We start from the raw sequence: 288,358 nt of genomic DNA, 5'->3' as shown, positions 1-288,358 counted from the left end.
AAAGCAGCTAATTATATATATATATATAAAATAATGTCAAGAGGCCAGTCATAACACCCATTGTGCTGGGTGCTGTATGACTACATAGTAATGATGGTCCCTACTCCAAAGAGCTTACAACCTAAAAGACAAGACATAAAATGTGACACGGTGAAGTCAATGTATTTCAAAAAGATCAAACATTCCAGAAGAACCATTAAGGAAATGGTTCAGAGAGTGAGAGTGGATACAGCAGCTCATTGTCTGACAGGCAGAAGTTAGGAAAGGGAACACGTTTGGGGCTCTATCAATATAAGCACAGATAGAAGAGATCAATATGTAGCCGCACAGAGAGCTAATGAAACCACTCCAGAGTGTACTTGCAGGAAGAACTGGTAAAAGTTCAAGAGACAGGAGCTAGCCTGCGAAAGGGTTTATACTCTCAGCTGTTGCAAGGAGTTAAGTTTCCTGACGATTTTAAGGAGTGCTTGCAGAGGCTGTTAGGTGGAGTTGTGCAGAACTATTAATTCCAGGCATGATTCTTTATCCCTTAGTCCCACGGAATAACATTTATATTAAATTGTCCCATTTTGTTGAGTGGGACCACTTGCCGACGCCTTGCTCTGAACGAGTCTAGCTGGCTCTGGCTTTAGAGAAGTACGGACTCTGCTGGCAGACACCACAGAAGAAATGGTGCCATAGCCACACGTTTATAATTCAAGAAAGTGTCCAAATACACAAGTAGTAGTCCCACCATATCTCTTGGCAAAGTAAATTCCTGCTCAACCAGAGTTAAGGTGGCAAAATCTGGCCACATCTGGGAAAGAACCTGTACGTTCCCAAACGTGGTTCTAGAATATCATGCCAGTATATTTCAGGTCTCTGTGGAAACTAGGAAAAAAGAAAGTGCAAGAAAACAAACCCCAACCACACCACTGTTCTCTCAAATTCCTCCTGCTGCCCAGCTCACCCCAGCTCACCCCCAAAAGAAACCCTTTAAAGCGGGTTTCTTTTGCAAGGGAAAATGCATCCCACCACAAAGACAAGTTTTGGAAAGTGTCAGATTGCTGCCTAGAGCAAATTCATGAAAACTGTATGCTTTCTGGGGTGGGGGGGAGTTGGAATTTGGGAATGTGCAATGTTAAAGCAGTGTTTGTTGGCAGGAATGATGAATTTTTCACCTTGACTCAATCTGTGACTACTTAGAAAATATCAGTTTGGAAAGGTGAATAATTACAAAGCAAAAAATGGTAAGCTGCTGGTAATACAACTGTGCAAACACTAAGGCACATAAGACACAGCCTGCCTGAATGTTCAGCTGAACAAGGACAAGGATTGCTTGGAGGGCATTTTAACTTACATGCCCATTTTTTTCCAAAAAATTATAGCAAGAGAACAGAAATATCTTAGGTCCAGTTAATACCAACTTGGCCCTATCTAGAACCATCTCTCTTCAACATACTTTGTAGATATTAAGAAATCGATGCATTCGGGATTGCTCAGAACCCACCAGAAATCAGCCCAGGTAGGTGGGTGAAAATACCCAGCATATCCTGGCCACAGAATGGTGCAAGAGAGACACGGCTTCTACAGGGGTACTAGGATCCAGGCATCATCCTCTCTCCCTCCAGCCACGCGGCCTGTGGGAAAGAAACTATCAGGAGGAGCCAGGCACTGACTAAGGCTGGCAGAGCATTGCTGAAAACAGTTCAAGCCAGGAAGGACAGACTGATGTTGTCAGACTCTTTTCTGCAGATTCCATCCCCAGTACTGTCTGGCTGTTTGCTCCAACCCATCCCCAGGTTTCCCTTTCTAGTTAGCTAATCCCCTTTTAACAGAACCCCACACAACGGATTTAAACAACAAAAATCCTGGCACCACTTTGCACTGATCACTGCTGGAGTGTTCTACTCCCTTCCCCCGCCCTGGATCTGCCTTGTCTAGTTAGCTGCAAGCTCTTTGGGACAGGGAGAGTCTGCTCCTCTGGGTTTGGGCAGGGCCCAGCCCAATGGCTGCCCATTCTTGACAGGCCCCTGGGCACTATGGTAATAAACGGGATACTAAACATACCTGAAAGCAACCCAGCATTGGTTTAATTCGGTTTGTGTAGCACTTCACTCACCATCCTACTGCCTTTGACACTGTCCCAGCACGGTCCCTCCCCCAGATATATCTGTCCCCCACCTGCCCAGCTCCTCCACCCACAGAGATCCCGTGGGGTCAGAGGTATTCAGGAGACCCACGGGGACCACTCCCCACCCAGCGTAAGAGTCAGACCATGCTAGTCCTAGACTTCCACCTATGGAGATCTCACATCAGTCTGGAATAACCATAGATGGAAAAAGGACACGATGACTCCCAGGGACAGGGTCTGTGCACGGGGCTCTTAGCCCCATCATACCTGTGCTCCACTTCCCTTTCGGAGCTGTCAGCAAGCTCCAGGGACACCCAGGGCTACTTGGTCCATCTAGCATCTCTCCAACTGTCACTGATCTGGGGAGATTGTATCTCCAGGCTGGAACGTCAGGGAAATCTCTGCCCTCCATGCCCTGATATAACTCCCCAGTGCCCCCACTGGGCCCTACAGCCCGATGTCACTACAGGGCAAAGTCACAGACACTGCCTCTCAGGGAAGCCCTGGGTCAGGATCTGGCCTGATCTTGTGAACACAGGGCATGTCTGTAGCCCCTTCTATACAAGCATCTCAATCCACTAATTAATTCAGCTTCATTGTCCCAGGGAGCTGGGGAAGTGAGAACAGAATTGGGCTTTCAGAGTGCAACTGTGATTTTTTAAAAATCATTTAATACAGATAGATTCATTTTTGTGCCCTAGAGCAGGAGTTTATTGGTCTTGATGGGCGCTAAAGGGAGCTGCTCAATTTTCCGATGCCGAAAGCCAAAGATTTACATAGAATCATAGAATATCAGGGTTGGAAGGGACCCCAGAAGGTCATCTAGTCCAACCCCCTGCTCGAAGCAGGACCAATTCCCAGTTAAATCATCCCAGCCAGGGCTTTGTCAAGCCTGACCTTAAAAACCTCTAAGGAAGGAGATTCTACCACCTCCCTAGGTAACGCATTCCAGTGTTTCACCACCCTCTTAGTGAAAAAGTTTTTCCTAATATCCAATCTAAACCTCCCCCACTGCAACTTGAGACCATTACTCCTCGTTCTGTCATCTGCTACCATTGAGAACAGTCTAGAGCCATCCTCTTTGGAACCCCCTTTCAGGTAGTTGAAAGCAGCTATCAAATCCCCCCTCATTCTTCTCTTCTGCAGGCTAAAAAATCCCAGCTCCCTCAGCCTCTCCTCATAACTCATGTGTTCCAGTCCCCTAATCATTTTTGTTGCCCTTCGCTGGACTCTCTCCAATTTATCCACATCCTTCTTGAAGTGTGGGGCCCAAAACTGGATACAGTACTCCAGATGAGGCCTCACCAATGTCGAATAGAGGGGAACGATCACGTCCCTCGATCTGCTCGCTATGCCCCTACTTATACATCCCAAAATGCCGTTGGCCTTCTTGGCAACAAGGGCACACTGCTGACTCATATCCAGCTTCTCGTTCACTGTCACCCCTAGGTCCTTTTCCGCAGAACTGCTGCCTAGCCATTCGGTCCCTAGTCTGTAGCTGTGCATTGGGTTCTTCCGTCCTAAGTGCAGGACCCTGCACTTATCCTTATTGAACCTCATCAGATTTCTTTTGGCCCAATCCTCCAATTTGTCTAGGTCCTTCTGTATCCTATCCCTCCCCTCCAGTGTATCTACCACTCCTCCCAGTTTAGTATCATCCGCAAATTTGGTGAGAGTGCAATCCACACCATCCTCCAGATCATTTATGAAGATATTGAACAAAACCGGCCCCAGGACCGACCCTTGGGGCACTCCACTTGATACCGGCTGCCAACTAGACATGGAGCCATTGATCACTACCCGTTGAGCCCGACAATCTAGCCAGCTTTCTACCCACCTTATAGTGCATTCATCCAGCCCATACTTCCTTAACTTGCTGACAAGAATACTGTGGGAGACCGTGTCAAAAGCTTTGCTAAAGTCAAGAAACAATACATCCACTGCTTTCCCTTCATCCACAGAACCAGTAATCTCATCATAAAAGGCAATTAGATTAGTCAGGCATGACCTTCCCTTGGTGAATCCATGCTGGCTGTTCCTGATCACTTTCCTCTCATGCAAGTGCTTCAGGATTGATTCTTTGAGGACCTGCTCCATGATTTTTCCAGGGACTGAGGTGAGGCTGACTGGCCTGTAGTTCCCAGGATCCTCCTTCTTCCCTTTTTTAAAGATTGGCACTACATTAGCCTTTTTCCAGTCATCCGGGACTTCCCCGGTTCGCCACGAGTTTTCAAAGATAATGGCCAATGGCTCTGCAATCACAGCCGCCAATTCCTTCAGCACTCTCGGATGCAACTCGTCCAGCCCCATGGACTTGTGCACGTCCAGCTTTTCTAAATAGTCCCTAACCACCTCTATCTCCACAGAGGGCTGGCCATCTCTTCCCCATTTTGTGATGCCCAGCGCAGCAGTCTGGGAGCTGACCTTGTTAGTGAAAACAGAGGCAAAAAAAGCATCCTACAATGAAAAGTCAAAGTCACATTCCCAACAGTCAGCAGTGCAGCACGTTGCCAGAAAAGCAGAGGTGCTTATTACCAGGGCTGTACTGCAGTTCTGTGGAGGGCTGAGCACCATCCTGATGTCGAGGAAGAGCTGCGCTGCATTTCTGTACAGCTGTCAATAGGAGATTAATGCCTTCTGATGGGAGACTATGGCACACCACAGAGGGCTGACTGACAGAGGCATTAACTAATGTTTATAACATGATGGCTTTACAATCAACTATTTTCATGTCCTTTTAACTGAGGGCGCCTGAATGCAACAACATGTCACTATGGTAAGCCCCATGCCTGACACACAATATTGTTGTATGCAGAGAATCATAGAAATTTCAGGCTGAAAGGGACCTTGGGAAGTCACCAAATGCAGCCCCCTGAGCTGAGGCAGGACCATGTAAACCTAGACCAGCCCTGGCAGGTGTTCATCCAACCTCTTCTTAAAAACCACCAATGACGTGGAGTCCACAACCTTCCTTGGAAGCCTGTTCCTTATAGGCTACCCTTATCAAGATTTTCCTAACACCCCGCTGCAGATTAAGCCCTTTGCTTCTTGTCCTACCTTCAGTGGACATGGAAAACAAATGATCCCCATCCTCTTTATAACAGTCCTTGACAGAGCTGAAGAGTTATCAGGTCCCTGCCTCAATCTTCTTTTCGCAAGACTAAACATGTCCAGGATTTTTTAAACTTTTCCTCAAAGGTCAAGTTTTCTAAAGCTTTTATCATTGCTGTTGCTCTCCTCTGGACTCTCTCCAATTTGTTCATAACTTTCCTGAAGTGACACGCCCAGAACTGGACACAGTATTCCAACTGAGGCCTCACCAGTGCCATGCAGAGTGGGACACTTACGTCCCTGTTTGTTCCCACCCAGACAATTTTCCACAGCCATTCCCCACTTGTCAGGGGAGGGGAAAGGCAAGGAACAGGTTTACTTGTTGCACAGGGGCTTTGATCCACTGTGTTTTCATTTACATTTCCTTTAAAAAAAAAGTTTCACTGTCAATAAATGTGACTGTTCAGTTTACTGGTGTGTAGCCCCTCCCTGACTACGACAGACGGGATACTTTCCCCAGGGTTGGGAGAGCTCCTGGTGATACACAGACTTGGATTTCTGCAACTCCCCAGTGCCGTCCCACCGCAAAGAGTTCCCTGACCATCACATGCCCACTTTTCTCTCTCCTACCCCAGGCCCTACGTAGCCTAATGTCAAAGCAAACAGCAGAGGGCTAAGGAGAGTGAACTCAGCTCAGGTGTTCGCACAGAACAACAACGTGGCACAGAGATAGCAATAGAACCGCACTGCCACCCTTCACCGCACAAACCCACAGCCAAAGGTGTTCGCCTGGAGGAGGCACCCTCACGATCGTCTGCGGTCAATGGGTACAGAAGCATCAGCTGCAGGGGCTCCAAACCCACCAAGATATGTCGGCACACAACTAAGTGACTATGTTGTCTTGCGCTTTCCATGCAGAAGCATAGGGTGGCATGTCCCTTGGCAGTCACAGCAGTTACCTTCTGGTTGCCCGCTGTTCCAGGATGTGAGAGCATATGTCGTCCTGGATGTCCCTCACCTGCTAGGAACCTGGGCCAGTGTGCACACGGGTGGGATTTTATCTGTACAAGCTCTGCAGACTAGTTCTGCCCTGGGCCCACTCCGTAGGGAAGTATTCCCCTTTATCCTCACATACGTTGACGGACACAACATGCCACCATTATGCGAACCACGCTGGCCACACTGACATCCAGCTGGGTCCACAGGCATACCAGTGGCTTTCAGCCACCCAAACGCCCATTCAGCAACCATTCTGCAGCTGCTCAGTCTGCGGCTGGATTTCCTTTTTGCTAAGTCAGTGATCTCAGGGTACAGCTTCATGAGCCAAGTTAGGAGCAGGTGTGCAGGGTCCCGCAAAACTGGGCACAGAAACACCAAAGAGAACCATGATGTTTCTGGGGAATAACGTCCCTTCTTCCCTCCTGAAGTACAATGCCGATCTCCAGTGCACCCTGGTGTCATGAACGGTTCCTGTGTGCTCAGCGATGTTCATGAGCCAGCCTCTGTGGTCCACTAAGCCTCGCAGAACAAGCTAATAGTAACCTTTTCGGTTCACATAGTCACTCATCCCTTTTGATGGGCAAAGGATGGGGCTGTGGGTGCCATCAATGGCCCCCTGCACAATTAGAAAAGCTCATCCCCTGAAATCCAGCTGTAATTTCTAGTTACTGTACTTGACTTATAGCAAGCACCTGTGGGAAGATGACAGCATTGATAGCCTGGCAAACTTGCACAGTCACCACCCCGACCGTGCATTTTCCAACCCTGAATTGGTTTGAAAGTGATCCAATGGGCAATAGCCACCTGCTTCTGCACAGGTATGGGTTTCTGAAAGCGAGTGGTCTGGCGCTGGAGGGTTGGCGCTGGAGGGTTGGAGCTCCTTGCACAGCTCCAAGAAGTTCGGCTTCCTCATTCAGATGTTCTGGAGCCACTGGTCATCCTCCTGGGTTTCCAAAACAATGTGATCCTGCTGTGCTGGTTCTCCTGGACAAGACACAGCAGTCCAGCCATGGGCCAACCATGGTTATACCAGCAAGTGACAACATCTGTACCATGGGACCACACTGGATTGTCACTCGCCCTCTCAGTCAGCTGTCTTCAGCGTCTCAGAAAGTTTTGGGCCGCTTCGGTCCAGTATCTTGAGGATAGATACTGCACCACAAGGAATAGCAGGAGCAGAACCACATGATCCTGCACTTGCGCCATGTCTTCTGGCAGCTGCCATCACCAAATGTGTGAAAGAAGAGGATGGTTCCAGCAACATGCAGCAAGGTTGTTTCTAGAGCACCTCCTATGATGCACAGAACTCTGGGACACCACCCCTGAAACGGTAGTGCAAAGGCTGTGTACCAGCAAGGGGCAGTGTGGATGTGGGTATATGTGTGGACACAGCGTATACACATACCAGCACGGCAAATGTGCAGGTTTGGGGGGCTACATGCACCAGAAAGAAATTAGGTTGGTTTAGCATGTTTTAGTCTTGGCAAATCCATGTTGGTTATTCCTATTACCCCTTAAACGCTTACAAACTGTTTCATAATTTGTTGCAGTACCTTTCCAGGTGCTGTACATGGGCATACAGTGTCATGTGGTTGTCCCCCGAAAGGTGTGTTACTAATGCTTAGCTTTAAACCAATAGCTCATTGCACCAAAACCTCCAAGAAGATTAATTATTGCTTGTTAGGGAAATAATTCTATTGTGAAATTAGGTCTTTTCCAGAGCTGGGAGATATGATTTGTGAATCTAAAGCAGCAGTTTTGAGGCTTGTGGAGTTGGGTTTAAATGGTTTTTAGCAAAGCATATGTTGAAGCTAGTACAAATCCTTCTCTGTCAATCAGCGGTCATTTTAATTTCTAGAGAACTCAAATACAGCTCACAAGCTGTGAGCCCAGATCCCATCTTTGATTTTTGTCCTTTGTTGCAAAATTAAAATTAAGCCATTTTCAGTTTAGAGGAGAAGGAAGAAACATAAGAATCTTTTGGATTCAGGCACAGGGTTACGCACAGTGTGGGAGCGGGCTCCAGGCTGAGGCAGGGGGAGAGGGCTCCGGCCGAGGGGTGCGGGCTCCAGGGTGGGGCCAGAAATGAGGGGTCCAGGGTGAGGGAAGGGGCTCTGGGCTGGGGCAAGGGATTGGGGGGATGAGGGCTCCAGCTGGGGGTACAGGCTCTGGGGTGGGGCTGGGGATGAGGGGTTTGGGGTGCAGGAGGGAGCTACAGGCTGGGACCAAGGGGTTTGGAATGTGGGAGGGGATGCGGGCTCTGGGAGGGAGTTTGGATGAGGGAGGGGGCTCAGGGCTGGAGCAGGGGGGTGGGTTGCAGGCTCTGGACAGCGCCTACCTCAGGCGGTCCCCAGAAGTGGCCGGCATGTCTCAGTGGTTTGAGCATTGGCCTGCTAAACCCAGGGTTGTGAGTTCAATCCTTGAGGGGGCCATTGAGGGTTCTGAGGCAAAAATTGGGGATTGGCCCTGCTTTGAGTAGGGGGTTGGACTAGATGACCTCCTGAGGTCCCTTCCAACCCTGATATTCTATGATTCTATGTCCCTGTGGCCCCTAGGCGGAAGCACACCCCCAGCTGAAGGCGACGCCCCCACAGCTCCCATTGGCCGTGGTTTCCGGCCAATGGGAGCTGCAGAGCCGGTACTTGGGGTGAGGACAGTGCATGGAGCTTTCCTGGCTGCCTTGCGCCTAGGGGCCAGAGGGACATACCGGCTGCTTCCAGGAGCCACGTGGAGCCAGGGCAGGTAGGGAGCCTGCCTTAGCCCTGCTGTGCTGCCAACCAGACTTCTAATGGTGTGGTCAGGGTCGAAAACCGGACCCCTGGCAACCCTAGACTCTGGCCATTTGACCAGGCAGATCCCCGTCCAATCAGGGCAGCGCAGCTGGTTTGGCATTGTGCATGCCTTTGGCACGGTGCCCCCTGTTGTGCTTAGGGTTGCCTGGCTGAGCTTCCGCCTAGGGGCCGCAGGGACATGCTGGTCCCTTCAGGAGCTGCCTGAGGTAAGTGCTGCCCACACATCCCCCCTCCCCCTAATCCCCTGCCCAGACCTGAGCCCCCTCCTGCACCCAAACTCCCTCCCAGAGTCTGCACCCCCTCCCACACCCCAACCCCCGTCCCAGCCTGGAGTCCCCTCCAACATCCCAAATCCCTCATCTTTGCCCTGCACCCCCAGCCAGAGCCCTCACCCCCACACACACCTCAACCCCTTACCCCAGTCCGGTGAAAGTGAGTGAGGGTGGGGGAGAATGAGCAACGGAGGGGGGTGAAATGGAGTGAGCGGGGGGCGGGGCTTGAGGAAGGGGCAGGTCAGGGGGTGGGGCAAGGGTGTTCAGTTTTCTGCAATCAGAAAGATGGCAACCCTCGCTGTGCTCTGTCCTTCAGGAGAGGTGAGTCAGAACAGGCAGAGGCATTATAACACCAGGCAAACCTTCCCTGGAGATCAGCCAAATGTGAGGGGGTGCTTCCCATGGGTGTTTCCCATGGCATGGTGCACGGGCCCTGGGCCCTGCCCCCTGCAGGAGTGGGGCCGGAGGGAAACAGATGTTTTTTGGGGGGTAAAGGAGTGTCCTCTTTTATCCCTTTCCTCCTCCACCTGGGTCCACCACAGATTTCAGTAAATGGCAGTCAATTTGGTTCTGCTCCAGTTCCTCTCTTGACCCATCACTTCTGACTGACCTAGTGGTACAGAATCTGTGCATCGACAAACAGCACACAATCAGAGACAGAAACGGTCGATCCAGTCATCTAGCCCACTCCCCTGCCAGTGAGAGATTTGTTAAGCTCTACCTTTTCTCCCAGTGCCAGCTGGGCTCAGGTTTCATTTCCCCATTCATTTGTAGCGTGTATTTGTATGTGCATCCTTTATAGCAGTGTGATTCCATTTCACTGTCACTCTTATTAATCCTTCTCCATACAGCACGTACGCTGTGTGTTATCTGTTTGCATGCCAGGCAGGTTAATACTGTTTGCTTTTTAAAATTATAATTAAAATGTGGCTATTTTAAAAAAGAAAAAAATCCAAGTGATCGCAGAGCATAGTTGGCCAATTCCAAAAGGCTGATGCAGCCAGATCATTTGTCTTCCATCTCAACGTTACAGAAAACCGCATGGCAGGGATGAGAATAATCCTCCATTTGTGTGTGTTAAGTTCAGCTTCCTTCTGTTCTCTGTGAAAGTCTTTGCGATCTTCCTGCTGCTCTCTGCAGCCTTCTTTGTTGCTGCTTTTATGTTTTATGAAGGGGGGGGAGTTAAAGGATTCCGGTTCTTTTTTTCCTAGCCGCAGTTCAGATGGGGCGTTGGAGAGGATAATGCATTTGGTCTTGTGGGAGTGGTTGGGGCTGAGGGCACATGCTCTCTTGCTCTCTTCGGGGCCCTGCAAGTGATGGACTGAGGATTGTGAGGAATCACACATGAAATGATGCCTTTTAAGTTGAGGTTGAAATTAACTGATCACACTGTCATCTGTAAGGTACCATTCTGCCTTTTCGAATAATCTCCCTGCTGTGAGAACGAACCTCTGCAAAGAGAACAAAAGGGCCACTCATTTCAACTCAAAAAGGAATTCTCTGAAACTGCAAGCTGTTAATGTACATACTAAAGATCATTTTCCCATAGCGTTTGTCAGCCAGTTCGCCAATCATTTTAGTTCACAATATTGCTTTGCTTTTTCTTGTAGTGGTGACTTTCACACACTTGTAAGATTGCCAAAGAAAGGAAAAGTTTCAGAGTAACAGCCGTGTTAGTCTGTATTCGCAAAAAGAAAAGGAGGACTTGTGGCACCTTAGAGACTAACCAATTTATTTGAGCATAAGCTTTCGTGAGCTACAGCTCACTTCATCATGCATCCGATGAAGTGAGCTGCAGCTCACGAAAGCTTATGCTCAAATAAATTGGTTAGTCTCTAAGGTGCCCCAAGTCCTCCTTTTCTTTTTAAAGAAAGGAAAGTCTCCTACACTTTCATCAACAGCTGGAAGAAGGTAGCTGATACCACACGAAACTTCGGTCCATGAAGGGAAAGTGCATTGTCTGTACCTCAGATCAGCAAGGTGCTGAGACTTGGAATAAGAGCACTGCAGGACATACAGATGAAAACCCGCTGCTACAGCAGAGCGGGGAAGGGTTCGCACACACTGTAAGACCAGGGACATTCCTTTTTTTTGTTTAGCAATTCTATGGAAATTGGGAGAAACTTTGCCTTTTGCCTAGTGCAAAGAATGGCAAATACTCAGATGACTGTGGCAAACAGTACCCTTGTGGCAGCTGTACTGAATACCTGAATAAAGGGTCCCAGGGCATTTCAGTCATCCAGCAGCAGTTTTTCTTACCAGCTAAATGGAAGGTGCCGGAGCACAAAGATCAAGGAGGACCAAGCTGGTCTTGAAAGGAGTCTTCTCCAGACTGGAACCAGCACTCGCTTTCATACCAGGGAGACCTTTCAAGGGGAAAGTTTCAACATGAGCACCAGGAAGAAAAATATAAGTCTTTTTTGAAATTGTCAGAAATAGGCTGAAGTTACCTAGCCCATTGTGACAAAATCCTGATCGAATGAGTTGATTTAAGCTTTTCAGTTAGTTATCAGAAAGCAAGTACATGATAGACCCAGAGAAACAATCAGCAAGCTAGATTTCAAACCCCCCTTATAAAAGGTAACAGTGCAATCGTTGGCTTAGAGCTGAATCAAAACAAGGCACTCAGCTCAGGCGACCCTGCCGACAGGACCTGCTCGGTGACTGATTAGACAGGCTGGCAGAGATGTAAATGCCAAGAGATAATGTATGTTTCCCTGCATATCTTGAGCAAATCCATCCCCCATTTGGATGGGGACAAGGGAAAGATGTTACCCTAAGGGACACCAGCATGGATCTATGACGTCTCCTGACAGAGTGGAGGAGAGGCAGGGATGCTCAGTGGGTGCGTTTCTGTGCCCTCGAGGGGAAGGGGGTTGGAAGGCTGTTGAATCTGGAAGGGGTAAGGCCCCCAAGCCATGCAGATCCTGGGGATCCAAGGGGAGAGGACGCCACAAATCTACAGAGCCCTGTAGAGACAGGGAAGAAGTCTTACAACGTGAGAAAGGGGCAAACGAGGAATGAGCTGGGGGAGAAAGTGAGCAGTGCCAGAGAAACCAGTGCCTCCTGGCTAACAATTATGAGCAACAGGAAGGTGAATCTGTGCATGGAGCAGTAGCATCTCCTTCTCCCACCTTGTTCCTATCGCCCTCCATCTCATACCCACTGTGACCTAGAAACCCCTGTTGGGAGTTGTGCCAGAGACCCCAGCAAAGAGACGCAGGGGAGAAGCAATCACACTCGGAGTGCTTCTGCTGTAGCAGGCAAATTTAGTGCCACCATTCCTAAAAATACCCTACCTTGGCAGAGAGTAAAAAAAATAACACATGTCCCAGACAGAGCAGGAGACCAGAGAAAGGGGCCGTTCTGTGTGACACAGACTCATTCTCTGAGTCGGAAAGAGAGAAGGGAGATGATATTGTCCTGTCATAGTCCTAGACCAGGAGTTCTCTGAGACTGGGACAGTCTGTGCAGCACGATGGGACCCTGACCATGGCTGGAGGCACTCACACTACTGTAACACAGACCATAATAAGTGTCTGTAACAATAATGACGCGACGGTAGCGGTACCGTGAGCTCTGCCTGCCACGGACGGGAATGTGAAATACCCAGAAGTCTGTAAACACCGTTCAGCACGGTCATCCCGAGGAAAGCATTCCCCAGACTCTGGGAAAGTTCTTAAAAGTTCAAAAACAAACTTCATTCAGAGTTAACTTTAGTGTTAAGAATAAAAATGCTGGTTTTTTCCTCAGTTGAAATATTCCATTGCCTTGCTGACTGACCATGCACTGATCAGTGGAGACTTCCATGAAGTAAGCCCATTATTCTTTACAGGCACGTATGAAAGATTCCAAACAATGCCTTTTCCCAATTCGACGGTATAAACCGAAAAGCGCACAGACTTTCAGAAACACGGGGCCCAATGGACTTCAATGGAAGCCAATGGCAACATTCCCATTCACTTTACTGGGAAAAGGATTGAGCCCATGGACATTAGAGATAAGCCATCTATATTCCCTGCCAGTGCGGGATTTTTCCTTAGAATATATTTCATCTGCTTTGTCCAGTCCAGACAACAAATGGAGCCTTCTGCCACATCTCTGGGGAACTCCCCACCGCCACCAGTATATCAGACCGCCCCGCTGAAAAATATTGCTGATAGTCTTCCTGGATCAATCTTCTCCGTTTCCTCCCACAACTCCTATTAACATTGTTTCGTCATGGGCATCCCTCACCCCTGTGGTTTACCCCCTGGAATTACATCTCAATTGTGAGCATCTCCCTTAGTCATCACTTGCACCAGCGAGCGATCAGATTTTCACCTTTTCTCCTTCCTCACATAGTGATCCCTCCAGCTCCGGAGTTCTCAGACACTCACAGTTCTCCTCTTTCAGACACGAGCACCAGCTGCCTCCTCAGCCATGGGCCCAACCCTGACCCACTGAAATCAACAGGAGTTTTGCCCCAGGCTCTGTTGGAAGCCACAGAACTGGGCCTCCACTTCTCTGTTTGTGGGACTTGAGCAGCAACATTTAAAAATATCGGGGCCCAGTAGCAGAGGAGCTTTCAGTAGATCAGAGGCTGTTTTTAATGGCAAGGGAGAGCGAGACGGGACGCAGCTGGGCTGGGGAATAAGTGCAGGATCAGCCTGGCACAGGGAGGTAGGTCCTGTCACAGCAGGGGCAGTACAGAGTGGACTGCAGGCAGCTGAGTCATGGGTCAGTCCTGCCATGGCAGCCTAGAGGAACTGCTTCTGGACAGGAGCAGAGGACTGCAGCCCTCCTCTGCGGAAGGGCCTGGGGACTGTCCCCCAAGCTGGCAAGGGTTGGTGCCTGGCTAGGACAGCGGACAAACAGCTGAGCTACCATCGCATCGTGTGCATTGAGTCTTGCTCAGTTCCTGGTGTCTGAGGAGCCTGGGGGGAAGGGTCTGAACTGCAAGGCATCTTAAATTGAATTTTAATAGCTTTTCTCCTTTAAAAAATTACTTTTCATCTCTTCACAGTTCACCTTCAAGCCCAGCGCATCACAAGGGGAAAACACTCTGTGAGAAACGATATCCCAGCAAACGAGCCAATGAGCCAGGTATGTCTGAAGGGGGAATTCATCGCTGCCGTTCTTGAGGCCCTTTGGTCATGAGATCGCTTCCCACGCAAGGCGCAGTCTGTCACTAGGTTGGTGGAGATGGTTTTCAGCTCAGCACTCATTTGGACTGGACCAACGTGTCACGTCTTAGAACACTGTCAAATTACATCAGCTGTCGGTGGCGGATTATCCATTTTCAGGCTCACATATTATGTGATCTGAAGGCTGGTATCACACATATTTGTGAGTGTGATACATATTTAGTATTTGGGATTAGTCCGGGGGCCTTAGATTAAATTGGGGCTCTGGCCTTCAACCACTTGAGAGCATGCACTCAGGCATGCAGAAGATCAACAGGCCCAGGACATTTTAAGACACTGAAGATCTTTTCCTGGCCTCTTTTGCACAAAAACAGCATTATATCTGAGAATGTGTAGGCATCCCTGCTTTAAAAATACCAGGGTTCCTTTCTGACTGGCAGAGAAAGTCACAACCCAGATTTACAGGCTCTTTAGAAGACTTGACATTCAACTGTCTCCTCTCCCATTCGCTGTGGCCATTAATCGTTGTGCACACGCAGTGCTATTTGCAACAGGTGCTGTCATGTATCCTTGCACATCTTGTTTAATTGCCTCCATGGTGGGCCTCTGGCCAGGGAGCATGTCACTTTTCACTACAATCCCTGCCAATCACAAGCAATGTAGTTGTCACATGTACTTGCTGACGCCTAGCTGGGGAAGGTGTGGTAACATAGATCTTTGTCCATCTCATTCGATTAATTGCCTCCCTGCCAAGCCACTGGCCAGGGGAATCTGGGGAACTGCACCATTAAGTGACCCATACAATCATATTTCACATATCTCCCCAGTCCATTTATTGAATTTACCAGTCACCCATTTTCTGTCACCATCTGCTGCAATCCCTGCCACTCAAGGAGCTTAGCAGTCACAAACGTGTACTTGGGCCTCCCTCCTATTTCCCTGCAATGCTGCAGTCACTGTGCTCCATGTTCTAGGGCTGCGACAGATCAGGCAGGGTGCTTTCCTGCCTGCACTTGACCTTTAAGCCAAGATTTTAACTTGAGGCCCTAGGGGGAAAGTCAGTATTAATGATTAAACCACGGAACAATCTAGCTTCTTATATCGAGGCTCAGTTTGATGTTTCTCATTCAACCCCAATACTTCTGCACAGGCGTGGGAGATTTGGGTGGGCAAGTGGAGCCGCTGGTCAGTGCGTGCCCGATCCGGAGGGTGCGGTCGGTTAGAGATCCCAGCTCAGTTTCCAGTGTAGCAGCACAGGAATGGTGGCTTGCCCAGGAACCTCCTCAGAGACTCGACAGCTTGTGCTAAAGAGCCAGGCTCCATTGCTGGGACTAACAGAGTCACAGCCTCTGTGGATCAGACACAGAGGGGGAAAATGCACCACTCAAAGGATGGAGGATTTGGACTCCTGGGTGAAATCCTGCCCCCCACTAAAGTGAATAGGAGTCGTGCTGTTGACTTCAGTGGAGGCAGGATTTTACCTCAGAGTCTTTATCACTCTCAGCTGATTTTAGGAAACCACAGAATAATGAACCGTGTGCGTTTGCTTCTAATTTCTCCATAACAGTGATTAGTCACAGGCCTCACTCTCTCTGGGAAGTGAAAGTCGGTAATGCAAAAGTACCACAAGAACAGGATTATGAATTGTGTATGATAAACAGTTCTGTCTGACCGCCTACGATTATGAGTTCATAACTTATTACTTGACTCCAATCTCTACATTAGAGTCAGCTAAAATCTTCCAGAATATTACTCTAGGTAATTTACTGGGAAGGAAATAATGAAGTTTCAGAAAGGAGACAATACTGAAAAACCTCCAGCTCTTAAACAGATCGTGTGGCAGGTGTTCCAATACTGTAGCTCATTCTTCTACGTGCTTTTCCTCTCTGACATTATTAAACACACGCCTTCTCATCGTTCAGCAAAGCTGCACACGCCACTCCTTGAGTTCAATTAGGTAAACTGTGCAATCTGAACAATTACCAGCCAATCTCACACACCTGTGCAAATGTTCCGAAGAATGACCAATGCAGACACCACTCACATCACGCCCCCAGAGTCGATGTATACACCACGGAAATTACTGCTTTTAATTCTGGATTTAGAACCTCATTCAGGGTATCTATAGTAGTAGAGCTCTGTGCATTGGGAATATTGGGATTTCTCTAGGTACAAGCCAGAGAGCTTTATGGAGCTTTATTTATTGATCTACCCAAGGTTTTTGATACAGCTGATCTCCATTTTTATCACAGCAATTTCAGCGTGACCCAGATTTTCGTACAAGTACTATACTGTAGCTTGGTTTAGCAGTGATATAATTGGTCACTGGATGTTGTCAGCAAACTGGCATTGCCCCAGCTAGCCAGGCTGCAGACAGTGAATGTTATGTCCCATCAGGCTGTTGATCTGGCACCTTTTACAAACCCTGAATGTTAATGGTACCATGTTCTATAACACAAGGTATGCTATATGCCCGTCCGAGGCTCAGCACAGAACTCACAGTCTTGGCAAAGGTATGACTATGTCTCCTTTGCACCCTCCCGACCCTGGGCTGTTTGGCAGCCGACACCCTAGGGCCTAGTTACAATAAGGATGCCTTACGGGTCACAACCCTGCTGGAGACTCGACAGCACAGGGGCTCTGCTCCACCATGCCCCTCCACTCCCCTGCAAATCTGCTACACCAAAACTTGAAAGGCGGCCCTTGGAAGACAGTCTTATGGGGGACTGGAGGAACCTTCTCTGGTTGGTTATGGGCTTTTAGAATCCCATGATGTTGCTCTGACCCTTTACCCATTGCGGGCCTGTATCTTTGCCAAATTTCAACAGGCATTTTTGCTGTAGCCCTTTCGTTGTGGTGGGGGCGTTGTTTTTAAAAAAGTGGCTAGATCGTTGTTTAAGTGGGAAAAGTTCACTTGTTTTCCTCTCTCCCACAACCTACAGTGCTGAAGTGATTCTGCAAAGTAAACAAAAGCCTATAGAACCCAATATGGAAATTTTCAACACAAAAGGGGGATGTTTTGGAAAGTCACAGGCATGTCAGAACAAAGGTTTGTAACTTTCAAAATGTTAGCAGATGTAACCAGAATCTATTATAATTTAATACTGTTTGCTTAGGAAAAATGGCCTGTTTAAAATGTTTCCGCAGTTGCTCTTTGCCCTTCTGAAATAGGATTTGTTTCTATTTTAATTCACTTAAAATGTATTTATGGATTATACACAAAATGGTGCAGCAGACCTCCCTAAATACTCCCTGATTAAAACACCGGGCTGTGTTCCCTGAGTATTTGCATATAAGCCAGCTGCAGGTCCCATTCCAAATTATATCTACTTACTGAAACCAGATCTAAAGTGGATAGAACTTGAGATCACAAGTTTACATTAATTTTAATGTTCCCAAGATTAGTCAGAATTTTTTAAGCAAATCATTCGTTTACTTGGATCCTTGCTTCACATTAGAGAGGCTGGTCATTCAGAGATTTTAAATAAATTTTGGATTCTTTTCCTACTGAGGATTACACTTGCTGATAAAAGAGGCTTTATGTTAATTTCAGTAAAGTTTTGCCTCCCAAACATCTTCTCATTTGCCGTTTTTAAATGCAATGGGATTATTTTGTGTAGTCTCTGTATCTTGGAGCTGGAGGTTGAGTATCAAGACGCCAATCTGCAGGCAAACTTTGTTTTTAATTTCTGTCCTGACTCTTCCAGTAATGCCCCCTTTAACCCTGTCTATTGAAAGATTCCTTTTTCTGCCCCACCAATCTTGCTAAATACGCTGTGTGACAAAATAAGATTGAAAGGGTGAATTGCCAATACACCCCTCTGGCTAACAGGAGTTACCCTCATTACAGCTAAGAGAAAAAGCAAACAATGTTAATTAAAGGAGAGTAATATAATTAATGCCAGTCAACATGGGTTATGGAAAATGGATTCTGTCAAACTAACTTGATATCTTTTTTCCCCACTGAGGTTACAAATTTGGTTGATAAAGTTAATAGAGCTGATGTAATATACATAGACTTCTGTACGGTATTTGCCTTAATACTGCATGACATTTTGATTTAAAAAAAAAAAACTAGAAACAAACTTAATATGGCACATGTTAAAGGGATTAAAAGCTACCTAACATAGGTCTCAAAATGTAGTTGTAAACAGAATCATCATCAAACAGCTGTGTTTCTAATGGGAACCTGTAGGAATCTATTCTTGACCCTACGCTATTTAACATCTTTTATCAGCTTCCTGGGAGAAAACAAAAACTCTGATAAAGTTTGCAGGACACAAAAATAGAGGGAGAGGTAAATAATGAAGTGGTCTGGTCATGGGATAAGAGGGAAGGTCCTCTCATGGATTGGTAACTGTTTAAAAGATAGGAAACACAGGGTAGGAATATACGGTCAGTTGTCAGAATGGAGAGAGGTAAATAGCGGTGTCCCCCCAGGGGTCTGAATCCTAACTGGTACCTAGGCAATAGCTTGTAAAGTCTTTAGCTTTAGAAAGCCTGTTTAACTTTTATTTGTAATAATTTCAATCTTTATCCCTTATAAATGATCTCACTTAAAACCTCTTTGTAATTAAATAAACTTGTTTTACTTTCCCTTTGCTCCTCCTTTACAGTCCAGTGAACATCTGAAATGGATTCTTCTGAAGGTTAGCCCCCAAAATAAAGTTCATTCAAACTGTGAGGAAGGAGATACTGAGTCTGATGGAGAAGCTGGTTTCTCCTCCTGCTGGTGTTTGCTATAATGCAAATTGATAAGTACATAAGAACAGCTGTACTGGGTCAGACCAAAGATCCATCTAGCCCAGTATCTGGTCTTCTGACAGTGGCTGATGCCAGGTGTCCCAGAGGGAATGAACAGAACAGATAATCCTCAAGTGATCCATCCCCTGTCGTCCATTCCCAGCTTCTGGCAAAAAGAGGACACTTCAGAGCATGGTTTTGCATCACTTCCCATCCAGGCTAATAGCCATTGATGGACCTTATCTCCTATGAACTTATCTATTTTTTTTTTAAACCTTGTTATGATCTTGACCTTCACAACACCCTCTGGCAAGAGTTCCACAGGTTGACGGTGTTTTGTGTGAAGAAATACTTCCTTTGGTTCATTTTAAACCTGATGCCAATTAATTTCATTTAGTGACCCCTAGTTCTTGTGCTATGAGACGGAGTAAATAACACTTCTTTATTTCCTTTCTCTACACCAGTCATGATTTTACAGACCTCTACCATATCCCCCTTAGTCGTCTCTTTTCCAAGCAGAAAAGTCCCAGTCTTATTAATCTCTCCTCATACGGAAGTTGTTCCATACCCCTAATTGATCTGTTCCTGCCCACTCTATTGCAAAGGAATGACCACTTGCCATAGGATTGCCAATGGACTCTGATGAATCTTGGCTGGAGGCGTTGGCTCATCATTTGTCTGGGAGAAACCCGTTTCCCCCCTTCCCATGTAAGTCTGGGGAACACATTTTACTCCCACATTGGTATGGTCCATTGAGCGCTTACCATACATACACCACGCAGGAATATGAATGATCAGTGTGATGTTAGTTTTCCAAAGATACCTTACATGACACAAATCCAATACAGTGCATGACATTAATGATAGCCCAGTGGTAAGTTTAAAGTTGTTCTCGCAACTGCAGGGCAAGGGAGCTCAAGAATTCTGAGAAGGGGAGATTCTCAGCTTCCTATTGAAATACACAGCATCTGCCTCTAACCCTGGAAGTTCCCAGATCTCAGACAAATGTGCAGAAAAGCTATTTGAGGTCATTTTGAAGGTTTTACAGCTCCCAAGGAGCCGTGTGCACTTGGATTCATGTCAGTATTACTGAGGGAGATTGTTACATCAAATTTCAATAGCTCTTTCTTCAAACCAGAGCAGTTTGCTCCAGCTATTACAGACAGGCATTGCTGAGCAATAAAAAAGAATGTGGCTTTTCCCTTGTAGTGTCCAGGGAGTTTTCTGTGTGGTGAACAAGCTCTCCCTCTGTCCCCATCCTACACAGAGTTTGCAGACCCCTGATCCATGGTCCAAACTCACCCCTCTTCCTGGTGTTTGCCTTTATGGTAACTTAACAACTCTCGGCCTGAGTGTAGCTGTTTCTCAGGTTTCCATCCATCCCTAGTCCCCACTCCCTAGAGAGCCCCTTATACTGCAGGTGGAGTTAACAAGCTGCAGCTGTCCCCAGGAGTCAGGAGAACATCAGTAGTTCTACGTGGGGCTCCAACTGCTGCTCAGAGAGTGGGTCAACAGCAGTGGTGCAAGTAGAAATCGTTTCTTGCCAGTTCTGCTCTCACGGGAGGGACACAAGGGGGAGCACGTGACCCCAGCCCAAGGCCCCCACACTCTCCCTGTCCCCTTCAACACCCCCCCTTACCTGTCTAAAATTTTACAACTGCATCCGTTAAACAGATGCAGTTGTAAAATGATGCTTTGGGCCCCTGGTGCCACCTGTACTTCCAGGAGTCATTGAAGATCCAGCAGCACCCCAAATTGAAAACTTCTTAAATGAAAGCAAAGATGCTGCACCATCTGGGTTTGGTGGAAAAGAGGCATAGAACGGTGTGTGACATGTACATCTTGATAGAACTACAGCCCAAATTGTTTTATTATTTTCCTCAGCATGACATACAGGAGGGGCAATCAAAATCAGCCAGGTAGAACATGCATGAGAACTGTCTCTGGACAGATAAGCAATTGATCAAAATCACATTCTCTGATCTCTTGGAGCCAAATCCTGTTCCCATTGAGATCAAAAGGAGTTTTGTTTTTGAGTTCAATGGGAACAGGCTTTGACACTTGGCGAGGAAATAACAAAACCACTTAAGCAAGGGCTATGTTGCTTATACCACAGGTATCAAAGGCTGCTGACTCATGTGAGACAGTCAGCAGACATCTGATCTTTGTTCACTGCAAGGGAGAAATCAGCAATCACTGAGGCTAGAACAGTCTCAGTACCATATCCGACTCATAAATCCATCTGCAAAGGACCAAGGAAATATGAAGGCTCCAGATTTCCTTAAAGCCCTCAGTCCCTTAGTTAGGATGCTCCCATTAGTAGATGTTCATAGTCCAGAGGCCAGAGCAGGAAAGAGGCCAAACGGAGATGTTTCCAGGCCAGGGCCTTTTAGCTTCTGCCAAGTAAAGGGAAATCCGGTCTCATTGTGAAAGATGGTGTTTGGAGTCACATGAGCAAGTTACATGTCCATCACCCCCACCCATAGTCTTGTTAGAACGTTCACAAAAAATCCATTAGGTGTAGACAGGCATTTTCCACGGTCCCTTGTGAGCTAAGTGTTCCTTAATGGGCCATTCAACTTGACTTGTCCTTTCATGTGCTGGCTAAATACCTTGTGATACATGCATAGAAAAAGCATAATCATAAGTACCAGCTATTTCCTGTACACGACAATTCCCAAAAGATTCTGGGGGGGGAAAGATCACACCACATGAAAAATCTGAGACCCTGGGTGCCAGCACCGTGCCCCACTGGAGTTTTGTTATCGGTTACGTAACAGCAGAGATGGCATGAGTGACAGGACTCTGTTTAGCCTAAATTCCTTCCAGCTGGTGTTCAGAAGCATGTTACAAGACACATACATACCCTCCCCCATTATGACCAGCAACAAAAAAAAAGAAAGAAAAAAGAAAAGAAATAATAAAATCTCAACGAGGCAGAGGTTCACAGATTTGCAAATCTAAAAACCTGTGTTATGCTTCAAACCACCTCAGCATATACCAGGTTTATGAACATTAAAAAGTTAACTGCAAAGGAACCCTGAAGCCCATTAACCTGAATGCGTGCCAGCCAGTATACCCTCACTGACTACAGTGGTCCATAGCCATGCAAATAGTCTCATTGTCTTCAATGGGACGGATCAAATGATTAAGGGTTTACAGGATTAGGTTCCAAGTTTGTAAATTGTTCTGGATGAAACTGACAATGCCTGAGCTGTCAGATCAGAAGGAGCTTCATTCGAATAAAGGTGGGCAGATGTGTGGTAAGTCTTAGCTCCGTTGCTAAGATGAGGAACATATTTTCTGCAAAGTTCTTGGCAGATTCCTGAGGCAGCTGGTTTAAGGTCGTCAGTGTCTGGCATTATAATCTTCACTTATAGTTTTCTCACCCACAAAGCTGGAAAAGGAGGCATTTGTTTCCTTGGTTTTGCTGTTCCAGTTCCAGGTAACAAAATGCATGTTAGCTTGGCTGCAGAGAAGAATTCTCTGTACACTGGGGACAACACCTGATTCCTGTCAGGCTGTAGAACTGGGCTGACATCAGAATCCAAACATTGTCTGATCAGTACAAACAGAGGCATTCCTCTAATGATTTGGACTTGATGTGATGCAGTATGAATGTCATCGATAATTCAGACCAATGGGGAGAAACAGACTCAAAAACACTGTTTCAACACCTTCCGTCTCCCCCACCTCTCCCCTCTTGAGGACTCCTGACCAACTCAACAGCACAATACATATGCTAACAAACTTAAACAAAGCCTTTGTTTAAGTTTGTTAGCATATGTGTTGTGCTGTTAAATCCATATAAAGAATGAATGCCCTCCATAGCCGCATTCTGCTCCTTTAAGAGATTTAACAAGTATTTTACCATATTAACTGCAATAGAAGTCAAGCAGGTGGAGATGCCAGGGATTGTTCTCCACAATTAGGTGATAAAATCCTCTGTTTACATCTAGGATTACTGAGTCTTTGTCAGACCAAAGCCTACAGCAGCCTTGCCATGGAAGGGAGTTCTTCAGATACCTCTGCAGTTTTATCAGGTATTTCTGCAGTCACTTTCCACCTCAGTTTGCATCACACTCTCTGTATTAAGGAAAACATGCTCTGTTCTATGGCACTGCTGCCATCCAGAGCCAGTCTGGATCGTTGTTGTTTCTGAAAGCTGACTCCAGGAGCTTGGATTTCAGCTAGATCTTATTGCTGCAGCGTTGTAGCAACCAGCATTTGCCACAAAAATAATTTTTTTAAAGCAACGCAAACTGACCAATAGAGAACATACTTTGAGAAAATGGCCCTGCAAGTGAGAGTGCTTTGAATGTTATGCTCAAGGATGGGAAATGTGGGTCTTCTGATAAAACAAAACCATTGGTTTTCCTTTGCTGTCACCTTTTGTGAAGTGCATGTCCAGCTTCATTTACATTCCTGTCAACATCCCTTTCCCCTCGCTTGGAAACAAAGAAGCGGACCACAGAGCTCGGGCAGGAAATGGAAACACAGTGATGCATCTTTTTATGTTTATGATTCTTTCAATGAGAATGGGCTCATGGCGGGGGGGGGGGGGACGACAAGAGGGCTGTTATCTCTGCAGTTACTTTAAGTCTTCTTTTCTACTTAAAACCAAGCTATTCTAGAGGCTTAAGCCTACCATTTTCAAACTTGGGTGTAAAAACCTAAATCCAGGTTTGGGTTCCCAGCTCTTCAAGTACCCATAGCTCTAAAAGGCTTCCACTGAAGTCACGTGGGCATTGCACGCCATGGATTTTTAAAAAGAGCCACTTTTATTGAGGGGTGTAAATTAGGATGTGCACACTTGAACGTTTTGCCAATTCTGCCCACAGCTTCCTGGGCACAAGTCCCACCAGCTTCGTTATATTCCAAGCCTGACTGATTGCAAGGCTTGTCAGTGGCAGTGTTCCTTCACAGCAAAGCTTCATTCCCTGAACTGACTGTCTTGGAGGCAAAGTTCTGGATGGGGCAAACTTACAAGGCCCCGTTCAATACCCATTGAAGTCAGTAAATATCCTCCATTGATTTGAGCGAGCCTTAGATCAGGCCCTCAGTGCCATCCTTCCAGTGAGGACTGCATATGAACGTTCTGTCCTGGGCACATGCAGGGGTTGGAATCTTTTAGAGGAGAGTACCCAGGGTAGTGCACCAAGGAGTGTGTGCAGGGGGAGAGAGGGTGCAAAATGGTGTGCACACGCCGGTGGAGGTTGGAGTGAGGCCCCAAAGTCAGTCTAGTCTTGGATGTGTACAGTGTCATTGTACCTAATGTGCTATCTTTTCCTCCCTTCATTGTGAAAATGTGTAGGAGGGAAGGTCTGTCCACTACATGCCAGTGGCCTTTGCTTCCTCCACGTTCCATTGAAGACATCCCTTTGCTGCTGGCACACCTCAGGTAGGACAGGCGCTAGGCAGCAGTGACTTCCACAGACGTGATCGGACACGATCATTTGTGCCAGGCCACAACCAACATTGCAGTGGCAGAAAAGTGGGAGAGTCAAGGGTGCTGGAGGGAAGATTTATAGGAGCAGCCCCGCTCCTTGTCCTGCCAGCTGCCTCAGGTTCATAAACCCAGTTATTCCTTCAGAGCTGGAGCAATAAGATGGGGTGCAAGACGGCCAGCCCACTGCAATCCCCATTGTCAGCCCGCCGTTCTAAGCCCTTTCTTTCCTTACCATGGCACAAGCATGAGATGGGTGAGGGGTGAGGCAGGTGCCTGCAGATCATGCAGCTGTGCATGCACAGGAAGTCGAGGGAGAAGTCCACACCTGCAGTAGTGCAGAAAGCTCTTCCACGCCATGCAGGAGTAGGTGTCCATGGTATCCAAGCCTGGCACTATGGTCTTGGAAACCTCTTGCTTTGCCAACTAAGCAGCCATTCTAGGGTGGTTACTTTGCCTTTAACTCACTACTCACAATCCCAGGATAGTTCTTTGGAGCAGCAGAGCACTTCATGCCCCATTCTCCAGCCCTTACATAGAGCAGTAGCTTACTGTACCCGCAGCCCCAGTGAAATGAGCAGAACCCCTTGAGGAGAAGACACGAGTCAATAAGAGTGAGGCAGAGTCTGGCCCATAATACAGACCATTGTTTTAAGTCATCGATAGGCAGTGAGGGAGCTGCTGTTTCAAGCTGCTGAGAGTTTTAATGGCATTCAGTCACTTCCACAGGGTGCCTGTCTCATGACAGCCTATAGTGGAGCCACTTCTAGGCTTCTTTGGTGATGTTCTTGGATCAGCAAACTTGTCTAAATGCCAAAATTCAGCAGGGAAATCTAAAGCTGGAAGCAACCCAAGAACACTGGCACCTAACTCGCTTTTAGAATTGTAGTTCTAATTAATTTTGGTACACATCTGCACTAGAAATAGCAGAAAATATGTCTGTCTTAAGAGAGGGCATGAACAACATCACTTCTTGGCATAATTCAGGGGACTATGTGTGCACTTGCAAGAAGCTGAACTTAAATGAATCTACTGTGCCCTAAAATTGCCATTTAGCATAATTTTACATTACCCATGGTGTACCCCTTCATCTACATGAGAAACAGCCAGTGAGGGGAGGGAGGGTTTTATCACAATATGTGTACACAGTGTGGGTGCTAAGACATGGCATAGCTGAGTGTTGCAACAGAGGGTGTTAGTATTGAAGGAGAAAAACACCCTTCAACTACAGCTGCATTATGGCAGACATCACCTGGTGGTGCCGATGTGCATAGTTTCAGTTTTCTTGGCATGCAACCACTGGTCAGTTTTGAAGAAACACTGTGTTAGTTTTACGATGAAGTTTCTTTTTGAAGCAGCTGTTGAAAACAGCAGAAGAGTTTGCTCTCTGCTTTAATCTCTGTAACTAGAGTCAATTCTTGGGGCAGAGTAACACTGAGGAGCTAGTGTTTAGGCTGAAAGCCCTGTAAGAGGGAATTGGGGTGTGCTGTTTGTGAGCACCTCTGTTCCAGGACTGGTGTATGCATGTAAATAGAACAAGTTGCACTAAGAATATACTCAGACTCTGCATCACTTAACTCCTCCAACAGGAAGCCAACCTACAAAGCTCTGAAATAGGCTATCCCTCAGCAGAGGGGCCCCACCTGCACTCAATCAATGGTAATTAAATGTGAAGGGTCCAATTCTGCCCCCATATGCACCTTATTCCTCAAGTAATTCTACTGAAGTCAATCGATCTCTCTCAACTGGAATCAGAAGAACCCTGCCCTCACTGCACGGCCAGCCGAGGAAAGAACATATATACTACAGAATGTATACAGGCAGTGCAGTCAGAGAGGAGGAGACTTGGATGCCTCGTGGGAGATGTAGTCTGCACAAGGAACCCATCCATAGGAAAGAATGGGACTGCCTCATGGACGTTATAGTTCACTGTGGCCCCATACAGAGCTGCAACTTAATGCTGAATTGACTCAAAACTAAACGTTTTGGTTCTGTTAAAAAATCAGAAATATTTTGGTTTGGGTCCCATCAGCCCAAAACAAAAAATATCGTTGAGATTTCCCCCGCAACAGTATTTAAAAATTTCTGCAAAACAAAGTTCTCACAGGAAAATTTCAATTTGGCTGAAATCATATTTTCCATTAAAAAAAAAAATCTTTTCCATGGAAAATTCCCAGCCCAGCTCTACCAGAAAAACCAGGCAACAGGTCTCCGAAAGTGCAATGCCACTGCCTCAGGGTGACTGGCTCCGGTACCAGCTTGCCCGGTTCAGAGGGAGGGACAGCACCTGGGGCTATCGAGGGTAAAGGAGAGGCAGAGCTGGGGGAGAGCCCCAGTGAAAGACTCCTGGTGTGTTAGAGCTGCCGGAGTGGGAGTCAGGGGCAGGAGAAAGCTGCCAGGGACCAGTGGCAGGCCCCAGAAAGAAGCAGAAGATGTTTCTTGGGAAAGGCTGATGGAAAGGAGAGCAGCAAAGGGGGTTTGCTGGCTTCCCTAAGCCAGAGAGCAGGGCCAGAGGGCTGAAGCAGGGAAGCAGGCGGGATCAAACCTGGGACCTCAGGATCTAAATGCAAAAGCTAAAAGCCATGCGGCTGTTGGCTCAGGCTGTAGAGCAGACTCATTAATCTCTCTAAGTGGTCATGGTGCCACTCGCTGAGACAGAGCACCGCAGCCAGGAGGTTTGTGGGTTACAATCACAGGTGTCTTCCACTGGCTTCTCATAACCATGTACCGCATGGAAGCCATCCACAGCTCTCGAGTCCAGAGCTCATCTCTGTTCAGAAATTGGATCGCATTGAGCTATAGGAAGATATATGGCGAGACTTGCAGCTGGGGCACTTGTGATGTAAAATAATATGCAGATATACACAGCGCACTGGTTTACAAGAGATGTAGTGCAGCATTATAAAATAGCTTGAACTAAAGCTGTGATCGGATTGCTTGGTGAAGATTAGACCTTGGCAGTGAAAATAAGCGGATAAGGAGCAGACCAGTAGACATAATTTGGTGAAAGAGCAACATCAGAAGTTGGTGTGATGTACCTGGCAATCTGTCCTGCAGGCTGGACACTTGAGAAACCAGGGCTCATACACCCAGTGACGGGGAGGGTCTCTGAGCCCAGGCTCCAGCCCATGTGGGTAACGTCTACACTGCTTTGTTTAGCCCCGCAGCCCGAGCCCCTCGAACTCGAGTCAGTCAATTGTCTTAGGCCCTAAGACTCTGCGCGGTGGGGGTTTTTTTGCAGTGTAGATGTGCCCAGAGAGGAGGGGAGCGGCTGGGCAAACTGCCCCTTTAAGGATTGGCCCTTTTTTGAGGCAGAGACCCTTTAAGGTTAGGCATTTGGGCCGGGGCGGGGAGGGAGAACAGTCGGACCCAGCTGGAGAAGGGTCAGGTGAATGCCTGAGGAGCACCTCATTCCTATGAAGGTGGAAAGAGCTCAGCTGGAAGGAGCTACAGGAAGTGGGTTGGCTCATATGGCCAGCCCTGGAGCAGAGGGACTCCCTGGCAGATGACCTGAAGGGGGATCGGGAGAAGAGCTGCCAGGAGCAGGGAGGCTGTGACATGGAACCCCAGGGGAGGGGGAAGTTAGCTGTTGGGTTTACATCAGACTGTGTTTTGTTTGTTTTTTGGGGGGGCGGGGGAGGGGTTGCTGAAGATTGGCAGTGCAGCCAATAAAGGGTGCCCTGAAGAAAGGGCCTGAACAGTCTGTGGGTGTGGTATTCATCCTTCCTCAGCTGGGCAGACAGACCAGCTGCCTATAGTATGTAATAATTAGGAAATAATTCAAGTTCCTGGATACCAGACAGATGAATTGTCCATGCAAAGATGTGTCGAGTGCTCTGAATTAGCACTCTCCTTTAAACTAATGTCCATTCTACAGTCTCTGGCACTAACAACATCGGTCACCCTCAAGCACAAAGTCATACACTAGCTGTCTAGTAACTGTGAAGCAAGTGCCTTGCTCAAGTTTCCAGTGACTGATTTAAGAAACAGCTGATTATTTTCCTGTGCTTTTTTTACCCTTACAGCAAGGAATCAATATGTGCAATCAGAGGAGTATGTGAACAAAGGGAATAGGCAGGCACACTTTTGTACAGCATTCAAAGCCCAACATCAGGTTGGCTTGCAATATTTTAGAGTAGCACGTTATGCTGGGCTCTACTCCATATGAAACAATAGCATCTGCTCCCCCTACCCCGCCCTTTAAAAATTCAAATTAAAGCATAATCCTGACTGTTTCAACCTCGATCAAACTCAAATGTTCAGTACAGCATTAAATAGTTGGCAATAAGGACTCTTGGAGGACTGTGCATACTGCATAAAAGCATCCATTAAGTGCAAGTTACGGTTACTTTTGCTGTCAAGTCAACAATGCTCAATCAGTGGTTGCTGAAATTTTGAGATGGACTGTTTAAGTCTTATAAATCGCCTTTCAGCACAAATAAATTCTGTTTTCTGCTAATGAGGACAAATTATATGTCACCACAGGATTAATTTCTTTTACATTTGCACCAAAAAAATAAAGAAGGGGCGGGATAAACTTCCCACAAATATGACTTTGTGAAAAACTTGTCACGTTTTCTGTTGGCAGCAGTGTTTCTGTTCTCATGATTTTGGCTCTGCTTAAAATTTTACATAAATGGAGCTAAGGTTTCCACTAAGGAATATTTGGATTCATATGCCACTCCGCTGAGGTGAGAGAGTCAGAAGCTAACCCCAGATCTGGATGCATGTTCTGCTAGTGGTCCTTCACATTGGTCTCAACTGGTATGCCGGACAGAGCCCCCATGAACTTGGGAGTGTACCAAATCTACATCAAATTCCGGGGCTTAGACCATCACTAGTTAGGACAGCCACCTACTGTACCCAGAGCACGTTTCAGAGACCATAAATGTGAGCTAGCTCTGTTGCTATTATATTTTAGTGAATATATTGCTTAACGTTAAGATGACTCCTCTTCTCTAGCCTTGGCAAATGCAAACATAGCCGTTCAAAGCACTACTATAAAGAGCATTCTCCTGGCTTGTCGCTTTGGCCATGTCACCTGTCTCTTTGCATCCCTCCTCCATTACATCAAACAACTTGTCTTCACTTCCAAGGCCTACGCCCATCCTGCCGTTGTCAGCTTGCCCATCTATTACATTTCCAATGGGGTCTTTGGTTTTATACTCAGAGTGTAAGTTCTTTGTGGCTGGAACCATCTTTTTGTTCTGTGTTTGTACAGTGCCTAGCACAACAGGGTCCTGGTTCATGAGCAGGCTCCTAGGAATCACTGCAATATAATAATAAATCCAAATAAGAAGGTGCTATACACAACTTATTTTGTTCCACAGGGGATTTGCTCAGGTTAATGACATCACTGCTGGTGGGAGGTAGGAAAAATCTTCAATGGAACAAGAGACCCCTAACCTGGCCACGTATTAATAAATAAAAACAATATGGCAAAGTAGTAATGAGAGCTCCCTGGGCCATGCAAAGGATTAAATGTGCATATAAGGACTGGAGTATTGCAATTTTTGCCATTTCTAACAAGATTTTATGTTAGTGCTTTGACACCAGCTGCATCATCATCGTATTGTGTGTGCTGTGCTGCATTAGTTGCTCTAGAGAGACATGATTCAAGAGACTGAAAGCTGGGTTTCCATGGAGTCCTTAAAGATTTTAAAAATGTATTAAAACATATACAAAAGCCTTTGTCTAATAGCTGCTCCAAGAAAACCCAAGTGTCCACCTCACCATTAGTCACTGGAACTGTCTGCAGAAGTGCTACTCCCTCACAGGAGGGGGACATGACAAGAAACACGGGGGCATTCCGCAAGAATATTTGCTTAGGCTTTGACAAAGCAAACAGATTTTCACACTCTAATGCCATGATGGTGCAGTTAGATCCAATTCCAACAAGACACTGACAGAGCGCTGTACCCACACAGAACCCTAAGGGGTCAGGAAATACTAGCAAGAGGTTCTCTGAGGGATGCACTCTACATTGTGGTCGCTGTGTGACAGACCAGGAGGCTGTTTGTTTCTCCTTTTATGAGCTACTGACTTATGTAGCTTGATGTGATCTGGGGTAAATCCTGAAATGTGCAGATTTGACTCTCAGACAACAGCATGGGGAAAGAAGAATGCTTTGACAGACTGGTACTTGCATAGAGGTTTGCTGGTCAAAGTTTTATTTATTGAGCCCTCTCTGAGGAGAGTAAATATTCAGGAAGCCAATTATATACAGTAACTCCTCACTTAAAGTCGTCCCGGTGAACGTTGTTACGTTGCTGATCAATTAGGGAACATGCTCATTTAAAGTTGCGCAATGCTCCCTTAGAACGTTGTTAGGCAGCAGCCTGCTTTGTCCACTGCTTACAGGAAGAGCAGCCCGTTGGAGCGAGCTGGTGGGGGCTTTGAACCAGGGTGGGCCGGCAGCCCGCCATCAGCTCCCCTAAGTTCCCTGTGCGGCAGCCACCCAGCAGTTCAGCTGTCCATCCCCCCACTGCCATGTGCTGCTCCTACCCTCTGCCTTGGAGCTGCTCCCAGGAGCCTCCTGCTTGCTGTGCAGAGGGAAGAGGGGAGCTAATGTCAGGGTTTCTCCCTGCTCCTGCATCCTGCTTACCCCATTTCCACAGAGCAGGCGGGGGAGCGGGGGAGACGGAGACACAAAAGGACTTAGGATGGAGGGAGCTTCCTGGCAGCAGCTTCTGTCTCAACTTGCTGATCTACTTAAAAAGGCAATGTACTTAGAGTGCAGTCAATGTACTTAAAGGGGCAATGTGCATCTCTCCCTCACAGACACACAGTGTGTGTCTTCGTCTCTGTCTGCCATGCTGTCTCCCCTCCCTCCATTCGTGCTGCCTTGTAGAGTGTGAGGCTACATTAACAACAATGGGTTAACCCTTGGGGGCTCAGTCGAGTGCTAGTTCACCATTGAGCAGTAAGGCGTTCCCTGGGAAATATCCCACCCTCTTCTACCCTCTGACTTCACCACCTCAACCAAGCTTCACAATCATCATCGCTGTGTACCAGTATTAAATTGTTTGTTTAAAACGTATACTGTGTGTGTGTGTGTGTGTGTATATATATATATATAGAGAGAGAGAGAGAGAGAGTGTGTGACAGGGTCAGGCCGGATGGCTACAGGAGTGTAATAGAAGGCAGATATATTAGCCCTGGGTTAAGTAGGTCCCTTTTCCCTGGGTAAGGTAACAGGAAAGGTTCCAGGAACCTTCTGGAGACAATTAGGACTGACAGGCTGATTAGAACACCTGCAGCCAATCAAGAAGCTGCTAGAATCAATTAAGGCAGGCTAATCAGGGCACCTGGGTTTAAAAAGGAGCTCACTTCAGTTTATGGTGCGTGTGTAAGGAGCTGGGAGCAAGAGGTGCTAGGAGCTGAGAGTGAGAACGCATACTGTTGGAGGACTGAGGAGTACAAGCATTATCAGACTCCAGGAGGAAGGTCCTATGGTGAGGATAAAGAAGGTGTTGGGAGGAGGCCATGAGGAAGTAGCCCAGGGAGTTGTAGCTGTTGCACAGCTGTTCCAGGAGGCACTCTAAACAGCTGCATTGCACAGGGCCCTGGGCTGGAACCCAGAGTAGAGGGCGGGCCCGGGTTCCCCCCAAACCTCCCAACTCCTGGTCAGATACAGGAGGAGTTGACCTGGACTGTGGGTTCACGAAAATGACCGAACTGAGGGCTACTGTGAAGCTCTGAGGTGAGCAAATCTGCCAATAAGCGCAAGTCCCACCAAGGTAGAGGAGGAACTTTGTCTCTCTCTCTCTCTCTCTCTCTCTCTATATATATATATATATATATTTATTTTGTCTGGTGAAAATTTTTTTCCTGGAACCTAACCCCCTCCATTTACATTAATTCTTATGGGGAAATTGGATTCGCTTAACATCATTTTGCTTAAAGTCACATTTTTCAGGAACATAACTACAACATTAAGCGAGGACTTACTGTATTGGATAAGGATCGTAATTCTAAAAGAAGGACCCAGATGTGTGTTGATGCAGAAACCAGTTAAGAGGTTGTGTCTGCGAAATGGGTGAGAACTCTGAGCCCAGGTTGGGATTCTTCTGGGAAATGTGTTTTTGAGGGAGTTGGGTAACCATTTTGTTCCTGGTGTGTCCAACTGACACAATTAAGGAATGTGATTTTACAGAATTATTTTTGTGTATTCAAAAGGGGTCATGAGTTATCTGATCAGTTTACATCATGGGAGAATAAGTGGGGTGTTTCTGAATGAAAAAGGAGCCTTCTCTTTAGGGTAGGGATTATGGGTAATCCCTTCCTAGAAACTGAATTGAACCAGAGATATGGGGTCCCAGTTTGGGAAGGCTCTGCTTGGGGAAGCTTGAATAGGATTGGAGAGTCCATAGCAGCAGAAGTGGACTGACTCTGAACCATAAGCTTTCATGCACATGCTCGTGCATTTGATGGGGAGTTACTTAAACTGGCCTCTGGTAGACACTGGTATTTTGTTTAATTTCCCTTTTTAATCTTTTCAAAGGAAAAGAAGCTTTTATATCCATATTCCCCACTTCATCCTGGAGATAGTCTACTGTCTCACAATAGGTCCCTGATTCGGCAAGGAGATGTCCTAGCATCACACAACAGGGTCTCCACCTTTCTTCAAAACCAAATAACTCCCATCATTTCAGTAGGCAAATGAAATAATCCACTCAGTTTTAGCTATAATAGTTTTGAATAAATTTATGGGGAAGAAGAGGTGGGAAAGAGATACAGCATGACTGATTATATTAGCATAGAACAGGCAGGTAAAACGTTATCCAGAAAAAGCAGTTTAATAGCAACTCTGTAAATTAGACTGTGAAAACAGGGAGCAATCTTTAAAAAAATGTAAATAAATATTTCTAAAGGAAGTAGCATGTTTCAGAGGGTAAGACTTTCTCCTATCTCACTGCATATGATAGATTCTGATTATTTTCCCCATAAAAATGGGAAAAATTATTTGACTGTTAATCAAAATTCCCTTTAGCTTCAGAGAAAGCGCACTGAGGTATGAACCAGGGAAGCATTAGTTCAAATCTCATTGTGACAGGGCCACTCACCTCACGTGAGCACCCCAATTGGGCGGGTTTGTCTGCATTTGCACTCTTCTCAACTTTGCTCTGCTTGTGGTAACCCCTGTTGATCGTTAAACTTCTAAAGCAGGTTTTCAGTGCCTCGGCCCTCTGGCTGAGTCACACAGCCTATATGTGTACAAACAAACCAGACCCTTTCCAGGGTTCAGGTCCAACAGGGCCTCTCACGGTGCTCTCTAACATCTTGGGCCATAGCCCTGTCTCCAGCTCGATTCTCAGTAAGTCTAACTGGGCCTATCACAGTACCCTGATTAGTCTTGGCCCCTCCTGGGCTAGCTTCCAATGCTATCTGCTCTGTTATGGAGCAGGGCCCCGCCCTGGAGACTCTTGGCTCTGTAGTGAGCCTTCCTGACCCCAGCTGAGGTATTCGTTCAGTTCTATCCCCTTCAAGGGTTAACACAGTTCAATTAAATTCTGACCCTGTTTGGGGTCTTCTGTCCCCTTCTCTGGGCTTGGTTAAGCTCCTTCTCTGGGCTTAGGTCACTCTGCCTGTGGCAGGGCAGGGGGAAACCCAGGCCTGCCCACTGCTCTGGGTCCAAACCCAGGGACCCTAAAATTAGCAGCCGCTGACTGCTTCTCTTTAACTACTTGCTACTACATTTCCCTGGGCCACTTCCCTTCTTAGCCCCATCACTTTCAGCTTCACCCTTACCTCAAGGCTCAAGTCTTGCTTAAGTCCATGTCATCAGCCTGGAACACCTTCCTTGCTCCTCTGGCTCTACCCAGCAACTGATCTGCTCTGTCCAGCAGCAACTTTTGTATGAGCCTGCTGGGCTCTGATTGGCTGCTTAGAATCATAGAATATCAGGGTTGGAAGGGACCCCAGAAGGTCATCTAGTCCAACCCCCTGCTCAAAGCAGGACCAATTCCCAGTTAAATCATCCCAGCCAGGGCTTTGTCAAGCCTGACCTTAAAAACCTCTAAGGAAGGAGATTCTACCACCTCCCTAGGTAACGCATTCCAGTGTTTCACCACCCTCTTAGTGAAAAAGTTTTTCCTAATATCCAATCTAAACCTCCCCCACTGCAACTTGAGACCATTACTCCTCGTTCTGTCATCTGCTACCATTGAGAACAGTCTAGAGCCATCCTCTTTGGAACCCCCTTTCAGGTAGTTGAAAGCAGCTATCAAATCCCCCCTCATTCTTCTCTTCTGCAGGCTAAACAATCCCAGCTCCCTCAGCCTCTCCTCATAACTCATGTGTTCCAGTCCCCTAATCATTTTTGTTGCCCTTCGCTGGACTCTCTCCAATTTATCCACATCCTTCTTGAAGTGTGGGGCCCAAAACTGGACACAGTACTCCAGATGAGGCCTCACCAATGTCGAATAGAGGGGAACGATCACGTCCCTCGATCTGCTCGCTATGCCCCTACTTATACATCCCAAAATGCCATTGGCCTTCTTGGCAACAAGGGCACACTGCTGACTCATATCCAGCTTCTCGTCCACTGTCACCCGTAGGTCCTTTTCTGCAGAACTGCTGCCTAGCCATTCGGTCCCTAGTCTGTAGCTGTGCATTGGGTTCTTCCGTCCTAAGTGCAGGACCCTGCACTTATCCTTATTGAACCTCATCAGATTCCTTTTGGCCCAATCTTCCAATTGGTCTAGGTCCTTCTGTATCCTATCCCTCCCCTCCAGCGTATCTACCACTCCTCCCAGTTTAGTATCATCCGCAAATTTGCTGAGAGTGCAATCCACACCATCCTCCAGATCATTTATGAAGATATTGAATAAAACCGGCCCCAGGACCGACCCTTGGGGCACTCCACTTGATACCGGCTGCCAACTAGACATGGAGCCATTGATCACTACCCGTTGAGCCCGACAATTTAGCCAGCTTTCTACCCACCTTATAGTGCATTCATCCAGCCCATACTTCCTTAACTTGCTGACAAGAATACTATGGGAGACCGTGTCAAAAGCTTTGCTAAAGTCAAGAAACAATACATCCACTGCTTTCCCTTCATCCACAGAACCAGTAATCTCATCATAAAAGGCGATTAGATTAGTCAGGCATGACCTTCCCTTGGTGCTTCCCTGAGGCCTCACTAGGAAGCCTGAGGACCCAGCTCTACTGCTTATTTCTGGGGCAGGGTGTAATAGGATCGCGAGGCCTCCAGCAGGGAGCCTCAAAGGGCCTGATACACCCAAACACACTCACCTATTCCACTCATTGATCAAGAGGTAGTGTGGCTTTATAAGCTGTGGGATGTGAAGATCAATCTCTGCCCAGTTTAGTGAGATCACACAAGACAAGAGGTCAAATTTCATGCTGGTGTAAGATGCCTATAAAGTGGTGCCCTCTATATTACACCTGTGTACACCAACAGAGAATTTGAGCTATACAGTCCATGTTATAAATCTTGCAATTTGCTCTTTGCAATCAGAGCCTTGCACCTACACAGAGGCACATTGACTTCAGTAGGTCTGGGCTTAGCACACTGAGCCACCCAGACAAGACATCTTTTTATAAATGAAAAAAGCAACCTAAATCTGCCTTGTGAACTTATATGAACTTGGTCACATTATGAAAGTTAGAACCATGTTTATTTATGAAAAAATTGTTATTGGATACCCTTTGGTGCCTGAGAAAGAGGTGAATACATAGTCTCTGTCCACAGGGCATAGATTCTTGATGTGTCATGACACTACAAGTGAAGGCCATAAACAGACAAGAATGGAGAGGAAGGAAAAGGGTGCTGTCAGGAAGATCAGACGGCTACTCAGAAAGGCACATGCAAGTTGTGATGATTCTATTCAGGTTTTTTTTTTATTCCCTCCTTCCTTTTGTCATTACTTGTGGGCTTGGAGGCAGAATTTGAGGGATGGGAATTGTCAAGGTTCCTTCCCCACTCTGAACTCTAGGGTACAGATGTGGGGACCTTCATGAAAGACCTCTTAAGCTTATTCTTACCAGCTTAGGTTAAAAACTTCCCCAAGGTACAAACTTTGCCTTGTCCTTGAACCGTGTGCTGCCACCACCAAGTGTTTTAAACAAAGAACAGGAAAAGAGCCCACTTGGAGATGTCTTCCCCCAAAATATCCCCTAAGCCCTACACCCCCTTTCCTGGGGAAGGCTCGATAAGAATCCTCACCAATTTGTACAGGTGAACACAGACCCAAACCCTTGGATCTTAAGAACAATGAAAAATCAATCAGGTTCTTAAAAGAAGAATTTTAATTAAAGAAAAGGTAAAAGAATCACTTCTGTAAAATCAGGATGGTAAATACCTTACAGGGTAATCAGATTCAAAACATAGAGAATCCCTCTAGGCAAAATCTTAAGTTACAAAAAGACACAAAAACAGGAATATACATTCCATCTAGCACAGCTTATTTTACCAGCCATTAAACGAAAGGAAATCTAACGCATTTCTAGATAGATTACTTACTAATTTAACAAGAGTTGTAAGTCTGCATTCCTGATCTGTTCCCAGCAAAAGCATCACACAGTCCAACAAACCCTTTGTTCCCCCCCTCCCGATTTGAAAGTATCTTGTCCCCTCATTGGTCATTTTGGGTCAGGTGCCAGCAAGGTTATCTTGGCTTCTTAACTCTTTACAGGTGAAAGGGTTTTGCTTCTCGCCAGGAGGGATTTTATAGCACTACATACAGAAAGGTGGTTACCCGTCCCTTTATATTTATAACAGGAATGCAGTGAGGGAGGTGCTTTGGTAAATAGGTTCAGAGATTATGTTCCAAATATAAAGAACAGACTAGAAAAAGGGGACAGAGATGCCAAGAGAAGTAGCTAGATGGGATGTCAAGACTAATGATTGCCATTGGCAGAGCAGAAAGGGTGGAAAGATCATAGAAATGTAGGGCTGGACGGGGCCTTGGGAAATCATCAAATCCAGCCCCCTGCACTGAGGTAGGACCAAGTAAACCTAAACCATTCCTCACGGATGTTTATTCAACCTGTCCTAACATCCAGTGATGGGGATTCCACAACCTTCCTTAGAAACCTATTCCAGAGTTTAACTATACTTATAGTTAGAACGTTTTCCCTAATATCTAGCCTAAATATCCCTTGTTGTACATTGAGCCCATTACGCCTTGTCCCACCTTCAGTGGACATGGAGAACAATTGATTGCTGTCCTTTTTAATAACAATCCTTGACCTATTTGAAGACTTATCAGGTGCCTCTCGGTCTTCTTTTTGCCAAGACTAAAAATGCTCAGTTGGGGTTTTTTTTAAAACCTTTCCTAATAAGTCATGTTTTCTAAAACTTTTATCATTTGTTGCTCTCCTCTGGATTCTCTCCAGTTTATCCACATCTTTCCTGAAGTGTGGTGCCGAGAATTAGTCACAGTATTCCAGCTGAGGCCTCAAGTCACCAGTGTTGAGTAGAGTGGAACACTTACCTTCTGTGTCTTACACATGACACTCCTGTTAATACACCCCAGAATATTAGCCTTTTTCGCAACTGCATTACATTGCTGACTCATACTTACCATGTGATCCTCTATAACCCTCAGATCCTTTTCAGCAGTTCTACTACCTAACCAGTTATTCCCCATTTTGTAGTTGTGCATTTGATTTTTCCTTCCTAAGTATAGTACTTTGCATTTGTCTTTATTGAATTTCATCTTGTTTTAATTCAGACCAATTCTCCAGTTTGTCACTTTTAATTTTAATCCTATCCTCCAAGTGCTTGCAACCCCTCCCTGCTCAGTTTTATCTGCAAATTTTACAAGCACACCCTCAACTCCATTATCCAAGTCATTCGTGAAACATTGACTAGTACCAGACACGGGACTGACCACTGATGGGCTCCACTAGATATCCCAGTTTGACAGTGAAACACTGAAAACTACTCCGAGTATAGTCCTTCAACCAGTTTTGCACCTACCTTATAATAATTTCATGTAGACCACACCTCCCTAGTTTGCTGAGGAGAATGAAATGTGGGACTTGGTCAAAAGCCTTACTGAAAAGCAAGGTATATCACATTTACCGTTTCCCCCATACACTAGGCCAGTTACCCTGTCAGAGGAGGAAATTAGGCTGTTTTGGAATGATTTGTTCTTGGCAAATCCACATTAGCTATTCCTTAAAATCATATTATCCTTTAGTTGCTTACAAATTGATTGTTTAATAATTTGTTGCAGTATCTTTCCAGGCACCAAAGTTAGGCTGACTGATCTATAATGCCCCAAGTCCTTCTTGTTTCTCTTTTTAAAGATAGGTACTTTTTTATTGTCAGCTCATTAAAGAGCTCCTGGTGGAGTCATATTGACCTCTTGCTATTCTGCCAATCTTTCCTTCACATTGGAATAGTTTGCAGTTCTTCCCTTAATACTATTTCTTTGAGAAACTACAGGCTCTCCTGAATTTTTTTTTCTCAGGTTTTCTTCCCTGCCATTTCTCCGAGTTTCTTAAAGTGTACTTTCTTGAAGTCCATTGTCCTTATTCTTTCCTTTCCTCCGAATCATGAAGTCATCATTTCATGATCACTTTCACACAAATTGTCTTCCACCTTCAGATTCACTAACAATTCTGCCGTGTTGGTCAGAATCAAGTCTAAAACGCCTTTTCCTTTGTTACTTCCTCCACTTTTTGAAATGAAGAAGAACATTCCAAGAACTTATTGGACATTTTCTGTTTTGCCATATTACTTTTCCAACAGATATCTGGATAGTTAGTATCGGCCATTACTACCAGGCCCTGCTTTCTGGGTATTTCTGTTACTTATAATAGAATCACAGAATATTAGGGTTGGAAGAGACCTCAGGAGGCATCTAGTCCAACCCCCTGCTCAAAGCAGGACCAACCCCAACTAAATCATCCCAGCCAGGGTGTTGTCAAGCCGGGCCTCAAAAACCTCTATGGATGGAAATTACACCACCTCCCTAGGTAACCCATTCCATTCCAGTGCTTCACAACCCTCCTAGTGAAATAGTTTTTCCTAATATCCAACCTAGACCTCCCCCACTGCAACTTGAAACCATTGCTCCTTGTTCTGTCATCTGCCATCACTGAGACCAGCTGAGCTCCATCCTCTTTGGAACCCCCCTTCAGGTAGTCAAATCCCCCCTCACTCTTCTCTTCTGCAGACTAAATAAGCCCAGTTCTCTAAGCCTCTCCTCATAAGTCATATGCCCCAGCACCCTAATCATTTTTATTGCTCTCGGCTAGACTCTCTAATTTGTCCACATTCGGTGGGGACAAAAATGGATGCAATACTCCAGATGTGGCCTCACCAGTGCCAAATAGAGGGGAATAATCACTTCTCTCGCTCTGCTGGCAATGATCCCACTAATGCAGCCCAATATGCCATTAGCCTTCTTGGCAACAAGGGCACACTGCTGACTCATATCCAGCTTCTCATCCACTGTAATCTCCACATCCTTTTCTGCAGAACTGCCGCTTAGCCAATCGATCCCCAGCCTGTAGCAGTGCATGGGATTCTTCCATCCTAAATGCAGGATTTTGCACTAGTCCTTGTTGAACCTCATCAGATTTGTTCTAGAAATGCATCATTCACCTCCTCTTCCTGATTTGAAGGTCTATAATAGATCTCTACCATGACATCACCCCTATTTTGACCCCTTTTACATCTTTACTCTCAACTCAGACTTTCAACTGGTCTGCCTCTCATCTCATTCTGGACCTCTGAAAAAAAATATGTACGAATAGTAATATGGAATAAGATAGGAGATTAGGCCTCAAATACAGACAGGGCCTGCACAGTGTTGGGCCATGAAGACAAACACAGGAAGCTTGAATCAGATACACAAAAGTAACTAAAAGATATACAACTTTGGGGAGAGTTACTTGGGCTGAAATTAATTCCTTCTTGCACAATACTTTGTGCCAAGAACTAAAGGGAGACGGGGAGAGAATCCACTCCAAACCCCCCGAGGCACCACTCTGAGCTGAACTAATACCCCTATTCCAGCTCATGAGCTTAAATAATGTGTGCAGTTCCCCAGGATCCTGTACTAGGGTAGCCCCCTGCCAAAGCCTTTAAGAAAGTGATGTGGCAGAGGCCTTACTCCAAATGGCTCCATGCGCACAATGCTATTTGCAGGTAGGGAGGACTCTCCCACCAGGATCCACAGAGTTTTCATAGATTTAAGGCCAGATGGGACCATTATGATCATCTACTCTGAGTTTCTGAATAACACAGGCCACAGAATTTCACCCACTGATTCCTGCATAAAGCCCATGACCTCTGTCTGAGCTACAGCATATCTTCTAGAGATTAAATAAAAACTGAATGTAAGATTTCAAGTGATGGAGACTCCACCAAACCCGAGGAAGACTACTACAGGACAGGCCCAACAAGGAAAATAACAGAACTCCACTGGCCATCACGTACAGCCCCCAGCTAAAACCTCTCCAGCACATTATCAACGATCTACAACCTATCCTGGAAAACAATCCCTCACTCTCACAGACCCTGGGAGGCAGGCCAGTCCTCGCTTACAGACAGCCCCCCAACCTGAAGCAAATACTCACCAGCAACTACAAACCACACCACAGAAACACTAACCCAGGAACCAATCCCTGTAGCAAACCTCGTTGTCTACTCTGTCCCCATATCTACTCTAGTGACACCATCAGAGGACCTAACCACATCAGCCACACCATCAGAGGCTCATTCACCTGCATGTCTACTAATGTTATATATGCCATCATGTGTCAGCAATGCCCCTCTGCCGTGCACATTGGCCAAACCAGACGGTCCCTACGTAAAAGAATAAATGGACGCAAATCGGACCTCAAGAATGGTAACATACAAAAGCCAGTGGGAGAACACTTCAATCTTCCTAGACATTCTATAACAGATTTGAAAGTAACTGTACTTGAACAAAAAAACTTCAGAAACAGACTTCAAAGAAACAGCAGAATTAAAATTCATTTGCAAATTTAACACCATTAATTTGGGCTTGAATAGGGACTGGGAGTGGCTGGCTCCTTACAGAAGCAGCTTTACCTCTCCTGGAATTGACACCTCCTCATCTATTATTGGGAGTGGACTACATCCACCCTGATCGAATTGGCCCTGTCAAAACTGGTTCTCCACTTGTGAGGTAACTCCCGTCTCTTCATGTGTCAGTATATAATGCCTGCATCTGTAATTTTCACCCCATGCATCTGAAGAATTGGGGATTTACCCACAAAAGCTTATGCCCAAATCAATCTGTTAGTCTTTAAGGTGCCACCAGATAAAGGACCGTCATGCACAGGTTACTGTGTGCCCCTCTGCTTTTTATCAGCATCAGTCACCACAGGCACCATAATAGAACTTTTGGAACTAATGTTTTTAGTCTCATGACAGAGCAGACAAAAGTTGTATGACCTATTCTTTGGGCAGGGCTACAGCATGCTTTTCAAGAGTCATTTAGTGGAACTGGCCTTTTGCTCCTGCCCCTTCCCGACAAAGATTACTAACTGTAAGCAGGACAACAGCATTCCCATAGTTCTGCTTTCAGACAAGTCCTGGGTCCCACCCTACAAAGTGTGAGCACCCTCACTTCCCACTGATGAGGGAGTTTAGTGTGAGATGGTGCTCACACTTTGCAGGTTCAGGTGCCTTGTTTATTAGCCATGGAGCATAACAGATAAATGCCATACCTTCAAAATGCCATACCTTCCCCAATGTCTAGATAACATACTAAGTCTATGGTAAATAGCAAAACAAAACTCTACCATTTTCTTTTGTTGCCTCACAATAGTGAAAAATAGAATTCAATCCAGGGAAGTGCCAGGGGATGCCAACAACATTTAAATGAAAGTTTTCTGTGACTTGTTGCATCCAACTCTCTTGCAATCACCCATGAGACTTCCCACTTTGCAGACATCCCAGATGCTGCCAGAAGAATATGGGTGATTGATTGGGGCCGCAAGATTTAATGTATTCACTGAACCTTGCTCTGCTAACTGCTCATATTCATCTCAATAAGGATTGAATCAGCAGGTCACACTATGCCACCAGGATAATTACAGGCAGAATGTATGAGTTTTTTAAATCCACCCATTTTAGTTTATATCAAGCCTGAATGACAAGTAAGGTCCAAAAGGGCAGAGCAAATGCTTAGTATAATAAACAGACTGCAGATTGTTATAATATTGGGGCCCAATCCTGAAGTCCTGATGGAGACAAAATTCTCATTATTTTCAGTGGAAAGGTTGTTTGGGGGGGGATATTTGCCTAAATAAGGACTTCAGGATTAGGCTCTTACCAGACTGCTGTACTCTGAAGAGACAGACATTTCATTGCAATTTAGAGCAAAGCCCAAGCAGCTAACACATATGTAAACTATTTATTAAAAGTAATTACTACTACAGTACACAATTTCCACACTTCTGTTTGGATCAGATTTCTCCACGTTTTGTTGTTTGGTAATTTCGGCAGTATCTGGCTTTCACTAAGGTCCTGCTTTTTACTCAATTATCACAGCTAGGTTCACTGGAGCAGAAGAATGTCAAGGAGGCAACTTTGATGTTCTTAATATGTTTGTTTTCAGTTTCTGTAGATTTTTTGATCTTTTTTTACTCATGAACGTGAAGGGTTAACATCGCTGGCTTTAGCTAGGCACATTGTGGACAGACGCAGTGGTGAGCTGGAGCCGGTTCGCACCGGTTCGCTAGAACCGGTTGTTAAATTTAGAAGCCCTTTTAGAACCGGTTGTTCCGCGAGGGAGAACCGGTTGTAAAAGGGCTTCTAAATTTAACCGGCCAAAAGTGGCGCCTTAGACGCCGACTCCATGGGTGGTCCAGCTCTGGAGCACCCAAGGGGAAAATTTGGTGGGTGCTGAGCACCCACAAGCAGGTCCCCGCCCCACCCCCCGGCCCCAGCTCACCTCTGCTCCGCCTCCTCCCCTGAATGCACTGCCCCACTCTGCTTCTCCGCCCCCCCCAGGCTTCCCAGGAATCAGCTGTTCGCGCGGGAAGCCGAGGCAGGCTGAGAAGCGAGCAGCGGCTTCCTGCTGAGGCCCAGGGAGGTGGAGGTGAGCTCGGGGGGGGGGAGGGGGGCGCGTAAGGAGGGCTGCCCGCACCGCAGCAGGTAATCCGGGGGGCGCGCAGGGGAACCGCTCCCCACCCCAGCTCACCTCCGCCACTGAGCGTGAAGCTGCCGCCTGCTTCTCAGCCCTCCCAGGCTTCCTGCTGAACAGCTGATTTGCGGGAAGCCGGGGGGGGGGGGGGAGGGGAGCGCTGAGAAGCAGAGTGGGGCGGCACGTTCAGGGGAGGAGGCGGAGCGGAGATGAGCTGGGGGCGGGTGCAGGGCAGGGAGCTGCCGGTGGGCACTCTACACCCACCAAATTTTCCCCGTGGGGGCTCCAGCCCCAGAGCACCCAGGGAGTCTGAGCCTAAGGCGCCACTTTTGATGTGATCCGTGGGGGGAGCGTCTGCTCCTCCTGCTCCCCCCCTAGCTACGCTCCCCCACCCCTAGGAGCCAGAGGGACCTGCTGGATTCTTCCCGGGAGCCGCACCAGGGAAGCACCACCGGGACTCCTCACCTCGCCCCCCGGCAGGTCCCTCTGGCTCTTAGGGGTGGGGTGGGCACCCACTACGGTGAGCCACGAGACCCTCCTGCCCGGTTCTGGGGGCAGTTATGGGACAGGGGAGGGGGGTGGATGGGGCAGCGGTCCTGGGGGGGGCCATCAAGGAATGCAAGGGGGGGGGTTGGATGGGGCAGGAGTCCCGAGGGGCGGGGGTGGGCAACAACTCCCTCATGGGGTGAGGAGGGAACCCGTTAACATTTTGGCAGCTCATTACTGGATAGACGTAGACAAAATCAGTGGGAGGGACATTCTTCTAGTAGCCCTCTGGCTCCCAGCCCATGTATAGGAGCTTTGCTCATCCCACATTTGGAAGGGCTCCACCCAGTAAAGCGCTTAAGCACATACTTAACCTTCAGCACATTTGAAATCCCACTGGATTTAATACGACTACTCATGTGCTTTAAGTTAAGTACATGCTAAAGTACTTTGCTGGATAAGGGCCAAGGATGGGATTGCAATAGGTTTTGTAGAGCTTCCGGTCAATGTTCAACACCCTATTCTGCATATCTGTGTGCAGGCAGCGGGTGCTGGTGAGGTAACAGGGACATGAAAGACTTCTCCAATACCAAGTTTGTCTTCACTGGACCAGTGGTTCTCAACCAGGGGCCCAGGGCCGCAAGCAGGTTTCAGGGGGGTAGCCAAGCAGGGCCAGCGTTAGACTTGCTGGGCCCAGGGCAGAAAGCCAAAGACCCAGAACATGGGGCTGAAGCCTGGGACCCTGAACACTGCCACCCGGAGCTGAAGCCAAAGCCTGAGCAATGTAGCTTCATGGGGACCCCTGTGGTTTGGAGGCCCCAGGCAGGTGCCCTGTTTGCTACTCTTTAGCGCCAGCCCTGGCTTTTATATGCAGAAAACTAGTTATTGTGGCACAGCTGGGCTGTGGAGTTTTTAATAGCATATTGTGGGGGCCTCAGAAAGAAAAAGGTAGAAACCCCCTTCACTAGGCCATTAGAGCATGGCCCTGAGGGACCGTGTTTAATAGAACTCAGCAGGCAGTGTAGATGGGCAAATCATATTTAACATAGCTCAGTGGTTTGAGCATTGGCCTGCTAAACCCAGGGTTGTGAGCTCAATCCTTGAGGGGGCCATTTATGGGATCTGGGGCAAAAATTGGGGATTGGTCCTGCTTTGAGCAGGGGGTTGGACTAGATGACCTCCTGAGGTTCCTTCCAGCCCTGATATTGTATGATTCTCTGTATGAATAGGTTTCATAAACAAAACTATTCAATAGTAACTATTGGCTGTTTCCCCACATAGATAATTTTCAGTGCAAAGTATATTTTAGTACACACACAAATACCCTCTCTTCTCATAGAGATGACTTCTCATTCTCCACAGTGTAGCAGTACTAAAGGTTATGTCTCAAGGTCATCCCCTTGGGGTGAAGGCAGACACCTCGCTTACCTCCTAAGTCGTTCCCTGCAACAGCAGTCCTGTGGGCCAGTCCTTGGGTATGGGGTATAGCTCTGTGTCTGTACCTCTGAGCAAGTCCACCCACTTCCAGAGTGCGTGTAAGTAAAACAGTCCAAACAAGAAGGAAAGTGTTCCAAGGCCCATGAGAGCCTCTTCTCACAAAGAAGGGGAAAGCAGGAAACAGACCAGCCCAACTTCTTGCCTCAGAGGGCTCAGGCTGGTGGTACCCCCAAGCCGCTCCTCAGAAAGTAACCCAGTGCCATACTCTGGGATCCGTGAGCTCAGGTTCTGCTAGTTTCTGAGTCTTGGGGCAGCCCCAGACATCCCATTGTGTCCCATTGTGTAGGTGTGCGCCACCTTAGTTTCCCCCAGCTGGGGCAGCCATAGGTTCACTTTAAAAGCCAAGGGCAAGGAGAAGCTAACAAATAGCACGTCCCCTTTTCATCAGGTTTCAGGAACGGAGCAATTATAATACACAGTTCATAAGGGCCTCACCTCAGGGCCCCAGATCAGAGCTCCCCAAACTTAAAGTCCCTAAAGCAAAGTCTCTGAATCTGGTTAGGCTAGTCTTCTAGAGCCTCAGAGAGACACTACCACCTATTGCAGCTGCATGGCTTCTATTCCCTCCTCCCTGGCTTGCCTGCGTGTTCCTGTTTAAATAGCCCAACCCTAAAGTAGGGCAGGGCACTGCCTCCCTTTTTACACCCCAATCTGTCCCTTAAAGGGGCAGTACACCCTTCACACACCCTCACCGGGCTGAATTTCTCCCTTTTAAGGGCCTGGCTAGCCATACAGGTGCAGCAGGGTATGGCTGATTGGGACCACAGGAGTTCTTTTAAGTCTCATTGACTGAGGTGTAGAGGGATGGCATCTGCCCCACCATAAGCATGAAAAGTACAGGTGCGTCACCAGGACTCCTCAGAGCCAGATGAGAATGGCAGCCCTACAATTCCCCCCCAAATGCTCACACCATCTCCTCCAAAAAAGTCTGAACAGCCTCATGGCCAGCAACGATTCCAGTCCCAGAGCCAAAAACTGGCCATCACCTCAGTGCCCAGCAGGCCAGAGAGGCTGCACCGTGACAGACTCTGCATACAGCAGACACATCTTAGTCCTACAGTGTTCAGCCACCAAGTACCTGAGCTGTCTCCAACCCTCCTGTTTATAATCTTTCCCTCATTGGCTCAGCTCTCAGATGGTGAATGTGTGAGACTGTTCGCCCTCAATGGAAACCACAGCTACTGAGCATGTCTGGTAACCACCCCTTGCCCCACACTTCTGGGTGTTTCTCAGTTGTTGTAACTAATTTGCCTTGCCTTGCTCTCTGTATCTGTGCAGAGGCACAGAGGATTCAGCTAAAATCCATGTCTTCTCCCCACTGCTTCTCCCTTTTATGTGCTTAAAAATCAAATCCTGCAGAGCAAGCGGATGGAGTGCATTACTATGGCTGCTTTTAGGAATTCTACAGCACCCCGTCTGCAATATGTGGATGGCAGAGATACATTAAGGAGACTTCCTCTGCTTCAGAACAGAGTGATGGTGACACTTGGGGACCCACTAGCTGCTGTGCCTGAATTAAAAACCCTATGTATGTGTTTCACTACAGGATAAGGTCCCTGTAACGGCGTGGTCACCCGCTCCTGCGAAATCAGCCCTGGGAGAGGGCTGTGGCTGGGAGCAAGCAGTTCCCAGGCTGATTGGGGGAAGAAGGCTCAGCTGTGGCCGCCCGAATCCGGGCTCAGCTGGCCCTTATAAGAGGGCAGTGGGCCAGGCACAGAGAGAGTCTCCTTTAGCTTTCAGAGTAACAGCTGAGTGGTCAGTTTGGATGAGCTATTACCAGCAGGAGAGTGAGTTTGTGTGTGTATGGGGGTGGGGGGGATGTGAGAAAACCTGGATTTGTGCAGGAAATAGCCCAACTTGATTGTCATGCACATTGTGTAAAGAGTTGTCACTTTGGATGGGCTATCACCAGCAGGAGAGTGAATTTGTGTGGGGGGTGGAGGGTGAGAAAACTTGGATTTGTGCTGGAAATGGCCCACCTGATGATCACTTTAGATAAGCTATTACCAGCAGGACAGTGGGGTGGGAGGAGGTATTGTTTCATATTCTCTGTGTATATATAAAGCCTGCTGCAGTTTCCACGATATGCATCTGAGGAAGTGAGCTGTAGCTCACAAAAGCTTATGCTCTAATAAATTGGTTAGTCTCTAAGGTGCCACAAGTACTCCTTTTCTTTTTTCTCCTTTAGCTGTAGAGGTAGACAGGCCTGGCTGCTGGGGAGCGCACCAGGGTACCTGAGGTGAAGCAGGGCTGGGGACGGCCAGAGGAGCTGGGAGGCTTCAGACTGGAAAAGCCCCAGGCTGCAGGCCTGGGAGATGGCCTAAGACAGGGTATGGGGTTGCAACAGGGCAGCCCACGGGTAGACAGAAGCAGCAGGTCCAAACCCCCCTTGCCTGTGATGAGTAGCTGATACGCTATGGTCCACCCCAGTGTGCGGGGGCTCAATGGTGACTGGCAGTAGCCAAAGACTGAGGTGGGGGTTCCCTGAGGAGGGGAGACCTAGAGACCCAGGGGGCAGCACCTCAGGGAAAGGGGCACTGGGGTCTGGGAGGGACATGGGAGCCAGAGGCAGCGAGACACCGGCCTGCAGAGGGCGCTCCGGAGGCTGGAAGAGCTAATTTCCCTGGACAAGCAGCAGGAGGCACCGCAGTGGTGAGCCGTCACCCCGTCAGAGTCCCATTTAAGTGAAAGGGGCTCTAGAGAAGACAAATGTTGGCTGTTACAACTCTGTTGAAAGCTTTGTTCAGCTGTTATCCAAGACTTTAGTTATCTGGAGACATGTAACGAAGGGCTGCGCTCACTCACACAGCTCGAACAGAAATACAATGTGTGGATGGGGAAATCAGTCCTGTGCTGAGAGGCACAACTCAAAAGGAAGCTGCACCCATTTTACTCAGATCCACATCTTCATAGCTCATGGGGCGAGAGGTTCTTCTCCTCCAGTACAGACCAGAAATTGTACTGGAGAATAAAGTTTTGAATCAGCATCTCTGAGGCTCTCTGTGGCAGTCCCAAAACGGTTGACAAGTGACCTCAGCTGTAGCACTGACAGACTGCTGGAGCCCAGTGACGGAGACTGTCATCCAGTTTCCATCCTACTTTAACAATCAGAACAAGAACTTTATTGTTCACAGGTAAACAGTGCTGTTACTGCTGATCAGGGGTTTCAAAATATGAAATTTCAGGATTCTATACAGTGAATCCCATTTCAAATAAATCAGGATCTGTCTACAGTCACCACAGCAGAGTATCTGAGGAACCTCACGTAAACTGCTATGGGAAATGTTGATTGGTTAGTGGCTGCCACAATAACTGTACTATTTATTAGTATTACCATACTACATAGGAGCCCTAGTCATGCACCCAGACCCCCTTGCACTAGGCCCTATACAAACACAGAACAAAAAGACATTCCCTGCCCCAAAGAGCTTACAATCTAAGTGGAAGACAAATGACAACAAATGGATACCGACAGTCTGACAGGGAGTAAAGGAAACAATACTGGTCGGCCTGATAAGCAGTGGTTTCAGCACACCAGCAGCCTGACCATTATCCAGTTTTTTTGTAAGTGGTCATGACAAAGAGTTGTGAGGAGGGTTTTGAAGAAGCATAATGAGGGGGCTCTGCAGATACTTGTGTGGAGAATCTCCCAAGAGTGAGGGCAGTGTAGGAGAAGACACAAAGGTGCTTGTTTGAAACTGTAATAAGTGGGTGAGAGAGGCTGGCATCATGAGCCAGTCAAAGGCAGGAGTTGACATTTTGACAGCAAATGAGGGACAAAAGGTAGGGTGGGGATAAGGCCTGAAGGTGAAGCCTTCTTTAAAACTTCTTTGGTACAAAAATCACATCTTTGAGTAAAAGATGAAAAGAAAGAAGGTGTTTGTGAAAAACTAGTCTGGTACAATGTTCAGCCTCCCATTTCCCAGCTGATAGAGATTGTTTTTTCTCTACCATCTGTCTTTGTGTCACACTTTCGGAGTAAAAAGGTCCTTAATGCAGAATATCATTTGTTCTTGATTCTTCTACAGCCACAAGAATGAGTGAATTTCTCAATAATCATGTTTGCTTGAGAGAAACACTTTGAGAGATTTCTCCCATTTAAGTTCTTCCTTTGTCCCTGCTCCTCATTTCCAGAGTACTTTGAGAGCTGGCGTAGGTTTTCACTGATGAATGGGCCAGACCATTTTCTATTGTCATTGTGATTTTTTTCAATTTTCTTTTTTTAAGCAATCTTCACTTCTCAAACTTGCCTTCTCCTTCAGTTTTTCAGCGTCTGCATTTTATTCCTAGCCTGCAGTGGAATACTGCTGTTAACATTTGTGATTAGGGATGGGCAAACTCCTTTTGTTTGTTTTAAATGTTGTGAGTTCAGAAGTTCAGCTTGAACTTGAATGCTGTTGGGCTTGTGGGAGAAACAGTGATAAAAGAACAAAGGGGGGAAAATACAGTAGAAGAAACAGGATAAAAATGGAACACGAAGAAAGAATAAATTCTAAACGTAGATACATTAGAACTATCACATACAACACCCTCATCAGGTGCAATATATCCCCCCTCTGGTTAGCAATCCACAAAGAATAGCTGCCTGCTACTTCTTCAAGCTCATGTCCTTTAGTTCTCATGATAGAGCTTTGTACTGCAGCAATTCAGAGATTAACACCAGAAGGGCCATTGTGATAATTAGGTTGGACTAGATAACAGAGAATTTCACCCATTGATTCCTGCATTGAGCCCATAACTTGTGGCTGAGCTAGAGCATGGAGATGGAGCGTACTATCTTTTAGGGAAAAAGAAAAGGAGGACTTGTGGCACCTTAGAGACTAACCAATTTATTTGAGCGTAAGCTTTCGTGAGCTACAGCTCACTTCATCGGATGCATACTGTGGAAAGTATAGAAGATCTTTTTATACACACAAAGCATGAAAAAATGGGTGTTTACCACTACAAAAGGTTTTCTCTCCCCCCACCCCACTCTCCTGCTGGTAATAGCTTATCTAAAGTGTTCACTCTCCTTAATAATGAAAAGGAGTACTTGTGGCACCTTAGAGACTAACCAATTTATTTGAGCATGAGCTTTCGTGAGCTACAGCTCACTTCATCGGAGCTGAATTTGTGCTGGAAATGGCCCACCTTGATTATCATACACATTGTAAGGAGAGTGATCACTTTAGATAAGCTATTACCAGCAGGAGAGGGGAGGGGGGAGAGAAAACCTTTTGTAGTGGTAAACACCCATTTTTTCACGCTTTGTGTGTATAAAAAGATCTTCTATACTTTCCACAGTATGCATCCAATGAAGTGAGCTGTAGCTCACGAAAGCTTATGCTCAAATAAATTGGTTAGTCTCTAAGGTGCCACAAGTACTCCTTTTCTTTTTGCGAATACAAACTAACATGGCTGTTACTCTGAAACCTATCTTTTAGGGGCCACACAGCAGCCACAATCAGAGCCATCTGCATATAATCAAGGAGGGTCCCTGCTCCACAGGAGGGCTGCCCTATTTAACACAGGAAGAGGCAGCTGAATGTGTGTAACATTGAGATTAGATGGTAAATAATTGGTATGGGATGGTGATCTCTGGCCCAGGCCCTTGACAATTTGTCTGACCAGGCCCAGGGACTTTATGTTTTGAGTAATCCAAATCTGTGCTCTGAAGCAAGAGTCTTTTGCCAGGATCCCAGCAAGCACAGTCAGGGCCAAGGGTCAAAGCAAGGGCAAACCAAATGATGCAGGTCTGTGCAAAACTGCACTTAGCATGCCCCTTTTATCAGCATAGTTTTTTCCATTCTTGCTGTAAAGATCCAAAGTGATGGAGAATCCACCGTATCCCTAGGTAAATTGTTCCAATGGTTAAATACCTGCACTATTAAAAATGTGCACCTTATTTCTGGTTTGAATTTGTCAACCTACAGTACTGAATATTCTGGGTTCAAAACTACTACCAACCCATGTGTGTGTGGGGGGGGGGGGGCATTACAGTACTTTCCCATGTGCTCATCTAGCTTTTGGGGAAGAGGCAGTTCTACCTTAGCACAATATTCCCTTTAGCTAGCGAAAAAAATACCCTTTAACTGAAGTGATGCTGCAATTAAATTGTTCACAGTAAATTGCATGAAATGAAGGTCTGCAAACTTGAACTAGTTTTGTGAAGGGAAGTCGTGCTTTAACAATCTATCAGAATTCTTGGCGGGTGTCAACAAGCAGGCGGATAAGGGTGATCCACTCAAATGCAGTGTACTTGGATTGTCAGAAAGCCTTTGATCAGTGCCCTCGCCAGAACTAAAATAGTCATGGGATAACAGCAGGGGCCTGTATAAGGGGGTCAAGCAGGGGCACAAGGCCCCTTCAATAATCGGGGGCACAGAACTCCTCCGCCACAGCCAAGTACTTGTGGCTACATTTATTCAGATGGCTCCATGGCGCATGAATTTTCATTGAAATGGTGAGTGTACTGCTGTTTATTTTTAGGCATATGATTTATGTGCATGTGTTGATATGGTTTGATGTGTATACTGTGTGTTTAACGTGCCCCTCTGAAAGCAGTCAAATTTAAATTCCTGTGCACACCCCATCTCAAAAAGGATAGGGTAGAATGAGAAAAGTTTCAGAGAAGGGCAACAAGGATGATCCAGGGTATGGAAGCCATTCTATATGAGGAGAGACTAAAAAGATTAGGGCTGTTAAAGTTAGAAAAGAAACAACTAAGGGGGGATATGATAGAGGTTTATAAAATCATGAAAGGTGTGGAAAAAGTGAATAAGGAAATGTTATTTACTCTTTCCCACAATACAAAAACCAGGGATCACCCAATGAAATTCATAGGCAACAGGTTTAATACAAACAAGAAGTATTCTTTAATACAAACACAATTAACCTGTGGAACTCATTGCCATGGGGTAATCTGATGGCCAAAAGTACAGCTGAGTTCAAAAAAAGATAAGTTCATAGAGGATAAATCTGTGACAGGGTTCACTCACCAGAGCAGCGCCCCCTGCTGGTTGTGTCGGGGATTAGCTCTCTCAGCCAGCACACTCTCTCTGCTGGCGCCTCTCCTGCCACCTTTTCCACCCACCCACCCATCTCAGCCCAGGAACCACAGCATCCTTTTCATGCCTCGTCCCTCTGGCCATGTCACCATCTGTGGTTTCCCCCCTTCCAGGGGTTAGGTATCTCAGTCCAACTGTCAAGCCACTTTCCCAGTGGTGGGGAGGGGAGATCTGGGAATAACAGCAGTCAAGTGCCTTGAAACCACAGGCTTTGGTTCAAAGCTGCCCTTGTTAATCTTCAGTAAGGATTCTTCCTAGAAGGGCACCAACTTGCAAAGTATTAAATTGTTTGCAGATTTGATGCAAGGAATCACCAAAAAAAAAAAAAATCTGATGTTTCCTGCCTGCTTTGTATATCTGCAGTTGACAAACTCCCACCAACATTCTGCTGTCCATTCCCAGAAGTGAGCCTTTATCTTTCACTTCCCAGCCCACAGACCAAAAATCCTCAGCTACATCCTGTACTGTTGCCTACATATGTATTTTTACTGAGTTGTAAACTTGGTTCAGGAAAGAAAATAAGTTGATGTGTGAAACCCAGAATTTTAGCAAACTATAACACACCAATAAATGAGAGAGTTGAATAAGTGGAAAAGTGAATCTGGAGAGTTGTGTTGAATTGTTCTTGTTCTCAGTTCTGTTATCAAATTCAAGTTGTGCTCACTGTTTTCCTTTTTTGTACTACAACCTCCCTTAGTTGGTTGCTGGGAGGATTAGTTACTATTCTTCTGGTGTTTTGAAAATATAAATCAATATATAATTGTGAAGTAGGTCTATACATCTTGGGCCCCAATCCTGCAAAGACGTATGTATACACTGCCTTCAATGAGACTACTCAGAGTATAAGGTTAGGCATGTGCATTAAACTTTGCAAGATCTGGACCTCAGGCAGTAGCATCTGCCGCATTTCAATCCAGAGACATATCTGGGAGGAAGACATCCCTGGCAATGTTGTTCTTTACTCTGATGACAGCTTCCCATAGTTCTGACTGGGAACCCTCTCATGTCCTGCCAAGTTCCACAGGGAGGGAAGTTTCATCATTAAAAGCCCCATTTCCATAAGCTTTATTAATTATTATTATTATTAATTATTTAACATTGACATTGTGGTAGTACCTAGAGGCCATAACCAGGTTGGGCCCTATTGTGCTAGACAACATACAAGTATAAAATACAGGGCAGACCCTGCTCCAAAGAGCTTTGAGCCACAATTCTGGCCCTTTAAAGATCTACCCTTCATGTCTCTTGATTTGCACTAGCTTTACATCTCACTTTGTACTGGCTACTCCAGCACTTTTCAAAGCATTCTGGCTACCCTGTCTGTCAAGGAAATGTGCATTGACCTCCAACAGAAAAAGGTAGTGTACCTGTTAGTGGAAAGCAATTAAGTTAATAATGAAAATAGCCACGCTTTGTGTAGTTCTGCCAAAAACCTGAGATTTATTAACAGAACATTGGCTTGGAAATAAAAGTGTTAAGCCCTATTTAGGTGACTTTTATGTGCCTTTTCTACACATTCTGTTCTTGGGAAATCTGGGGAATTTAACTGTACTAATAGATGCCCATTAAGAGTGCATGTGTTGTATCCAGAAAACCTTGAGCTCTGTACAAAGGATAATCAGTCCCAGCTACCCAGCAATACAAACTGCATGGAAGTGTTTTCAGCTTCACAGACTGCTTACAATTCATAAATAGCAGAAAGAAGAGGAGGGAAATAAAAATCTGAACATCTGCCAAACAGACAGGCCACAAAACACTCCAGGTGTGGATAAGAGCAGGAGCTGCAGATCGCCCAAGTGTTTCTTTTGAAAATTGCCTAGGATTATTTCTTAGGGCTCACTTTGCCATTTCCCTAAGCCCCGTTACACTGCTCATATGATATATAACGGGCCCTTTAAAGTGCCTTCATTGTCAAGAGATTCTCTGGCTAGCGGAGAGTGTGATGGCTCTATACCTGCTCTCTCCAGCATAAGGAGCATACCAGGGCACACTGGGGAAGGGAGATGATATGGCCTGCTGCTGGGGGCATGTCTCCCAGCACTGGTTAACTGACTTGTGTTAGTGGGGCTCAGGCTAGTGCTCTGAACATACCACTGTGGACATTCTATCTTGGGCCGGAGCTTGGGCTCTCAAGCCCACCTAACCCCCATGGCTCCAGAGCCTGAGCCAGAACATCCACACTTCTCTTTTGTTTTGTGCTCTAGCAAGAGTCCTGCAAACACAAGTCTGTTAACCAGTGCTGGGAAACATGCTTCCAGCAGCAATGTAGACATACCCTAGGGAGTCCTGGGCATCCTGAGCGTGTCAGACCAACCCTGAAATGTCTGACTTCGTAGGGCCCCAAAAGGCCCATGGCTGTCTCAGTAATAAAGGTTTCAGAGTAAAAGCCGTGTTAGTCTGTATTCGCAAAAAGAAAAGGAGGACTTGTGGCACCTTAGAGACTAACCAATTTATTTGAGCATAAGCTTTCGTGAGCTACAGCTTACTTCATCGGACGCATAAACTCAGAGCCACCTTTGCCTTCTCTTGCTGCATTCCTGCACAGGCATGGAGAATCAGGGCCACATTGTTTAAGTATTTGGTACATTCTAAGCCCACTTGGAATTAGCCCTGACTCATAAATAAAATGGCACTAAGACAGATTTGGGGTCATGATATCTACCTAATATTCCATATACCTTTATGCAGAAGTAGTCCTTGATTAGTAACCCACACTTTTACCACATAGTTTCTCGTAGAAGTTGCCCTCATTCAATATCTGCTCCTTTACTATGCATCTTTCAGAGAAACTGCAGGAGAAAGCAATAAAAGCAGTGGCTCATACACAAAGATATACAGGATGTTCCCTCTGCTAACACAGCTGAAGGCCATGATTACCATTTCTAACCAAGCAAATGCCCCTGTGTATGATATTACAAGCTCTGAACCATGATGTGCAGACAATGAGATGATACAAGCCTTATTTATGCTGTGAAACAAGCTGTTACCTTGATTGCAATTAGACCGGCCTCAATTCTGTGGCTGCTGTGCAGGTGCATCTCCCATGGGCTTGAGAAGTGGTTGCAATTACAGAGGAGTGGCAGGTAGGGGATGTTGACTTGGATCATTACGGGCTCTTCATTATGGATTTTCAAGTGCGCAGCACCCACAACTGAAATCTTATCCTCAGATGAGCTCAGCTCTCCTTTGGGAACCTAAATGTAAAGGTTAAGGTTTCAGACTTGCTCAGCACCCAAAGAGCTGAGCTCTTTTGAAAACCTGGCCTTATTATACATGTCACCTACCTCTGCCTCAGTCTGTTTGCCTGTAAAACAGGGGGGACAATGCTTAGCCGTGTTTGTGGCTTTGGGGGCGAAAGGTACTAAGTATTATAACAATTATATTATACTGTTACTTAAAAATAATAAAAACTTCAAAAGTTTGAAAATATATTGGGCCAGATTGTTGGATATGGTATAGGCCTTTGTGCCACAGCACCAACCATTTGTGGCCACTGAGTCGGCATATATGACTCCAAGAAGATCACCCCAGTTTGCAAGGGGAACCTCCAGTAGCATAAAGCCAGCGTGGGCTCCTACCCTCCGCCTCCCTACTGCTATTATAGGGAATGTGGTTAGAGGAAAAGAGCCCCTATGTTGCCCTCTTCCCCAGTTGTAGTTTTGGTTGCTTGGGGCTGCTAGCACAAGTGTAAGTTGTAGGTGTAAGTTAGAGCAGCCCTAGGGCTTGCTGTGATTTACAGCAGGGGACCAGCTCTGAACACAGCAGTCCTTGGTTTGGGGGAGTACAAGAATGCGTTTTATGCTGCCTTTACAAGCTGAGCTGTGTGCCCCCCATGGCAGCCAAGAAGCTGTCAGATTGTGTTCCTCTCATTTTGTTTTTATTGTGCAGACTCTCATTTTACCCTCTTTCATCCCTGTTTGTGGTGCTCAAGCTTTAATTAGAGCTAAAACCACCACTAATGCTACCAGTCTCCTGATATTAACGTTCATTTCGGCTTTAGCAAAACAGGTGTCAGGAGGAACAAATATGATTGCATTTCGCTATTTAATTAACAGAATGGTAAAATTGGAGTGGTAATGAGTAAAACACTACTTTAACATTTAGCAGCATCAGAACTCCTAAGTTTTGGTAAAAATATGCAACACTAATGAGTTGTTATAATCCTTGAGGGTTGGGACCAGAAGTTGAATCCTTCATTATCCAATCAGAATCCTACTTTTGGCCTTGTCACTTTTGTAACCACTTTGAAGTGTGGCTGCAGCTTTCTCCCTTCCCTCCTCAGGGGTAAGCACCTGGATTCACCTATAGGGGCACCTGGTACTTCCACCCAAGGAAACACCTCCTAGTGCAGAGAACACAGAGGGCCTGTCTCTTGGGAAAATTATTCAACACCCAATCTCATGCAGAGGAGTGCCAGTCAGAGCACACAAGAATAAAACAGCTATCACAATTCCAAGAGTAATAAAACAGTAACTGAGACTTTATTAGTTATGGGGAACTTGGGATAATGGATATGCAAGAAGGAATTGGGATAATAAAAGACAAAAACAATAATACATAAATTCTAACCCTTCCAACATTTACAGCCAGTACAAACCACCCTGTCCTCCCTGCCAATACCTGTCTGGGCAAAGAGTGAGTTTAGGCTCAGGCTTTGATGGGTGGTGCAGCACTGAAATCAGTGGTCAGTTTAAAACACAATATCAAAATAAATAAGAAGGGATGTTCTTACAAAGTATCCACACCAAGGATAGTAAGATTGTCTTTGTGGCTCTCTGGTCTGGAATCAAATGTGGAATTAGAGTAAACTAACATTGCCATGGAATATGCCACAGAATTAGAAGTGCTTGCTGCGGAATTTGGTCCCATTTTGCCATGGAGTACCTGGGGCCCTGATATTGGTAGTTTAAAATGAGTCTAATGTGCAGCAGTGTTATTGAAATCAACTTGGGAGCTGCATGTGACCAGTGATTTTTTTTTTAAAGAACTCTTTACATATTCAGGTCAAGATAGAGCTAGAATGAACAAAAATAAAACCTATTACAAGATCTTCATAAACCATAAAAGCAAAATTGTGTTTGGGAAGCTACCTACACTCTGATGTTTCTTCGGATTAAAGGTTTGACAAAATACACAGTTGGAGCAAAAGGGAAGAGGCAGAGTAAATCTGGATTTCCAAAATTATTTATCTTGAAAATTGTTCCGGAATTCAGGAATGTGTCTTAGCTACACTTCCACTCCTACTCCCACTGATGGCAAATTTCCCATTGACTTTGGCCCTAAATTCTATAGTACATTTGCATTTTTAAGAGACTGTACACTGCTCATCTGCTTGGTGAAATACCAGCTGGCAGCCATGAGTACTCTGATGGCTTCTCAAAAGAGAACTCGTGCCAGGGAAGACTGGTACAGCCACATAGGATTAACATTACTCTGATGAGCAGCCAGCAAAACTGACACTCCTATCAAATGGCAATGAATGAAAACTCAAAAAACCCCAGGAGAGGAGAGTAAAGGGTCTGGTAAGCTAGTCAGGCTGATAGTAGATTGCTGGGACAGGATTATGATCCACAAAGAAAAACTGACAGGTTTCAGAGTAGCAGCCGTGTTAGCCTGTATCCGCAAAAAGAACAGGAGGACTTGTGGCAGTATGTGACAAAATCAACATGTATTAAAGCAAAATCTGCATAAGTGAATGTGGTTTACAAGTCTTTGAAGTAAGAATGGTCTATAAACAACAGCATGTACACTACATGGAAGAAAAATATTGAGCCCAGGCAGCTGGATTAGTGATGAGATGCAGTGGGACTGAATCAGGATGCCCTCTGCAGAGCTCTCATCCACATACCTGTAAATGTTGGACCATGAGGTGTCTAGGAGTAAAAAGGGGAGGAAAATTCATTAGCCAGCCATGAAAAAAGCTAAAATATGTAAACAGATGGGGAGTTAGTCATTAGACTACAACAGCTTAAGAAGAAGTGGAAGAATTATTTGACAATTACGTGCAGTCATTCTTCTGCCAACTTTGTCCTTTGGTTTAAAAAGCTCTTCCTCCTCCCTTATCTATTTATAGAGAGCAATCCAATTCTTTCTCACCCTTTGTTCTTCTAGGCTAACCAAGCCAAGCTCTTTCAGTCTTCTCTCATAAGCAGCAGCGGTATTAAGGAGCGGCAACCCATGCAATTGCAGGGAGCCACAAAGCAACAATGGGGCCGCCGGACATAGTAACTCAGGTTCTTGTCCCTGGTGACAAACTGAAAACCAAAGTGAAATGCATCAGCTCAGCATGATGACACAATGACGCAAACTCCAGCCAGCATGATGGGAGGCAACATTGGCAAAATTGAGTTTTGCAGGGGACTACAATGGGACAAACGCTGGCACTGCTCGTAAATAGGCTCTCTGTCCCCTTGATCATCTTAGTAGCCCTTCACTGCATCTGTTCCAGTCTGAGTTCATCTTTCTTGAAAACGAGGACCAGAACACCACACAGTATTGCAGATAAGGTCTTACCAGTGCCTTCTACGATGGCATTAATACTTCCATATATCTACTGGAAATGCCTCATCTGATACATCCTAGGATCACCTTTGTCTTTTTATGGCAGCAATATGCTGGTGTTTCATAGTCACCCTGTGACAGACCTATTTACCCAGGTTGTTTTCCTCTGACATTTGCTACTGATGAGTTACCAGCTTACAGCAGAAATTCTTGTTACTAGTCCCTAGTGCATGCCATTGCACTTTGTACAACTATTTCATCACATGCATAAGCTGGGTCATTTTAGGCAGTCTTCTGACAACTGGTGCCTTGTTCTGACTGATCAGCAAAGAACAGGCTTCACAGTCACAGTCAGGCTTCACCTGATTTAGCACAGAGCACAGATATGACCCTTCATTTCTTTGGCAGGCAAAATTCCCATTGAAGATCTAGGCCCAAGTATGGAACAGTTGCCATCAATAAAATTTTATGAGGAAACAAAGCTTCAAGCAGTTTAGCCAATCTAGGTATGACCAAGAAACGTTACATTTGCTCCTATTTCTTATTACAATATGTGATGATTTACACTATGCTGGCTAAGTAAATGAATAGTATTACTGGGGGGAGGGTGGAAATGGGGGGGTGTACGTGTACGCACGTTCATACGTGCTGGGGGTAAAATCCTTGCCCCATTGAAGTCGATAAGAGTTTTGCCATTGACTACAATGGAGCCAAGATTTCACCCTGAAAGAATTACATTAAATGGTTTACATTTATATTAGAAACTCCTAGTAAATGAGTTCATAACCTCTTAACTAAAGCAGATGAAAGAAAACTATACATATGGATCAGTATAATATGTACATTGATTAATGTAAGTGGAAATGTATTGCCACTTATTTATTATATCACTGATATTTCAGTCTTTTAATGGGTATTACAACTCCACAGAATCCCTTTGAATACTGAATATACTATAAGTGGCTGCTGTTTTAAAAGGATGTAGCCAGAGACACATCTGTGGAAAGGTTTCTTTATGTCCTTTTGTTTTTTATATAATACAGTCAGTTTTCCACATGCTTAAATATATTAAGTGTACAGAGTAGTTTATAAAGTATCATTTCAAACTTAAGAACAACCCTAAAAATTACAAATTAAACCCTCAAGTGCAAAGCAACTTCACTTCCTTAAGCTGTCTTCTGCCTCCACCCCAACCAGTACCTTTTCTAAGAGAGAATACATAATTAGCCAAGCAGAGAACGTACTTTTATTACTACCCCATTTGAGATTCCCAGGGGGATTTCTATGTCTATATGTCATAAAGGGCATCCAAATGTCACGGAAAGTTTCTCTTCTGCTTTGTGTAGCCAATTACTTAATTTTATCATTCATTCATTGTGTGATGTTATGATTAACTAACATGTCGTGTCATATATAATCATTGTATGTTGAATAGAATTAAATTGTAGGATTATAGAAGGATAGGATTGATTGATAGTCTGAAGTGATAAATATGTATTAGGTATCTAAGTAAGTAGGGCTGAAACACAAGGCCTACAGTCTGATGCCTGTCAGATTTTAGCTTAGCCATACTAGGCCTTAGGCTTAAGAAATGCTTGACATAAGAAAGTGACCAAAGAATAACCCGATGCCACAAGATTATGGGAAAAGATGCACCAACGGGTGGTACTGTGAAAAATTAACCACAGGATTAATTTTTGATTACAAGATACCCAGTAGTCACATTTTTCTAACACATGGCCTAACCGAAGGGTACACGATGTAAATGCTAATCAGAATAAAAGGAACTATAAGCAACCTATGAAAAACAGGGTACCCCAATATTCTTGGGGGACACAATATAGATAAGGAAAAAAGGGGTTGACCCTTTCACACACATGCGCAGGGTATTAGGTATAGTCAGAATCAAATTATAAAAGAGGATGCCTGGAATGGGAAAAATGAGGTACCTTTGGGAATACTCCAGCAGGAACCACCTATCTATTGATGATCAATCTGTGGAGGACCCATTAGACCTTAAGACTATTTTGGAAGATGTAAGTATGACTACAGCTGTAACTTGTGCATGGATATTTTTAGGATTTATATATGCTTGGATAATCATAACCTTATTGGTAACTTTAATAAAATTGATAAGGCAGACAAGACGTTGTGAATGTCTGTTACTTTCCTTGATCTTCATGTATTCCTAGAGAGTCTAGATCTGAGACAAATGACAGAAGTAACTTTCACTCTGAGCTTGAAACTCTACCCACTAGAGTCAGACCCATGGTGGTATAATACACAATTACTGAAAATAGTAAATTAACTAAATTCACTTTACAAGGCTACTTTTGTGTTCAACACATTACTCATTCACAGACTGAGCTGGACATCAGCATTATCCATTCTGCTATGGAAGGTTGTGTGTCACTTTTCCAATGCCTTCAAATCACATTTAGCAGACATATTAGCTATTTTTAAACTAGATTTTATAAAAATTCTAACCCTAAAGTGTGATGCATTGGACCTGAGTCCAGAGAGAGCTACAACTTACTGCCTCAAATATATTCCAATTTGTGTCATGATTTAGCCCCAAGTTGGTGAACTGTTTCCCAATCACAAAAGGGCATAGTATCCTCCTAACCTTGTCCTTATAATCACCAGCATAATCTCTCACTGTTGTGATTTGTAAAGGTGGCTGTAGTGACAACAAAAGTAACCAGAAAAAATAGTCACCTGGTAGAGAAACTTAATTAAAGGGTGAACAAAGTCATGCTGGAAGCTTCCAGACACTTCAATCGCTAAGGGCCTCAGTGCGACTCTCTAACTGCTTTCAAATGTGATGCTTCTTCTCAGGGCCCCAAATACTGTGTCTCTGAGGGTATGTCTACACTACGGAATTAGGTCGAATTTATAGAAGTCGGTTTTTTAGAAATTGGTTTTATATATTCGAGTGTGTGTGTCCCCACAGAAAATGCTCTAAGTGCATTAAGTGCATTAACTCGGCGGAGTGCTTCCACAGTACCGAGGCAAGCGTCAACTTCCAGAGTGTTGCACTGTGGGTAGCTATCCCACAGTTCCCGCAGTCTCCGCTGCCCATTGGAATTCTGGGTTGAGATCCCAATGCCTGATGGGGCTAAAACATTGTCGAGGGTGGTTCTGGGTATATATTGTCAGGCCCCCGTTCCCTCCCTCCATGAAAGCAAGGGAAGACAATCGTTTCACACCTTTTTTCCTGAGTTACCTGTGCAGACGCCATACCACGGCAAGCATGGAGCCCGCTCAGGTAACTGTCACCATATGTCTCCTGGGTGCTGGCAGACGTGGTACGGCATTGCTAAACAGTAGCAGCAACCCATTGCCTTCTGGCAGCAGACGGTGCAATATGACTGGTAGCCGTCATCGTCATGTCCGAGGTGCTCCTGGCCACGTTGGCCAGGAGCGCCTGGGCAGACATGGGCTCAGGGACTAAATTTGGAGTGACCTGACCAGGTCATTCTCTTTAGTCCTGCAGTCAGTCCTATTGAACCGTCTTATGGTAAGCAGGCAGGCGATACGGATTGCTAGCAGTCATACTGTACCATCTTCTGCCGGCAGGCAAGAGATGAGGATGGATAGCAGTCCTATTGCACCATCTTCTGCCGGGCAGGCAAGAGATGAGGATGGCATGCAGTCCTTCTGCACCGTCTGCTGCCAGCCAAAGATGTAAAAGATAGGTGGAGTGGATCAAAACAAGAAATAGACCAGATTTGTTTTGTACTCATTTGCTTCCTCCCCTCCCCTGTCTAGGGGACTCATTCCTCTAGGTCACACTGTAGTCACTCACAGAGAAGGTGCAGCGAGGTAAATCTAGCCATGTATCAATCAGAGGCCAGACTAACCTCCTTGTTCCAATAAGAACAATAACTTAGGTGCACCATTTCTTATTGGAACCCTCCGTGAAGTCCTGCCTGAAATACTCCTTGATGTAAAGCCAGCCCCTTTGTTGATTTTAGATCCCTGAAGCCAACCCTGTAAGCCGTGTCGTCAGTCGCCCCTCCCTCCGTCAGAGCAATGGCAGACAATCGTTCCGCACCTTTTTCTGTGCGAACGCCATACCAAGGCAAGCATGGAGGCTGCTCAGCTCACTTTGGCAATTAGGAGCACATTAAACACCACACGCATTATCCAGCAGTATATGCAGCACCAGAACCTGGCAGAGCGATACTGGGTGAGGAGGCGACGTCAGCGCGGTCACGTGAGTGCTCAGGACATGGACACAGATTTCTCTGAAAGCATGGGCCCTGACAATGCATGCATCATGGTGCTAATGGGGCAGGTTCATGCTGTGGAACGCCGATTCTGGGCTCGGGAAACAAGCACAGACTGGTGGAACCACATAGTGTTGCAGGTCTGGGACGATTCCCAGTGGCTGCGAAACTTTCGCATGCTTAAGGGCACTTTCATGGAACTTTGTGACTTGTTTTCCCCTGCCCTGAAGCGCATGAATACCAAGATGAGAGCAGCCCTCACAGTTGAGAAGCGAGTGGCGATAGCCCTGTGGAAGCTTGCAACACCAGACAGCTACCGGTCAGTTGGGAATCAATTTGGAGTGGGCAAATCTACTGATGGGGCTGCTGTGATGCAAGTAGCCCACGCAATCAAAGATCTGCTGATATCAAGGGTAGTGACCCTGGGAAATGTGCAGGTCATAGTGGATGGCTTTGCTGCAATGGGATTCCCTAACTGTGGTGGGGCCATAGACGGAACCCATATCCCTATCTTGGCACCGGAGCACCAAGCCGGCGAGTACATAAACCGCAAGGGGTACTTTTCAATAGTGCTGCAAGCTCTGGTGGATCACAAGGGACGTTTCACCAACACCAACGTGGGATGGCCGGGAAAGGTACATGATGCTCGCATCTTCAGGAACTCTGGTCTGTTTCAAAAGCTGCAGGAAGGGACTTTATTCCCAGACCAGAAAATAACTGTTGGGGACGTTGAAATGCCTATATGTATCCTTGGGGACCCAGCCTACCCCTTAATGCCATGGCTCATGAAGCCGTACACAGGCAGCCTGGACAGTAGTCAGGAGCTGTTCAACTACAGGCTGAGCAAGTGCAGAATGGTGGTAGAATGTGCATTTGGACGTTTAAAGGCGCGCTGGCGCAGTTTATTGACTCGCTTACACCTCAGCGAAACTAATATTCCCACTGTTATTACTGCTTGCTGTGTGCTCCACAATATCTGTGAGAGTAAGGGGGAGACGTTTATGGTGGGGTGGGAGGTTGAGGCAAATCACCTGGCTGCTGGTTACACGCAGCCAGACACCAGGGGGGTTAGAAGAGCACAGGAGGGCATGGTACGCCTCAGAGAAGCTTTGAAAACCAGTTTCATGACTGGCCAGGCTACGGTGTAAAAGTTCTGTTTGTTTCTCCTTGATGAAACCCCCCCGCCCTTGGTTCACTCTACTTCCCTGCAAGCTAACCACCCTCCCCTGCTCCCTTTAATCATTGCTTGCAGAGGCAATAAAGTCATTGTTGCTTCACATTCATGCATTCTTTATTCATTCATCACACAAATAGGGGGACAACTACCAAGGTAGCCCAGGAGGGAAGGAAAATGCCACACAGCACTTTAAAAGTTTACAACTTTAAAATTTATTGAATGCCAGCCTTCTTTTTTTGGGGCAATCCTCTGTGGCGGAGTGGCTGGTTGGCCGGTGGCCCCCCCACCGCGTTCTTGGGCATCTGGGTGTGGAGGCTATGTAACTTGGGGAGGAGGGTGGTTGGTTACACAGGGGCTGTAGTGGCAGTCTGTGCTCCAGCTGCCTTTGCTGCAGCTCAACCATACACTGGAGCATACTGGTTTGGTCCTCCAGCAGCCTCAGCATTGAATCCTGCCTCCCCTCATCACGCTGCCGCCACATTTGAGCTTCAGCCCTGTCTTCAGCCCGCCACTTACTCTCTTCAGCCCGCCACCTCTCCTCCCGGTCATTTTGTGCTTTTCTGCACTCTGACATTATTTGCCTCCACACATTCGTCTGCACTCTGTCAGTGTGGGAGGACAGCATGAGCTCAGAGAACATTTCATCACGAGTGCATTTTTTATTCTTTCTAATCTTCGCTAGCCTCTGGGAAGGAGAAGATCCTGTGATCATTGAAACACATGCAGCTGGTGGAGAAAAAAAAAGGGACAGCGGTATTTAAAAAGACACATTTTATAAAACAGTGGCTACAATCTTTCAGGGTAAACCTTGCTGTTAACATTACATACATAGCACGTGCTTTCATTACGAGGTCGCATTTTGCCTCCCCCCCCGTGTGGCTACCCCCTCAACCCTCCCCCCTCCCCTGGGCTAACAGCTGGGAACATTTCTGTTCAGCTGCAGGCAAACAGCTCAGCAGGAACAGGCTCCTCTGAATGTCCCCTGAAGAAAAGCACCCTATTTCAACCAGGAGACCATGAATGATATCTCACTCTCCTGAGGATAACACAGAGAGATAAAGAACGGATATTGTTTGAACGCCAGCAAACATACACTGCAATGCTTTGTTGTACAATAATTCCCAAGTACGTGTTACTGGGCTGGAAAGGTAAAGTGTCCTACCGTGAAGGACGCAATAAGGCTGCCCTCCCCAGAAACCTTTTGCAAAGGCTTTGGGAGTACATCCAGGAAAGCTGCGAATGCCAGGGCAAAGTAATCCTTTCACATGCTTGCTTTTAAACCATGTATAGTATTTTAAAAGGTACACTCACCGGAGGTCCCTTCTCCGCCTGCTGGGTCCAGGAGGCAGCCTTGGGTGGGTTCGGGGGGTACTGGCTCCAGGTCCAGGGTGAGAAACAGTTCCTGGCTGTCGGGAAAACCGGTTTCTCCGCTTGCTTGCTGTGAGCTATCTACAACCTCCTCCTCATCATCATCTTCTTCTTCGTCCCCAAAACCTGCTTCCGTGTTGCCTCCATCTCCATTGAAGGAGTCAAACAACACGGCTGGGGTAGTGGTGGCTGAACCCCCTAAAATGGCATGCAGCTCATCATAGAAGCGGCATGTTTGGGGCTCTAACCCGGAGCGGCCGTTCGCTCCTCTGGTTTTCTGGTAGGCTTGCCTCAGCTCCTTAAGTTTCACGTGGCACTGCTTCGGATTCCTGTTATGGCCTCTGTCCTTCACGCCCTGGGCGATTTTGACAAAGGTTTTGGCATTTCGAAAACTGGAACGGAGTTCTAATAGCACGGATTCCTCTCCCCATACAGCGATCAGATCCCCTACCTCCCGTTCAGTCCATGCTGGAGCTCTTTTGCGATTCTGGGACTTCATCATGGTCACCTCTGCTGATGAGCTCTGCATGGTCACCTGCAGCTTGCCACGCTGGCCAAACAGGAAATGAGATTCAAAAGTTCGCAGTTCTTTTCCTGTCTACCTGGCCAGTGCATCTGAGTTGAGAGTGCTGTCCAGAGCGGTCACAGTGGAGCACTCTGGGATAGCTCCCGGAGGCCAATACCGTCGAATTGTGTCCACAGTACCCCAAATTCGACCCGGCAAGGCCGATTTAAGCGCTAATCCACTTGTCAGGGGTGGAGTACGGAAATCGATTTTAAGAGCCCTTTAAGTCGAAATAAAGGGCTTCTTCGTGTGGACGGATGCAGGTTTACATTGATTTAACGCTGCTAAATTCGACCTAAAGTCCTAGTGTAGACCAGCGCTGAGACCCACTCCCCCTAATGGCCATTAAATCTTCCTCCGCTGGCCAATTATCACCCTCCACAGCAGAAGAAAAAGAACAAAATCTGACTTCTGCTAACGGATCACTTGCTCAGCTGATTTATCACAAGAGAGGTTCTTCTCAAAAGGGCCATCTGAGAGCAACCTGTTCATTCAGCCCCCACAAGAACAACGGGAGACAACAGCTCTTCATGGAAGTCTCTGGAGCATCACATTCTTTGTCAGCCTCTGATGAAGGCGAAACTCTTAGTTATGAAGAACAACATGGAAACATTACAATTAATCTGAAAACACACTCTTCAAATGTAGTCTTCCCATGAGATTTTAATGAGTTTAATGACACTGTTTGGGAAGTGTGAAGCACCTGTGTTATTCTGCTATTCAGAACCAAAAGAAAAAAAGTCTGACACAGGGTGTGAAATTTCCTAAAGGACCCGTTTTAAAATTAATTTAAACTCCTAAGATACTTAACAGATTTAATTGTAAATTCTCTGAAAATTTGTTCTATGCTCAGAGAGTAAGTGCTGTAATTCTGGGAAGAATATGCTATAGTTTTCTTATATATGAAAGAGGTTGAATCCCTAGTTTAAGTACAAAACTCCACCTTAACTATTGAACTGCAACTAGTGCCTCCATAATATGTATATTAGCAGATAAACAGCGCCCCATTTGTTGGTGTATAATATGTAGCATAGTTCATAAACTACTAGATTTAATAAGGCTGTTATGCATTCCAAATTAGTGCAGGGTAAAATTTTTCTGATTTTTTTTGCCAAAAAATACAGATTTGGGTTGACCAAAAACATTTAATAAACTTGTGAGAAATTTGCCAAATGATTTTAGTCAAAAAATTTTGAAAAAAAATTGTTTAGTTTTGAAACTTTAAAAAAACCAGAACATTTCATTTTGAAATAGAAATGTATTTTTACTATGATTTTTTTTGTTTTGAGGTTTCAGTTTAAAAACTAAAACCTCAAAACAAATCTAAACATTTTTAAACATTTTGCTTCAGGTCACACAAAACATTTCATTTGACCTGAAAAGTAAATGAATTTTGTTGGTTCACTGAAAATTTTGAAAAAAGTAGTTTCAGGCTGACTCAAAACAAATGTTTCCCCCTGGGTTGGCTCCCAAACCAACAAAAGACAAAAATCAGTGATTTGCACTGCTCTGCTCTGTATGGCTTCCTAATGATCAGGTCTTAACAAATGGGACCAGGAGCAGGCCGTCTATGGAGGACATTAAAGCTGCTGTGGAAAGTAAGCAAGCAAGAGTGCAAAGTTTCTTTAAATCAAAAGAAAAAGTGCAGATTTATAATTGTTTTAGAGCAATTATATGATAAGTGGGGATTTCTTTTTTAAGCACTGTCCAAAATATTATCTGTGTTTACATTAGGGACTAATACATCTAGGCAAAAAGGAGAACTTGATATCTCTGGCTGATTAGAATGCATTCATCTGACAGATTAACTTTTCATGCAATAACAGCAAAGCACTGATTAATGTATAAAACTCTCTCTTATGCTTTTATAAAGGTCATATTAAGCTGCATGTTCTAGTAAAGATTGTCTCCTACTGAAAACTCCTTAGGTGCTTATAAATGTGGAGAAGACACATAGTGGTAAAGACTTGAGAAACGTTTTACAACAATGTACATTTGGCAACACTGTTTACTTTTCAATGAATTTGCTGGTTACATGAGCCAGAAAGGAGTGTAAAGCTCTAATATACTCAAACAACAACATGCAGTAATCATTTAACATTAATATCAGAACAAGAAATCTAATGCAGTGGTACTCAACCAGGAATCTGGGGCCGCCAAGCAGGGCCAGCATTAGACTCATTTGGGCCCAAGACAGAAAGCCAAAGCCCCACCACATGGGGCTGAAGCCCGGGGCCCTGAGCCCCACCACCCAGGGCTGAAGCCAAAGCCTGAACAATGTAGCTTTGCAGGGCCCCCTGTGGCGTGGAGCCCCAGGCAATTGGCCTGCTAGCTATTCCCCAATGCTGGCCCTGGCTTTTAGATGCAGAAAACCAGCTGCTGTGGCCCAGGTGGGCCCTGGAGATTTTATAGCATGTTGGGGGGGCCTCAGAAAGAAAAAAGGTTGAGACCCCCTGATCTAATGGATACTTTCCACAATGGAGAAAGTGAAGTGCTAGAATAAACAAGAACAGAGATGGCACATGATTTTGCATAGCTAAAGTCAAATTATTTGTTGTCATATTTGTTGTGAATTTAGCCCTTCTTCTTGGCAAACCAATCCTGATTTCTGCAAACACATTCATCATTTGGACAAACAATTTTCAGCCTGGCGTACTGCATCCTGTTCACTTTGAGGATTTGCTATTCCTTATTCATAGTGTGTGATTGGTCACTTAAGTCATATGGTATTGTAACTACTTTCTGATTGGATTACTGAAATTTTTTAAGGTAGAGAATGAGGAATACCAAATAATGGACCTTTAGCATTAATTTTTGGGTGCATATCAGTTTGTACTAAAAATAGTTTTAAGATTCACAATTTTGGGGTTCAATAACACCTTATACTTGTTCACAGCCACACATAATGAACCTTTTAAGATTCATGCGCACCTTGTACTTCATGTATTCACACAATTGTGTGTCCCCAAAAGTAATATAAACCAAACTCAAAGCTTTTATTTGTGAAAATATTTGCAAACTAATTTCTTAACATTTGACTAGCCCTCCTAACTACACAGTTACTGCTAAATACTATATATTATTCAGGGGAACTAATCTGCCTATGCATGATGGGGCAAATGCTCTGGTGATATAAATAAGCAGAATACAAATGACGTAACTGGAGGAATTTACACCTGCAGAAAATTTGGCTCAGTAACTCCATCAGAAAAAATGCTAATTACAACAAAGTGTTGCAAATTACTATTTCTAAGTAATGTATACATAAGGTGTGTTGCGTCGCTAGACTTTATTTAAGAATAGGAAATCTCATAATTTGATACTGGTAAAATGTTTGTGTTAATTTATCTTTTAATCAAACTCCAAAATTCCTGGTTGTCACTTATTTGAGAAGCAGTGAAAAGAACTATCAGTGTTTTATATTTATACAGTGATTTTCATCTGTTTGAACTCCATAGCACTATACTACCAGCTGATTCCTGAGCGATGGGACATTATAATGGAAGGCTCAGGAAGCACTCCGACAGTAGTTTTTGAAATATATACCACATATATTGAAGGTGGGGAACTATCCCACAAAGTCTGAGGTCTTATTCTCATTTAAAACAAAAAAGGGTTGTAGAACATAACTAGTATGTTAGAAGTCACCTCCTTCCAAATACCTGTCAGATTTTGATGGCTTCCCATGGAACACAACAAGGACTACCTGACTCCTCCTGAAATGAGAAAGATGACTGACTGTTCATTACTGTGACTGTTCAAAATTACAGTTCATCAGTAAATATAATACCCTCAGTGCCTCTGGTATGAAATTAATCTATCATCACTACACAGTATACAATTCATTAATTACTAACCACTGTCAGATGTAGCAGCCATGAAAAGAAAGGCATCTGCAAAGCAACAACATATATCTGCAAAAGAAATGTCACCAACAATCTTATAAAAGCGGAACTTTGATTAAAAAGACATAAAACCTAATAACTCCATCTTCCAGTTACCTCTGTAATGGGGAATCTTAAAGCTGGGAAAATTCAAAAGAAAATAAACTGCTAAAGTATTCTGAGAACAGCCATAGAGAAGAATTACAATGTAGAAAGAGGGAGGAAATCGTCGATACAGATCCTACAAAGAAGAGTACTTACTTATATCACAGATATGATGCAACCTACTAATGGCAACACTGCAGCTAAAATACTGGAGGAGAAATAGAGAAACTGGACACAAAAGAAAGGTGCTAAGAGTGTAAGAACTAAGAAACAAGGAGGAAAAGGACAGGAAAGCAAAGCTTGTGCTAACACAAGAGACAGGGAACTGATAGAATAAAGCAAAGAAGGTTTGAGAATATCAAAGCAATGAACCATGCTGGCAGACACTGCATGAGCTACTTATGGTGCTAACTCTAGCAAACCTGGAGCAGCTAGTTTGCTAAATATTGGAGATCAGGGTGGAACATAACATATGTCAAAGTAAAACCATTATATATAAAAAGAAAAGGAGGACTTGTGGCACCTTAGAGACTAACCAATTTATTTGAGCATAAGCTTTCGTGAGCTTCCAATGAAGTGAGCTGTAGCTCACGAAAGCTTATGCTCAAATAAATTTGTTAGTCTCTAAGGTGCCACAAGTATTCCTTTTCTTTTTGCCGATATAGACTAACATGGCTGCTACTCTGAAACCTGTCATTATATACAAGTTATGTCTTGCCATAAATTAAGAGCAATCATTTACTTTCAGACTCAAATTACTTACTTTAGGCTAAGGGAAAACACCACAAGAGAGAACAAAGGTATAGTCTGCAGAAGAGAGATGAATTTTGGGTCTGAATTTTGGGCCTCGCATCCCTCCCCTAATATAGTGGGAGTCACACACATACTGATGGGTAGATAGCTCTTCATTCCAACCACAGCAGTCCTGCCAAAATTAAGACGTTTTAATTTTTATTGAATGAGTTATAAAAGTCCTGATACATTCAGAACCATCAAAATACATTTCCCCGAGTAAAAATGTCTATACCATTCATATATAACACACGCACATCCACTTCTCCCCCATGTAAAAAGAACATTAGGGTTGCAAAGTCAAGCACTCTAAAGTTAGGAAATAAAAGAATTAAGGTTGCTATTTTTTCCATTGGACCTCTGTCCATGTACAGGAGGGACAATGCTCACTTAATGAGCCACTATGCAATATTTTGTTTTCTCCTCATTCTTCAGTATGTAGGTGCTGCCTTATTTACTGCACACTTCAAAGCCTGCTCTGAAGACAGAATTATTAATTTCCTCATGGCCTTTTCTATAGTGCTCATTGTTATAGTATCTGAGTGCTTCCCAAACATTAATCTATCTTCACTCTATCTCTACTGAGGTGAGGGGGTGGTGTCATCTCCATTGTACAGATGGGGAATTGAGGCACAGACAGATTAAAGTCAAAAATATCCTGTATCTGTGTGCCCAATCTGAAACACGTTGGAGCTGATTTCTTTCATAGATTCCAAAGCAAGAAGGGATCACTGTGATCATCTAGTCTGATCTCCTGTATAACACAGGCCAGAGAACTGCCCCAAAAATTATACCTGTTTTAACTAAATCTCGATTTTAAAATTTTCAGTGATGGAGAATCCGCAAGCTTTGGTAAATTGTTCCAATGATTAATTATCCTCAGAGTACTTAGTATTATACAGCACTTTATACGTTCAAAGCACAACCTCCACTGACTTCATTTGCAGTTGTGAATGCTCAGCACTTCTGTAAATCAGACCCCAGGGTATAAAATTGGGCACCCAGAAAATGAGGCACACACAGTTAGTGTTCATCTGTGGAAAGTGGTTTAAACATACATACCCACTATCACATAGCAACAGAGGCAGGGATAGAATCCAGTTCTCCAGGGCAGCTTTCAACTCCCTTAACCATGAGACTGTCCTTTCTCTTTCTGTAAACTCCTGCCTCATTCTCTACACAGCGTCTAACACCTGTAGCAACTGAGGCAAGGGTCCTACAAACAGCCTCCAGTCCTTCACTATGCTCAGTTCATCCCCAGAACAGGTCAATCCTGTGCACTTAATGAAGCAAAGGATCCTGTGCAAAAAATAGTATGTGATCACATAATTAAAGAGTCTATCGTAAAGTGTATGCAAAGTTGTGGCATTTCCTTACACCTGAGTGCTTGACTTTGTTATTTTAATGTAATATTTTTGTGTCGTTTCCAAGGCTTTTAAAAAAAATGAAAAAACCAAGCAAGTATGTCATGAGGCATCATACTGATACCCACATGGTTCATCAGCAGAGTTGGACTCTTTAGATTCACCATACAGATTACTGCTACTTGAGCTAATGCAGTAACTGGTGGCAGTAGTAGGCTGTTATCCTCTATATGGACCAGTACTAAAGTGGATGATACACTTTGCCAGTGGTTTTCACATATATTTGCTGACAGCAAAGGAATGGTGAAACTCAGAAATCTTGGGTTCGATTCCAGACTCTGGAAGGGAGCATGCTGTAGTGGGCACACACTCTTCTGCCATTATCCCCTAAATGTGACCCCTTCTGACTTCTCCCCTCCAACCTCTTTCTATCCCAACCCCACCTCTTTTTCATCCTGACTCTTTGTCTTAGTTCTGTTTTCATCTAGCCAGTCTCAGTCTCCGCTCCTCAGGCTTCTCGTCCAAGTCTCCTTGCGCAGCAAGTTCCAGCCTATTGCTATCCTACTCCTCATACCAATCTATTCCCCACACACAGGCCTGGCACTTGTCCCCTCTGCACTGAATCAGACAACTTCCTCCTTCATGCTGCCTGGGTTCTGCATGGGGTTCATTCAGAGGACAGGAGAGAGTCTCCATGCTCTCATTTCTGGTGTCTGGATCTAGCATGGCTCACAGCTAGGAAAGTCCTACTCAGCCCCAGGCTGCAACATGCTCAATACAGATGGAATCACTGGAGTTTTCAGCTGCAAAGCTAAAATTGGCCAGATTTGGGCAGATTTTCACAGAGACAGCAACAGGCACACCCCTGACACAAATGCCACTCTGTGCCAAATTTCAAGTGTCTGCTCCAAAGCATGGGGTTGCTGGAATTTCTTTTAAAATGGCCACCAGAATTTTCTATCGTGGACAAAACAATTTTTCACTTACCTCATTCTTGGAAATGGCTGAACTGTTTTAGCTGAAATAAAAAAAAATGTAAACTGTATAGGCTGAGATAGGCTGAGAACATATACCACTTATTTACAAATAGGGTAAAAATGACTGAGTCACTTACGGTGTAACCTGAAACCAATGGGTTTGCACAGGTGTCAATGAGGGTATATGTTGAAGTCAAGGGGGTAACACAGGTGTCAATGAGGGCATTATTTGCCCTGTAAAACCTTTACTGCTGGAGATGATCCATGAGATGGAAAGCACCCAGCTTGACTATCAGAGCCTAGGGACAGTCTGTGGGCCTGGCAGTAAGGAAAATAAAATAAATAAAAATACCTGAGTGGCAAAATCTGCAGTCAAACTATGTGTTCTGGATCCCAGAGCAATGGATGAAGTGTTCTCCCAGAAATGGAAAAGGCATCTGGATAAGCCTAGCGCAGTGGTTCCCAAACTTTAACAACCTGTGAACCCCTTTCACTAAAATGTCACGTCTCGCGAACCCCCTCCTAAAAATGAGTATTTCCAGGGATTTTCTCCTTTACCTGAGTATAAATTATAAAAGCAGTAATCTTGAAAATATAAAATTTGTTTTTATGACATTCTTATTACACACTATTTATTATTATTTATCATTACAGTATTTTTATTACATTATGAAAACAGCAACACTCTTCCAAGATCTCACTTTCATAGCTTGTATCACTTTGAATAAGCCTGTTATAAGACAAGTCTCCTATGTTTCGTCATGGAGTATCAAATGTGAAACAGCATGAAGGTATTTAAGAGGCCAACTCAAAGAGTTCCTCCTACATAAGCATTCAGGTCTTGAGCAGTCCAAGCAACAACACACGTTACAACAAAGCTTAAACTTGTTCTTCATAATAATTATAAAAACAATACTAGCTGCCTATTTAATTTTTAAAACAGCAAAAAATATCTACCTCCCTTTCCATTTCTTCTAAGAAGTCTTGAAGTTTAATTCTCCTCAGTGTAACAGATATGCTTGCTTTGATCTGGTTAGCTCTTGGAAGTCCAGGGGCTCCAGCCTGCTGGCCCGTATTACCTGGGGTCCCTAGGGACAGCTCTGTCCGCCATTAGGGAATTTTTTCCTGAGAACCCCCTGCAACATTGGGTTCATGAACCCCAGTTTGGGAACCACTGGCCTAGTGGAAAAGGTCTTGGAGGGAACCCCAACGATATTCTAGTGACAGCTGGTATGTTTGTAAGGGATGCTACTGTTATATTGTGTTGCCACCATTATGTTGCTGCTGTGGCTTCATAATTCTTGCTATTATCCCACATTAAAATAAGATCCTTCATAAATTCCAGCTGTTGATTAAGGACTAGACTCTTCCACTCCTTACTCACAATGAGTAGTGCCTTCCTTTAGGAGTTGTCCCCTGGAAATGGGATTACTCAACACTAAGGTGCTATTCAATTAATGTCAGTGATGGAATCTAGCCCGGTGTAACTTTTCATTCCTTGGTCTTAAAAAACTTGGTCCCTGATACCCATATAATAATTCTGGTCAAATATTTAGTCTCATCATTCTTAACCCATTTACTCACCAAAGTTTTCTACAGATGTACTCACAGTAATATATTTCTTTCTTTCTGAGTGTACCCAAGGAACAAACAAACCAAACATGCTGTCAGGTACCTTTATTGCCAATTTCTTTAAAAAGGTCAGGCTAGGTCCCAAAATCAAATTGCCTCAAAAAACAACCAACATTCGCAATATCGCTGGTGTGAGTAATGTACTTGCTTTGAAAAGGAACTGGGGGAGTGAAGAGGGCTGACTGTAATTGTATAATAGGTCTACAGAGTCTGCTATGGGCGCTGCTGCCATAGAATGAGAATGAAGGAATCAAAAATGCTTTGCATTGTCAGCGCCAGAGATCACAGTGAGAGGAACAGGACAAGCCAATACAAAATGCGTTTTGCTTTTGTAGCTCTTTACAGTGATCCCTTTCAGGTTTCAAGCTCAGTACGAGTGGCCTTGAATATATATTCAGAATGTGGTCTGAAAGGCATTTGAGTTTGGTGACCAGCCCCTGAGGTATCCTCTCCAAACATTCCTACTCATCCTTTGATGCAGCTGCTGCTATGAGCATCACAAATGAGCAGTATCCAGCACAGTAGATGTGGTGGACTAGTTTCTGCTTTCGGTCAGTCATCCTGGTATAAGTTCAGAATAACTCTTCTTACCCCATCTGGAGTGTTCTGCATGCCAGCTTTTTTGCACTGTTCTAGTGGTTCAAAGCAACCTTAAAGATCAGTGTGAGAAGTCTTTGGCATACGACCTCTACAGTAGATCTTAAACCACTTCATGTAATGGGGGCATTTCCAGTGCGTCTTGAAGTCACAGGGATTCCTGGCTGTCAGAACAGTCTCTGGGGGGCAACACATATTAGATCAGCTTTCGGGCTGCTCTAATTTACAGTGGGCATTGGAACAACAGTCACATGGCCTCAAGCTGTTGGAGGTATGAAGGATTCTATAGTGCCCACCTTCAGCTGCAAATACAGCTGAGCATCTGACCCTCTACAGGGGATTGAAGCATGAAAAGAATGTCTGTAAATAGCTACAAAAGCAAGAAGCATTTTGTATTGGCTTGCCCTGCTCCTCTTGCTGTGATCTCTGCACATTGGCATCCTGGCCCTGATATATGCAAAACATTTTTCATTGCTTCATTCTTGCTCTGGGGCAGGGGTACACATTACACAGACATTTATAAATGTAACAATCAATAATCCCAAAATTCCATTTCAGAGCAAACATGTTACTTGCAAAGGGCACTGCTATTGGGGATATGTTTTTAGAGAAAATTCAGTTTAGGTACCCTACCTTGAAATTTTGCAAAGAATTAATATAGGCTACATGTAAGATTTGGGGGGCGTGGGAGTGGGGATTAGTACCTTCAGGTAGAAATAGTTATTACCAGAATCTTATAAAATCCTTGCTGGGTAAGACAATTTGGTAGGTAAGATTAGCCTTTTTTAAGACCACGAAAGGTAGAGTCATATATTCAACAGCTTGAATTTATACAGGATTTTATTCCCGTGGATTAACTCCAGATTTAAAACAATATGCCTGACAGCAGAATCTGACCTGCTAGTTTGTAATATGATGGATTGTGTAAACCTAAAAGACAACATCAAGATGTTTTGTGGTATTTCTGTGAAAGATGTATGATGTTACCTGGATCTGTCAACTTGGCCTACAACATAAAAGGGCCATATAAAACATATGCATGATGATGTCAAGTTGCCAGTTTGGATAAAGCATCACAACAAGGAGATCCGGACAAGGCAATTAAAAATACTGCTTCTTCTGCCAAATCAAATTTCTGCCTCACGCTGGGAGGTGAGTACAAGCCAATTAAAAATATATATTTATTTAATGCTGCTTTCGCTCTCTTCCTTTTGTCATATTGCCATTTGTTATCTGGTGGGCCTGAAACATATGGAGCTGTTCTCACGGTACCATCACAGCCAGCAGCAATGTTTATTTTACTGGGCTCCCCCAAGCATCCCAGGGCACCATGCCATTTCCACAGTGAGGTCTGCTCCTTTTAAGTAGTTTACGCCATTGCTCTGTCTTCTATCTTTCCTAAATCCTAAGTTAAAGAGTATGAAATGTAAAAATGAAACAAAGTCTGGGAATTCACTGGGCCTGATTCTTTTCTCACCTACACAGGCTTTACACAAATGTAATTCCCACTGACTTCAGTGGAACTGCTCCTGATTGACTCCAAGAGTAGGGATAGCAGAATCAGGCAGTGGCATTAACATTGTACACTCGATTTTAAGGGCCAAAAAATGACTGATAAATTATGAAAAACAACCACAGCAAAATCCTCTTTTGGCCACTTTAAAGTTTTCTGCATTTCTTTCACTCCTTGTGAGTTAACCAGACCCAAGCAATACCCTTTTCAGGACTGACTACTTCAGAGTCACCTTTCTCCAGGTATTGGAATATCACAGCCTAGCCCAAATTCTATTGTCAGTTAATAGATTCCAAGGCCAGAAGGGACCATTGTGACATCTAGTCTGAACTCCTATACAACACAGGCCGTGTAATATATAATTCCTAGAACAAATCTTTTAGAAAAACATCAAATCTTAATTTAAAAAATTTCAGTAATGGAGAATCCACCACAACCCATGGTAAATGGTTCCAACAATTAATTAGCCTCGCTTTTAATCATTTATGCCTTATATCCAGTGTGAATTTGTCTAGTTTCAACTTCCAGCCATTGGATCACATTATACCTTTCTCTGCTACATTGAAGAGCCCATTATTAAATATTTGTTTCCCAGGTAGATACTTATAGACTGTGATCAAGTCACCCTTTAACCTTCTCTTTGTTAAGCTAAATAGATTGAGCTCTTTGAGTTGATTACTATAAGGCATGTTTTTAAAATCCTTTAATCATTCTCATGGCTCTTTTCTGAACCCTCTCCAATTTATCACCATTGTTCTTGAATTGTGGGCACCAGAAGTGGACACAGCAGTCCAGCAGCAGTCGCATCAGTACCAAAAAGAGAGGTAAAATAACTTCTTTACTCCTACTCAAGATTCCCGTTTATGGCCACAGCATCACACTGGCAGTTCATGTTCAGTTGACCCTACTGAAGTCAATAGAATTTTGCTCCTTATCTTTACCTTAGGTTTGCGTACTATTGAAAGAGGTCACATTCTGGAGTGATTGCCCCAACGGTTACATGGGATGAGGATCCTCTCATCTCATCAATAGACAAAAGAGGGGTGAGCAGTCCACAGCAGCCTTCTCTTTTCCCCCAGATCTCATAAAGGGCAAATATCTTTGAAAAATTGGGCCCAAGCCCTGCAGAGCTTGGACCATTTGGTATAATCATGATGCCTCTGCACAAATCACCCCTCGCCCACACACACAACAAGCCTTGAATATGTTTATCTTTTGTACTATGCTGCCATTAGATCCCCTATCATCCTGTCCTGTATGCTTCTCCCCTGCCAGTAGATATTTGGAACTCCTGGCAGGGCAGTTAATGCTGAAAATATCGTCATTAATGTACACAGTAATTTGCAGTTTGACGTTTCTACTTTGCAAGGATAGCACGCTGTGCAGAACAGGTGCGCCCTCTCCCAAACTACTCCCACCCTCGCTGCAAGCTTCTGCAGGTAGGGAATTAATGCAACATAGCTGGTGACAAATCACTCCAGGGTGGAAGAAACTGCCATCTCTCTTTTAACTGGCCCCCAAATCCTAATTCTTTGCACTCATTCAAGCTACCTAGTGAAGAGGAGCATATAGCCCTTGTTGTTCTAGATCTGTGAAATCCTTGTGAAAACTCAAATAATCAGTCCACATGAACAAGGGTTGTTGCTGTTATCTCTAACAATGTAAACTGGTAAGCAAGCAATGTATCTCTTCACCTGCATTATCTCTTATGAGGATAACTACTCATGCATAGCAGCGGCAGAGTACTTATAACACTGAACTCATTAATTTAAAGTGGGCCTTATAGTAATCCATGTTATTCACACTGTTTTTTGTACAGCATAAGCAATTAATCTAAAGCCACACTTGATTCATGTTTTCCAAGTGAACAGTGTATTCATGTCATCTTGCCTGCTGTTAAGCAGCATGTGCGGTTTTATAAAGGGTATGTGGTAAAAAATTTGTTTCAGTGGGTATGGCCTTTGTTCATGCTCCATGACATGTACATGTAAAGAAAAATTGCCAATTTCCTGTTAGGAACATTTTTATGGCATGTACATTCTGTCTTAAAACAAATGCAGTCATGACTTATAGCATGCACTCACTCCCCAGGATACACCCTTACGTCAGATTGCAGAGACTCTTCCACTCCAGCACTCCCTATTGTTCCTGGTTCCACAATGGTTTGCTGCTACTGCGACCAAGCCCTCCACCCAAGTCACCTCTCAGTCCAGACCTCTTCTGCAGCTAACAAAAAACATATTAAATCTCAACTCAAAATAGGCAGCTGGGCATTAAACTCTATAGTATGTAAACACTAGCCCTTCCTAGAGATCCATGGCGGGTGTTGTCAAGGTTACGCCCCTTGCTGGGCCAGGTTACTAAGGTAAGGACAGGAACACCCTTGCCTCTCATAGCTTCACCCAGAATTAGCACCTAATAAAAGCAGTCTACCCTTTTTATCTGGCCTGCTGAGCTCTGATTGGCCTCTACCTGTTCCTGGCCCTTCTAGGTGCCAGAGGACCAACTCTCACTGGTTCTGCCTGCAGCTGATCATAGGAGGCCTCTCTGGGCAACCCCTTGAGGTCGGAACTCACTGCTCCTCCTTTCCAGCAGGGTTCCTTCTTAGGGCAGAGTGTGCCTAGGCAGTGGGGCTGGCACCAGGGGACAGGCAATGCCTGTAGGCCCCATCACACTTGGTAAAAAAAGCATATAATACATGTGCCTTGGCCTGTTTTTATCAATGACTGCCTTTTAGTAGGTTTCAGAGTAGCAGCCATGTTAGTCTGTATCCACAAAAAGAAAAGGAGGACTTGTGGCACCTTAGAGACTAACACATTTATTTGAGCATCAGCTTTTGTGAGCTACAGCTCACTTCATGCATCTGATGAAGTGAGCTGTAACTCACAAAAGCTGATGCTCAAATAAATGTGTTAGTCTCTAAGGTGCCACAAGTCCTCCTTTTCTTTTTGCTTTTTAGTACAGAACTGACTGTCTGGAAGAGGAAGTGCACACCTGTTTTGCACACAGATCGAACTCATGATCACATCAGAGGACTTGGATGACTGACTACTCAGTTGTAACACTGTAAACATGAAGTTTTATTCCATGCTCCAGAAACAAGCAAATGGACATGTTTACACAAATGTTGCATAACAGCGTATTGCGTATCGATGTAGGACTTTAATTCAAGCCCTAAATTATCAGGAAAAGAGAGATAATAGCCCAAGTATCCCCTGCAGCTATACAAAATCTTTCCCTTATAAACCTACAAATCCACATATTTCTGTTATCCATAGTGTGGAACACTCTATACAGTTAGTAAAGATTGAGGGACAGAGGAAATCTATGAGAGAGAAGACAGGCACATGAATGTTCAAAATCCACTGCATCCATCATCTTTTGAAAGAGTAATCTATAAATACAAAGTGAATTACCAGAGCACAAAGCAGTTTAGGGGAACTTATTGAACCGTATTAAAAGTGACTTGAATACTAATATTGCCTATACATAACTATTTAGATCAAAAGTGTATCAGTATCATATGCACTACATTATTTCATGAAAAGTTACACTGGGTTTAAACTCTTAATTTATTTTCATATTGTATTGTATTTTATATCAATTCCATGTTACCTCTTCTTGGGCTTGATTCTATAAGGTCTTGAGCATGCTTAACTCCAAGGAAGCCAATGAGTGGAAATGCTCACCATTTCTCAAAATTTGTCTTTGAGTTTGTATATTTATCTGCATTTCTGTGTGTGTGTGTTATTTGACTGCACTTGTGTGCTGTGTGTACATTATCTTCATCAAAAATGTATTCAAAATATATAAAGATATCAAAATAGTCCTCTATATGTAGCGCATAACATGAGAAACTTTAAACCATAACAATGTGAACAAGAAATAAGTAAAATAGCCGTAGTTTTTAGAACTGTGTAAGTTAGATGGATGAACTAAACCAAACTATATGTTGGCCATTTTTTAAAATCTTTTCAGTGAAAAAATAGTACGATGGAAGGAAGACAAAAATCAGAATGAATAAGGACTTTGTTTTATCCTGTCTTAGCACAAAAGAACATAGGAAATGCCACATAAGAACAGACCATTTTGGGCTGTCAAATCCAATAGCCTGACTCTGATATACTTGATATTGCTTCAGAGGAAAACCTCCCACTCTACTCCATTGTTTAATTCTGTGCCATAAAAGGTAAAGGAACTGCTTTTTTACTCCAGATAGTAAACAGTTTATGCCCTCAAGCACATGGATTTTTAACCTTGCTAGTGTGACTCCAAATATTATTTCTCTTCATACAAATGCCTAACCCCTTTTAAGCTTGCTAAACTATTAGTGAATTTCACAGATTAAATAACTGTATATATATAACTAAATCCATGCAGTGATCAGATAGATAAAAGGCTCTATGGCAAAGCCATCAGTTCTTTTTAAGGTTAAAACCTTCTGAAATATTGAGGGTAAGATGAAAATAGTTTATTTCCAGACTGACAACTCTAAATAGACAATGTACTCCGTGTATCATATAAATTAATCTAAACTGAGTTCTAAAGAAATCATGGGAAACTTAACTGCATTATATAAAGATCAATCGTATACCATTAAAATGGCTCCATTGGATAGACAAAAGCAGCTAATGCTATTTAGAGTTCCTACTGATTATGTATTTTTTAGTAATCTAAACAATCAATTATTTAGTACTCAAGTTGACATCAATGAAGTAGTTTCAAAACTCTGAGTTAAATGAGGGCTAACAGACATTAAAAGGGATGACACAATGTCTCCTGATACACTATAAAAGCTGAAATAAAACTACTGATATACCAATATGGTTATGGGGTGTCAGAACAGGACTATAATTACTCTAATAGCATCTTAACAGCTGCAAAGAAAACGCTTAGCTTTAAGGTAACTACAAGAATGAAGCACAGATTGCCCCCGTACAATAGTAAAACAAAATAAGCTGCCACTTTTCCGAGATGCTCTCATTTGCTGGTATATACATTAATGAAATGCTCTGAAGGGATAGAGTTCATTACCACAAATGTTGCACAGAGCTGTCAGATCATCTTTCAGTTAATGACAGCAAGTTTATCGGCTATTTCCGTAGTTTGTTGAGCAACATACTTGTAAACGAAAATCTGTTGCCCTAAACTAAATGGATCACAAGTATAATTGAGGAACTTAGTATTTATTGCTGAATGCAGTTTCATACATCCAAGGAAACTTCCCCAACAACTGTGGCTAAAGGGTCTATGTTTTCTTGTTAAATACTTGCTGCTCCTGGTTTTCAAAGTTTAAAAGTTTGCTGAATAATTAACTGGGTTAAAATTTGGCAAATATGCCCTCATTCTGAAATCTGATACATGTGGGTGGACCCCAGTAAAGTCTGACAATACGCAGATCTCAATTACAATTTTTAGGACTGTGCTCCACATTGGAGGATTACAAAGATATTTTGTGCCCAATACCTCCTGGAGTAGAGCACATTATCTTTGTTTCACTCAACTGCAAGTTGCAGCACATATTCTTCTCTGCACCTGGACAAGTTTGTTGACCACTGTGGAGAGGAAACAGAGACATGGACCTGCTCCCTCACTATCCTTTCCTGCTCACTTCCAAGGGGCTAGTTCCACTTTGGGTGCTAAATTCTCATGCTCAGGAAAATACAAGACTGCTTGGCCAATGCACTGGAGTGCCGGGGGAGGGGCGGACGTGCTCCTTGTTCCTCTATCCCTTCTTGAGCAACTCCCTTGACCCTAGTTCTCAGAACCCTCTCTAAGCAAAAGTGTGATTCCACAGCATAGAAACAGGTAACCTGACCAAAATCAGATCTGCACTAAATTTGCTAGTTTCCCTTGTGGTTTGGGGAAGTGGGAGCATACTCTGGAAAGTGACCTAGCCACACTCCCTCCACAAATCTGTAAATTCCACAGGGTTTCTGTGGGGTTTACTGAGAAGGGGAGAAATTCTGCAGACTTAGATGAGGTCTACACTTAAAATGCTGCATCAGCACAGCTGCACCCATGCAGCTGTAGTGCTTAGGCGACGAAGTGCCTACACCGACAAAAGAGCTTCTCCCATTGGCGTCGTTAATCCACCTCCCTGAGAGGCGGTAGTTATATTGATGAGAGAAGCTCTCCCATCAACGCAGTGCTGCCTAGAAGTGGGTTACGGTCAGTCTAACTGTGTTGCTTATGGGTGTGGATTTTTCACACTTTGAGTGACCTAGTTATATGGATATAGGTCTGCAGTGGATTCCCTCCCCTTTTCCATGCCTCCTCAACCAAATCTTGATTTCAGCTCCCCTCTACTTAAAGGGGAGAATGGGACCCTTAGAAAGAAAAGTGTCATTATCTTAAACTAATAGGGAAGGACAATATATCCATTTCCAGCAACTGGAAAATGTTGTTGGTCTGAAAGCTCAGGGAGAGCAGATAAGGAAAATGCAGCAATGAATTCCACCATTTTATCTATTTACAGTATTTTTAATCTGAGAGCATGTTACAAGTAAAAAATAAGACAAAATTAAATGTGTTGCTATTTATCTGTGATGGCTGCAGTACTAAAATATGTGCAATTCTACTCTAAACTGAAAATCAGGACTCATATCTGAAATAATATTTACATACTCCATGTGATTAAGTCTCTGGACGTTACTTTCTTCTGCCATTTGTCTCCTCAAGATGTCACTTCTTTCCACAATTCAAAGCTCTATCTTTGTCCTAGAATTCTTTTAATCAAATTCGGAGTTCTACCAGAAGAAACATTTCAGGAGATATAGTATAGGGATGCCTATTATAAAGGTTGCAGACAATCCTGATTATGGCATTTCCTAACTTTTGAGTGTTTGACTTTGCATCATAGAATATCAGGGATGGAAGGGACCTCAGGAAGTCATCTAGTCCAACCCCCTGCTCAAAGCAGGACCAATCCCCAACGAAATCATCCCAGCCAGGGCTTTCTCAACCCTGACCTTAAAAACTTATAAGGAAGGAGATTCCACCACCTCCCTAGGTAATGCATTCCAGTGTTTCACCACCCTCCGAGTGAAAAAGTTTTTCCTAATATCCAACCTAAACCTACCCCGCTGCAACTTGAGACTATTACTCCTCGTTCTGTCATCTGCTACCACTGAGAACAGTCTAGATCCATCCTCTTTGGAACCCCCTTTCAGATAGTTGAAAGCAGCTATCAAATCCCCCCTCATTCTTCTCTTCTGCAGACTAAACAATCCCAGTTCCCTCAGCCTCTCCTCATAAGTCATATGTTCCAGTCCCCTAATCATTTTTGTTGCCCTCCGCTGGACTCTTTCCAATTTTTCCACATCCTTCTTGGAGTGTGGGGCCCAAAACTGGACACAGTACTCCAGATGAGGCATCACCAGTGTCGAATAGAGGGGAACGATCATGTCCCTCGATCTGCTGGCTATGCCCCTACTTATACATCCCAAAATGCCATTGGCCTTCTTGGAAACAAGGGCACACTGTTGACTCATATCCAGCTTCTCATCCACTGTCACCCTTAGGTCCTTTTCTGCAGAACTGCTGCCTAGCCTTTCGGTCCCTAGTCTGTTACGGTGCATGGGATTCTTCCGTCCTAAGTGCAGGACCCTGCACTTATCCTTGTTGAACCTCATCAGATTTCTTTTGGCCCAATCCTCCAATTTGTCTAGGGCCCTCTGTATCCTATCCCTACCCTCCAGCGTATCTACCTCTCCTCCCAGTTTAGTGTCATCTGCAAACTTGCTGAGGGTGCAATCCACACCATCCTCCAGATCATTAATGAAGATATTGAACAAAATCCTTAATAATGTTCTTTTAATATAGCTATGTGTGTGTAATATAGCTTACCTGTACATAGCATAATAATTGAGGATTAGTTTTTGGTTACTAGGATACACACCAGTCAAGGAAGTCAACTGAGATATTAATCTCACAGATACCAGGATTTTTTCGAGGCATGTTGCCTGCCTAGAGCCAGCACTCGAGACATTATGGAAACGTTGCTGAGATTCATGGGCCCCTTTGACTACTACCCCATGCTGCTCATCCATGTAGACACTAATGAAACTGCCAGGTCTGACCCTAAGCAGATCACCTGTGATTACAGGGCTCCAGGAGCAAAGATGAAGGGGTTAGGGATGCAGGTGTTCTCATCCATCCTCCTGGTTAAAGATAAGGGCCCAGGAGGGATACACACATCCTGGAGATGAATGCATGGCTACGCAGATGTCAACAGTAGGGTGCAGACTTCCTTGATCATTGGATGCTTTTCTGACGACAACTGGGAAGAGACGTGGTCAATCTGACCAAGAAGAGGAAGAGCATCTTTGCACACAGACCTAGCAATCTAGATTAGGTTCAAAGGCGGCAGATGACAAAAGCCCACTAGCAGGTATAAAAAAGGTGACCTTACCTGAGGGCTACGTGTGTTGGGGGGCGGAGGAAAGGGTTGGAAATTACAAGAGTGCCATAGGAACAAGAAGAGGGATAAGACTGGGGGAATCTGGAATCTGCTGAGCATGTTAGATGTCTTTACACAGTGCAAGGAGTATAGGAAATAAACAAGAAGAACTGGAAGTATTAGTAAATAACCTAAACTATGACTTAATGGGCACTACAGAGACTTGGTGGGATAAATCTAATGACTGGAACACTGGTATGAGAATACAGCTTGTTCAGGAAGGACAGGCAGAGACAAAAAGGAGGGAAGTTTTGCATTATACATCAAGAATATATCTATACACTTGTTCTGAGGTCCAGGAGAAGGTGAAAGGCAGATCAGATGAAAGTCTCTGGACAAAGATAAAAAGAAATGAGGGTAATGTCATGTTAAGGCTCTGCTACAGACCACCAAATCAGGAGATGGAGAAGGCATTTCTAAAACAACAGAAATATCCAAAACACAAGACCTGGTAGTAACTGGGGACTTTTTACTGTCTTTACTGTATTACTTGGTAAAGTAATAAGGCAAAACACGTGTCCAATAAATGCTTGAAATGTATTGGGGCCAACTTTTTGTTTCAGAAGGTGGAGGAAGTAACCGGGGCACAGCCATTTTAATTCTGATTCTGCATTGCAGGAAAATTGGTAGTGAAGGCAATTTGCATGAAAGTGATCATGAAAGGACATATTCCATGATTCTAAGGCAGGGGTGGGCAAACTATGGCCCAGGAGCCACATCTGTCCATCCAGACATTTTAATTCAACCCTGGAGCCCCTGCCAGGAAGCGGGGTCCGGGGCTTGTCCCGCTCCACATTGCTCCCAGAAGCAGCGGCATGTCCTCTCTCTGGCTCCTACACATAGGAGTAGCCAGGGGGCTCTGCACGCTGCCCCTTCCCCAAGTGCTGCCCAAGAAGTGGAACTGCAGCCAATGGGAGCTGCAGGGGCGGCGCCTGCGGACAAGACAGCGCGCAGAGCCGCCTGGCCGCACCTCCATGTAGGAGCCAAGAGGGGGGACATGCCGCTGTTTCTGGGAGCGGCTTGAGGTAAGCGCTGCCCAGAGCCTGCCCCCTGACCCTCTTCCATGCCCCATCCCTGATCCCCCTCCTGCCCTCTGAACCCCTCGGTCCCAGCCAGGAGCACCCTCCTGCACTCCCAACCCCTCATCCCCAGCCCCACCCCAGAGCCCGCATCCCCAGCCCCCAATTCTGTGAGCATTCATGGCCCGCCATACAATTTCCATACTCAGATGTGGCCCTCCCAAAAAGCTTGCCCACCCCTGTTCTAAGGAATGGAAGGAGAGAAGCAATGGACTTCAAAAAAGTAGATTTTAAAAAACTGTGAGCAACTAGGGGCAGAGCTCTTCTTGACCTGCTGCTCACAAACCGGGAAGAATTAGTAGAGGAAGCAAAAGTGGATGGGAACCTGGGAGGCAGTAACCATGAGATGGTCGAGTTCAGGATCCTGACACAAGGAAGAAAGGAGAACAGCAGAATACAGACCCTGGACTTCAGAAAAGCAGACTTTGCCAATGTCGAATAGAGGGGGACGATCACGTCCCTCGATCTGCTCGCTATGCCCCTACTTATACATCCCAAAATGCCATTGGCCTTTTTGGCAACAAGGGCACACTGTTGACTCATATCCAGCTTCTCGTCCACTGTCACCCCTAGGTCCTTTTCCGCAGAACTGCTGCCTAGCCATTCGGTCCCTAGTCTGTAGCGGTGCATTGGGTTCTTCCGTCCTAAGTGCAGAACCCTGCACTTATCCTTGTTGAACCTCATCCGATTTCTTTTGGCCCAATCCTCCAATTTGTCTAGGGCCCTCTGTATCCTATCCCTACCCTCCAGCGTATCTACCACTCCTCCTAGTTTAGTATCATCTGTAAATTTGCTGAGAGTGCAATCCACACCATCCTCCAGATCATTTATGAAGATATTGAACAAAACCAGCCCCAGGACCGACCCCTGGGGCACTCCACTTGACACCAACTAGACTTGGAGCCATTGATCACTACCCGTTGAGCCCGACAATCTAGCCAACTTTCAACCCACTTTATAGTGCATTCATCCAGCCCATACTTCTTTAACTTGCTGACAAGAATACTGTGGGAGACCGTGTCAAAAGCTTTGCTAAAGTCAAGAAACAATATATCCACTGCTTTCCCTTCATCCACAGAACCAGTAATCTCATCATAGAAGGCGATTAGATTAGTCAGGCATGACCTTCCCTTGGTGAATCCATGCTGACTGTTCCTGATCACTTTCCTCTCAGGTAAGTGCGTCAGGATTGATTCCTTGAGGACCTGCTCCATGATTTTTCCGGGGACTGAGGTGAGGCTGACTGGCCTGTAGTTCCCAGGATCTTCCTTCTTCTGCACTACATTAGCCTTTTTCCAGTCATCTGGGACTTCCCCCGATTGCCACGAGTTTTCGAAGATAATGGCCAATGGAGGTAACTGTCCCACTCTACTTGGCATTGGTAAGGCCTTAGATCAGTCGTCTCCAACCTTTTCACATACAAGATCACTTTTTGAATTTAACATCAACCCAGGATCTACCCTGCCCCTTCCCCAAGGCCTCGCCCTACTCACTCCATTCCCCCCTCCCTCCATCGCTCTCTTCCCCACCCTTCACTCACTTTCACCGGGCTGGAGGAGGTGTGCAAAAGGGGGTGCAGGTTCTGGGCTGGGGCCAAGGGTGTGAGAGGGGGCTCTGGGCTGAGCCTGGGGCAGAAGATTGGGGTGCAGGAGTAAAGGGTGCAAGCTCTGGGAGGGAGATTGGCTGCAGGGGTCATATGGGCACAGTGCACCTAATCTCATAGAATCCACTGGACATTTCATGAATTTTAGATTTTATTAGTATCATTTGTGGTTTATAGATCCAAAATCCTCCAGGGATGGTCACAAATCAGTGTAGCATTCTCAAATGTGGGGTGTGCATTGGCTGAGCTTGGGGCAGTTGATTGAGGTGCAGGAGAGGGTGAGGGGTCTGGGAAGGAGTTTTGTGTTGGAGGGGGCTCTGGGCTGGTGCAGGTGATTGGGGTGCAGGAGGGAGGCGCATCAGGGCTCATGCCGGCTGCCTGCCTGCCCTGGCCTCATGCCGTTCCTGGAAGCGGCTGGCTGCTGGCAAATCTCTGCGGCCCCTGGCAGGGGGAGTGGGGCAGCAGGTCTCCATGCACTGCCCGTGCCCGCAAACTGCTGGGGGCAGGGTGCGGAGCTGCCTCTCCCCTTCCCACGCCAGGGGCTGCAGAGATGTGCCAGCAGCCAGCCACTTCTGGGAGTGGCGTGAGGCCACGGCAGGCAGGCACGCAGCCTGCCTGCCTGAGCCCTGCTGGACTTTTAGCTGCCCGATCACTCTCGACTGGCAGAGGCTCCAGGATCGACGGATTGGCAACCACCGCCTTAGATAGACTATTATGTTCAGCTCTGGGCCCACACTTTAAGAAAAATGAGGACAAACTGGAGAGAGCTTAGAGGAGAGCAACAAAAATGATAAAAAAAGATTAGAAAACCACACCTATGAGGAAAGGTTAAAAAAAAGACTGGGTGTGTTTACTTTTGAGAAAAGAAGACTAAGGGAGGATCTGATAAGTCTTCACATATATTAAGGGCTCTTCAAAAGAAGACTGTGATCAATTGTGCTCCATGCCCACTGAAGGTAGGACAAGAAATAATAGGCTTAATCTGTAGCAAGGGAGATTTAGGTTAGATATTTGAAAAACTAGAAGGATAGTTATGCACTGGAAAATGTTTCCAAGGTAGGTTGTCTAAACCTCCAGTGATGGGAATTCCACAAACACCTATCAAGGATGGTCTAGGTATAGTTGGTCCTGCCTCAGCACAGGGAGCGGGACTAGATGACCTCTTGTGCGGGACTAGATGACCTCTTGTGGTCTCATGCAGCCCTACATGTCTGTGATTTTATTATGTGATGAGAAGAGACATGATATGATTCTTGATTTTGTAAAAAATATATTAACAGCCAGAAAGAATAACTCAATCCATTCACAGATGGTATTTCTCTTTACTTACTACTTCAAAGGAAGTTTGCAGTTTCCACTATAACTCATAATCCCTCTCTCTTCTAACTCTGCTCTAGCCAGTGACTCAGTAAATCTGGAATGATAGCACAGAGCTTTGGGACCTCCTGTAGGATGACAAGATGCTTTCTTACTTTGTCATTAGGATTACTATTTATTAGTTATGGTGCAATATAAGTGTACACAGCCTTTTACAGGAGATAAATTGCAACAGTCAGATAAGGGAATCCCAAACTGGAAGAGATGACAGTCTGAAAAGGCACAGGTAGGGCCAATTCAAAACAACGCAGTAAAGAACAAGCTGACAAATTGTCATTACAGCTGAAATGGAGCTTTACACAGCAGGGGAGGCCACTTGGCATACATTAACGGGCAGGCTGCTCCAAGCCTAACTGATGCTCTCATATAAGTCCGAGTCAGGAGTAGGTGAAAAAAATTACAGTAATATTCCCATGGCTATTGAGCCATGATATATCCATGGGGGGGGGGCCTTTAAAGAAGCCTGTTTTTAATATCACATATCAAATATTCTGTAGCACACTGAATAATCTAAATTAAGTCAATTCAGTTCCCAACATAATGAAGCTTACATTTGTATTTTAATTCAAAAGACAGGAGAACTAACCCCATATTGTGCTTGGGATCTTTCCAACAGGAAAGGGAGTCCATATGTTGGTGTTTCCCATTATATATTAAGGTGAAAAACGTGTGTTCATTGAAACAGGTTGTGAAGTGAACTGGGTTAAGTTTAGAGCATAGTAGAAGTGTACCAGAAGGTAAGAGACAAATTCACATTTTTCCTAAAAAAATTATTAGTCAAGCACTTACAAAAAGCTAAACACACCCTTTTTAGACGTTCTAGTCAATGTATACTGTATAGTGGCCTAATTTCCAATCCTGATGTTTATACATCATCATGAATTAGTAACCATGCAATATTTAAACAATTCAAATATAGCAGTAAAGTGAGCAGTTAAAGAAAAAGAAAACAGTGGTCTAAGACAGGTGAAGATGGCTATTGAACTAATAAGAAATTCTATAGCAGTCATTATAAATATATTGCTACCAATCACACCTCAGAAGCATGACAGGCTACTTAGTCTACACTGGGGCTAAGTTTTATGATGGTTGGTTACTTTCTGGTTTTTACATTGATTAACTGTAATTTGTGAGTCACAAGGTGCCTAGAGCAAAGGTTAGGTGCCTTTTTGGTACAAACTGGTAGAAATCTAAATAAATACATAATTAAATTATAATGTTTCCCTCTCCCAGTGTCTCCATTTAATCATCACTCATTGCGGTTGGCAAAAGGCCTATTGGTCAGTTTTGTCCTGAACAGGCACATAGCTGCTTCCCCACATCACAGCTGCTTGCTACACTTACCTGATTAACCTTAGGCTTTTCTGCCCAAGTCTTAGCTTTTTGTGGAATTTTTCAGAACTTCAGGCCCTGCCTTCCTGTCACATAAGCTTCAGACTCTTTCGACAGAGCTGTGTGAAATGAATTTAACATCACTTTAGCTTAAACTACAGAGTTCCACTACCATCTGTTGTCTCCCCAAATCAGCCTAACAGTTCTTTCACCCTTCTTTGGAAGCTAACATCTTCTCTCTTTAGTCCTAACTCTGTAAACTATTTTTGTTATTTAGTAAACTGTACCAATTTTACCATTAAGGTTGTCCTTAACTTCTCAAAATATCAGAATTGGAAAAGGTACAGCAAAGGGCAACAAAAATGATTAAGAGTGTGGAACAGCTTCCGAACGAGGGGAGATTAAAAAGAATGGGACTTTTCAAACTGGAAAAAAGACCACTGTAAGGAGATATGAGAGAGGTTTATAAAATAATTAATGGTACGGAGAAAGTGAGTACAGAAGTGTTATTTACCTCTTCATATAACAGAAGAACCAAGAGTCCCCCAATTAAATTAAGAGGCAGCAGGTTTAAAACAAACAAAAGGAAGTACTTCTTCTCACAACACACAGTCACCCAGTTAAACTCATTGCCAGGAGATGTTGTGAAGACCAAAAGTATAACTAGGTTCAAAAAAGAATTAGGTAAGTTCATGCAGGATAGGTCGCAGCGATGGCTATTAGCCAAGATGGTTAGGGGTGCAACCCCATGCTCTGAGTATCCCTAGCCGCTGACTGACAGAAATTGGGAATGAACGACATGCGATGGCTCATTCAATAATTGCCTGTTCTGTTCATTCCCTCTGAAGCACCTGGCACTGGTGGCTGTCAGAAGACAGGATACTGGGCTAGATGGACCATTGGTTGGACCCAGTATGGCTGTTCTTCTGTTCTTTAGTACCCAACAAACTCTGATCAATACAACCTATTCTGTGGTAATACAGCACAGGACACCATGTCTTCTAAAATCCCAAGGTAACATGAGACAGCCAGATAGGTTTCATAACTGATTTAACTCTTCCCCTCTCCCTACCCGGACTATACTATAATCCTTAAAGTTCCACAGCTTCCTAGTAGGGTAGAATTAAATTCAATAATCAACCAGGATTGATTAAATTTAATCACTGGATGCATTTCCACTGAAAGCATCCGATGAAGTGAGCTGTAGCTCACGAAAGCTCATGCTCAAATAAATTTGTTAGTCTCTAAGGTGCCACAAGTCCTCCTTTTCTTTTAACCAGGGATGGGTTACTGAATTCTCCTCTCAGTAAGAATGATCCTATATACCTTAAAAAAAAAAAAGACTGAAATTATATTCCTATGAAAAGGCAATAAACCTTTCGGAATAAACAGAGCTATCAAATGAACTACCCTTACAAGAGCGTGGGACTGAAATCCGAATCAAATTTACAAACAGAAAAAGAGGACCTGTGGCACCTCAGAGACTAACCAATTTATCTGAGCCTAAGTTTTCCCGAGCTACAGCTCACTTCATGGGACGCACGCAGTGGAAAATCTCTGCGTTTGCCCGTGATGTTACAGTAACGGGGCCCTTTCCTCCAGCCGCCGCTCTTTGGGGAAACACACCGGGCACCTGCACGCCGCCTCCAGTGGCCTGGAAACCCGCGACCCGACGACAGTCGCTCTCCGGCTCGCCACAGCACAACCGGGGCGGGCGGGGCGCAGCCCGCGGGGAGCCCGGGTCAGGAGCGGGCGAGCGGTTCGCGGACACCCCCGCGCCCCGGGCCTTGCGCGCGGGCCCAGGCAGCGTTCGGGGGGGGGCGGGCCCCCGCAGGCCGCCCCGCCACACGCGGGCACGAGGCCCCGCTGCGGGGCGCCGGCTCCCAACCGCCACCCGGGTCACGAGGGCCAAGTCCGCCCCGGGCCCGGGGATTCCCACCCCAGGCTCTCCCCTCCCGCGCAGCCAGCCCGCGCCGCCCACGGGTGGGGGGGGGGGGCAACGGCTGCAGTCACCCCGTGCTGGGCCTCCCCGCTAGGCTCCCCTTTCCCGGCCCGCCTCCTCTGCGGCCCCACCCTCGGCAGCCCCGCGGCGCGCCCAGCCCGCTCCCCGCCGCCCTTCCCTCAGCGGGCGCGGGGGCCACCGCCCTCGGCTGTGCCCGGCAGCGGGGCGGGGGCGGGGGCGCTGCCTGCGGGCCGAGCCAGGAATGAGGCGGAGGCTCGCCTGGCTGGGGGGGGGGGACGATGCTGGGGCCTATCGATAACTCGGCGATCACCCCCGCCCCCCGGCACGCGTCGCCGCACGCCGCCTGTGTAAACGGGCGGGCGGGCACGAGCGGCCTCAAGCTCCGCCCACCCCCGTCGCCGCGCGGAGACCGGGCCCTGGGCCGCGCAGGCGCAGCGCGTGAGCTCTGCCGTGGGCGCGGATTCCTCCGGGGCTGACGTGATTCCCCCAGGTGAGAGGCGAGCCCCGCAGGTGAGGGGCCCCGCCCCCCCCGCGCACACTCCTCCCGGTGAGAACCCCCCCGCAGGTGAAATGCTCCCCCCCCGCCAAGTGAGAACCCCCCCCTCGCAGGTGAAATGCTCCCCCCCTGCCAAGTGAGAACCCCCCCCTCGCAGGTGAAATGCTCCCCCCCCGCCAAGTGAGAACCCCCCCCGCAGATGAAATGCTCCCCCCCCGCCAAGTGAGAACCTCCCCCCGCAGGTGACGCGCTACCCCCCCGCCAAGTGAGAACCCCCCCCGCAGGTGAAATGCTCCCCCCCCGCCAAGTGAGAACCCCCCCGCAGATGAAATGCTCCCCCCCCGCCAAGTGAGAACCCCCCCCGCAGGTGACGCGCTCCCCCCCCGCCAAGTGAGAACCCCCCCCGCAGGTGAAATGCTCCCCCCCCGCCAAGTGAGAACCCCCCCGCAGATGAAATGCTCCCCCCCCGCCAAGTGAGAACCCCCCCCGCAGGTGAAATGCTCCCCCCCCGCCAAGTGAGAACCCCCCCCCGCAGGTGAAATGCTCCCCCCCCCGCCAAGTGAGAACCCCCCCCGCAGGTGAAATGCTCCCCCCCCGCCAAGTGAGAACCTCCCCCCGCAGGTGACGCGCTACCCCCCCGCCAAGTGAGAACCCCCCCCGCAGGTGAAATGCTCCCCCCCCGCCAAGTGAGAACCTCCCCCCGCAGGTGACGCGCTCTCCCCTCTCGCCCCCCACCCCCTCGCCAAGGGAGAACCTCCTGCAGGTGAAGCGCTCTCCCCTCTCGCCCCCCCCAAGTGATAACCCCCCCGCAGGTGACAAGCTCTCCCCTCTCGCCCCCCCGCCAAGTGAGAAATCCCCCCCCCCGCACACTCCCCCAGGTGAAGCACTCTTCCCTGTTACACACTCCCCCCAGTGCGGACCCCCGGCAGGTGATGCACTCTCCCCTCTCACACACCACACACACACACCCCCCCGCCAAGTGAGAACCCCCCACGGTGCGCTGCGTGCCCCCCCCCATGCACACGCCTGCAGATGAGACCCCCGGCAGGTGAAGCACTCTCCCCTTTCACACACTGCCCAGGTGAGAACCCCCCCGCAGGTGTGGTGCATGCCCCCCCCCCCATGCACACTCCCTCAGGTGAGAACCCCTGCCTTGTCACACACTCCCTCAGAGGAGACATTCTTCCCAGCTTCTCTCACACACTCCCCTATGTGAGACCCCCATCCCCTTCATACACTGCCCGGGTGAGAAACTTAGGTGAGATGCTTCCCCTCCCAGATACAGTGCCCCAGGTGAGATGCTCATGCACTCCCCAAGGTGAAACCCCCCTGCAGGTGAGACCTTGCTTGGTGCTGTCCTCTCTGTGCCCTCGCAATGGTCCCCACAGGTGAGCCCCTCCGAGCCCCTCTGTATTTCCCCACATGAGCAGTGGTGGTGGGGATATTAACCCTCCCTGACCTTGGATCTGGCCAGGCTGTGGTGGACAGGTAGTTCAGCTGTTCTTCAGTATTGCCATGGAAACGTATGTGCTTTGCCATTGCAAGGGGGTATTTTATAGGATGGCAGCCTGTCACAATTAACTGCAATGGCGGTGCCTTAAAATGTCATTGCTGTGTATCAGAACATCACTCTGTTGAAATGCGTGGTGAAGTGCTCTAAAATGTCTATTCCTTTATGGGGAGGGAGGCATGAATATAAAATATAGTTATCTAGTAAGTGAATAAAACATACAAACTAAAATATGGGATGACACCCCCATGCCAAAGAACCCAAAGAACTGTTATTGAAATGCATACGTCCAGTATGTACATGAGATAAACTCGAGCCATAATATTTGGATAAGGATCCAAAACTGTCCCCCCAAATTGGTGTTCAGCTCTGGGTTTTGCTTTGGGCTCCTCTCTAATTCGGTATTGCACTGTACAATGCTGAAAACAGACAAGGAGTGGTGTGTGGATGTTGGCAGTTTCTAGCTCCATGCTTATAGAATGCAGGATTTATATGATTCCTAAAAATCATATCAGTGATGGGAATGACAACCCAACCTATTGTATGCTGTTGCCTGAGCCAGGATTCTTCTCTGCTGTCTAGTCTTTGGTGCTTTATCCTGGTGTTAACGATGAGTCCAGGTTTTGTAGGAAACTTTGATGCTATAAATGTAATGAGTTAAACTTACTAGACTTATACAGTATGGATGACATCAAGCTATGTTCATTAAAATGTTTCATTTGCTGAAAAGTACAATAGCACTCATCTGAAAGCTTGAGTACTTTGTAGACAAAGGGACTCATTTATTATTGGTATTGGTGTTTGAGCTCATACGTAACATGTATTGCAAACAATTGTTCGTAGCTTTAACTTATAAAATAAACAGGTGTTTCATTGTTATATCCTGCAGTTTTCTGTAAAGACTATTTTTTACTTTGTTTTTATATTGAAACATGTTTCAGAGGAACAGCCGTGTTAGTCTGTATTCGCAAAAAGAAAAGGAGGACTTGTGGCACCTTAGAGACTAACCAATTTATTTGAGCATGAGCTTTCGTGAGCTACAGCTCACTTCATCAGATGTTTACCGTGGAAACTGCAGCAGACTTTATATACACACAGAAATCATGAAACAATACCTCCTCCCACCCCACTGTCCTGCTGGTAATAGCTTATCTAAAGTGATCAACAGGTGGGCCATTTCCAGCACAAATCCAGGTTTTCTCACCCTCCACCCCCCCACACAAATTCACTCTCCTGCTGGTGCTAGCCCATCCAAAGTGACAACTCTTTACATAATCAAGTCGGGCTATTTCCTGCATAGATCAAGGTTTTCTCACATCCCCCCCACCCCCATACACACACAAACTCACTCTCCTGCTGGTAATAGCTCATCTAAACTGACCATTCTCCAGGTTTAAATCCAAGTTAAACCAGAACATCTGGGGGGGGGGGTAGGAAAAAACAAGAGGAAACAGGCTACCTTGCATAATGACTTAGCCACTCCCAGTCTCTATTTAAGCCTAAATTAATAGTATCCAATTTGCAAATGAATATTGAAACATTGATAGTCTTGGTGTGGGTAAAAAAGGATATTAATATACATCTGATATGTTAACTTGTATTTTGAGAAAATATATAGCAATGTGATGGACCTCGTTTTAAATATTCAGTATGTAGACTTCATTTGTCTAGAAGATGTTAAAACCTTTCATCTATGATTAACTGCTTTCTCTGTTGTGTTCCAGCCTATCATAAATCAGCATTAACTTTAGGACTGTTATGCTGAGTTATATGTATTAACAGTCTTATACTAAAGTCTCCTTTCCCTGTCAAAAGTACTAGCTACAAATTAACTTTGTAGCATATCTTCAACAAATACTGTTTACGAAATTCTAGAACCCCAATCTTCCAAACACATGCACATAACTTTACTCTTGTGAATACCCCTATGGAAGTCAATGGGACTGCTCATATGAATCAAGTTAAGCATGTACATATGTGTTTACAGGATTGTGGTATGAGTCCCCACCCACATATCCAAACCCCTGCTGCAGAAATCATGGAGATCACAGACAGTCACAGAATCCATGACCTCCGTGACAGACTCGCAGCCTTACCAATGAGATACGGAATTCATTTCTTGCACGTAAATGGTGACAGATCATAAAACTAAGATTATGTGGCAAAAGTTCTGACGTAAAGAGTAAATAGTAGGGGAAATGCCATCGGTGTTGGATAGAGATATATTTGGGTCTAAAATGGTGGTGGTGGATGAAGGTAATGAGGGACCCTAGGGTATATACTGTTACGTTGGAGTGAGTAGAAAAAAGAAAAGGAGTACTTGTGGCACATTAGAGACTAACCAATTTATTTGAGCATGAGCTTTCATGAGCTACAGCTCACTTCATCGGATGCATACTATGGAAAGTACAGAAGATCTTTTTATACACACAAACCATGAAAAAATGGGTGTTTACCACTACAAAAGGTTTTCTCTCCCCCCACAAACCCACTCTCCTGCTGTTAATAGCTTATCTAAAGTGATCACTCTCTTCAAACTTCAAAACCAGACTCCAGGGAGAAACTGTTGAATTGGAATTCATTTCCAAATTGGATACTATTAACTCAGGCTTGAATAGAGACTGGGAGTGGCTAAGTCATTATGCAAGGTAACCTATTTCCCCTTGTTTCCACAGTATGCATCCGATGAAGTGAGCTGTAGCTCATGAAAGCTTAGGCTCAAATAAATTGGTTAGTCTCTAAGGTGCCACAAGTACTCCTTTTCTTTTTGCGAATACAGACTAACACGGCTGTTACTCTGAAACCTGTTGGAGTGAGTGAATCAGGCCATGACAGCAGAGTTTTAGAGGGCTCCCTGCAGTGCCATAGGGCCTGTGAGACCTGATCCCTGCAGTCAAAAGATGCAGGTGGGAGAGTCTATGGTCTCAATAGGGCAAAGCAGAGACCCACAGCCAGGGCTGCGAGGAGGAGGATGACAACAAGCCCCTGGCTCTGGGGGAGGCCACCCACTGCTCTATGGCTCCTACACTATCAATATCCAAATAAAATCTGTCTCCCCCATGCCATTCAGATAAATGGGAGTATGCTGTATTTTGTTTTACGGTGTGGAAAGAATTGTGAAACTAATGATTTTTTTAAAAAGTTAGTGTGCAGATCAGGAGCACTGTAAAATAAGTCCTAGTAGGGAAAATGAATACATCTTATAGTGTGACATAATTTTATAACTGCCTTCCTGATAGTCTATCATTGACTTTGATGCTGCAGATTCTGTGTCCCCAGTTGGACAGATGCACTATACTAAAAGTACATGCTGTAGGGCAATAAAATAAGAATTTTGATCCCTGGTTGAAAAATGAGAGAATACTTCTTTTTTTATAGCATTCTATAAAGGTGTTTGTTTATTTGAAAAAAATTTTAAAAACTGGAGGACTTTAAATTTCAAGATACCGTAGTTTTTCCAAAAACTCTAGTCTATCTGGATTTTAAGCATTTTTGTCGGTCCAAAAATTAAGATTTTTTTGAGAGGTGTGGGGATGAAAGAAGGTGCAAATCTCAATTTTCCTAGAATGTTCTGCTTAAAGCATATATTATCATAACTCAGACAGTTCCATTAACTGTTGCGTTTCAATCCTTGCAATGCATGAATGTCATGCCCAATATAGGACTATAGTATGGAAACCCATCTGGGAAAGTCTTATGTTCCACTAGTGTTTGCAGTGCAGTTGTATCTGTGTTGGTCCCAGGATATTAGAGACTAATGACATTTAGTGCCTCACAGATGTGCCACTTAGTATTATCATAGTATGTACGCTATAAAAAAATTGTCATTCATTTTATGTTTAGTATCTCCAATAGCTACCAATCCTCATGCAGAAAATAAAATTAATTGTAGTCTTTTCTATTAAGTTAATGCAAGCACTCAAAATATTACAAGTAGGTAATATATAAGCAAAATGTATTGCAGTATGTTCCTCTGTATATTTATATTTTAGAAAAAACTATCATTTCATTTATATGTTCACAGCAATAATAAAGCTGTGTGAGATGAGTGAGTTTATGTAGTTTGGCCAGACACAAGTTTGCTTGCTCTACTTGGGTGTGATCTGACTTCCACTGAAGTAAGTGACAAGACTCCTTTTATTAATTAGGACCAGCATAGTTGTTAGGTTTTTTTGGCAACTCCATGTGACGTTATTCAAATTATGTAATGAGCTAATTTGCATATTGCTAAATCTCAGCTTTAAAAAATTCTGTGGATTTAGTACTGGTGAAAGGCATTAGTTTCATCCCTAGCAAATGAAATCTTCTGTTTCTCTGCACAGCAAGCTTCCAACCCACACTGCCCTTCCAGCTTGCCTTAACCTGGATATGGGGGAAACTTCCTCTAGGTCCAACTGGGGTAGCCTCATCTCCATGGCCTTTGCAGTTCTTAACCTCAGTTGAGTCTGACAATCAGTGGAATGTGCAGTGGGGAGTTTATGGATGTAGGAGCTGGAAATGAGACCCACCAACCTCATCTTGTAGAGTAGTCACCAGATATCCATTAGATAGAAACAACTTTCAAGCTCTACAGAGCGCTAGGCTGGATTTAAACTGGTGGCTTGCAGGTGAAAGACTCTTTAGTTCATTAAAAGTGAGTATTCTGGTGCCCCAGTAAGTGCTGACTTAAAAGAAGTGAAGGAACATCAAATTTGCAAAGACAAGCATCAGAATTAGGGTTATCTGGGGTATCTTAATTCTGCCCCTTGTGTATCTGCCTCATGATACAATCTTTAATTACATAAGAACAGCCATACTGGGTCAGACCAACGGTCCATCTAACCCAGTATCCTGTCTTCCAACAGTGGCCAATGCCAGGTGCCCCAGAGGGAATGAACAGGCAATCATCAAGTGATCCATCCCCTGTCGCCCATTCCCAGCTTCTGGCAAACAGAGGCTAGGGACACCATCCCTGCCTATCCTGGCTAATAGCTATTGATGGACCTATCCTCCATGAATTTATCTAGGTGTGTATATATATGTATATATATATAAAAGATAAATTCATAATCATCACATGCTGTATTTTTCTCTGCATGAGTCATCAGCAGAGTTTGAACTAGGACTTTAGATCTACGACACAGACCTCTTGCGCTTGAGCAGTTGCTAAAAAATTAACTGGTAGCAGAAGTAGGTTATTATCCTCTATGTGGATCAGTTCCCAGAGCAGGAGAAGACACTTTGTCTGTGCGTTACACCTCTATTTGTGAGACAGTAGTGAAGTACTAAGTATAATGATTCCTAGGTTCTGATTCTGGCTCTGGGAGCAAAGTATGGTCTACTGGTTACAGCTGTGCTTGCAGACAGTATACCCAACCACATTGCTAACTAGCTTTGGCACGTTCGTTCTGAAAAGTAGAATGGCAAAGGGGATGAAATTTGAGTCCTTTATATTATAGACCAGAGTTCTGTTCCAAGGTGCATAAGACCATGTTCATCGGTAAGGGTGGTGAACAGCAAAAATATTAACAGCACTCTATGGAAGAAATGAGACAAGAACTCCAGGTATTTGGATTTGCAGTCTAGTGCAACTTCCCCCTACACCATTTTTTTTTTTATTAGGGGCTCTCTGCCTTACATATCTGTGTGTGACATTTTCCCAGAAATGCTGGAAGGCCTGACAGAAGTGCCAAATGACACTTGGCCAATCTGGTCCTGATCTTTTGAAGCTGCAAGCCTGTGTAAAAGGGCTTTGGTCTGACAAAAACAAAACACAGCAACAGCAACTCAAACCCTTGGGTGATGGAATCCTCAGCCCCAGACTGACAGGGTGCCTGCACATCTGGGTCACAATAATAAGTACATTATAAATACTTACTGTAAGAGGACATAACCTGTGCTATCGCCCTTTCACCACCTGCTTTTCATGTGAATTTTGGTTCAATGGATCAGCACATTGATCACTGTAAGATTTGCTTCAAAGTACGGTATTCTTGGCTAAGGAATGATTTGTGGAATGTTGAACATTCTTCTGGTTTAAAAGCCCCGAATAATAGCAAAGATGAGATCTGAATAGAGGAAAATAAAAATTAGAGCAATAACATTTTCCAGAAATTGTTAATGTACTGCCAGACTACTTTATTTATAGAACAAAGAAATAGTATACTGCTTTCAAACTTGTAAAATGACTAATTCATGGTTGTCAATTGTTACTTAATATAGTTATTAATGTGCCTTTCTTAAATAATTATACCAGTTACACTATCTGTTTCAGTTTCTTTTACTGACAGATAACTTGGTTGTAACAAATAGTGTGGTTTACAGTATGATACAAGCTATGCATCAAAATACTAGTAGACAGTATTGAATCAATAAAATTAAAATATTAATCAGTTAGCTCTCTAAGGCCCTGATTCTGCAAACATGTATGTGAGTAATTTTACCCATGGAACAACTAGTGCATAAGTGTATGAAAGATCAGGGCATACATTTACTAATTCACCCAGAGTTATGTACCATTTTATAACATGTAAAGCTTTTAAATGCTTTTCAGTTCTGAAAGATCAATATTTTGTTGAAGCTAGTTCTTAAGATAAATGGTACGTGTGATTTGGAGAGATGCTAACCGTCCCTAATTTTCTGTAATCCTGATTTTTACATGTAATTACTAATCCAGGCTTATTCTACTATTTTTCAAGCATGCGCACACATACAGAGTATATAAAAATCTGTATGTCACTCGCCACCACTTGGGTCTGACAAACACAGCAAAGAGTGCCACGGCCATGGGGGGCATTATTTTCTACCACCTCTATGGCACACGCACAGATTGCAATGAGGGTCTGATAGGAGGCAAGCTACAGCAATTTTGAATGGGTTGGAGTGCTGCTGGATTCATCTCCCAAGCCACAGGCTGCATGTTGCACTTTGTCCCGTGTGGACCCTGCTGGCATGCTGTAAGTACCTAGAGTATGTTCACGTAGTCCATTAGTGTCCATGCAGCCTCTAGCTTGCTGCCTGTCAGATCTTCATTGCACATTCTGGGGGAGAGGAGAGCATGAAGGGGCAGGAGGAGGCAGCGGTGGAGGAGAAGAAGAGGAGGAGGATCATCTTGGGAAGGGGGTCAGACCTGGGACTGTTCAAGGAAATTTAAGGCCATATTTGGCATAAGAGGGCAGCATTCCTGGGGCCAAGCTTTCCCTTCTCCCTGTTTGGGGGTGGGGGTCAGGGATGAAATGAGGGGTGAGGACTAAGGAGCCAAGTCCCCCTACTCCTTGTCCATGGATAGCAAAAAGACTGGGGGGAAGGGGGTAGAGAGAGAGAGAGAGCCTGGTTTCTGTGTGTAGGGGGAAGGAGAGGGAGAGAGAGGGCCAACCAAGATCCCTAATTCTTTTCATAATCATGCTTAAACATCTCAGACATGTATGGCATCTCTGAGTTTGCTGGTAGGCATGTTATTTTGGTCCACTAACAGAACAGTTTCAGGATCTAAGGAAATATCACCATGTCCAAGATCATCTTAATTCTCTGAAGTATTCCATCCCTGAATTTAAGCACAAATGGACATTGCCAAAAGGTATACACTGTAGGCATAGTCCTGCAACAGTGCCCCTGTGAGTTGGTGAGTACTCTCCACTCCCACAGTGAGGGAACTTGCCACCTCCTGGGATTGGGTTCTAGATTAGCATTTAGGGCTTAAACCTGCAGGTGCGGAGCATCTTTTGAGAAGTGCAGGGTACTCTCTGTTCCCACTGAAGTCAATGGGGGCAGTGGGCACTCAGCACCTATTTGGAGGTGCTTGGGTGTTCGCAGAATCAAACCCTTAATTCACCATAATCCTGATTCTCCCAAGGTGCAACACATCCTTAGTTCTCATTGGCTTCAGCATGCCTCTAGAAAGGCACCTCTGCCATATCATTTGGTTTGATACTTACACTAGCTATCCTGAATGTAGAGTGATGAAATTTTTAAAAAAGTAACTTGTGGAATAAGTCTCTGCCTCACATCTCTGGTTGAAAATGAGGTTTCCATTATATGTATTCCATAAATTTCTGTTTTTGTGTTAAAGTCAAAGCTCTTGTTTAATGGATTTTTAACCTTTTCCAGTGAACAGTTGGTAGCAGTGAGAAATAAACAATATATGTTGAAGATAGTATATATTTACTCATCAAACCTTTCTGAAGATTTTAAAAAGACAAGTGGATCCTCCTTTCTTAAAAATAAAGGCTAGGGATAGAGTGGCCATTTTAACTGGGTATATCTGGAAGGTCAGGTTGAATGGTGGTTATGTAAAGAAACATTGCTCAAGAGACACCAACAGTATAAATCAGTTTTCTAATCTTAATTCCTTTGTGGTAGTTTTTTATGCTGAAGAGTTACAAGTTTGCTGTAATGAACAGTATTTTAGAAATGTGCTAATTGACTTTTAAAACATGGATTCCTACTTGATTATAGGACGACTTTTTTGGTGGAATAATGTTTAACAATAAAATCTCTTGTATTTTCAGCAACATCTGTAAGTCTTTATTACTCACTGGGGTGCTGACATTATTTTCGAACTGCGAAATATCTGCAAGAATGTTCAGAAACGAGTATCAGGTAAAGCAGAAATTGCTATTTTTTTTACTTCCTTTCATTTACGTCTTCCAAAGCTGAAACGCAAACACCCTTGATGTTGAAACCTTCTTAGGTGTTTAATTGGTCAATATTTTCTAAACCTTATTTGCAAATATAGAAATAATAATTAATTTTTGCAAATAATATCAGATACAAACACACCCAAGTTTGTTTTTTCAAAAACTTTAGTACCTGTCTGAGATCTTGATCGTTCAGTCCTTTAATCTGTGAGTAGATCTATTGACTTCAAGTTACCAGTGCAGTGGGTTTTGTTTGTTCCTTGTTTCCTCCATCGTGGAGGAAATCTGGATCACTTGGTAAACTAGGTGCAGGCAAAAAATCTGTGTTATATTATGACTAAATGTAAATGCGTACATCTAGGAACAAAGAGTGTAGGCCATACATACAGAATGGGGAACCGTATCATGGGAAGCAATGACTGAAGATGATTGGGGGTGAGGATCATGGTGCATAATCATATGAACATGAGCTCCCAATGTGACGCTGTGGCCAAAAGTGCTAATGCAATCCTGGGATGCATCAACACAGGAATCTTGAGTAGGGCTTGTTTTGCCTCTGTATTTGACACTGGTGTGATAGCGCTGGAATACTGTGTCCAGTTCTGGTGTCCACAATTCAAGGATGTTGATAAATTGGAGAGGGTTCAGAGGAGTCACAAGAATGATGAAAGGATTAGAAAACCTGCCTTATAGTTATAGAGCTTAAATCTATTTAGTTTAACAAAGAGAAAGTTAAGGGGTGACTTGATTACAGTCTATAAGTATCTATATGGAGAGCAAATAATTGATAATGGGCTCTTCAGTCTAGCAGAGAAAGGTGTAAAAATCTGTCCAATCGCTGGAAGCTCAAGCTAGACACATTCAGACTGGAAATAAGGTATACATTTTTAACAATGCGGGTCATTAACCACTGGAACAATTTCCCAAGGGTCGTGGTAGATTCTCCATCACTGACCATTTTTAAATCAAGATTGGATGTTTTTCTAAAATATATGCTCTAGGAATTTGGAGGGGGCAGGTCTGTCACCTATTATGCAGGAGGTCATAGTAGATGATCACAGTGGTCTTTGTGCCCTTGGAATTTATGAATATCTGAAATGGGCCCTTAATTACTAAACTCAGTTAAAGTGCAAAAGTGGCATCTCAAAAACCCTCAGTAAAGTTCTGTTATGATTCATGATGGATGAAATATTGAAAAATCAAAAATCGACTGCATTGGCTACATCTCTTTACTAGAAATTAATAGATATTCTTCTGTTTAGCTGAGCATTATTCAGAAAATCCTTTTAGGGTGATGTGGCAGGGCAGGGGTAAACCCCTTTAAGGCCCTGCCAAAATGCTGGCTGCAGCCTGCTCTCTGGCCAGGAGGCCAGGGGTAGAGACACAGTACAGGTATTCAGCAGGGACCCCAGCTGCAAGCCCTAACAAGGGCTGGCTCCGAGGAACACATTAAGCTAAGTACTGACAGCTGGGCTGAGGCACAAGAGGGCTATAAAAGCCCTGGGAAAACCTCAGCATGGGGGGCTAGCCTGGGAGGAGACAGGAGGGTGGTATCACTGTCTCCTTACCAAAGAAGGAAGCCTCAAAAGCCAGGAGGCCCTGGGGAGGGTCTGTGGAGCACTAGCTGTTGAGGGATCGGGGAACTGCACGAACACTGTAAATAAAAACACTTGGGTGATCCAGCAAAAAAAGGTGTGGAAGATTCTTTATTATACCAGCCTAAACACAGGGCGCAGGCTCAAATGGGAGGAAGCCTGTGGAGACAGGTGAGTTGCAGAAATAAAACACATGAAAATAATAGCCATTCACCTCTTGCATGTTTTTAATATTTTTTACATGCCATGTTTAAGAATTTGGTGGGGGGTTTTTTGTTTGCTTGTTTAGTTTTTTGCTTGCATGTAAAGAAAGGACAATGGTAAAAACATATCCTATTTCCTTTACCAAAGAAAGTAGTGTTGTAAGGAAGCATGGACTCTGATGCTGCAGTAAAATCAGACTATGAAGTCAAGAGTGCCATTTGTTGATTGTGTATATAAATAAATAAAAAGAAATATATGGTGGTGGTTGACTGTGGTCAATAATATTTATATTAACCAGAGTTAACTATTGTTTCATGAGCATTTGCTCTGACCTACTCGGATTTAGCAAACTGTGCTCATTGATGATGCTATGCTCAACACCTGCCTAGAGTGACGTATCCTTAAACAATTTTATCACAGGGTGGCCCATTTGTTGAAATATTCAGTGCTCAAGGCAAGAATCCAGGAGCAAAATGGAAGATCTATGGCAGTCCATCAGCAATTTGGAAAGTAAGTTTTATGGAGGACTTATAAGACCTGAAGTATAAACCGTGGAAAAAAGTACATGAAGCTTAAAATTAGAAGGTAATGAGGGCTTTGACCTGACTATGGAAAAGTTGTCACTTGCAGTTCTGTCACCATAACAGAATAAATGACCACTTAAATTAGCACTTTATGCCTGCTTGCAAACTGGATTGGTCACAGCTGTAGTTTTATAGCTTAAATATTTCTAGTGGAACAAAGCTTAAAATAGTTTTGCTATTGTGATAACCATTGGGTCAAGTCTGGGCCAGTGGATCATGAATCATGTATCTGTCAACATATTTTATTTATCAAATTTTTATTTATAAAAATTATTTATTTATTTATATTATTTTATTTATAAAATATGTTACGAAAAGCCAGAAATTTACTGAGAATATTATTACCATCTCTGCATTGTTATAAAATTCTTGTTGCTACGTACCTCTTGACAGTCTTAAGAACAATCAAAGTAGCCTAACACTTTGGCTGTAAGTTTGGGTTTTTTGCCATCTTAGACTCCTAGAACCATAGAGTTAGAAGGTTCAGCAAGGCTCATTCAGTCTAATCTCCTGCCAAGATGCAGGGTTTGTTGTGTCTAAACCATCCAGATGGCTGTCTGGCCTCTTCTTGAAAGCCTTCAGTGAAGGAGCTTCCATGACCTCCCTAGGCAGTCTGTTCAGTTGTCCTACTGTTTTTATAGTTAAAAAGCTTTTCTTGGGATTTAGTCTAAATCTGCTATGCTGTAGTTTGACCCCACTGCCTCTTGTCTGCACTCTGTGGCAAGAGAGAGCAACTTTTCTCCATCTTTTTTATGGAAGCCTTTCAAGTATTTGAAGACTGCTATTATGTCACCCCCTTAATCTCCTCTTCTCCAAACTAAACATATCTGGTTCCTTCAGCCTTTGCTTACATGGCTTGCATTCCATCCCTCTGATGATCTTTGTCGTTTGTCTCTAGATCTTTTCCTGTTTTGTTACATCCTTTCTATACATTTGTGACCAAAATTGGACACCGTACTCCAGCTGAGGCCTAACCAGTGCTGAGTAGAGTGGTACTATCAACTCCTGTGATTTTCATGCTATGCCTCTGTTAATGCAACCTAAAATTGCATTTGCTTGCTTTTTTTTTTTGGCAACACCCTTGCATTTTTGATTTATGTTGAGGTTGTGATCTACCACAACTCCCAGATCCTTCTCAGCAGTGCTGCTGTCAGGCCAGTTATCCCCCATTCTTTATTTGTGCGTTTGGTTTTTTTCCCCCTAAGTGTAGCACCTTACATTTGTCTTTGTTGAATTTTATTTTGTTGTCTGTAGCCCAGTTCTCCAATGTATCAAGATTCTTTGAATTTTAGCTCTACCTTCCAAAGTGTTTGCAACTTTTTCCCCCAGCTTTGTGCCATCTGCAAATTTGGTTAAGTCTTGATTAAGAGAATGATAAAAGGTTTGTTTGTTTTGTTTTTTTCATTGTTCCTTTTTGTAGGAATTTGATAAAGAAGTAAAAGGCTTTGTTTTTGTCCTTGAAGGAAGCAGTCAAACAAACAAGATTCAGCTACCAAAGGAAACTAGACAAACTCGTAAGTATTGAGGCATTACAAATATAAGATGTTGTTCTGTACTAATCCAGTACTACTCCAAGATGTAGCTATTTGCGATATTGTCTCTTCCTTTGAGCAGCTCCTCTGTCAGGGGACTGAAAGGTCACTTTTCAGCAAGACAGTTGTTACCAATAAGTAGACGTTTAGAACTAAACACATTGGGGCAGATCCTCAGCTGGTGTGGTTTTTGCCCAAGGTCAAACCTAACTTAGTTTCTGCTCCGGTAGATGTTGTCAATAAAAGTCTGTCTGTCTCAGCAGGCATTGAATGGGCCTCTTAATCGCTCTTTCATTTTATTCTTAAAATGGTGATATTTACTCACTTTATAGAGCTGTGAGGCTTAATTGTTTGCAAAGAGTTTTTTGTGTTTGGTAAAATGTGCTCTACAGTCTAAGATTGATCATTTCTGATTACTTTTTACAAACAGTTAGTTGTTTAGATCCATGACCTTTTTTAAGTTAGAGTAGAAATAACAAGGGATGAGAAGTTATTCAACAGAATAAAACTTCAGTTTTGCAGAATTTCTTACCTGAATATTTTTCATATGATTTCCCACTCTCCCCCCCCCCCCCCCCCCCAGTGGCTCAGGGAACTTAACAAGCAGTATTACAGTCATATCTATCTTAACATTTCAAGAGCTAGCTCATCAGGTTGTTTAAATCCGCATTGCTCCATTAAACTCAATGGAAAGACACTCTGATTTATACTACCTGAGAATCTGGCCCTAAATCATATATACTGTACCTGTTTTGAAATCTGCTAAACTAAACAGTGAGTGCTAGAAGACCTGTTAACTTAAGCTCCATGTCTGCTCCCCCTTCCAAAGGCATGGGATTTTATTTGTTGACTCAGCGTGGGTGGCCAATGGGAACAGAACTCCTACAGGAGCCATGTTGTTGTGGATGAGGGAGTAGCCCAGGCAACTGTTCAGAGGCAGTGAGCTTTTGCATGCTTGATCTCAGCTTCTGAAGACCTCTTGAGATCCATGTTGCTCTTGGAATAATACAGCTTTAGGATCTTAAAACGCCTGCCAATTCAATAAAAAGCCAACTCTCTCCTTCAGTAATGGAACCAATAAGAGGAAACTACAAATTTCAACTCATGGATACTTGTATACCCTGCAAGTGTGTGGCTTTTCCTGAATAGGAAAGTATCTTAAAGTTTTTCTTGTTTGCTCCCCAATTAAGCTATATTTCTACTATTTTAAACTTCAGAACTAGATCTGCCTCATCAAAGCCTCATAGATTCTAAGATCAGAAGGGAACATTATCGTCTAGTCTGACCTCCTGAATAGCACAGGCCACAGAATTGCCCCAGAATAATTCCCTGAGCATAGCTTTTAGAAAAAAATCCGATGTTGATTTAAGAATCATCAGTGATGGAGTATCCATGGAAACCCTTGGGAAATTGTTCCAATGGTTAATTACTCTCTCCGGTGTGGGTTTGGTTTTGTTTTTTGCCTTATTTGCAATCTGAATTTGTCTAGCTTCAGCTTCCAGCCACTGGATCTTGTTATGTTTCTCTGCTCGATTGAAGAACCCATTATTAAATATTTGTTCCAATGTAGATACTTATAGACTGTAATCAAGTCTCCCCCTAACCTTCTATTTTTAAGCTAAATAAATTAAGCTCCTTGAGTCTTTCACTATAAAGCATGTCTTCTAATCCTTTAATAATTTTCATGGCTCTTCTCTGAACCCTCTCCAATTTATCAATATTCTTCTTGAACTGTGGACACCAGAACTGGATGCAGTATTCCAGCAGTAGTCAAACCAATGCCAAATATAGAGCTCAAATAACCACTCTACTCCTGCTCAGGATTTGCCAATTTATGCATCCCGGGACCTCTTTAGCTCTTTTGGCTGCAGCATCACACTGGGAGCTCATGTTCAGCTGACTACCTGCTCCAATCTCCAAATCTTTTTCAGAGTCATTGCTTCCTAGGATAGAGTCCCCCATCGTGTAAGTGTGGTCTCAGTTGTCATCATTAGGATTGCATTTATGATTTATTGTTTTTGATTAAGTAGTGAGTAATTGCCACATGCTTTTATAATAATCTTGGTGTGAACTTTTATGTGTCTTTGTGGGATATGATGTTTATATGCTCTCTGAACACTATGAAGAACTGTAAATAAAAAAAAATTACATTCCTTTTATTTTCATAAGAATTCCACCAAAACCACAAATGGGACTTTTTAAAAGGAGCATTTTTATTATAGTTTGATTTGGTTTTCTTCGGTTCTTTTCTGCTTTTGAAAGTTGTGTGAAACTTGGGAAATGGTATTGCAGCAGTATAGCTATATGTCATTGAAATGCTAAATGGTGGAGTTTGCTTTGTGTGTGTATCCATAGCTATATATTTCTTTGTCTCTGTTTCTAGTTGGACTGATCCAGCGGTTTCTGGTACTTCAGATTTATGTGCCATTGGGACAAGACTTCTCTACTGAATTGCTGTAAGAGACGCAGAACTTCATAGCATATTTTATGTATAGTAGACACTTGATCAGATGAACCAATACCAACAGCCATTAATTCTGTGTGGCAGATTTCATGTCGAAGAGCGGTGATTTATGACATCAGCATAAGTCATTTTGATCATTATTTGTCAGACACCTCTATTTTCTGACCTTTCCCTGAGAATAGAAAGTAAATTCTATTTAACAAAACTTAAAAATACTTATTGTGACAGTACGCAGACTAAACTATATGCAGCTACGTGGAAAAGATGGGTGCTTTTAAATTCCTCTTAAACTGCTGAAGAGTATCAAAAGTGGTGTGTATTAAATATTTAGGCCTCCTCTGGCAGGGAAAAAAAGAAATACTGTTTAGTTTAAGGACATTTGGGAGAACCCAGTCAGTTTAATTATTTCTGTACCTAAAGGAGAAAAGAATGAAAGTCATTGACTTTGTTCAGCTGTGCATTTAGTGAGATCTGTACATTACTAATGTAGCATATTGGTTCTTTTGGATGATGCTTAAAACCTTCCAGGGTTGCCTGTTGAATTGTTGATAGTGAAGCTAGATGGTGAAATTTACAGATTCACTGAAGTAAAAAGATTCTGCCTCAAGCCAAAACAGAGTGATTGTTCATTTTCTTGTCAGTAAACTGATTATTTGCCTAGCAAATGGTGAAGGAAAAAAATGAGTTTCTCTTAATGCTCGCTTCTCTCAACTCATAGTGTACCTCTCCTGCTAATCCATTGATTGAGAGGTCACATGCCTGATTTTAAATGGATGTTATGCCTGCTTACATCCAAGACTAAATATGACATGTTGTTTTTTAGTGGATAATGTCCTGAAAATCCTAAAATGTCTTTATTTTTGTCCGCCAGCCTGTTGCCAAGAACTAAACTAAACCAAATGCTGTGTAGGACCAAGACCAAAATTTGTCTTTGTGATGTAGGCTTGATTTGTAGCAGGACATGAGCTGTAAGATCAGACTAACGCTATTGCCAGAGCTGTGCTGATGTTATCAAAGATGCTGGTGCACAAACAAACCTTTCTCTGCAACACAGGAAAAACATATTTACTGAATGGAAAAATACAACATTGCTATGAAATTTCATTTACTCTTCTTAGAGGGCATTGCAACCAGTAAAAAGCTTGTAATGAGGCCTCACCTCTCGAGTCCTTTGGCTTTTCCCATTCTGACCATAACCATATGTTCCTGCTACACCATTCCTTATGCATCTTTCACCTTCCAGACAATTCTTCACCACCCCAAAGAAGAGGGTCTTTTGTTTCCCCTACTGTCTGATGTTAAGAGATTTAATGTCCCTAGAATAGCAAATTTGAAATGGGCCTCTTCCTAACAGGTCTTGGGAGCTTTTGTCCTTAGACAATGTTTAAACAAAGGAATTAGGATTTTACCTGCCCACATGAACCATATAGAAGTAACATAGGTGTTACGATACAATGGATACATAGGCTTAGTGCAAGATCATAAGGAAATACAGAAGAGTTCATGTGTAATATAGAATTATAAAGCAGATGTAGGGAATCCATCACCTACTACAAAGAGTTTCAGAAGCTGGAGACAGAGTTCTTAAAGGGTAACTCAAAATTCTAACTTCCATAATTTTTTTTAATGTATTGGTTGTTTAAAACTGAAGTCTTTCTGTAATTTATGAATAATTCCTGAGGGACTGAGAATTATCAGTTCATTTTCTACATTTCTGCTCGTGGGAATGGTATTCTATGATATCTTGAGCACAGAACCTCTATCCAAAGCCTGTGGGGCTTCATTTGAAGTCGGAGGCAGTTTTGCTTCTTGGGACTGCAAGATTGGGCCTTGAAAGCATAGCTTCTGAAAGAACTATTTTACAACTACAATAAATGCATTTATGCTACTTCTAAGCAGGATATTACTGAATATGATACTGTTTTTTCTGCTGTTATCTTAGCAAATGTAGATCCTTTGGTATTTGCCTTTCCTGACCCCAATATTTTGTTATGTAAAGGGGCTTCAACTAATGTTAACCTTCTACCATATTTCCAGAGTTACAGGCATGAGCCAATTTCAATATTGTATATTAAACCTGAGAAGCTACTTAACAATAGAGTTTCTTGCTTCTAAGTTTTTCCTTCAGTGTTGACATATTTTGTAAAGGTAAAACTAATATATATGAGTAGCCTTTCATTCTTGAATTCTTATCCCCCAGAGCCCCTGCTTGTGGATTTGAGTTACTGTCTCAAAACTTAAATAAATGTGTAGGGAGCTTCCTACCTGATTGCGCAAATTGGGATCTTTAGTATGTGATGGGGAGATGATGGAGGGTAGGGCACTACTCTGAGAACAGAACAGGAATCATGCCTGCAGCTAGGCCCTCGTATATTCTGAGATCTTGTAGAATTTGCTGCAGAATCTATATATACCTCAGAATTGTGCTCCAGAATATAACCCTTCATTTAAAACAAACAAAAAGTACTTGTAGCATTCAGGGTTGCAAAGATAACTTTCCAAATACGAGTCTGTTTTACACTGATGTAGTGTTGTCTACTGGCTCTGAATTATTGCCTCTGAGAGATTTGAACTGTCCCATGCATCTCAATGGGGCATTAATGCTGGAATTTAAGTCTCAAAATGTAATTGTCAATATTAACTGAATTATTAATTGTTTTGATCAAATCATCTGGTTGATGTGCCTATCCCACAATCCCAAAGGACCTCCTCCTGCCTGCTTTGGTGGCAAAGTCTCCAGATATGCAAATCTAGTTCTCCTCAATTCTGCCTGCAACTTCCCCTCCCTCCCTCCCCCCCTCCAAATTGACAGTGTATTGTTATGCACTGTTCATGCATTATGTTAATTTTTTTACCAAATTCAACGGAACATTGACAGCTAAAAATGTAGATGCTGCATAGGATTGAATTTAGTGCTTTAAGATATATTTTACAGATTTTTATTTATTTTCCTGTAATAGTTCTTTGGTTTTATGACTTAGAACTTAAGGCCAACATTTTCATATGTGAATATGGATTTAGGGTACCTCAGTTTTTAAGTGCCCAATTTAGGACACTCCAAAGGGCCTGACTGCTGAGCATCCATCCTCTGAACATTTCTAAAGAATCAGGCCCCTTTTAGAAGTCTCTTAAGTCAGGTACCCAAAACCGAGGCACCAAAAATTGGTAATCACTTTTGAAAATCTGGGCCTAAATGCATAGGAATTACAATACTGGATCAGATCTCCTTCTGAACTGAATTAAATGAAGTTAAAAATACATAAATAATTTCCTAATATTACCCTGGCATGCAAGCAGTTGCTGTGGTTTGCAAGAATGTTACGCAAGTGCAAATAAGAAGAGAGGTAGTTCAAACAAACTTGACTGGAAGAGAGGTCTCTACAAGGCAATCTTTCTGTTTAGATGAAGTCCAAATTGACAACATTTAGAACCTCTGGTCTAGAATATTAGTTCAAGCAAATATATTAAACTTAGATTTTTTTCCCTAATGAGGGAGTTGACCGCTTAATTGTATGTAAATGTAGTGTTTGTAGAAGACAGGAACTTTAAGATATATAAAAAGTCCATACCACAGGTACAGTGTAGGCAGTATTTGTGAGAGGAAGTACCAGAATGTGTGACAGATATTGTAAGAATAGGATTTCAAGCTTAATAGCTCCCTTTTCTCTTCCTGTTTTTTTCCCTACTGTGTATACCTTTTGTCTTATTTCAGTTGTTTCCTTACTGTCTTAGTGCCTCTTCTTTCTTTATCATTTGTCTTCAGTCCTTTCTGCCTTGCTTTGCTTTCTCTTACAATTTGTCCCTTTATTTTTAACCTTGAAAGAAACTTTTTTGGTTTGTACGGCATTATTTAGCCCACTACACACAAGATTGCTTGTGTTGAGCATTTTTAATAAAATTGTGTTAATTTTAATTGTTTGTTTGAAAATTTAACAAATTGAAATTGCCTTTAGACCACTATTAATTGTCTGTTTTTTATGCAGTGGTTAGGTATTTCCCTCTAATGAGCACAGGACAAGAGGGTTAGAGCAAAGTGTAGTCACGTGCGTCCTCAGCATGGGCATACCACGTACAGCTCTGAAATAGTCTTCTGTTGAAGTAGAAATTAAAGTGCTGTGAAATGTTTTTAATTTCTACTATTTCATTGAAGGGGGTAGAATTCAGCTAAATGCCTTGTAAGGCATTTTGAATTCCAACTCTGCTATGCTCTAATTTTTAAAGGAATTGTAGAACAGGAGGCTCCCTTTCTCCACCCTTGATGGATTGTGATCCTCCCCTACATGGTGGTGGTAGGTCATAATATTTCCTGAGTTGATTAGATGACCAACAGGAAAGAAAACAAATTCTCTAGAATATTTCAGAGTAAATGGGAAAGTAGGAACAAAGAGAGAGGAAATCAAGTTGTTTAAATAGGAGAAGAAAACTGTATGGTATGTGAAGCATTTTTGAAAGAAAGGGGGGAAAAATATATGAACGTGGATGGTGGGATGAAAGTAACTCTCCTTTTTGGATGTTAAAGTTTTGGAAATCAGAACGGTAAAGAAGGCACCAACCACATGAGGCTAGAAAATGAGTCCTTGTAGTCCAGGAAACAGACCATGCGAGTTGCTCACTTTATTCCAGGCTAGCAGAGTAACGTTTAAACTTATGCTGAGGTGCTGCACATTTTTTCCACCTGTGCTGAAATGCCCAGTGTATCCCATTATCATTCCACTGCTTAATCTTGTTTATAGCATTAAGTCTGCTAACTAAAGACCACTATATTTAAGTCTGCAGAATAGCTTCCATTGAAACACTCACAACTTACCAAGAACTTCACTTTTTAGGTTGAAACTTTCCATACTTGGTGTATCTTCAATACGAACATGTTTTGAAAGTTTGAGGAAACTCCTGTAAAACTGAAAAATCCACTTTGCCCTTTAAAGAATAATTCTAACATACTTTTTGGCCCCACTCTCAAACTTGGCATGTGAACCGTCCTCAAAGAGGCTTTATTTATCACTGACGTTCAAAGAAAATAGGATTTATATCTTCAAGTTGTTTGAAAATTGCATACTGAGCAATCCCAGGGGAGGGAGGGAGAGAGAGAGAGACTGACTCTGTTCTTCCGTAGCTTGGGAAGTTTATATTTTTGAAAACAATATGAACAGAAACAATAAGAGGCATTGAATGAGGAAGCCTAAATATGCTCTTAACTTGCACCTATTAACATCCTGGCTAGCCCTCCAACTATAGGAATACACTTTTAATTTTCCTGGTCTCTTGAGCTTTGTACCACAGAATTGACTGGGTCCTACAGAACTCAGGATATGTGAAATGAACAGCTGTGGAGTAAGTACAACTTGCTCCTAGTTGGGATGCAGCTCCACCGTATTTTAGGCTCACTGGTTTAGGAAGGGTCCCGAGGCTTATCCCTATTTCTCCATGTCTCAGAGGGTAAATTCCTAATTAGGTCTTGACTGACTGACAGGGGTATGGTTGCAGTCCTTTTAAAAGTGAATGAGTGCTTCAATTAAGTGCTCAATCTTTGAAATACACCTTGCACTATCCGGCCCATAATTTCTACTATTTAATACCTCAAACTTTCCTTGCTAACAAGTAATATCCAACTACCAAAGCCTGCAGGAAGAGATGGGGCCTGCAGTGTGCTGTAAAGGTCAGTAGACTCAGGCTCTGAATTATATATTTAATGTACATTAAGCTGTACTAGTATGTGCCAGGTTTTTTGGGTTTTTTTGAGTGTCCTGAGTTTCCACGCTAGAATTGAGAGGCAGGAATCAGGGTCAGAGTCAGGCTGTAGTCAGAGACCGGAAATCAGGAGATCAGGCAAAGTCTGGCATGGCAGCAGGCCCAAGTCTGTGGTTGCCCTGTGGCACCCATGAGGTTAAATAGGGTGGTTGGCCAATCAGAGAGCTGCAGGGTACCATCATTCTGGGTCTCTGAGGTAGTACTTCCTGGAGTGGGTCTGTGGGAATATCAGCTGTCCTAGGCTCTGAAGACCCACATTTTAGTCCCCAGATCCTTACACCAACAATCATACACAGGCTCAACAGAAATTCCAGTGCTAAATTAGAAACAGAAGAGGGACCAATAACACCTGATTAAATTAAAGCAACCCTCAAAGAGCTTAAGCAGGGGAAATCTCCTGCAGTTGACAGAATTCAAGTAGGGATACTAAAGGTGGGAGGTGAAATTCTGATTGAGCAGCTAGCAAAAGTTTAAGAAAATATGGGTGAAAGACAGGGAAGGTGGTATCATAGTGGCATTGGCAAAAAAGGGGCAGTCTTACTCCGTGCACAGACTGGAGAGGTATTGTACTGCTGTCAATCCCCAGACAAAGAATTGGCTCCCATTTTGCTGAATAGAATGACAACCGTAGATGAAATGTTACAGAAAGAACAGGCAGGGTTCCATTCAGGTAGATCATGTTGTGAATGGATATTCACTCTTTGACAGATCATTGAAAAAGCTATTACTTGGCAAAAACCCATCTTAATCAACTTTATCAACCTTTAGAAATGTTCAACAGTGTCCACTGAGAAACCTGTGTAATATTGCTAAAAGGTGTGCGTTACCAGACAAGCTGAAGAATGTAATAAGGAGTTTATATGATGGAAGTAGATATGCAGTCAGATCAGATGCAGGCGTGGGGGGATGATTCGATTTTGTGACCGGAGTTAGAGAAGGTTGTGTGTTTTGATCAATCCTCTTTGCATTAGCAAAAGACTGCGTGATGAAACTGACAACAAAAGGCATTGTGGCCAGTGCTGAACTCCATAAATACCTGCACGCAAATGTTTGTTATCTCAGTTTGTCCTCAGTTTCCTCACTCCTAACAGCCATTTGGGATTTGGGTCAGTGTCCTCTAGGCGTTCTAGGACCTTCCTTCACCTGACTCCTGCTCAGTCTTCTCTTCCTGTGATCTTGTAGTCATCTTTCTGTTGCCTAGAGAGCATGACTCTTTTAAAATCAGTCTTTGACCTTTTCTCTTCTCACAGTGGGATTTTCCATGATCCAGGCCTTGAGTGAAACTAGTGGCAGAAGGTTGTTAAAAGTTAATGGCACTCCCTGTAGCCTCCATTTTCCTGCCAGAGCAAGGTTATTCAATTGTTAGTAACACTTAATGGCCTTCTCATTCAGACACCTTGGCACTAACTCTCTTCCCCCCTCCCTTTTTAACATGAGATGGTTTATACAATCTGACAGTTACAGTGTAGCACATAATCAAGCTGACACTCAAAATGGAGGCTGAAATACGACATGGCTTATCACAAAATCTTACTGGGAACACTGACAATACTGCCCCAGACTCTCATAATTATTACTTATATTGCAGTAGCACCCAGAAGCACCAGTCAGAATCAGACTCAGGACTTTATTGGGGGGGAAAAAACCCTACAGAAGTAGACATAGTCCATATATTGAAGACCTCAGTCAGAGAAGACAAGTGACGTACATAGAGTGGAAGGAGAGGGAAATGCCAAAATCTGTCTCATTTGTTGCACTTTATAGCTCTGTCTTTTTAAAGAAAAAAAGAGCTTCCCACTGCATGCAAGTTTTAACTTCTAAATTAACCCTTTGGTTACACACCTGAAATAGAGATAATTGTTAGTTCCTGGCAATTGTCCTAAGCATTTGCCTTTTTCTCTTGGACTGCATTAAAGATCTTTCATTTAAATATATTTAATACTTCACTTTTAAAATGCTGTTATATATAGCTATGTTTGAGACAACCACAAGTATGCACAATGGAGATTTTAGTTGAGTGTTAGTCACGTTGCAATTACCAGTGATCGAGAGCAGCTTCTGTCTCTTCAAAGACAGAGGCATCATAAACTTTCCCCAAGGTTAAATGCCAGTAGTTTATAACTATGGCATTAAAATGGCTGTTGAAGGAATGGCTGTTCAAATACACACTTGATATGTTAAAATGCACTAGCAGACATCCAGTGAACTTTGACATAACAAAAACAAATTTAGTCAATTTTACATGCTAGAAATGGCATGTTCATTTTATTCTTTTTAGCATTCAAGTTTCTGCAGTATATTCAGTGTTTAATTTAATGTGCAAATGAACTAAGCTGTGTGATCATGAGCGACTTCAATTTGAGCAACATATAGTGGAGGTCTCGTGCTGCCAATATTAAAACATTCTTGGAATTTCTAAATATTATAGATGAAAATTTGCTAACTCAAGAAGTATTGCTGATAACAGGGGAGGATTCCACATTAGACCTAATTTTGACATGTAAAGAGGAACTGATCACAGAACTAAAAATTAATGATAGCGTAGGTATAAGTAATCATGACTTGATCACATTTTTAATGTGCAAACAGGATGAAGTCCAGCCCATTAATATATATACTTGGTATTTTAAAAGGGCCAGTTTCACAAAGCTGAAAACAATAATGAGCCAAATAAGCTGGAGGAAGAAGTTAATAAAAAAAATATGAATAATTGGCAATTGTTTAAGAACACTACTCGATGCTCAAAAAGTCACAGACCCACGGACGAAGGCTGTATTGGTTAAACATATGAAACACAAACATTTCTGATAGATGGTTTAGTTTTGATGAACTTAGAAGAGGACAAAAATCAGTTTATAATGGAAAGCTAATCATTACTTAAAGCTGGGGAATAGTTACAATATTTCCATAATAAAACTTATGTAGCTCAACTCCTTTTGAGGGCCAGGGGTTAGGGAAGATGGGGGGAGAGGAGGATTAAATCATCATACTTTCAGGAAACTATGTACAATGGAAAAAATTCATTTCTGGGGTAACTTTAATGAAATTAGACCGGAGATTATTTTGAAGAACTGTAATCCACTTCATCGGATGCATAGAATGGAACAAATAGTAAGATTATATACATACAGACATGCATACAGATAAGTTGGAAGTTACCATACAAACTGTGAGAGGCTAACTAGTTAAGATGAGCTATTATCAGCAGGATCATTTTTCTAGCCTGTTGCTTTGACCATGTCACTCCTTTTTTTGAATAGCTCCCCAATCTCTATTACATCAGACATTATTACCTTCATTACCTATTCCCTTCCTACCCATCTTTCATTTGCTACCAAAATGTCCCACCCCCGATTGGCCCATGAAGTCGACCTCCACCACATACTTGTTAAATTTTCAAACAAGCACCTTTGTGCTTTCTCCCCGCTAGCCTCATAGTTGGGAGGAGCTTCCTATAAACATGTGCCTGTCAACATTCAAATCCCTCCTTAAAATTCTCCTTTGTAATGATAGCTTCCACCACCCAAAAACGAAGCTTTACAGGGGGTAGACTGCTGGTGTGCTAACTACTGCCAATCATGCTGACCAATGTTGCCTCATTGTTTCCTTGTACTCCTCCGTCTGTCTGTCAGTCAGTCTGTTGTCTGTTGTTTTATACTTAGATTGTAAGCTATTTGGGATCTTTTTGTTTTGTGATTGTACCCAGCACCGGAGTACCCATGGAGTCAGCGCCAATGACCTGAGCCCTGAAATTTAGAATTTCAGAGCACAAATATATAATGAGGAGAGAGGGGATTTAAGATTACTGTTCCATAACTATTTTTTCTGGACAGACAGTTCCTACTTCCTCCTCTCTCTTTCTGGAGTAATGACTCGTTTCCTAAACCAAGAAGAAGGACAATAAAACCAGCAACTTGAAAAATGAAAGACATTTGAATGAGTTGCAAGCCAAGATCAGAGTCGTAATGACGAATGCCTTCGGTGACAAAAAAGAAATAAAATTCTAAAATGTTATATTTTTCTGCAGTCTCAAGGCACGTATTCACTAACTGAGCACTTCTCTGAGGCAATGTAATAAGAATTACTGACTTTTAGAACTTGGAGAAGCCTTTCACAATGCTGTTTTCAGGCTATTGCTAGCATTATATACATTTTGAAATTATCAAATTCAGTTCACTAAATGACTAAGCCCTGGTCTACACTAGGACTTTAGGTCGAATTTAGCAGCATTAAATCGATGTAAACCTGCACCCATCCACACGATGAAGCCCTTTATTTCGACTTAAAGGGCTGTTAAAATCGATTTCCTTACTCCACCCCTGACAAGTGGATTAGCGCTTAAATCAGCCTTGCCGGCTCAAATTTGGGGTACTGTGGACACAATTTGACGGTATTGGCCTCCGGGAGCTATCTCAGAGTGCTCCATTGTGACCGCTCTGGACAGCACTCTCAACTCAGATGCACTGGCCAGGTAGACAGGAAAAGAACTGCGAACTTTTGAATCTCATTTCCTGTTTGGCCAGCGTGGCAAGCTGCAGGTGACCATGCAGAGCTCCTCAGCAGAGGTGACCATGATGGAGTCCCAGAATCGCAAAAGAGCTCCAGCATGGACTGAACGGGAGGTACGGGATCTGATCACTGTATGGGGAGAGGAATCCATGCTATCAGAACTCCGTTTTCGAAATACCAAAACCTTTGTCAAAATCTCCCAGGGCATGAAGGACAGAGGCCATAACAGGGACCCGAAGCAGTGCCGCGTGAAACTGAAGGAGCTGAAGCAAGCCTACCAGAAAACCAGAGAGGTGAACGACCGCTCCAGGTCAGAGCCCCAAACATGCCGCTTCTATGATGAGCTGCATGCCATTTTAGGGGGTTCAGCCACCACTACCTCAGCTGTGTTGTTTGACTCCTTCAATGGAGATGGAGGCAATACGGAAGCAGGTTTTGGGGACGAAGAAGATGATGAGGAGGAGGAGGTTGTAGATAGCAGAGAAACCGGTTTTCCCGACAGCCAGGAACTGTTTCTCACCCTGGACCTGGAGCCAATACCCCCCGAACCCACCCAAGGCTGCCTCCTGGACCCAGCAGGCGGAGAAGGGACCTCCGGTGAGTGTACTTTTTAAAATACTATACATGGTTTAAAAGCAAGCATGTGAAAGGATTACTTTGCCCTGGCATTCGCGGCTCTCCTGGATGTACTCCCAAAGCCTTTGCAAAAGGTTTCTGGGGAGGGCAGCCTTATTGCATCCTTCACGGTAGGACACTTTACCACTCCAGGCCAGTAACACGTACTCGGGAATCATTGTACAACAAAGCATTGCAGTGTATGTTTGCTGGTGTTCAAACAACATCCGTTCTTTATCTCTCTGTGTTATCCTCAGAAGAGTGAGATATAATTCATGGTCACCTGGTTGAAATAGAGTGCTTTTTTTCAGGGGACACTCAGAGGTGCCCATTCCTGCTGGGCTGTTTGCCTGTGGCTAAACAGAAATGTTCCCCGCTGTTAGCCACAGGGAGGGAGGAGGGTTGAGGGGGTAGCCACGCGGTGGGGGGAGGCTAAATGCGACCTTGTAACGAAAGCACATGTGCTATGTATGTAATGTTAACAGCAAGGTTTACCCTGAGAGAGTGTAGCCACTGTTTTATAAAATGTGTCTCTTTAAATACCGCTGTCCTTTTTTTTTTTCTCCACCAGCTGCATGTGTTTCAATGATCACAGGATCTTCTCCTTCCCAGAGGTTAGTGAAGCTTAGAAAGAAAAAAAAACGCACTCGAGATAAAATGTTCTCCGAGCTCATGCTGTCCTCCCACACTGACAGAGCACAGACGAATGCGTGGAGGCAAATAATGTCAGAGTGCAGGAAAGCACAAAATGACCGGGAGGAGAGGTGGCGGGCTGAAGAGAGTAAGTGAAGGGCTGAAGACAGGGCTGAAGCTCAAATGTGGCGGCAGCGTGATGAGAGGAGACAGGATTCAATGCTGAGGCTGCTGCAGGACCAAACCAGTATGCTCCAGTGTATGGTTGAGCTGCAGCAAAGGCAGCTGGAGCACAGACTGCCACTACAGCCCCTGTGTAACCAACCACCCTCCTCCCCAGGTTCCATAGCCTCCACACCCAGATGCCCAAGAACGCGGTGGGGGGCCACCGGCCAACCAGCCACTCCGCCACAGAGGATTGCCCCAAAAAAAGAAGGCTGGCATTCAATAAATTTTAAAGTTGTAAACTTTTAAAGTGCTGTGTGGCATTTTCCTTCCCTCCTGGGCTACCTTGGTAGTCATCCCCCTATTTGTGTGATGAATGAATAAAGAATGCATGAATGTGAAGCAACAATGACTTTATTGCCTCTGCAAGCGGTGATCGAAGAGAGGAGGGGAGGGTGGTTAGCTTATAGGGAAGTAGAGTGAACCAAGGGGCAGGGGGTTTCATCAAGGAGAAACAAAGAGAACTTTCACACCGTAGCCTGGCCAGTCATGAAACTGGTTTTCAAAGCTCCTCTGATGCGTACCGCGCCCTCCTGTGCTCTTCTAACCGCCCTGGTGTCTGGCTGCGTGTAACCAGCAGCCAGGCGATTTGCTACAACCTCCCACCCCGCCATAAACGTCTCCCCCTTACTCTCACAGATATTGTGGAGCACACAGCAAGCAGTAATAACAGTGGGAATATTGGTTTCACTGAGGTCTAATCGAGTCAGTAAACTGCACCAGCGCGCCTTTAAACGTCCAAATGCACATTCTACCACCATTCTGCACTTGCCCAGCCTGTAGTTGAACAGCTCCTGACTACTGTCCAGGCTGCCTGTGTACGGCTTCATGAGCCATGGCATTAAGGGGTAGGCTGGGTCCCAAAGGATACATATAGGCATTTCAACGTACCCAACAGTTATTTTCTGGTCTGGGAATAAAGTCCCTTCCTGCAGCTTTTGAAACAGACCAGAGTTCCTGAAGATGCGAGCGTCCTGTACCTTTCCCGGCCATCCCACGTTGGTGTTGGTGAAACGTCCCTTGTGATCCACCAGAGCTTGCAGCACTATTGAAAAGTACCCCTTGCGGTTTATGTACTCGGCAGCTTGGTGCTCCGGTGCCAAGATAGGGATATGGGTTCCGTCTATGGCCCCACCACAGTTAGGGAATCCCATTGCAGCAAAGCCATCCACTATGACCTGCACATTTCCCAGGGTCACTACCCTTGATATCAGCAGATCTTTGATTGCGTGGGCTACTTGCATCACAGTAGCCCCAACAGTAGATTTGCCCACTCCAAATTGATTCCCAACTGACCAGTAGCTGTCTAGCGTTGCAAGCTTCCACAGGGCTATCGCCACTCGCTTCTCAACTGTGAGAGCTGCTCTCATCTTGGTATTCATGCGCCTCAGGGCAGGGGAACGCAAGTCACAAAGTGATGTCGCCTCCTCGCCCGGTATCGCTTTGCCAGGTTCTGGTGCTGCATATACTGCTGGATAATGCGTGTGGTGTCTAATGTGGTCCTAATTGCCAAAGTGAGCTGAGCGGCCTCCATGCTTGCCTTGGTATGGCGTCCGCACAGAAAAAAGGCGCGGAACGATTGTCTGCCATTGCTCTGATGGAGGGAGGGGCAACTGACGACACGGCTTACAGGGTTGGCTTCAGGGAGCTAAAATCAACAAAGGGGGTGGCTTTACATCAAGGAGTATTTCAGGCAGGACTTCACGGAGGGTTCCAATAAGAAATGGTGCACCTAAGTTATTGTTCTTATTGGAACAAGGAGGTTAGCCTGGCCTCTGATTGATACATGGCTAGATTTACCTCGCTGCACCTTCTCTGTGAGTGACTGCAGTGTGACCTAGAGGAATGAGTCCCCTAGACGGGGGAGGAGGCAAATGAGTACAAAACAAATCTGGTCTATTTCTTGTTTTGATCCACTCCATCTATCTTTTACATCTTTGGCTGGCAGCAGACGGTGCAGCAGGACTGCTAGCCATCCTCATCTCTTGCCTGCCCGGCGGAAGATGATGCAATAGGACTGCTAGCAATCCGTATCGCCTGCCTGCTCACCATAAGACGGTTCAATAGGACTGACTGCAGGACTAAAGAGAATGACCTGGTCAATTCACTCCAGATTTAGTCCCTGCGCCCATGTCTGCCCAGGCGCTCCCAGCCGACGTGGCCAGGAGCACCTCGGACACGAGGACGGCTACTAGTCGTATTGCACCATCTGCTGCCAGAAGGCAGTGGGTTGCTGCTACTGTGTAGCAATGCCGTACCGCGTCTGCCAGCACCCAGGAGACATAGGGTGACGGTTACCTGAGCGGGCTCCATGCTTGCCATGGTATGGCGTCTGCATAGGTAACTCAGGAAAAAAGGCGCGAAACGATTGTCTACCCTTGCTTTCACGGAGGGAGGGAGGGAAGGGGGGCCTGACGATATGTACCCAGAATCACCCGCGACAATGTTTTAGCCCCATCAGGCATTGGGATCTCAACCCAGAATTCCAATGGGCAGCAGAGACTGCGGGAACTGTGGGATAGCTATCCACAGTGCAACGCTCCGGAAGTCGACTCTAGTCTCGGTACTGTGGAAGCACTCCGCCGAGTTAATGCACTTAGAGCATTTTCTGTGGGGACACACACACTCGAATATGTAAAACCAATTTCTAAAAAAACGACTTCTATAAATTCAACCTTATTCCATAGTGTAGACATACCCTAAAAGTATAATGGGACCAACATGGCTACAGCAACACTGCATACAGTAAATGACTAAAAGTCAAGAATTAAATATTGGTCAGTAGTAACTAAACATAGGGAACTGCTGATGGCTGTTCACTGCCCTATGTGAAGTGAAGTGGTGGTCTAACTTTCTGTTCCCGGTAGATAGGTATCTACAACATAGAAGACTGTGAGATTAGTACCTTGGTAGATGCCAAAGGTGGAATAAGCCATGGGGAATGAGCCAGTCTGTCAGTACTCTAAGTTCGTGCTACTCAAAGTGGTGGTCCGCAGACCGGGATCGGTCTGCGAGCCATCGGCTGCTGGTCTGCGCGCACGTTGAGAAAAAAAAATGCCGGTCCCCCACCTCAGATAGCTTGAGAAGCACTGCTCTAAGTGATCCTTCCCGAACAGGTTTAACCAAAATGTCAGGGCATGAAAGCAAATTTCTACTGCACTACCAATGCGGTATCTGTTCCATGAACAGAGCACATCAGTGTCTGGAGCTAGGAATTCAGCATCTTTCAAAAGCACTAAATACCACTTTAAAACAAAATTAAGACAATGCTACGTATATAAGATGATTTTTGATCAAGGGTAGTATAGATCTAATGTCTGACATGTCATATCCTACCAGGTGATACTGTCCTGTACAGCAGGGGTGGGGAATCTTTTTTCCATCAGGGCCACTGACCCACATTAAAAATCAGTAGTGGGCCACACACAGCCCTGCGGGGGGTGGGGTGGGGTGGGGGGAGCAGAGGCTTGGGGCTTCCCCTAGGCTCTGGCGTGGGGCCAGAAATGAGGGGTGCAGGGAGGGGTTCCAACTTGGGGCAGAGGGTTGGCGGGCCGGGGGGGGTCTGGGAGGGAGTTAGCGTGCATGAGGGGGTTCCGACCTGCGGCAGGAGGTTCAGGGTGTGGGTTCCGGTCGGCACTTACCTCAGGTGGCTCACGGTCGGCGACCCACCAGGGCTAAGGCAGGCTCCCTGCCTGCCCTGGCACAGCGCTTTTCCCGGAGGTGGCTGCCGTGTCCAGTCGCTAGGTGGAGGGGCAAGGAGGCTCTGTGCAGTGCGCGCTGCCTACGCCCACAGGTGCTGCCCCATCAGCTCCCATTGGCCACAGTTCCCGGCTAATGGGAGCTACAGAGCTGGCACTGGGTGAGGGGGCAGCGTGCGGAGCATCCCTGATCGCTCCTGCTCCTAGGGGATGCAGGGACATGATGGTTGCTTCTGGAAGCTACGCTGAGCCAACTGGACTTGTAATGGCCGGGCACCCTAGCTTTCCCCTGTAGAGGGGTGAGCCAGCGTTCGCGGCTCCAGCCCCGCGGAGGGAGTGCCAAGGTTTGGGGCTTCCAGCCCGCAGCATGGAGACTTGCTGCGGGCCGAATGAAATCAAGCAGCATGCCAGATCCAGCCTGCGGGCCATAGGCTCCCCACCCCATATTCCTGGGGATGGACTTGATAAACTAGTAGATCTTTTCAAACTCATTTTCACTATTAAGCATTTTATAGCATTTCACGTGTTCAAGTGTATTCTACAACTATTAGTCATAATACTACCCCAGCAAGATAGCAGGTAAATATTATTATTCCCATAATACAGATTGAAGAATTGAGGTTTTAAAATAAAATTGAGAAAATGCTACTGAGATGGAAAAGTGAAGTGACTTGCCCATGTCATGTTGCCTTTCTGCTAGGATTGTGTTATGCATTTTCTCACATGAACAGGTTTACTTATTTGTTGTAGAACTTATCAATTATAATATGATTTGCCAGTTTCACAGCTTACATGAAAACTGACATGTAAAATAAAACCATCTGTTATAAATTGTGACAAATGACTGGCATCATAGTTAGTACTTCAAAAAGAATGAATGTGTGTACATTTGGTCAGACTCCAAGCAGCAGAATTACTCGCACCTGCACATGCCCCATATTTTGGAGCATTTACCAAGAATGCCAGTGCAAGCCAGATGCTGTTTTCTTTCCTACCCAAATGTTTTCCAAACATTGAGCTACTTTTGTTATTTCAAAAAGGTAGCAAAATTTCTAAAACTGAGTGTTAAGCAATTGGCTACTATATTTACAGCAGATGGCTGTACCCAGTATTACTAACAGCCTTGTTATTATTTGCTTCAAAAAGGATACATAAATTACATGCTCTGCTGCTTTAGTTCTAATTTTTTTTCTATGTTTAGGGATTAAAAAAAATTTAATCAATTTAAATATTTGCCAGCCAGACCAACACATTGACTCCTAATGCGACAAATGTTAACTCAGTCTCTTCCACCTCATGCCACCATACAAAATATCAGCCTGTATTTCCACTGAAATTGCTTTAAAACAGATAGGACAGCTAATTTAAACAGTTGTTTGCACATTCAGTATTTATGACAGGAATCTCGCATGACTGGCTGGTAGCAGCAAGTTAGAAGGTTTAGCTCAGCTGCTGCCACGAGTGATGGATGGCCTTGAAGAATTTCTTATTTGTGATCAGATCAATCACAGAACAGAATACGAAAAAGGGGATCAGCCTCAAACTAGATTCAGAACATTTCCATCTGTATGCAAAAATGGGACAGGAAGAAATGTACCATAAAGTACAGCTATTAAAAATTCACAAAGAACGTTTTACATAAAGCATATTTGAAGGTGAGGTAGTTGATAATATGTCTCGACTTTTCATGTAGTGTTATCCAAAGATTCAGATGTAAGAAATCATCCTGTGGCTCAGAATATGTTTGTTTTGTATATATTTGATAAAACCAGAGGAACTATGCAAACTCAAACTCTGGAGTTTAAACTATGGAGTTTAAAATTCCAGACCTATCTTTGATGGTATATAAGAAATGTGCAGTCAAAGGTTGCTGACTACTTAGTGTATAGAAGAACCACAAGATTATATGAAGTTTAAACTGTTCATAGCCTGTGGACAATTACAAATGAATGGTTTCAAAAAATTTGGAAAATGGTTGTAATACTTAACTACTTCGCAAGGATGGTGCACAGGGTGCCAGAATACAGGGGCAGAGTTAAGGTTGTGTGTTGACCCAGATTTCCAGACTTTCAAGCATTTGTTTTGTTTTTAAAAAAACTTTAGCTTAGAATTTTCTGGCTTTTAAACACTTTAGAGCTAGAATATTCTAAGGTATTTTCTGAAATAATTGATAAGGTTTAATGAGGTTTTAATTGTCTATCAATGTACTTAAAACTTGAATTGTTTGCTATCATAATTAGTCTTGTAGTTCTGAGGACAGTGATATGATAAATTATTCATGCTTGCTGTAAAGACATAGCATGTTTTCAGATATAGTGCAACAAAGAATACAAATTTCATGTTTAGCATTGTTGAGCTTGGAATGGCCTTGTAAAATTAGAAGCAGAAAACAGATAATCATTCCATCATTTACTTTTGACAGCATTGAAGATTTTAGATAACAGGCTGAAGGTAAAAGTTCATTGAACAGATCTACCTGGTGAGACCCATTTGAAATTCAGAAGCTGGTGGTTAACTTTTAATAGCATGTAGCTTGCTCTTTCGATTTTGCGAAATAAGAATGAAATGTGGAAACAACTTTTTTTTTGAAGTAAATTAAGTACATTTATTTCTATAATTTAAGGAAAAGATTAGCTCATTCATTCCCAGGCATTGTATGTAGGAAAAAAAACCCTTGCTGTTGCCCTTGTGAAGGAGGCAGCAGCACAAATCTGGTAGCAATGTAGAAACCTGATAATCCCAATGAACACTTGCGACTTGTCTTGCTTGGCGGGTGTGTGAGGATCAGTGCAATTTATTATGGAATTAATAGTAATAGGCACAGTCACAGCTGAAAAATGAACCTCTGTTGTGATTAGTATGTAGTCTTAAAGAAGATGAACACTTTTTTCCTCCTACTCAGAATTAATTTCTTAGCTTCCCTTTGGAGATAGATGCCTTTAATTCTTGGCATTTGATCACATTCACTCTTCCCTTGTCTGTGAATATGTTCAAATGTTGCATTTTTATGAGGTGTTCTTAAATTAAGAATCATCCGGTCCATAGACTATCAGGGTGGGAAGGGACCTCAGGAGGTCATCTAGTCCAACCCCCTGCTCAAAGCAGGACCAATCCCCAATTTTTGCCCCAGACCCCTCAATGGCCTCCTCAAAGATTGAACTCACAACGCTGGGGTTAGCAGGCTAATGTTCAAACCACTAAGCTATCCCTTTCCCCTGGGTTTTTTTCAGTTCTGTTGTACAAAACCTTAAGCAAAACCTGTGGTATTACTGAAGGGTCTGAAAATCTTATTTCCTGGCTACAAAATATATCTATGTGGAGGAGACCTTTTCAGAGTGATAGGGAAGAGGAAGAAAGACTACTTTTTGCATCTCAACCTCTTAAGTCTCCTCTGTAGAAACAGTATCTTCAGAGTAAAAGCGGTGGCTAAACATAATGACCCAATAGTCATTGCAGTAAGAGAAATACAGGGGCTACAGTTGGAAGATTGGAAGGGCATAAAAGGAATATATTTTTAAAATAGAAGAGACAGGTTGAAACTATGAGAGAAGTTGCATGTTAGTAGGGTGACCAGATGTCCCGATTTTATAGGGACAGGCCCAATTTTTGGGTCTTTTTCTTATATAGGCTCCTATTACCCCCCATCCCCTGTCCCGATTTTTCACACTTGCTGTCTGGTCATCCTACATGTTAGTCTCCTCCCCTTTCCCCATCATACAAAACTAGATACTAATGGACAGCGTTATAGATTTGCCTACCAGGTAGCAAAATTGAAAGAAATTGTCATTCAAGGTTAGTATAAAGGAACCGTCCTACACATTTCCCTCAGACTTTTAGTTTCCGTCATCCTGACAGCTCAAAGCCTATGCCAAAGTCATATTTTTTCCTCTCCATGTTAACCCTGTCTTCCTTTGAGTCATCCAAAGAAAAATAAGGGAAAGGGGATGGGGAGGAGGAATCAAATAAAATATTTTACTCTAGAGATTATTCTAACTAACCTCCTTTCTAGCAAAATTTTCTTTAACATATCAGAGGAGAGTGCCTTCTTAGAGTTGCCTTTGTCCAACTCTGTGTCCTTGTACACGTCCAGGCTTAGCCTTTGGCTATAAATGAAACCTCTGCTCTTCAGCACTATACATTCTTTTCAGAAGTCAACAATTTCTACTTCTCTTCTCTATCTACCTAAGGTAGGCACTACCTCTTTGAGATACTTTTCCTCTGACAAGTGTAAGTGAGGCTGCTTCTCAGCAATAATTTATTTATTTCTTAAGTCCTCCTGGTCTAAGACTTCTTTAAGCCAGGGGGTTTTCCTGCCGGATTTATCTTGCTCTCATGTCCCCTCCAAATGCAGAAGCATTTGGAGTAGATTCCTGGATATATTAATCAGTCTATGTTCCCTCAGACTTCATTTGTCTGCAAGAGGTGCTTAGTGTACTCTGCATGCTTCCTTTTCTTCTGTCCTTAATTTGAGTCCTTGTCCAGTTTTTAGAATGTATCCAAGAGGGAGTATGAGTGGGGTAAAACAGATACAAAATTATACAAATATGGAATTGAGGCCTTCTGCTTTATTTGAATAATAAATGATTGGCTGAGCCCTAATTTCACTGGACATAGAAAGTCCTCCAAAGTCCAGTGGATAAGCATTTAACAGAGCTGCTCTGAAAAGGCACTTGGTATCTCACTTTTTGGCCATTATTGAACAAGAAAGGTCTCAGTGGACAAGTCTTTGTTTTTCCCACAATTGTGAGGCAGGGCCTCAACTTTTCAGAGGATTCAGACACATTTCTCATAGCTTGCCATGTGGAGTCTTCTGTCAAGCACACAGTTCCAAGATTACTCTATCAACAGACACAATAACTTCCATACCAGATATAACTGAGATATACAGTCTGAACTAACTTGCAGAATTATATTGGGCTGTTTTAGCCTTAAGTGGCTATACTATTTAAATTTGTTTCAAGGGCCATTCAGAAGAGTTTGGAGAAACCATCCCCTCAGGTGTCCATGGCAGTGGCCTGAAAGCAAGTTATTAAGTTTATTTTTGGAATCTGTAGAACATACTTCTTTAGTACAATGCAGTTTTTGAAAGCACATGGCTGGCAGCTAGGGCTCTGAGCACTGCCACCAAAGTCTGGATTTGTGACTTGGGTACTGGAACCCAAACTGAGGCTTTAAGTCCAAATGTCCCTTCCTGCCACGCCAAGCAAATAAGCTGTTTTAAGACATAATAACAGTCACTGAGAAACACTATCTGTTCTCCCTTCTGTAACTATGAAACTCACCTAGGTTTTATACAGAGGGGTATCTCTATCGTCTTTCCTGTTTCCTGCTCTTCTTTTGTTTCTTCTTTCAGGAGGTTTCTTCAGAGCTAGGAGTTCTCACTTCTCCAATAGAAGAAACTGTAGACATAGATGGGACTCGCCCAACCAGAAACTCTCCCTTTTCCCATCTGTAGTTCTACTGACCATACTCTTTTGTGATCTTCTTGGTCTTTTCCTCCTGTAGGAGTCTTACTGCAATGGTTTTGGGTTTTAGTTTTGTTTTGTTTTTTAATTTAAGAGTAGGGAAGAACTTTGGATGCTCTCTCTTGAGGTTTCACCCCGGGATTTCTCCTAGCTTGAGTTCCAGAGAGAATGACCTTGCCTTTATTTCAAGGAACAGGGCCTGGAGTTTTATTTCTTGGTATTTCCAAATTCATAAGAGGGTTTTTCCTATATTGGATCTGCACTTCCCCAGTATTGGTAGATGCAGACCCTTTTCTGGGTAGAAAATATAAGGTTTAGGTCATTATTCCAGGTGTTGTATCTGCTCCACAGACTAGAAAGGTCCCTATCTGCATGCTTACATTTGCCCTTCCCACCAGTGTTTCGTTTGTTGTACCTATGAGAAAGACATCAGCTTTGCTCCCTTCCCTGTAGAGTGTCCTCGGTTTAAGAATATTAGTGAGAACACAACTGTGAAGTAGCCATCATAAGGGGACAGTTCAAGAAAGTTGCTGATAAAATGCTTTAAAACTTCTCTCAGCATGTACTTTACAACATTGTAAATAAAAGTTGCTAGGCAAATTGACTACCACCAGAAAGTATGTACTACATCATAAGTATTGTATCCTATTCTAATCCATGCTGTTTGAATTGGTGGACTGATTATTATCAAACATATTTTATTTTTCTCCATTATATACTTAACAAAAATAGAAGCATGATAGTTTTGTTTAATATTATCATTTGTAAACCTAAGTTGCCTTTTCTTCCTAATTAACCACTAGCTAATAGGTGCAAATAGGCTTTGTCTTCCAGTTTTCATTTTCAGTGCAGTCTGTTAAAAGCTTATGATACAAAACAAATGTGGGGGAAATGACCTACTAAGAGCTCTAGACTGTCACATCAAGGCTGGAAATAATTTCTCAGATACACACTTACGTCTACTCTGCCAAATGTAAATTTAAATAGCAAAATGTCAACACCTTGTGCCTTTTGTAACAAGTAATTTTTTTCACATTTTGGATATTAGACTGGCTAACATTAAGGAACGTGTAATGCTGAAAACTAAAATCTGCTTAATCTGGTTTAAACTTGAGCCTGACTCAGAAGAATCTCCTGTTTTGTATGAAAGATATTTTTACTTGGTCCTCTGATTCCTAAAATCTTTTCGATCAAAAGGTGCCACTGATGCCAAATTGTATCTACAGATCTGTTCTGTTCATTCCCTTGGAAATATCTGGTGTTGGCCGCTGTTGGAAGACAGGATACTGGGCTAGATGGACCATTGGTCTGACTCAGTATGGCCATTCTTATGTTCTGCTGTCATGTGGCTCTATCTGAGAATGCTGCCTGATCTGATATGTCCGTGATACTGGCGGTCTCTTAGAAAGCATAATTTGTATTCATTAGTGCTGGAGCTCAGATAGACTGTTACAGTTGTTGGTGTCTATATCATCATCAACAAAGAGAGAGACAGATTTGACAGAAGCATGTTTTGCATGGGAGTGTTGTGAAGCAGTTGGAGTTGGGGGTGCTGGAGAGCGAAGGGGACAGAGTAGAGTGTGAATGGTAAAGTAAAGATTCCTGGCTGCCACAATCCTATAGAAGGTAGAGATCCTGGGAATGGATGTTTGTAGTTACTGTCTACCCTACTGGCAAGGTTAAAATGCCCTTTATTTCTGATTGTTCTCAAATGTATATATTGTTTTAGCCCCAAAACAATTTGCAAAAAATTACGATCATATTTGTTTCTCATTAGTTTGTTATATAGGAGGGGGGGAAAGCATCCCAAAAAGTGCTTTTAAAGAAAACAGAGCAAATTATAATTTGGAAATGCATAAACTTTATTTTGACATGTAATTAGACAAGTAATCATATTTTGCAATGGGTGAAAATTGTAATTGCATGCTTAAATAGCGGTCTATGCCTCCGGCCCACTCAGGTGTTTCTCATTTGGTCTCACAGTAATCTTTGCTACTGAGTGCCATCATGCTGAAAACTATTAAACAGAAAATGTGACTCATATACCCACAGAGACAAGGCTAGAAGTAATAAGCGAGGTCGTTGGTTGTTTAGATACATAATTGTGAAGCACTTTATGTATCCTGAGTTTTCAAGTACTCCCAAAATGTGTGTGATCATTGCCTTGTTCACATGTTGAAAACATATTTTAAAAGCCCTAACTAAATATTTATGCCCAAATATGCCCAAAACTGCTCCTATTTCTATGCCCAAATATGCCCAAAACTGCTCCTATTTCTTTGTTCCTTTTGTTCAATAAAAAAAAAAATGAACAATATTCCAGTATCAACAGCTTTATTTTTAAATGATTGTTTTTTATTGCTAGAGAACTTCAAAAAATCCAGTTATTTTTGAACACCAAAGGTATAAGGGGTCTCTTTTCTTTTAAATATCTGTACATGCTATTATATTTTCACATTGTATAGGAGAGTGTTTTCTCTTGCACCTTATAGATAAGGCAGTTTTATGCCAAGACACAGATTAGGAGAAATCTAAGGTTACAATCATGTGTAAAACTTACAACTCTTCTAAAATAAATGTGTCACAACCAATAATAAATGTCACAACCAATAATAAATTCCATTGTTGGGGGGGATATAATATAGGTTAATATATGAAAGGTTGAATATTTATTTGTGAAATGCATGGCATGAGAGAACAAAACAGAAATATAAATAATTAAAACTATGACTTCAGAGGTAAAAAAAAAAATCCCACTGCCTTGTAATTGTGAAATTTAAAAAAAAATCCACAACAAACAACATTGTAGAAATACATAAAATCTAGCTACGGTATGAACAGAAATGGCAACAATGTTTCTACGGCAGGCTAAACTGAACATAAATAGCATATGCTGGAGTAGATGTTAGGATACAATTTGAATGGGAGGGGGACGTGGAGAAATCCTTGGGTTTTTTGTTCAAATTATGCTACAGATTATGGCCCTAGTCCTGCAATCTGATCTGTATGAGCAGGCTATCAGCATGAGCTCAGCACAGATGAGGATTGTGACTTAAAATGTATCCAGTAACAATTTCAAAAATGTATTTTTTTTTAAATCACTTGACAAAACCATTTAATTTACTACTTGGATCTTGGGATCGTCGTTTCCCCTTTCCATCTAAAGAGACCAGAGCAAAAATGAGTTCACAATAGTTCCACTCATATCAGAGTAGAACTAGCCTCATATCAGATTATTTTTTAAAATTGAGAATGAGGGAGGGTTAACACAATGGGCAACTGAGCATATAAACCTTGATTTGAATAATTTTGCTGCACAATAAAAGAAACAGGAGAATGCAATCAACATACGGTTATGAACTCTTTTCAATGAAGGAATGAACAAGAATGAAAATGTTATGCACATTATTACCCACCATACTAAATTCATTTCTGTAATAGCAATTAAATCCTAATTTTAGAATGGAGAAGGGTATAGTCCCAGATTTTGCTGCCTCTGAGAGAAGATCTGCCAGCGACTTCAGTCTCTTAGGTGGAGATTTCCTCTTGTTGCAAGAGGTAATCAGTAATTTGCTTAGTGTCATATTAGAAAATAAATACTGTGGATCCATATTCAGACCCTGTGTAATTCTGTTGGGGTCCAAGCCATTTACCCTAGACTTGACTCTAGGTCCTTGGCTCAAAAAAATAAAAAGAACCATTTCAAACTAAAATTCTTATTATATGTTTCCACTTCCACATCCTGCCTTGAAATGTATGTAGCTCCCAATACAACATATTAAATATATTCAAGGTGCTAGTTTACACCATTTAGGCTTTAGATTCTAGACTAACAATCATCATTTACTAAAAGTACCACTAATCCTTAAAGTAAAGTGCAAATGTAGCTTGATTATGAAGTTAATGATATTGTAGTGCTTATTGCTAGACCTTGCTGTCTCTATGAAGTGTACTTTTAAAAAAAAATCTAAATATCAAATTCTTGCTTATGATGGCCCATAATCCTAATCAGATGTAAATAGATTGGGGGAGAAAATATATGTTCCCAGTCTTTCTGCTATAAAGTCCTGTCAGTCCCTCAAATATGCTTCTTTGGGGACATTCTCTTTTGGGTCCTTCAGGGGATAGGGTGTCTGAAAAATGTATACGTTACGAACATTACCATTCATGTACGGTCCAGTTGGGTAGAATGATGCACAAAAACGCAATAACCCAAACTTGTTTCACATACTTGTTTCTGTTTATGCCAAATCACCACTGCTTCCAGACCAACCCTGAGTGCTTGTCTGTACACCGAGTTAGTGTATGGCAAGCCAGTGTGTGAATCTACAGTGCACTAACTTTCTGTGTGGTCACTGCTATGATGCAGTGAAAGTCACAGAGTTCAGTTTAGCACTAAGAGAAGCTCCATGTCAGCTTTGGAATAAGGAGCTTTGGAGAAAGAGTGCTTCCCCCTCCAGGTTACTGATCCTCCATGGTTGCTCTTACAGCGTTTGGGCTATAGTTGGGGTGTTTTGGCCAGAGTGCACTGCACTCTGGCAGTTCACAGCTAGCACAACACCCGCTTGGAGCCATTTAAAGCCAGCCTAAATTAGAGTAGACTTTATCGGGTGATAAAGGTAGTAAGCAGCCACTTTTCCAGCCTCCCTCCCTCCCCCATCTCCCCAGGTCTTCTGCCAGGCACAGCTCAGCCCAACCCAAGGATCAAGGTCATGATCTCTGTGTGTTGTCATATTCCTATCTAATAGTCTCAAAACTACCCTAGAGATCTTTACATTGTAACCAATAGAATTTCATCTTTGATGAAGTATATCCCAAAGCACTTTTGAGTTGAAATATGAAATGTTTTGCTTCTCCTTTGATAAGATGTATGCTGTTCATTTCAATGGGCTATAGAGGTAATTTTTTATAATGGACTTCTTTAATTTGCTTGGTATGACTCATAATATCCTTTTGTCAGATTATGTTCTGATAATACCACAAACAAAATTATTCTTTAACATGGACTCTCCACAGGAAAAAAATATTATTTATTATGTAACCTGTGTTGGTGGTTCAGTTTAATGCAAGATGGAAGGACGATTGAATTCTGTTTTTTAAAATCAATGTGCTGAATCTGTAACTTGAAGATGCAGTATTAGTAAAAAAACAACAACGTAGTATGGCTGTTTAAAGGACAAGTCGGTTAGCAATTCATAATAGAAAAACTCTCAGCAATTAGAACTGAAACACAACTTATGTGGAAGAATTATCACCGTACTTACAGAAGTATTATATCACAGGTATGAATTTAACCTTTTCTTTGTCTTTAAACTTGAAGGGACAGATTGTCTTGTGAAAAGATAATTTTACGGAGAGGAGAACAAAATGAAAGAGATAGCAGCCAATAAATGAAAGAGAAGAACCAACAAAATTAATTAGAATCATAAATAGCCACATTTTTAGGCATAACCAATCTAGGTTTTGGAAGAGATGCATGTGCTGAACATTGCACACATTTACACTCATTACTGCATCTTGTCTGTACTGAATAAAGTAAAAGCTATTTTGTGGAATTACATTTTCCTAGATTATCTGACACAGATAGCCAGGCTTCAAAAAAGCAAATCACTGTGCCATAAAATTGAATTTGGAAATATTTGAAACCCAAGAAAGGAGGCATTGAGCTGAGCTATATATATATATATTGTAGTGGGGTGGTTATCCACTCCTGCCCTGTGGGGCTTAAAAGCCAGTCCTGGGAGAGAGCCAGGGCTGAGGGCAAGAGAAGCTAGGCAGATTGGGGAAATGGCCACAGCTGGGCCATGCCCCAATCAGGCCGCAGCTGGACCTATAAAGGGGCTGCTGGGCTGTAGCTTAGCTAGAGTCTCTCTCTGTGTTCAGAGAAGGAAGGGCCTGGCTGCAGGGACCTGAGGGGATACCTAGAGTGGAGCAGGGCTGAGGGGGAAAGGCCAGGGGAAACCCCCTGGAAACCCCCCCGGCTGCAAGGCCTAGATTAGGGCCTATTAGGCACTGTGGTTGCAAGGAGGCAGCCCACGGGTAGACAGAGGCATCAGGTCCAAACCCCTTTGCCTGTGATGAGTGGCTGATACACTGCAGTCTGCCCTGGGGAGTGGGGTTAGCAAAAGTAAATATATTGCAAGATTATTACTGGAAATTTTCAGTAGATAAGTCATTCATTCATATCAGCTGCCTTTTAACCTTATTGTGAACTCTTTAACACACACAAAAGACATGAGTCTGGTCACAGATATGACTACTTTGGTCAAAGATGTCTAATTTCAAATTGATTGTAAAGAGGACTTCTTTTTTTTTAAAAGCAGGTGAACTTAGAAAAGTGATCAATACTCCATTGGTTCTGTGAACAAGATGATGTACATAATACTAATATGCTTTGAGATGTTAGATATGATTGTTTGGCAAAACCTAGCTCTGCATATTATGTATATCTTCAATCTTTTACAAAATTATACACTCTTGTTTCCAGTAGCTTCCAAAAGCTGTGGAAATCTTTCCCATTGCTTTATGTGGTATATAGGCAGAGCTGCTACCATGTTGCTCAAGATGCTAAGACTAGTAGATTCCCAGTACACCAAAGCAACACATGCACAAATCCTTTTCAAACTCTCATTTAATAAACTGAAATGAGAGAGATGAATGTGAAGATGAATCTGAAGGAGTTAGTTTTCCCAGAAACACCAAACCCACATTACTGTTGATCTCAATATTTTCATTTTATATTAATAGGTTTGTAGCATCGACCATAACCTTATGGTCTTAAGTCCTGTGCCAGTGGTCAGTATCTGCCAAACCAAAACCAAATGTGTATTCTCCATTATGTTTTGCCAAAGATCCATTGTTTGTATCTCTATATGGGCATTCATGTGGCCACCATCACAGATGTATTTGAGCGCCTGATTATTTATATGTTTAAACATGCTGAAGGACTTTTGGGGATGTTTGTTTTACTTAAAAAATACAAAGCAGAGGACTAACGCAACATATTTTTGAGCTGATTTTTATAGTACTAAAAATATATGCTTCCAGTTGCAGAAAATGAAACTACATAGTAATGTTCCTTCAGAAAGTTAGATTAGATCTCTCTAAAATCTGCTTATCATTCAAATGGGAGATAAGTTAGTAAAATGCTGTCAGAACTGTATAGCCGTCTACATTATATTCTCAAGTTTTAAAAATATTAATCATTTGACCATAAACCTGTTTTAACAGAAACCTTTCCTGTGACTTTTACATTTAACAGATTCCTGAAACTGTCTGATTTAATATAGTAATTAATATTAATGAATTAATAGAACACTTTCTCTCCAAATTCAGTGATTATGAAAACTGTCAGAGTATATGTGGTAAAGCTGCATTGATAATTTCACAGGGCCACCTTTTTTTTTTAATTTTTATTTTTTTTTTATTTTAAATCTGCCCAGCCCCATTCTCCACTTGGTTCCTTTGCCTCTGGCAGCCTCCCCAAGGTCTCAGTAATGCACCCACTCCCTTTGTATGTTTTATGCCCTCCATAATCATCCTGCCATAGCCTCTTCCCGAGACCAGCTCTTCAAAGTCCCCATACAGTTTCCAAACAGTATAGCTTGAAGAGTTACAGCCTTGGTTCGTGCTATCAGCATGTACTCAAAATGTGATTCAATTACAACTCATATGTTCAGTGAAGAATTATTGCATGTAAGCAAGTACGCTCTCTTCCCCCACTCTCCTCCTGCATAAATAACCCTTACTCTAAACGTACATAGTATGGCTCAGCACAGGTAGTAGAATTTGCCTTCAAGTAATCAGGGGGCTCTGTTCTCAAGGTAGTAAAGGTGGGGCACTAAAAAGGAAACCAGCTAGTAAAAGGAATTAAGTGTTTGGAGTTATTCATCAAAAGGCTTTACAATATACGAAGTTGTGAGAATAGTGATAACAACACCCTTACAGAAAATTACTCCTGTTTAGTAACTGTATCAGGGTCATGCTTTCAGGTCCTACCTTAAATTGATGTAATGGATTAAAAAAGCTTATAGGGAGGGTTCACAAATGCCCCCTCTTTTTGATTTCATAGTTGCGTGTATTCTCAAAGGGCTTCTATGTGTCAACTCCTTCTAGACACTCCGCTTTGTGGGATTTGAGTCTCTTTCTAAGACTTTCCACTGATGCTGTTTTTTTATGGATATTAATTTTTTTATTCTCTCAAGAATAGGTATGAGATCCATGGAGGAGAGATCTCATGATGTAAAGAACAAGGTGCCTATTTGTAACTGGAGTTCACTAGATCTGTCACTTATCAGCTATCTTGAGTATTTTAGTTTTAGGATTCTGATGGATTGTCAACACAACTACATCTGTGATAGGGACGGAACCAAATTGCTTTGGATTTTAGGTCTTCAAACAGCCAGTTAATGCATTATACAGCTTGTTGGGACATCAGGTTATACACAGTGCATAAAATAAGGCACTAAGTAAATATAAACTATTGCTGAATGAGAGAGTTGTGACTGTGACTTCACCTTTCTGTTCCTCGGTTTCTGTAAAATGGGGATGATGCTACTAACCTACCTTTTTATAAAGCACGTTATGATCTATGGGTGATGAGCTCATCTCTGGGTTAAGTGCTGTTAAAATATTAAAACTAAACATTTGTATCCTCATACCAATAATTCTAAAGTTTTACTAGCTGGCTCTCTATCGGATTTCAGAACAAAAGTTTCAAAGTTCTAAATGAACAGTGAATTATATGGGAGTTCCTTTTTCACATTAGTGAAAGAAGATTTGCTTTCACTACCTGCTAAGTTTCCATGTTGAGTCATTTAAAAAGAGAGGAAGCAGCTTCATATTTAGAACAAGTAAGTCTAATAAATGAAGCATCCGTTCAGCAGCCTAACATCAGCTTTTTTTCGAGTTCATTTAAGCCTTGAAGTGAACATTAACAAATGGCTGTAAATTATTGTCTATACAGTAGCAAAGTGAATAGGTAATCTGAGTAGATGAGTTTGTCTAGACTCATGGGTAGTCGCTCACCATTTACTCACATTCTCGCTATAGTTGCCATTGTGAGGAAAATAGTCACTCAAAGTTGAAGATATAAAATAGAATTGAAAATTGAATTGAAAAGTAATTTTACTTTCAAATGGTTTGCAAATGTAGATGTTAAGTGTGAAATGAATGTCGTTAATGACCATAGCTGGGAGAGTTATGCACCTGCTGATCACAGGAATATTATAAATGAGGTTGATTTTTTTTCTTGTTGACTACTTCATTTTTTTTTTCCCCTCAGCGTGGTCTCATTACTTTTCTATCACATGTATGACCCTTAAATATGAATACTCAAGCACAGACACAATAAAAACACATTAACTCTTATATGGCTTTTTTCATGAGTACAAGGAGCATAATGCAGATGTTTCTTGTGTTCATAGGCTTAACATGGGTTTTGTTTTTGATAGCAAAAATAAAGGCTGAGTTTCACAGTACGTACCATACAAGTAATTTTGCAAATAAGATTCCTAAATTCTAATCGCTCAGTATCTGCATTCTCCCAAATAAGAGCTTCTTGATGGATGTGTTAACTGTTCAGACCTCTCAGTTTAGTTATAGCCCGCAAAAAGTACTGTAATAAAAGTATAAAAAGCTATACTAAATCTTTAACAATTCCGTTTGTTTCCCAAAATAAATTACTTTGACAGCATATTAAGCAATGCCTGTTTCTCCAAGTCTACCTCTGACTGTTCAAATGTAGTCCCTGAACAGAATATAAATATGTATGTGTTGATTTACAATTTAGATCAAGAAAGAACAAATAATCTTCCGGTGTAATTATAATCACATCTCAGTGGATTACTGTTTATACCACAAATATGATCATGGAAACCATCACATTTAACTCTTGCATTTTACAGCTAATGGTATAAAATGGTCATCATTATCTAAATGACTGTGCTTTGCAGTGCACATTTGGATATCACGGAGTTGCACCCATGCCAATGGCTTCTTTATTGCTGCCGTAACATATTTCAGAAGGGAAAAGACATAAATGAATAAAACAGGATAAATTATTACTTTTAAACATATGTTGCAAACAAATCTTTAAAGATGTGGGGTACTATTATGTTTTTGTTGCCACTTATTTGGAAAAGTGTGAGTAACTTACTCATAGGCTCTCACTTTGATCCAGTCTTACTCACAATGTTTTGCCATTGGCTTCACAGGGAGCAGTACTCTCCATTGGGAATTGTGAAGTTAACTAAGTAAGTAAGATTGGGCTCTGTTCAAGTCAGTGGTGCCCAAGCTTTTCCTGTTGTGCCCCTCCCTTACCAATAATGGAATCAGTCCATGCTCCGCTTCCCCCCATTACTGATGTGGAATGCACCCTCAGCAGATGGCATGGATTGCACACTCAGCATCATTAATGATTTGGAGGATGGCGTGGATTGCACCCTCAGCAAGTTTGCAGATGACACTAAACTGGGAGGAGTGGTAGATATGCTGGAGGGTAGGGATATGATACAGAGGGACCTAGACAAATTAGGCCAAAAGAAATCTGAGGTTCAACAAGGACAAGTGCAGAGTCCTGCACTTAGGATGGAAGAATCCCATGCACTGCTACAGACTAGGGACCGAATGGCTAGGCAGCAGTTCTGCAGAAAAGGGCCTAGGGGTTACAGTGGACAAGAAGCTGGATATGAGTCAACAGTGTGGCCTTATTGCCAAGAAAGCTAATGGCATTTTGGGCTGAATAAGTAGGACCATTGCCTGCAGATCGAGGGACGTGATCATTCCCCTCTATTCGGCATTGGTGAGGCCTCATCTGGAGTACTGTGTCTAGTTTTGGGCCCCACACTACAAGAAGGATGCAGAAAAATTGGAAAGCATCCAGCAGAGGGCAACAAAAATGATTAGGGCGCTGGAGCACATGACTTATGAGGAGAGGCTGAGGGGAATGGGCATATTTAGTCTGAGGAAGAGAAGAATGAGGAGGGATTTGACTGCTGCTTTCAACTACCTGAAAGGGGGTTCCAAAGAGGATGGATCTAGACTGTTCTCAGTGGTAGCTGATGACAGAACAAGGAGTAATGGTCTCAAGTTGCAGTGGGGGAGGTTTAGGTTGGATATTAGGAAACACTGTTTCACTAGGAGGGTGGTGAAGCACTGGAATGGGTTACCTAGGGAGGTGGTGGAATCGCCTTCCTTAGAGGTTTAAGGTCAGGCTTGACAAAGCCCTGGCTGGGATGATTTAGTTAGGGATAGGTCCTGCTTTGAGCAGGGGGTTGGACTAGATGATCTCCTGAGATCCCCTCCAACCCTGAGATTCTATGGACAGTTTGCTCAGCGGAGGAGCTTGGGCTGAAGGAGGAGCTGGGTCTAGAGGCACTGCTGGGCTGGGGGTGGAGAGGTATGAGGGCATAGCTGAGCTGGGAATGGAGCAGGAGGTGGAGTGAGCTGCAGCTGGGGCACAGAGCTGGGCTGGGGGTGGCACAGAACTGTGGCGGAGCTCGGTGATGGTCCCTCCTGCCCACTGTGGGGGCTGGCCCAAGCCCTGCCATGTGCCCCCCCAAGGGGGGGGCACCCCACAGTTTGGGAACCACTGGTTTAAGTAATAAGAAAAGGAGTACTTGTGGCACCTTAGAGACTAACCAATTTTTATTTGAGCATAAGCTTTCGTGAGCTACAGCTCACTTCATCGGATGCATACCGTGGAAACTGCAGAAGACATTATATACACAGAGACCATGAAACAATACCTCCTCCCACCCCACTCTCCTACTGGTAATAGCTTATCTAAAGTGATCACTCTCCTTACAATGTGTATGATAATCAAGGTGGGCCATTTCCAGCACAAATCCAGGTTTTCTCACCCTCCGCCCCCCCCCCCCCCACACACACACACAAACTCACTCTCCTGCTGGTAATAGCCCATCCAAAGTGACCACTCTCTTTACAATGCGTATGATAATTAAGGTGGACCATTTCCAGCACAAATCCAGGTTTTCTCACCCCCCCCCTTTTTCCAAAAACCACACACACAAACTCACTCTCCTGCTGAAGTAATGCAGTCATTACAGCTAGTGGCCTCTCCTATTAGTTGCTCGACTGTAGACACCAACAACCTGATCTTATGTAAGCCAATGGAAGCTAGGCTTACATAAAAGTACCTCCAGCCAAACAACAAGAACAGCAAGGGTGTGAATTCTGCTTTCCCAACCCATAAGTGTAGCTCCTTTCTCTGTGATGGATGGGGTTCTGTGGGGGCTGCTGCAGAGGGAGCAGCTTCTGGTGAGGTTACAAAACTATTCTAGGAAGAGAGAAGGTCAACAAATACGATTAGGTGTATGGAACAGCTTCCATATCAGGAGAGATTAAAAACACTGGGACTTTTCAGCTTGGGAAAGAAATGACTAAGAGGATATGATAGAGGTCTATAAAATTTTGACTGGTGTGGAGAAAGTGAATAAAGAAATGTTGTTTACTCCTTCATACAACACAAGAACTAGAGGTCACCCAATGAAATTAATATGCAGTAGGCTTAGAACAAACATCTTCATGCAACACACAGTCAACCTGTGGAACTTGTTGCCAGTGGATGCCATGAAGGCCCAAACTATAAGAAGGTTCAAATAAGAACTAGATAAGTTCATGGAGGATAGGTCCATCGGTGGCTATTAGCCAGGATGGTCAGGGATGCAACACCATATTCTGAGAGTTCCTAGCCTCTCTGTCAGAAGCTGGGAGTGGACGACAGGGGATGGATCGCTCAATGATCCTTCTGTTCATTCCCTCTGAAGCACCTGGCATTTGCCACTGTAGAAAGACAGGGTACTGGGGTAGATGGACCATTGGTCTGGCCTGGTATGGCTGTTCTCATGTTCTTAGACCAGAACTATTTTAAGAGAGAGAATTATCTATATATGAATCATTGAAACTTGGACAAGGATGTCACACCTTTTGGATATTTCTTTAGTGGGGACTACTTACTAACATTCTCAATGTTGCAGTGAGGCTGCAGCATCCGTATCAAGCCCAGTAGCACTATTATAACTGCTACCATCATGGCATGGTGAGAGATGGGGTTTGCCATCACACTATTAGGCCTTCTCTTCACTGAACCCGAGAGATGGTCTAACCTGAGGAGAAGGCAGTTCTATTTACACTAGGGAAATTTTTCAAAAGTTGCCCAGCATTCCTAACGTTATGTTCAGAGTCACTATACAGATTTATCTTATTCCACTGCCAATGTCTGAAGAACAGGCTGAGGTTCAGACGGCTGAAGGCTCTCGCAGTTCTGAGGGAGCTGATAGGTTTTAGTTTACCTTGGGAAGGTTGTCTTCACCACTAACAAAGAGCTAGAAACTGTAGTCTTTTTTTTTTTGTAAAATCAAAGCCTAAATTTTGCAGAACAGAAGGGAAAGACCTGACACATGTGAGGGACAGTTTCTTACCATTTGAAACTGTTACACTGCATTTAGATTTCACATTTACTAAGTAGGTTTAAAAAGAAAAAAAATCAAACTCTAAACATTGATTGAAAGTTGACAGAGAGAATGAATCGTCATCTTCTTAGGGGGGCTGTAAATTTTAGAAAATTATCAGTCTGATAGAAATAAAGGTGTTTTAAAATATCAAATGAATTAATCCTGATTTCCAGGTATAAAATATAGCCTTTAAGGTAACATCAGTTCTCAGTATAACAGTGTGGGACAGGTAGGATATATTAAGCCTGTTCTGTTACACCTGAGACCTGAAGGAAGCAGAACATAAAAATGAGCCTCTTTATCAATTTTAAGCAAACCTAAGCTTTGATCATGGCTGTGGTCTAAACCTATTACAGATGTTCAAATTCAGTCTCCTTGGTGTCACTGGGAGATGACCTGAATAGTGAGCAATAAACTTATTTATTATCATTCAAGTTTAGAGATATGTGCTGAGGAAGTGAAACTGGCAGACAATGTTTTGTCTATCTTTAAGCCAACAAAGAGCCTATATAAAATGACAGGTGCATTTTTAGGAAAAGAAAGCCCATAATGTTTTCCTATTTAGTAGGTGACAGTGTGTCCCAAGATAACACAAGCTTAAGGGACCAAAATAAGCATCATTATTAGAGGCTAGTGGCTTCTGAGTTCATACAAATTGAATTCTTTCATAGGCTGAAGGGCTGTGGAAATCCAGCGAAGAGTGTAGAGCTCTGAAATAAAATTAACATGTAAAGTGATTTTATATATGCAGGTCTGTAGCCACTAAGTTTGAATTTGAGAAAAATCCTATTACTTATCTTGTAAAAGAGAGAATTCTTAAATTCCCCATTTGCTATCCCTGATATAAAGGTTCTGCATATGAATAAAAGTTTTCTGTGGTTGCCCAAAGATAGAGGTTATTGAATTGACCAAGATCCATTTCTTCTCATTTCCCCCCCCCCCCCTTTCTCTTTACAGGGTAACTGATTTAGGAAACATTAAAAGAAGATTGTATTTATCAACGGTCCATAAGGAGTTGTCTGTAACCCCTCTGCATGCAAAACTTCCTCTTTTTATGATCAAACGCAAAATAGTAGGTATCTTGGATATGTTACTTAAAGTACGGTTGAACAGAATATTTCTGTTTGTATCAGAAGACTTAATATATATATTTTATTTTATCAGGTCTGTAAAGCACGCGCGCGCGCTCTCTCTCACTTTACAGTCCTCATAAAATCCTGTTGATTCAAGACACTTGAAAGAGAGCTTTGTCTAACTGAACAGATACGCTTGCATACGCACCAGATATTGCATACGTGTAGATATTTTTATGTATAACTGTTCTCTACTTGATATCAGAACTGCTTATAGTGTGGAAGAGAAGAATCTGAGTTCTGTCTCCCTTACCACTATGAAGATCTGAGTGATAATCAAAATCTGAGGAGGCTGTGGATCTGTTATAATTGGTGCCCTATATCTATTGTAAAAACTTTGCCTCTTCCTATTCTCTCACAATCCATTTATTTTTTGGTGCTTTCTCTCTTCTCACAGATTTCTTCATCCCCTCTCTCTGTCTGTCTTCTCATAGCTACTGGCTAGTCCTATTCATGACCTTCTCTGCATATAAACCCACAACCATCTCGTCTCCTTACTACCCTGGACTCCCTTCTTGTCCTTTAGGCTCTGTTTTCTCTAACTGCTGTCTGTTGCTGCTGTCTGTCCTCCCACCTGCTGTCCTTCCCTTCCAATACATTTGGAATTCGTGCTCCGTTTCCAAGCTCTCTGCCATTCATGACCTATTGATCTCTTACAAGCTCCATCTCCTTAAGGTGACCAGATGTCCCAATTTTATAGGGACAGTCTGGATATTTGGGGCTTTTTTATATGGACTCCTATTACCTGCCACCCCCTGTCCCAATTTTTCACACTTGCTATCTGGTCACCCTACATCTCCTCAACATTGCTGAAACATGGTTTTCCTTACTGATTCTGTTTCATTGGCAGCCCTCCATTTCTCTCTCACCCTCACCTGAAGTTAACTTTATCACCTTTAGTGGAACTCCGACTAAGCATTAGCGCCTATTTTGAAATGTCACTTATTTTTACATAGAATTCTACACAGGTAGCTACAGGATATAAGACATAAGAAAAAATATTTCATAGAGAACTCTAAAATTAAGGGGTTATTTTATTATCATTTAGTTGAAGACAGTTATGTTAATTTCTACTTCTAACTTCCCGTAGTTTTCTACTTTCTGGCAAGAGCTGTTTTTAAGAACAGAATATGTACCAGGCCATACCACTGAAGTAGTCATTAATTCAAGATCCATTGAAATAAATTATTTTTCTTCAATACCATTTCAATTAGTTGGTCTTGGTGTCAGGCTAACACTAATGTGTCAAGACTAAAGTATGCATTAATGTACAGTAAATTAAATTCAATCAGAATATGAACTTCAATTACAGGGTTTCATTCAGATAATAAATCTTTCATCAAAGATCTGACTCAATATTCTGATCAAATACAATGACAAAATGTTTTAATAACCTTAACCTCTGACAGCCAAGAATTTGCTTGTTCAAGAATGGGTCTGAACTCTGTGAGCATCGTGAGTACTTAACCATTTTTTTAAAAATCTGATGGTTAGCTGCCTGTTAATTGTAGCAGATATTTAAAGAGGGGCATGTTTGTTTTTAGTAATAAAAGGTTGCTTTTCTCCATGGCCAAGGTTGCATGACTTCTTTTTAAAAAAATTTATATAGATGCTGGTAATTAATAGTGATATCTACTGTGTTCAAATGTAAACCCCAATATTTTTATTGAACTTTTAGTCCCTTAACATCTAACTCTTATATCGTACTTTTCATCTGTCAATCTCAAAACACATTGCAAAGGAGTAAGTATCATTTATCACCATTTTAAAGATGGGCAAACTAAGACACAGTGAAGTGACTTGCCCAAGGTCAAGCCAGTTGGCCAGTGGCAGAGCTGGGAATAGAAGCCAGGTCTCCTGAGTCCCAGTCCTGAACCCTGCACAGCTCTATCCACTAGGGATTGTATTTTTGTCATGTGTAATTCAGTGCTGTTTCCAAACACTTCTTCTTTTGTGTTGAAACCAGATGTAATGTGCCTTACATTCTCATACATAGGCATCCTGCAGTGCCATTTTTACAAATGATTGCAGTTCTTCAGCAAGGCGACTGCGCCAGTAGTAGACTTAGAAATGTCCGTTATAATTTAAAATTGTGTTTTCATTAACTTGCACAGTTTATTCCTAATATATATTTCTGACCTTTTTGAACTTTCAGATTCAGGAGCAGAAAAATAATGGATGCAGTTTTCTTTTAAAACTACTTGGGATTAAATTAATTTGTGCACTGAATTCCCCCCCACCATATGTTTTACATTTGGCATGTAGATACTGGGGGTTTTTTTATTTATATATAATAGGACCTTTTTAAATTCTATTTTTCTAGGGAAATACTGATTTTCATTATGTTCAACATGATGTATGTTCAACTACTTGTCTGTACTGTACAAAAATCAACTTTATGCACAGATGTTAAGTTCTCTTAGAATGAAATTGAACCTGACAAAAGTGCAGAAGCTATTGGAGTAATATAAGAGACTAGTGCCATAATACAATTTTTGGCTGTCTATTCTTCCACTCGGTAAAAAAAAAAAAAAATCACCAAGGTCTTGTTTGTACTAAGAAATTGCATTGTAGTTAAACACTATTTAACACTGGTTTTAACCATCCAGTTAGCTAACATAATGCTGACCTTGACTTTGCAGAATGTAGACAAGAACAGGACAAGTTCAGTATTGTGTCATAACTATCTAACATGATGCGGAACGTAACTTGTTGTTAAAGTCGTGGGTGTCACTGTGTTAGCTAACTAAATAGTTTTAAAAAATTGTTTAAATATAGTACAGTTTCCTAATGCAGACAGACTACTAGTCACCGTGTACCATTGTTTTGGAGGATGTGAGGGGACAGCACCTCTTGCAATTCATGGGGAGAAATCTTGATATAAGAAGTTACCAAAGTTTTTAAGCACAGTCTATAAAAGTAGTTAAAAAGCTACAGTGAAATTAAACAACCTTTAAAGTATTGAAAGTAGCCAAACTTTGTATCCAAACACTTGCAGTTAACAAATGCTTCTCATAATTTGCTTCTCCAGTTGTGTCTGCAAAAATATCTTTGTGAGGATACCCTGGATAATTGTGCTCATTTGAGCATGCAGTCACCAATTTTATATATGCAATTACTAGTTTGTATATATAAATGACTGTTGCATGTGTAACTACCGCAATGGTAACAGATTATTTTTAAAATAGTGAAATATTATGCATAAAGGAAAACTGTCAGTGAGTCCAATCCCGTACTGCAAGTTTAGTTAGCAGAGAACTAGACAGTCTTCAAATATGTTAAAGGTTGTTAAGAGGATCATGATCAATTGTTCTCCATGAAGGTAGGACAATTAGTAATGGGCTTAATCTGCAGGAAGGGAGATTTAAGATATTAAAAAAACCCTTTCTAACTGTAAGGATAGTTAAGCACTGGAATAGGTTTCTGGTTGTGGAATCCCTGTCACTGGAGGTTTTTAAGAATAGATTAGACAAACATGCAAGTGGTCATCTAGGTATGCTATAGCACCTCAGCACAGGTTTTGGACTAGATAACCTCTCGAGGTCCCTGCCAGCCCTAAATTACTATGTTTCTATCATTTTTACTACACTGCAATAGTTTATGTAAGGATTGCACTAAAAATATTTTGTTTCTTTATTCTAGTGGTGCAATTTGTGCATTGACTTGGTAGCATTCACCAGTGAAATATTCAAAGGAGCTGTTTTCCAGTCTTTGGATGGAATTATCATCTCGGCTAACTGTAAACTGAGAAAGATCTTCACTTTGAAATCAAAGCCTCAAGATACAGCTGAGGAAGATGGTGTGTTACAGATGATATTATGCTATCTCAGTCATTACTGTTCATATTGTAAAAACAAAAGCTCCTTGACCACAATCTTTGAATTAATCATTTTGAGAAATTATGTGATTTCATGAAAACTGAAGTGTGTTTAGGTCATACACATCTAGTCTTCTTGGACAATAGATGATGTCAGGTAAATGTAGCTATGTACATTTTATAGAGTGCCAGCTTCATGAACACTGTTGTGTGGGAAAGGTCTCCTCTTTGGTTTAGAATGCCTTTTTAAAACTTTTCTGGCAAAACTCTATGTGGAGTTGTTTTATCATGTCGATTGGTAAATTGCTTAATTATCAGTGGCTGCTTCTGCTTGAAAAAAGGAGATGTCCTTCCCCAGGGTGGCTTCCAGTGAGGATGAAAAACATGTACATTAGCTGTACTCCAGCAGTTCCTCGATTACCTCTAGCTTGGAGATTTAACAGTTGATGAAGGCTTTCTTCTTTAAACAATCCAAGGAAATGTTAGCTGGGAGACTGCAAGTCACTGTTCTACTTCCTGATGATTTTAAGTTGCATTAAACAGAGAGGTTTTAAACAGTCGTAGATTATTAAAATTCTAATGGCAATTTGATGCCATCTTCTCATGGCAAAGAATCTAATGAGAACTGAAAGTGGCCCAATGTGGAATCTACTCTTCTCATAAAGACTGCAAGAAAGGTAAATTATACAAATGAAAGATACTGAATGACCACAGATACTACATGATCCCTGTTGCCATAGTATCTGAGTGCCCCACAGTCTTTATTGGGTTTGTCTTCAAAATATCCTTGTTAGTTAAGGAAGTCTTATTCTCCACATCTTACAGGTGAGGAACAGAGACTGAATTACTTTCTCAAGGTCACTCAGGAATTCCATAGTGGAGCAAGACATTGAACCCAGGTCTCTAGAATCCTAGGCTAGCACCCTAACCATTAGACTGTCATTTGCCTGATGAGACAGATTCATCCCTATACCACACCCAGCACCAGTACAAGGATGGCTGAGAGACAACTTGCACCTCCCCTATTTAGGGTCTGCGCATGGCCAATTTTGCCTCTTATGCAGGCTAGAGCATGGGCCTTGTTGCGCTGGCATCTATGGCCTATTGCGGTGACTTCTATTTCTACACCAACACCAAAAAAATCGCTTTTTCCATTAGTTTGTCCACAGCCTACCACAGAACACCCCCTATTAATTATGTATTGGGTACCACCATTCTACTTGGCCTTGCACTAAACCTAGAAGAAAATAGGGTCCCTGCCACAGGATGTTACAGTATAAATTGGATACATGGTACCCCAGATAACAAGATGACCAGTTCCAAACCAATATAGATACCAGTAGATATTAGGAATTTATTATATAGAGTTATGTATCGTAAGTTTCTTTGGGGACTAACACTGAAGGACTTCATGTAAGAATTTTCAGAGTAACAGCTGTGTTAGTCTGTATTTGCAAAAAGAAAAGGAGTACTTGTGGCACCTTAGAGACGAACCAATTTATTTGAGCATAAGCTTTCGTGAGCTACAGCTCACTTCATCGGATGCATCCGATGAAGTGAGCTGTAGCTCACGAAAGCTTATGCTCAAATAAATAGGTTCGTCTCTAAGGTGCCACAAGTACTCCTTTTCTTCATGTAAGAAGTGTATTTTCAGGAGGGATATGGAGAGAAGGCACTTGATTGCTGTACTAGAAAAGTGTTCCATGCAGAAGGGGAGAAGATATACAGAGAACATTAGGAGAGGGATTCAAAGGGAGAGGCCAAGTAAATGACTTGGGAGCAGGAAGAAATGTTCATACAGATTTAGGGTGGATTTTCAAAAGCATTCTGAGCATTAAGTAGCTGATTCCTAGTGACTTTTAGTGGGAGTTTGGAACAATGCAATCTACTTTTTAGGACTGAAATAGGAAGTCTCTGCACGTCTGGCTCCTGCCCATTGGTGAGGCTCTCTCCCTTGCTTTCACAGATGTGCAAAATACAGCAAGCAGTTATCATTCAAGGTATATATTGCTTGGCAGCTTTCAGCCTACTCATGAGAAAATACCATCTTCTTTTCAGCCTTCCAAATGCACACTCTGCTGTCATTCTGCAGCTACTCAGGTTGTAGATGAACAAGCCCTTTGTGCTGTCCAAATGTCCAGTAAAAAACTACATAAGCCAGGGAAACAAAGTGTAAACTTGGTCTCTCAGAATGAGAGTGGGAATCACAACACCATTAATGTCCATAGTGGTCCTATAAGCAAAAATTCCTTTTTTCATTAAAGAAAATGGGTGAGAGTTTCAAAAGATCTGAGCATCATGGAACTTTCCAGACCACCCAACGTTGTTGGTCAGCCTGTTTTGGTGATCAACCAGGCCTTAGAGCAACATGGAGAAATGCTGGGGTTTTTGTATGATATGTGAAGCCTGTGGAGAGCAAGACGAATAGGCATATGGGTCTCATCAGAGGCTGCAGTACAGTTTGGGTACCCCAACCCTGCAAATCCATCAGTCTCCTGTGCATTGCCAAGCTTTATGACCCCCACTATCAGCACCTTCTTTAGAGCAGCACACACCTCTTCGACAACAGCCCTGGCAGTCAATATACCAGTAGCAAATTGGTTAGCTACTGACTGGTAGCAACTGGAAGTGGCGAGCTGCCAGTTGGCAATGGCCACATGCTTCTCCACGCAGAGAGGAGTGTTCAGGTGAGCTCCATCCAGACGTATTGGAAAGTACCTGCTGTTCGCCTGAAATTCTGGCATCACCGCTGGTCATCTCTGGACTGCATCGCTATCCTCTCCCAGCACTGCCAGCTGCCTTTCTAAAAGATATGCTCTAGATCAAACAAAAGTTATGCACTTGTAATGTGTCTGGATAACAAACTAGCAACTTCGTTTTTTTAAAAAGTTGCTATTGTGGGGGGTTCACAATTTCTTCATCCAGACCTAAGCATTAAAGTAAAAAATAATTTATCTTTACGAAAGGAAGAGGTAGAGTTTGAAACACTGACTCCCATTTTTTAACCAGCATTTTCCAGATGCAACTGCTGCAGGGCTCTCTATACAGAACTACATCATGAATCTACACAGAAGTGTAGTTCTGTATAGAGAGCCCTGCAGTACTCCAGCCTACTGTACCCCTTTCAGGATGCTGATTTGTCTTATGTACTCCAACTCTCACCTCACTGAAAAACTACTTGCTTACAAAATTAGAAATTAAAAATAACAAAAGTGTCACAGCAGACTATTACTGAAAAATTGCTTACTTTCTCATTTTTTGCCATATGATTTGTGATGGGGCAAGGCCAGATGGCTATAGAAAAGTAGTGGGAGATAGATATATTAGCTCCAGGCTAAACAAATCTATGGTACCAGGATAAGTGAAATGGCAGCTGCTCCAGGTCAGTTAAGACACCTGGGGCCAATTAAGAACTTTCCAGAAGGCAGGGAGAAGGCTAGGTTGATTGGGAAACCTGAAGCCAATCAGGGGCTGGCTGAATCTAGTTAAAAGCCTCCCAGTCAGTCTGGTGGGTGTGCATGTCAGGAAGGGAGGAAGTTGTGCTGTTGGAGAGGCTGAGTAGTACACACCATATCAGGCACAAGGAAAGAGGCCCTGAGGTAAGGGTGAAGTGGAGCTTGAGGAATTGAGGGCTGCTGTGGGGGAAGTAGCCCAGGGAATTGTACATGTCATGTTTCTAAAAGGTCAGCTACCATAGCTGATACTATTAGGGTCCCTGTGCTGGAGCCCGGAGTAGAGCATGAGTCCGGGCTTCCCCCCGCCCCCCTTTGTCCCCTGATTAATCACTGAGACTGGGAGACAACAGAGACTGTGCAAGGAAGGATAACTTCTCCTCACCTCCCTCGCTGGCTTATGATGAAAATAGCTCAGTAGACTGTGACCTTTGTCTCTAGAGAGAGAAGGGTTACGTGGAGGGTTACAGTGAGCCTCTGAGGCTAGCAAAATCCACCAGGAAACACAGGACCCACAGAGGCAAGGACAGAGCTTTGTCACAGATTATAAAATAAATCAATTGGAATACATTTCAGTATGTATATAGAGCAGTATAAACAAGTCATTGTCTGTATGAAATTTTAGTTTGTACTGTCTTCGCTAGTGCTTTTTATGTAGCCTGTTGTAAAACTAGGCAAATATCTAAAGGAGTTGATGTACCCCCTGGAAGACATCTGCGTACCCCCAGAGGCATGCATGCCCCTGGCTGAGAACCACTGGTGTAGAAGGTGGTTTAGTTAGGTATTTCGACATCTCTATGGCCTTAATTGTGGAAACTACTAACTGGGAGCACAAAAACAGACCCAGTTAATCAAGGTGGAAAATTTGGCTATTAGCATCTGTAGAACAAACATTTCCTAGTAAATCTAAATTGTTTCAGGGTATAGTTGCATCTTCCTAATCTGCTCACACACCTTTTTTATTGTTAAAATAAACTAATAAAAACTACTGTTTGTACCTACCTGAGCTAAGTTTAATACTAGAGTTTTGCAGTATTTACTAGCAATTCAATATTTGATACTTTAGCAATTGTACCAGCGATCAGTGCAGTATTCTGATGCGCAGCATGTCTGAAAATCAGAAAACTGAAGTATTAGAACGGAAACTAAACGTTTGTCAAAATAATGAACAAAGAACATTTTGTGACCATAGCTTTGTTTACTTACTAAACCACGGAATTCATTTACTCACCGTGGCTATCCCAGTTATTTGCACAAGCTAGAAAGTTTAACTAGTTAACATTTGGGCCCTAATCAACTTGACAGTGTTGTTTTAGAATTAACAAGAACATTCTTTGAAAAATCTATAGTTGCACAAGCTTTTCAGTGACTACGATGTGTTATAAATATGTCCAATCACATAAACTGGCCTTTATAGCCCAAGTAACAAATAATTTAATCCTACTGCATTTCTGACCACGTTAGTTATAAAAAAGTGAAGCCTTTGTCTTTAATTCCAGATATATTTGGTCTTCCATTCACAGCTAATGACCCCACAGATACTATTCCTCGAACCTGCCAGGTAAATACAGATGTGCCACAAGTCACACAACTGCTGAACATGACTAAACTTCGCCAACCAGAAATAAGATTTGGAGGTCGTCCCTTAACTTCATCAGAATCAGGTATACTGTCTTACTAAAATTACTCTGTGTGTGTGTGTGTGTGAGAGAGAGAGAGAGAGTAATATAATGTGCATACAGTTTGATGTGTCCTATAACACATTTTAAGGGTCCAGTTTTCTCACCTAGGCACCAGTTGTACATGCCTAAAATTGTATGCACACACAAATGCACCTACATTTTGTAGGTGCAAGGATGCATACAGACTTAAAGAATTCTAACACGCATGCTTGCAAAGTCCTGGGATTTAGAAGCACAAAACCCATTAGAATGAGTTTTTGTAGGTGGAAATTCTAATGTTTGTATGCTCAGTTGTTAGAATTTTACAAGTGTACACATGGGTGTTTTGCCAGTAGAATAACAAAGCATCTGGAAGATCATAGAAGATTAAGGTTGGAAGAGACTTCAGGAGGTCATCTAGTCCAACCCCCTGCTCAAAGCAGGACCAACACCAACTAAATCATCCCAGTCGGGTCTTTGTCAAGTCGGGCCTTAAAAACCTCTAAGGATTGAGATTCCACCACCTCCCTAGGTAACCCATTCCAGTGCTTCACCACCCTCCTAGTGAAACAGTGTTTCCTAATATCCAACCTAGACCTCCCCCACTGCAACTTGAGACCATTGTTCCTTGTTGTGTCATCTCCCACCACTGAGAACAGCCAAGCTTCATCCTCTTTGGACCCCCCCCCCCAGGTAGTTGAAGGCTGCTATGAAATCCCCCCTCACTCTTCTCTTCTGCAGACTGAACAAGCTCAGTTCCCTCAGCTTCTCCTCGTAAGTCACAGTCACTGCTCACTAATCCTTTTTGTTGCCCTCTGCTAGATTATCTCCAATTTGTCCACATCCTTTCTGTAGTGGGGGGCCCAAAACTGGATGCAAAACTCCAGGTGTGGCCTGACCAGTGCTGAATAGAGGGGGAATAATCACTTCCCTCAGTCTGCTGGCAATGCTCCTACTAATGCAGGCCAATATGCCATTAGCCTTCTTGGCAACAAGGGCACACTGCTGACTCATATCCAGCTTCTCGTCCACTGTAATCCCCAGGTCCTTTTCTGCAGAACTGCCACTTAGCCATTCGGTCCCTAGTCTGTAGCGGTGCGTGGGATTCTTCCATCCTAAGTGCAGGACTCTGCACTTGTCCTTGTTGAACCTCATCAGATTTCTTTTGGCCCAATCCTCCAATTTGTCTACGTCACTCTGGATCCTATCCCTACCCTACAGCGTATCTACCTCTCCCCCCAGCTTAGTGTCATCCACAAACTTGCTGAGGGTGCAATCCACCCCATCATCCAGATCATTAACGAAGATGGTGAACAAAACCGGCCCCAGGACAAACCCCTGCGGCACTCCGCTTGATACTAGCTGTCAACTAGATATCGAGCCATTGGTCACTACGGGTTGTGCCCGACGATCTATCCACCTTATAGTCCATTCATTCAATCCATACTTCTTTATGAACTTCATGAACTGCTGTGTTTAACCAGCATGGATTCTGAAATGGAAAATCATTTCTCACTGATCTGTTAGAATTCTTTGAATGGGTCAGTAAAATAGTGCTTGAAGAAAAACTTTTTGACGTAATTTATTTAGACTTCTAAAAGACGTTCTGTGAGGTTCTGCAAAAAAGGCTAAAAGCTAATAAAGACTCTAAGTAATCACAGGGTGAGAGTGACAAAGTACTGTCTTAGATCAAGAACTGGCTAAGAGACAGAAAGCAAAGAGGATTCAATTTTCATCATGGCAAGATGTTAACAGAGGGGCCTCAAGATTCTAGGCTCGAGCCCGTGGTGGTGTTCAATATATTTATTAATGAACTGCAAAGGTGAGTGAATAATGAGGTAGTAAAATTTTCAGATGACATCATTTAGGTTGGTCAGAGCCAGAGAGGACTGCGAAGAACTTGAAAGAGACCTAAAAGAGCTTGGTGAACGGGCGACACAATGAAGCTCAGTGTCAATAAATGCAAAGTAATGCACATTGGAGGAAAAAAACTACTCTTATACTTTACTAGTTTCTAATTTAACTGTTGCAACCCAAGAAAGGGATCTGAGCATCATTATAAGCAGCTCAGTGAAAATGTCTGTTTAATGCACAGCTGCAGTCAAAAAAGCTAACAGGATGTTATGCTGCGTAAGCAATGGGATGGAGAACAATAGTAAAAATATTATAATGCCTTTATTTAAATCAATGGTGTATCCTTCCCTGGATTACTGTGTGCACATTGACCAGCCCATCTAAAAAAGAATATTGTGGAACTAAAGGGGTTCAGAGAAGAGCAACAGAATGATCAAAGACCTGGGTTAGCCAGTCTCTAACTCAAGAGTGGCCAACCTGAGCCTGAGAAAGAGAGCCAGAATTTACAAATGTATATTGCCAAAGAGCCACAGTAATACATCAGCAGCCCCTCATGAGCTCCCCCGTTCCCCCGCCCTCCCAGAGCCTCCTACCCACTGGCAGCCCTGCCGATCAGCGCCTGCCTCCCTCCCTCCGCACACCTCATGATCAGCTGTTTCGTGGCATGCAGGAGGCTCTGGGGGGGAGGGGGAGGAGTGAGGGCACAGCAGACTCGGGGGCGGGAAGGGGTGGAGTGGGGGCAGGGCCTGTAGCAGAACCAGGGTTGAGCAGTGAGCACCCCCCGGCACACTGGAAAGTTGGCGCCTGCAGCTCCAGCCCCGGGGTCGGTGCCTAGACAAGGAGCCGCATAGTAATCTCTGAAGAGCCGCATGTGCCCCAGAGCCCCAGGTTGGCCACCTCTGCTCTAACTATTAGAGATCAGGATGAGACCTATAATGGGGGAGCCAGATTGTTATGCCTACTTCGGGATTCTGCCCTCCTCTGAATCATATGGTTCTGGCCACTGTCAGAGTCAGGATACTGGACTAGATGGACCCTTGAAATGTTCCCTATGGCAGTCCCTATGTTAATATGTTTGCATCTGCAAAGTGCAGGGGTATGTATGCAAAATGTTGTGTATACCGAATGTGACAGGGTCGGGCCGGATGGCTACAGGAGAGTAATAAAAGGCAGATATATTAGCCCCAGGCTAAGTAGGTCCTTTTTCCCTGGGTAAAGTAACAGGGAAGGTTCCAGAACAATCAGGAACCTTCTGGAGACAATTAAGACAGACAGGCTGATTAGAACACCTGCAGCCAATCAAGAAACTGTTAGAATCAATTAAGGCAGGCTAATCAGGGCACCTGGGTTTAAAAAGGAATTCACTTCAGTTTGTGGTGTGCGTGTGAGGAGCTAGGAGCAAGAGGCACTAGGAGCTGAGAGTGAGAACACGGACTGTTGGAGGACTGAGGTGTACAAGCATTATCAGACACCAGGAGGAAGGTCCTATGGTGAGGATAAAGAAGGTGTTGGGAGGAGGCCATGGGAAGTAGCCCAGGAAGTTGTAGCTGTCACACAGCTGTTCCAGAAGGCACTCTAGACAGCGGCATTCCACAGGGCCCTGGGCTGGAACCCGGAGTAGAGGGCGGGCCCGGGTTCCCCCCAAACCTCCAAACTCCTGGTCAGACACAGGAGGAGTTGACCTGGACTGTGGGTTCCCAAAAATGGCCAAACTAAGGGCTGCTGTGAAGCGCCAAGGCGAGCAAATCCATCAATAAGCGCAAGACCCACCAAGGTAGAGGAGGAACTTTGTCACACCAAGTAGAGGTTAGGCTGCTGAAAAACTGAAATTGACTGCATTATTAATTAATTTTTTTTATACCTGAACTAAAAATTCTTGATCGAAATTGTAGTCGAGCTTGTCCATTGATAAGCAGATGTGCATCACTATGTGTCTTAGCGAGGATCTGAACACAGAATCGCATTAAATGATATCCTCCATTTCATTTCCTAAACACCTACACACGATTTAAATGCCATCTAAAGTATAGGCAGTATACCATATTCTGGTAATTGCTTTTCAGGCCAAATCCTGCTCCCACTGAAGTCAGTGGTAAAACTCACATTGACTCGAGAGGGAGCAAAAGTAGGCCCATGGTGGTGTACACTTTTATTATCCAAGAATAAAGACTGATTAGAATACAAACTTAAAAAACAGATGATCTTTGAATATAAATGTCTTCACTTGTACAATAGCATATGCTTGCATAAATTGTAACGTTTGCTTCCAAATGTACATGCAGTATGAGGAAAAAACAGAAAATACTGGCATGCACATTGCATGGGTCCTTTTTCAGGATTTTTATTTCATTAACAGATTACAGTTTTTCCAAAATTAAGAGCATGTTGTTGCTTCAAAATTGTCATGTAGGAGTAATTTTCTTGAATTACAAATAGAGATGTAACCTGTTCAAGAGCAAGAGTGTTTTGAATGTTTTCAATTAAATTAATAAAACCAGCATGTATCCAGTAAATCATTGTGTCCAATTTAACTAAAAATTTACACTGTTAATTCCTTCAATTCCCAACCCACATTAAGTAATGGCTGTCAGTCAATGTAGGACTGTAGGAAGTAATTTTTTTTTTCATTAATGAGACCTCAGTTTAATTGAACACAGAATCAAGTCTGGTTATTTAAATTGAGTAGTTCAACTCACTAATGACAAGATGTAGTGGTCCACTAAGCACAGCTCAAAACCAGTAATTTACTTAAAAATTAGTACTCTATTTGCCTGAGTGCTTTCATTTCCACAGCAGCAACATTGTGGGTTGTTTTTTTTCTTTGCTTTAAGTAAGGGCAGCCATGTTTCTTTTGGACTGTATGTCAATATGAAACAGGAAAGTATCCTGGAACATGTTATCTGGGCACCTCTTCTAAGAAATACAAGCAAGCTGTGTTTGCCGTAATGTGTTTTGAAACAAAGATGCATACAGTATGGGAAGATTCATATGTCCTCCTACAGCAGATTTTTATTCCAATTTTGTTCCAGTTTTCCCCGTCTCTTCACCTTTTTTATGAATTTATAAACTTTTCAGTAACCAGATAAGGTACTAAAAGATTATATCTGAGAAGTAGAACACATATCTTGGACGTCTAACATATTGAAAGCTAATGAAAATGAGGTAGGATCAGAGGCTAAAATAGGGAAAGAACAAGTTAAAAAATATTTAGACAAGTTAGCTGTCTTCAGGTCACCAGGGCCTGATGAAATGCATCCTAGAATACTCAAGGAGCTGACTGAAGAGATGTCTGAGCCATTAGTGATTATCTTTGAAAAGTCATGGAAGACGGGAGAGATTCCAGAAGACTGGAAAGGGGCAAACATAGTGCCAATCTATGAAAAGGGAAATAAGGACAACCCAGGGAATTACAGACCAGTCAGCTTAACTTCTGTACCCAGAAAGATAATGGAGCAAATAATTAAGCAATCAATTTGCAAACACCTAGAAGATAATAAGGTGATAAATAACAGTCAGCATGCAGAATTTCTCAAGAACAAATCCTGTCAAACCAACCTAATAGCTGTCTTTGACAGGGTAACAAGGCTTGTGGCTGGAGGGAAGCAGTAGATGTGTATAGTATATCTTGATTTTAGTAAGGCTTTTGATACTGTCTCACATGACCTTCTCAAAAACAAACTAGGGAAATGCAACCTAGATGGAGCTATTGTAAGGTGGGTGCATAACTGGTTGGAAAATGGTTCCCAGAGAGTAGTTATCAGTGGTTCACAGACAAGCTGGAAGGGCATATGAAGTGGGGTCCCGCAGGGATCAGTTCTGGGTCTGGTTCTGTTCAATATCTTCATCAGTGATTTAGATAATAGCATAGAGAGTACACTTATAAAGTTTGCAGGTGATACCATCGTGACCGAATCCTTAGGGTGAAGCCTGGGACTGTGGGACTGCTGTGCCCCCTTAACTCTCCAGCCTGAGCTGTCTCTCTCAGTGCTTTGTAGTCAAAAGCAGCAAACCGCTCCAGGCTCTGTTATCACACAGCACAACCATATGTGGAGCCCCACACCCAGCTAGATTGCATGAATGCTCCCAGAGCCACTCATGAAATCACACAGAGAAAGGCACCAGCCAAATCCCCCCAGCTCCCAGCCTCGTACCTCAGGAATATACCGTCTTGCACTGTTCAAGACCCTTTCTTGAGCAATGCAAGTTTATTAATTGGTTCACCACTTCAACAATGGAAAGTGGATATACACCAGCCTTTGTAAACCTGAGCAGATTTTCCAAGCAAATCAGGCAAACTCACTGATAAAGATACAGTAAAACAAGTTTATTGATCACAAAAGGTAAATTTTAAGTGATTGATAGGCAAAGTCAGAGTGGCTAGCCAAGGAGCAGCCCTGGACCCCACTGGACCCTCTGCGGGGCCAGCTGGGCCAGCAGCCCTAGACCCCATCATCTGCCAAGAATACTGTGGGACACCATATCAAAAGCTTTGCTAAAGTCAAGATTTATCACATCCACCGCTTTCCCCATATCCGCAGAGCCAGTTATCTCATCATAGAAGGCAATCAGGTTGGTCAGGCATGACTTGCCCTTGGTGAATCCATGTTGACTGTTCCTGATCATATTCCACTCCTCCAAGTGCTTCAAAATGGATTCCTTAAGGACCTGCTCCATGATTTTTCCAGGGACTGAGCTGAGGCTGGCTGGTCTGTAGTTCCCCGGATTCTCCTTCTTCCCTTTTTTAACGATGGGCACTATTGGCCAGGTCCACAGTTCCTCAAAAAGCCTCGTGATTGGAGGGCACAAAGGTAAGACTCGTGGCATAAAGAGAGAATTCCTCTTCCGCATTGGTAGAAGACGAAACATTGTTGGGACAGGGACTAATAGGTCAAAAGAAATGCCAGACTTACAGCGGCAGTCATTTCTGTAACCATCCCTTGAACCTGCTTCACAATGGACTGAATGAACTACAAGAGCTCAGACAAGTTGATAGGCTGTACCCTGATGCCAGCCAAACCCCCTTCCACCCTTCTCTTCTGGTTCCACTGCCCCCAGCAGTTATCAGGAGTAAGGGGTTCAGTCACACTAGTTTCACAGGTGAGACTGTCTGCTCTGGAGCAGCTGGAGTGGTCTCATGGAGTTTAGATTTCCTGCCCAGGGTGAAGTTGCTGTAACAGTAATGCTTGAAGCAGGAGCAAACTCTTGCAGCTGAGTGCTGCAGCACTTCAACTGTACTCTGCTTTCTTGCTGTCCCCTGCAGGAGAACAGTTCAGGGCAGACCTTTTGGGAGTTTCCTGACCGCACCACTGCTTGAGACTTATATCTGAAATTAGGGGAAAAAGGGTCAAGTAGGATGTGCACATCTGGAATCCTTCAGTGTTCAAGCTACTCTTAGTACCTAGATGTGTTCAGTACCCAGTTTAACAGCTTGTTCTAAAGAAGTTGCCACCTTTCCTGGCATTTGAACCAAACACAAGTCTGTCCTGTTCATGCATGCTCTTGATAATGTGGGAGAAGGGATGCTTCTAAAATTCCCTTTTAAACCGACTCCCTTTTATTTTAACCAAGGCTTATACTGTTTTCTTTAGACACAAAATGAATGCAGGTGATAGAAGAGTTTTGTGAGTAATGTCAGATGCTTTTGCAAATTCTTAACCTTTTGCCCTGTGCTGAATCAACTCTCAGTCAATGAGGGTTCATCTTACACTACTGAAGTTAATGGTAGTTTTTTTCATTTATTGTGTTCAGAGCAGGATTGGGCCCTTAATAGTTTTACTTGTTTAAACTGGTTTTTAACATCTTTTCATATGCAAGAATATTTATTTGAAAATCAGAGTAATATTCAAAGACAAATAATATTTGTAGTATTTTTTCCCTCAGAAATAGTCAAGCCAAAGTTCTGTTAAAAAGTTTCATACTAATTTTATTGTTAGATAGCAAAGAAAAGCCTGGAGTGTGACCTCTCCATGACAATAGATTGAAAAATCAGCACTTTTTGTTCAGGCTTTGGATGAGAGGGATGTAAAAATTAAATGACTAAAATAATGAGAATGATGTATCTAGAGAGAAAAATGAATGCTTATTTTAAAAAGGACAATTAGACGGTGAGCCCTCAGGTTTTCCTATCTAACTACAAAGGCATAAAGCCCTTGGCAAAGTAGTAAAATAATTAATGGTAACATCCCTGACCTACACAAAGTTTTGGTTTTCGCTAACTAGAGAAAATGAAATGCCTTGAGCTGCGGGTTTAATCTAATCTTTGTTTTTAACCTTGTACTATGACTATAATATAAGTTCTCCCAGACACTCCTTTCAAAGTTCAGAAATCAGGCCTTCCTGCAAATGGAAGCTTTGATAAGTTTAAGCTTCAGTTTAATTAGAAACTTTTTCTTTTTATCCACTAAACTTCATTTTGTTTTACTAATCAAAAGCTCAAGTTATTTTTTGGTCATATCTTCTTTTAACTACACATATTTGTTCATTGTGGCAGATGTGTTGATGTAGGCAATTAATTGCAGTCAATTAATATGAACATAAACAGAGAATTTTCATGTTAATCAGCTTTTATAATTGGTGTGTGGGCAAAAGGCTTCCCAAAGTAGTCAGCAAATTAAAGAAATTGACAGTAAACTGAATGGGTCATCTAAGCTATAGAGATGGCAGCTGTTAATAGCAACTGAATGTCACTTCAGGAAGAGGAGAACAAGGAACTCATGGCATACAGGGACTTCTTTTGTTATGAGTAATACTAGTGAATGATGCTAGAGAGTGGTAAATATGTGGACTTGTTGACATTTCCTAGCTGAAAATGAAAGTCAGACTGATTTGAATTCAAATTTAACCAGTTCCACCATTGTAAAAACGATAAACGAGACTCTCAGAAATATGCTTTGGTATTACTTTATTGTTTTACAGAAATATCACATCTCAAAACAGAAAATTAGATGTTAATTTAGTCTGTGTTAAAAGAGAAGAGGGCGAGGGGAGAATGCTTTGTTTGTTTTTCTTAAAACAGCGTATTAGAGTAACTTTTTCTTTCTGAACTGCAATATTTTATTGCCAAGACATCCTCGATCTTTATCAGCACCTGAAGTGGTGATCCAATGAAATAAGAATCTTTTTTAAAGCGCCTTACCTACAATTGTTCTCTGAAGATGAGCTATATTCCACTGCATAACCGCTTATCCATCTTTCACCACAAGACATTTTCAACGAAAATGTCCATCTACCTTTTGGTTTGGTTTGGTTTCTGACCAGCTATCAAGCTGGTTGACATTTTTCAGTTTTTTTCAAAGAAGTTAATTTTTTTAAATGTTCATGGGAAAAATAAGAGTAAAAAGTTTGAGCTGAAAAATTACCTGTGTATGTATTTGCAGGATTGGAGCCCAAATGTTGAAATTGAGGTGGCTCTATATCTTCAGATGGTAAAATTACACATAAATAATTCTTGTATCAGATGCTTTACAGAACTTGTAACTGATATCTTGACTGGCAAGCTACAGCTTTTATCTGAATTCTTTATGAATTTGAGCTGTTCCTTCTGCCTGTTTACAACATACGCTTTATATTGTATTCCTTCAGTAATCATGCAGAGAAAAATGATACTTTTATTTACTTCTAACTCAGTTTTTAAACCACAGTATTTAAACAACTGTTTCAAGCTAAGAGTGTACAGAAATAACCTTATAATGTTGACTTGCTTCAAGTTGGGTGTGTCCGTTCCCAAGCTAACTGCGCCTCTGATTTATTTGTGACCTGCTTGAAGGCACATCACTTAGATCTCAGGGTCTAGCTGTCACCTTTCTCAGAGTGGAGTCCTGGGACACATTCCCTTCTTGGTTGAGAATTTAGGCTGCAGTTCCTCTTGCAATTCACTGTGATCACCTCAGGAAGTCTGAGTTCATTTCAGCACTTGCAGTCCATCTGTCTCAAGGGCAATGACAGAGTTAACCAATGACGAGCCAGCCTTCATAAAGAAAAGTATTAATTATCCAGAACAAAAATATTACACAAAAATACACCTTAAAAACAATAAACAGCTTATATGTATGTCTACCTTACCAGGTGTCCCCCACTTACCACATGGAGACCCTGGCAGGTTTCAGAGTACTTCAGGGCCTCTCACAGGGGCTGTCCCTTTGGCCACAGTCTCACAACAGTTCTTGGGTCAGGTGAGATTGACCTCTCCCCACATCAGGGTGGTCATATTATCTTTTTCATTTATTTGTTTGAGCTGGGTCAAATTAGTATCGGCAATTTACCCCAGGGGCTGAGGCTTCTCCAGATTTGCTGCCTGTTTTAATTATTTCTGCTGGGAATAAAAGTTGGGAAACAGAGTCACGACCCCACTCTATTTAGGCTAAATCAATTTTCACCTTTATTTATACAATTTCAGACAGAATTATTGTCACTAATAGAGTCTGCATGTACAGTTATGCCAGACAAATAATAAGAGAAAACAGAATTGGTGAATGGGCCCAAGTTACCACATTCTGGGGCACCAGGAAGAAATTCTACCTTCCATGATAGTCATTGCAGTCTCTGATCACTTGGGTCTGGTGCTTCAGTCCTGTTCTTCAGTTTCTGGTCTAATGTTTCTTGAGTTTGGATCCATATTCACTTAGGTCTTTTATACTTTTCTGTATTACAGATTATGTAATCCTTGTCCGATAGGCTTTTCACACATCAACCCTTTTGATTTTATGTAACCCAGACATTATGCATGTACAAGCTTCAATTACCCCAATTCTGTATTTTTCCAACTGGTTTTGCAGTTTCTGGGTCATGTTTTTGTGTCACCCTGCTCTGGGTCTTCCGAGAAGAAAAAAGAAAGGGGGGGGGGATATTTATCATTACATGATATGTCGTCTTACTTATATCTTCCAACGCATGTGACCTTTTTTCTATCACGAATAACATTTTAAGCAGATTAGCAATTCTGTGTAAAGGATGAATTGACAATACCACACTTATGTCAGCAAGGACTTGGCATCAGTGTTACCTCATCTGTACTCATTCACTATACATTATTACAAATAATTAAAAATCTAGCTATCGAAGCTCTTAATCTTACCATTAACTATTTTTTTTTCTATTTCAATGGTATAAGTAAGTATATGTGTATTATCCTTAGAAGGCGTTATGGAAAACATGGTGATAGTTTATTGTCAGCATTTCTTATCTTCTTTAAACATGTCTTTTTCTTTCAAAGCCCAGGGCTTTGCTATTGAGTTGCTTTTAATGATGTCCCAACACTTCCCAGTGATTTTAGTTTCTGCAGGAAAACCTGTAACTCCCACATGGAGACAGAATACAATCCCTAGCCCATAGAGGTACATGAATCATTTATAAAGATGATATAATATTCTTTGACTATTCCATGTGTTTATAGTATCTGTTGCACTGGGCACACTGTCAAATGGAAAAGGAAGGAGATACATTTGTATTTTGTCAGCAGTAATATATATACCTGTTGTGGTGTTAGAAAGATACATCAGTTATTTCTTGGAAGTATGACTTTTTCGTATATGATTTATGAAATAATTATTTAAATGAATAGAAAAGCAAGAATGAAGAAATAAGAATTTGCTATTGTGTCACATACTGTGATATATCATGCTTATAAATATGTTCAGTCTAAAGCATCATGTTTGAAAAGGTGTCTTTCTTTTTTAAGTAGACCAGTTAATTAATAGAGGACAAGGCAGTACACACAACAGTAAAAATCAAGATGTGTCTCACATTGCATTTGGATCCAAGGTCCTCGGTCCACCTCCACCTTCTGGCAGAAGATTCAACACAAGGGTATCTGGAGAGGTAAGACGAAGGATTAAACTATCACAAAACCAGTACCACATATCTGAAAGGAACTATTACAGTTATTATCTCTTGAGAGCCAGACTCCAAATTATGTTTGTATATGATGGAAGAACAAAGGTTTTGCAAAAAGGTTTTCTTCAGAATTAATTTCTTTTCTCTTGAGTACATTTATTTTTCTCATAAAGTTTATTTTTAAAGTGCTAAATTTTTATGTTTCTGTAAGTAAAAGTAGGAATGAAGTTTGACAAAAGCAAGATTCTTCCATGTGTTTAAGTGGAATTTTTCCCTAATAAGAGGGCCACCATGCAAGAGGCAAACTCTCCATTCACATATGTAGTGAGTGGGTGATTCGTTGTGACAATGAATAGTGTTTGGGCTATGGAAAGAGAGCGAGAATAACTCTATAGCTTGGTGGTAGAGCGTTGACCTAGCAGATGGGAGACCAAAATTCAACTCCTTAGTCCAATAATTATTTAATTATTTATACACAGCAGAATGCCTTCAACAGGAGAGACTGAGAGAAACCAGCTCCTCCAGAGAAGGAGCAGTGGTTCTTGAGAAGGGAAAGGGAGGAAAAATTGTGGTTTTTAGTCTGCTTAATAAAGTGTAAAGTGCCTTAATTCGTGCCATTATCAAAAGCTTAAAGTGTTAAAACTATGAATGATTAACATGTAGCAGACCACATAAAAATATTAAATGCATTTTAATGGATCATCTATGCTACTATAAACACAAAAGATATCCCCAGCCTCTGCATAATAGTAGCCTCCTATTTGTAGCTTTTCACAACCGAGAATCCTCTGGTAGAGGTCGCACCAGTAATGTCACCTGATTCCTTTTGTAATTTCATCCATATCCTGATGCACATCTGTGATTCTCACCAGCAGTGTCCCATAAGATGCTATAAACCTCTCCCTGCCCCTAGGGTATATGTCCCAACAACTGAGGACAGAACCTCCATGCAGAGGGAACCTGCTACAGGGTAAAATGCAGTGTAAGAGAAACTCCATATAAACCTCAGTGAGTGTCATAATAAATAACTGATGTTGTTATTGGCTTGAAATATCAGCTTTTTATGGATGAGAAAGGGAATCAACTTAAGCATGAGCTTAATTTTAAATTAATTCTGGCATGGCACATCTCCATCTTCCATTGCCTCCATTTCTTCCCCTCTCCTGTTAATTTTTCCCTCCCTTTCCCACCACATAGTTCTCTCTCTTATTTTCAAAGTATTTACACCTTTGCTGAAAAATTATCTAATGGTTACTTTTGGCACTCTCTGTCATTAACCCAGATGCAAGCACCATAGAGATCCCAAGTTTTTTGAGAAACCCATTTTGCTCAGCTGTATCCTAAAAGGCATTTTACGTGTAGGCAAAATTTGGTGGAGCTGAGGATTCCGAAGAAATCAGGCATTGGGCTTACAGTGAGAAAGTAGCTGTAAGCAAGGAAGAGGTGACGTGGGTACCTTGGTTATTTTTTTTTCCTGCAAAGTTAATGTAAAAAATAAAATGGGCTGAGGAAAATCTATTGTGAAAAATAAACTTTATCCAAAATCTGGTTTTAGTTCAGTTTAGAGAGCTAATCTTAAAGCTGTCACGTGACCTTTTATTCAGATTTTTTTTCTTAAAGATAACAAAGTCCTTGGGTAGCCGAAGTAGCAGATCATGCCAACAACTGACATTAGAAAAAGGAAGCAAGTCAATACAAGATACCAAGAGGTCTGGACTGTCTCCCTCACCGTTCTGTAAGGCTTTTGATCAAGGGGACAAAGAAAATATTCACCAAACAAATCAGATTACAAGTCAAAATGGTAAGAAACTAAAGTGAACAATATGTGAAGACTGATTGATAGCAATACTATCTAACAGCCATACTTTCCAGCTGCAAAAAGCTTTTGCATTTCACTTAAATGTGAGTCTCTTAATCTCTTGATTTTCATAATGTTTTTGCCAAGCTTGCTAGTTGTTGAAGACACTTGTGGTAAACAATGGTTTGTTGCCTTCCTATTTGATCCGACCACGAATGAAATCATAATGCTGATGGTGATACTATAGACGGGGCTGGTGGTGATGGTAAGGCGCTCTGACACTTTCCATGATAAGCCCCATTCTTTTCCATTGCATATAACTTTCCCAAACTTCAACCATCTCCGCCAAAAATTTCCAGGCTTGCCTCAGGATGAATTATTTTTGGAAGTTTCGGTGAAGATAGTTCTGCCATCTCTGAAAATGGAGTGAAGGGAAACTAAGCTGTTTTATCCGTGTTAAAAATGTTTCTAACCGTTTGTGTGAAGAGTGCTAACAACTCCATGCTTTGGAGTAAGTATGTGAGATTTGGCAGGGGGTTATCTATGTGGGGCAGTGAGGGGCCTTTTGCTGTCCTCAGGAAAATTCAACACTATTTGGCCAAATTATAAGAGGCTGCCTGATTAAAAAAAAAAAAATCCCCAAACATCCCATCTGCTGTGAGCCTCATCCCAACGCCAAGGAGCTCCCTATATGACTCTAGATAGCACACAAGCAAAGCAGCAGCTGCAACATACTCTCTGATCAGGAAGAACGTATGCTGTGCTGGGATCCAGGAGACCATGAATTCTAGCCTAAGCTCTTCAACTAAATTGCCAATAATTATGTTCACTTTACAGCCCTTATTATTGTGCAGTGCTTCATACCTCCTATCTTAGAGAAAAGCAAGTATAATTTTATACACCCACCCACACACACACACACACACAGAATAGGTGGGGTAACGGAGCATTTACACCAGGTACTCTCTGAAACATCTGGAACTACAACCACAGTTCTAATATGGCAAACCCAAGTCTCATCCCTTTAGCAACGCTACTTTTCAGAAGGAATGTGCCCGATCTGTGTGTTTGGCTGTACTGCTTGTAACCACTAGATAACACTCCCACTAGATAACACTCCCCTTCCAGAACAAGGAATAGAACCCAGCAATCCTGACTTCCTGCATTCTTCTGCTATCTAGCAACTAATTAAGTAAACCACTGGAAAAGGGTGTATGAAGTATCCCTCTCATGGCTTTTCCACAGAACACAGCATCCTACTACTGCTGATAATTACTCCTTTAGCTGTATACTATTTGTGCAAAAGTACCCTGCTTCATTCAGTGTATTGCAGAGGGACAGTGAATGAGGCAGAGGTTTGCAGGAAGAGAGAGCATGTTCTCTTGTGTTTTAAGTCATCGGATTGAGACTCAGAAAAGCTTCTTTCTATTCCTGACTGTTCCTCAGACATCCTAGGTGATGCTTGGCAAGAGTAATACAAGCTATTGGGCTCAGTGCAGGGGTAACTGGGTGAAATTTGATGGCACATGATTAACAGGATGTCAGATTAGTTGATTTAATGGTCCCTTCTGACCTTAAACTGTATGAATATATGATGTATATGCAAGGGGGGGTGAATAAAGGTTTCACAACCACCTTTAATTCTGTCATTTTCTAACTCCGTGCTTGACTTTGCAGTCTTATTGTTCTTTTCACAAAGTTCTTTTGGGTGTAATTGTATTCATTTCTTTAGCACCAAGTCCAGCAGGAGACTCTGTGTTGTGAGGGAGTATAATGTTGTTAAATCACAAATATCACAAAGTAAGAAATAGAGACAGGACTAGCTAAGGGCTTGTCTACACAGTAAATTACTGCTCAGCAAGCCAGGGTATGAATCTACAGTGCACCAGCTTGCTGTGCTATGTGGACCTTGCTACATCACTCTGAGAACCATCAGCAGACAAGAATGGACAGAGAAGATTATGTTTTTTAAAATGCTGGCAAAAAAAGACCTGAGATAATCAACCAATGGTACAGCACTAATTTTATGTTTTACACCTGTGTTCTATCCAGGGTAAGAAACTCTCTCTCTGTTGTAAATTTCAAAGGATTCTGAACCGGTTCACATAAAATATAAATGTGTGTGCTGCAGGGTTTATGGAAATCAAACACTGTGCAACAGAATTGCTTTAGAGCATTGATAAAGATTTTCAGGATTAAGCAAAGAGTTGCATTAAAAAAAAAAACTCCATGCTTTCATGATTAAAGAGAAGGGAACTAAAAATAAATTATTCTTTAAACCCTTATTCAATTTAACACCAAAGAACCAAATCATTAAGAAAGTTAGAACTTTTACTCATTCTAGATAATAGTTTCTGGTTTTAATTCTTATGGTGCCTGCATAGGCCCAGTTTCATTTTTTAAAGCTGAGTGGTTAATACATATTATACCATTTACTCGTTAACAAAGAGTCAGGCTACTCATTATGTCTCCTGTTGTCTTCCTTCCCCTGCCAAAAACCTTTTCATAGACTTTCATACTTCTCTTGCAGTGTCTAGGCAAGCATGTTATTGTGACAAAAAAAATTACCTTACAGATACCTAACCCCAGTGTGGATAAGGGGAAATAGGTTACCTTGCATAATGACTTAGCCACTCCCAGTCTCTATTCAAGCCTAAGTTAATTGTATCCAATTTTCAAATGAATTCCAATTCAGCAGTTTCTCACTGGAGTATGGTTTTGAAGTTTTTCTGTTGTAATATCGCAACTTTCATGTCTGTAATCGCGTGACCAGAGAGATTGAAGTGTTCTCCGACTGGTTTATGAATGTTATAATTCTTGACATCTGATTTGTGTCCATTCATTCTTTTACGTAGAGACTGTCTAGTTTGACCAATGTACATGGCAGAGGGGCATTGCTGGCACATGATGGCATATATCACATTGGTGGATGTGCAGGTGAACGAGCCTCTGATGGTGTGGCTGTGATTAGGCCCTGTGATGGTGTCCCCTGAATAGATATGTGGGCACAGTTGGCAACGGGCTTTGTTGCAAAGATAGGTTCCTGGGTTAGTGGTTCTGTTGTGTGGTGTGTGGTTGCTGTTGAGTATTTGCTTCAGGATGGGGGGCTGTCTGTAGGCAAGGACTGGCCTGTCTCCCAAGATCTGTGAGAGTGATGGGTCATCCTTCAGGATAGGTTGTAGATCCTTGATGATGCGTTGGAGAGGTTTTAGTTGGGGGCTGAAGGTGATGGCTAGTGGCGTTCTGTTATTTTCTTTGTTGGGCCTGTCCTGTAGTAGGTGACTCTTCTGGCTCTGTCAATCTGTTTCTTCACTTCAGCGGGTGGGTATTGTAGTTGTAAGAATGTTTGATAGAGATCTTGTAGGTGTTTGTCTCTGTCTGAGGGATTGGAACAAATGCTGTTACCAGCAGGAGAGTGGGGTGGGGGGAGAGAAAACCTTTTGAAGTGATAAACACCCATTTTTTCCTGGTCTGTGTGTATAAAAATATCCTCACTGCATTTTCCACTTTTATACATCCGATGAAGTGAGCTGTAGCTCACGAAAGCTTATGCTCAAATAAATTGGTTAGTCTCTAAGGTGCCACAAGTACTCCTTTTCTTTTTGCAAACCTTAGAAAGGAATTTTGACTAGTTACTTAAAAATACTGTACAGAAACTGCTTACAAAAGAAAGGGAAATGCACCTATGTTACTGGTATCCAATCAAAGAACACAAACACCTCCACCCATCTCTGACCAAAATAATCTCTTTAACATTTACGTTTTAAAAACAAACAGTTTTTTAAAAATGAGCCAAATAAAAAACGACTCTTAAAAACATTACTGTATTCTCATCAAGGCACAAGACATTACAGGAATGAAGATAAGCCAACAGTTAAGCTCTCCGTGCTTTCCTATAAAAGAGTGAAGAGTGCAGAAACACTAAACTCCAGATTGCTGCCGCAGTCACTTAACCAAACAGGTTAGAGTTTCCAGAGTGTTTGTTTTTATTAACCAAGCTGTCAAAATACTCATCTGCTTGATTTTTTGCCTTCTTCTTCTTGTTCACGAAAGGTGCTTTTTAAATCTTTTAATATGTTTTAAATTAAATCCTCTTTTGGTAGGACATACATTTCCAGCTGCAGTTACTAACCTGCAAATAGATCATTAAAAAGGGTAAGATCCTGCTGCCACTCAAGTCATGCGGAGTTTTGCCACTGATTTTAGCAGGAGAAATTGGGATGAAGCCCTGTACTGAAAAGGTTGCCTGAAGAGAACCATATTTTACATTTTTCAGTTCTCCAGATAAAGAAAATGTGTTTTATGTTGCCCTGTTCAGAATGAACGTTAACACTTTAAATATCGCTAGCACTTTTTCATTTGTGGTTGTCTCCTATTAAAGGGTCCCCCGTATTACCTTATAGTATTGCCATTGCTGTTCATAATGGAAATTCTTCAGACTCGTAGCAGAGACCCACATAAACATATCTTCCCTTGCAGGTGTGCAATACTTTGACAAGGGCAAACTGTTTTTGAGCAAGGGAAGAAATAAAATGAATGAATATTGTTTCTAGTTTGTCAGTCTTATTTATGCAATGTTGAAACCTTCATTAAAATGTTAGGCTGCAATTAGAAGCTCTAGCATAAATCTGAGTGTATAGAGAAACTAATTAGATGTTTAGGTGATCGTTCTTGCATTTATCTTGTTTGCTGCAATATTGTGATTACACAGTAATCTACATATTTTCCTAAGACGATACACCAAATTATTCATTACAATTGATATGGAAATACTTGAGGTAAAAAGAGATGCCAGTATAATTAGTGGTTGAGAGATAAAAAGATTTGGTTTGGTCTAGAACACCCCATCTTTCACTTGTAGACAATTAATGATGCTGCATTAGCCACAGGTCTCACAAGTTGTTGAACTACATAACCAATGTAAAATGTCATTGTACAGTCTTCTATATTTTCACACAGCATATTACCCTAGACATCAGTAATATAGTAAATAAGCTAATATATTTGCAGTTTGTTTGTGTTTAGCTTATTACTAAATTGAGTGCACTTAATGAACATCTCTGGAGAGCACCATTTGGCTTTTCCAAAAAAGGTAAACTTCTTAATTCTTAGCAAACAAAGGCAGTCTAGTGAAAGCAATGTGTTAGAAAAGTAAGGTTAAATGACCCTCTAGATACACAAGATCTTTTAAAATAGTCCTTTACGCTTCTGCATTGCCTTTTGAAATTGGGATTTTAAACACTTTTTACATACATTCAGGTACGTATTATTACAGCCACTGCACTGAATAAATGACATACAGGGAAGCTGCCAAATAATGTGTCAGGGTGAATGGATTTAAACCATGAAACCTTGATTTAAGCAGGAAACCCTGATTTAAATAATCAGTTTTAATATTGCTTTGCCTTTCTATTTTTTAATTATTTTCCTAAAGAAAAGCTGATTCTTGTTGGTTGATAACTATTAAAACATGTTGATTTGCAGCTAAATGTAGCCTTTACACTAAATGTTGTGCTTCTTTTTGCTAACCAGGAGGACAGACTGTAGCCCAGATTTTTAAAGCTAATGAGGCATTGCTGCTCTCACCATGGAACATCTAACTGTTTTAGGAGCCTAAATATCATTTTAAAAAGAGATTTAGGATCTTAAATTCCATTGGCAGTCAATGGGATTTAGGCTCTTAAGTGCCTAAATCACTTCTGAAAATGAGATTTAGGCTCCTCAATGAGATAGGTATTGCAACACTAAGCATAGCAACACCTAATACCTTTTGAAATTTGCGCCTATATCTATATACGTTTATTTAAGCGACTGTATAGCTTAACTTACATTGGTTCTGATTCTTAATATTTACATTTTTATTTGTCAGAAATGGCGAATGATGCATTTTGTTATTTACTAGACTATTCATTTTTTACTTGTAATCTGAGTCAAGACCTGCTTGGATGGAAATTAAATGCACAAAAAGCATTTAAAGATTTTTTTGTATTCTTTAAATCAAACTAAACTTAATGTGCTGTATAAAATTATCAAAAGTTTCTTTTTCTTTTTTTTCATATGGCTGATGTAGTTGTTGCTTGACATTTACAATTTTACATTGAGATGGTTAAGAAACATAATTACATCTACGTATTTCTGTGATGCCTCCTCCGTATTTGTGAATTGGGCACTGAGTTATTATATGTTCCATGGTCTGTTATGGGTGACCTGAGTCGCACACTGGAGAGTCTTTAATTTTCCATCTCTATAGCAAGTATCCGCATCTGCCATGGTTTGTGTGGATATGGTTTAGGGTTGCCCATGATCTTTGTGAGAGATCGAAATCAGAGATCTTCTGCATTGGGTCTTTCACAAGGTGTTTATTTGTGACTTCTTGTGAACTGTGTTCAGCTTTCAAAGCTTCATCAGGGTTGAAGTTACATTGTTGAAGGTTAAATGCGTATGTCCAAAAGGGTTTACGCGACTTCAAGCAGTGGTGAGGGACATTGTTAAGGTCCTGGTGGATGGGAAGATGTTCATTTTCCAAGATCCTCTGGAATTCCCATAGGTTGCAGCATTGCAATGAATGGATGGGAAAGCAATATGTGACAGCACTGGAAGACCAAGGTGTTGGGGTCAATTTGAGGGTTCCAGGATGTACCGCATTGCAATGGTTAGTTGGACATCATCAGGTCAAGTATGGCTACTTCTGCTCCATACTGGTGTTCAGTACTCAGCTACAGAGTACACAAGGGCCATCGCTGATGTCTGTAACACTAATGCTCCCCAGCTTGTGCTTGCCAGTTTCTGGATCAGGTTGACCTTGTCGTCTTCTTGGCAGCTACCTTCTTCAGATGGTTGTGGAAGGTTAGCTTCACTCCCAGATAGGTCAGAGTGGGGTCATGTCGCACAGTGTTGCCACAGAAGGTCACTTTCAGGGCACTTAGTCTTCCTGTTTTTCAGATGGAATGCAGTGACTGTTGTTTTGTGAGGATTTGGCTGGAGCCTCCATTTCTGGAAATATTCCTCCCTGGTGTTTAGGTCCTTGTTCAGGGTGAACTCGATGTCACTGAAGGTGGCTGCTTCCATTGCCAGGGCAACATCATCCGCATATGCAAATTTGCATAGCTTCATTGGAGGCATGTCACTCGTGTAAACATTGAAAAGCATTGGCATGAGATGTGAGCCTTCACACGGCCCATGCTGTTAAGTTAGAAATCGTGACTAATGCCATCAACCTGGTGATCGAACATTACTCAAAAGTCTCCCAGTCTTCAGAGCAACAACTCAAGCCACCATAATGGCCCTCTTCAGGGCCACGTAACATGCCAGATAGGTTCTGCAACAAGGATCTTCCAACTTAATTTCCTGGACGAAGTGCGAGTATCTTGCAAACGCGTTGAAGGCACATAACATCTACGTCCTTACACTCCAAGAAACCCACGTCTCCACTGATCAGCAGGCTGGCTGCTACCTTACCCATCCATTATCAAAACCTATTTGGCATTTAAACTGTGATTTGTTAAACAAAGGAAATATTATCTGTAGATAGGAATTGAACGGACTGTTTCTGATCAACATGTTCTTCAAGATTTTAGAAGTTGTAGATCTTATCCTCTCACACCTAGATTTTTATTCGTAGATTGAACTGAACTAGTTAAATAAACTGACCAGAAGAAAATATTCTCTCTGCATTTGCAGAAGAGGCCGCTGCTGTCACAAGCTGGTTTGAGGTACTTAGCCAGTGACTTCCACCAGTTCAGTGGGTTTGAGTTTCTTTTAAAACTTGCCAGCAAACACGTACTGTTTAATATTTTTTTAAATTAATTTAAATTATTGTAATATATTATAATTTAGGCCTTAACATATGTGTTAGTAATTCCAAATTAAATTTAAATAGGTTTATTTTTTAAAATATAAACCTGTATTTAATTTAAATGTAAAAAACCTGATATTATAAAAAAATCATAGATTTTTTTTTTTGTCCGTCCTGGAATGTGTCTGACAGAGCCAGGTATGGGACCCTGGAGTGTGGCCTGTTGGCCAGTTCCCCTTCTCTAAACACTGGACAATAGTACTTATTGAAAGTTGCCTTTTTATATTTAGATCCTCCATTTATTCAAGATGGGCTTGACTCCACAGCCCCACTGCTCATGCTGTCTTCACCATCTTTTCTGCCAGTAGCTTTACAAGTTCTGCCTTTATAACGACCTATACCGCAGCTGGAAAACTGTGATTAATTTATCTGAAAGTTTTAATTAGCTCTGCAGCCATTTAAGAAATTAAAATCTCTTACACTGGGCTCCTTCCAGTGTTCTTGATGTAGACATGTTTTAATCCTTAAGGAGTGAACACACAACAGCGTTGCCCCATGTCAATAAAACTTGATCGTTTCAGATACAATTTCACAAAGTATTCCTGGTGAAAACTGAGTTTTACCTTTTGAAAATTTCAGATTGCTGGATAGAGCAAAATGGCTGTGAGATTTTCCTTCAAACCTCTATGCTGTATGGATGACAGCTACTCTTTCTTCTCCATGAGCACAAGGTTTATAAATACATATACTCAGGATAATGTTGTCTCCAGCAGAATGTTTTATTTTCTCCTCACATAAACAGTTCAGCTTGGTCAGTGCACCTGTGGCTAAGGATGTAAATCTTGTCCAAAACATGTAAATTATATGAAATCTCACTTCATTTATTTTACTGCATAATATAATTTTTTTTGCAAGAATGAGAGCTTGAATCATTTCCACAGCTTGAATCATTACAATCACTTTTACCGTACACACCCTGTTAGGCAGGTAAGTACTGGAGACAGTCTTTTTGGTTGTATCATTTTGAACCATTCATTGAGTTGAAAACTTTAATGCCACAGGCCAGGAGTCCTTGTACTTTTACCACCTGGGTTCATAAAATCAGGCATGCTTTTTTGTGATGATCCCAAACCTTTAGGTCACATCCCATAATCCATTGTGGCTGCAAAGGATGACGGGATTGAGATCCTGGCAAAGAACAAAGTGGCTAGTTTTCTTAGAGGGTGCTGGATGCTGCTGGACAGTAGATTGTGCTGGGAGCAATGTGGGTAGTAGGTGCCGGGGCCTGGGTAGAGGGGGTGGATTCTTCAGGAGAGTGGGCGCTGCTAGAGTGTTGGGGGAAGGTAGTGGAGCTTCAGTTCATCCCCGCTGGTCACGCTGCATTCTGCTTCAGGGAAACGCCGCCGGAAGATGGTAAGGAACACATGAGCTGTGGAGTCAAGGCTCCTTGCTCCTCATCATTTTTAAAGAGAACTTCCATGGAGCAGAATAGGGATGGGCAGGAGGTGAGGGAGAACAAGAAGCTGAACCAAGGTAGATATGGGAAGTTGTAGCCGCAGCAGCAGCAGAAGAAAGCAGGATGTCTTATTTCCTTTCCTTGTTCTGTCTCCGGGATTCCTAGCAGCCACCTGGCGGTGATTTTGCTGCAGTCCCCTGCTCATGCAACCCATGTCAGATTCCCAACTTCCAATTTGAGAAAAGCAGTCATAGTCACTGGGCCTAGCATGTCTGATTGGGAGCTGATGCCACTGATCCAGGAACCCATCTGCAAATCATTCTGGATATGAATTTTGACAAGTTAGCTCAAGTAGGTAGGATCCTAGCCCAGAGGTCTCCTCCCCAGGGCACAGGGACCAAGAACTGGAATTTGGGATTCCAAGATTAGTGCTAACTGCAAGAAATGGATCTCAAAAAGTTATTTTTATTATTTTAAGTGATGGCCAAATAAAAGTGTTTCTTGGTATCTCCTCTAAATTATCAAGTTTAATTCAAAACTCACATAAAATCACAAGCCATTAAGAAATGATGAAGAACTGTGATTGATTGAGGGGGACCCCGGACACATCCCTAGGCACTAACCCCCCTCCACAAAGAGAGAACTTATCCTCCATTCAGAAAGTTAGGTTAGCAGTTGCTATTAATGGTAATGGTAATAGCAACTCTTCACTCCCCAGAAGGGGGTTAGAGTGTGTTTTCATCAGCAGGGAATGCTTGTGCTGGCGTGCAGAGGCGAGCAAGTCCTCATTCATAATAGCCTTAGAGAGCGTTTCCTTAAAGTATTTAGTTAGGGCAAGATCTTTCTTGATTCCAAAAAATCACAAAATCAAATCTGGTGTTGGGAGGGCAAAAAAAAGTTTCTAAATATCTTTAGCTCTAGAGCATCTTGACAGCAACCTCTTGTGAAAGGTCATGTAATTTCAGTATTCTTTTGAGGCCTTTTTTAGAAAGAATGATTACATTAAACAATATAGTTTTTAAATATATACTAAAATGTAGTGACTATATCTAGAAACTGAGAAATGATTTGTTAGTGCAAGATAATTAGTACTGTAGAAGAGTAGAAAGAAAGTTAGTGTTTGCCCTGATGGCTTCAACATATAGCTTTGGGTAATGTCTAACATTAATTTCCACTTGTGTGACACAGAAAAATGTATGCCGTGTTGTTGTAGCTCTGTTGGTCCTGGGATATTAGAGACAAGGTGGGTGAGATAATGTCTTTTATTGGTCCAATAAATGATATTACCTCACCCACCTTATCTCTCTAGAGAAAAATGTGTTATCAGATAATCTTGAACTAATTTTAGGTTAGCACAGAATGAAGAACTTTTTTTCTTTTTTTCAAAGACTAATACCAGGTGATCTCATAGACCATGGGACACAGCAGAAAAGTATCATACTTTGTACAAGAGATGAAAGGGCCCCCAGAGCGTTGGGAATTCTCACTTATTTGACATGGCTCCTGAAAGAACAGTCGAGATTTTTTTAATCAAATGAGAGAGATTATTTGGGTAGTCACCTCACACAGATGCTACCGTATCTTAGATCCCTGTTTTGTTTTTTGTCATTTACAGATACGCTATTTCTGCATAATTTCTAGACAGTAGACTTTTTTAGAAAATGGTGTTTTAGATTACCTTGATTTATAGGCCAGCCTTTATCAAGTTGATCTAAAGAGATTACTGAAAAATGACTTTGGCTTCTGAATCTCATAGGCTATGGTTTAAAGAGACCTTAAGACAATCTATCCTTGAACAAAGCGGTTTATTGATGTACCAGGGACAACTCATGTACAAGACAAGTAGAGAACTAGTTGGTATTAATCCCCCAACTCCTTTGGCCAGTTTACTAGTAGAAATGACCTTTTAGAGTTAGGTTCCTACTCCCACCTCACCTAGAGTCTGGTAGAGCTAGGCCCTTCTTTTGTCGATAGCCACTTTGAATAGTACTGCAAAAATCACAGCAGGTATGGAGCAAGCCAGACAGAAGATAGTTACTTCTCCAAGGTTGCTACTCATTCTAGATTTCTCATCCAATTTTCTTCAGCTGCTTTAGTCCAGAAACCAAGGGTTTCCAAATAGAGCTCCTGCAGCTGCTCCAACTGTTCCCTGAGCCTGCCTGAGCAGGTAATTTGAATGTGTTGTTAAACTATGGAGAGTGGCTTGAGTGCCATATTAATAGTCTAATCCTTGTTACTCTGTTCAGCAGTGGCAATGCATCTTGCTGCTATTGAAGGGCTACTTCAGCCTTACCATTTTAGCACTTTATATTGAGGTTTGTGTTTTTATGTTGGTAACAGTAACGCTGGTTTACGAAGCCAGGGAGTTTCACGGTAACTTATCCATGCTACACTACATTTAATGAAGAGAAGAGAGTGTTGTATATTTGAACAAGTCTCCTTTTCTCATATGCTGTTTGAGAGCCACCTAAATCAATCAGATTGACACTTTTTTTCTCTACCATCCAAACAGTAAATATATATCTTAACAAGGTGAGTGTAAAAATGGGCTTTTCGTGTTTACACGATTTTTCAGCTGAGCTGTAGTTTCATATTTAAATTAAAACCAGTCTTCTGGGCCTAAAACAAAGTATGGGATTTTAGTGGAGGTGAGAGTGGCGGGGTAAATAACTTTTTTAACTTTCTGCATAGCACGTGTGACTTTTCAGAAAATCCTGTTCACAAAAAATGTCTATTTCAAAAACACCATCAATGACCAAGTATAAGAAATATGCTGTACTGGAACTATATAGGATTCTTAACTGCTAGAGAGGTGTTAATTGTAATTTCAGATTTGTAAATTCCTTGCGTATTATTACAACTGAAACAGACTGTGGCCTGCAAATTCATTGCCTGGAGTTGTGACTGATAAAACAGTTTGTTAAATCTTTGGCACACTGCAAGATTACTAGAGAGCAGCATGACTTCTTTCATGTCTGCTATATGATCTGGTCTCCATCTTTATAAGCATAAGTCGGATAAAGGGTTTTCCATAACATTTATTTGCTGTATAACTTTGATATTTTGATGCTATAGAGAGTTTATTTAAATGCTATATGCTAAAATAAACATTTTAATAAACATGTAACCTTTTGTAAATTTCAGATGACTGGGTATTTCCTGAAAATTGCAGTGACAGTTTTCAGATGGAGTCTGATGGACAGTCAGTAGCTACCCACAATACATCCTGCAATAATTTATCCCTGCCACTGAATACTGACGTTGACAGTGAAAGCAAGCAAACAGGCGAACACCAAATAAGCCATAAAGAGATTTTCACATTTTCGTCGCGGCCTCGATCAGCTCCTCATGGGAAGTCCCCGAATATGTCGCCAGAAGGCTGCATGTCTCCTTTGGAGTTAAATGAAAACAGTGATGGGGTCTGTAGAGAAGCCCCAATGGAAGGTGACTTTTTTGGAAGTGACAGCAATGAAGAGGTGAGCTTCTCTATACATGCAATACTTGATAACACACACTTCATCCTAAAACTCTGAGGGTGAGATTCTGCCCTCAAGCTTATGGGCTATACAAGGGAGTGAAGCCCTTCCCACCTCATAACCTCTCGCATTTAGCAGCAAGTTAATCTTGCTCAGTTTGTGTCTGTGGGTGTAGGAGAGGTTGGGGAAGCTAGAGTTCTGTCCAGTTTGCAAGTTGGGCAAGGGATGAGGAGTGGAAGGATTCACCCTTCCCCATCACTCGCAACATACAGATCTGAGCCTAAGAGCTTAATCTAGCTCTTTATACATTTATACAAAGTATGCATCGGGGTCACTTTGCTCACCATTACTTCAGAATGTAGCCAAGACATCTCAGCGATTTAAAGGCACTCAGCAATACTGCACAGTATTTTAGGTAAGGAAGTGAAAAACACTGCTTACAACAAAAATTACAGGGGAAGTTTAAGTAGGCAGGATGTGATTTTAACTATGCTGAAATTTGACCAGAAGGCTGGGTCCGATGCTTGATTTCTCTCACTGGTCACCACTTCAGTTTTACATCTTATCTGAAATGTGGCAATGCCATGTATAGTTCTGGGTTTTTATTCTGTTGCAGTGTGAAAATTTTTGAGCACTTGGATTAGTGAGAGAAAAGAAAAAAATCATCAACTTCTAATATATTTATAAAAATGAAGCAGATTGTCATGTCAGTTAACAGTTGCATCAAGTTGTTATGGTAACTGCCTTTATTAACATTCCAGTCTATTTCATTTTTAATTATAGAACTGTTTCTTATCATTCTAATCTTTTTCTCACAGACTGGGAAGGAAGTACAACAGAATTATGTGATAGCAAGACAGATGAAACTTTGCAAAAATACTGTTCCATTCCTCCTGGGAAATTATTTTGCAGATGCTAACTATAACCAATGGGGGGTTGTTTGTGTATATTTTGTTTTCTTTTCACCTTAGACCTGTCAGACCTCATTATTTCAAATATGGTCCCAGAATTTCAGAGTTAAACCAATTAAAGTTGAGATAATGAATCATGAACAATGCGGGGGTCTTGTCTCTACCATATGGTGTCTGTTCTGGACCTCTTTAAAATCCACAGAGAATTTCTATGTCAATTATGCTCAAGAAAAGTCAGACTGGTTACTAACTGAAGCTAGATTAAGAAGACAGTTCTAAAACACATCATTATGGTAAACTTTTCCCTGTGTTGTAAATCTTGGTATTTGATTCCTATGTATTTTTATAACGTGTGTGTGTGTGTGTGTGTGTGTGTGTGTGTGTGTGTGTAACACAATAAAGAGAAATTTTTCTTCTTCAATTTAAACCAAATTGATTGCAAGACTCATATATTCCAGTTCAAATATCTTTTCAATGTACAGAACCAGTGTTTCTGCTTACTCTTATTTGTTATTTTGTACCACCATAGTGCTTAAAAAAAACTCTACTCTGCTGGTTCTGTGAGGTTTTACGCTCTCTCTCAGACCTTTGATGTTAATATTAATGGAGGATACATCGCACTGCTCAGGATCAGACTCGTAGTTCTTTATATAATGTAAAATAGACCTGAGGGCATATGGCTAACAAGAGTGTAATGAAGGAAAATTTCATATATTTCCCAACTATCCTTGAGCTTTCAGTTCATATGCTAAAAGGCATCATTGGCTGAGCTTGCAAAGGCCTTACACTAAATTTAATAGATAAGGCGGGTGAGGCACTTCTGTGTTTGTATGTCTGTATGTAACACATTAACTTTGAATGCCACTTCTGTAATTCAGGGAATGTTCTAGGCATCAGTGGCAGAACTCACTGATTTGGGGAAAATTGGGAAACCAAAAAGAGGGAAAATGGGGGACAGTGGAGCCATTGTCATCTGATTATCACATCCACGGATAATTGCACGGGTGCTTGAAGCTATAAATCAGTGGTTCTCAACCAGGGGTATGGGTACTCCTGGGGGTACGCAGAGGTCTTCCAGGGGGTACATCAACTTATCTAAATAGTTACTTAGTTCTACAGCAGGCTACATAAAAATCACTAGCAAAGTCCATACAAACTAAAATTTAATACAATGATTTGTTAATACTGCTCTCTATATTATATACTGAAATAAGTACAATATTTATATTCCAATTTATTTATTTTATAATTATATGGTAAAAATGAGAAAGTAAAGCAATTTTTCAGTAACACTTTTGTAATTTTATGTCTGATTTTGTAAGCAAGTAGTTTTTAAGTGAGGTGAAACTTGGGGGCACGCAAGACAAATCAGATTCCTTAGAGGGGTACAGTAGTCTGGAAAGGTTGAGAGCCACTGCTATCCTCAGACAACTGATAGATGGCGCCCATTAATGCTTTCTAACATAACAATGTCCTGCTCTTCCTGCAGTTTAACATGTTAACACCCTGAATGTCTTATCTCCCAGACAGATAATGGGGGGAGAGGCAATGGGGGTATGCACACAACCTTTGGCATGGAGGGAGAATGGGGAGGAAGGGGGAGAATGGGTTGCACACACACAGCCCCTGCCATGAGAGGGAGAACGGGGAACCCTGGCATGGGAGGAGGAGGGATTGGGGGGAGGTGCAGGGAGTCCCTGAAACAGAAAGGTTCAGGGAGCTTGTGGGGTGGGAGGGAGGGATGCAAGGTGCCACTGTGGTGTGCAATGAGGTTGTCCTAGAGACACTACAAAGCATTCAACCCCCTAGTCCTATTGACTTGTGTGAAAAGTTACACATGTGTAAGTGTTTGCATGATTGGTACTCAATACTATAGGTAAAGGCTTAATTTTTAAATAACTCTGAATACTGAACAAAATGATTAGCTCGGTAAAGTGAAGGTAGGTTTCAACATTTCATGTAATCTGCTTCATACGGCATTGCGAAACTGAAAAACACCTAAGAGAGTGTGTGCGCTCTGGGAGAAATTATATGTGATCCCAAAGCTGGCAGTGACACCATTGTGTTTGATCTTGGCTGTTCTCACGAGATAAGCAGGATGGGAGATTCTCGGTCAATACTTGGATGAGAGTTCACTAAGGGACTCTTAGGTGCTGGAGGAGGTGTGGGTGATGATTCAGCATCACTCTTGCAGCCTGTACTTAACCATTGTCTTAGCATGCTGCTGAAGGTGCCTTTTGTTCAACTAAGATAGAAAACTAAGGGCTGTGGTCATTAAAAATCCCATGTCATGTTCATAAGAAGGGAAGTTCTCTTTCCTAAGAAAGATGGCATCATTTGGTTCCTTTTAATAACCTTAATAGTAACTGTTCTCACTGCCCACAGAGACATAATAATCGTTATTTTTTACTCCCAAAGAGTGAGCATCTATCTTAAATACAGGTTTCAGAGGAACAGCCGTGTTAGTCTGTATTCGCAAAAAGAAAAGGAGTACTTGTGGCACCTTAGAGACTAACTCATGCTCAAATAAATTGGTTAGTCTCTAAGGTGCCACAAGTACTCCTTATCTTAAATACAGTTAGAGAATTCTATATGCTGTATAATATTTCTCAATATATCATGATAATCATTGTGTTTTCCAAGGTGTTTTGCAAATGATCAGTTAGCTGACAGGTGCACGTACAGTTATTCATGATCCCTTTAGCAAATGGAGGTTATCCCTTCTTGTCAGGAACAGCAGATTTTAAATATTGTATAAACTAAAACCTACTGTATGCCAGTAACTACAGAGAAGGACTTTCAGTTCATTTATTCTCATATGGATTACGTTAAATAATGTTAGTATGACAGCTAGCAAAGCACTACATGTACAATGCTAAAAGATCATTTAAAATAAACAAACCTACATTACAATAACAGTTAGAGTTTTTGCTTAATTTCACTACCAGTTTACTCATTCAGAGTTAAGGCTTTCTTCCATGTGAAAGGAAAGTCAACGAACCAGAAAATTATTTAGCGTTTATATTTTGCTTGTATTCTTGCACTAATGTATTTTATGTTACTTCTGTAGTCAGTTGTGTATTGATATTCGAGATTAGGGGTGGGCAAACTTTTTGGGCTGAGGCAGGGGGTTGGGGTGCGGGAAGGAGTGTGGGAGGGGGTGCGGTGTGCAGGAATGGGCTCAGGGCAAGAGATTGGGGCAGAGGCGGGGTACTGGGTATATGAGGGGGCTCAGGGAAGGGGGTTGGGGTACAGGAGGGGTGTGGGGTGCAGGAGGAGGCTCAGGGCAGGGGTGCAGGAGGAGTGCAGATGCGGGAGGGAGCTCAGGGCAGGGGGTTGGGGTACAGGAGGGGTGTGGGGTGCGACAGGGGGCTCAGCAGGGAGTTGGGATGCAGGAGTGGTGTGGGGTATGGCAGGGGGTTGGGGTGCAGGAGGGGTGCAAGGTGCAGGCAGGGGGCTTACGGCAGGGAGTTGGGGGGCAGGATGCAGGAGGGGTTTGGGCTCCGGCCCGGCACCGCTTACCGAAAGGTTTTAGGCTAAAGCAGCTCCAGGGTGGCAGCAACGCGCACAGGGGCCAGAGCAGGCTCCTTGCATGCCTGCCCTGGCCCCATGCGGCACCGCTCCAGGAAGCGGCCAGCAGCACATCACTGCACAGCCCCTGGGGGAAGGGTGGGCACAGGGCTCCGCACGCTGCCCTTGCCACACCTCCAGGTACCTCCCGTTCCCAGCCAATGGGAGCTGCAGGGCAGGTGCAGGTGCCTGGAGGCAAGGGCAACACACGGAGCCCTCTGCCCCCTGGGCCGCAGCGACGTGGTGCCGGCCACTCCTGAGAGCAGCACGGGGCCTGCGGCACCACGAGGGGCAGTCCCACGGGGCCAGATCCAAAGCCCTGATGGGCCGGATCCGGCCTGCAGGCCGTAGTTTGCCCGCCCCGTTCTAGGTGCTCATTTAATTTTTCAAATCATTATTTAATTTGCACAGCAAAAACAAACTATAGAAAAATGTTTTACAGTGGGCTGTAAAGTCAGGACTATCACACAAGATCCTAAAAAAGGACATGAGACTGCTGACTTATAGTACCTGTTATATTAGCACAATCTAAGACACCCTTGTAAAATCATCATGAATATTCCTTAATCCTGGGACAATATCTGTTCACCCGACTTTGCCATTATTGTAATTAATAAATAATAATAAAACTATAATTAAAAATGATATTTACTCACCCAGTTAAGTTGCATTTTTGCAAGCCTACTCTAAAAATATCTTGAACCTGATATGCTGAAGATACTTGATGTTCACTGTTTTTCTATATGTTTGAAAATCACGTATCGTGAATGTATATCTAATTTTAAAAGTCACAGAAACATATAAATACAAATAAAATATATTTTTTATCTGTGGGCCCATCACTTCTAGCCTTCTCTTTTTAGGTTAGTTGTTTTGATCATGTCACTTCTGATTGCTTTGTACTGTGCCTGGTATTTTATTCCTTGGTTTGAATATAAAATCATTAAGATAGATTTACTGAGTGCACCTATGATGTCAGCTAATACCATCACAGCAGGATAAGTAAGCCAGCGGGATTGCTTTTTCGTGAAATAATGTTTTTACCAGTCATGTTTGTTTTACAGTTGGTGACTGTGGATTGTAAACCCAGAAACACGTGAAGCCAATATTGGCAGATAGCTGGGTATTAAGAACAGACTGCTAAAATAATTTTCTGTTTGATAGTTCTTATAGATTCTGGCTCCTGACCTCTCACCTTGATTGAAACGTTTGGGATATACCAAGCAGCAGGGGGAAATTACGCTGGAATAAGATATAGCTACGGTAGAAAGAAGAATGTTCCCCCTTTCCTAAAATTACTGGCATTAATTCATTTTAGGACCATCACTTTGAAGCATCTTCCTGACAAAGAATGTTTCTGCTGAGGAACCAAGGTCAAGCCTGTAGTGCTTTGTAAAGAATGAAGCTTCTGCACTTCTGTGCAGTCCAGATGTCTCAGGCTGGGGGAAAGGTCCATTCCAGAAAGGAAATCATCAGGGCACAAATTTTCCACTTTAAGCTCTAGGGACCAGTTTACCCTGATCTCACATCAGGATAAATTTGGAATTCGTAGAGCTACCCTGGTTTTATTCCAGTGGAAGTTAAATCAGAATCTGGCCCCCAAAATTGTATGTTTATGGAAGGGAGTTATGTACTTGTGACTCAAGTAGTGAGTATCAGTGCATAAAGACTCACTAACCTATGAATAGGGCCCTTCGTTTTTGTTTTTTATCAAAAACCTCCAAAAAATAGCCAGGTTTTAAAAAATCCAGTATTTGGATATTTCTGATTTCTACCCACATTTTGTACTTGCTTGAACTCAATGGACCCTGCTCCTGCCTCAAAGACTCCCAGTTGGATGGCACAACATGCCTGCACACGCCGGTTGATGGCATCTGCACCTGTGCAGAGATGCGAGATGCGAGACTGGCAGGTTGTCTGCCAAGAATGCCCGACTGCTGCAGCGACAGGCTGCACCCTCTGAGCACTGGCCCCCTCAGCACAGCCCCAGGGTACAGACCTTGTTGGTCTCCCTCCCAGCCTCCTTTCCCCCCACACACTCTTACCATGAGTATCTGGCACCCCTATTACCACCAGGCATCCTCTCTTCCCCTACATGCCCCCCCATGACTACTGGGCACCCTCTCCCACCTGCTGCAACCATGAGTACCGAGCACCCCCATCTCCCACCAGGCATCCCTTGCCTCCCACCTGCTCCCCCCCATGGTAGACCTAGTAAGTAGCTGGGCCTAGGGACATGTCACTACCCAGAGAGGTTTCAAGGGCACAGAACCCCTTCCACTTCAGCCACCAGACAAAGCCCCTGTCCAGCCCCCAAGCTGCGAACAGGTCATTCCAATCTCCCTGCGGCTGCAAAGGATCACATGGTGGCAGTGTCCCACCTGGCCCAGCTGATGGAGAGAGAATATTTTCTAAATTCAGCTACATCCAAGACCGCAGGAGTCTGAGCCTTGGAAAAGACACTTTGAAAAAGCTGCTTTGAGCCTGTGGAATTCGCCCGGAAGCCCCTGGTATCAAACATAACTGTGCAAGTCACCAACAGTAAACTGGTGTTATTTGTGTAATGGGGATTCGAGATAATGGTTTCATAAACAATGCATTCTTCCTTTATTCTAATTGGGGGGTTTTCTGTCCCCCCTCTCCAGTATTAACCCTGATAATATGTGCAATTAATTTTTCATTGATTTGTCACCCATTTTTTAAATTTTTGAAATAAACACTGATAAATTCCCAGGAAATTAATAAAATAATACCAGAAAGGAAGGGCTTTACTTACGAGGCATGTGAGACCCAGGCCAAATGGCTTTGCTTGGAGCTAAGTTTCCAGGAGAAGTGATCTTTGAATCCCCTTATGCTTATGGGCTGGAGGCCACGTGACACTCAGGAGTGCCTATCCATGCATAATAAGAACTTTAGAGAACCTACCATGTATGGAACTTCCCTTCTCTGCCATCCGGAGGGAAATATTTGGTTTTCCAAATTAGTTTTCAAGCTGAAAAATGCAATCATTTATAAATACCGTTAGTGGGTAGCTAATTAGTCATTGAAACAGTTAAGTGCTGTTATTAAACTGCCAGTCCCAAATGATCAGAAAACAGCAAAACAGCTTCTTATCTTGCTGCAGCTTACCACCAGTGACTTATTCTATGTTTGTACAAGCGGCCATACTTTCAAACTGACAACTAAATTCTAATGTATCTCTCTCTTCTGTCATAGACACTGTCCAATTAGACTCAGCTGTCAGCATCCGCCCATTCCATCGAACCTAGAGCAAAAGTAAGAACTCTTGCTGGTTTACAACACAGCATAACAACTGCAGTATCATACAGTGTTTTGGATAGAGCCGATGAGCTCATCTGTGAAGCCTTCAATTGAATCAGGAAATTTTCTGCACTTACATAATTAAAAGAGCCAGCATAATACAATTAAATAAGACAGCGTACTCTCGCAATTTTACTCTGACTTTTTGACATTAAGACTCTGGGTACAGAAGGCCTGTGTCCCATCTGCTCCAAGTAGGTGGCCCTCAAGAGTCGTTAGAATGATCTTCTTAAAATTACAACCCAGCAAGAGCAATCAATTTTAAGTATCCAGAAATTATTGTCCAACTGCCCATCTGCATGTTCTTTCAAGGAACAGCAATAGACATGCTAGCTCCTCAGGGAAATCATTTGCATCTTCAGTATACATATGCTCTGCTGGAGTTAATCAAACAAACTTTATTGATAGTCCTGGCACAATCTGATGATTGAATATTTAACAAACAAAATGATTATAAAACCCAAGTTCAATAGATAGGTGGGAGGGATTTAAATTTAAGTTAAATAAGTATCATCCATTTGTCTCCAATATGTGACAATAATGTGACATTTTCTTTAATAATCTGTCAAATTACAGTACTGTAATGTGACTTAATAGTGCAGGTTTATAGCATAGGTTTTAAAATAACTGTGGTGTGGCAAATAAAAGTCTGGAAAAAAAAGAGAAATGTGTCTTTGTGCTTCAGTGAAATCCCAAACTAGGGAAATAAAGCAATATTTACAACCTTCCAAAATGCATATTACTTTAGCAGTAACAAAAACAAAATGAAGAAAAGCAGCATATTAAGTGTTTATAAATTTCAAAGGCATTTCATATAACTGTAAATCTCGTATTGTGCACATAAAACCTACAAGAAAAAGAAATACTGTAGAAATGGCTACATGTGTGAAGTTTCAGATGTCTTCTATAAAAATAGTGCATATTTATGTCTTTTCCAGTTATTTACAAGCTAGTAGGGGTCAGTGATGCTAAACTAAGATATTGTTATAATCAGAGTTTATTCTCGTTTACCCTTCCTTATACATCCTGTACCTTAATACAAAGAGAGAGATTTTTCAAGGTGTTAAATGGCTTATGCCATGGAATACATTAATAAAATATTATGAAGTGTTGTGCATACATCCATAGCTCATTGATTCATGCAGGTGTTTCACAAATCAAATTTAGAAGGTTTAGCCTGAATACATTACATTCAGCCTACTTCTCTCATAGTGTGGTGGATTCTGTCCTTCTTAACGTCCTGTTTGCTTCCCTGCACGTAGCTCCTATAAGCCTTAATTCAGAAAAAAAGCTTATGCACGTGCTTAACTTTAAGGTTGTGCTTATGTCCCTCTAAAGTCAATGTGTGTAAAGCATGTGCTTGAGTGCTTTGCGGAATTGGGGCTGTAATCTGATTTTAAATTGAATTCTACCCTTAAATAATATACATTATTATAAATTTGGCTTTCACACATCTTTCAGGATGAATTGGGAAGACTGGTGATTATGGAAACTATATAGAACAGTAATGTTTGCTTTCATTTGACTGTTTCAGGGTTTACGTACTTTCTCGTAGCGCTGAGCTGATTTAACACATCCTCATCGTAACCTTCACTTTCTTATATTGATTCCAAAAAGATGCCGGATGATAAGACAGGAAAATAGGAGCTGTCTGACCAGAGATTGGGGAAACGCATTCTAATTGCATTTTTAAATTTATAGTCTGAGGAGATAAAAGAAAACCTTGCAGCCAAAAGGCCTCCAAATTTATTTCCTGCTTCTGTTATTTACTTTTACACTTCAGTGTTTTATATTTGCAGCTAACCTACTAATCTGCTTATAAAGTGTCATGTACATTTACAGCACTATATAAAAGGGTTTAATAAATAATATGGGTCCCCTTTTTTCTGGATTTTTATCCTTTAGAATTCTGTTTTTAAGGGAAAATAAAAACTTTGTGACTTGAGCACCCTTGATAAAAATATTAATGAACAGTTGATTGTTTTGGTCTCCATATGGATGTGGTTGCTGAAAAGTTACTTAGCTCATTTTATAGGGAAAGCCCTGTGTGTGATTGCGGGGGACGGGAGGAGAGACTATTCTGCCGTAACACTTTTTTCTTTTATATTAAGAACAAAATCATACGATAACCACAAAAAACCTATCATTGAGAAAGACCTATATGTAATCATTATCCTCAACCCACAAAATGTTCACTGCTCGTGTCTTATGTAAACCTACTCAAAGAAAACATAAAACAAAATAAAGCAATAGGAGAGAAGTGTATTCTTCATGAAACTATATAATACAGTGCTACTATATTTGTTGTAAAGATTATTATATAATGAAGGGTTTTCTTTTAGATATGAATTTCCCCTTTTAGGGTCTAGTCCTGGTCCCAGTGAAGTGAATGACAAAACTCCCTTTGATTTCAATATCAGCAGGATTGGACCCTAGAAGGTGAAATATGCATATTTAAGGATGCAACGTTCATGTTGTAGCCATCCTTCCAACAAATACAGTAGTACTGTGTTGTGCCTGTGGGAGACAGGAAGTGTGGAACCTGATTGGATAAGGATGGGAGGCCTCCATTTTCCCCTTCCCTGTATCAATAAGGACCATGGGATGACCATCCCTAGTTTACCCAATCTTTCCTCCTCCAATATCACTTGATTTTTCTGCTTGCTGTTTATTTTTTAGTTGAAATTTTAAGGGAACATCAGAAGTGCAATTCTTGGATGTTTTGTATAGACCTTGTTTGGAAGAGGAATAATGGATTCATAAAGTATTCTTAAAATGTTATATGCTAAATGATTTTTTTTTAGTAACTTTCAAAAAAGGGCAAGGTGATCTCTGCAGACAGATATGTTGAGGATTTCTATCCAATATGTTAAAGTTTCCCCTACCACTACAATAATCAAGCGGATATCAACATTGTTGACTTTTCCACCTTACATCAATGTTATTGGTTAGCACAAGTGTGTAAGCCACATTATACTAAAAAGTATATTTATGACATACAGACTTTTGGAATTTCCAGCATTCTGAATTAGAACAGGAATTTAGGCCTATACGTTTAAAGCATGCTGTCATTTTGGGGTGCCCAACTTGAGATACATAAACCTGATTTTTGTAAAGGTCCTGAGCACCCAACGCTCCATTCTCCTTCACTGGGAGCAGGAGATGCTCAAAACCATTGAAAAATCTCAAATTAAGCCATCATAATTAGAGAGCAATTTTGAAATCTTAGGACTAAATATTTGCAAACAGATCTTAAACAAGTGGAGGGTAGTTTCCTCTCAAAATCACTGTTGTTTTCTTTCCCAAATTTAGGATGACCCCAGTGAATTCATCCAAGGTGCTTCAAACCTCAAAACCAGCCACAGTACATCAGGGTCATCTGATTCGACAGTTTTTAAAGGGATTCCATTAAAGATGATGTCAGGGAGTCCTGAGTACTGGAAGTATAAAGGATATAGCAAACATAGCTGCCTGAAAACACTATCCTCAGCCCCACAAGATTCGGTTGTGAAAAAAGTAGAGCCTGATAACATTCCAAGAAGCTTGATGCCTACCCCCTGTCTTTCTCCAACTGGAAGTAAACCTGAATTCTCTAAGGAAAGCCCAAGCACCTTTGAAAAAACAAAGGATACATCAGTGAGTGAATTAAGAGCATCAATAAGTAAAAAGTCCCTCAAAGAAATCTTACGAGAGAATTCAAGTCTGAAAGCTGAGACTCCTGTAAGTGATTTTGCTTTGGAATTAAATGATTTACATTGTTTGAACAGAAAGGCTGTAACTGAGTCCAAACCTATACTAATGTATATCTAATATATTGGGTTTTAGTAAGGGTTTTGACACAGTCCCACATGACATTCTCACCAGCAAATGAGGAAAATGGGGTCTAGATGAAATTACTATAAGGTTTGTGCACAACGGATTGATAGGTCGTACTCAAAGAGTAGTTATCAATGGTTCATTGTCAAACTGGGAGGATGTATTTTGTGAGGTCTAGCGGGGATCAGTCCTTGGTCCGGTATTATTCAATATTTTCATTAGTGACTTGGGTAATAGAATGAGAGAGTATGCATGTAAGGTTTGCAGATGACACCAAGCTGGGAGGGGTTGCAAACACTTTGGAGGACAGCATTAGAATTCAAATTGATGTGGACACGGGCAAAATGAGGTCAGACACATACATGGAAATAAGTGGCAGGCTGCAACTTTTATTAAACTTTAACAAAGTAGAGGGGTGCTACCAGCCCAACTCCCATATTCTCCTATACCAGGCATTTAATTGATTCCAGTGCAGGGGTTACACATATGGCTCCTTGCCAAATAACCCATAACTGCCGCCAGGTTACGGGGCTTCTTACCATATAACCCATAACGCATGGTAGGTCTCTGCTCTCTGAGTCCTAGCACCCTTCTCCACATGAGGGGGGACAAATTGTGCAGCAGGGCGGGGACCTTGGCCCATGAAGGCCACAAGGTCTTGCCCTATCCCATGAGCCCAAGGCCCAACACCAAAATCCCACGTCTTTTAACTCTGGGAACCATTCATTTTATTCTCTTAATCGCACTGGAAATTGGCCACAAGTTGCAATGAATAAACAACTTTACCCTGGTACCTTAGTTAGGTAATAAGTGCATCCCTGCTTAACCCATTGTGGCTTGAAGGTGCTGCAAGGAACTCCCTGGTCTTTTGCCAATTGGCCCATGATTGGCTAGACCCGCAGCATCTGTCAGGCCAGGTTCCCATTCCTAGTGCAGGTGGGTAGGGCAGGCTGCTGGAATGGAGTCAAAAGAGCCTCCACAGGGCCCTTAATGCTGGGCTAAATCCTGGCAGCTGGGGAATGCTAGTCAGTCAGCATCCCTCTCTCCCAGCTGGCCAATGAGTGCCAAAGACTCCTAGGGAGAGGAGCTACATAATGTCCCTTAGCAAGTGTCTCTCTCCCTTGCTACTGGGACTGTTCCCCTTTCATCACTGGCCCCATCAAGTTCCCCCACCCATTCTTGCAGGTGGGTGGCTTTTGGAGAATTGATCTGACTTAAAACAAGATGAAATTCAATAAAGGTAAGTACTTCCCTTAGGAAGGAAAAATCAAATGCACAACTGCAAAATGGGGAATAACTGGCTAGGTGTTAGAACTGCTGAAAAGGATCTGGGGGTTATAGTGAATCGCATATTGAAAATGAGTTAACAGTAAGGTGCAGTTGTGAGCAAGGCTATTTTCATTCTGGGGGTGTATGAACAGGAGTGTTGTACATAAGACCTGAGAGGTAATTGTCCCACTCTACTTGGCACTGGGGCCTCAGAGGGAGTATTGTGTCCAGTTCTGAGCACAATATTTTAGGAAAGCTGTGGATAAACTGAAGACAGTCCAGAGGAGAGCAACAAAGATGACAAAAGGTTTAGAAAACCTGACCTATGAGGAAAGGTTAAAAAAACCTGGGAATATTTAGTCTTGAGAAAAGAAGATGGGGGTGGGGGTCTGATAACAGTCTTCAAAGGTGTTACTGGCTGTTATAAAGAGGATGGTGGTCAATTGTTACCATGTCCACTGAAGGCAGGACAAGAAGTAATGGGCTTAATCTGCAGCAAGGGAGATTTAGTTTTAGATATTAGGAAAAAATTTCTAGTTATAAGGTAGTTAAGGTGTGGAACAAGCTTCCAAGGGTGGTTGTAGAATGCCCAGGGTTTATGTGGCCTTCCTGAACGCAAGGGGCTGGACTAGATGACATCTTGGTCCTTTGCTGTCCTACATTTCTATGATTCTATAAATCATTAGCATCAGTTGAGAAATAATAAAATAGTATATATTTCATCCAGATATATGCAAAATATATTTCACCACATCTGTGTTTAAAAAGCATACTTCAGTTCCCAAGTTTGGGTTCTTAAAGTTGCATTGCATATAAAATAGCACTGTACCTACAAACAGAAATCGCTAGGGTTTGCAAACAAAAAGATAATAAGCTTGAATAGTCATACAACTCAAGTTCTCAAAGTGTGTGAATTACAAATGCAGGCATAGTTTTGGGCAGAAAGGCTAGGAAGAAAAATTGATAGAGTTTCAATAGCAATCTACAGGAAAAACCATAAAACGATCACTAGTCTGTGCACTTCATAGTCTCTCTGCAGCAGTCCTGAACAATAATAAATGATCTGATTGAAGGCTAACAGTAAGGCAGTGTCAGAGACTAAATCCCTGGCTACTTTGGGGACTGTGTTCAAGTCGATCAAATTGATTTTTTCCCCATGTGATTTTTTTTCCCCCTCTTGTATTCTCCTTATGGCTACATGCAGTGATGTGAGAATAAATTAGCCCATTTCACACAAATGACAGGACATTACTTAAGCGTTAAGGATTTTCTTCTCAAGTTATGTATTAAAAAGTCTGCTTTGAATGAGAAATTAGTTTTTTACTTGCAAGCACATTCTATAGGCAGCAGATCAAAGAGCATGTTCTTATGACACACTTTAGGCAGTGTCATACTTTGCTGTTTGGAATATAAGCCTTCTTTTCCCAGCTCCTGGCCCATCCTCAATCCATTATAAATGAATTGCACTTCTTCCTGAATTAACTGGGGGTAGTCCAGACATGTTACTCAGACTTCTGAGCATGGCCTCTCTCCTTTCTTCACACACCAGAACTTCTGCCAGTGGAGGGGAAAATGTGACGCTGGCACAACCCTCCTAGCTGTCATCTCTAAAACCCAGCTATAATGTTGATTTGGGGACAATCTGTTTTCTAGTTCCTGCCCTTCACAAAGTCACAGAATCTTTCATGAGGGCATCTGTGTATTCCCACTTGTGGGATCTGGCACCCTGGTGTCAAGTTGCAGAACTGCCTTGAAAAGCCATCTCTGTTGGGGGGGCGGAGGAGGTTCACGAGATCTTGCATGAGGGTGGTGGCATCGTCCCATGGTGTATAAGGCAGTGCCACCCCACAAGCAGCTCAGTCCTTCTCCCTAATTGCAAATTTCTAATGTCTTCTAGCATGCCGCACTATAGGGGAAGGAGGGCAGGTAGTGGCTTTAGTTTTAGCCCTTGCTCCATGGCTGATAGCCTTGTCCATTACATCCATCTGTCTATTCATGGCTGTTAATTTGTACGTGAATGAAATAGTGCACACTCACATATGCCAGCTGGTCCCTTCAGGAGAGTTAGTTTCTTCCAATGTGTAACAAAGTGCATGGCAACTGTCACCAACAGGCATGTTACCCATTGTTCTTACAGCAGGTCATCGATTCCAGGTATTCCCAGCAGGAAAACTACTGGATCACACAATCGTTGTGTTGAGATAATATAGGAACAGATTCCCCAAAAGGCTGTTTTAGTGGTATTCCCACTACTTGTGGGCAAGGAACCTATTGCTCCATAATTTCTCTAGGAGTTTTGGGGTTATTTGTCCTATATTGTTTCCAGACTCCCTGAAGTGATAGGCTATTGCTATAATGTGTTGTAATGCCTTTTCTGGAATATAATGCAGATTGTGGACTTTTTTTTCCAAAATATCTTCCCACTACATCATTGTAATTCTTTTTCTACAGTCCTTTCCCAAGCTACCATGTAACATAGATTCCAGGGACCATTATGATATCTAGTCTAAACACAGGGACAAAAAACTTCCCCAAATTAATTTCTAGAGCAGATTTTTTTTTTTTTAGAAAAACATCCAGTCTTGATTTAAAAATTGTCAGTGATGAAGACTCCACCATGCCCCTTGGTAAATTGTTCCAGTGGTTAATTACTCTCATCGTTAAACATTAATGCCTTATTTCCAGTCTGATTCTTTACCTTCTGTTACTTCATAGCTACCTGCTCTGTTTCTGACTCAGAGGGCTTTGATGCTAAAAGGAAGTGAATTCCTTTCTATGATTAACGCTCCTGTACAAGTAAATTGTTAGTTAAAACCTAGAATGGAATACTTGTGGCACCTTAGAGACTAACCAATTTATTTGAGCATAACCTAGAATCTAAATCTTAAAAAAACCTAAATCTTTGTTTTTGTGGCTCAGATCAAACTTGCAGAGTGTTAGAATTTAAAAAATATCATTCTTCTTCGAGTACCGGCTCTATGGATGCTCCGCTGTCGGCGTGCTCGCGCCCCTGTGCTGCTGATCAGAGAACTTTGGTAGCGGTCAGGTCTCACCATGATGCTAGCCAGTGCACACGGGCTACCCCCCTCAGTTTCTTCTCCTTCAGGGATGGGGCAACACATGCTGGGCAACGCTCTCCTTCCCTGGGACAGGGACCTTCTCTATGCCTTTCCTCCATTTCCTCTGCTATCGAAAGTCCTATTAAAAATAAAAAGAGAAGGAGAACATGTCATACTGATCGTTCTGGCAAAATAAGAACAGACTTGGTACCATTACCTGTCACAACTCATGACAAACCAGGCCATACCTCCTCTCGCAGAATGAAGGATGTACTCTACATCCCAACCTGGGGATTCTCCGCCTAAAGGCTTGGCTCCTTTATGGTTCCAACACATAGAAAGCTCCTGCTTGGAGAAAGTACAAGAGGTATTACTACACAGTAGAGCAGGGAAGGGCAAACTACGGCCCGCAGGTCAGATCCGGCCCGTCAGGGCTTTCAATCAGTGTTATCAGGTTCACAACATGACACCTCCAGCTGATATTTGTACACTCCCTGAGGCTGATCTCCATATCAGTCACCTTCCTTGGGAATGGCCCCACCTAAGAAGAAGAGGAAGCTACTCACCTTGTGCAGTAACAATGTGTGTCGCTATGGGTGCTCCACAACCCACCCTCCTCCCCTCTACTTCAGAGTTCTTGTCTGTGACTCTGCGGTAGAGAAGGAACTGAGCGGGGTTAGCCCATGCCTGCTGGCTAGCCTTGTGGCGGGGCACAAGGAGAGACAGCGCATGTGCGGGCCTAACAGACACTGCTACCGAAGTTCTCCAATCAGCAGTGCAGGGACACAAGCACACCTACCTTGGAGCAGCCAAAGGGACACGTCTCGAAGAACCATGGTAACTACACAAGGTGAGTAACTTCCTCTTTCATGGTCCTGATCCTCTGTAAGGTGGACTCAGTGAGACAATTAAAAATAGTAGCACTCAGAAAATGAGCACGTGTAGTCGTTGGGGCACTTCAAGTGCAGTGAAAGAGAAGTCGTGGCTAAAAAGAGAAACAACTGAAAAAAACAGGACAGCTACCTCAGGGGTGGAGAATGAAAAACCTCTGCTAATGGTCCTTCCTCTCCAATACCTTCTTGCTGCAGCTGAGAGTAAGAGTGGCAACTAGGCAAAAGTTGTGTAGGTCCACAAAGCACATTGGGGCAAACTGAGGAATCTTGTGAGACTGAAAACTTATTTATTTAACTGAAAACTTCTTCCCAGCAGGAAGGTTTTTTCAAATTTTCAATGCCCTATGAAACGAGTTAATTTCTTCATCTTAAAAAAGTACATGCATGTTTTTTGTTGGCTGAACTGGTTAGTTTTTAAACATGGAAGGGAAGAGCTGTCATTTTTCCTTTGGTCTCAAATGTTTGGTTACAATTTCTAACAGAATGGTTAGACTCTTAATGATAGTACTCTTGTGTATAAAGTTACTAACATGCATAAAATGTGTTTGCAAGATGGATGTGGCGGTATATGGATGGCTGATACGATTTTTTTTTTATTGCCACAAAATATATATATAGCGGATCTGACAGACTTACTATTATTTATTATTATTTGCATTACTGTAGCACCTAGGAGCCATAGTCATGGATCAGGACCCCATTGTGCGAGGCATTGTAAAACAGAGAACAAAAAGGTGGTTGCTCCCCCAGGATCATACATTCTAGGTATAAGACAAGAGACAACAGATGGATACAGACAGAAGGGGGGAAATACAGTGGGACAATGCTCATCAGCATGATAGGCAGCATTTTTTGACAGACTTACACGTATAGTATTTGATCAAAGTTTGAAAATATTTTTTCCACTCGAAGTCTTTATTTGGTAGTCCTCTGATGCTTCTCTTTGTGGTACTGCTGTTCCACATTGTGTCCCAAAATTGAAAAGATGCGGATTCACTTTCAATATTGCCTTGTTTTACCATTAGAAAACAGGCTCCATTAACAAATAAAATCTTATATTTTTTCTGATATTAGAGTATTATAAAAATATAGATCATTCCAGGCATTCTAAAGTTAATAGAGAATCATAGAAATGTAGCCCTGGAATGGACCTCAAGAGGTCATCAAGTCCAGCCCAAAGCCCTGAGGCAGGACCAAGTAAACCTAGACCATCCCTGATAACATGTTTGTCCAACTTGTTCTTAAAATCCTCCAGTGATAAGAATTCCACAACCTCCCTTGGAAACCTGTTCCAGAGCTTAAACACACCTTTTGTTAGAAAGTTTACCTAATATCTAATTGATATCTCCCTTGCTTCAGATTAAGTCCATTACACTTGTTGTACCTCCAGTGGACAGGGAGAACAGTTGATCACTATGTAAGGCGTACGTTTTTAACAGTGAGAGTAATGAACCTTTGGAATGAAATTGGATGTTCTAGGAGTTCTTTTGGGGGAGGTCTATCTCCTGCAATGTGTCTCCTGTGCCTCTTTGCAGCACACACGTGGTGAAACCGTCCTCTTTATAACAGCCCACAACATATGTGCAGACTGTTATTGGGTCCCCTGCAGTCTTCTTTTCTCAAGACTAAACATTCCCAGGTTTTTTCATCTTTCCTTGTAGGTCAGGTTTTCTAAACCTTTGTTGCTCTACTCTGGGCTCTCTTCAGCTTACCCCACAGCTTTCCTAAGGTGTAGCACTCAGAATTGGACACTTTACTCCAGCTGAGGCCTCACCAGAGCAGAGCAGGACAATAATCTCCCATATCTTTCATACAACACTCCTATTAATAAACCTCAAAATTATATTAGCCTTTTTCCCAACTGCATCACGTTGTTGACACCTATTCAATTTCTGAAACACTATATCCCCAAAACCCCTTTTAGCAGTAGTGTCACCTAGCCAGTTATTCCCCCTTTTGTAGTTGTGCAGTTGATTTTTCCTTTCTAGGTGTAGTACTTTGCATTTGTCTTTGAATTTCATCATTATGATCTCAGACCAATCCTCTAATATGTCGTGGTTGTTTTGAATTCTAATCCTGCCCTCCAAAGTGCTTGCAACCCCTCCCAATTTGGTGTCATCTGCAAATTTTATAAGCATACTCTCCACTCCATTATCCAAGTCATTAATGAAAATATTGAATAGTTCCAGACCCAGGACTGAAGGACCCCATTAGGTACGTCCTCCCAGTCTGACAGCAAACCATTGATGATGATTACTCTTTGACTACACTCTTTGAACTAGTTGTGTACCCACCTTATAGTAATTTCATGTAGTCCACATATCCTTACTTTGCTTAGGAGCATGTTATGTGGAACTGTATTAAAAGCCTAACTCAATCAAGTAGGGATGTAAAATGTTAAGCGGTTAACCGATAAGTAGTAGTCTTACCATTAATATATTGCAGTTAATGTTTAAAACAGATTGGTAAAATAGTGTTGTGATGCAGTACCTACTGTGCACATTAAAAACTCCACGGCAATAGCCAGAGGGCACTGAAGCTTGCAGAGCTCTCGCAGCTTGGGGCACCGCTGAATCAGCCTGTGCCTGGCGGAGAGGGCACTGCTTGGGGCAGCCCTGCGCCCCCTCCGCTCTGCTTCTCTTGCAGCTGGCTGCGGCAGTGGGTCTGCCCAGGCACCACTGGATCTGCCAGAACACTTGGATCTGCCCTGGCACCACTGCTCTCCCAGCAGCAATGCGCCGAACTAGCTGCTAGGCAGCACCTAGTAATTGGGAGAGCAAGGGGTGAGATCAGAGCATGCCCAGCCATGCACATGCAAACGATCCCCTAGCCCACTGTACTCCACCTCCCAGGAGAGACAGCAGAGTGCCCCCCCGCCAAGCCAGGGGTAGGTTGTGAGCTTGTTAACGAGTAAACGGTTAACCAATATAATTTGTCGTTTAAAGGGGTAGTTTTTTAAATGATAGTTGCATCCGTAAAATCAAGACGTATCATGTCTACTGCTTCCCCTTATCACCTAAGCAAGTAACCCTGTCAGAGAAGGAAATTAGGTTGGTTTGGCATGATTTGAGAAGAGAGATGATTTGAAATTGACTTTTCTGTACATTATTTTAAAGTCAGAACACATACAGTCCTAGATCTAGGAATGCTTTTACATTGTATGCATCGAAAACCTGGGCTCCCATTGAGTTTCAGGAAAACATGCTGGAAGTGAGACATTGTTAAATGTAACCAGACAGTCCCATTTTAATATGATTGTCACTGGTAACTAGTCTTTATATATTCCATGTTGAAACATGTTTCAGTGTTCTGAGAATCCAAAAGAAAGTGAAGTAGCTTTATGACCCAGGTAGTTTCATGCCAAAATGAGAGTTTACATAGAAGCAGTGTCTTCTGTTCATCTCATACAGAGCACTGGTAAAAATGCTTAAGCAACTCTTAATGAAATTGATTGGAAAACTACTTAGGAAACTTTAAGGACCTGGTTGCTTGCAATGTTTTATTCATGTTTTAATAGAGTTCTCTATTATTATGGTCAAATATTTTTAATTAAGAAGGAAGTACAGCCTTCTGGGTAATATTGAAACCATGTAGATAGCTGGTAATTAAACTTTTCCGCACGTATAACTGCATTCAAATAATACTGAATAAATCACATGAACCTAGTACAATGCAAATGTCATTACATACATCTTTAAACTGAAAAAATGTCTTTAAATAACAGGTTTTGTCAATCCAGCAAAGTTCAGGCACTTAATAAATGTTTCTTATCATAAGGAGAGGATATACAGAAACACAAGATAAACTTTTAATTACTAACTGAAGTATTCAGTTTAGAAAAATTTAAGTGCATGGCAAAAATATTTTTACATCAAAAATGCCTTATAAAATACAAAGTGAACTTAATTTCAAATTCAATTTTCAAATTCTCTCTTTGAAAATCAACTAAGAAATGATTAATCCTATCAAAGCATTATGTGGTGGGCATCTGAAGCAGCAAAATAATTTCCCCCAAACTTTGTTTTATTTAATAATAAAGAGGTTATTGTAGGGAAGGATAAAGGAGAGAGAGAATGAGCCAGTCCTCTCTTCTCTAAATGTTTTAATTGCCTGAAAAATAAGTGTGTTACTGGGGAGGGAAACCAATTGCCAAAACCTTGATATTTTCAGATAAGCACAAAAAGATTCAAAAGACAAAACTGTGCTGTGTGTTTCGAATTCTTATAAAAAGATTCCAAAGTGTAAGCTGTTTCTGTAGAGACTTAAGAGAAGAGGCAAATGTCAGGATAAAAAGCAGTTTCCCCTTAAGTAAAGGGGAAGGATAGTGAACATTCTATTATTTGAGCTCTGAAAGAGACTGCAGGTGTTTCATGAGTTCATGCCATCTGAATAACTCCATGCCAGTCAGTCACTACATAGGAGGATTGACAAATATGATGGAAGTTCCGATAAAACAAAGTTAATCAGTGGGAGAATCGACAGAAAAGCTTTTAACAACTTCAGCAAGATTAATAAAATAGATATTTACAGTAGCTAAAGCTCACATGGATGATTGACACAAAAAATGAAAAAGCAGGTTTTTCACACTAATGTCTTGATGTTACTAATAAAACCTCAGATTATTGCATACGTATTCTATTCTGTAAGAGTCTAGAGAATCTGGCTTGTGCTATTGTAGGATTAAACTGTGGTGATAGTTATCACATATTACAGGAGTAGAGCCTGGAGCTAAAAATACAGTGTTAAAATGTTCAGGACAGTTACCCAGAAATCATAAGAATGAATGCCTTTAAAAATAGATTAGAAAGACTATCAGGTGCAAAAATTCCTGGATTAAAATGTGTCCAGATTCACAAAGGTGAGTAGAGGGCCAGCCCTAGACCAAATAGCGCCCCAGGCAAGGAGCGTCTTTAGGAGCCCCCCCCCCCCCCCATTTGTTAAACTTTTGAATACCTTATTTTTATTTTATTTGTAGTCTATTTTGCGACTTTGCAGGATTTACATGCCTGATTTATTCCTGTCATATAAGATGATAAATTTGCATGCTAGGATCTGTAAATCTGTATTTACATCTCACTGACTGGCGATGCCCCACCCCATATATACCCATGGGGGAATGGCTGACAACATTCTCGAAGGTTTGAGGAAAATGTAGTTCTCAGAAAGTCTGGAAGGCTCCATGAGATTCTACAAAGGTCCAGAACGTTCTAGGAGGTCAGTGAAAAATGAATCCACCTACGGAATACCGGAAACATGTTACTTCAAACATTCTATTTTCCCTTTTGCCGCTAACAACAAAACCAGGTTGCCTGGGTCACCTGCCCCTAAATCCAGCCCTGGGTGAGTATCACCTCCTCAGGTAGGAGACCTTATCCAGTTCATCAGAGAAGTATAGAGAGAATTGATTCAACTTCTGTGCAATATTATGAAACCAAAGTAATCTCCCCGATCAGGACAAATATAGCTACTTCTGCACTGATTTCCTAAAAGTCACTGGTTAACCATAAATGTTTGAGACATCTGAACATTCTGAACAGAGAGAAGATTGTTTAAGTCCCATTGCTTTTCCACATTGGACCGAACAAGGGAATTCTTGTAGATCACATTTAGTCTCAAGTGGTAACAGTAATCTTGCACATTCACATCCCTGACTCCTGGATTCTGCAATGATGTAAAATCTTGTGGACCATAGAAGACTTGGCAAGACTACCTGGCTGGCTGTCTCAGAAAATAGTGTCCCAGTGTTTAAGACTATATTGTAGGAAAATCTGATAATCCAAAGACCTGTTCTCTATAGAGGAATATGGCAAAGGGCTTGAGATGTGTGATAAAAATGGAGAATTTTTAGCAGTAAGACTTTAGAATTAGATGTCATCCCCTAGTGCCCTTTCATTATAAACCCTGTATTGTAGTAATATCTTGACCACCTCAGATCACTTCAGACTGAAACTTGGCTTGCCGGTTGTCAGGTTGCAGGCACATTTCTTTTCCCCCTTTCAAAATTTGTTTAAATTGGTTCTGTTATTTTGATGCAAATCTTCTTTGGATCAGAGTGTCAAGCACTTTTTGACAGTGATGAAAGAGGCTTGGACTGAAAAAAAACATTGTAATACAAAATTTACACTTTTTAAAATAGGTTAACATAAATTTATTAAACTGCCATTCCCAACTGCAAAAGCCACTCCAAGTGCTTTACAATATAAAGGCACTCTAAAAACAAACACTCTGTAAAAACATTGATAAATTGTATACATATGTAACAAATTGAGGTGGTCCAACACAAGACAAAAGGCTGGCAGAGGTGATGGGGAGGTTAATAAATAAGGGTAAAAAGACAATAAATACAATAACAGGAGCAAAGGCAAAAGACACAAAAGAGCCAAAATTATATAATTGACTATAAACTTGGGGAAATGGACAAGGCTTATTTCGTGGTTGTATGTTTCAGAAAAACTGCAAAATGAGTGTATGTGTGCACTTGAAAAATTGAAAAGCTGAAAAACTCTAGATCAAAGTATTTAAAATGCTTTTGGGGCAGGAACTTTGGTTTTCTGTATGTGAATACCACCTAGCTCTTTGTGGGTGTTGTACATAAATAATAATAATAATAAATAACAATGGGCAAAGAGACACATACCAAAGCTTTGTCATTGACTTACTAGCTGTTTTTCAAACAGTTGAGGGGGCAGCAAGTTTAAATGTTCCAGCTTACAAAGCCTTTTTCAAGAATGAACTGCCAGGAAATAACAACTAGTTGTCAACTCAAAGAGATCTTGATGTTCTGAAATATATTTTGTCTTGTATATTTCAGCTTTTTGGCATTGTGATTTTTAGAGTTGAGTGCATTTTGCTGGGCATAATTTCGGGCACTGTGACTCCATCAATGGGCTCAGGGCACTGTAGGATTTTTTTTTTCAGTGCTATAATATGGAAAGTTTGAGCTAATGCAACAGTCAGGCTCAAAAAATTGTAAGGTTGGCCTAATTAGATGACGTTTTCAAAAATAATAAATGGGTTCTCTTTATTTGCTTCTGGTTTTTGAGTCTGACTGTTGCATAGCATCCAAAAATTACAAATGATTTAGCTCAGACTTTCCTGATATTATAACTGTAAAACAGTGATCACCCTTAAAAAGTTTCATTTGCCAACAGAGACCATAATTTTGTTACTGTAATTAAAACAGGAAATAACATTATCTTGGACACCATTGCGTGGTAGCTGTTGACTCTTTAATGGTGACCACAATGCACAAGTAAAATATGCTATGTACCTACTGTCTTTGAAACTGAATATTAAAGCAATAGCATTCTAGAAACTGAGTTAAAAGTAAGGTCATGTCTGCTGTGTGATCATCTTGTTTAAAAAAAAAAGGGTGGGGGGGTTGTCCCTGAGTCCTTCATCCAAAATTTCTGTTACCCCTGTTGTTGTGTAGTGTGCTGCATGCTGTGTAGTTGTGCTTCAGTACACAGGGCCATATCCCAGCACTCATTTTTATGAGGAAGTGGTGTACTATCCCCATAATCCTGTAGTGTCTGGCTCTGGACTGAGCTAATTGATCCTGAGGACAATAAAACCTGGAGTGGAAGGGGAGCTGAGGAACAATAATGCTATTTCTGTCAACAACCCTGTATTCCATAAAGGACTCTTTACCAGAGGTACTGTTAAGCATCCAAGACAGAGGAAAGCACCACATGGAGATCTAAATCATTTTCTTTGTTGAGTGATATGTAATCATCTGTAGTGAAAGTGATCCATTTTACAATTGGTTGCATGTGAAAAGCTAAGCAGTATGGGTACAAATCTAGGCGATCCGATTTCCCTTTCTTTCTTGATCTCTTTAAAGAGAGGGGAAGTTGTTGACTGTATGCAAAATCTTTTGAAACTTGTATATCTTAGGCGTCTGCCCTGTAATTGAGCCCATATCATCTTTTAATAAAACAGGCCCTTAGATGTTTACAGACATTTTTAAAAGCAAATGTAAAGCTTATTGAAGTTGCCAGTTTGATGGCATTGGAGGCTGATGTGTCTCTCAACACAACAAACACAATATAAGTGTCAAGGCAAGTTTCCTTGCGCTGCCTCACCAGTGTGCCTCAAATCCAGCCTGATGGGACTGCCTGTCATGAGAGGTAACCAAAACATCACTGGTGAAATTACTGATAAGGATGACAGCAATTGTTACTTCTGATGTTAAGATCTGTTCATAGGAACTGGACTACGATCACTAACGCCATTTGTGGTACTGAAGTGGGTAGCAGCACAACATCATGTTATAGGAATTTCAAGTACCTGAAATCCTCGCCGTTATTTTGGATTCACTTTTTAAGTAAAAATTTTTCGGTCACTTTTGAAGCTCCAATGAACAGCTCTTTAAAAAAATCAAATGAAAACCCACCTTTGAATGAAATGGAAGCTTCAGCAGTCCCCCTTAGTTCTTAGATTTCCTCTTTTGGGAAGCAGGTATCCCTGCAGCCTCATTGAAAAACTTTATTTTTCACTGAAAAGACTATTTCAACACAGGTAATGGTGAGCTTTCACATTTCTGTCATAGAGGTTTCCATGTGTGCCACAGATCAGCCTCACGAATGTAATGCAGGCCACACAATAGCTAATGGAGGTTTGCAGCACTTTAGAAATCCTATGAACCAACCTCTTTTAAGTGATCAAAAACATGATGAACTAAAATGTACATTTTAAAATAAATGTCACTTTATGCTACCAAGTGGCCAATATATCTTTCCAGAATCCAGATCTGTCTTAAAAACCCTGTGTTTGCTATAGTTTGTGTGAAACTACATACATTTTCTTTTTTGTGACCTTTATGACACCATGGTAAACATGTGGTTGAGTCCAAGTTAAGTTACCTTGATTTTTTTTGTCTAAACCTTATTGTAGTCTCTATGAGGAACAGCAGATTCACCATGCACTGTTGATTCAACCTGCCCTCCATAGCAGTATTTGTTTTTATGTTGCTTCTTATCTATGAATCTGTGGAAGTATTTATGCTTGATCTTCAGAGTGGAACCAGGAGTCTTTTCATTAACCCTGTCTACTAAATATTTTGCTTTTCTCCTTCTAGGTTAGCTTCTTCTTGAAAATATATTTAGGCTTATCCAAGTGATCTGTTTTGTTCATGTATTCTCTTCCATTATCCTTTCTAGATTATTAACTGTTGCATGTGCAATTTTATTTCATAGGAGTATGATTGGAGAAACTACCAGCCAAGCATATTGAGTGCATCTGAACTACAGATGTTGGCTAGTATGAAGAGACAACAAAATGAAGAGCTAGAGGATAATGGGATCTCACACGGACTGAGTGCATCTCAGATTGACAACTGTAATGTCAGCATCAGTACAAGCAGTGATGAAACAACAACCTGGAACTCTTGTCTCCCCCCAGTAAGTTTAAATCTTAGAGTGCTCTAAAAATGTTTAAATGAATGTTCAGTAAAAGTCTTCACCAATTTTGAGGTATAACAGAAAAACATTTCAGCAGTCATACAGAGATACTTACAGAAGCTAGCATAAAGTTAGACAATTCTTAGTCCATTTATCTAAACATTTCTAGTTTTTATTTAATAGACTCAGACTTTAAGGCCAGAAGGGACCATCATGATCAGTCCAGCGGTTTGCTGCCTGCAGGTTGCATGTGGCACAATTAGCACACAGCCCAATTAGCTCAGCTGTGTGCTAAAGGCCAGCCCAATGGCCTCGCGGGGTTGGGGGTGTGGGGCTGCCATCCAGCCCCACACAGTGGGGATCTGGGGTCCAGGGTTCCTGGCTGGCCCCATGGGCTCCAGGATCCGGGGCTGCTGTCCAGTCCCACAAGCTCCAGGATCCAGGGCTGCCAGCTGGCCCCATGCGGTGGGGGTCCAGGGCTCCTGGCCAGCCTCACGGAGTCAGAGGCTCCTGACCAGCTGGCCCCATAGGGTAGGGGGTCCAGGGCGGGCAGCCTGCCAGCCCTGTTGGCAGGTGTCTGGGGTCCAAGCTTAGAGTTTGGACTGCGCCTGCCCTGCCACCCAGCCCCTGTGGCCCAGTAACACATTGTGGCCCGCATATGTTCCCGGCTGCCCAGCAGAGTGGGATCCGGGTTGCCCCGCCACCCAGCGGGGTGCAGGTATGCAGCCCACAATGATAAATAAGTTGAGAACCACTAAGTTTAGTCTGGCCTCTTGTACATTGCAGGCCACAGAACCTCGCCCACCCACTCCTGTAATAGACCCCTAACCTCTGACTGAGTTACTGAAGTCCTCAAATCATGGTTTAAAGACTTCACGTTACAGGGAATCCACCATTTACATTAGTTTAAATCTGCAAGAGACGTGTTCCCCATGCTGGAAAGGAAAGCAAAAATCCTCCAGGATCTCTGTGAATCTGACCTGCAGGAAAATTCCTTCCCAACCCCAAATATTAGTCAGTTGGACCCTGAACATTTTGGCAAGACCCAACAGCCAGACACATGGGAAAGAATTCTGTAGTAACTCAGAGCCCTCCCCATCTAATGTCCCATCACCGGCCTTTGGGGATATTTGCTACTAGCCATCGCAGAACGGCTTCGGGCCATTGTAGGCAGTTTCATCAGACCTTCCCCTCCATACATTTATCAAGCTAAGTCTTGAAGCCAGTTAGGTTTTTTTTACCCGCACTGCTCCCTCCTTGGAAGGCTGTTCCAGAACTTCGCTTCTTTGATGGTTAGAAACATTCATCTAATTTCAAGCCTAAATTTGTTGATGGTCAGTTTATATCCATTTGTTCTTGTGTCCACATTGACGCTTAACTTAAATAACTCCTCTCCCTCCCTGGTATTTATCCCTCTGATTTATTTATAGAGAGCAGTCAGATCTCCCCTCAGCCTTTGTTTGGTTAGGCTGAACAAGCCAAACTCTCCTCTCATAAGATATGTTTTCCATTCCTTTGATCATCTTAATGGCCCTTCTCTGCACCTGTTCCAGTTAAAATTCATCTTTCTTAAACACAGGAGACCAGAATTGCACACAGTATTCCAGATGAGGGCTCACCAGTGCCTTGTGTAATGGCACAAACACTTCCTATATCTACTGGAAATACCTCACCTGATGCATCATAAGATTGCATTAGTCTTTTTCATGAGCATATGTCAAGGTTCCTTCCCCACTCTGAACGCTAGGGTACAGATGTGGGGACCTGCATGAAAACCTCCTAAGCTTACTTTTACCAGCTTAGGTCAAAACTTCCCCAAGGTACAAACTATTTTACCCTTTGCCCTTGGACTTTCGCTGCTACCACCAAACGTCTAACACTGGTATTATTATTATTAGGAAAGAGTTTGTTTGGAAACGTCTTTCCCCCCAAAATCCTCCCAAATCTTACCCCCTTTTTTCTGGGGAAGGTTTGATAAAAATCCTCACCAATTTGCATATGTGACCAAAGACCCAAACCCTTGGATCTTAAGAACAATGAAAAAAGCATTCAGTTTCTTAAAAGAAGAAGAATTTTAATAGAAGAAAAAGTAAAAAAGAATCACCTCTGTAAAATCAGGATGGTAAATACCTTACAGGGTAATTAGATTCAAAACATAGAGAATCCCTCTCGGCAAAACCTTAAGTTACAAAAAGACACAAAAACAGGAATATCCATTCCATTCAGCACAGTGTATTTTTCTCAGCCATTTAAAGAAATCATAATCTAATACATACCTAGCTAGATTACTTACTAAGTTCTAAGACTCCATTCCTGTTCTGTCCCCGGCAAAAGCATCACACAGACAGACCTAGACCCTTTGTTTCTCCCCCCACATCCAGCTTTGAAAGTATCTTGTCTCCTCATTGGTCATTGTGGTCAAGTGCCAGCGAGGTTATCCTATCTTCTTAACTCTTTACAGGTGAAAGGGTTTTTCCTCTAGCCAGGAGGGATTTTAAAGGTGTTTACCCTTCCCTTTATATTTATGACAGCATATCACATTGATGGCTTATAATCATCCTGTGATCAATCAGTTACACACAGGTTTTTCTCTTCCTCTGTCATTTTCAATTGGTAAATCCCCAGCTTATAGCAAACATTCTTGTTATTAGTCTCTAAGTGCATGCCCTTGTATCTTCCACTATTACATTTAATCTCATTTCTATTACTTCAGGTTTCAAGGTCATCCCAATCTTTTTATATGATATTCTGGTCATCCTCATATGGCCAATACCTCCCAACTTTGTGTCATCCACAGATTTTATTAGCACAGTCCCACTTTTTGTGGCAAGGTAGTAGTAGATGAAACCATAATAAACCTTGAAAATGCCCTGTGGATAAGAATTAAGACAGAACAACCCTCAGGTGTGGGTCCAGTCTTGCATTAGTTGTCCCTCACCATAAGTTATTGAGACCTGAGTAATGCTCTAATTTATGTAACTACCAGCAACCAAAAGGGAAAATATATGAACTGAGATTTGCCAGAATGCAGAATCATTATAGCAGTCTTCCATAATGAATGATCAATGCTACATTTCAGCTTTGTGGTGGGCTAGAGAGTAGAGGTTTAAAGTGAACAGAAATGTATTGATAAATTTGTTACTGTCTTAATAAAAGCCTGATTTACAAACTAGTATTTTGGGGGAGGGCAGATAAATATAGCTTTCCTCTAATGGTTCATAACACACTGACACTGTGCACTTCCTTGCATCCCAAGTCCTACATATAGTTTTCTTAGTAGACACTTGATTAGACCCATGCAAAGAGCCTGATCCTTAAGTGCCTACTCGCAGAAGCAGTCCCGTTGAGCTGAATGAAACTGCTTGTATCAGTAAGTCTGCAGGATTGGACCAGTAGGTTTCAGGCAAATGAAGAGCATATAAAACTCATTAATTTTTAAGTAATTATCAGGAAATTGATACGATTATTGAGACCTGTCAGGCTTGGTTTTACATATATTACATGATTTAAAAAAAAAACTTTTACTATAAAATGTATTTCTCCGATATTTAGCAAAGCATGGTGTAAATGCAAAGAGTTTTCTTTGATCTCACTACTTTGATCATCTTCTGTATGTTTCAGACTAAAGTCTTCAGTTAAAGGATTTAGATATAGCTAAATTAGTCATTTAAAATTGTAATTTGATATAGCTGTAGTTACTCAGAATATTCTTTTGTGGCCATCTCTGCCTACATAAATCAAACCAATAAGGAAATGTAGTGAACTTTGGCAGAGGCAGATTTTTCAAGGTTTCTAACTTAAGTCCAAATTCAATTAAAAGTAATATTTCAAATACCTGAATCATGCAAGACCCAAGTAATGAATTGGTGAGTCTTATCTGTGCAACTTTGTGTAGTCATCTGCTCTACTCTCTGCAAACTGGGTCGTGGGGTTTTAAAATTGTTAGATTGTAGTGGGAGGTTTTTTTGTTTTGTTTTAATTTAGAAAGTGAATGTAACGTTTCTGAAAAATGCCAGATGGACATCACTAGAAATGTTATGCAGTGTTGCTGTAGCCGTGTCGGTCCCAGGATGTTAGTGAGGCAAGGGGTGTGCGGTCATATCTTTTATTGACCCAGTGTCTGTTGGTGAGAGAGACAAGCTTTCGAGCCACAACTGAAGGAAGAGCTCTGTGTGGCTTGAAAGCTTGTCTCTCTCACCAACAGACATTGGGTCAATAAAAGATATTACATCGCCCACCATGTATAACTAGAAATTGAAAAAAGAAAAGGAGTACTTATGGCACCTTAGAGACTAACCAATTTATTTGAGCATAAGCTTTTGTGAACTACAGCTCACTTCATCGGATGTGCATGTGCATCCGGTGAAGTGAGCTGTAGCTCATGAAAGCTCATGCTCAAATAAATTGGTTAGTCTCTAAGGTGCCACAAGTACTCCTTTTCTTTTTGCGAATACAGACTAACACGGCTGTTACTCTGAAACCTAGAAATTGAAAGTCTTCGTATGTCCATCCAACCCCTTCCTTACACTCCCCTAACAACATACCTCCACCTAGGGGAACATCCTGTAGCAATAAAATGGTAGTTTATATCCATGCCCATTCATTCAATTATTGTTATCTTTTTCTGAGCGAGCTGCCAGGGTGCCATTTAGTGCCAATTTTGATCATAGATTTTGGGGTGTGGATTTACATCTATTAGAAACTGGTCAGAAATCATCAACTGTTATATACTTATGTATTTGGAAAGAGGGATAATGTACTTGTCACATGAGGATGATGAATTACTTCGCAGTCCATTCGTAACTAAGGAGGATGTTAAACAGCAGTACTAGGGATAAACATTTTTAAAACATGAGGTCTGGATACCTTGCACCAATAGACCTAAAAGCGTTTGCTGAAGAGCTCTCTGGGCTGCTGATGTTAATTTTTAATAAATCATGGAATACTGGAAAAATATCAGAAGGCTGGAAGAGTGCTAATGTGCCAATATTCCAAAAGGGCAGGCAGGATGATCCAGGTAATAGGCCAGTTAAAATCCCTGGCAAAATACGGAAAAGCTGTTACATGATTCAGCTGATAAAAGCATTAAAGGATGGGAATATAATTAATTAATGCCAGTCAATATGGTTTTATAGAACATAGGTGTAGTCAAATGAACCTGACTTAATGTTCTGATGGGGGCATACTGTCACAAAATAAGGTGGTGGTATGTTCTATAATTAGATTTCACCAACCCAGTAACAAGTGAGAACTCCTGGATCACTATACCAGTCTTACCACGGAGTCACAAACAGTCCCCTTAGACTCTCCAATCTATCTTGCCACCTGGACTGAGTGATAATGGTCACTTACACCAAAAATCATATCACATTTAGGTTGCTCCCAGACCCAAGTCTAGTCATTTACCCCAGATTGATTGGTACCAAAGATTTTACACCAAAGACAACGCTGGTAGCCAATTCTATAGTTGGTAGCCAATTCTATAGCCAATTCTAAAGGTTTCTTTGCTAAGAAAAGGAAATGAGAGTTATTGAGAAATTAAAGCAGGTAAAATATATGTACAGGTGAGTCGCAGTCTATAATTCCAAACAGCAACAGAGATGTTGTAGTCTGCCAGTTTCCCAAAAGTCTCTCAGGGCTACCCAGAATAACTCTTTATTCAGTTATTCCACCTTGTTAGAATCCAAACAGTCCAGAGATGAAGGATCTTTCCCTGAATCCCTACTTATAGCTTCTTCTCACAGAAAACAATTTGACAGAGTCACTACCCACATTGGCTCTTCCTTTGGTGATGGAGAATGAGGAATGCATTTAGAGTCTTTGACCTCCAGGTATCACACACAATCACCACTTGCTTTGAAATTAGCGCTTTTCTGTTAAAATTCTTCATTTGAATTCCACAAGGCCTCTTTTTCATTCAATGGGTTATTTAATTACAGGATATACATAATGTAAATGTTTACTACTATGATATCATAGGATACAGATAAATGAAAACAATGCAAGTAACACCCCATTAGTTTTCATGGAGTTTAAACACCAAATACACTCTTATACATTTAACAATCACTTTAATTTATGCTAATACACAAGTGAATTGGCCTGGCTTCCAGCCATCATTTGTAAACATTCAGTGAGGCCTGGGGCTTTGGCATGAGCTGACACCTAGTTTGCCAGCATCACAATGAGATTACATGGTTGGCTGATAAAGGTAGTTGTGTAGCGGTAATTAATATACTTAGGATTTTGTACAGCACTTGATTTAGTACTGTATGACATTTTCATTAACAAATTAGCACTATACAATATCAATAAAGCACATTTTAAATTGATTAAAAACTGGCTAACTAACAGATCTCAGAAAGTAGTTGTCATCAGGAAATTATCAAATGATGCAGGGATCAGTTCTAGGCCCCATGCTATTCAACATTTGTATCTGATCTGGAAGTAAATATAAAATCACTGCTGAAGACACAGAGATTGGTGGAGTGGAAAATAATGATGAGGGACAGGGAAGTCAATCAGAGTGATTTAGACCTCTTGGTAAGCTCAGCACAAACAAAATGTGTTTTAATATAATCAAATGCAGTTTAGGAACAAAGAATGCAGGCCATACCTGCAGGTTGTGGGGGCTGTATCTTGGAAAGCAATGGCTCTGAAAAAGTTTTAGGGATCAGAGTGGACAAACAATTGACCATGAGTTCCCAATGCAATGCTGTGGTAGAAAGGGCTAATGTGGTCCTGGGATATATTAACAGTGAGTGGTGAGTAGAAGCAGGGAGGTGATTTCACCTCTGTGTATGGCATTGGTGAGACAGATATTAAAACATTGCATATAATTCTGGTGTCCACATCTTAAACAGGATGTTGAAAAATTGGAGAGGGTGCAGAAAAGAGCCACAAAAATTATTCCAGGGTTAGAGGAAATACCTTACAGCAAGAGACTTAGCATCAGTCTGTTTAGTTAATCAAAAAGAAGATTGAGAAGCGATTTGATTACAGTGTATAAGTATCTTCACAGGGAGCAAATACAAGGTACTAAAAGCTTTTCAGTCTGGGAGAGAAAGGCATAGCAACCAGTGGGGGAAGCTGAACTCAGACAAATTCAAGTTAGAAATAAGGGACACATTTTTAACAGTGAGAGTGATTAATCCTTGGAACAAGGTTAATCTCTTGATATCTCCAGATCAAGACCGGATGCCAGCCTGGAAGATGCTTTGGTCAAACACAAGTTATTGGGCTCAGTAGAGGAGTAACGGGGTGAAATTTAATGGCAGTATATGCAAGAGGTCAGGCTAGATGATCTAACAGCCTTAACATCAATTAATCTATGAACTAATGTCTTAGCTAATGGACAGAGTTTTCATTGAATCCAGACATTAAGCAGAACTCAAATGTGCAGTAGACTTGTGCTACTCCATGGTCACGCAGGGTAACTGACAGTTCAAAATTCAGCCTATTCGAAGTCCGTGTGGAGCTCCCTTCTAAAGTGAGCAGTAAGTGTTTGCAGACTGTTCTCCTCTCTTCCCTGCACTGTGCTGCTGTATGGCTACAGGTGAATGTCACCCTACATAAATAAAGGCCTTCAGCTTCCATTCTGTGTTGAAGTTCAGAATTTGTGTAACTAAAAGCTAGTTCGTATTTACACTGGGATTGATTTTCATCAGTCCCAAAGAGTCAGGGGAGCTGCAGATGCTAAAAATCAGGACCTTAATAAATATTATATTTATGTGCAAACCACAGAAAAGCTACTGTGTACCTGCATCCATCTTCCATTTGTACACATCGGCATGGTTCATCTGCACAATGTTTCGGAAACAAATTAGAACTAATCTGTACATTATACTTTATAAAATTAAGGACAATCTGAAAAATTGTTCCTGGCTATGATTAACCTTGAGAGATTACTTCATTTCTAGGTAGTCTTCTTCTGTTGATTTAAAGCATTAACGTCTTTTCCTCTCTATTAAATTGATAATGTTTTTGCAAATCATATTCCTCCATTAAGTCTATTCTTATTTTTCCACAAAAATTATCAACAGCTCTTCCCCAAAAGGTAAGCCTTTTTGTTCTAAATGCTGGGTAATTTTATCCCTTGATGTAATCTATAGCAACAGCGCCACCAGAAGGCATATTTTATCTCTTTCATCTTTGGAATACACTGTATTTTCTATAAAGTAGTATAGCGTATAGGTATGTTACCTAGTAAACGTATGTAATATTTTACTTGTAACATGTTTTTTGTGACTTTAAATTTTCCATCATTTTGCCTGTTGTAGTCTGATTTTCAGTTTCATTTAAAAGATGCCCATCTATTTTTGGCTTTAATGAGGTTCAAAAAAACCCTTCTGAACTCCAAAGGTACATAGATCATATTGCTAAGTTGCAGTTAAAGCAAATGAACAGATGTTCTTATACAACTATAAAATTGATATACTAAAAACTGAATTTTATGGCTAATAATAGTTTTCCAAGAACTGAAATGTAATATCTATGCTGTCAAAAGAAATTGTTGAAATATAAGTTGTTTAGCAGCTGTTCTAAACTGTGACAGCCCAAAAGGAATAAAATAGTTTTAGGTACTGTACATTACCCAGCATAGCTGTCAGCTGTAGATATTTTTTAAAACGTTGAATTTTGCCTTGAAGGTGATTGATTCCTAAGGCTTTATAAAATGTGAAAATTAAAAATTGCTTAGATTCCAAATCAGTAATAGAATATTTATGTAGAATTAAAAAATACAAGTATTTTAAAAATGAAAATATTTTACACTGCGTCCCGCCTGACCTTTTTCAAAGGGATGAAATACACATACAGGTGTTGTGCAATCCTGTGGAATATTTGCTGCTGTACACTTCATCCTCCTATTCCAAAAAGTCAAAATGTCTGTTTCTGGTCTGCCTCCACCCAGAAATAGACCTACCTGGCAGGCCTTGCTGGCCCCATTTCTCAGACAGTTGGTGCCAGTCAGTTTTAGACAGCAGTGCAGCATTCGCTGTCTGGAGATCCTCCACATCCCCTTTGTCATTCTGTCTCCAACCTTGTGAGTTGACGAGTACTCGGCCAGATTGAAGCAGCTTTCTTATCTCCTAGACATAACAGCAGTGAAGCTTGTCTCTCACAACAAACAGTGCTCAGGGCTCTGCTCCATATTCTTCACAGTAACAAAAAGAATCTGGGGAGGGGGTCTTGGCCATCTGATTTCTCAAAAGCCAGAAAAGATTAATGAAGATGAAATTCAGGATGGAGACTGGCTTGCACTATCATATATAAAGAAAAGGAGGACTTGTGGCACCTTAGAGACTAACCCATTTATTTGAGCATAAGCTTTCGTGAGCTGCAGCTCACTTCATCGGATGCATGATAAAGTGAGCTGTAGCTCACGAAAGCTTATGCTTAAATAAATGGGTTAGTCTCTAAGGTGCCACAAGTACTCCTTTTCTTTTTGCGAATACAGACGAACACGGCTGTTACTCTGAAACTATCATATATGTGTCCCCAGCAGATATTGATGTACTTCGCAGAAGCTTATCTGGATGAGAAGTGCTATATTAGAGCTGCTGCTTATCTGTGAATTCAGATCCAACCCAATAATCGTCCATTTTTTGGCTGGCCCATGAAAATTGACACTGTCACTACATAACCATGCATTTGTTCTCCACTCCCGAGCATGTTCATAAAGGTAGTGGTAGTGATGATTGCTATTCTTAAGTGACGCACTTACCACAGCATCATCTCCAGGGGCCTCTCAGGGTCTCTAGGCACACAAGTTCACAATAAACTTAAAGCACTGCACCCCCTCTCTAATGCTAGGTTTCTTGTTCTTATCTGTGTCAGGACAGAAATGCACAGTCCTTCCATTCTTAGGGTATGTCTACGCTGCACACTCCTTACGGCAGTGTGTAACGTAACTACACTGCATGCCCCCCCAGCACTGATACAAATAGTAGTGTAGATGGTGAGGCACTGTTTAGGCAAGTACCGTAAAGAGACGCCTAGACTCTTAAAGCAGTTGTTCTCAACCTGCAGCCTGTGGGCTGCTTGTGGCCCAGTCAACACACGGCTGCAGCCCATGTGACATCAGCAGGGCCATAACTATGGCAGGGCGAGGGGCACTTGCCTCATGCACAGAGCCAGCAGGGGGCGCAAAAATGGGGCGATGCAAGTTTGGACCCAGTGTCAGTCAGTCCGTCCCCCCACCCCGATCAGACCTAGCAGCATTAGCAGGAGGCCAGGGTGCTCAGCGCACCCGCAAGGATCCCGGGTTCAGTGACCCTGGCTGGAACAGGCTCCCCAGCACTGAGATCTCAGCAGCAGGCAGGCAGGACAGGCTGCACAACTGAGCTATGCACAGCAGAGGTAGAAGACCGGCAGGTGCGGGGAAGAGAGTGCAGGGGGTTAGGGCCATGGGGAGGGGGATGCCACTGGTACATGGAGGACGGACTCTCAGTGGGGGGGCTGATGGCTGGGGGCAGTCCGTGGATCGGGGGCTAGATACTGGGGCACAGTCCCTGAATGGGGAGGGGTTGAGTGGTGGAAGGGGCAGTCCTTAGGGGACTGGGTGCTGAGGCAGGTGCTGGGGGACAGTCCCTGGGTGGGGGACTGGATGGTGGAGGCAGAAGTCCTTGGGGGCAGCATTCTGCCCGGGACAGGGCACCCTGTCTCTGCAGGGAGATGTGTGCCAGCCCAGTGTTGGGGGGGGGGGTTCTGGATGCTTGGGGGACAGTCCCAGGAAGGTTGGGTGATTGGGAGCAGACTGGGGAGGGGCTGCGGGCAGTCCCTGAGTGAGGGGATTGGGTGCATGGGGTGCAGTCTCTGGCTGTTGCGGGGTGGGCCGGGGGCCTCCCTACCCTATCTTTGCAGGCAGGCTCTGGAGCCGTGGTCTCTGGGAGCTCAGCCCAGGGCGGAAGTGAAGGTGGCAGTACGCCATGCCACGCCTCCCTTACAGTCAATTAATTCACGTTAACAGTTAATGCTTTGACTGACTTCGCTCATTTAAAATGCTCTTGATAGACATTTGGCAGTGCTGAAATGAAAGGAACGATATCGATTTGAGTCGTATTGCTGTCATAGAACAAACACTAAACCTTTTTTGGTTTTTTGGGGAAATGTACAGGTACAGTATAGATATACGGTAGAACCTCAGAGTTATGAACACCCGTTACAAACTGACTGGTCAGCTACACACCTCACTTGGCACTGAATGATGGGTTTGGGACTGACAGACAAAGGGACGGGGAAGAGCAAAGATGGAGTTCAGGGAAAGAGGGCCTGGAGAAGCCATGGCTTCCCCAATATACACTCTGTATACACAGTTTGACCAGTGAATGAGTTTTTTTGCTGTGATATGGACATCACTCCCCAGGGACATCTGTTTTATCACATCTGGATAAATTCATGGAGGTTAAGTCCATTAATGGCTATTAGCCAGGATGGGTAAGGAATGGTGTCCCTAGCCTCTGTTTGTCAGAGGGTGGAGGTAGATGGCAGGAGATCACTAGATCATCACCTGTTAGGTTCACTCCCTCTGGAGCACCTGGCATTGGCCACTGTCGGCAGACAGGACACTGGGCTGGATGGACCTTTGATCTGACCCAGTCTGGCCTTTCTTATGTTCTTATCTCTTTCCACTTCCAAAAATCATGTGAACATACTCTCTTTTTAATGTTGGTCCCTGTTTAAGATGCTGTTCCTTTAATAAAGCTGCATGTTTGTTTTTAATATTTCTCATTTCATTGTGTATTGATAATGTTTGTGTATGGTTATGTTTTAATTTGTCTGTGTCATGCCCTGAGTGCTTTGGGTGGAGCTGAGTGCTTTGTAAATGTAATGATTAGTCTTCTGTTACCTTGCACTGAGACAAAAATATATTCCTAAAATTTAGAACTCTTGGATTTTTTTATATCAGTTTGTGAACATTCGTTTTTTATGTCAGATACACTGTTTCTTTTAATTAAAAATATGATCCAAATTATATAACATTAAAACTGAGTAGGACACATCATGGAGATAAACACTGATAAACTAGAGTCAACGACATTTCAGAGGATTTGCATCTACTTTGTGCAAGGTGATCAAATCTCATGTAAATGCTTATACTGTAACTCAGTGTACAACGTATAGGCATATCAACCAAGAAAATCATCAATTTAAAATGTACTTTTACAAAATTGGAACCTGAATACCATTTTTGAAATTTCACCTCAGTGATGAAGACCATAGAATTCTAATATATCAGACTCTACAAATATATCGTTCCAAAAGGATTCTCTCCTATACCTCTAGATATATTGAAAAAATATTTGCACAGTTATCTTCTCACTACTGTTTTTTGTGTTTTCCACAGCCTGTCAATCAAGGTCATCACTATCAGAAAGAAATGAACCCACTTGCTCATTCCAATCCAAGGTAAGATTCTGTTTATGGGTCAGGCAGTGAGAATTCAGTTAGAATATTCTGGCTAGTAAATGTGTCTTTCATTGATTTCATCTTAAATCATTTTTTCAATTGTTACCTCTTCATAGAGTTTTCCCACCGCTCTTTTTCTTCAGAGTTCTATAATATTGCAGTGCGACCACATTATCCCAGAGTGCAGGACAGAACTCTACTATACGTAATAGCCATCTGCGCATAGCGTCATGCATTCAATGTAACCGATGTAGTCCCTGATCCTGGGAAGTGGTGCATAGAATCATAGAATATCAGGGTTGGAAGGGACCCCAGAAGGTCATCTAGTCCAACCCCCTGCTCAAAGCAGGACCAATTCCCAGTTAAATCATCCCAGCCAGGGCTTTGTCAAGCCTGACCTTAAAAACCTCTAAGGAAGGAGATTCTACCACCTCCCTAGGTAACGCATTCCAGTGTTTCACCACCCTCTTAGTGAAAAAGTTTTTCCTAATATCCAATCTAAACCTCCCCCACTGCAACTTGAGACCATTACTCCTCGTTCTGTCATCTGCTACCATTGAGAACAGTCTAGAGCCATCCTCTTTGGAACCCCCTTTCAGGTAGTTGAAAGCAGCTATCAAATCCCCCCTCATTCTTCTCTTCTGCAGGCTAAACAATCCCAGCTCCCTCAGCCTCTCCTCATAACTCATGTGTTCCAGTCCCCTAATCATTTTTGTTGCCCTTCGCTGGACTCTCTCCAATTTATCCACATCCTTCTTGAAGTGTGGGGCCCAAAACTGGACACAGTACTCCAGATGAGGCCTCACCAATGTCGAATAGAGGGGAACGATCACGTCCCTCGATCTGCTCGCTATGCCCCTACTTATACATCCCAAAATGCCATTGGCCTTCTTGGCAACAAGGGCACACTGCTGACTCATATCCAGCTTCTCGTCCACTGTCACCCCTAGGTCCTTTTCTGCAGAACTGCTGCCTAGCCATTCGGTCCCTAGTCTGTAGCTGTGCATTGGGTTCTTCCGTCCTAAGTGCAGGACCCTGCACTTATCCTTATTGAACCTCATCAGATTCCTTTTGGCCCAATCTTCCAATTGGTCTAGGTCCTTCTGTATCCTATCCCTCCCCTCCAGCGTATCTACCACTCCTCCCAGTTTAGTATCATCCGCAAATTTGCTGAGAGTGCGATCCACACCATCTTCCAGATCATTTATGAAGATATTGAATAAAACCGGCCCCAGGACCGACCCTTGGGGCACTCCACTTGATACCGGCTGCCAACTAGACATGGAGCCATTGATCACTACCCGTTGAGCCCGACAATTTAGCCAGCTTTCTACCCACCTTATAGTGCATTCATCCAGCCCATACTTCCTTAACTTGCTGACAAGAATACTATGGGAGACCGTGTCAAAAGCTTTGCTAAAGTCAAGAAACAATACATCCACTGCTTTCCCTTCATCCACAGAACCAGTAATCTCATCATAAAAGGCGATTAGATTAGTCAGGCATGACCTTCCCTTGGTGAATCCATGCTGGCTGTTCCTGATCACTTTCCTCTCATGCAAGTGCTTCAGGATTGATTCTTTGAGGACCTGCTCCATGATTTTTCCAGGGACTGAGGTGAGGCTGACTGGCCTGTAGTTCCCAGGATCTTCCTTCTTCCCTTTTTTAAAGATTGGCACTACATTAGCCTTTTTCCAGTCATCCGGGACTTCCCCGGTTCGCCACGAGTTTTCAAAGATAATGGCCAGTGGCTCTGCAATCACAGCCGCCAATTCCTTCAGCACTCTCGGATGCAACTCGTCCGGCCCCATGGACTTGTGCACGTCCAGCTTTTCTAAATAGTCCCTAACCGCCTCTATCTCCACAGAGGGCTGGCCATCTCTTCCGCATTTTGTGATGCCCAGCGCAGCAGTCTGGGAGCTGACCTTGTTCGTGAAGACAGAGGCAAAAAAAGCATTGAGTACATTAGCTTTTTCCACATCCTCTGTCACTAGGTTGCCTCCCTCATTCAGTAAGGGGCCCACACATTCCTTGGCTTTCTTCTTGTTGCCAACATACCTGAAGAAACCCTTCTTGTTACTCTTGACATCTCTGGCTAGCTGCAGCTCCAGGTGCGATTTGGCCCTCCTGATAACATTCCTACATGCCCGAGCAATATTTTTATACTCTTCCCTGGTCATATGTCCAACCTTCCACTTCTTGTAAGCTTCTTTTTTATGTTTAAGATCCGCTAGGATTTCACCATTAAGCCAAGTTGGTCGCCTGCCATATTTACTATTCTTTCGACTCATCGGGATGGTTTGTCCCTGTAACCTCAACAGGGATTCCTTGAAATACAGCCAGCTCTCCTGGACTCCTTTCCCCTTCAAGTTAGTCCCCCAGGGGATCCTGGCCATCCGTTCCCTGAGGGAGTCAAAGTCTGCTTTCCTGAAGTCCAGGGTCCGTATCCTGCTGCTTACCTTTGTTCCCTGCGTCAGGATCCTGAACTCAACCAACTCATGGTCACTGCCTCCCAGATTCCCATCCACTTTTGCTTCCCCCACTAATTCTACCCGGTTTGTGAGCAGCAGGTCAAGAAAAGCACCCCCCCTAGTTGGCTCCTCTAGCACTTGCGCCAGGAAATTGTCCCCTACGCTTTCCAAAAACTTCCTGACATCTAGTGCATGACACAGTAGGACTTTGTATGCACATCACATTGCAGGACTGGGGCTATAGTCATTTGGGGGTGTGGGTTGGTTTGCGGGGGGGAGGGCGGATTGCATTCCTTGTAGTCAAGGAGCCCCATTCTTCACAAATGATACATGATTTTAATGTTATGGAGTTAGACAGGACCTTTAGTTACACAGCACTTTCAAGAGTAGAGTATTATGTAATAGTACTGGGGCATTTGCAGATTTAATCTGTCTGTAATGTATATAAATTATTCAAGTTTGAAGTTGTGCCTCTTCCCATTGTAGTCAGGACCACAACTCCCTTTGGTTTCAGTGAGACCTTTTGAAAGCGAGAGAGACTTGTCCACCATCAGAAACCTCTTAAACTACTGTATCTGTGAAATCTTACAATCGCTTTGTCACCCCACTGTTGAGCCTCCGTGTTGACCAGTAGTTCAGACAGACAGCTGTGTCTCATTTTTTATCTGACCCCAATGATGCTCTCTTTGCTTTCTCAATGCTTGGCCAAGACTGTTTTCAGATTAAAGCAAGTTGCATGAAGTTTAATCTATCTGAGCAACATGTAGGTCATGCTAGTGGGGCAGGGAAAGGATCTCAGGGGTGTGATATATTCCTCTATTACTAAGGAGGTCTGTTTGCCTTGTTTCAGGATATTAGAAATCTGGGGATGCTTCTGGTGTCCGGTTGTCAGTAGTAAAGCACGTTTTCCATTTCTGTTCAGCTAGGTGTTTGCAACCATTTGTTTCTCAGGCCTGGATTTCAGCACTGTCATCCATGCTTTTGTTACCCTAATGTGATGTGCATGGGACTACTCTTGAAGATCACTTGAAAGCATCGGCTAGTGCACTTGGCAGCTATTTGCATTCTTGGTGGTCTTTGCTTCAGAGAGCGTATTACAGCACTTATTTGTTAGCAGGCCTGGGTTCCTCTTCTCTTTCATGTGTACATCAGGATGTTGACTTTGGTCTACAAAGATCACTAGATAGCTTGGGACCTGCTTACCTATCCCAGCTCCCCAGATATAAATGCCAGGTAGCTTGTATGTGGGCATTCTGGGTGCAGGGCCCTTAATTCTGGGATTGATTTCTCTCTCTGGTCTGACAGTGCTCAAGTCTTCTATCTTTAGGGCATGGCTCATGGTTCACCTCTTTTTGCAGGCTTTTTCCCAAGGGAAGGGTGAGTAGTTCATTTGTAAAAAGTCATTGTTACAGTATATGAAATGTTGTGCATATGCTCAAACACTTTAGTGCCAGATGCATTTTATATACTGAAAAACTTAATAAACTCCTTTATCATAAACATAAGATAAACATTTTTAATGTACCAGGTCAGGTTAATATGTTCAAGAAAGTTAGTTTGTGTTTTAGTTTGTGTGATTCAAAGTCAAATTTTCTGGGCAAAAATTACTACCAGCTTTTGTACTGCTGTTTAATCTATCACACAGTAATCTTTAATTTTTTTACAAAATCATTTTTGACAAATGTGGGCAATCAAAATACCTGTAAAATACCTGACTTGCAACTGCCTCATAAATTCAGTATCCCTTCTGAACTGCCAGAAAGGCATTATTGGGCTGTAAATATAGAAGACAAAATTTTGAGGTCAGCTTGCATCAGGATATAAAAACTGGAGAAGATGTATGTAATGCAGAAGTATTTTATAGCCTGTGACTGAAAAATCATGATTCACATTGTTACATTTTATTTGAAGATGGAAAACTGAGAAATGTTGTTCACCATGGAGGAAAGGGGGACAAGTAAATTAGAAGGGAGATAAAACTGATGGTGATTCTAAAATGAGTGAAATCCTGAACTATTCTTTAAAACCAGTTTTAACAAGCAGTGTAAGGGTTTTGGCTACACTTGCAAGTTAGAGAGCATTAAATCAGCCCCGGGTGTCCTAACTCCTGAGGTGTCCACACTGGCGAGGCACGTAGAACTCCTGGACTCTGCAGCTGGAGCGCTCCCAGTAATCCACCTCCACGAGAAGCATAAAGCTTGCTGTGCCCCAGCTGAAACGCCCGGGCATCAGTGTGGACAATGTGTTGCATTACTGCGCTGTGATTGGCCTTCAGAAACATCCCGTAATCAAGTGGCCACTCTTCTCATTGTTTTGAACTTGGCCGCAGGCATGCGGATACCCCCTTTCAAAGTTCCGTTTCTGACAGCTGGCTGCTTATCTGCTCTGGGACAAAGCAAACGGTTACTGTGGAATGCTGCTGCTGCCTAGGGGGGTGGGTGGGTGGGTGTGGGTGTGTGTGTGTGGTTTCAGAGGGGTAGCTGTGTTAGTCTGTATCAGCGTGTGAGAGAGAGAGAGGTGGGGATGAGGGAGCACTTAAGGATGGCAAAGTCATTGAGGAGAAACTAAATGAATTCTTTGCTTCAGTCTTCACAGCTGAGGATGTTAGGGAGATTCCCAAACCTGAGCTGTCCTTTGTAGGTGACAAATCTGAGGAATTGTCACAGATTGAAGTGTAATTAGAGGAGGGTTTGGAATTAATTGATAAACTTAACAGTAACAAGTCACCGGGACCAGATGGCATGCACCCAAGAGTTCTGAAAGAACTCAAAGGTGAAATTGCGGAACTATTAACTATGGTTTGTAACCTGTCCTTTAAATCAGCTTCTGTACCCAATGACTGGAAGATAGTGAAAGTAATGCCAATATTTAAGAAGGGCTCTAGAGGTAATCCTGGCAATTACAGACCGGTAAGTCTAACGTCAGTACCAGGCAAATTAATTGAAACAATAGTAAAGAATAAAATGGTCAGACACATAGAAGAACATAAATTGTTGCGCAAAAGTCAGCATGGTTTCTGTAAAGGGAGATCATGTCTTTCTAATCTATTAGAGTTCTTTGAGGGGGTCAACAAACATGTGGATAAGGGGGATCCAGTGGACTTAGTGTACTTAGATTTCCAGAAAGCCTTTGACAAGGTCCCTCACCAAAGGCTCTTTTGTAAATTAAGTTGTCATGGGATAAGAGGGAAGATCCTTTCATGGGTTGAGAACTGGTTAAAAGACAGGGAACAAAGGGTAGGAATACATGGTAAATTTTCAGAATGGAGAGGGGTAACTAGTGGTGTTCCCCAAGGGTCAGTCCTAGGACCAGTCCTATTCAACTTATTCATAAATGATCTGGAGAAAGGGGTAAACAGTGAGGTGGCAAAGTTTGCAGATGATACTAAACTTCTCAAGATAGTCAAGACCAAAACAGACTGTGAAGAACTTCAAAAGGATCTCACAAAACTAAGTGATTGGGCAAGAAAATGGCAAATGAAATGTAATGTGGATAAATGTAAAGTAATGCACATTGGAAAAAATAACTCCAACTATACATACAATATGATGGGGGCTAATTTAGCTACAACTAATCAGGAAAGAGATCTTGGAGTCACCGTGGATATTTCTCTGGAGACGTCCACGCAGTGTGCAACGGCAGTCAAAAAAGCAAACAGGATGTTAGGAATCATTAAAAAAGGGATAGAGAATAAGACAGAGAATATCTTATTGCCCTTACATAAATCCATGGCACACCCACATTTTGAATACTGCGTACAGATGTGGTCCCTCATCTCAGAAAAGATATACTGGCATTAGAAAAGGTTCCAATAAGGGCAACTAAAATGATTAGGGGTTTGGAACGGGTCCCATATGAGGAGAGATTAAAGAGGCTAGGACTTTTCAGCTTGGAAAAGAGGAGACTAGCGGGGGGTATGATAGAGGTCTGTAAAATCATGAGTGGTGTGGAGAAAGTGAATAAGGAAAAGTTATTTACTTGTTCCCATAATATAAGAACTAGGGGCCTAGAGGTTGTGACAGCTAGGACTATAACAGGGTTTAAAAGAGAACTGGATAAATTCATGGAAGTTACGTCCATTAATGGCTATTAGCCAGGATGGGTAAGGAATGGTGTCCCTAGCCTCTGTTTGTCAGAGGGAGGAGATGGATGGCAGGAGAGAGATCACTTAATCATTACCTGTTAGGTTCACTCCCTCTGGGTCACCTGGCATTGGCCACTGTCGGCAGACAGGACACTGGGCTGGATGGACCTTTGATCTGACCCAGTCTGGCCGTTCTCATGTTCTTATGGGTCTGCTGCTGTCTGAACTTACAAAACAGCATGCTGACACACTCTCTGCCCCTCAAAACATGCTGTCTCTCCCCCCACATACACACAACACACTCCCTGTCACATCCCACCCTTTCCCCCCATTTGAAAAGCACACTGCAGCCACTTGCACACTGGGATAGCTACCACAATGCACTGCTCTTTGGGGCATTGCAAGAGTTGCTGATGTGGCCACGCCGGTGCGCTTCCAGCTGAGTGTAAATACCCAGCAGCCTTTTCCCTGCTGTGGTCTCCGAGGGCTGGTTTAACTCCCAGCACTCTACATCTGCAAGTGTAGCCAAGCCCTAAGAAAAAATGTGTATGTGACCTATATAGAGGGGGGAGGTAAGTCAATTTACTTACCAGTCCTCTCTTTGACTTAAACTGTTAGCACAGACCATGAATTCCTATCCTTGAAAGAGACTGTAGCTGGATTTTCTATAGGATCCCTCTAAATACTAAAAGTGGAAATAATAGATTCACTTTCTTTCTCTTCTTGGGAATCCAGTTTTCCTCTTCACCATAAGACAGTTATGTGCACACACAATTAATAATTTCAAATTCTTTTTTATGACTAACACTCCAATGATAAACTGTTACAGCACAGCAGTTCCAATGCAGCTAGCTAGACTAACATCATTAACTAGAGATTTTTTCTTTTCAAATGAAAAATATAACACAGGCCTAACCCCCAAAATTGTTATAAATCAGTGGTTCCCAAATTTTAACAACCTGTGGACCCTTTTCAATAAAATGTCAAGTCTCACGAACCTCCTCCTAAAAATGAATATTTCCAGGTATTTTCTCCTTTACCTGAGTATAAATTATAAAGGCAGTGATCTTGGAAATATAAATTTTTATGACATGCTTATGACACACTGTTATTAATTATTATTTATCATTACAGTATTTTTATTACATTATGAAAATGGCAACACTCTTCCAAGATCTCACTTTCGTAGCTTGTATCATAAGACAAGGCTCCTGTGTTTCGTTAAGAAGTATCAGATGTGAAAGAGCAGGAAGGTATTTAAGAAGCCAACTCAAAGACTTCCTCCTGCACAAGCATTCAGGTCTTGAGCAGTCCAAGCAAACAACACACGTTACATCAAAGCTTAAACTTGTTCTTCATAATAATTTTAAAAACAATACTAGCTGCCTATTTAATTTTAAAAACAGCAAAAAATATCCAACTCCCTTTCCATTTCTTTTAAGGAGTCTTGAAGTTTAAATCTCCTCAGTGTGATAGATCTGCTTGCTTTTATCTGCTTAGAAATCTTGGAAATCCAGGGGCTCCGGGATACTGGCCCCGGGGTTCCTAAGGACAGCTCTGTCCGCCATTAGGGAATTTTCCCCCGAGAACCCCCTGTAACATTTCGTAAACCCCTCCAGTTTGGGAACCACTGTATTATAAATAAATACAGAGATTGGGTCTTCTGACAATCGGGGATCTTCTGCTTTCATGTAGGCTCACCCTGGGTATTCTATTGACAATTAAATAAAACAGTTATACTTCATAAATAGTTGTTCAACATCCATGACATGGAGCACATACACAACTTCACATAAGAGAAAAAAAACTTGACAATTACTGCAGCTGTTAGGCTCACGCACTGTCGTTGGTTCAGTGACATAATATACCTCACAAAGACATTTGGCCTCCAATCGTAAAGGAACAATCACAGATGTCTTCCCAGTCTCAATTCCACTGACTTGTGTAAAATTACAGGAAACCATTTTGAGATCCAACCCACAGATTTAAACTGAGTTACCTCTGGCAGTTCAATCTGCTCCCTGAAGAGTTGGGGGCGGGGGCGTGGATCTGACTGGTGCTCTGCCAGTCAGGACACAGGGCGATGCTTTGTGTCTCAATAACATATATATTCACACAAACACAAGCACCCGATTTACTTAATTCTAAGCTTGCTTCTTAGAATAACAAGACCAAGGCAGCAGCCTTTTAGGCTAGTAGCAAACTTCCCTATCCCTTTAACTATGACCCATTGCTATACTTATTTTTTTTTTCTTTGGACTAAGGACTTTAGAGATACTTTAACATATAAATGCTGCAGACCAATAAGGTCCAACTAACCTGTAAAATTACAGGAAACTGTATTGAGATCCAACCCACAGATTCCATATGGGTTATCCCTGGCCGTTCTGATTACAGCAATAAGTTATTGGCTGAAAACCATGAAATAAGAAAAAGAAAAGGGGGCTACATTTGGACAGTTGGGAACTATCTAAATCCTCATAAGCAGGCAGTAGCTGTTGCAGAGAAGCAGGGAAGAGAATATTTGAAAAAGGGATATATGCTATGTAGATTAGCGGGTGTGAATGATATCCAACATAACGATATTGAGACAATCAGCACAAGCAGTTTCTTTTTGAATAGTCATGGACAACTGAGAAGGTACCAAATGACTGGGAAAAAGTGTGGGTGGTAATGTTATTCATAAAATACAGAGAGAGTGATCATGGCAGTTACTATCCAGTAAATTTAACTTCTATCCCTAACCAAGTTAAGGAACGGATATGAAAAGAAAACCACCTAAAAAATAATGGCACTGAGAGCAATAAACAGAAAGGGCTAGAGCTAGACTCAATTTCCAGGGGTTCCACAGAGCCCAGGTCAGAAACCCACCCTGGAATATTGGTACAGTGACACCAGCCGCCCCCAGACTGTGGTCATCTGTGGGGTCCAGAACCTGCGAGCACAGTGAGCCTGGTTGGCTGGGAGGGCCAGGGCCAGGCCCACCCGGAGATGTGCTGGATTCCAAGCCTAAGCCAGCCAGTTTCCATGAGTGGGACTCCTGTGACGTCCTGGCTGGATCTGAAGGTTGCTCTCCCCCAGCTGAGCCCAAAGAGTTGCTGCCAGTTCCCTCACCTAGGAGGGAATTCTCCTTCTAGTGTAGAGGGCCACCCACCGTGCGTGCAGCTGGCACTGTTTTGTCTTCCATCAGGTCCGTGTGGCATGGAAGGTTTGAAAGCTTTGTAAAAAGAAACGCTAAATGAAGAGAAATATTGTACAAGCTTTCGGGCCCTGCAGGGCTGTAAAACCTGGAACGGCTCTCAAGAAGGTATTGTGAGCCAAGCTGTAGGCACTGCATGGACAGAAGTTTTGAAGTTTCTACAGACTCTTTTCAGAAAATCTGTTTTTCCAAAAAGAGCTGATTTTCTGTCCTTTTTTTTTTTTTTATTAAAGTTGAAAACGATTGCTATAAACACTGGCTCTGCCTGGGACTCACCAGTTGTCACAATATTGGCATGGTGGCATACCAGGCTCTTCCCAAGCCACCTACTGAAATTTATGCACTGAAGTTCAAGCAGCTGGTTTCCCAAGTAACTGCATAAACAAGCTAAGATGGGACATAAATATTTCAGCACTTAAACTGGGCTTCCTGTAATAAGAAATGTATTTTACACCTCAGTAATTTCCTACAAAAGATGCACAGCCAGATTTTCAGTCAGGCTTCAGCTGGGCTTGTGACTTTCACCTGTGCAAAATAAATGTACCCACAATAAACTTTGGGCACAGATATTTGTAGTTAGATGTCTACCTGCTTTGGATTGTGGCCGCAGCATGAAAGGCCAGCACTTAAAATCTTACCCAGGCTGTATGAGAGAGTTCTCTGATCATGTTATATTCTATTCCCGGATGACAATATCTGGTAGCTGTAGGTAAGGTGGCTGGTCCATATCAGTGACTTATAGGTACTGCACCTTTAAAAACCAGAGTAAAAACTAGACTGTTCAAGAGCCAGGAATGTAGGAGTGAAGGTTACGCTTCTCAAGCAAGGCACTGAGACGCTCTCAAATAGCTACCACAGATTTCACTCTGCCCCAGTATGGACCAAACAAGTACACTGACAGCTGAACACCTTAATCCCAATAAAACTACAAGATTTAGGAAACTTGTTAGTCCCCAAAAGACTAAACAGAATTGTCAATCTCCCAAAGACCCTGCTTAGGCTGTTTGGGAAGGGCAGGGAGCTGACAAACTTCCCTAAACTAGTTGGGATCTCCTGGGGTTAATAAGGATCCCATTGAGTGGGAGCCATTTTGAAGAGCTCTTCTATGCTTCTACTAAGCCCTGGTCTACACTAGGACTTTAGGTCGAATTTAGCAGCGTTAAATCGATTTAAACCTGCACCCGTCCACACAGTGAAGCCCTTTATTTCGACTTAAAGGGCTCTTAAAATCGATTTCCTTACTCCACCCCTGACAAGTGGATTAGCGCTTAAATCGACGTTCCCGGCTCGAATTTGGGGTACTGTGGACACAATTCGATGGTATTGGCCTCCGGGAGCTATCCCAGAGTGCTCCATTCTGACCGCTCTGGACAGCACTCTCAACTCAGATGCACTGGCCAGGTAGACAGGAAAAGAACCGCAAACTTTTGAATCTCATTTCCTGTTTGGCCAGCGTGGCAAGCTGCAGGTGACCATGCAGAGCTCATCAGCACAGGTGACCATGATGGAGTCCCAGAATCGCAAAAGAGCTCCAGCATGGACCGAACGGGAGGTACGGGATCTGATCGCTGTTTGGGGAGAGGAATCCGTGCTATCAGAACTCCGTTCCAGTTTTCGAAATGCCAAAACCTTTGTCAAAATCTCCCAGGGCATGAAGGACAGAGGCCATAACAGGGACCCGAAGCAGTGCCGCGTGAAACTGAAGGAGCTGAGGCAAGCCTACCAGAAAACCAGAGAGGCGAACAGCCGCTCTGGGTCAGAGCCCCAAACATGCCGCTTCTATGATGAGCTGCATGCCATTTTAGGGGGTTCAGCCACCACTACCCCAGCCGTGTTGTTTGACTCCTTCAATGGAGATGGAGGCAATACGGAAGCAGGTTTTGGGGACGAAGAAGATGATGAGGAGGAGGAGGTTGTAGATAGCTCACAGCAAGCAAGCGGAGAAACCGGTTTTCCCGACAGCCAGGAACTGTTTCTCACCCTAGACCTGGAGTCAGTACCCCCCGAACCCACCCAAGGCTGCCTCCTGGACCCAGCAGGCGGAGAAGGGACCTCTGGTGAGTGTACCTTTTAAAATGCTATACATGGTTTAAAAGCAAGCATGTGAAAGGATTACTTTGCCCTGGCATTTGCGGTTCTCCTAGATGTAGTCCTAAAGCCTTTGCAAAAGGTTTCTGGGGAGGGCAGCCTTATTTCGTCCTTCATAGTAGGACACTTTACCACTCCAGGCCAGTAACACGTACTCGGGAATCACTGTAGAACAAAGCATTGCAGTGTATGTTTGCTGGCATTCAGCCAAAATCCGTTCTTTATCTCTCTGTGTTATCCTCAGGAGAGTGAGATATAACTCATGGTCACCTGGTTGAAATAGAGTGCTTTTCTTCAGGGGACACTCAGAGGAGCCCATTCCTGCTGGGCTGTTTGCCTGTGGCTAAACAGAAATGTTCCCCGCTGTTAGCCACAGGGAGGGGGGAAGGTTGAGGGGGTAGTCACGCGGTGGGAGGAGGCAAAATGCGACCTTGTAACGAAAGCACATGTGCTATGTATGTAATGTTAACAGCAAGGTTTACCCTGAAAGAGTGTAGCGACTGTTTTATAAAATGTGTCTTTTTAAATACCGCTGTCCCTTTTTTTTTCTCCACCAGCTGCATGTGTTTCAATGATCACAGGATCTTCTCCTTCCCAGAGGCTAGTGAAGCTTAGAAAGAAAAAAAAACGCACTCGCGATGAAATGTTCTCCGAGCTCATGCTGTCCTCCCACACTGACAGAGCACAGACGAATGCGTGGAGGCAAATAATGTCAGAGTGCAGGAAAGCACAAAATGACCGGGAGGAGAGGTGGCGGGCTGAAGAGAGTAAGTGAAGGGCTGAAGACAGGGCTGAAGCTCAAATGTGGCGGCAGCGTGATGAGAGGAGGCAGGATTCAATGCTGAGGCTGCTGCAGGACCAAACCAGTATGCTCCAGTGTATGGTTGAGCTGCAGCAAAGGCAGCTGGAGCACAGACTGCCACTGCTGCCCCTCTGTAACCAAATGCCCTCCTCTCCAAGTTCCATAGCCTCCACACCCAGACGCCCAAGAACACGGTGGGGGGGCCTCCGGCCAACCAGCCACTCCACCACAGAGGATTGCCCAAAAAAAAGAAGGCTGTCATTCAATAAATTTTAAAGTTGTAAACTTTTAAAGTGCTGTGCTTAAAGTGCTGTGTGGCATTTTCCTTCCCTCCTCCACCACCCCTCCTGGGATACCTTGGTAGTCATCTCCCTATTTGTGTGATGAATGAATAACGAATGCATGACTGTGAAGCAGCAATGACTTTATTGCCTCTGCAAGCGGTGATTAAAGGGAGGAGGGGAGGGTGGTTAGCTTACAGGGAAGTAGAGTGAACCAAGGGGCGGGGGGTTTCATCAAGGAGAAACAAACAGAACTTTCACACCGTAGCCTGGCCAGTCATGAAACTGGTTTTCAAAGCTTCTCTGATGCGTACCGCGCCCTCCTGTGCTCTTCTAACCGCCCTGGTGTCTGGCTGCACGTAAACAGCAGCCAGGCGATTTGCCTCAGCCTCCCACCCCGCCATAAACGTCTCCCCCTTACTCTCACAGATATTGTGGAGCACACAGCAAGCAGTAATAACAGTGGGAATATTGGTTTCACTGAGGTCTAAGCGAGTCAGTAAACTGCGCCAGCGCGCCTTTAAACGTCCAAATGCACATTCTACCACCATTCTGCACTTGCTCAGCCTGTAGTTGAACAGCTCCTGACTACTGTCCAGGCTGCCTGTGTACGGCTTCATGAGCCATGGCATTAAGGGGTAGGCTGGGTCCCCAAGGATACATATAGGCATTTCAACATCCCCAACAGTTATTTTCTGGTCTGGGAATAAAGTCCCTTCCTGCAGCTTTTGAAACAGACCAGAGTTCCTGAAGATGCGAGCGTCATGCACCTTTCCCGGCCATCCCACGTTGATGTTGGTGAAACGTCCCTTGTGATCCACCAGAGCTTGCAGCACTATCGAAAAGTACCCCTTGCGGTTTATGTACTCGCCGGCTTGGTGCTCTGGTGCCAAGATAGGGATATGGGTTCCGTCTATAGCCCCACCACAGTTAGGGAATCCCATTGCAGCAAAGCCATCCACTATGACCTGCACATTTCCCAGGGTCACTACCCTTGATATCAGCAGATCTTTGATTGCGTGAGCTACTTGCATCACAGCAGCCCCCACAGTAGAGTTGCCCACTCTAAATTGATTCCCAACTGACCGGTAGCTGTCTGGCGTTGCAAGCTTCCACAGGGCTATCGCCACTCGCTTCTCAACTGTGAGGGCTGCTCTCATCCTGGTATTCATGCGCTTCAGGGCAGGGGAAAGCAAGTCACAAAGTTCCATGAAAGTGCCCTTACGCATGCGAAAGTTTCGCAGCCACTGGGAATCGTCCCAGACCCGCAACACTATGCGGTCCCACCAGTCTGTGCTTGTTTCCCGAGCCCAGAATCGGCGTTCCACAGCATGAACCTGCCCCATTAGCACCATGATGCATGCATTGTCAGGGTCCATGCTTTCAGAGAAATCTGTGTCCATGTCCTGATCACTCAAGGGACCGCGCTGACGTCGCCTCCTCGCCCGGTATCGCGTTGCCATGTTCTGGTGCTGCATATACTGCTGGATAATGCGTGTGGTGTTTAATGTGCTCCTAATTGCCAAAATGAGCTCAGCGGCCTCCATGCTTGCCTTGGTATGGCGTCCGCACAGAAAAAAGGCGCAGAACGATTGTCTGCCGTTGCTCTGACGGAGGGAGGGGCGACTGACGACACGGCTTACAGGGTTGGCTTCAGGGAGCTAAAATCAACAAAGGGTGTGCCTGTACATCAAGGAGTATTTCAGGCAGGACTGCACGGAGGGTTCCAATAAGAAATGGTGCACCAAAGTTATCGTTGTTATTGGAACAAGGAGGTTAGCCTGGCCTCTGATTGATACATGATAGATACATGATACATGATAGATTTACCTCGCTGCACCTTCTCTGTGAGTGACTGCAGTGTGGTCTAGACAGGGGAGGAGGCAAATGAGTACAAAACAAATCTGGTCTATTTCTTGTTCTGACCCACTCCATCTATCTTTTACATCTTTGGCTGGCAGCAGACGGTGCAGAAGGACTGCATGCCATCCACATCTCATGGCTGCTTGGCAGAAGATGGTACAGTACGACTGCTAGCCATCCTCATCTCTTGCCTGCCTGGCATAAGATGGTACAATACGACTGCTAGCAATCCTCATCTCTTGCCTGCCTGGCAGAAGATGGTACAGTACGACTGCTAGCAGTCCGTATCGCCTGCCCGCTCACCATAAGACGGTTCAATAGGACTGCAGGACTAAAGAGAATGACCTGGTCAAGTCACTCCAAATTTAGTCCCTGCGCCCATGTCTGCCCAGGCGCTCCCAGCCGACGTGGCCAGGAGCACCTCGGACACGACGAGGACGACTACCAGTCGTATTGCACCGTCTGCTGCCAGAAGGCAATGGGTTGCTGCTACTGTGCAGCAAAGCCGTACCGCGTCTGCCAGCACCCAGGAGACATAGGGTGACGGTTACCTGAGCGGGCTCCATGCTTGCCGTGGTATGGCGTCTGCACAGGTAACTCAGGAAAAAAGGCGCGAAATGATTGTCTGCCCTTGCTTTCACGGGGGGAGGGAGGGAACGGGGGCCTGATGATATGTACCCAGAACCACCCGCGACAATGTTTTAGCCCCATCAGGCATTGGGATCTCAACCCAGAATTCCAATGGGCAGCGGAGACTGCAGGAACTGTGGGATAGCTACCCACAGTGCAACGCTCCGGAATTCAACGCTTGCCTCGGTCCTGTGGAAGCACTCCGCCGAGTTAATGCACTTAATGCACTTAGAGTATTTTCTGTGGGGACACACACACGAGAATATATAAAACCAATTTCTAAAAAACTGACTTCTATAAATTTGACCTAATTTCGTAGTGTAGACATACACAGGCTTGGGGGTGGGATAAGGGCTCTGACCCATAAAGATCCCAACAAGTCCAGCAGAGTCCACAGGAGGAATTGGAATGCTTTTTCACTGTGCTCCCATCTCCCCTCCCCTTTGCTTCGCTGCTCTCCTTCCTGCTCCACACTCCACAGCTCTTCTCACTCAAACTGCATGTTCTCCCCAGCCTACCAGTCCACCTTCCAGCAGACAGTTGCTATGGAAAGTAACTCTTTTGTAATTACTCTGTTGCCTTTATAGTATTCAGTCCTACCCTCATATATGTGGGGATAAAGGCAGTGGTGAGCTGGAGCCGGTTCGCGCCGGTTCGCTAGAACCGGTTGTTAAATTTAGAAGCCCTTTTGCGGGACAACCGGTTCTAAAAGGGCTTCTAAATTTAACAACTGGCCAAGCCTTAGGCGCCAACTCCGTGGGTACTCTGGGGCTGGAGCACCCACGGGGAAAATTTGGTGGGTGCAGAGCACTCACTGGCAGCTCCCCGCCCTGTGCCCGACCCCAGCTCATCTCCGCTCCGCCTCCTCCCCTGAATGCACCGCCCCGCCCTGCTTCTCCACCCCTTCCCCCCCCCGCCGGCTTCCTGTGAATCAGCTGTTCGCGCGGGAAGCCCGGGAGGGCTGAGAAGCAGGCAGCGGCTTCACGCTCAGGCCCAGGGAGGTAGAGCGGAGGTGAGCTGGGGCAGGGGGGCGCAAGGAGGGCCGCCCGCGCCGCAGCAGGTAACCCAGGGGGTGCGCAGGGGAACCGCTCCCCGCCCCAGCTTGCCTCCGCTTCCACAGGCCTGAGAGCGAAGCTGCTGCCTGCTTCTCAGCCCTCCCCGGCTTCCCGTGCGAATAGCTGATTCGTGGGAAGCTGGGGGCAGGGGGGCCACAGAGAAGCAGAGTGGGGCGGCGCGTTCAGGGGAGGAGGCGGAGGCGGAGCGGAGGTGAGCTGGGGCCGGGCGCGGGGCAGGGAGCTGCCGATGCGGGCTCTCACCCACCAAATTTTCCCCATGGTTGCTCCAGCCCAGGAGCACCCACGGATTCGGTGCCTAAGATGCCACTTTTGATGTGATCAGTGGGGGCAGCAGTTGCTTCCCCTGCTCCCCCCTAGCTACGCTAGCCTGCCCCTAGGAGGCAGAGGGACCTGCTGGATGCTTCCCGGGAGCCGCGCCAGGTAAGCACCACCGGGACTCCCCACCTCGCCCCCTGGCAGGTCCCTCAGGCTCTTAGGGGTGGGGCAGGGTGGGCACCCACTATGGTGGCCACGAGACCCTCCTGCCCAGTTCTGGGGGCAGTCAGGGGATGGGGAGGGGAGTGGATGGGGCAAGGATCCCAGGGGGAGGGCGTCGAGGAACACGGGGGGTTGGATGGGGCAGAAGTGGCGGGGGCAGGCCACGACCCCCTCGTGGGGTGAGGAGGGAACTGGTTGTTAACATTTTGGCAGCTCATCACTGGATAAAGGCCCAATAACTGATTGGGTAAAATAAGCGGCAGTTGCATTCAGTTGCAACTCACCCACAATCTGTTTCCTCTTTCCGAGCATGTCTTGTGTTTATTTTGGCTTTTACAAAATAGAAAAAAAAGAAAAACTAACCAAGGTTCTAAAACCCTAAAGAACTTATTTACTAAATTTACTAAAATACCTAACTGGGAATGGATGATGCTATCCAGGCCAGCATTTCGTTTAGATTTCTATTTTATCTATAAAAAGTGTCATTGCTGTGCTATGGTTTAAATTCTTTATAGCTTTGCCACTTGTGGTTGTGATATAAACATCCTTGTATCTATAACTGGCTGATAAGGGCCTGCAGTCTTCGACAAATAATTAATAGTCACTGACCTCAGTTCACATTGGTTCAATATGGGCTGACTGAAGCAAGCTGTCTTGTCATCATAACCAACATGTATTACATTGGACTGATCAGGATGTCGTCATTTTTCTTTCCTTTACAATCTCAGATTTTTTTTGCAGCCAGTAAGCATGATGTTTTCTCTCTCTTTTGGTGAATGAATCTTTTCAAACAGAAACAGATAAAGTGTACAGATCAATAAATTACCAAACAGAGGTCGCATTGTAATCAGCTTCAATTGTTTAATGTTATAATAAAATCTCAATTGATCTGAAATTTGTACCATCCCGAATTATTTCTTATTTCAGTGACTTGCAAATCAGAACATTTTATGAGATTAGCAACTTCAAAAGATTAGAAAAAAGGTATGTGCTTCTTCCTGAGCATAGCAGAACCAAAATCCTTAATTATTACTGAATCACAGCATGTGATTTTCTAATTTTTGTTATGTCTGTCTACAGTGGGTAAAGGAATGAATCATAAAAATGGATAAGCAGCTTTCTGAATTCATTTTTTAGCTTAGTTTCAACCTTGAAGCCCAGAGGCTCAAATAGAGATATGATGTTGAAATGTTAACTAGAGAAATGTTTAAAAAGGAAACACACTTGCTCACTCCACCATAAATTTATTCAAATTAGGGGGGCACTCCAACTACCTGCAGAGGAAGAACAATCTAGTGATTAAATCCCACAGTAATGAAAATCAGGAGAACTAGTTCTTTTCCTGACTCTGCCAGACTTCTTGTGTGATTTTGGATTAATAACTTTAACTGCAGGCCCTGGTTTCCTCATATGCAATATGCGAATAATAAAACTTACTTCACAGAGTTATGGTGAAGCTAAATATAGTTAATGGTTATAAGCCACATGGAGATCCTCAAAGGGAAGGCACTTGAGTACAAAGTATTTATTACGATTTATCTGATGCATCCGATCAATAATGTTGTGACATTTTAACACATCTTTCAGTGCATGACTCCTGCCCACCCTCTGTGTTAAGCCTGACTAAGTAAGCATGTGGCTTCTTCTCGGTTTCCTTTAACTAAATCTCTCTGTTACAGAGTTCTCTTCACAACTCCTCATTTCCAGCGGCATTCAGCATTTGCCCTTATCAGACAGCCTGAAACTTGTAATGGACATGTGTCAGGGTTCCCTCCCCACTCTGAACTCTGGGGTACAGATGTGGGGACCCACATGAAAGGCCCCCTAAGCTTATTCTTACCAGCTTAGGTTAAAAACTTCCCCAAGGTACAAACTTTGCTTTGTCCTTGAACCGTATGCTGCCACCACCAAGCGTTTTAAACAAAGAACAGGGAAAGAGCCCACTTGGAGACGTCTTCCCCCCAAAAATATCCCCCCAAGCCCAACACCCCCTTTCCTGGGGAGGCTTGAGAATAATATCCTCACCAATTTGTTACAGAATCATCAAAGACCCAAATCCCTGGATCTTGGAACAATGGAAAAATCAGTCAGGTTCTTAAAAGAAGGATTTTATTTAAAAAAAAAAAAAAAGAAAGAAAGAAAAGAAAGGTAAAAATCATCTCTGTAAAATCAGGATGGAAAATACTTTACGGGGTAATCAGATTCAAAACACAGAGGATCCCCCTCTGGGCAAAACTTTAAAGTTACAGAAAACCTCCCCCTTAACACAGGGAAAATTCACATAAAACAAAAGATAAACTAATCTGCCTTGCCTGGCTTACCTATACTGGTTGCAGTATTGGAGACTTGGATTAGGATGGGTTGGAGAAGATGGATTTCTGTCTGGCCTCTCTCAGTCCCAAGAGAGAACAAACATGTAAACAAAAAGCACAAACAAAAGCCTTTCCCCTCCCCCAAGATTTGAAAGTATCTTGTCCCTTTATTGGTCTTTTGGGTCAGGTGCCAGCCAGGTTAGCTGAGCTTCTTAACCCTTTCCAAGTAACAGGATGTTGCCTCTGGCCAGGAGGGATCTTATAGCACTGTATACAGAAAGGTGGTTACCCTTTCCTTTATATTTATGACAACATGCAAGATTCTGCTACATGGGTGCAAACTCCATGTATTGTTTGAAAGTAAAATCTAGGGGCTCATTAAGTGCTGAGATTGCAATTCAAGCACACTTGTTTGCCTCAGCTAATGAAAACCAAACAGACCAGTCTCTGGTGTACATTCACTGTTGGTTTGTACCCTCAATCTTGCTGTATCATTCAAACTTCCTTAAAATACAGTGCAGTCACAAAAGGATTATACAGTACGTACATATTTGCACTACAACAGAATTTCACTAATCTGCATGCTGCCGAATTCATACATAAACAATGGCTGTCTCACCCTCTTCCAAGCACAGATCTAATAGCAAAGTAGCTCAAGGTTGAAAGTGTAAGTTTAAAAAAATGAGTGCAGCAATACAATCAAAGAAGCATATTCATTTTTATGATTCATTACAAGAGCAAAGTCATACAACTTCATTGCTTTTACCAAACAGACAACATTACATTATGAAGTATTATAAAACTACACTGCAGCTGTCAAAATAAGCAAACGGGGATAATGTATCACAAAATGTACTTTGCTTTTTCATTAGGCTTGTTCACTTACTCACTCATTCACAAAATTCAGTAATTTACACTGGGTCTCCCGGTCGTTAATCTGAATTAGTGAAGTTCTGCTGCACTTGTCAGGCCACAATATGCACCAAAGGTGCCGTGACAATAAACGCGGGTTATATAGAACACACTTGATTAACACCTACCTTAGAAAGTTTTCATAATGCTGGCAAAACAGCTGGTTGCCAAGGGGTTCTCAAGAACTTGGTGACCTACAGGTATGGAATATGTGAGGGAATCCTGGTGAAAAACACATGGCTTCCCATTGTCTGAGTCCATATACTCTGTCTTCCTCTTACCCTCCTTCTCTGGGAAGATTTGACAAAGATTTGTCAGGCTTCCTCAGCTGGAGTATTCAAAATTACTTTACCGTGGAATCCACCTTTTGCATACCACATGCAGCCGAAGTATCATTTTTTCATCTTGTCTTCCACACTCCAGAAAGCAAGTACATGTATGTTGCTTCCTGCCTTTTAATACCTCTAAATAAGCCTGACCAATATCATAGAAGATTAGGATTGGAAGAGACCTCAGGAGGTCATCTAGTCCAACCCCCTGCTCAAAGCAGGACCAACCCCAATTAAATCATTCCAGCCAGGGCTTTGTCGAGCTGGGCCTTAAAAACCTCTAAGGATGGAGATTCTACCACCTCCCTAGGTAACGCATTCCAGTGCTTCATCACCCTCCTAGTGAAACAGTGTTTCCTAATATCCAACCTAGACCTCCCCCACTGCAACTTGAGACCATTGCTCCTTGTCCTGTCATCTGCCACCACTGAGAACAGCCAAGCTCCATCCTCTTTGGAACCCCCTCCCCTTCAGGTAGTTGAAAGCTGCTATCAAATCCCCCTTCACTCTTCTCTTCTGCGGACTAAATAAGCCCAGTTCCCTCAGCCTCTCCTCATACATCATGTGCCCGAGGCCCCTAATAATTTTTGTTGCCCTCCACTGGACTCTCTCTAATTTGTCCACATCCTTTCTGTAGTGGGGGGCCCAAAACTGGACACAATACTCCAGATGTGGCCGCACCAGTGGGGAATAATCACATCCCTCGATCTGCTGGCAGTGCTCCTACTAATGCAGCCCAATATGCGGTTAGCCGCCTTGGCAACAAGGGCACACTGCTGACTCATATCCAACTTCTCGTCCACTGTAACCCCCAGGTCCTTTTCTGCAGAACTGCTGCCGAGCCACTTGGTCCATATTAGCGGTGTATGGGATTCTTCCATCCTAAATGCAGGACTCTGCACTTGTCCTTGTTGAACCTCATCAGATTTCTTTTGGCCCAATCCTCCAATTTGTCTAGGTCATTCTGGACCCTATCCCTCCCCTCCAGCGTATCTACCTCTCCCCCCAGCTTAGTGTTATCCGCGAACTTGCTGAGGGTGCAATCCATCCAGGGGTGAAAGTGAGTTAGAGGACTTACCGGTACCCCTGAGTCCTGAGCAGGGGGCGTGGCCTTAACCAGAAGAGGCAGGGCCTTAAATCCCCAGGCCCTTTAAATCTGGATTTAAAGGGCCCAGGGCTCCAGCTGCGGTAGTGGCGGCTACCCTGAGCTAAATCACCCTTGAGCTACCAGCTGCAGAGGCAGCTGGGAGCCCCGGGGCTTCAGGCCGATTTAAAGGGCCCAGGGCTCCAGATGTCGCTACCGCTGCGGAGCCCTGGGCTCTTTAAATGACTGAGGAGTCCTGGGGCTCCCGACTGCCATCGCTACCCCGGGGCTCGAGCAGCAGTGCTTAGGCAGGGATTTAAAGGCCCGGGGCAGTAGCAGCGGCTGGAGTTCCAGGGCCCTTTAAGTCCCCGCCAGAGCCCCGCCACCGCTACCCCAGGGCTTCGGCAGCAGGGCTCAGGTGGTGATTTAAAGGGCTTGGGGCTCTGGCAGCCGCTACTGCCCCAGCTTTTTAAATCCCCTCCGAAGGCCTGCCGCTGCTACCCTAGGGCTTCCGTAGCAGGGCTCTGGTGGGGATTTAAAGGGCCGGAGCTGTAGCAGCGGCTGGAGCTCCAGGGTCCTTTAAATCCCCACCGCAGCCCCGCCGCCGCTACCCCAGGGCTTTAAATTGCCGCCTGGGAAAGCCGGTCTCGGTACGGCGCACCGGCTCTTAGTACCAGCTTACTTTCACCTCTGAATCCATCCTATCATCCAGACCATTAATTAAGTTGTTGAACAAAACTGGCCCCAGGACCAACCTCTGGGGCATTCCGCCTGATACCGGCTGCCAGCTAGAGATGGAGCCATTGATCACTACCCGTTTTGCCCAATGATCTAGCCAGCTTTCTATCCATCTTACAGTCCATTCAACCAATCCATACTTTAAGTTGCTGGCAAGAATACTGTGGGAGACCGTATCAAAAGCTTTGCTTAAGTCAAGGTATATCACATCCATTGCTTTCCCCATATCCACAGAGCCAATTATCTCATCATAAAAGGCAGTCAGTTTGGTCAGGCATGACTTGCCCTTGGTGAATCCATGTTGACTGTTCCAGATCACCTTGCTCTCCTCCAAGTGCTTCAAAAAGGATTCCTTGAGGACTTGCTCCATGATTTTGCCAGGGACAGAGGTCAGGCTGACCACTCTGTAGTTCCCCAGATTCTCCTTCTTTCCTTTTTTAATGATGGGCACTATATTTGCCTTTTTCCAATCGTCTTGGACCTCCCGCGATCACCACAAGTTTTCCAAGATAATGGCCAATGGCTCTGCAATCACATCAGCCAACTCCCTTAGCACCCTTGGATGCATTACATCCAGCCCTATGAACTTGTGCATATCCAGATTTTCTAAATAGTCCTTAACCTATTTTTTTCACCAATGGGGGCTGCTCACCTCCTCCCCATACTGTGTTGCCCAGTGCAGCAGTCAGGGAGCTGATCTTTTCTGTGAAGACCGAGGCAAAAAAAGCATTGAGTACTTTCAGTTTTTTCCACATCATCTGTCACTAGGTTACCTCCCCCATTCAGTAAGGGGCCCACACTTTCCCTGACCACCTTCTTGTTGCTCACATACCTGTAGAAACCCTTTTTGTTACCCTTCACATCCCTTACTAGCTGCAACTCCAGTTGTGCTTTGGCCTTCCTGATTTTGGACTTCCTGCATGCTCGAGCAATATTTTTATACTCCTCCCTAGTCATCTGTCCAAGTTTCCACTTCTTGCAAGCTTCCTTTTTGTGTTTAAGCTCATCGAAGATTTCTCTGGTAAGCCAAGCTGGTCACCTGCCATATTTGCTATTCTTTCTGCACATCAGGATGGTTTGTTCCTGCTCCCTCAATAAGGCTTCTTTAAAATACAGCCAATTCTCCTGGACTCCATTCCCCCTCATATTAGCCTCCCAGGGGATCCTGCCCATCAGTTCCCTGAGGGAGTCAAAGTCTGCTTTTCTGAAGCCCAGGGTCCGTATTCTGCTGCTCTCCTTTCTTCCTTTTGTCAGGCTCCTGAACTCGACCATCTCATGGTCACTGCTGCCCAGGTTGCCACCCACTTCTTCTTCCTCTATCAGTTCTTCCCTGTTTGTGAACAGAAGGTCAAGAGGAGCATGGCCCCTAGACGGTTCCTCCAGCACTTGCACCAGGAAGTTGTTCCCAGCACACTCCAAAAACTTCCTGGTGCAAGTGCTGGAGGAACCATCTAGGGCCCATGCTCCTCTTGACCTGCTGTTCACAAACAGGGAAGAACTGGTTGAGGAAGAAGAAGTGGGTGGCAAGAAGTGGGAAGTCTGCACTGCTCTCTTGCTCTCCCAGCAGATGTCAGAGTGATCACCTCTCTCCTCAGATAAATCCCTGGCTCCCTGTTCATTGCACAATCCAGTACAAAACTTCCCACTTCATACAGCCATCCTTGGACTTGTCCTATCTTGTTGCACAGACCTTGGCCCTGAGTATGAGCTGTATCCTGGATCCTTTTTCCTGCTCCAGTGGCTGATTGCCCCACTGAGGAAGACCCACTGCCTGAGGGAAATTATCCAATTGTAAAGCACCACTTGGGGCTGCTCAAGCTTGCACAAGGGGCTCACCTGGCTCCTGGCAGCTCGAGAACACAGAAGATCCAAAGGATGCATAAACCTGAGCTCAGCTACAGCCCAGAATCCGAGCTCTACCCACTTTCCCTGTTCCTGCCATAGCATCAGCCTCATCTCTGTCCCTTCACTACCCACTGCTTATTGCTGGGGTGAGGCCTTTCTCCTGTGCAGCTCCTGTCTAGACATGCTTTTCTCGATCCCTCTGCTGCCACCCCATTTTTTCAGAATTGCAGCTTGACATGTAACGTTGTCTGCCTTGCTGAGACCTCTTCAATTCTTCGCCCCGCTGCTATTTAGTACTTTTCTCTGTGAAACATTTGGACACACAGTTGATCTGTCTGCAAGACACTGTCAGAATGAACCTGTACTTCATTGTTTCACAAAAAGAAAAGGAGGACTTGTGGCACCTTAGAGACTAACAAATTTATTTGAGCATAACCTTTCATGGGGGCTGCAAGAAGGGCGGCCAGCACATCCCTTGGCCCACACCACTTCCTGTAGCCCCCATTGGCCGGGAGCAGCGAACCGCGGCCAGTGGGACCCGCGATCAGCCGAACCTGCGGACGCAGTAGGTAAACAAACCGGCCTGGCCCGCCAGGGGCTTTCCCTGAACAAGTGGTGGCCCTAGTTTGAGAACCAGTGACCTAAACAGCTTATTCATATAGATTAGCCTCTTTTGTTATGCCACTAAAACATTGTGAAGGTTTAAGCTAGCTCAGTGGCAACACTGTGAGCTGTAGCTCTAGAGACCTACAGTAAGTTGAGGAGTGACCTCTCACTTCCAGGGGCATTGTTAAGTTCAGTCGTCATCAAGTTGACACTCCTAGGTTCCACAGAGATCCGGCTGCTCGCAGTACAGAGGCATCTTTCTAGCAAAGTAAAACCATTGTTACCCTTGCAACACAAGAGTGTCCCCAGGGTGTAGGGGTGGGATTAATGGGGTTTCTTTGAGACTCCATTGAAGCACACTGCCAGGCAGACAAAGCAGAGCAGGAATTCACTTACATCCTGATCCTGAAGTTGTCTCCACACAGACATAAGGGTCACCCACACAGAGACAGTAACAGGATTAAGGTCCTACATCCCTTTTTCCAGGATGGTATCAGTCAGTCTCATGTAACTTCCAAAGTTCACTTTCCTTTTAGAAAAGCTATTAATTTTTATAATTTTCTGGGGGTGGGTTACGACGTGGTAAATTATACATCTGCTCTGCTACACAAAAGAGTTTAATACTCAGCATTCCTTTGTAGTTATCCTACTGTTATTGAAAAACCTTGCAACTTTTAAAAGCAGATTACACTGCAAAAGCATAGTTTTTACCACATTAATTTAGTTTACGGCTTCATTTTATACTGTTGTTATATCAAAATAAAACCAGGCCAGTGTAATTATATGCCAAAAGTCCAATCTCATCTTGAATATATTTGTTTAAATGATTCCTCTCACAGAGAAGGAAAAGTAATTTTCAGGTTTTGTTTTCAGCAGCACAACTGTTAACTAATTTGAGTATATTAACGTTAAAGTTATTGTTCCGTTGAGTTGTACTTGTCCATTGATTTTTAAAAGCCCCTAGCTCCCTAGTCATCCATTAAGAATAAATGGGATGCAGTCTATGGCGTAGGACAGAAGCATGCTGCTGGGGGTTGACTGTATGAGAGAAAGCAAATGATGTTAGCCACAATGAGGCTAGTTAGAAGGCGTTTTATGAATTGATGAAATATTAAAGTGTAATTCTTAAAATGAATGATTTGCTTGTGTTCAGCATTTTAGTTTTATAAAACCCCCACCAACTGACACTTTGTTAAATATTTGGGCATTTGAACTAGCAGACAAGTGAATGCAAGTGATGACAGTGGATAATTGATATGCTTTATTATCGTCTATTTGACTGAGATTAAATGTGAATATGCAGGAATTTTGCCAAGTAACTTATTTTTCTTTAAAATCTTCCTTACTGCAACTTATACAGCCAATACACTGATAAACAAATGAATCAAAGTTAACAAAGAAGAAAGGGCATAATATTCTTAGTTAAATTAGGTAATAAAACATTGTTTTTCTCTGTTGGCATCATTTATAATGCAAAAAGAGCAGTGAACACCAAGTTTGAAATCTAGCCAGCAAGTCACCAGTATAATAAAATGGAAGTTTAGTCTTTAAGTAAAATTGCAGTTTAGCTCCTACTAAATATAAAACATGATGGGAGTTGTGCATACTTACTTAAGGAAGATCTGACCACCAAATAGCAAGATCTATTTATTATTAAATGATTATTAACCTGCAGGCCTTTCGCTGCCGTTTTCAGCCTAATGTACATGAATATTCCTGTGTTCTTTTTGCTTTTAATAAACTACTAAAATATATCCATCGACGGCTGACATTGAAAGAAAATCCTGTTAGATTTAATAGACTAGATTCTCAACTGCTGTAAGCCAACTGATATCAGTGTACCTATGCTGATTTACAGTGTTTACACCAGCTGAGGGTCTAGCTCAATGTGTAGAATTCATGACTGCTTTACTCTCTCTGGACCTGATCTGCTTCCATGGAAGCCATGGAAAGATACCTTAATAGGAGGCAAATTAGGATCTCCATGTACAATCTCACTTGTAGTTTTAGCGACCTCTTCTTTAATTATTCAGTCATCAAACATTAAATTAGTCAGGTTTAAAAATAAAAATCTCTTTGCTTCCTTTAGGATTACTGAGAATTTAGTTGGCCTTGTAACAGACTGACAATATCCTGTAATATCCTGAACAAACCTTATGGAATTTAGATAAACTTTATAAAATTAAATTAAACCTTATTGAATTAGTATTAATACCTTTGGGGTCCATTGTGTTAAAAATGCAATTGTGTATGTGTTATTGTGGCATTGTATGTACCTTCTTTTCCCTAGTAGGAGGGGGTATGCTAATTTGCTACCTCCATTATCAACACTTTGAAGCCACCTCCTGGAGAAACGTGCATATACTAATTCAAACTGGATTCTCCAGGGACCAACAGACAAAGAAAGGGTTTTGGATAAATAGCCTGGTTTTAAACTGTTTCAGGTCCTTTTCTTCCTGATCCAGCAAATAGACAGGACCCCTAGTCCACAGAGGGCCCCAGTCTTCAGGATATGGTTGTAAGGACTGGCGGCTTGTTCTGAGCTGAAGCTGTGATGAACTCATGACCACAGCAGAACCCCTGTGGGTGGGGGGTTGAAGCAGTGATCCTACAAGAATCCATGTTAGGGTTGGGGTCAGTTCTGGTAAGCTTGTTAATATGTGTAGTTTCCTTTATTGTTTTTAATATGTTTTCTTTGTAGTACCTTTTACCTTAAGAATAAATTAGGCTTCAATAGGAAGCGCTGTGCGGTAACTTACATCTGTAGCAATTACACCTGTTAACCGTCTCAAAAGAGAAAGCCAGCAGGAGTTCTTGGGCAACCTGTCTGTGCTGGGAAATAGACCGTAAAGGCAGGGAGCTTGCAGCCTGGAAATACCCCCGTCAGAAGGGAGAGGAACGCAGGTCTTCACCCAAGACAGGCAACAGCTGGGGATCTGGAAGCCCAAGATTAGGTTCCCTGTCTGGTCCACTGAGGGGAACTACAGGGTGCAGTTGCCCTGAACTGTGACAGGCTGGATTTCCCGAAGTGGTGGATAGCAGGAAAGAGGCAAGACCAAGGGCTTGTGACATTCTGTAAATTTGCTTGTGATTTTCTAAATCTCAGTGCTAGCAAAAATGAAAGTTCCAGTAAGGCATACAGTAAATGAAGATATTATGTATTAGGGATGGAATGAATCTGTCACTTTGACGGATTGTGAGGAAAAGAACAGATTAACAGATTACTCATAGTCAGAATGCAGCTCACTGTGAAAAATGTGCAGGAAATGATAACTGTTGGTTTGTGCTGATTTAATGATATTTTAAAAGTACAATAACACTCTAGGAGAGTAATAAAATATAGCTCATGCCTTGCATTTTTTAATCATCAACATATTGCCAGCTTGCCCTTAAAATAATTGTGATATTTCTTTTTAAAATATATTTTTCAAGTCATACAAACTTATATTGCAAAATAAAATGTAGACACACCAACATATGTATCTGAGTACTGTTTAAGCATTCTATTAAAATGTGCCCTTGAAAATCTCTTTTTCCCTGATTTGTATGTATAAATATACTATGTATCTTTGTAGGTAATGCGTCTTCTTATGCTTCTGCACAGTCTCTCTATTATCCATTATAGAAATGTTGTTTTCTGACCTGGAGTTGAGAAAAAATGACCAGTTTTCTCAATGAGGAATTTCTCATGGTTTTATGGCATTTTTGATTTAAGTAATTGTGAGAATGTTCAAACAGCAAAACTGAAGAGTTTTTAGAGGCAGTAATGGACAGTTTAAGACAAAGATGACTTCAGCATTATGATTGACATAGCTGATGGCAGTAACTGAAATTTGATTTCAACATTTTGTATCCCCAGAACAGATATAAGATGAACCAGAAGTTACATACACATCTTTTCTTGTTGTTCATTGTTAATGGACTTCAGTGCTCCTAAAGTCACCATAAAGCGAGTTTTGAAGAGAACCCATTTGTTATTTTAATGGAACTGTTACCGTAAAACAGGATGACTTCTCCAACTACATGTACATTATACATTACAATGTAAAGCCCCAGTCATACGAATGTTAACACATGTGCTTAACATTATGCACATGAGAAATCCCATGTACCAAGTGCTTTATGGATACTAACCAGAGATGTAGAAATTTTGTTTCTGTATTTCTTCAAAATATTTTTGTAGCTTTGGCCCACAAATTGGGGTGTTTTGACCTCGTGTAGAGTTAGTGAAATTATTCATTGCCAATAAGTTACTTGACAAATTCAGCCCTTTTCATCTGCTTGTGAATCATTCATGAACCTGTCCTCATCTGTTATTCCTAAATATTCACGAAATAGTTTATGCAATTAAATATCAGTTGTTCCTACATAAGTCCTCTTCAACTATTTACTGTTCATCATTGTCAGTGTCTGACTGGTCACATAAGTCAAATGATATTTTTTTCTGCTCCCTGATTGGACAACTCAGTTTTTTTACGCAGAAGAATAATCAATAGCATATAATAAATAACACACTTTCTGTTTGGATTTTGAGACAAATGTGCTAAAACTTATATAAAGTTTGGGCTTTACAATAATTTTGAGCAAATAAACTCATTTTCTGAATACTCATAAAAACGAATAACCGTGGAACAAATATGCCTGATTCATTCACAAATGTGCTTATTAATTATTATTTCTGTACTATTTGACTAGCTCCAGCCTCACCCTGTCCCATAAAAACAGATCACGACTATGAAAATCAGGGTATGAAGCCATGACGATCTGGGAAATCTGTCTGTACAATTTCTGAATTCTGGTTGATATTGTGAGGTGGTTGTTATGATGTTGCTGTATCAGGGACAGCGTCTCTATCTGTTTTGTATCCACCATTCCTGACAATGTTTAAGCACATCCCTCCCAGACCAGGTATAATGGCGGGACAGTGAGTTAGCTGGAGCTTAGAAGAAGACTTTAGGAGCGCTGAAGTCCTTCTTCTTGTCTGTAGGGAGCAGAGAGTGGAGTGTGGAAATTTCCTAACAAGACAAAAAGACAGAGGTAACAAAGCAGGCATTTAAAAAATACACGCAGAATTACCAAGGAAGCTTTGGGCAGGAGAGAGGAAGGGGACGGATTAGTCAGAGAAAGCTGGCTGGTGAGAGGAAGCTCCATTTTCAGAACACAGACCATGTGCTGCAGCAGAAGGATCCTGAATGCCGCTAGACAGCTCTGACCTAGCCCAAAGAATGCTTTGGAGTGGTGAGGAAACTGAGGCAGGAAAATATTTGAAGGGTTTATTTTTGTATAGATATTTATATTCCTCAGGTGATTAAATAAAGAACAATGGTGTTAGAATCCTGTGCAAAGTGCCTGTGTTTTATGTGTTACAGGTTGCACGTGCCCTTGGAGAGTTAACCTTTGGACCCAGCATGTTCATACAGCTGGAGTTCTGGGACAGGCTGTGTTTAAGCTACAGGGGAGGGGGTCAGCACTGGTTCCAGGGGCTGGGCAGTAGGCAGCATGGTTGCAGCTCTCAGGAGGGGTTTCTAAACAGAGCGTGTACACCCCACGAGTGTGCCTAGAGGCCCAGGACAATGGCAGAGTCTAGTCTCAGTTCAGATTCTGGAGGTTTAAAACACACAGGATCCAACTGTTGTATCCCCTCACAGCAAGCAGTCCGGCAAGCGTCTAGGAGGGGGAGCTCGTCCAGATCTGTCTGCATTGTGTGAAAGAGGTACCTGTTAGAGCAGGCCAATAGGGTCTATGTGGGACTGTTAACTTTACAAATCACACCCCTCTGGTGCACTTTGCCACACCGTGTTGGCAAGCTCTAACGTTTCAAGAAGGGACCTGCAGTGCTCCTGAATTCTGCTGTTGCTAGCAATTTGTTGTTAATGGTGACAATTGTGATATGCTACTGTTACTGTCACTGGCAAAGGCTTTGTGTCCATGCTAGTTATAAAGTATTGGCAAGGTTTCCCAAGCATACTTCACTGATCGGAACAATTTGTTGCAAAGATTAATTAAGCTTGTCACATAGCTATAACAGAAACTGTTTACAGAAATACAAATGATTATGTTCATATTTAAATGATGCTCAACTATCTTGTGATTTTCAATATATTATAATTACTTCCTGAATATATAAGACAGATTTTCTGATACAAATATTGGAGGAAAAAGGGAATGAGATGGTAACATTGTATAGGTTTCAGAGCGGCAGCCGTGTTAGTCTGTATCAGCAAAAAGAACGAGGAGTCCTTGTGGCACCTTAGGGTCTCTGTATTACTGTAAGAATCTTAGTGTCAAAGTCAGAGCTAAACCTAACTTTGAATGTTTATGAAAACTGCCTCTTCTGGGCCGTCAAAGAGTGTACTGTTTAGCATTCAACTTTGTTATCAAGAACGCCATAGCTAGGTCCCGGTGTGTTGATTGTATTGATTACAGCTTGAGGTCTTGACAATAGCATAAACAGAGGGTGTCTCTAATTAATCAAAATGCTTGATTAGTTTTTCTGTTTTGAGGAGATAAACTGGCTTCTTTAAGAAGATTATTTCTTCAGTCAGTGTAAGATGAAGGATAAATTAGACACGCAGCCCACAATCTACATTGCTGAGCATTCTAATGACCAGTCGTCTGCTAGACTTCTTATTTTATACAAAGGTATAAAAACGATTTCAACAAGGAATGTTATAAAAAATGTAGCTCACTTATACTCTCTCCCGCTCACGCACACATGCTATCTTAGGTGCTTCCTTGAAAGCTGAGCCCCTAGAGGTTACCAGTTTAATGTGTGCCTAATGTGTGCCTAATGCCTGCCTTGGTTGCTAGAGTAAAGCATCTGTCAGCATTTCCACTAGAAATCCACTTTTTAGAGGCTTATCAATCCGTTGCAAATCTTTGCTTTCTTCTGAAAGTTGGCAGACAAGATCTCAACACAGATAGGAATTTTGTTTGCCAATTTTGGAAAAGGTCAGGTTGGTCATGTGTGGAAATATGAGATCCATTTTTAACATGCATTTGTTTGAATGGCTTCAAATTTAAAAGTAACTTTTGGCCAACAAGGAGTCCATAATATTAAATTGAAAAGAAAAAAATTTTAAAGAGCCAAGATATTGCAGTTTAAAAATTGGCCATTGCACCAGTATGGTATTAATAGGCACCTCCTAGAGGTACTGTCCTTCAGATGAGACACAGTCTAGTCCTCTCTCTCTCTCTCTCTGGATCTGACCCACCACTCTTCCTTAAAGATTTTGTGGTGTTTTTTGCTGGTGTAGGGTATTAAGACACATGCTCCAGCAAAACATTACCTTTTATATTCTTTCAATTCCCCCTGTAATTTCTCTTGGAGCTTGTCTTCGCTCAAATTGTAGTGGTGTTTGAATGTGATTGTGAAGAGTCAAGTTAGCTGTCACGATGCTTGATCATGACTGACCACCCAGCATGAACCAGGTCAAATCTGAGATTAACTATAATGTCAGCTAATTATGATTAAACCCTGGTCCCAGCAGAAGCACAAAAACTCAAGAGCTTGTGCTCAAGGTAGATAATACCAGAAATGCAAATTGCAGGAACTGGAGTGGTTTTACCTGTGACTCTGTGCGTTCTTGTGCACTCTCTTACCTAACTGGCATTCTGTGACGCTTTGGACACTTGGGTGGAACGGGATACTCTTTAGGGTGTTTTTGGAGAATGTGTGTGTGGAGAGTGGCAGAGAGAAATGGTAATGAGCAGTCTGGAGAAAGTATACTGTTGTGTGCACGGCGTGGACTGGTCCTCACTGCCAGTGGCTGAGTGGTAGCTAGGACTGGTTGTGAAGTTGGTCATCTAGGTGCAAATACAAGGATGGTATAAAAGAACATTTTAAATTTTATTTTGTACATATTAAAATTATGGAAAATTCAATATATATCTCTTTAAATCCTCTATTGTACTTGGTGAACTTTTGCCCCAGCAGTTGTGTTTTCTGAGGTGGAAAATTAGGTTTTTTCATCTTGGCTGCAAAAGAGCAGGTGTATGTCCCCAGATTCACCCCAGATTGTGTGTACAGACCAGTAGCAGATGATGTGGAAGCAATAACATGCACCAGCAGCACAAGAACCAACTGAGAGAAGGAAAGCAAAAGGCCTATTTTAGCAGCCACAGTATCCAACTGAGCTCTGCCAGGTTTCTCTTTCAGAAATAAATCCGAGTATGTGTTATCTCAGGTTGGCATGGATTTGCAGAAAGCACTGTAAGCACCAGTATCTTACATATTTATTATGTGCCAGATCATGGGCCCCAAGCTGGCAGCCAGAAAGTAGTGAAAAGCCAGCAGATCTGGCTGGCTTCATGAGCATTCCCCTAGCCCAGAGGAATCACTGAGTGGTTAAGAGCCACCTTAGCAGCTCTTGCACCTCGTCCTCCTGGCCTACGGCATAGGGACGTGCCCAGGACATCCCTGTGTCTGGCTGCTGGAACAGCCCATTGGAACCACGACCAATAAGGTATTAGTTACGGCAGCCCGGAAATTGCTCTGACGTATGCCAGAAACCCACCCAGTCCTAAGCCAGCCCCAGCATGAGGCAAACATAAGGGTGGCACCTTTGTCCCTTCCCTCCCTCCCCCACCACCTTCAGTTTTGCACTGAGCACAGCTTGGCCCAGCAGGAGGGACCTATCTGGAGACATGCCTTAATCTAATAAGGTAGGGTTGTTTACCAAGGTCCACATCGGGATTCCGTGTTCAACTGTTAAGGCTTTTAATGCATTTAAGGCTAGTTCATGGTTTATGTGGAAGTTCTGACAAATACCAGAGTCCTGCCGTAGAAACTGATGGGCCCATGTACTTGCAGCTATTTTTCCATACTGAAACATGGCCCCCTAGTGGTGTGCAAGAGCCGGTTTGATTCACAGTGTAATGTGAAAGAACTGACTGGTAACCTGGGCATGCTGATGCGGCAACTTCTGCCTAAATTCTGTTGGTGAAAAAGTCTGCAGCTTAGTCTGCAACCAAAACACACATTTCTCTAAAGGTCTGTTTTATTCTCCATTACCTGAAATACGATGCTTTCTGTCATACCACATTCAACTGCAACAAATGGAGTGCAGTATATGAACAATTGGATTTTTTGTGAACACATGATAACATGAAAGTCATTTCACAAAGCTTTAGAAAATACAAAGTGCAACAAAGGCATAAAAAGCAGGTCAAGTTAAATAAGGGGTAAATAAGCCATCCATGGATTAACTGGCCCAGACTCCCTTCTTAATTACCGAAGGCCCACCAAATCTTAATTATCAAAGGCCCACCAAATTTTGTTATTTACTGAAGCAAAACACCACTGCAGCAGTTGGGTCCGGGAGGGGTCCTTCTCCATAGTCTTCTAACTATATATTCGGCGAGTAAAATGTGTTCTTAATTTACACTGCATTTCTTAGCTCTGTGGTAGTTATACAAAAAGGTACCCTAGTGAATGTGTACATATTGTTGTTTTTATTGTTTGTACTGCAGTAGCACCGAGGCGTTTCAAGCCTATTGTGTTAAGCATGGGACCAACACATAACAAAACTACGGGCCCTGCCCAGAAGAGCATATGGTCTTTCTGTGGTTGTGGTACTATGCTCTCTTCTCTCTCTCCCTCTGCCATCATGGATTGTGGGTAATAAGACTTAAGATACTGTTGTATAATTTTCTCATTTATAAGGGTCTGGTACTTGTTGTTAATTCCCCCCTCCCCCCCTTTTTTTTTTTTAAACTACATTGAACATTCTTCTTCCCTATCACTTTTGTTGGATATATTCTGGAAATAATAATGCAGTAAATAAAAACAAATGTTCCTTTGAAAATCAGACCAGAAGTGTATACACGTGTAAATATGTGTATGTGTATGATTATGCAAGTATATTCATTTAATGAGCTAACTGTGTTGCAGTTTAATAGAAACCTGTAATTTGCTGCCATATAGGAATTTTTCTGTCTGCTATAATTAGAGAAACAAAATAAAATGTTGTTAGAAAATGCTCCATTAGCAAGAAAGTCCATGAGAAGTCTTTATAGATGTGTTGTTATTAATGTGTTTTAATGTGTATTTGTCTGTGATTATGAAATTCCATTGTATATCTGGTTAACTGTGCTTATTTCATTAGTTTTGGTTTAGTAATTGGTGTTAGCAGTATATCAAAATGCAATGCACAGAAAATGGGTAATTTTAAAATAGAGGTGGGTTTTGTTGTTGTTCAGATATTTTCTGTTATAGTCAAATGCCCATATTCCTGAATGTGTTTACTTGAAGGAAAATTACTTTGTGAGCTTTAGGGCTCACTGTAGAACTGTCTAGAGATTTCTACCTAGGAGATACTCGTTTTGCTGCTAAGTACACCTTAATTTTCAAACTTTTGAAGACTGCTGCTATTGAGTTTATTAAATGTGAAAAGCACATAATTTGATAACATCTGGAAATCTGGCTTTATTTTGTTTCATCACACCTAAGATGTTTATGAAAAGTTTTTAACTTAATTGTGAGATTTAGGGAGGAACAAAACAACTTTGTTCAGAATGACTGACATTTGGATTCATCTTTTTCAGGGACTGGTTAAATGTGTTCAGCCCCCCCATAATTCTTCCAAGCCAAGAGCTAGCAAAGCATATTGAAGCTTCAGCAAGTCTAAATATTCCAGGTAGGAATTTATAAAGATGGGACAGTGAGGAGAATATGTGAAGGATGTGTAATAATTTACAAATTGTAACAGAGAAGTATTGCTCAATATTGTTCTTATACGTCTGTTAAATGCTGACTTCTGCAAGGAAGTTATTGTGGTCATTTGGTTGCACTTCCATGGAGCTAAATTCTGGGTCTGACTCTTTAAGTCCTCTGATTCTTACTGTTCATTTTGAAAGGGGACGTTGCTCCTGGGGGCTGGGGTAGAAGGAGGTAGGAATGGAGAGTCCATATAGAGGGGATGTGTAAACATGAGGCTGCAACCTTTAGTCATGCAAATAATCCCTACACACAAGAATAGCTCCATTGAGTAAGCATTGCTTATGTGAGTAAAGAGTTCAGATCATGTCCTAAATGAAAGCTTGGTATGACTCTTGAGCACTGTTAAACAATGTTCAGTCATCACCTAACATGATAGCAGCACCCGTATGTTAAGGTTCTTCGCTGGAGGCAGGTCTGGTCCTAGACCAAACGGTGCTCCCGGCGAGGAGTGCCTTTGGTGCCCCCCCTCATTTGTTAAACTTTTGAATACCTTATTTTTATAGCATTTGTAGCCCATTTCACGGCTTTGACGCAAAATTTGCATGCATATTTTATCCCTGTCATAGGCTCTGTAAAATTTGCCCCGTGCTGCAAACTGGATTGCAACTGAGCATTTCGCTTCCTATACTGAGCTCCTGAAGGCTTCTTCGGGGACATCTTTTATTTTCTATGGGGGGAAACGGACAGTATTAGGGAGAGCAAAAGTCTGTATTCCACAGTCTTAGAAAGTCATCAAACGTTACGTGTTAAGTATAGCAAAAGGAGTACCGGTATTTCTTTTATATTGCTACAGAGACAGGGGTTTGACAGATATCTCTGGCGTCTCATTAAATATGTCCTTTATTAGTCGCTACTTACACTCTTCAAATCTTAAAACACAAGTACACTTTCACAATTATACAATAAAACAAGGTTCACAATATTGCAGCTGGGCTCTCACTTCGTTCTTATGTCTCACTGATTGACTAGCGATGCCCCGCCCCTTAGATTCCCGCAAGTGCATGGCTGACAACATTCTAGGAGGTTTGAGGAAAATGTAGTGCTCAGAAAACCTGGAAGGTTCCGTGAGATTCTACAAAGGTCCAGAACATTCTAGAAAGTTAGTGAAAAATGAATCCACATACAGAATACCTGAAACATGTTACTTCAAACATTCTATTTTCCCTTTTGCCGCTAACAACAAAAACAGCACCCCCGAGCCTGGCACCCCTAAATCCAGCCCGGGCTGGAGGATGACAAAGAACATGTGCTGAAACAGGACAGTGAACAACAGTAGAATTAAAATAAATACATCTCTTTCTACAAAGGTCCTTTTTTCTTTTCTGCTACCCTAGAGAATAGAATAGGTTCCTATATTTTTCTCCAGGTACAGAGAATTCAGTGTGAGATCTCATAAATCTCAGCTGTGTATTTTGGCTGCCCAAGGGATGAACATGTTTCAGTGATTTACTGTCTAAAATTGATTATGCCCCTCAAATTGGGAATCTTTTCATAGGTGTACATTTGTAATTGCTTATGACAGCAAAATAGAACTCTGCTGTCAAGAGGGGACCTTGCTTTGAAGAATCGAATAATATGTTATGTTAAGTGGCTTAAATAAACCAAAGAGAATGGGACAGTAATCCTTGAGTTAAAAGCAAGTTAGACATATATTTCTGATAGGGGCCTCAGATGATTCTTGATGTCAGTATTATGGAATCCAAAACTTGCTGCAGTAACCCTAGAATTTCATAGAATCATAGAATATCAGGGTTGGAAGGACCTCAGGAGGTCATAAGGTTGAAAATTGAAAGATTTAGTTCAGAAAGTGACATCAAAGCATATTTGCTAATTTGTTGTTTTTTCCTTATTATTCTCACTAGAATCTCTGACCAAGGTAATTTGTGAAATCCTCATAAATTCACTTGCTTTAATGATAAAATATTTTATGTGTGTCGGTAGTGTTTAAATGTACTTGTAGCCATCTTGAGTGGACAAACCCCTTACAGATGCAAACACGAGACAAAATTTGACCTGTAAGTGGTAACTTGGTGTTTGCAGTACTTTGTATGAAAGACATTATACAAAAATTTCCTATTCTGTTATAAACCTATAACAGCTTTAACTCAGGTTCACAGAAGAACTGCATGCTACTACTTACCCTTAAATTCCTGAACTGCTTGGTGAATGGGATCAGACCGTTCATACCAACAACCTCTGCCCTCCTATCTTTATTTTAAACAAAATGTTAGTTTAATAGTTAATTTTCTAATCTATCTTGTGAAGTTGTACAAATAGCAATTGCCAGACTTCAAGAACTTATGACTCTGAAATCGTGAACGCTCAAGTGCCAAAGATAATAAAATCATATCCATAATGAACACCTGTAATTATTTATAACCCATACAAAATATCCTTGTCATCTTTTATATACTTCTTTAACAGTATCCTAAAACAAAAAAGTCAATATAATTTTGCTCATGTTAATAAAAGATTTGGAAGATATTCTTTATTTTTGGCATAACTCAAAGGAAATACCTAAGTGGACAATATTCCATAAAAACCACTGCACTTTAAAGTTTACAATTACGTTCTTAAGCATGTGCTCCTTTAGAAACATATCCAGAGATCAAAGTAACAGCCGTGTTAGTCTGTATTTGCCAAAAGAAAAAGAGTACTTGTGGCACCTTAGAGACTAACCAATTTATTTGAGGATAAGCTTTCATGAGCTACAGCATGCATCCGATGAAGTGAGCTGTAGCTCACGAAAGCTCATGCTCAAATAAATTGGTTAGTCTCTAAGGTGCCACAAGTACTCCTTTTCTTTTGGCATATCCAGAGATGTATCCAGGTGTCACAAGAAATAGACTTATTGTCAATAGGGTTGCAGAGATGTAATTGAGAGCAAAATTTGAGCCAATTTGTTTGATATCTTTAAAAGTTTTTTTTTTCCTTTGGTCATTGATGTTTATGATTTAGAGTCCATTACATTTTATTTGTTATCTTTCATATGAAAAAATGGGTAGTAAATGGCTCACACATAAAACTCTTTGGAACTCGCCTCTTTTTTCATCAATTTACTTGCCTTAACTTCTCATAAAAGAACTCTAAGGACCATGCTAAACAGTCTTGTTGTTCAGGGTGCAACTCTTGGCAACATTTATAAATTAACTCTGGAGCATATAATTACAATACAGAGCTGAGCACCTTGCCTATTGTCCAAGATAATATTGGAGAAAACATTAAGGATATTCTGCTAAATGTGCAGCACATCTGACAGTGGGTCCAGTGGAGTTACCACCACAGAGTCCAGGTCAAAATTTGGCCCATGTATGCCTATAGTGATGTCCAGATTCTGAGCCGTTTTCAGGTACTAAAACCTGGAATACAGTGAAAACCCCTTTTGTATAAAATAGGAGGATGTCTTTATACCCATGCTCTGGGCTATGGTCACTGTATAAACATGGCAGCACTACTGTAATATAAATAATGAATATCTTATGCCTCTGAGTTTAGATAAGAATTAAGGCCAAATTTTCAGAAATGGCCTCTGAGCATCTCAGTTTTTAGATGCCCGACTTCAGACATGTAAAGTGAGCTTGACTCCATTAAAATCAGTGGCAAAACGCCCACTGATTTAATTGAGGCAACATTTCATCCTTTCAGTCTCATTTTCCAAGGTGCTGACCAGCTGGAGATCCTGTTCCCTTCAGTAGGAGATGGGGGAGCTCAGGACCTCTAAAATCTCCCAATGTGTTTGGATGTGATTGATGTTGTCAGGTAGGTCTGCGAGCCTCTCACTGCGGCGTTGCGGAAGGGTCTCGTGACTAGCATGGTTTTGAAATGCCTTGATGTTAAATCTCTTCCATATTTTTTAGTTTTAGTTGTTTTAGTTTTAGTCTTTTAGTTGTTTACTGTGTTATGTTGCAAGCCGTATGTTCGTGATTGATCTGACTAACCGATGGTCTGTCCAGCAGTCATCTGAACCTGTCATGGCTTGTGTAATATGGACATCAGTACGATCACAGGCTCTGACAATGACACAGTCAAGAAGATGCCAGTGTTCGGAACATGGGTGTTTCCAAATGGTCTTATATGTGTCCCTCTGTCTAAAGATGGTTTTGTGATAGGAAAATCATGTTGCACACATTTGCTGAGGAGAAGAATGCCACTAGAGTTAACTTTCCCCAGCCCTTTTTTCCCAATGGCTTCTCTCCAGAGTTTGGGGTGTCACCCATGAGGTCACCTATGAGGATAAGCTTGTCTTCCCTGGCTGTGGCAGTGAGAACTTCATCAAGAGCACAGTAGAACTGCTCCTTGTTGTCTTCGTCATCGTCCACTTTGGGAATATACACACTAATGACCTTGGCATACTGGTTGTTACTAAGCTTAAGATGAAGAGTCATGAGACATTCGTTAATACCCATAGGGAGTTCTAAAAGCTGGTTAGCAATTTTGTTTTTGATGGCAAAACCAATCCCATGAATATGCCTCTCTTCAGATGTCTTTCCTTTCCAAAAGAAGGTATAACCACCTTCATCTTCTTTCAGTTGGTCTTCATCTGCCCAGTGGATCTCATTTACAGCAGCAGTATCAATGCCAGGTCTTTCAAGTTCTCTAGCTCTTATGGCAGTTCTTCTTTCAGGACCATCACTGTTCGGGGAATCCATGAGAGTGCGAACATTCCAAGTGGTGAACTTCATTATTTTGCTTTGGATGTTCTGAGCGTAGGTAGAGTAATCCAGCTGGACACAGCCATCCAGCCAGGAGGGCATTGAGACAGCCTATGTTCAGGGCACCTTTTCTAGCCCCTTCCCTGTTCAGGATGAGCAGATGGGATCCTGAAAAGGACTGCTCAGTCATGGTGGCAGCTGCCAAAATTGCACTTCTGTCTCACAAGTCTAAGCGCAAGACGACCAACACACGGCTGCCACCTCCATGCAGATTTGTGACTAGGGACTCCCAGAGCTCATTGCTCCTGTTCCCACCACCACTCATCTATCACCACAGGACTTTGATAGTGAGAGATGTTATACCCTTGGCAGAGGCCTATGCATGAAATCTTTTAACGAGTGGGAGCCAGTGTGCAGGCAACAACCTCACGAAACTTGACAGGAAGGAGCCTGGACCCGGTGGCAGGAGAGTCTGAGGCAACCGAAGGTCTCCGTCCTGCTGCAGCCCTCATCTGCCTTCACAGACGCAGAGAACTGACAAGTCCTCAAATATGCCTGTTCCGCTATTGTGGCCCTCAAGATAGTTAAGTCCAAAGCAAACTGCAAAGAGTTACAAAGGGATCTTACAAAACGGGGAGACTGGGCAACAAAATGGGAGACGAAATTCAGTGTTGAAGAGGGAGAGATTGCTTACCTGTACGGTAACTGGAGTTCTTCCAGATGTTTTGTCTCTAGGGGTGCTGCTCCATCTGCCCTCTTTCCCTCTAATGCGGAGTCCTGCTGTTGGGCTTTGTAGCTGAGAAGGAAGTGGAGCGACGGCAAGATCACCCCTTCCTATATGCCCTTGTACTGGACCACAAGGCTGTATGGGAAGCAGGTGCAGACCCACAGACACGGCTGACGAAAAATCTCTCATCAAGTGTGCCCTGGTACACCCACATCCTGATGGGGAGCACCCACGAGGACAAACATCTCAAAGAACGCTAATTACTGGACAGGCAAGTACCCTGTATTTCTGTGTGCATCTATCTCACCAGCCTATTTTTTGGCCACCTGATAATATAACCCATATATCGTTGTGCAATCCCAGCTGTAAATAGACGCTGAGTGTGGTGAAACCAGGGGTGTTAGCATAACAGGCTATTACTTCCTATGAGGTAGCGGCGCGTTCAAACCACCTGATTTGCATTACTGTTCTGAGCAAGAGGTAAACGTTTAGGATGAAATGCTAGGTACAGATTGCATTCAACTGTCAATTATTTCCTATCAAAAACTTATATATCATAACTTACATTTAGCTTTTATAAAAGGCAGAACTGAGAAAAGAACTTTCCTATATGAAACGTTTATAGTACATATCCATCTTTAGTGCTATCAGTGTACTTCTACTTGGGGCTAAGAATTGATTTCCATATCCTAAAAACATTCTTGCAGTTAACATAATGCCCAAAATATTAGATTTATACTGATTTATTAGCTGACTGCATCCTATTAACTCTTTGGTGCTGAGAGGTTTCATACGCCGTTCGCCTGTAATGGATGATGGGCTAGAAAATCTGACTCCTGCATTACAATCTTGTACATCAGGGTTAATGTACAAACTATCAGAGGGGTAGCCGTGTTAGTCTGGATCTGTAAAAGCGGCAAAGAGTCCTGTGGCACCTTGTAAACTAACAGACGTATTGGAGCATAAGCTTTTGTGGGAGAATACCCACTTCGTCGGATGCATGTACAAACTGACATTCAAGAAATAGAAATATTGTATTGCCGGAAAGCAGTAGAAATATTATAAAAATGTACTTGAATTTCTCTGTATCGTGCATTTCAGTAGTTGTTGGAACGGAGGTAGACCCAATTCTTATTGGTTGTTCTGCTACCTGGAAAAAAAATCACTAATGGTGTTATCTTGCAAAATGTAAGTTTTTCTACAAAATTTCTAACATGCAGTAAAGTCTAGGAGCAAGGAAGTTGTAGTAAGGGTGCATATTGCTTGTTTTAGCGGTAACAAACTTCTTTAATGTTAGTCGAAACTGAATTGACATTATTCCTTTTAGTGAAATGAAGCATTGCTAAATTTTCTTGCGTGTCATCTGACCATGCTCTCTAGTAGAGTTACTGGGTGAAAATCTGGCCCCACTGAAGCCAATAGCAAAAGTTCATGGAGGATAGGTCCATCAGTGGCTATGAGCCAGGATGGGCAGGGATGCAACACCTGGGATGCAAAAACTCTGACGTGGCCCTAGCCTCTGTTTGCCAGAAGTTGGGAATGGGCAACGGAGGATGGATCAGTGGATTCCATCTACTGTGTATCTATGCGGAGTAACTGACATCAGAATTTGGCCCACATGATCACCAAACTTTTGATTTTGCATTGTAACTTTGGTTTCCAGAGACTTGCGCTGACATCTTTTTACTGTTATAACAAAACTATAATGAACCTATAATGTCATGATGTAATGACCAGTATGATGTCAAGACAGTAGGAAATGCAGTCATTGCAGTGCATGCGTGAAAATTAATTTTCAGTTACATTTCTTGAATGTTTCATAGTTGATTTGCTGTGTTTTTTTTTCAAAATGGTGCACTGCCTCACTATACATAAGGACTAATTACTTACAAATTTTATACATTTTTTAAATGAACCCATTTTTTGTTTAGGGATAGCAAACTGCATTTGGAGCAGGATCTAAATTATTATTTCTGCTGCTCTATACGTAAAAAAGGTTTATCAGAATAACACCATCTCTAGTTACCAAACCAGTAACATTTTAGGTAAGTTTGTTTACCAGCTTGAAGCATGATCCAATACAAAAGGAGTTTATAGTCAAAGAAATGCCAGCTTGATTTTACCTATTACAGCACTACTGACGTAATAAATTCGTTAGACTAGCTTTGACACAGAATTTCTCCACCCACCTGTTTAAAGCCAGTTAATGAAACATATTGTACATACTTAATTACTTATATTTAATACATTTATAACTTTCAACAACAGAAAACTGATCAAATTAAATAATAAGTTAGCAAGCTTAAAGGTAAATTGTGTGAGACAAGCATAGCAAGGATAAAATCTCTAAAACAAGACCTTTTGCTTTATGTTAGATTATCTGATTCTTTCATCTAGAACATTTTAATGGTTAATGCAGTTTCATTTTCACAGATTAAGAGCTGATTCACTGTATTTTTTTGTGCATACTAATATAAAATTATTTGAGCAATTCTGTGAGAAAGATCTCCGGTAGGAGTCCTTTGACCCCTTATTAATAGATAGATTTTTAGACCAACTTTTAAATCTACTATTCCAGCAAACTGTCTGTGCTTTCAGTTCTTAGGCAAACTTTGCATTATAATTTTACCTTAACTAAATATAAACCTTTAGAAACATGAATGAAAACATGAATAAATGTTAACCTCAAAGGTAACAATTTTAGTATTCTGCACAAAAGCCAAGAGATTACACACTCCTAAAGAGGCACTCTGCCAGATTGTCATCTGTGATAGAAGGGTGCTTTTCCTGTGTTTCAAGAGTGACTAGCAGGGTAATTTTACTCTTATTTTTCTCCATTCACACAGGTGAAGATGACTTCAGTGCTGAGGAGGATGAGGAAGTTCTGACTCTTTTGTATGATCCATGTCTAAACTGTTACTTCGATCCAGAAACTGGAAAATACTATGAATTGGCTTAGCTAGTTCATGGTTCAGAGAATATTGCTCTCCATCAGAACAGAATTAACATCTATTTCTCTGGAAAGTATGAACTAGAATGTAACATTTTATTGCATAATTTAAAAATTTGAATCCGTAAGTCATTTTGCAAGCAAGTGAATATATTTTACAGATAACGTAACATCTTATTTTTGTAGTTTTGTATTGTTATAATACAGTAGAACATCACCGCGCACAAACTCTCGTGGCTTTGACAGTTGTTTGTGATACTAGTTTGTTTTATATTAAATATTGAAAGATTCTGTTTATGAACAAATTAGGTGGAATCCAAAGGTTTTTCAGTGTTAATATGTAAATTATGGCTTCATAGAAAGAAAATGTATCTTTTCATTTCTGGCTTATCAGATGTTTGTTTAAATGGATTCTATGATACCTTAACTTTGTACTCGAAGAAATGGAGTGTGATGTTCAAAGGCATGTGCTTTATGGGCTCTCTCTCTTATTCACTAGAAAGAACATCATTTTCCTTCCTCTCCGGGAAAGTCTCTGTCCTGATTAAATGGCATTATAGGAGCTGCTTTTGAGAAATCTTATCCGCTTATAATCCTTATAAGGTTACTGTAATACACTGGATTGCTGCTAGCAGATTTAAAGCCTCTTCATTTCGTATTTTTGGATAGTGTGAATGTTTCTTGGGTTTTGTCACAATCCCCTCTATCGACAGTTTGGCACAGAGGTACAAAATCCAAACTCTCAAGTGGTACAATGCAATGCTGTTCAAAGCTGACCCAGTACGTGCATGGTCAAGCTGTGAATCCAAACCACAATAGAGATTTGCTATCTGACTGGAAAACTCCATGATCCCAAAGTGTAGTGATTAATCTCACGTCACAGATTCCCTCTTCCAAAGGGTGGGGGTGGGGTTCCACCTCTCGATAAGCAGAGCTATGGATAGAAGTGGGTTACTAGGGAGGAAGCTGTGTGTAGCACTCATCCGTGGAGATGCACTCTGGGCGCACGTACAGCTGCTGTGTTACACCTCCCAGCAAAAGATGGTATCTGATTAAACCAAATTGTATTTTTTGCTCTGTAATTACTCTGGGGAAGTTCTCTGGCCTGTGTTACACAGGTGCTCAGGCCACATAATCACAATGGTCCCTGCTGGCTTTCGAATCCGTTAAAAAGTTACTGATTTGGATTTACCCACATTTTGCACTTTCTAGCTTATGTAGCCATGTATTTTGCTTTCTTCCTGCATCTTCCCTCCTGTTGTGTGTTGCTCACTTGTTTCACCTTGCCTTAAATTAGGCTATAAGCTTTCAGAGCTGGATGCCCTGTCTATGTGTCTGAATTTGAACAGCACCGAGCACAAGGCGCCCCCCAATCCTGATTGCGATTGCTTTACTCCCAGGGCATTTCCCAAGGGATCTAAAGACATTTCTAGTGTTCTGACCCTCTGCTTGATTATATCTGTGCTATAGCAGTCATTTGCAAGATGATTACTCTGTGAATTTTTGCTAAGAATAAAGCATTCTAAGGTCAGGTTTAGGTTACAACTGGCAAGTGATTGAAAATGGTATGTCTCTAAATTATTTGTAATTATGGATCCCAGTTAATGAACATCCTGGCATCAATAGAAAATGCAGTTGTTAATAGAGCTTGGCATAAGATCAGATCATGTAGTTGGCTTCCTTGGCAGGCTTAAGCGTATCATCACAAATTGATTCAAGTGAGCGTGCCAACAGAATCTGCAGGAAGACAGATACTGTACTGATGTAATTCACTTACCCTGTGTCAACATATTTCTGCCAACCAGTTTTAGACCCTTCTTTTGTGACTCCTATATTCAATTTAAATGTGCATTGGAATTATGTTTCTGACCTTTGAGAATTGCCTTGGCTGATCCTCACTTATGGGATAGTCACTTCCTTGCAGATACAAGAAGAAAAGGAGGACTTGTGGCACCCTAGAGACTAAAAAATTTATTTGAGCATAAGCTTTCGTGAGCTCATGAAAGCTTATGCTCAAATAAATTTTTAGTCTCTAGGGTGCCACAAGTCCTCCTTTTCTTTTTGCGAATACAAACTAACACAGCTGCTACTCTGAAATAGGCTATACAAGGTTATACAGACCCAACCTCCCTCCTTCCAGCACTACTTAGCTCAGGGCATTCTGAGTCTCTCTCTGTAGTATCCACTGTATTTCTGGCAATTGTTCTTAGAAACACATTGTTCATCTCAGGATAATTATGGGGGGTTATGTTGGTCTACTCTCTTCTCTGGTGGTTTTTGAAACCAGATCATTTCTGTTCCTTGTGTTGTCTCAGGTCTCCAGGTCTCAGAGGAGTGACCTGCTCTGCCAAGGCTGCCTTGTGAATCAGGCCTGGTTCACTGCTGGTTTTGAACCATGGCTTACTGTGACAAAGTGGCTAGCTGTAAGAAGTGTCCATCGTGCAAGACTCAGAATCTGCAATGGACCAACATATGTTCTGTGTTCCATGTATCTTGGTGAGAGTCACTCCCCAGCAAGGAGTGTTGTAACAGCTGCACTCAGCAGGTGCTGTGTGACAGTGTAGTCTAAAATTATTGCTGGATGGATATAGAGAGTATGGAAAACCGGGAGAAGTATCTGAAGGTCTTCTACTTACAGGAGGCATTGAGAGCTCCATCCTTAGATCCCTGACTATCTCTAATGGTCCAGGAAGTTATCTAGTAAGGCCATACTCATGGTGAGTCGTCCTTTCTTCTAAGAGTTCTTGCCATGTTACCCCCATCTTCAGGGCTGTAGCCTGTAGGTGTAGGTGTTTGCCAAGGAAGGCACAGGTATAATTTAAGGCAGGAACCCAATGAGCATACCAAGCCTCCAGGGCTGTCAGACAGTAGTTTAGCTAAACTGATCAAGGCATAGGGCCCAAAAAGCATAAGCAGCTAATGAGGAGTAAACCTGGATCATAAGTAAGGCTAAGATTTTGTCATGGGTATTGTTAGTACAACTCAGGAACAGGTCATGGGCAATAAAGAAAAAACCATGGAAGCCTGTGACCTGTCCCTGACTTTTACTAAAAATACCCGAGTGAGGGGTGGGACAAAGAGAGCACTGTCGGGGCTTGCAGCTGTTCCAGCCCCACCACTACTGCTCCTGCGGCAGGCGCTGACCCAATCCCAGCTACTGCTCCTGCAGGTTGGGGACTGCTGTTCCAGTGGCCCCGGGGCTGGCCGCCAGTCAGCTGTTCTGCTGGCCCTGGGCTGGCTGCTGCTCAGCTATTCTGGCAGCTGCTGCTCCAGCCCTGTCCTGGAAGTGATCCTGGAAAGTCATGGAAACCTTGACCTCCGTGACAGAATCGTAGCTTTAATTGTAAGATATCACAAGATAGAATGCTGGACTGACTAAACTGCTGACAGGTAACCTCACAATGTCAGTTTATACCAGCTTGAGATATTTTCAAGTTGGAACATCAGCAGATGTCTGATCGCCATGAATGCCATGGCAACTAATGGACGTACATGCTAATAAACTTGAGGTAAAAGGCCTAGTAACGTATGGAAGAAGGGCATCCCAACATTAGTGGGTGTGGAAGTTCAAATAAGGAAAAGGGATTGAAACCCCTATTGAATATGCATTAGGCATAGTGGTGTCAGCATAACACATTATAAACATTTTATCCTGACCTGTGTGCCTTGGAAGATGCCAAGACAGTGACCACTGGTAGTGGTGAGGATGACGAGGATGACTTTCAGGTCTTTATGCAAGGGATGGTGTGAGTATATAAGGCTCATATGCTCATTCTGTGTTATTTCTATCTAGCCTTGTTGGGTTGGAGTGTTTCCAAATTTGTTAATACTGTTAAAAAACCTTGTAAATATGGAAGGCTTTTCCTTCATGTGAGTGTTGCAACTGTCTACGTCAGGGTTCGTCACATAATAGTAATTCTAACACTGGGCCTGAGCTCAGGATTAGACCGTACCAGACCTCAGCGTTAACTTGATGTTGAGATTGGGATTAACCTGGTCTTTTGGATTATAGGTTGATTCGGCTAAGCATAATGTACTGGAATGGAATGTTGTGGTGTATTGTCAATTCATATGTGAATTGTATTCTTTTAGGGTTCTGTCTGGGTATATAATGCCCTGATAAAATGTTTGTCCTTCTGGTATTTGAGGGTTTGCCTGCTCAAATGGTTCACCTCTTACACATCCCACTGTTGTGTTGTATTAGTGTTTTAGCCTCTTGCCGTAGGAAGCCCCTTTATGTTCTCAAAGTAAAAGGTCACATGGACCCTGTGTACGTCCAAATAATAAAGCTAATTTATTCTCCAAAAGGGAATCATAGGGGCGTGATGTAAATAGACTCTCACATGTTTGTGAGCCAACCTGTCACTCCCACTGAATTTCTTTGATTAAGGGAATGCAAAAGGACTAAATCCCTAATTTAAAGTCCTATACAAGGAAAATAAAATATTGTAAAACCAACTTTGCGGTTAAAACTCTCAGTGTAAGTGTTCCCTTTGAAGAACATCAGGGGACCAATTAAGCCCTCTGAACTGATTTTGTGGGACCGCTCTCTCTTACACCAAAGGTAGGAGGTAGTGGATCTCTCTCAAAGTGGGAGACAGCGATTCCTTTAAAGGGTTAACAAAACTGTTCTGCCACTGCTAAGGCTCTGGGAGAATAGATGTTTCCTTGCCAGGGACTCTCCATCAAAAATAAAAACACACCCACGTATTTCAAGGGTGCACTGCCCTCACCACCCACAGGTTTGGGGAGAGTGGAAAGAATCAAACTATCGAATTCAAATCTGGTAACCAAACTTAGTTTATTTGTATATAAAATTCAAATCACTGGTAACAAACAAAAGGTAAATAAAGTGTTACCAGGGTAATTAATTCAAGTTGTACCAGAAAGAAGACGTGTCTTTGCTGATATCCAACAATCCCAGATCCCCAGGGGAGACTGAAGTAAAAAATGACTTATAGCAAATGCGGCTGACAACATTGTTCCTCCTTTGCAGCTGCCTTTGTGTCTTGACATTTGGTTTCGTGCAACACCTAGCCACTCGACTAAATGCCGACTCTCAACCCCCTCGCAGCGGAAACAGAACACGGACTTTCATGTAAAAACTCGGGATAGCATGGTCTGGAGCAAACGGCAGCAGTCTGCTGTAAGAACACCTTCCGGTGCACTGGTATCATCCTTGAAGCAGTATGATCTCAGCCCCAAATGGCAGCAGACCGAATTCGGGGAAGACTAGGGCTGTCAAACGTTTAAAAAAATTAATTGTGATTAATCGCACAATTAAAAAAAGAATCATGATTAATCATGCGACTAATCGCACTGTTAATAATAGAATACCATTTATTTAAATATTTTTGGATGTTTTCTACATTTTCAAATATATTGATTCCAATTACAACACAGAATACAAAATGTACAGTGCTCACTTTATATTTATTTTTGATTACAGATACACTGTACAAAAACAAAAAAGAAAGTATTTTTCACTTCACTTCATACAAGTACTGTAGTGCAATCTCTTTATCATGAAATTCTACAAATGTAGAATTATGTACAAAAAATAACTGCATTCAAAAAGAAAACAATGTAAAATTTTAAAGCCTGCCAAGTCCACTCAGTCCTACCTCTTGGTCAGCCAATCGCTCAGACAAACAAGTTTGTTTACATTTGCAGGAGATAATGCTCCCGCTTCTTGTTTACAATGTCACCTGAAAGTGAGAACAGGCATTCGCATGGCACTATTGTAGCCGGCATTGCAAGATATTTACGTGCCAGGTGTGCTAAAGATTCATATGTCCCTTCATGCTTCAACCACCATTCCAGGGGACATGCGTTCATGCTGATGACGGGTTCTGCTTGATAATAATCCAAAGCAGTGCGGACCAATGCATGTTCATTTTCATTGTCTGAGTCAGATGCCACCAGCAGAATGTTGATTTTTTTTTTTGGTGGTTCAGGTTCTGTAGTTTCCGCATCGAAGTGTTGCTCTTTTAAGTGTTGCTCTTCTGAAAGCATGCTCCACACCTCATCCCTCTCATATTTTGGAAGGCACTTCAGTTTCTTAAATCTTGGGTCAAGTGCTGTAGCTATCTTTAGAAATCTCACATTGGTACCTTCTTTTTGTTTTGTCAAATCTGCAGTGAAAGTGTTCTTAAAATGAACAACATGTGCTGAGTCATCATCCGAGACTGCTATAACATGACATATAAGGCAGAATGCAGAGCAGGGGACATACACTTCTCCCCCAAGGAGTTCAGGCACAAATTTAATTTACGCATTATTTTTTTAACTAGCATCATCAGCATGGAAGCATGTCCTCTTGAACGTTGGCTGAAGCATAAAGGGGCACATGAATGGTTAGCATATCTGGCACATAAATACCTTGCAAAAATACCTTCTCACTTTCTGGTGACATTGTAAATAAGAAGAGGGCAGCATTATCTCTTGTAAATGTAAACAAACTTGTTTGTCTTAGTGACTGGCAGAACGAGAAGTAGTGGACGTGTTATTCCTCGACTTCAGCAAAGCTTTTGACACGGTCTCCCACAGTATTCTTGTCAGCAAGTTAAAGAAGTATGGGCTGGATGGATGCACTACAAGGTGGGTAGAAAGTTAGCTAGATTGTCGGGCTCAACGGGTAGTGACCAATGGCTCCATGTCTAGTTGGCAGCCGGTATCTAGCGGAGTGCCCCAAGGGTTGGTCCTGGAGCCGGTTTTGTTCAATATCTTCATTAATGATCTGGAGGATGGTGTGGATTGCACCCTCAGCAAGTTTGCGGATGACACTAAACTGGGAGGAGTGGTAGATATGCTGGAGGGCAGGGATAGGATACAGAGGGACCTAGACAAATTGGAGGATTGGGCCAAAAGAAATCTGATGAGGTTCAACAAGGACAAGTGCAGAATCCTGCACTTAGGACGGAAGAATCCAATGCACCGCTACAGACTAGGGACCGAATGGCTAGGCAGCAGTTCTGCAGAGAAGGACCTAGGGGTGACAGTGGATGAGAAGCTGGATATGAGTCGACAGTGTGCCCTTGTTGCCAAGAAGGCCAATGGCATTTTGGGGTGTATAAGTAGGGGCATTGCCAGCAGATCGAGGGACGTGATTGTTCCCCTCTATTCGACATTGGTGAGGCCTCATCTGGAGTACTGTGTCCAGTTTTGGGCCCCACACTACAAGAAGGATGTGGAGAAATTGGAGAGAGTCCAGCGAAGGGCAACAAAAATGATTAGGGGTCTGGAACACATGACGTACGAGGAGAGGCTGAGGGAACTGGGATTGTTTAGTCTACGGAAGAGAAGAATGAGGGGGGATTTGATAGCTGCTTTCAACTACCTGAAAGGTGGATCCAAAGAGGAAGGATCTAAACTATTCTGAGATGACAGGACAAGGAGTAATGGTCTCAAGTTGCAGTGGGGGGGATTTAGGTTGGATATTAGGAAAAACTTTTTCAGTAGGAGGGTGGTGAAACACTGGAATGCGTTACCTAGGGAGGTGGTGGAATCCCCTTCCTTAGAAGTTTTTAAGGTCAGGCTTGACAAAGCCCTGGCTGGGATGATTTAGTTGGGATTGGTCCTGCCCTGGGCAGGGGGTTGGACTAGATGGCCTCCAGAGGTCCCTTCCAACTTTGTTATTCTATGATTCTAAGTAGGACTGAGTGGACTTGTGGGCTCTGAAGTTTTACATAGTTTTGTTTTTGAGTGCAGTTATATAACAAAAAAATCGACATTTTTAAGTTGCATTTTCATGACAGAGATTGTACTTCAGTACTTGTGTGAGGTAAATTGAAAAATACTATTTCTTTTGTTTATCATTTGACAGTGTAAATATTTGTAATAAAAATAATGTACACTTTGATTTCAATTACAACACAGAATACTTTCTTCTCAGTGCTCTTTGGATCAGGTTACTGCTTATCAGCAATGAGGAGAGAATAGTGGAAAGCATTTGTTCTCCATATGGTAAATGTGTTAAGCACCATCAGGAACTCCCTATAGTATTTAGAATTGGGAAAAGTCCTACATTCAATCAAAGATGAGTAAATCTTAAATTGGTATTGACCAAAATATTTTCATGAACATGGGGAGAGAAAAGCCACTTGTTTAAAATGCTTGTCAGAAATTGTTGTAACTTGGGGGTGGGCTAGAATTCACTTCACTGTCCCTCTCCTAGGGCTTCAACACCAGTCCTACAGAAAAGCACATGGAGACCCAGCATTCAGGGTTTTCATCGAAGATTGCACAGGAATTTATTTTAAACTGAATCTTTTCTCCATCCACCACTGTTCCCTTAAGCTGTGCGCGTGTGTGCTCGCACACAGATCCTAAACCCCACGCACATGGCGAAACACCCCACGCACAACAATTTGCACAGAAGACATTTTTTGTCACACGGCCTGTCAAAAATTAGAGGGAACATTGCCATCCACCTAAAATTGCAGTTAAGCTCACTGAGTAGCAGGAAAAGTGAATGAGGAGCTTCTGGGTACAGCTCAGCAGCTAGATGCTCAGAGACTATGCTTCTGGCAACAATATAGAGCCTAAAGAAAGTACAGGCGGGCCAGTGGAGGGAGGAACTGCATATAAGTCTCTTGCTGCTTCAGAGGGCGATGTTGGCACATTGTTTGTGCCTTCCTGTCACTATGACATGTATTTTGCATGTGAGGAATGCACTCCAATAGCATGATGTTGGGATGTTTGTCCTTTTTGTCTTAATGAGCAGCATTGTCTGTTTGACATCTTATGGGCTGCATTACCATCATCACGTGAACTCCAGCACCGTGTACAGACCAAAACAAGGCATAGCTTCTGTTACTGCCATTCTTCTTCATCATCATTCTAAGAGCCTCGAACTAAAGCATTACTAAGGTGGAGCATGTTATTGATTCTTTTCTTCAGCCAGTTTATCAAAGTCAGCATTTATGCTGAAAGTGGCAAGACTTAAGGAAGCACATAGATTTGCTTCTAGCAGTTATGTACAATGTTTTGATTTGTGATTCATGAGAATTGCAAAATTCACACTAGGGTGTGCTTCCAAACACGTAAAAACGGTGATGGGCATAAGATTTTCAGGCTATCTGCAGGCAGCCCAACAACTGATCCCTGAGAATAAAGAAGTTTTGAAATGCAATCAATTTTAATAATGCCTCATCAGTGCTTTCTGTTTGAGCTGTGAAGTTGCAAGAATCAGCTAGTTTGGTAGATGCTATCTGCGGTTGGCAAGGCTTGAATGAAACTCATCAGTCAAAGACCTTGGACCCTATAGCTTATGTCCCTATAGTGACCCTATAGTGTCTATAGCTTGTACATGTCACATGTGGGCTTGTTTCAGACTGGTAAGGTTGGCAGCCCTCCTTTCAATCAACCAGCTTTTAAAGGGATTGGGGATTTCTTCTTCAAGTGCTTGTCCATATATATATATACTCCACTCTTGGTGTGCATGTGGCCCATGCACTTGAGATCAGAGTCTTTGCACCTCCTCCTCTATGCAAGGGCAAAAACCTCTGCTGCTCCAGAGGACAACACATGATCCTCGGCCATCAGAGAAAATTTCTTAGAAGGAGGAACAAACTCAGAGTGGAGATTTACAAGTGCCTGTGGCTGTGTTGTCCAAAATAATTTGTAGAGCAGAGCTTTTGGGAAAACATCCAATCTTGATTTCAAAATTGTCTGTAATGGAGATTCCACAGCAACACCTTGGTAAGTTGATCCAAAAGTTAATTACTCTGACTGTTCACGTTTTTTGCCTTATTTCCAGTCTGGATTTGTCTAGCCTCAACTTCCAGGCATTTGGATGGTGTTAGACCTTTCTCTGCTAGATTAAAGAGCCCATTATTAAATATTTGTTCCCCATGTCGATACTTATGGACTGTGATCAAGTCACCCCTTAACCTTCTCTTTGTTAAACTACATAGATTGATCTCCTGGAGTCTATCACTATATGTCATGTTTTCTAGTTATTTAATCATTCTCATGGCTCTTCTCTGAACCCTGTAGCCTGTAGGTATAACTATTTGCTGAGGAAGGCAAAGTTAAGGCAGTAACCCAATGAGCCTATAGGTCTAAAGGCCTGTCAGACAATAGTGTAGCTAAACTAATCAAGGCATAAAGTCCATATGTACAGCTAACCAGGAGTGACTCAGATCATAAGATATCACAAGATAGAATGTTGGAATCCACAAGTATGCCTAAACTGCTGACAGGTAACCCCAAGATGTCAGTTTATACTAGCTTGAGATATTTTAAAATTGTAACATCAGCAGATGTCTGACCACAAGAATGCTATGGCAACTGATGGACATACACGCTAATGGACTTGAGGTAAAAAGCCTAGTAACCTATGGGAGAAAGGCATCCCAACATTAGAGGGGTGTGGATATTCAAATAAGGAAGACAGGCTGAAACCCCTGCTGAATATAGATTAGGCATATTGGTGTTAGCGTAACACATTATGAAAGCTGTGTCCCCACCTGCATGCCTGGGGAGATGTCAGGATGACAACCACTGGTGGTAAGGAGGAGGAGAAGGAGGATGACTAACATTCTGGGTTTTTCTGCAACATATGGTGTGAATATATGAACGCTCAGATGCTCATTTTATATTATCTCTACCTTCTTTCCTGGGTTGGACCGTTTGTGGCTTTGCGAGTTGTGCTAAATTATTCTACGGGCAGAATGCCTTTCCTAAGTGTAATCTCTCCTTCATGCACACCAGGGACCTCATCACTGTAATAACTCTAATCCTTCTGGGTCTGATTTCAGGATCCTGCCAACCCACTGAGCATTAATTAGGATTTCTAGTTGGTCAATGTAATTAATAATCAATAAATCAGGCACCAACCCTCTCCAGTTTATCAACATCCTTCATGAACTGTGGACACCAGAACTGGACACGGGATTCCAGCAGCGGTCCCACCAGGGCCAAATCCAGGGGTCAAACAACCTCTCGGCTCCTACTCAGGATCCACTGGTGATGCCTCCCAGGATCCCATGAGCTATTTTAGCCACAGTGTTGCACTGGGAGCCCATGTTCTGCTGATTGTCTGTCACCATCCCTCAATCTTTTCCAGAGTCGCTGCTTCCCAGGGTACAGTCCCCCATCCTGAAAGTACAGCCGACATTCTTTGTTCCTAGATTATACATTTATGTTTAGCCATATGTGATGGGGTATACCTACCCCGCACCAGCCTGCAAAGGGTTAACTGTGCTTTACAGGTTGAGGAAGCCCTGCTCCTCTGACTCTGCTGGGCATGCTCAGCCTGGAGGCGGAGTATAAAAAGAAGCAGCCCAGCTCAGTCTGGGCAGGCTGCTGAAGGGGGAGGACGCAGATGGCAGGCTCTCTCCAGGGAGCTGCTACAGGCCCCGACTACAAGGCACTGCGCACAAAGCTCCAGACGGACTCCAGGCTGCCTGACGAACCTGGAAAAGGGACCGCGCCGGCAGGAACTAGGCCACTGGAGGACTCCAGAGACCCCAGGGGAACTGTGGAGCCTCGCCGAGGGAGAAAGGGTAGGAAGCAGCTCATCTGAGAAGACAAGGCGTAACATGTACCTGGATGACTGGTTCATCTGAGGAAAGTCTCCACAACAGGTGGAAACCTCCACCCATCAGATTCTTCAACTCTTCATGATGCTCAGCCTAAATATCAACAGAGAAAAGTTCCCTTTAATACCAACACAGCAAATAAAATCCACAGGGGCAGCATTAGACTCAGCCAGAGCCGGTCTGCCCCCAAAACAGGTTCAAAGCCATGAACTTGTTATTCAACTACAAACAACTCCACAGATTACACTAAGGACTTGTCTAAGTCTACTCAGATACCTGGCCTCCTGCACATTCATCACACAGCATGCCAGACTACTCCTGCGCTGTGTGCGGGGTTGGCTAAAATCAGGACATGCACTGAGCAGATACTGCATGGAAAGGCCCTGTGCTGATTCCCCAAGAGCAGGAGTGGCCTTGTTTGTTTTGCCAGCCAGGGTTGAAAATATTTTCGGCACCCACACCCCATGTGGCTGAGCCAAAACCAAAAAACACCACCAAAAACCTTAGAGCAGTATCACGTCTCCTGGAAGTAGGCACCTAGGCAGCCGCCCTGCTCGCCTGCCCCCAGAACCAGCCCTACCCAAGACATGCTTTCATCACTACATTGGCAGAATGATCCCAACGAGGTGTGCAGAGGAGAACCCTTTAATCCACCCCTACATACCAAACCACGCGTGACAGCTGCATTCAAGATTCAAGAGCTGACTATCCAAATTCTGACTGACAGTATGACTGCCATGTTTTATATGGCGGGGGAGGGGGGGCACAGCCATCCCCACCATTGAGTACCTCTCACAACGATTCACCTTCCAGGTTTGCAGAACACTCTGGTGGACCATTGGAGCAGGCATTTCTCATCAGCTCATGAGTGGATAATCCAGGTGTCTGTGTTTCACGTCATTTCCCAGGAAAGGGGTCATCCTTCATTAGGACCTGTTCACGGCTGACAAAAACAAGAACCTGACCTTTTGTTCCACTCTAAGGATCCCTAGCAGACTTATTCCTTATTCGACTGTCATTGGAATTGACTTGTGTTAACCCACCAATTCCTCTGATTGCCAGGGAAATCGGAGCAAATTTACCACATCAATCTTCTAAAACCTTGGTACGATCAAGAGGTATGCTTAGTTATGCAGGAGATCCTTCCCCCGGAGGATAACTTACACAAGCAAGTGAGGATATCATCCGACTTGACGCTGATCCAAAAGATTGAGGCAGCCGACGTGATTAATCACAACCGAGATGTGTTCTCTACAAAACCAGGGTGGACGACTGAGACGTATCACCATATCCGCACGATCCCCGGAGCCAAGGTAACATTGAGACCCTACTGAATCCCAGCAGCCAAAAGAGAAGAAATCAAGGCCGAAGTAAAGAAAATGTTAGAATTAGGGGTTATTGAAGAATCTTACAGTCAGTGGTCCAGTCCAATTGTTCTAAACCTAAACCTGATGATACCATGAGATTCTGTAATGACTTATGGAGACACTGTGTTGTTACCTCTTAGGCCTGCAATTTACTCTTGTGACGGACCATGCACCCTTCCAGTGGATGCAGCGGAATAAGGAAAAAAATGCAAGGGTCACCAGGTGGTTCTTATCCCTCCAACCATTCCAGTTCCACATACGGCTCAGGGCTGGATGCCACCATGGCAACGCTGATGGTCTGTCACGAGCATACTGCCCGGCGTCCCAAGTTGCCCAAGTCTATGGTGTTGAGCAGAGGGGGGGGATATGTGACGGGGCAAGGCCAGATGGCTATAGAAAAGTAGTGGGAGATAAATATATTAGCTCCAGGCTAAACAAATCCCTGGTACCAGGTTAAGTGAAATGGAAGCTGCTCCAGGTCAATTAAGACACCTGGGGCCAATTAAGAACTTTCCAGAAGGCAGGGAGAAGGCTAGGTTGATTGGGAAACCTGAAGCCAATCAGGGGCTGGCTGAAACTAGTTAAAACCCTCCCAGTCAGTCAGATGGGAGTGCATGTCAGGAGCTGTGGGAGGAAGTTGCGCTGTTGGAGAGGCTGAGTAGTACACACCATATCAGGCACAAGGAAGGAGGCCCTGAGGTAAGGGTGAAGTGGAGCTTGAGGAAGTGAGGTCTGCTGTGGGGGAAGTAGCCCAGGGAATTGTACATGTCATGTTTCTAAAAGGTCAGCTACCGTAGCTGATACTATTAGGGTCCCTGTGCTGGAGCCCGGAGTAGAGCATGAGTCCGGGCTTCCCCCCGCCCCCCTTTGTCCCCTGATTAATCACTGAGACTGGGAGGCAACAGAGACTGTGCAAGGAAGGATAACTTCTCCTCACCTCCCTCACTGGCTTATGATGAAAATAGCTCAGTAGACTGTGACCTTTGTCTCTAGGCAGAGAAAGGTTACATGGAGGGTCACAGTGAGCCTCTGAGGCTAGCGAAATCCTCCAGGAAACGCGGGACCCATGGAGGCAAGGACAGAGCTTTGTCACATTACATACTCTTGCTCTGAAAAACTTCCTATCTGGGGGCATGTCTGTCAAAAGCCAAGATTGTGAAGACTACTTGCCTCTTGATAAAATTTTAGAAAATCATTTTGCATAATCCTATTCTATACTAAAAGGACTTTCCCCGCTGTCTTTGTGGTATATGTTGGGCTGATTTTTTTAAGCAATGCTCTACATGTAACAAAAATAAAACCAATCTGTCCAATGTGGCATCATTGCTAATTTCCCACTTTCTCCCCTGGTTGCTATAGTAATGTGGCCTCCTCAACTGCTACCTTTTTTGGCGCTAAAAACTATTTAAAATCAGCCTCCTGCTAAGCCGATGGCTCTGCTTCAAGGCACGCCAGGGGTGTGTACCGCCGATGCCTGCAGTTTTCATAGCTGGGGGTTAACCTGCTTTTTAGCAGCTGTACAAACAGCTGGAACTAGGATGTTTCAGGCCCTGCCCCAGATGTTCAAACCGGTACACACCCGGGAGCCATGGATGAAGCTTTGGAAACTGCCATGAACTCCTCCACATTCACCAGCCTGAAATGCTGGAGACCGGTGCAGGATAACCAAGCCGAGCCTTTTCCTATTCCATTGCCCCTTCAGAAGCAGCCCTGCTTCCTGGTTTGCTAACCGTTAGGAAGGGCAATGACTTGTGGACATTCAGTCTCTGCTCTTTGGTCCGTTTTTTTGGCAGCTGGGTTAGAAATACAGAGGAATCAGTGTGCGCTTTAAACTTCCTGCTCTATTGGGCTTCCCCTGCCATGTATTCATGCCTTGGAAACCCCAGAGTTGGCAAGACCAGATTTTCTTGGGAGCCCTGCTGTGCACTATGGGGAAGTTGATGAGCAAGAGCTCAGCAGAGGGGCTGACCCAGACCTGCTGAACCCTGCAGTGGGGCTGGGGAATTGGACTGAAGAGGGAGTAGGGCTGCTGCCGTGGGCCTCAGCATTGCAGCAGCCCACGGCAGGAGCAAAGGCTGGGTTTGTGGGAGCCTGATGCGGTGGGTCATAGGGCTGGTGTAGCGATAGCAAGGCTGGGCCTGGATCATGTCTCTGAGAGCCTGGGCTGAGTGCAGTGCTCCCACCAGAAGGGGCATTCTGGGCGTCTGGGTTTAAATCAGCAGTACAAAGCGCACTCAGGACATCTACACTGCAAGTAAAAACCTGCGGCTGGCCCATGCCAGCTGCCTTGGGCTGCGCGGCTGTTCAGCTGCCATGGAGAGGTGTCGCTCATTGTGCGAGGGCAGCAGCCACGACTAGACGTGCTGGACAGGATGGGTTAGTTCCTTGGTCACATTCACCACCTCCAGAACGATTCTAACCAGTTCGGTGAGTCGGGTCCACCTCTCTGCCCCCAACCCCCTGTTAGCAGACTCAAGCGCAGAGCAGATCCCAAGGCACAGCCAGCTCTAGCCCAGTCCAGCTTTGCCTCATTTCAGAGATGAGCAAGCAAGGGGCACCGACATCTGACTAGTTGTTTGTGTGGCATGGGTTATATGGGAAAGTACTGACCCTGCTGAGGTTCCCCCTCTCCCCCCTCCCAAGATGGGAAATAGACACAGAGCTTTGCTGAGGGTCTGGAGTTTCTCTCTCTCATCATTAAGTAGGTCAGCTTTCTTGGTAACTGCTGTGCAAGCAGGGAGCAGACATTTAAACTCTAGCTCCCCTCTGTAACTTCCCACTTGGCTACACAATGCAAAGCAGTTACAGGTCTTCCAGAAATTACTGATCCCAAACCAGGTGTTGGTGCCAGATCACAGTGAGGGCTGCGCACCTGTCCCCCAGTCAAGCATATGGGTGGGGAATGAGAGGATCCTTGCCCCCTCCCACACACACACACACAACATTTCCACTGGCGCAGGTGGGCCAGGGTGCAAGGAATTCATCTGGCCTGGACCCTGCTGCAGTGAGCATGGAAGGAACCTTGCGTCTCTGAGGCATTGCTCTGGGAATGACACACCGATGTGGTGTCCCTAATCAGGGCTCAAAGGAAAGAGACAGTGTTGGCCTGGGTGTGGTGTGCAGTTTTCATGAACTGTAAAGAAAGACTTCTTATCTCCTATTGCAACTGTGACTAAACTAGTAACGCAGTTGCACATCAAATAATGTTTACGTTACGCAGCTTAACTTTTTCTATTAAAAAGTTTAATATTGGGTGATTGTGCAGTTTGTGTGGGAGATAAAAAAAATCGTAGCTCTCTGAAATTGCAAATGTAGTTTTAAAACACTGCATATTTATTAGGCCATCTGCTACTGCAGCATTAATGGCGAAACCCTTACTACAGGCAATTTATTCACGACTACAGTTTTACCACCTGATGTGAAAAATAACAAAGCTCTACTTGCATTTATTATTGTGCTGAGTAACTTTCAAATGAATTCGTAAAGCTGTGAAATGTGAAAATTTCCTTTAAGGTTGGGGGCTCCTTCTTCACTGTAAGAATGACGCAAATAAGCCAGGATTTTTCATGCCTTCTATAACCCAGTCTTGGAGCCTGGAAAGGACTGTAAATGCTGGAATCCCATTGTATGGACAAGTTTATTGTGCCCTGCACATGATTGGCTGGGGTTGAATTTTGAAATTCTAAATTTTACAAGGCAGCTTTTGGTTAGGTTGTCTGGGTAGTAAGGACAGGAATCTGTGCTGTATGTTGCTAACAGGCCACAAGAAGCTCAAGTTAAAATGGCTGGTGTTTTGCCAAGTGAGAGAAACAGCATGTAGCTTTTCAGAAACAACTGCCCCCAAAAAAACAATTAACGTCTGGGTGACTTTCAGGCAAAAGAATAACAAAAAATAATCAAACCTTTTTATTTCCTCCTCTTTTCCAATAACCAGAGGAGTCTTTAGAGCATCCACATTTCTCGCACTGACCTGCAAACAGTGCCCATCTGTGGCATATTTGCAAATGAGCAGCCCATGCATCTTCATCCAGTTTAATTACCGTGCTGCCTCTGATTCTTTAGCACCCTGTTGCTGGAGCTGGACTCTAACAGAGGTACAGAATAACATTTGCCGATGGGGCATAGATAAGTGGCTGGGTTCAGAGATGTGGGGGCCACATGATGGAATTGAATGAGAGGAGAACAAGTGTAATGGCAGTCTCTAACTCAGGAATACACCACAGCTTTTTTGGTCTAGCTGGTTGTACTAATCGTAACCCATAGCTAGTACTTGTACTCACCCTCTTCTGAATGCTATATCCCACGCCCCCGCCTTATTCGCTTCTGCCTTTGTAGAGCGTCAACTCCTCAGGGCGGGGATTGTTGCTATGTGTTCGTAGAGCACCCTGCACGTTGGAGCTATGACTAACTGGAATCCTGCAGTGCTTAATAGTAACAACCCCCAAGTGCTTAACAAAGGTAAACCTCCGGGTTACTGCATTACGTGAATAGCAGCTGAGGGAGAGGGACAAGAGAGGGAAAGGAGCTGAATAAATATAGAAAGGCTGCTCCAGACGGCAAGAGCAGCAGAGGAGAAATTACTTGTTAAGACTGTGGAAATGGACAGAGAGAGGCTGGTCCACAAGGGAGGTTCTTCAGTTAACCCCATCCTGGCCTCCAAATAATCCTGTGGTCAAAGCCAAAGGAGCATTCCCCAGAACACACAGGGTGTTAGGGGCTGCAGCCCGAAGAACCTGCCCTCGGTCTCTGGTGCCACCCTGAAGCAGCCGAGAGACAAGACCCCTGCCCTAAGAGGCAACAGGAACAGCAGTCCTCATGCAGGAAGCCAGCCTTTGGGAAGGGGGGTTCTCTGCCAGAAACAAGCACTTCCGCTTGTGCATGCCAAGGCTCAGCCTGTCTGTTACGCCAGGCTCCCTCGAGCCACTCTCTGAAGAACACTGTTGAGGAGCCCGTTGCATCACCAAATGTCCAAGCCTGAATGGCTGCAGGCTGCCTAGAGCCATCGGCTCCACCCGTGCCCGTGGCGAGGGCTCGTTAGCTGTGTGCCACTGATCGGTTACTGTACAGCGCCCTGGGCTCCGTCACTGCAACAGACAATTTAAAGGAAGACAGTGACCTCCAGGTGCCCATGGAAGGCAATGCCTGGCACACATCCCTGTTGGGCCTCCAGGACAGATCTTTCTCTGATTGCCTTTCCTTGGCTTGCGAACCACAAGCAAAGCTGAACCAAGCAGCAAGGCAGTATGCTGGTGATCAGCAGACGTGGTCTGCCTCATCTCTGTCCCTCCACCTCCCACTGTGTCTGGCCCCTACATGTATGCTGTCGCATGCTCCATCTCCCCAGCACCACATGGCTTATCTCAAACTCACTCCCAGTGAGGACAGCGGGTTGTTGTATCTATTTCTAGCCACCCCACACACACCCCCATGCCCAAAGGAGAGGTATAAATGTCTTCCTCCATGGGAAGTGTGGCTTTTAATATTACTTTGCGTGCTAATTATGCTGAATGTTATACTGGGAACACTTCGACACTAAAGTTAATGACCCATTGCTTAAAGAGGAAAGGCACGTTTATCGTCAGATTTATAGTTTGAGTCGTAATGTCGAACCATATTAACCAGCCTGAGTAGCCTGTTCCGAAACGCCCCAAAGCACCAGCTTTGAAATTACAATAATGCTAGGATGGCAGGAATGCCCTCTAAGTAATTGATAGTTTGCAGGGAAATTCTTCCTGCATTAGCCCATTCCTTACTCTCAGTGAGTTACTAGGAGTGGTTGCTAATATGGGCCTGAAGGTGCTAATTCACAAAGACATTTTAGCTGCACACAGTGATGAACTCGCCAGTTGGCCAAGGAAATCTTGATGGGTCCCAGCAGCTGGCTGGAAAGGTGCAAAACCAAGCATTGTGTTTGCTAGCCATGGAGGGCAGCATGGGATGCGGATGATGTGAGGAATACCAAGGAACATGCCAGAATGTGACCATTTAGCCTGCTGGCCAGAAACAAAAGCTACGGGAATTTGACACCCAAATCACTTAGGCATCGTGAAAATGCCAGCCTAAGAAGTATCATCAGAAGGGGATAGAGAGAGGCTGTGCCTTGAGAAGCTTGAAATAATGCCAGTGCACTTCAAAGTGCCTCATTTAAACCTGTCAAAATGCCACAGCATGCCAATGGTATTAGTAAACTCCCAGATTCACATCCAGCAGCCCTTCAGACCTTATCTTGGTCAAGCACTCTTTACATTGGAGTCAATGGGAATTTTGTCTGCCTGAGTGCCGCTGTGCGGTTGGTATCCCACGTTTCAGACAGTGCCTCTGTCCTTCTGGGCAATGAAACTGGACACAACAGTAACGTCAGACACCATCTTAACTGAGCATTAGAAAAAGATCCCAGGAACTGCGATTCAAATGACCAGGCTGTCTGTGAGGAACAAACTTGCCATTCTGTTAAATTCCTTCCACACATTATAAAAGCGCAATAATAGTCTTTAATAAATCTTCATGAGTTCTTTACAAGATCAGGCTGTAAGATTGGGAGGCAACTGGTGCTGTCTCTCTCTTCCACTGCAGTAAAATTCCAGCTTTTTCTTTCTCCATCCAGGTTACAAATGGCCTGGGGCAAAAAATACACCCCGGGACACATTCTACCTTTGCAGCACAAGGCTCCAGTTCTCGCCATGGGAACTAGATCTAAAATCACATATTCAGAAACATGTTCTTTGTAGGGGATGGTGAGCTGTGTAGCCTCAAATTCAATCTCAAAACATCGCTGTGTGGTCGATACAGGAACTCAGCACTGTTAGCCCCATTGCACAGGGGACAAAGTGAAGCCTGGAAGACAAGTAATTTACCCCAGGACACAGAGTCTGGTTGGTGTCTGAGCCAATTTGAACAGGTAGCACCCTGTCTTCAGCTCATTGGGCCTCACTTTGATGTCAGGTAAGTGACCTGATTGCCACCTTCAGACTTTACAACTCCTATGACTGAGGCCAGCTCTCAGCCCACAGGTCACATGCAGCCCAATTAGCACGCAGCTGCGGCCCAGCTCAGTTGTGTGTTAAAGGCCGTGGGCTCCTAGCTTCCCTGCCATGAGGTGGGCTCGGAGCTGCCGGCTACCGCCAGCTCTGCACAGCGGGGTCCAGGTTGCCAGCTGCCACCCAGCCCCATGCAGGGTCTGGGGTCCTGGCTGCTACCTGGCCCAGCACAGCGGGATCGGGGTCCCAGCTGCTGCATGGTCCCGCACGGTGGGGTCCAGGGTTATGGCAGGATCAGGGGTCCCCACCCCATGCCCGGCTTTCCGCTCCTGGTCCCACTCCGTGGAGGGGTCTCTGGGTGGAGGGTGCTGGGCATAGGGGTTTGTGGGGCAGGTCAGGTGGGGGACAGTATGGTTCTCAACCTGCACCCCAGGTAACACTTTGTGGCCTGCATATGCGGCCCACAATGAGAAATAGGTTTGGAATCGCTGACTTAGGCGGTGATACGCGTCCCTTTGAAGGGAGGCTTTGTACTTCGGTGTTTCCATGTGTGTAGCACAACCATGGTTTATCTCCAGGTGCATTTACCATGGTATAAACCATCAGCTAGACCAGTATTAACACAGGAAAACAAAATAACTAACCCCCCCTTTCCCCCCACACCCAGCAGCCCCCGCAGCCTCTGGATACCATTTACATATGCAGGCCTTTCCCTGCAGCCTGTCAGAAAGGAGCTTGAGAAGCCAGGGAATGAATTGCAGACCCAGGGGCCTTCCCCTGACCCCTGGCATGCAGATTTCAGCTGTGAGATTTTATTGACATTCATGCACAGACAGCTGTTTGGTTTCCAGAGTAGAAAAGTTGAGCTAAATGAGAGTGACCAGTGGAAATGTGTGCCTTTGATTTCCGTGATCTGTCCCCAGCCACCTCCCATCCTGCCGTCCTCCTCCCTCTGTACTCCCTGTGCTATAAACTCTTCTCTGTGCAGTTTAAATGTACGCTATTTGATGCCTTGTAAACCACATCAAATATGATCTGACAAGGCCCCTTAACAATGAAGGATTTTGCACAAAATCTTCAGGCACTAATTCAATTTCAGGGCTCTTTTCCCATTAAAATCAGTGTGTGACATCACCAGAAAACCTTGACTGAATTATAACCTTGCATTTCTTATAGGGCATTTTTTCCTGTGGGCAACAAGGTTTTTTATTTGAATCAAGGATTAGCATAAAAAAGCTGAAGAGATTCCAATGTGCTTAATGCGGGTTTGGTTTGCTTTGGGAAAGATGAAACATTGTGGCACCAAGAGAACAACCGTCTTCTCTTCCAGGGATAATGGCTTATTATTATTATACTGTGGAAATTATTTTCCAATAAACACTGAGTTTAGTTTTTCTCTCTCCCTTTGCCAGTGGTTCCGCGATCCTCTTCTCTTGCGTTACCAGTGAACGTTCAGAGTGAATCGCTGTACTTCTGCTTCTGATTCTTGTGTAGCATTTCTGAGGACTGTTTTTTATGTCCTGTATAAATCAGAGTAACACACGGCAAAGCCCAAAGGCACTGAGTGGCTTTGAATATTTAAGCTACTGTCTCTCCTTCCTGCAGTGGCCCATAGCAGCCTTTTAAGAGCGGTGACGATCTTCGCTCAAGAACACGCACTGGCATTTTCTTGTGACTGGATTATTGATGAGACTCTCCCAGCTCTGAGACAGCTTTCAGAGACTATCATCTAAATCCCTCTTAATTCGCAGTTTATTGGCCATAATGGTTCTGAATAAATATTTTGTGCCAATCTCTCTCATGTGGGCACCAAGTCACTGGCTACAAACTATCCATAAAAATGTCATAAGTCACACGCTCCTGGATAAGACGACCTTGACTGTTACACGACGTCCTATTCTGTTAAATTGTCAGCTAGCGTTCCCTGGGAGAGTGTAAAGGAAACCCTGATTTCAGCTCCCCCCCACCCCATGTCACTAATGCACACCAACTGCCTAGTAAAAATGGAACTTTAGCTTCCAAATACAAGCACTGTGAGCGATTTGCTGTATTACAATCTCATCTAGCTGCCCCAGATGAGACGATGACTCCCTTGTGCAAGCTGCTGTAAACACAGCTAGTGAGAGACGGCCTCTGCCCATAGAGCTGACAATCTGCAATGACAGCAACGGTGGGCGGGGGAAACGGCGGCGGGCACTGAATGCACCTCTCCGAGGTCTACGTTCCCTCTCCACTTGGCCACGCTGCCTCGGCAACAGTGGGAGTGCTTTCAAGGGTTGCTGCAAGCCTGACATCACATGGGTAAGTTGCACTGTCTTGTTAGTGTGATTCCTCCAGGTCATTATCCGCGGGTGTGAAACGTGCGTCACTGGGCCGAGAAAGCCGCCCTGCGTGGCAAGGGGCTGCTGTTCCCTGCCGGGCAGTTGGTTTGTGCCAGGCAGCATTGCAGGCCCCATGCAGCTCTGCCAGAACCATTGCTGCCACATGGCAGCTTGCTGAATGCCTTTGCGGGGAGGGATAGCTCAGTGGTTTGCTAAACCCAGGGTTGTGAGTTAAATCCTTGAGGGGGCCATTTAGGGATCTGGGGCAAAAATTGGGGATGAGTCCTGCTTTGAGCAGGGGGTTGGACAAGATGACCTCCTGAGGTCCCTTCCAACCCTGATATTCTATGATGATCCCCTGCCTTGGTGGGGGAGGGTGCAGGCCACCCAGCTGGTGAGGGTGATCATGTTATCCCTTTAGACAGACTCCGGATTGCTGCAGGGGGGGATCATTATCCCACCAGACCTTTATCAGCTGAGCTCCATTTCAGCACTAGCAGCTGGGGGGTGGGAGACTTATTCCAGGCATTATGCACCTGAAGGATCCATCCCTTGCTTCCTGGCTCAGGGTGGGAACAATCTGCCCGCTAGAACGTCAGAGGAGCACTGAGCATGTCGATTCCGTCCTGAGTGCGCTGACGGCCTGCCTGAAACCCAACACCTAGAGCCCAACGCCAGGCGGTGGGCGGGCGTCACAGACTCATCTCCTGGGAAAATGGAAGTCACAGGCCGACACATAAGAACATACCTGGCAGAGTCCAAAGGGAACAGCCTGTAGGCGTGGGCCTCTGCAGAGCTCTGGAGGTTCCCGCAGTCTGCACGGGATAGTAGCCACAGAAGCCGTGTATCGAGTGGCTTTTGTTTAATGGCATTGCCCTGTGTCATGAGTGAAGGGGCTTTTTGCTCACTTTCCACACTGGATTTGTGGCCTGTTTACTTAGATGCTTTGTCCTGGTTCCTAATGTTGTAATTAAACCTTGTGAAGGTGCCCACAGCCTTCAGGAATGTGCTATTAATTTGTTTAATGACTGTGCTTATTATCAAAGGAGCAGATAGTGACTGGAGAGGAGACATGGTAGTCACCCAGCCTAGGGTTTCTTCTAACGAATGCCTCGTCTGTCTAATGAACGAGAAGGGGATTTTATTCCTAAATCAAATTGTAATACTAAAAATTTCAATTTCTGAGCCCAGTGTTTATCTGTGAAGCCCAAATTAATCCATGAAGAAGATAATTTGCGGCAGTGAATTCTATCACAAGCTGATGGATTGTTAGTCATTTATTAAGATATCAACTACAAATGCTCTTGTGGCGGTTTGATTAGATGAGGTACAGTCAGGGCCAGGATGAAGGTAAGCACAGGATGTGGGGGCGGGGTCCCCAGGCCCGCTGGGGTTCAGACCCAGAAAGTCAGGGGCTGAGGTTAGGAACCAAGAGTCGGAGGTCAGGAATCAGGAGTTAGGGCCAGGAGCAGGTAGTCCTGGGTGAACAACCCAAAGCAGCGGGTTGCCCAGTTGTATGGACGACACCCTGTTCCTCCTCCTGACTTCAGCAGGGGGAGTTGGCCGGGGAGTGGGCCAGTGAGGGGCTCTGGTGTTGCACCAATTGGGACCCCGGGGGCGGAGCCTCCTCTCTGAGCTGGGCTTCATGGGACCCTGGTTCCAGCTGTCAGGTGGAGGGTTGGAGCGTGGTGATCCTGCGGACCCGGGTTTGAGACGGCGGGGGGTCATGACAGGGAGCCATTCAGGGAGAGCCGCACGGTTACAATGCACCATAAGCACAATGCAATGATGTGATCCTTCTGTGTGGGCCTGATCCTGCTAACGCTGGTATTCGTAGGGACTCCTCAGGTGAGCCCCATTACTCACTCGCACGGCCGTGTCTGCAGGACCTAGCCTAGCAGAAGGCCTGTGCCCCTGAATGCACTCCTTGGGCTAAGTACATTATTACATGTTTCTAATAAAAGAATAAAATATTGAAGTGTCTCCATTCTCTAGGCCCGAACCCTTCTGTCCGCCTCTCGGAGATGAGTGCAACAGAGCACATTCTGCGCGAGCCCTGGGGTCCCAGGAGGTGGCTCAGGTAGCAGAAGGGGAAGGTGGAGATCAGAGGGGGACACGAGCCAGCCTCCTGGGGTCGCAGGCTCGGAAGAGGACAGCAATGGGCCTTTGGCCAGTGCAGCATAAGAAAGAGTTACAAGTGATTTAATTGGCTCGTTCTTTCACTACAGTGATTGCGGGTCTGACCTTCTGGCCATCATCTCTCGCCTGTTCCGTTGGCTGCAGTAAAATTGCCTGTATCAATAACTGTCTGCAGGATAAACAGCGCAGGGTTTGTTACAGAAACAAATGGCAGGAATTATTCAGAGTAGTTAACAGAGAGCAGGCAAAAGAACAGCAGCCCGAAATAGGAAAGGGAAGGTTCGAGTTCGCCATTGTGGGGAAATTCTCGACTCTGAGGTCAATCAGGCAAGGGGAACATTCATCCAGGAGGGTCATTCGGGAGATAATGAGACATTACATCTCAAAGAAGGGATACAGAGCAGAGTCAGGATTTACACTGAACCGCGGGCATCACTTCTTCACCGCTGGGTGAGCCCTTGCGCTCGGTGACCCTTCCATAATAACACTGACACCGACTGCCCCCCTTGCGTTAACTGAAACTAGAACTGGTCAAAATGGAGACAAGAATAAAACTGGCATGTTCTGTTCCCCGTAGTTTCTGGCTCTCAATAGTCTTGTGAAGAAATTCCCTCCTGCGCAGAGGGCCGCTGGTCCCAGGGTTATGCTCTGCCCCACTTTGGTCTTGATGAAGCCAT

General features: G+C 43.1%; 2 protein-coding genes across 22 annotated transcripts; both read left to right on the top strand.

Annotated features, from left to right (window-relative positions):
- The first annotated feature begins 93,511 nt into the window (after positions 1-93,511).
- Positions 93,512-263,967, top strand: CFAP20DC (CFAP20 domain containing). Of its 21 annotated transcripts, none has more exons than XR_012159748.1 (17): positions 93,512-93,743; positions 103,689-103,779; positions 106,037-106,126; positions 107,621-107,714; positions 110,116-110,188; positions 145,522-145,636; positions 149,340-149,496; positions 154,466-154,630; positions 166,158-166,297; positions 167,933-168,113; positions 180,506-180,837; positions 191,952-192,359; positions 206,874-207,077; positions 219,424-219,485; positions 254,828-254,919; positions 258,648-258,761; positions 263,228-263,249. XR_012159748.1 is itself a non-coding variant. In XM_073350928.1 (16 exons), the coding sequence occupies exons 3-16, from the start codon at positions 106,090-106,092 to the stop codon at positions 263,338-263,340; spliced, it is 2,130 nt and encodes a 709-aa protein (XP_073207029.1). In that variant the 5' UTR covers positions 93,512-93,706; positions 103,689-103,779; positions 106,037-106,089; the 3' UTR covers positions 263,341-263,967. The 21 variants fall into 21 exon arrangements, 17 of the variants coding, with proteins under 17 accessions (XP_073207029.1, XP_073207028.1, XP_073207030.1 ...); XR_012159747.1 differs by lacking the exon at positions 263,228-263,249 and adding an exon at positions 259,627-262,294; XR_012159749.1 differs by lacking the exon at positions 263,228-263,249 and adding an exon at positions 260,390-262,291.
- LOC140914046 (uncharacterized) lies at positions 112,399-122,453 on the top strand. The gene is made up of 3 exons (XM_073350939.1): positions 112,399-120,566; positions 120,657-121,050; positions 121,640-122,453. Exons 1-3 carry the CDS (start codon positions 120,489-120,491, stop codon positions 121,855-121,857), a joined length of 690 nt encoding a protein of 229 aa, XP_073207040.1. The 5' UTR covers positions 112,399-120,488; the 3' UTR covers positions 121,858-122,453.
- Positions 263,968-288,358: the final 24,391 nt, after the last annotated feature.

This window comes from Lepidochelys kempii, chromosome 7, assembly GCF_965140265.1.
Source record: "Lepidochelys kempii isolate rLepKem1 chromosome 7, rLepKem1.hap2, whole genome shotgun sequence".
Taxonomy (NCBI): domain Eukaryota; kingdom Metazoa; phylum Chordata; order Testudines; family Cheloniidae; genus Lepidochelys; species Lepidochelys kempii.
The sequence above is the reverse complement of the archived record's forward strand: the minus strand, read 5'-3'. Positions and strand labels throughout refer to the sequence as shown.

Bases quoted from the DNA above. Each gene is read 5' to 3' on its own strand.
- LOC140914046 (XM_073350939.1), top strand. From the start codon at position 120,489: ATGCAGAGCTCCTCAGCAGAGGTGACCATGATGGAGTCCCAGAATCGC. The intron at 120,567-120,656 runs GTACGGGATCTG...AAAATCTCCCAG, and splicing joins CAGCATGGACTGAACGGGAG to GGCATGAAGGACAGAGGCCA. The intron at 121,051-121,639 runs GTGAGTGTACTT...TTTCTCCACCAG, and splicing joins AGGCGGAGAAGGGACCTCCG to CTGCATGTGTTTCAATGATC.
- CFAP20DC (XM_073350922.1), top strand. From the start codon at position 103,759: ATGTTCAGAAACGAGTATCAG. The intron at 106,127-107,620 runs GTAAGTTTTATG...TCCTTTTTGTAG, and splicing joins GTCCATCAGCAATTTGGAAA to GAATTTGATAAAGAAGTAAA. The intron at 110,189-145,521 runs GTAAGAGACGCA...TTCTCTTTACAG, and splicing joins GACTTCTCTACTGAATTGCT to GGTAACTGATTTAGGAAACA.